Source organism: Cyclospora cayetanensis, unplaced genomic scaffold (genome assembly GCF_002999335.1).
Source record: "Cyclospora cayetanensis isolate NF1_C8 unplaced genomic scaffold, CcayRef3 CcayRef3_contig_33, whole genome shotgun sequence".
NCBI lineage: Eukaryota > Apicomplexa > Conoidasida > Eucoccidiorida > Eimeriidae > Cyclospora > Cyclospora cayetanensis.
Window position 1 is genome coordinate 1 of NW_020312292.1, and position 270,671 is coordinate 270,671.

Below are 270,671 nucleotides of genomic sequence, written 5' to 3' on the forward strand. Positions count from 1 at the left end.
TACGCCGCAGCAGCAGAGGGCATCACAGATCCTTTTGGGATTTGAGTCGAGGTAGGTGGTCTGCCGATCTACTGGCGTGCGACAACTGCAACGACAGGCGGTTCTTTGTGGTGTGCGCTCTGCGGCACTTAGGCTGTCTCTCTTGCGTGACCTTCGCCAATGTCTCCTTCTCCCTCTCTCTCTCGCTCTCTCTCTCTCTCTCTCTCTCTCTCTCTCTTTCTCTGTCTCTCTCTCTCTCTGTCTGTCTCTTTATGCATCCCTGGCGCTTAAGGTTTGTTACGCCATTTGGCACCTCTTGTCGCTGCTGTCTTGTTTCGCAGCACAACAACGGCAACCCGAGTGTATTGCAGCGCTTGTGGAGGCGCTCCGCCTGTGCCGCTGCTTCGTTGCTGCCTGGGATGACTTAACACTGCAATTAGCTGGAATGCTGTATGCAAACGGTCTTGGCGCACCGGCTGCGCAGTCCCTTGAAGGGAGTGGTCGCCTTGCTCCCCACTCTGCTCGTTCCCCCGGAGCAGCGTCAGCCGCTGAGGGATCCGGAGACAGACTCAGCGGAGTGGCGTGGCAGCAGCGACAGGAGGAGCAGCAGGCTATGGAAACTGATCGTGGCGTGCTGCCTGAACGCGATCAGAATAGGCCCCTTAAGGACAGCCTCAGAACCAGCAGTTCACAGCAAGCCTCAGAGGACGCCACCGCTGCAGAGCAGCCCCTGCTGCAGCACGCACAGCAGGCACAACGGGAGAAGCAACAGCAGCAGCAGCAGCAACAGCAACAGCAGCAGAATGCGTCTACGGGAGAGGAGGAGGCGTGGGGAGGCTGCGTAATATCAGCAGCCGCTGCCACGGCAGCAGCTGCCATCGCAGCGGAGGCTTTGGGGGGATTGCCGCATGGGGAAGCCTGCCTCGATACGGCGTTTTCTGCAGACAACGGAAGCTCCGCTACGGCAGCTGTTGTTAACTCGCTTTGCAATGACGGTGCAGATTACAACTGGGTAACAATAAAGGCCTTGGGATCGTGGAATAGGGGCTTTCATGAAATCATCACACCTGTGATCTGCTCGAGAAATCCCGTGCTACAAATCAATGTTTCCTGAGAGGGACCTTTCCCCTATGAAGCTGGCTGCTCGACAGCGCATGGATGCAGTCGCAAATTAATATGCGCTTTCACGACACTCACACAATGAAGGCGACAGCAAGGCCTGCAAAGGGGGCGGCTACCCGCGTACATCCATGCCTTGTGTTTCTTCTGTTATGTATATATATATATGAATATACATATATTCATACATATATATGTACATATGTATTTATCTGTGCATACATTTGTATGTGTATGCATGGATGTATACACATCTCCGCTGTGACAAGCCATAGAGATATCTGGATTAGCAGCACATTTCTATGCAGTGTCAGTGTACCCCGAAGCTCCACTATGTTTAAACCATGATGGACGCGCTTGTTTTCAAACATTCCGTCTCCTTATTCCACGCACTAGGAGACTTTCGCTGCGCGTGTGGTGGGGGCTGAAGCCTGTGTGAAGTTGGCGTCATGTGTGGTGCGTGCTCAGGCAACGCCCTCGTTTCTTTCTGAACAACTCCTTGGTGCCTCTCGTTCTGCGTTCCTGAAGGCCTTAGGACTGCCTGCTGCTGGGGTGTACGGCGAATTTTTTTTTGCAGTCTTTTGCCTGAGGACGAACCGCTTCGCTGACGCGGCTGCAGAGCTCGCGCACCTCTCCGTGGCATTTCCCAAATGCCCTTTGATTTTGGCACAGGTATGCAGGCGCATGCAGTCCCACCAGAGTTGGCAATTTCGAGGGGATGGGAGGGCGCTTATGAACGGCAGCAACAATTCTTCATTCGCCGAAGAAGATCCGGCTGACCAGTTGTTCTGGGGTATTTTGCCGTGTATTACAGCCCAATTGTGGCGGAAGAGGCTTATTTTGCTGTGGTGCAGCTCTTCTGCCACGCTGTGGACTGCTGCGTTTCCCGTGTTTGATGCGCGCCGCCCCCACACCTTCGTCTCTTTTTCTCTCTGACTCACTCTCTCTATGCTTCCTGCTGCGTGTGCTTCTATTTGTAGCTTGCGAAGTGCTCGTGCGAGTTGGGGGACGAGAGCAGGGCCCTCGAATTCTTTTCCTTGCTAGGAGAATTGTAGGCTACATGGCTTCGCATGCGCGGCGATTTCCCCCCTGCCACCCTCGATCTCCCTGCCTCCTTTCCCCATTTCGCTGGCCTCTTCCCTTAAAGCGTTTGTGCTCTTGAGAGAGGGCGCATGCGCTTCTCGGCAGAACGCCACGACGACTCCGAGGAGGACTCCCCACACACACGCCTCGGTGCTGCGTGTTGGTGTCAATGCGCATGCACTGCCTTTACTTCGCACCTCAGAAACCCTTCCCGTCTGGACTTTGTCTCTGATTTCGCGCGGTTGCTAGTGGCTCGGCAAGATCTACAGGGCCTGCAGAGGCTGGCAGAGAGGGTAAGCTTGACGCGAAGCGAACACGCAAGCCTCCATGAATGGCATACACTGCAGAGCCTCTTAGCGGAGGCTCAAAGCCTCGCCTTTTGCAGAGGTTTCAAGAAAGAAGCGCTTGTTTCAAAAGGCGATCCTCAACAGAAACGCAGCAGCAGCAGCGGCCTAAGCAGGCAAACAGCCTCATCTTTTTCCTTCGCGTCTCCTTGTTGACTCCAGTCAAGGGTCGTGGGAATTCTCCTTCACGACTTTCTTACTGTTCGCATGGGCAGCAGCAGGCCTGCACAAAAACAGATGAATGCATCGAGGGCTCCGTGTGGCTGCGTTCTGAGTGCATGTTGCGTGCTTCTTTCCCCTGCTGATGGTTCTGCAAACACGTGTAGCCTTGCACAGGAGACTCCTCCTTGCCACCCCTGCTTAGACCGCTGCTCTCCGCTTTTCGACGACTCCCGCCGCAAGGCTATTCTCCTCCACTCTACGGGCTGCGCGCTGCAACCGCCCCTTCCTTTCTCCTCACAGCTGTTCAACGCAAATCCTCCTCAGTACTGGCGTTCCTGTACTGCTTTCCGTTGCAGTGTCAAGAAGTCTCCCCAGGGTCCTTTGGCACGCTTCTGGTGTCTGCACACCTCGCGCGTTTCGGGGGATCCCAAGAAGAGGCCGTCGAGATTCTGCATGCCGCAACGGCACTCAACCCAACGTACGCTGCTGTGCCTCTTGGGGTAGTTGTGAGCATTCGGCTGTGAAATCCTGGCGTCACGTTTCTCCAGACCTTTTCTCGAATTCTCCTCAGTTTGTCTTCAAGAGTTGGGATCTCTCCGAGGGAGACGAAATGCCTGCATATGTCTCGGGCTTTTCCGCTGCACCTGCGTGCTCCTGTGGCGAGCAACTCTCCACACCGAGCGATCCTTGCGCGCTTCCCCAGCCTCGCAGGAGATGCAAGCCTGAGATATGGGGACTTGCTGCAGTTTCGAGGCTTCCTGCGAACTGTGCCTGTTATTAGGGCAAGCGAAGGATGGTGCATGCTCGGATCTGCGTATATCGAGATGGGGGATCTCCTTTCCGCCGCAAGGGCCTTTGCCGCAGGGGCGGCAGCAGCTCCTGCTGCAGCGGCAGCACATCTGGGAAGCGGCCAGACTCAGGCGCTTCTTCACAACTGGGCGGCTGCCGAAAGACTCTACTTCACGGCCGTTAGATGCAGGTACTCTCGGCAGCAAGCGGATTTGGTGGACGCTTCGAGATTCAGGGGACAGCAGCGAGTGGCGTTGCAAACGCAGACGTTCCCTACACACAGACAGAGCTCCTAGGGGGTGACGGGGAGCGCAGACTTCCAGAAAGCTGTGTGTGCTGCGCAGCTGACAAGAATCCCAAATTTGGTCTGTGGGGTGTCGGATGTGTGGATGTAGGCCAGACTTGCCGATTCTATGGTGGCACCTTGGGACTGCGCAAAAGGAGCAGAACAAACTTTCGAGTGCCCTGAGAAGCTTTCAGCAGGTGAGGCTTCCCTTAGGAGAGAAGAGGGGCCTCCTCGACATCAGGAGCTGTGTTGGGCAAGATATCCAAGTCTTGAGACGACGCTATCCGCCGATAGGCTGCGATTCGAACATGGCAGTCGAAGAGGGCAGGGAGGGGAGCACAGTGGACGGGTATGCGCTAGTCTCGAGGCTGTAGGGGCTGCTTGGTGCGATGTGTTCCTACGCTGCAGTGCTGGCTTCTTGCAGAATCTACTGAAGCCGCTGCAGAGTGTTTCGGATGCGCTATGGTAGGCTTATATCTGCAGCTTTACATTCTCTTTGCCTTCGTGACCCTTTAGGAGGCAGCTTTCTAATGTTGCTTTGTTGTGAGGCTTTTTCCGTTCATCCTGCATGCATGCGCATATATTGCAGATGTTGCGGCTCCTGGGGACTGTGGGGCCTTTGACTCCGGCGGTTTGGGCAGAGCGTCTTTTCGAGGGGTAAGGCCTTCTTAGCGTTTCGATTAATAGCACCTCTAAGCAATTCTTACGCTGGTAAAGCCTCAAGCATCTTTTATTAAGCCTTATATTGTGGAAACGGTTGTTTCGCATGCGCCGTACGAGGCTTTAAGGAGTCTGGACAAGGGTCTCTTGAGGAGGGCCTCTTGAGGTGGCTGTACCTATCCTTGATACAGCGCATGCCGGAGACGGGGGAGGGGGTAGGAAACGGCGTGAATAGGCTCTATGAAGCTCGCATCACCACGCGGTGTCTTCGCATGCAGGGCATGCGTGCAGGTGTGCACTTGTGGTGTGCGATTTGCTTTGCCGCTCAGCTATTTAGCGAAGGTGCTCTCTCTCGAAGGCTCAGAACCGTCGCGTCTGCTGCTCCGAAAATTCTACTGCGGCGCGGTAAGGCCCATTTGGTAGCTGCAACAGCACAGGAAGGAAGGCAGAAAAAGAATTTTAAAGAGGGCTTCAGGCAGCAGCTCCTGCTCACCCAGTGTGTTGAGCTTTTGAAAAGGCGTGCGAAGGTCGCGGGGTGCCTTTGAAAGCCACATGAGCGGTTTTCTTCGTATTCATGCAGCTCAACTACCTTCCAGTATTGGTATTCGTGTCTGCTGTGCATGCATGTATGTGTGTGTAGAGGCCGAGGGATGGGCGTCTTGCGGCTGCCCTTCAAAAAGCCCCGGAAGCTGTTCTAAGGGCAATTGCCTCTCTTGCAGTGCACTACCAAACGGAGGTGCATTTTAATCGTCTGATAGTTTTCTGCTGCTCCGCATGAAATATTTTCCTTGCCTTTACTTGCGTCAGCTGGCTTGTCCGTTTCTACGCCATAGCACCTTCTTGTAGTGTAACTCCCTAGCCACGAATCGGTATCGTTTTCTCTCCTCTTTTTTCATGGCCTTTGCATACGGATCGCCACTGCTCTGTCTTCCTAAGCGGGTATTTTTTTTCTTTCTGGCATTTTGTCTATGTACCCCGACTCCGGCGTGCTTGTCAATGACCCCTCTTGCCCGCAGCTATCTTCGGGCTTAACAGGGACCATCTGCCGCTTTATTCTGTTCAGTGATTGCCCTGCAGACAGTGCGTATGCTTCTCACCTTTACGTGTTGGTGATGAATTGCATTGAGGCTTTATGTGAGACAGTTCGTGGGTTACTCGTTGCTTGTTCTTCCTCCTTTTCGCATACGGGTCTCCGTACATTTCTGTCTGGGAGTGCACTTTGGCTTGCATTTTTTGTTAGGGAGACATGGAGGCTTCACAATTTTATTCGGAGTTGTTGGACAGCTTTGGCGGTGCGTATGATTCTTTGCACTGCAACTTTGACCCCGCCTGCATTTCCTTTTACAAATTACAACCTCCTGCGTTTACCCTGCTCGGCATGTTTTTCTTACTTTCTTGCTCATTTTTTGGTGCCCTTCGGCACAATCTTTATGTAGTTCGTACAAGTCGTACCGCTGTCCGCTTATATCGTAATGGCTAGTTGGCGGCTTCTCGTATGCTCGCGGTTATGTGTTTAGCATGCAAATTCCGTTGGATGGTCAGTTTCTCTGTTTTGTGCTCAGGTTTGGAGAGAATGAAACGCTTTCTCTGACCGGTTTTGCACGAGGCGCCAACAAGACGACGAGTGCTTGTATCTATATTTCCGCCTCTTTCTTGTGTTTTCATGGCCTGTATGACCAGGAGTCTGGGATAAACCGCATCGAAATGCAATAGCATCAAGATCTCTCATTTTATTAACTCCTGATTCCTGTACCCACTTATATTTCTCTATATGCGTTCCGCTGCTCATTTTTTGTTTTTTTATGTTCCTTTCTATCCATTGTTTCTTGCTTTATCGCGTTCTTCCACAAAGGGCAATAAACCCCAAAACGATCGCCCTGCATAGAAACCATTCGCGTGCAGCGTTCAATTGCTACTCTTCATTTGCAGCTAAGCTATGCAAGACTAGCATCAGGGAACTTAGATTTTAAGTACCCTCCAAAATACGACAGAGGGGTGGTGATGCAAACATTTGTTGGCAATGGGGCGATAATTACCGCTGGCATAGCAGGGGGGCTTACGGATTTACAGTACAGAATTTAGAGTTCAACCGGATCTACTGAGCTGTGAAATCCTATAGCTTGCAGCAAAACGTGAATCGATGCCATAGGCCAGAACCATTGTGGTATGTTTCTGATTGTCCACCGCTGCCTGTCCTCTCGCGAACTCTGGTGTTTATTCCAGATTCGCCTGCCGTACTACACTGTTGCCCACTAGTTTACTGAGTGAAGAGCAGTAAATCCTAACGCTCGCACATTTGTAGGCGGCTTCTAATCCAGTCTTAGTTCCAAGATGAAGTAAACGAGGCCGAAGAGGGAGCGCTTTAAGCAGATTACGAGGAAGGAAGATGCCCCTCGGTAGGGCAACGGAGGAACTGGGGTTGTGAGAGGCACTGGCTACATGTATCGAGAGAATTCTACTTTCTTTTCGACCGATAGCAAATCCCCCTTCTGTTGCAGTGTATGGTCTACCCCATACACCGTAGCCGCCAAGTGTCGGGGTACTTCGAGTGCTTCCCCCTGCGCAGCGGAATGCAACTGCGCCATTAGCAGCACCGACAGCAGCATGACCAGCCGGTTGCGGATTCTATACGGGTCACACCTGCCGTGGTGGTATGAGCAAGAGGAAAGTGTCAAAACGCTGAGCCCGCTGGATGAAAGCAAGGGATGTCTTGCCATGCAAAAGGGATGCTTGATATCACAAACGATTGCTAAGGGCTTCTGTGTGTCTTAAGAAAATTGACCCCGGTCGATCTGTGAAGAAACTTGAGTAGGACACCCACAAGCAGCTTCGTTATGCTTCCTCAGCAATTCCACATGGCCACACGGCAGATATACTCAGATTGAACATATGTGCACACTTTCCAAAGCCCGCCAACCTCTCACGGACAAAGGTGTGCTCTGAATAAATATTAGTACTACCTTGCCTGACGGGGTGGTTGGAGTCAAGTTAGTGCCAGTAAATACATCGCCGTGCAGATCACGTTAACCGTTGAAACACGGGGTAGATGCTTGCAGAGCCTCACAAGCCCGCGTAAGCACAAAGGTTAACATGTGCTAGGTCTCTGGCACCATTCATGCGAGTGCAGAGATCACTAACAGGGCGGTAGTTACCCATTACACCCTAGCTATGGAATGTGCACGCTAGGGTTCCTCCCATGCACCCACCCACACGGATATATAACATCACTCCGATGTCTCTTTTACCTTTAACTATTAATCTTCCGATGCGGGGTTAATGTGGGGGAACCTGCTATCTTGATTTCACAAGAGACTGACTCTCACGTTTTCGAGGTGTCGACAACCTCCTGCCCCCATCCCCGTAAAAAGCCCTCTAGTCTTGCACCATGATACGCCTAAACTACAATTAAGTGTAAATTCCAAAGGAAGCCTTTAGTCCTTTTGCTCTAGTGTTCATACATGGGTAGAAACCAATCTGGCGATTTATTGGGGCTTTGTGTTGAGGAACAGAAGAAATGCACAGAGGACCGTGTCTTCTCCTCCCCAAATACAAGAATTCTCTCTCAAATAACAATTTTGAACAGGGTGATTGAGCTCGATAGTCTATCAAGAACAAGTCTCATCTGAATCTGCAATGCCCTTGGCCGCCGCTGGAGGCACCGAGGCATTTGAATTGCTGGTACGACCTTCTCATTGCTACTGTTGAAGCATTTCATGAAGGATCTTGCACCGCTTGGACATGGCATTCCCTGCACGGAGACCGTTTGAGGTATTGCTCTTTAACGCGGCTTTTCCCTCCGGGAAACGGAGTTGAACTTGACTGCGGTGTCGGTTCTAGGACCCAAGTGCTGCCAGCAAGTGCTTAAGCGCTCCTCCGGACCGCAACAAAACGTATCATCTCGTATCCCTGCAGCTCGGAGGCCCCGTAGCTAAACTTCCTGAGCAGGAAATGCTTACTCGCCTCCACACTCTCTTGCGGCATCCACCAAGGGTTTGCACTACCAGAGCTTCCGCCTCGCAGCCTCTGGTGTGTCGTAAACTTTTCAGTTCCGCCGTAAGGCAGCCAGGCAGAGTCCGTGGGCACGCATTGGCGTCTTGTCAACAGGGAGGGACTCAGTTTCAGCCCAGTGCTTCTGAAAGATGGAACGTGGGGCCAAGATACGTTTCAACTAATTCAGTTGGTGCAGAAGAGACGAAGATCTTGTACTCGAAAAGCCATGAATACGTTCGGTTTCTGACGCCCGATGGGTCCAAGGCAGCGGTCGGGGTTTCAGAGTTTGCAGCGGACGAACTGGGGGAAATAGTATTTATTGAGGCAGTGGTTCCGGTGGATAAGGAGACGCAGGTCAGAGTGGCTAAAGGAGATCCTGTCTGTGCACTCGAGGCCGTAAAAGCTGTGGCTGAGGTGTATGCTCCTGTTTCTGGGCACGTTATAGCATTCAATGAAAAGGTGAAGGAGGATCCTGGCCTGATTACAAGAGATCCAGAGGGCGAGGGCTGGATCTTCATGATGACCGTAGAACCATCCCAATCTGCGAGCGCAGACACTGACAAGTCACTGTCTCACGCTTCTGTCTGCTCAACTCTGCTTTCGCCAGCGGCCTACGCATCCCACGTACGGCGGGAAGCTGGTGCAGCTGATGAAAACTGAGTGGGCTGCACAAACACCGGACTCAGACTCCTTTAGTTTTTTTAGGTGCTTTTTCAGGCCAGTCGGTAAGCGGACTGGTTCTAGTTGTATGTACAATTCGGTGATGATGAGTAGCTTTTAGGCTGTGCCACAGTTCAGGAAGCGAGTCCTACCCAGCCGTCCCAACAGGCATAGTGCCCTGGGGGGAAGGCAGGGGGATCTAATGAACTCTAGGCCTACTTACGACTCTCTTTTTGGCTGCTTATGCGGCTTCATGAAAGGCGCCGTCTAATTATCCCTTCTAGTGCGCACTGAGTATACTGGGCAGGAGGAGATACGCTGTCGCTTGTACGGAGTCTGAACAGCACGAGGGCTAGAATGCGATGGTCTGTTTTTCCCTAGTTGGGGTGGACGCGTGCGCCGTAGTATCTTGGCAATTTAAACTCTTTTATTCAGTACCCCTTATGGCAGCCTACGGCAAGTACGAGGCACCAGAAGGACGCACTTTGTAAGGGCAAGGAGGAAAACCTTGGCCTGCTGTGCGTGCCATCGTGCTGCCCGGTGGCTCCCATGGCGCCTTCTGTGCGCCGACGAGCCGTTCCGCTTTTTGCACGATTCTTAATAAACAGAAGGCACGAAGGATCCATCTTCAGCGAACCCTGTAGGGATCGAGAGGGGCCCTGCCCTGAGGCCTCCCGGCAAGTAGCTGGCCGTTTTCTGCGCTGAAAACGAAGCTCTATCCGCTGTAACTTTTGCTATTGACTGTAATTAAAAAGGCCAAAGCATCAAATCGAAGTGCAGTTTGCTCTCACGCTGTCTCTGCACGGGAATCCAGCGCCAAGCGCCCCCCCGAGTGCCCCCTCGGACTTAGGGATGATACTCAGGCCCTCGAGGAGGGACGACTGCAGTCACCGTGTGGGAAATAAACCTTTCCCATGAACCGAATTCTCACTAATGCCATGTATCTGCGCTAGCTTCTAGCCTCCGCCGCCTCTCTGTATTCTTGCGGCTTTGTCAATGGCGACCCCCCAGGGCATTCCCCCGTCCCTGACGAAGGAGGCTTCCCCGACAGAGGCAGACTCAGCCGAAAGTGAAGAGTCTGCAGCAAGGCTTCCCAGACGGAAGCTGCTGCATGCCCTTGAGAGGATACACGCGGCCTTAGGAGCTTCTCCTGGAACGCGGCAGGCCTTTGTTGCTTCTGTGCGAGTGTGGATCTCCGAGGCGAAAGACGCCGCTGCCGAGGCTGGATCTGTCCATGCGTTTTCGGCGTTGCGGGAGATCGGCTGCGAAGCTGTGGAGCTGCTGCTCGCCGATCAGGGCCAGTGGAAAGTGTTGCTGCAGCCTGCAGAATGCGGGGATCCAGATCGCACGGAGCAGCTCCGTTCACCACTGCACCCGCGGTTGCTTTGTGGTTGCTTCCTCGTGTTGGAGGGCCTCCTGGAAGGCTCAGAGGCGGCTGTAGGGGACCTCCCCCTCGACCTCCGTGCTGCGGATGCGGTTGCTGCTGCCGTAGAAACCCTGCGAGTGCTGCCCGCAGCTGCAGACTTCGCGACAAGGGGGCAGCAGTTCTCGAAATGCGCACGCACGAAACACCTTGGCAGAGCCAGCAGAAAGGGCATGGAGGCGCAGCACAAGGAAAGTGCACAGCGTCGCTCGCAGCAGCAGAGGCTTCCGCTTGATCTCAGTGCTGCAAGATTTCCCACGATTGCGGCTTACGCAGACGTAGAAGAGGCGAGGGCCCTCCATGGCGCTGCCGTTTCGCTCCTCGTTCGTCTCGTGGCAAGCTCTTCCTTGAGTCGCTGCAGCGCTGGCGAAGACGGCATCACCTCGACGTGGTTGCTCTGTGAGCTCAAGCGGAGACTCTCCGAGACAGTTCGGGAGCAGCAACAGCAGCAGGGAGATAGCCTCCTCCTCAGTAAGCAGGCAGTGGCATCCGCGGAGGCGCCCTCAACTGCAGATACCGCTCAAACACTCAAAGGGCTCAACTTTGCTACTCTTGTTGCCCTCGCGAGGGAATTCTGTTCTAAGGCCACGCAAACGGCCAATGAGGTTCGTCAGGTTGCTCCGTCAGGCTGTCTTTGACATCCCCTGTGCTGCCTATATATCTATATATATATAATATGAACATCCCCTGTGCTGCCTATATATCTATATATATATAATGGACATCCCCTGTGCTGCCTATATATCTATATATATGCTGATGCTGTCGCCGCGCATAGACCTTTTGAGGCCGTGCGAACACTGCGCTTGCTGCGCTGCTGCCGTGTCAACTGCCTGCGCGTTTGTTGTTGCAGCATGTGTGACGCATGCGCCGTACAAATCACGCTGGGCTTGCCTGCTGAAGGGGTGGCTCCTTATGTGTAGCTGCGTGCGTCTTAGGCGCTGCGTCCACGACTGCAGGAGGAATTGGGGCTTTTTGCTCAAGAAACGGCGCCGTTGTTACAGGATATCCTTACGGTTGCTACATTGCAGCCTCTGGCTTCCACGGCACGCCGCTATCTTTTGCCCGCAGTGCTTTCTCTGATGGCATTTGAGGGAGCTTCGGCCTTCCTTTTTGCCGCGTTGCACCGTCTGCTAGCGGGCTTGACGCCTTCTCCTCCTGCCCCTGCTACGAACCAGACTGCAGGCAGCAGTGGGGGCACCTGCAGCGAGAAGGGATGCCGCTTATGGCTCAACAGAAGCAGTGTGAGCTTGGACGTCTTCGCGATGCTCAGAAAGACGGTGCCGCCTCCGCGCTGCGGGGAAGCCTTCCATTTGGCGCTCCAGTATCATTCGCTCTTCCTGTCTCCAGAAGGCCTTCCCCCTCCAAAGTCTCTCAGTGCTGCTGAGCAGCGGTTCGTACGCCAAGTGCGATCGCATCCTGTGTCACGCGATGCGTCTTCACCCGCTGAGACTCTTTTGCCACCAAGCGGCGAAGCGCAGAGCGAAAGGGAATGCGCTTGGGGGCCTTCAGACATCCGATGGCGGTGGCTTTTCTGGGGTTTGGCGTGCCCTGTCATTGGCTCTGTGCGCAGCAACGCGCGGCAGTTGATGCAGCAGCTGCTGGCTGTACAGACAGCGCACGAGGAGCCCTTGCAGAAACGTATGCAGGGCTGGGGTGACGCAGCAGAACCCTACAGCTGCCCTCCGGCATCCGAGAAACGCCCTTGTATCACCGCAGATGATCAGAGGTTGGGCTGGAGCTCTTTCATGCAGCTGCTGGAGGCCTTAGACGACTTCTCTCAGCATCTTATCCAGCAGCAGCAGCAAACGCTCCGTGGGCTCTGCGCGATTGCTGCCAAGGCAGCAGTCAGTCAAACCTGCGGCAGACAGGCAAGGCCCCCCCCGCTCAGTGTACAGCCGCTGTGGGTGGAGGCGGTTCTGCTTAGAGCCTTTGCTCACGACAACGCCCTCCTCAGCAGGTCGTTCTTGCTCTCTTTCATGAAGTTGTGTTGTGACGGGCTAGGTGCTCCCCCCCAGTGCCACCAAGGGAAGGCTCAAGGGCCTCCCTCGCTGTTGCTGTGTGTCTCCCTCGATTTTGTGTTGGGGGCACTCGTGCCGCATATTGCAGTGCCCTCCTTCTTCTGCCGGAGCAACGACTGCCGCCAGGCGGAGGCTACGGTGCAGAAATTCTTGCTGAAAAGACTCGCGCTCGAGGCCTCCGAGCTGCAACAGCAGCGGGGGCAGCAACAGCAGCACCGTCTCGAGGTGGCAGACGAGGAAAGCAATTTATCCTGCGTTGCGCAATACCTATCGGCCGTGGGAGAGCATTGCTACACATATACGCCACTTCGCATCTTCCTCGACGCACTGCTGCTGCCGGGAGAAGAGCTCTCCCTACTGCGGCAACAACAGCAGCAACAGCGGGAGCAACAGGGGCAAATCTTCCTAGAGGCCATCAGTCGCCTCTTTGGCGTAATCGCGACAACGCCCCATTGCGTTAGAGGGGGCCTGTATGAGCGGTTGCTGAGAGTTGTGGCTGTTCACGCCTCACCTGGAGCCTTGTGTCTTTCCGCAGTGGGCTGTCTCCTCAAGGCACTCCCTTGGACGTTCTTCGTAAGGCAGATTCGGGAGGCATCTGACTGGTGCGGCAGCTTGCGAGGCACCTACAGCAGGAGCAATGAGCTGGAGGAGACAGGGGAGGCAGAGCAGGAGCCGGCGTTGCTGCAGCTGCTGCACGCTGCCTTTCCGTCCCTAGATGACTTTGGCTATGCAGTGCAGCAGTTGGTGCAGCGTAGCCTGACAACTAAGGGGGGCACTCAAGAGGAAGCGAAAGAAGGCCAGTGTCAGCGGCTCCGAGAGCACCACGCAGCCTTCATGCAGGCGCGCTTGTTGGCGGTGGTATCTGCTGTTGTGCCTCATCACGAGGCTTCAAGTGTGAGGCACGACGGCAAACTGTAGAGTCCGCCATGGCATCGCTACTGCTGGTGCCCTTCCTACGCCTTCGCTTTACAGCTGCGAGGCTCCCAGCTAAGAACGACGATTGGCTCTCAGCACAGCGGGGATTCACACGTGGATCGTTCTTGTTGGATGGCCTTTGATGGCATATATGCTTGCGGATTGGTGCTGGTTCGAATGCTGCAGGCCGTGGCAGCGAGCTGCTTCGCGTCTGAGGTCTACCAGAACGAGAAAAGACTGTTGTTGTTAGCAGCACTCGCCCTGGAAGGCGTTGTGCTCAAGCTTCCTACACCCCAGAGCCTTGCTTCCGCATCCGCAGTAAGCCTGTCAGGCTTTGAGAATTTTCGAAGATTCGACTGTCCCTGCGGTAATTTAGCAGAGGACGCCCAGCTGTGCATACGAATGCAGCCACCGATTGTGTCTGCGTTCCGCGCTGCTGCTTCCTTTACCGCGATTTGTCGTGATAATTATGTCTTCTGCGGTGTCACCCTTGCAGCCTCTTATCGGACTTGTTTGTGCTGCCTCAGTACCTCGACGAGACGTGTATGGCTGTATACAGCCTTTTCACGGGCCTTTCCCGCGCTTTGTTGGCGGCCTCACCCCCTGCAGACACTCAAAACGTCCTATTCTGGTTAGCTTGCGGCAATAACAGTGCTCCCGCACTCTCATTTCACTCATGGTGGGGGGCAGCCGTCTTGGGGCCTAAGAGAACGTAGCGCAGCTGCAACGACCTCGTAGGGTATTGCCGCTGCCGCTTGTGCAGTGTACATACAAGTCTCTGGTTGAAAGGGGAAATACCGGGCGAGCTAATAAACGACCCAGGGATGCAGAGCAACGCCACGCGATGCTGGAGTCAGGCACTGCATAGACTTGTGTAGCTGCACGTTGCTCTGTGCTGCAGGCCCCAGGCGGCCGGTACGTACGGAGGCATGTGGTCAAGCATGCAACAGCATATTTGTGCTCTGAGGTGCCTAATGTGCCTCTGCCCCTCAAAAGGACTTGTGGAAGGCTTTGAAGCGCTTCCAGAGATGTCCTTAGAGGCAGCCTTTGCCCCCGTTAGCAGCGGACGGCGCATCAGCTCCCCAGCTGCTCTGCTGTTGATGGCAGCTGTTGCCGCGCTTGGGAAATGGGGCATTCGGCATGAGGCGCAGACCACTGGAGGTGAGCATTAAGCTTTCTTTCCCAAGCGTGTATGTGCCAGCAGTCGCACCCGCATAGCCTGAAAAGCCTCAGTCAGAGAATTTGAGGCAAGTCCGTGGGGTGACAATAAGGCGAAGGCTCAGCGGGATGCTTGGCAGGCACCGATCCCCGATTGCTTCATCCGAACGTTATGCTGCGGAATGCGGGGTGCATGCATGCTGCAGCGCATTTGCTGCTGGTCGCAACTGCTGTCGCCGTCATTGGGGCCTTTATAGGGGCTTCGCAGAGCGCCAACCTTCTGGACAGTCCAGAGGTTTCAGAGGGGCCTCTCCTGCAAGGCTTATGGGTTTGTGCCAACGGCCTTATTGGCTCTTCCATGAACAGAAAAGCTCTGGCGGCTCTGAAACACGCGGCATTGCCCCACGCTGAGCTGCGGCCCGCAGACGTTGGTGCAAATGCGGAAGGTAAGCTCGCCGTACTAGGGTTGCAGTCGGAAGAAGGGGGCAGCTCAGCCACAAACAGGGCAAGTGCATTGCCTTCCTCCCTCCTGTTCTCGCGCATCAGCCGTTGCTGCTCCCCTCCTACCGGATACACCGTACAGTGTGCGCTCTGTGATGGCTTACCGGGGAAGCGAGTGTTTGCGTCGCCACGTTTTCTGGAGCTTGTCTTTTCGCGTTCACCTGGCCGTTCAAGAAACCTTCTTGAGCCCCCGTGTGTGCTGTGTGTGGCCTCTGCTGCGCACATGAAACAGCCTTGAGTTCATCTGCATGGATCAGTCCAGAGATCTGTCCCCTACCGGAAGGGCTGAAGTCATGGGCAACGTGGCTGGATGTTGTCGCATGGTTCTACAGGAGCAAAGGCGATGCCCTGGCGACGCTTTTTGCAGCAGGACCTCTCGCTGTAGCGGCTAGCGCAGCTAATGCCCCTCTCGAGAGACCGCAGCATTTGAAGCTTCTGCCACGTTGCACGCCTGCCGATGGTGCCAGAGCATATGTTGCGCGGGTAGCAAGCTGCCAGCTGGCGCACCGTGCATTGATGCCGCCGAGCGGCTGTCCAGCTGGGGCAGGTACAGCAGCTGAATTGCCTGAGGAACTCGAAGCAAAAGCAGCCAACGCTGCTCCTGAAGCGACTGCAGACCCTCTCGGTGTTGCCCTACTGCTGATGCAGGAGATCGGGAGGTCCTATGTGCATGAGACTCCAGGTCTATTGCAGGCCGTAGCTTCCTTCGCTATTCCGACGGTGGCACAGCGTGTCGTGGGGAGTCACCAGGAGTCACAGAACTCACGAAAGCTTACAAAAGACACAGCAACGGCTGCACACGCTGTCCTAGCTTCCTTTGTCACAGACTGCAGGAGGCTTATTCAAGACCGGTCCGAGATGGCCATGCCGCCAAGTCTCGTTGGAAGACTCTGCTGTGTCGTCTTGCATCCACTCATGATCGAAGCCGAGTGGAAGCTCGCGGGGGTTATTCTGTCTTCTCGAGAGGCTGCACCTCCGTCGGTAGCTTCAAGCCAATCGGATGAACTCCCCAATGACAACACGCCCGTGCCTGATGGCCTCTACTTTGTCTTTGAATTCGCTCGTGACCTCCTGGCGGAGGGGGCTGCCAGTCTGGCCCTTTCACGCGCCGTCGTCTGTGCGTCATCACCGAGCTTGAATCCCATAGTTCTGATTCCTATGATAGCACACGATCTAAACGTTTTAGCTGAGCTAATGTTATATTCATATATTTGTACACGTTCTAATGCCGGGCAGGCATATATATATTTATGTCTTGAAAGGTCTGGCAGCGGGTGTTTTTTATAGCACCCGAGTGTTTACAATATAGGATGCCTTCCTGGTTACTCAGAGCGTTCTACCTGCTTTCACATGTGCTAAGCTGATGCTGCTGCTTTGGCTCCCCTTGTGGGTGCGTGTCTTCAGTGCCGTTGCTGTCCTCGCTCTTCCGTGCCGGTAACGCGGCCTCTCAAGGCATCCCAGCCGGATTCTCCTTGCCCCCCATGTACATCCGGCTGCTGGTGAGCATTTTGTTGCATCGTGAGTTTGTGCTGCTCGATGGAGATGGCGGCGCGTGTCCAGCGGAGCCCTTCGAGGAGGATACTTTCTCTGCCTCCCCGTGCTCTACCACCCCACTGAAGACCACCAGCAACACGGACGAGAGCAACAGCAGCGTCGGCAGCACACAGGCAGTAAACACCTGCTCACGGTGCGGTGAGCTGTGCGGCCTATCGGAACTGGACCCTGCTGCCTTCTTCTTTTCCAAGTTCCCAGCCTGCAGAGAGCCAAATGCACTGCCTTGCGGAGGACTGCGAGTGACCAGCTCATCCCGCTGTTTCTCCCCGGCCCTTTCTTTGCTGCCGCGCATTCTGCCTCGCCGATTCGCACGCCTTCAACAGACACCAGCATTCGTGCGACTGCTGACGCTGGCGCTTCTTGACGGGGTGTGTGGTTCTCTGCCGCCGTATGGCACACCCCAAAGCTCCTACGAGGCGTTCCTAAGAAACACTGTCTCGGCCGTCTTCCGCTGCCTAGCCACTGAGGCAATCGAGTCCGTGTCCTCTCACGTGGAGGAAATCGAGGAGGCAGGATTTCCTGATACGAACAGGGGCCTCCAGAAACCTGGTGTTGCTTCGTCTACGGAGGCGCGTCTTCCAATGCCCAACTCGGCAAAGCATCGCAGGCAACTGCGTGCCTGGCAAGCGCTCTCCTGCTTGTCATGCCATGCCCGCTCACTCGTTATTGAAGCGTGCGAAGACCTGGAGAAGGGCGTTTGGGGTGTTTTGAACTGCCCTCTCATGCCCGACGTGAGGCACTACGTCGAGTTCGTTGCTGTGCGGCTGGCGCGAGGGGCCCCTCATCGCTGCGTGCCGCAGATTGTTGAGACCCTTAAGCGGTATAACGCCTCTAGGCAAGTGCTGATTAGTGCTTTATCCATAGGTGGATATATTCTTTCTAACATCCACAAGTGGTTGCCCAAAGGCGAGGAGGAGATGCTGAGCCAAACGGTGAGCATGCTGCTCGAGGCGATCACGCCATACCTAACTTCTAACGCGGCGTATTGCCGTGCCACTGCGCAATTTCTTGTTCACCGTTTTATGTCTCTTGAGACCGTTGACCACCAAAAGGAGGTGCCCAGTTCTTCGAAAACCGGCGAGCACAAAAGAATCAACGTCCTCCCCCAGCTTTTTACGATGCTAGATGAAGCTAAGGAATGCAGAATGATGGCCTTCAAGGTCGCCGCTGCATTCAGTCGATGGGATCCCGAGCTCGACGGCGGCATCTGCAGCCTCATTCCTGAGTCTGGCATTTTAGTGGAGACCACTGAGCAGCACGGTGAGACCCTCTCTGGGAAGCAGCAAACTCTATGTTGTGAAATAAGGCTTTTCTGTACTCTTCAGCGTAGCTGCACAAAGTTACGAGGAAGCAGCGCCTTATTTAAAATCTCACCTCGTTCAAATCTTGCCGCCTTGCGACACGGCTGTCTGAGTGTACCTTGGGGGTCATCGTGGGAACTGCGGAGTCGGGGGCACTGTGAGAAGCGTCCTGGCATCTCGTGCAACATAACGGCGGGGCACCAGTGCTTTCACTAAAAATGTCTCCTTTCGCACATTGAATGGCTTTCCATGTCTCCTGACGGTGCTGGCGGCTGCCTTCCTGGATGTGTCGCCGCTGTAATGCATACATGCGAGCCGCATGTGCTGTCTGCAGAAGCGGCTCTGATGGGCCTTGGTGTGGTTGGAATAGCGGAGACGGAAGAGACTCACAACCGTCGCTTTGCAGATGTTTTATCAGACTTTGACTTGAGACCCTCCTGGGCCCTTGCAGTGGCTCTCAAAGAAGCCGTGAAGGATGAAATGAAGAGGGTTTGGCACTCTGAAGGCGCTGCAGAGGAATTTCCGCAGCTCCATGATAGAACAGCGCTGCTCTCCGAGAATGCCGAAGTCAAGCCGTTTGAACCCCAAGCAGCTGAAGCAGGATCCCCAGGCCCCTGCCAAAGGAAATTTGTCCCCGAGCAATACGGAGTGGTGGTGCGACGAATGATGCATACGTGTGCCTTGAGGTTGTTGAGACCAGCGCTTTCGCAGCCCTTCCTTGAATACTGCACCAGCCAGGCGTACAGCCTGTTGCGGGTCACAATCGTTGGACCTTCCATGCACTAAAGCCGCACTCGGTAGTAGATCTTAGGGCTTCAATGCCCTGTGAAAGCCTATCAGTAGGCCGTTGTGTACACGTATTCACACGTGCTGCAGGAAGCGCCTTCTGCTTGCCTCCTGAGCGGAGACGCAGCGGCTAGCTTTAGCGCCCTGAGGCAGCGCAGCGACCTTATTGTGATCGCCTCCCTCGTGAACAAGAGTCCCAATTTGGGGGGCCTCGCCCGCACATGCGAGGTTTTTAATGTCAGGTCGGTGGAATGAAAGAGCCTCTGTGCAGGTGGCCATTGCTTAGCGCCTCCGTTCAAAGGGTACCTGGGAAGACACCAGTAGAACCTATGCAGAGTCTCTATCTGTGGTGTGTCATCGCGCAGGGCACTTGTGGTGAACTCGCTGGATCTACTGAAGGACTCAATTTTCAGAAATATATCTGTTTCTGCGCATCAGTGGCTTCCCATGACCGCAGTAAGAGTCTTCAATCTGTTGTTTCTGCAGAAAAGTCACTCTCCATAATATTCAGCCTTCGCCTCCTTTGCGTGCGCCCGACGGGCAGGTGGCAAACGGTTTAGGCGTCTCGAATTTTTCCCGCAAGCAGTATTTCCTAGGATCTGGATCGCACGTATTACCTAGATTTGCTGGTGTCCGCCACACAGGTGCCTGCTGCCACCTTGCCAGGTTACTTTAATGCCCTGCGCGCTGAGGGATATTCTATTGTTGGTTTGGAACAAACTGCATCCTCTCACGTGCTCGGCGAGTTCGCCTTCCCTAGAAAGACGGCTCTGGTCCTAGGAGCTGAAAAGGAAGGCATGCCGGCCCCGCTGATGTCTCACATTGACCACTGTGTGGAAATTCCGCAGGTAATAAAAACTGTTGCTTTGCGTCAACGCCCCAGTTATATGTCTAACGAGGTATCAGGGGGGATAGGCAGAAGTGGAGGAAGGCTTTAGGGTTGCAATGTACTGAATCTTGTGCTATCTACCGACTATGCCTTCAGCTCGGCCTCATTCGCTCTCTCAATGTTCACGTTTCCGCGTCCATGTGCATTTGGGAGTACGCGAACCAGCATCTGCTTTGAGCCTCGGGTTCGCCGTTACCCCAGCCGCCTCCTGTGTTATGTCGAAGCGGTCGAGAATACAACGAGATAGTTGAGACCGGCTCACCCCCTATTCCGCTACCGATATCAGCCAGAGGGAACAGCAGCGCCACCTTTTTACAATCAGGGGGAGGGCCTCAGGTAGAGGGAAGCTTAGCTGCGCTCACAGTGGCAGCTGCCCTATTCGACGCGCACAGTTGTGCGAACAACCGGAATCTCGGAGGGTTTTCTAATCCTTTGTATTTCTCATGTGTATGTAGATAATCCGTTTTATCAGTGTGAGGCCAAGTGCTCAGTCAGAAAGATACGGACCCCGGGGGTTGGTGAGATAATGCATGTAGTAGAAGGTCAGTGGGCTGCTACGGCCACGCACTATCCACCACGTATTGCCTGCTACAAATCGCCCAAATTTTATTCTATCAGCGTCTCTGGATCGTACAACCTGCCCCTATACATTTGGGAGATGTTGGCAGCACGCAACGTGCCAGCCTGTGTCCCGTCCTGCTGCGAAGAGACCTTTCTGCGGAATTTGCTGAATTTTGAGATCACAAGAGGGAAAGGAAATCTTTGTGAAGCTGAGAGGTGTTATCAGGAGCAGCCCCAAGCCACTAGGGGGTGGCAAATGAAGCATAGCCTACTCGTAAATTGCTATATTTGCTGGGAAGTACAATCGGCACAACAGCAGGCAGGAAGCGCAGCTGTGCAGACATGCGGGCAGGTAGCTCTGAATCAAGAGCATTAAGAAAGGGTGAAGGCAAGTGCGCAAACAGAGCTACACTCAAGCGTGGCACTGAAGAAATATGGAGACGGTGCGACGTCCAAGGTCGAGGCTTCTGCCCATGGCCTTGCGCGCGCCAGCGGTGCTGTCGCCACTCCCCAGCTGTGTGGTAGGGTCTGAGCTCTTGTAGATGATCATAAGTCATGGCTATTGGCAATACAATACGCTTCAGGTGCGAAGGAGCACGATATTATGGAAGACACGCACTGAGAGAGAGCCAGCTAACGACAGCACGCGAGGACCTTACGTATCCTATAGATATATATATACTTCCACGAGAACAGCTGAGCAACGGCGAGCACGCACTGAAGCGCATAAATACTTGTTGCGCTTTGACTGTGGAATGTTCGCTGTTAAGAAGTGCGTCTAGAGAAAACGACCTCCCTGCCACGCGGGGGCCCCTAGATCTCCTGGTGAGGGGACCTCAAGCAGGAACATCCCAGAGTGTCTAAATAAGGAGGAATCAGCAGGAGTTTTTCTGTTGCCTCTTGTTAGGCCGAAGCCGCTTGGTGCAGAGTGTCTACTACTCTACTAATCAGTCAACGAGTTGCAAGGGGTGATCCTAGAACCCCTCGCTCACTCCCTACTTTACACACTTTGGCCAAAACAGATATTTGGCCAGCAAATGTGTCGATATCGTCACCTTAGACGTGTATACTTGCGATTTTCCGGGTTCCCTGAGGAAGCGATAGTGAGCTGCAGCAGCATCGAAGTGCCACATACGGGATTTGGGGGTCGAGGGAAGCAGACTGGAAAATTCTTAACCACAGTGCGTAAGCATGCTTCTTTTCTCCTGTGACCCCCAGGGTGCTGAAACTGGGCTATGAATCAACTTGCCCTGCCATAGACGCCACACTACCACCCTTATGGCTTGATTGCCTGCCCCATTCGATGATTTAACTATGCATCCGTCCCCCCTGTATAATCGACCTCTTCCTTCAACAGCCTCGCACGAGGTGGAGCCGCAATCGGTGTATAGACACCAAGTGCGCGTGCATGGCGGTCGTCTGTGCCCTTATTCGCCGGCACGGGGACACGCCAAATATTAGAGGGCACCTACAGGCCTCGTAGGCCGGTAAGAGCCCTTTTCTGTGGGTCGAATTGTGTTTGAGAGATTTAATGGCCAAAGAAGGAGGAGGGGCAGATCAGCGAGCTGCACAAACTTTCAAGTTGCCCTCAGAATTCGCCCTATCGCGGCCAGGATCTAGGCTGTTCATCCAGAAATACGTGTAAAATCGTAGCGCCCCTATAAGGTCTCTTCTTCACACCTTCACACAGGTATTCAAGTCATTGTGACTGTATGGGTGACGATTTTCCCCTTTGGTACGCATGCGGCCTCACGGAAGTCCCATGTTCGCGTTTGGCGGTCTTGAATTTTTCTACCCTTTCTCTTGGACGGCTCCGCTGCGAGTGCCGTGCACGTGCATAGAGCCTCAGGGAAAAGCGGGCGCGGTTGTCTACCAGGCTCTCGATAGCGGGAGTGTACAAACCTGACCTGCTGCTTTTTCTCCACGCCTTCAGCGCAGGCCAAGGCGAGGTTCCACATTGCAGTCGTCCCCCTCTTCCCCCCAGACCTAGACAGCTACAATTACTGCGGTAGAGTCTCTATAGCGTGACTGAAGGTGTGCGGAGCGGCATCCAGCACGGGCATTCCTCTCCTAAGTGCTTGTCACAGCGTATTCTAGTTCCTCCATCAATGAGAAGTGTTAACATCTCGCGGTGAGGGAACGATCCTTAGGTCTTCACATGAGTCACTCCGCGCACAGTATCATTCCATCCACATACACTATATATGTTACTCTTGTGCTGGTGCACCTTCTCCTCTATGCAGCCTTCGAAAGGGCCGGAGCGTCTAGAGGCAGCAACCTTGCAGCTTTTCGTTCCTCTCTTCCTCATTTTTGTTGTAGCAAAACGTTCTGCGCGTTGCGCTCATGACGTTATCCTTCAGGATGTAACCAAATGACTTGCTTCTTCCCGACGCTCTCCAACAAAGGAATTAAACACCTGCTTCTAAGAGGGACGCCGAGCAGCAAGGTGCTCACCATTCGCGAGACAGGCGATCCAGGGGCCCTAGGCCTTCGGCCGTTCCTTCGCTTCTGAGCCAGAGACTCGGTAGCCTGTATTCAGCAAGGCGCCCTCTTGCGGACTTAGGGTGGGGAGGCTTACTACATAGACCTTGAATGGTCTCGAAGGGGGTCTCTGAGGGTCAAAGAAGGCGGAAAGGCACGCAGCAAAGATGCGGAGGCTTCCGAGACACGGAGACCGGCGCAGTCTGGTTCCTGCTTGCATATCTTTGCCCTTTGCGTATATCCGAGCTTGTTCTGTGCTTCTATGGGCTCAGCGTGTCGGCTCGTAGCGTCAGGAGTAGAATGGCGTGGATGCTAGGAGGTTTAGCGTGTTGTAGGGAAGCTTGTATGACATTTTATGTAGACCCAGAAATTCTGTGTAATGTGATCCTTTATGGTTGACCGCTCGAAAGAGTATTTTAGCACCATCACAGGCGGTGTTGGTTTCAAGTAATGTGAAGCAGAGAATATACAGGGTGCCCCTTTCCACTACTGCATGGCTCTTGGGAAAAGGCATTACTGGCAATACCAACGGCGGCAACGTTTGTGGCAACCGAGGCACCGGAAAGACGGCCAGTGCTGATGCAGGCCCTGCTGAGCCTCCCCGCGGTGTCGAGCCTGCTGCAATTCGTAGAAACAGGTGGGAACGAACGCGTTGAGGAGAGCTAGGCTGATCAAAACAATTTCGCGGAGAGCATGCCATAAAAGCCTCCTTGCTAGGTCTTGCACAGGTCATGTGCTGCCTAAGAAAGAGGCAAAGAGCAGCCACTCTGCCAGTGACATCTGCAGCATTCCTCTGAGCAACAGGAAGTACCGTAGATATAACAAGCTCACGCGGCTTTTAGAGGGCGAATGAAGGACCATCAGCACGGTGTCGCTGACTGCTTGCGTGTCGTCCGTCCTCTTCCTGAGATGCTATAGATACGCCCTAGACTCTGAATCATGCAGACAGGGCTTGCCTCATGCCTTGCATCCCTACGTCTTTTATTGCCACTCTCCGTGGAGAAAGTACTGATTCAAGAGGCAGCGTGAGCTTGGAAAGCAGCGCACACGATCCTCCGCCTGCTCCTGATAGGGAAGCTGACCTCGGACCCCAACGCTAACTGCGCTCGGTTTCTCACATCTTCCTTGGTTCTCTCTCGTGTGCAACTTTTGCACGCTCTTCCTGCTGCTTTATGCGTGTGTGTGTGTGTGTGTATGTGCGCCTCTCGCTCGCGTGCTTGCGGCAATTGTGCCTCACAGCGCCCCTGCTGAGCAGGTCTCTCCGTTCCCTTTGTAAAGAGCCGCAGACCTTAAGAAGGCTCCTTTTTTTTCGCGCGCAAAAATACCCAACACCAGCGCCTTCACACCATCATGAATGACAGCAAGCTGAGGCATGCGAGGAGCAGGCGCTTGCTGCTGCCCCAGAAGCAGACTGAGAGGAAATGACTTGGACGCGTACTGTCTTAGTAAAGATACTATTGTGCCTATCTGAGCACTCCAGGGTCTCTTCTTCTGCGTGTGCTTTGCTACCACCCTCCTTTGCCATAATCAATATGTGCATACATGTGTCGCAACGCGCTTAGCTGCGTCCATATCGTAGGGGCCGATGCCGCACTCGCGCTTGCCGGTATTGTGGCTCGTCTTGCTGCAGTGCCTTGCCGATGAGGCTTGCGTCTGCGGCAGCGCATGCAAAAGAGCTAGAAAGCCATTTTACCGGGTAAAGGAGCGTCAGGCCAGTGTGTATAGCGGCGCAGTGTTTGCGACCCCTCCAGTGCCACGCGACTTGCCTACTGTGCCTCAAAAGCGGCGTTCTGCCCCGCTAAGCTATGACTTCTGTCGTTTGTTGTGAAATAAGGTACGTATATCTTTAAATTTAGCTGAAGCAAAGTAAATTTCTGGCTTCCCTGCTTCTGAAAGGCGGCAACACTTGCAACAGGATTGAAGGGCGTAGAGAAGAAAACTGGAGGGACTGGCCGCTTGCAAAGACGCCAATCAACGACCCTTCAGACGGCTGCCGTTGTGTGTTGTGCTTTCTGGCGTGCGGCACCCCCACAATGGACGGCACACTCTCTAAAGCCAATGTGACTGCTCGTCTGTTGGCCTTTTCTAAGCTTAAAATTACGGGAAAGGTCCGGCATATCGCGAAAGCTGTGCGCACGCTTTTAAGGGACTCTTCATGCACGGATGAGCACATAATCGAGTTCCAAGCATCTGAATTTCAGGCGTTGCAATGCAACGGCAAGAGCGTTCTATTCCTGCGTTAGCAGCAGGCGTTGCTTCAGCAGCAAATGCTCAAGTCGAGGCCGCGCCTACCGACGGATCCAGCCAGAGCAACTGCAGCAACAGCAACAATACGTCTATGACCAAGGTTGTCTAGCGGCTTTTTGCACCAGCCACAGCGGGAGGGCACGTCTTAGCGCGTACCGGTGCAGCTCTCAGTTCGACTGAGGTGCAGCTGCCGCATCACGACTCCTTTTAGCACCTGAAGCAGGTGTTGTAGTGGCACCCGTGAGGTGTGGCCGCGAGGGCGAGCTGCCGCGGAGCGTGGCGCAAAAATGCGTTCATGAGCAGCGGCAACAAGCGGTAAACGCATACAATAGCAGCGAGAGGAAGACGATCCTGCATTGGAAAGCTCCTCCTGACCGAGCAGCAATGCGTCTCAGGAGTCCACCTTCATCACTCGGTATGCGGCAAGTCGCAACAAACGCGAGTAGTAGCAATACGCCAACCATACCAGTAGTAGCTGGAAAAACACCTTACAAGGAACGCAACTATTTGGGCGATCTCCAGGGCCCTCCCGCTCTCATTAGCCCTATGCCCCTCTGTGGCAGCATGCAGCAGCAGCATATCTGCAGTGTGCAACCCTTTTGCGTTCCAGGAGCACCAAGTGCATTACTGTCTTTGTAGTTATAAGCCACAAGACAGCCTGCTGGAGGAATCGAAGTCGAAGGTTTGTGGAGAAGGGGGCGTCCGGGGTAGAGTTTCCTGACATGCCTGCATCTTTGGTACGGACTTCTTCAGTAGATGCTGCGTGCGGAAGTGGCGCCGAAAGGAAAAGAGGCTCTGACGCTAGTTCAAAATGGGTGTCTTGAACTCTCACGATGCTCCCATTACGATGTTCTGCTTCCTCTCTGGTGGGCCTCAACTCCCTAAAAGTGCCCTCAAAAGCCCTCCTTCGGTCTAGTGCCTGCGCCCTCAAAGTGCAGGACCTTCGCCGTATGATGTCTGAGTGGGGATATACACCTCAACAGCGGAATGCTTATTATGAGAATAGGCTGCCTTATCTCTTTGGAGCGTCCCATCGGCCTGCAGAGGGCGGTTCCCTTATTGCGGATAATGACGGCTGTCTCCAGGCCTTCAACACCTTATTCAAGAGGAGAGAAGGCCGAGGCCCCTGTGCATAGGGTCATGTCATCAGCGTTTTTGCTGCTACTTTGTCCCTCATCAGCCTGTTGTAGAATCTGATAGGCGGCTGCTGAAGACGACTTTTATCTCGCTGCGTGAGCGCTGCTGCGCTTTGGCGCTGTGCGAATGATTTCGCAGAGGAAAGGCCCTTTGGACGGTGATGGTGCGGCTTTCAAAAAGTTTCAGGTCTGACATGCTGATGGGCTTTGCCGAAAGCGGCTTCACTTTTTAGAGCCATGCGTCAAAGCGTGTAGATGGTGGATCCACAGCAGAAGAGCTACACACGGAGGAAGGCTGCTTTTTGCTGCATGGGCAGGACGAAAGCCCCGCTGACATGACGTAAAGAAAAGGCCGAAGAAGAGGATTCCATCGTGTGCTTGTCTTTTCCCTATCTAGTGGCACAAGACTGTGCAAGAGCCGACGGGGTGACGTTGTTGGTTGGGTCTTAGACATCCAGTATGATACGAGGTAGGCCTCTTCGCAAGTCCATAAATGCTTTTTTCTTTGGTTTCATGCGTTGCCTAGCTATTGGGACTTCTAGCCTGCAGTGGCACCCTATAGGGATTTTTTCTGCCCCTACCTTTTTCTTTCCCTTCCCGTAATGTGCTATCTTGTGTGCACGCCCCTCAGCAGCCGATTGCTCTCTCCTTGGCGCTTCAGCCAAAGGCGCGTCAGCCATTCTCTCTTTAGACGAACTTGCCATTATGGGTCCTCAGGCGCCCTCCGAGTTTTCTTCGCTGACGAAATTTCAGCTTTATAGATGTCCCTTCTTGCACAGCTTTGGCTGCATCGCTACGCAGTTGTTGTGGAGATCGCCCCACAACCCCCGTTCTGACCCGATGCCGCAGGCGCATGAGTGCGCAGCTTTTTGCAGCGCTTCTTGACAATGCACTCGAGGAGGCACTAAGCTCTTGGATTGTGTCTGAAGAGGCCTTCACCAACAGTTTGGCCCTAGCCTGCTCTCCTCTTCCCATAGCAGCTGCAGTCGCGGTCCCCCCGCTGCAGCGGTAACAACAGCAACCGCAGCAGCAGAAAGACCTAAAGGGGCTTTCTTGAAGCTCATGTCTCTCGCTGCCAGGAGAGCTCTCCATTGATTTGTTTCTGGCGATGTGAATGTTATCTGCCGCCCTCATTGACGTAGTATTATTTTATACATTCTATCTGCCTACCTTCCCGCTGCCTGTTCCTCCATTACGATCCCCTTGAATCGCACTGCCACTCTATCAAGCCCTTTCTAGCATTTACTCGAAATCATTGTATGGCCCTCTAGTGTCATTTCCGTTAACGAACTTACCGATGCGTTGCGGCCATAGCAGTTGAGCGCCTCCTGGGCTCTCTGGCTGTGCGTTTCCGCTGTTTTGTACTCTTCAAGTTTGAACGTGTCCAGCTTTGAGGGTGCAGCACAACTCAGTCAGCTGCATCGTCAGTATGGAACTTCCAGAACCTTTTGGTCGTCTTTCCGCGTATAGGTTCCTGTCATTTGAACATCCTTGAACCCTCGGGGAGACTATTTCCGTCGAGCGATACACAGCTGCATACCTGCGACTTGCTTTCTACCCAGTTCACTAAAAGATACTATATAAAGTGTTTGTCGGACCCGGCCGTTCCCTCCCTCGCAGCCATACGTCCCTTCACTGTGCCATTCCTTTGTGTCTCTGCCCCCTGGGTCCTTGGCGCATGAGCCATGCAGCATCTCTGACACACCAAGACCTGTTTCTGGTATCGCTGTCTAGAAACTGACAACTGCTGCTTGCTCGCTAATGAAACTTCTGCGGATGCTGCTTGTGCTGCTGCTGTGCTCGTGCCTCACTGTGGGTAAGGTTTAAGTCACTGTCGTGGCTATTAAAAGTAGGAATTGTTAAGGCCTGACTCCGAGGGCGGTTCCCTCTGCCTCTTCAGACTTGAAAGGTATGCCGAGTCGTCAAACATTTCTTTGTACACATGAATGAGCCCAACTGGCTATACAGTGCCAACGCATCTTATCAAACAACGGCTTGAAAATGATCAGCTTTACCCCAGCCTCGTCCTCAAGGTCCCTACTATTTCCTGGGACGCTACTTCAACCATTGGCTGCTCTTCAGCAGTGAATGGCTTATGAAAACACCATAAAAGCCCAGGACAGTGACGTGCAAGTGCTGTCAAAGGGCCTTATGTCTTCGATGCCCCCGGTTCGAACCCTCACTTATCAAAAGATAGAATCAAACAATTGGGGCATCTGTACAGCAAACGCCGACTCATATGCAGCGGACTAGAGCTCAACTTGCATCTGTTGTCCCTCTGCACTCCACCGTCATTTACTCACGAGCAACGCATCAAGATCTGCTGAGCTGCATAGGCGCAGAAAGTGAGCAGCACAGAATTAAAAACTCCAGTTCGACCTAGAGCCTCACGAAAAGCACTCATATACGTAGTCCAAACAAGCGTCTCCACCCACCTAGTGGACCATATTACGACCCCAAGGACACACCAGGCCTGAGCGGTATGCCTGGTCCTTTAGCCATACACCACAGGCCTGTGTCTAGCATGCTACGAAGGTTTCCTCTTATGAGGCATCAACGGCCGAGGTATACTTTGGTCACTGTGGGGAGTTTTTCACACTTTGTGCGAACAAGCTCCTGTGGAGCTCACATACTTTTTATGCCAGCTATTTTGTTTGGACCCCTCCAGTTCGACGGCATGGCCCACCATCTGCTGCGAGTCTGTTTGAGAGCAATAGGCGGGTCAGCCATCTCTGCTTTGTGTACCTCTACATTTCCTGGCCGAAGTCTCGCCATCGGCGAAGCGCTCTCGGATCCGCAAGAGGGATGAACAGAGCGGAAGGAAAAGCGTCCTTTAATAGCACCGCAAGTGGAGGAGACTGTTGTAGCTCCGTCGCTGTGTTGGGAACACGATGCAGTGATGAATGCGGTAGTGCTTGCCGGGATAACAGCTTGTGTAGATTTGGACTGGGGTTTTAGAAGGAAATAGAGGACGCCAAGAAGGCGTTTGTGCGCGGCTGTCTTTTTGCTAGTGTCATCCCGCTCTAAAGCCTTGCCACCGACGGCTTCTAGATCCTCAACGCTTGTGAGATATTCGTCGTTGCCCGCAAGCCTATCTGCGGCCTCGTGCCTGCTTGTCAAACAGGCCACTTGCAAAGCATCTCGCAGATCAACCATGAGTTGTACAACTACACGGTTAAGATAATGGCTATGCTGTTGATACGTCAGCTCTTGCAGAGCCCACGCCACTTCGGCCCACCGGTAAAAGCCGGTGGGGTGCTGTCGATGAAAGATGTGCAATAAATGCCTTGCCAAGGATACCACATCGCCTAGCCTACTGCTATCTGGGTGTGGGGGGCAAGAGGGGAGCCACCAGAAATCGCTCGGGTTCGTCGATATAAAGGACCCTCGGCTAGAGCTCCGTCTGTGGGGCCCTCCAATGAAAACAGGCGCGTCCTCTGGCAAAATCGAGCACTCAGTTTGCATCCAGAGGCTTGAAACTGGAGTCCTGTGTGCTTTCGTGCTGCCATAATAATGAAGGCTTGCCGCGATACTCCCCTCGGACCGAGATGACGCACGGCAACTTCCGCAGGGAGTGCTACAGGAAGATGGGTGTCTCCTACACTGAGTGTTCTCGACAGTGGTCTGCATGGAATCTTCTCTTCGGATTCCAGCCGCGGAACAGCTAGGAAGAAGCACTACGGAGCTGTATGCCCGTTTCTCTGCCCTGGTGAGCGCCATGGGGTTGAGAGATACTGAAGCAGCGACCTTGAGATGGAAGTCCGATTCTGTCGCCAAACGCTGCATATATGCGTCATACCTGGCAGATTCCCAAGCCGTATGCCTCCTTCTCATCTGCTTGCAAGCAGCAGAGTGTTGTGCATTTCTCCTATTTACGTTACCCCGAGACACAGCATTCGCGTCGCTTTCAATGGAGGGAACGAACTTCAGTGGGCACTGGGACACCATGGCTCCAAAGAATTTGCGAAAAGTCCAGGAAGTGGCAGTCCAGAGGTTTTCCAGCGTTCATGCTCTCAGCAGGATCCGTATGCTGGTTTGAATTCAAGACGCCAATAAAAGAGCACCAGGAAATTAAAAAGCTGACTGCTTCCCCACTAGATCCCAAGCTGCTCCTTACGAAAAACCGAAGGCAAAAAACCTAAAACATGCTTTATTGAGCCAGTATGTTTGTAGTCTACATGTTATTTCCCTCAACAAACAGGGCGGAGACCGATGGGCAGCGACGAGATGGGGGGCAAGTGCCCCTCCTAAGGCCATCCCAGCTTTCTATACAGACTTAAACTACTAGCTATGGTAAAGTTTTTTGATGTCTTTGGCAAAATATGCCGTTTCAAAAGTGCAGGGAGGATCCACGGACATCTGGTGACCATGGAGTGTCTTACGAAATCAACAGTGCGCGTTCGTCCCCTGGTCTTTTATATTTCGATCTAGAGCACTCTGAAATTGGAACAGGGTGGAATATCGTGCAGAAGACACATATAATTGCGTGAAAACATACACAAAATGGGGAGGGAAAGCCACCAAAGCACTACGAGTCTCCCACATAGGGTTTTCCCCATGCGGGGATGCACACTCCAAAGTGTCCATTGTAATTGGGTTTTAGACAGTGTATTTTATTTGTTTTATACACCTTCAGCACACCATTAGCTATTCAAAGCGAAATCGAGCTGTTGCTGCATAGGTTTGCCTGCAGCACCAGCAGTACGATGTTTGACTGTTGGAGACAACGGTGCGGGCATTCAATGTTGCAATCAACGTCAAGCCATGGAGTGCCATCTTCAAAGTAAGTTAATGTATCAGTTGGTGGTTAGAAACCTGCTGAATCACTCAGTTTGCCCTTGCAAACGACGAGCCTCGAAGATGCTTTAGTGCGCGGCAAAAATTGGAGGAAGCACGCACAGATGGCACTCGAGTCAAAGAGCATCAGAAACATAGAAGGAACCGCTTAATTACTAAACATTAATAGGAAAAGGGGTTACGAGTAGAGCAGTTCGTCTCAAAAATATGACAGGACCGTACGAGAGTGTGGGCTCATAGGATTACGCAATTTGGTAAGCGGCGATTACCAAGAAGCCAACGGAAGAGAGGAATCCCAGAGGGCACTCTGCGTCATTTATGCACTGTAGACTCGGTCTTTTAGGCACGGTTTCTATGCAAAGACGGCGAACCATTCCCTGCAGTTTCTCTTCAACAATTTGCCGTGCTGCTCCATGAAAGATGAGCGAAGCGGCTGCATCACACCATTCGTATCCATCACTTACGGCCGTCTAATTTGGCCGTCACAGCAATACTTGTCCGCCCAACTTGCGTACATGGGGCAATCGTCGCAAGTCTCTGCCCAGCTCTTATTGCCATTGATAGAGCCTGTGTGTATACCAGCTTCTAAATAAGTGCCAGTCCGCAGATGCTGGTTGCTCGCTGAAAGCTTGTGTAAGAGCTAGGAAAGAGTTTACTTCTTGGGGTTGAGTGCAAGGTTTAGGAAGTAAACAAAGGATATTTAATTCATGGCACACGTCAGATGGCTTTAGGTATCCTTTGTGTCCCAAGACCCAACCGAAAAAGGTATTAGTTAGTGTTCATCGCTAACATGGTTTTTAGACATTGACATCCTTGCAAGCCTTTAACAAACTTAAGTGCATTGCATGGATACAAGGGGGGGAATTCACGATGTTTCACAGAGTTTATCTTCAAATCAGCAGAAAGTTTGTGGAATCCTGATGTACTTTGTATTGCTGTACGCTCTCCATACTCATGTCCCTTTTGCCGAATGAACAGGCCTACTTACAGAGTTTGGGTACATAGCTTCTCTACTGGAGAGTTGAACTGAACAGCTACTCACGTGATTCGTCTCGGCAGAAGGAGGCCCAATATGTTGAGTTACAAAATATTTGGCGGAGCTTCTTACAATGCATAGACTTACGCGTTTGCCAACGGTGATGTCTCCTTCCTCCTTCACGGTGTCCAAAGGGCTTTTCTAGCATCCATGGAGCTCAAGCATACCAAATGGCAGTGGAGCGGTTTTAAGCTCACCGAGCTCTCCCTCGGTCTTACGGATTCTGCTGAATTGAAGCTCTTTGACTCGTCGCTTGTTATCTTGTGGGTTGGTTGCTTACTTTTGGCTGTGCGAGGCTAGTAGAATTGCAGTGCACTGCCCAAAAGCCATGACCGTCGACCTTTTATGCAGAAGCACTTCATCATAAAGAAGAACTACGTCATCGAAAGTGAATAGACCCATCAGTACACATATAGCGTTCTTTACTCTTCTCCTAATTATTCCCTTTGGGCCTTTGTTTCACCCAATGAAGCTGCCTAGTGCTGCCATTGAAAACTGAGTAGGCCATACGATCCCATCTCTGAGTTCAGATGCCTGACGCTGTCCGTTATGCGAATGAAAGCTAGATGCGTAGTCCCAGATTGATATCACTCGGCTTGTAAGGAGGAGAAGGAGTTTTATAGTGCAGCCCATTAAGCTACACCTGACCCCTTTCACGAATCCAGATATATTCAATCGACAGTTAGCAAACAATTGACTGTTTTGTGTGTTTTTTGGTATATATCGTATTTATTGCATTTTACTGGTAGCTCGAAACTAAAAGACATGACTCTATGTGTGTACGCATTAGATGCTATTCGCAGTTGGCTGTGAATGCTTGGAGCGCTCAAAGACTGCAGCTGCGTGCATCCTATAGCCCACCTTCCATGCATGCGAAAACCTGAGTGCCGTGGGCAGGGAAAGGGGGGAGTTTACAAAGCAGCACACAGTAACCTTGTATTAAACTTGTACTAGATATACAATCAAGCGCCTCCTCACAGAAGCCCAAGATGAAGTGCAACACCATGGACAGAGCTTGGAGTCAAGAATCTTCATGTTCCCACTTCAGCCACAGTGAAACTCTTACTAGCACGACCGTGAAGGGCTAAGCTTCGACTTTACTAGAGCTATTTCCCATGAGTTCAACATTGGGGCAGCGGAGCTTTAGTATCCGATCACACTCTTTGCGTAAAGCCCCAAGATCAGAGAGCACGAAAGCCGGATACTGCAAAATGAAGGGAAGTGGAACAAGGCATCGCAACATTGTAGCAGGGATGCTTTACTCAGGCAGCTTCCCTTGCACCAGTCATATTTGAGATCGAATTACGTTAAAAACTGACTGCTTGTCTTGGCTCCGCCTTCATGCTATTTTTTACATACGAGTTGAGTCAATGCACAAGGAATGAACACCCTGTCCGAGGGTTTCCGACTGCTCCGCGTTTCCAGAGCTGCCGCACGCACCCTAGCTGGCCCTCCCTCGACATACCGTAATCCTGTGGGATCTTTGACAAGGATAGCGGGTAGTGGGTATTTTGGGGGGACCGCCTAGTAATTTTTTTATTAACGGAGTCGCTAGAGAACGCGCTACAGCAATACAGCGTCGTCCGAATTCCGCTGGAAGAAGACAACATACCAAAACCAGAAAATCCCACGAAGGAAAGAGGTTCTCATTTTCGTGTGTCAGTTTTTTCCTATTGGGCAAAACGGCCACCGCTGAGGGACAGACAGACCAACAATAGGAGTAGGCGTTGCATGCCGTAAAATTTCGGCCTACGTATAATCTGAGGACCCTTCGAGGGTGCCGGCTACCCACCCATAAATGAAGCATGACTTCCCATCTAGGCGGTTGGTGAGGCCTAAGTGCAGCATGTGTCGCTTTGAACTGCTCATCCATTTCCATGTAGCTCAGACTGTCCGTGTGCGTGGAAAAAAAGCTATACGAATTTTTCTGGCATAGATTACATAGAATAAATAGAAGGTATTGCTAATAATTTTATCGCTAGCCACCCAGGGTTCTGTCCATGTAGGGGTACGTTTGGCAGGCTGGCAGTTTCAGCGCAACTGCTTTCATTTAAGACAGCGACCCCATGTACCGGAGCTAAATGAGCAGGTGCAGCTGTTAAAACTGTTTTGAAGAAGGATTGCTAGCAGTCTTTTTAAATGATGCATCACGGCGCAGTCCGCTACGCTCAGCCGATTGGCGACTACCCCTGTTGTCACTCGTCCACAGCGGCAGCCGCACTGCATGCGGAGGCACTTTGGCTTCGTTCCGAATTAAGAGCAACAGAAACACTTTGAAGAGGCCAATGGGACCTTATGCAGCCTTATTGGTCCGACTGTTTCTTCTTTGGACTGCTTATTCATGATCCCTTGGCCCTAAGCTGCATGAGTACAGCCTCAAGGGCCTTAGTATCAAGATACTTTGCCGCTTCTCGAACACCCGAACTCCCGACAATCATCCACGAGAATGACAGAGGTGAACCTTCCAGCATCACGTAGCCGTGCCACTCCTGCCTGCACTCCCCACCGGAGTCATCTGATCTCGTTAGCTATGGGGTAGGCACTGTGTAGCACGTCATGGAAATGTGAATATGGAAGCATTCTACCACACTTTGGCGGTTCCTGCCGTCGTCGTACATCCCTGGATGCCTTTGCATTCTGCCCCCCTGCATGACATGCTTGTCTAAATGCGCCAAATGGAGGGAACCGTGCGTATGGATGTTCACTCGCAGGCCGTTGTGGTTCCCCGCTCATTCCGGCTTCTAGATGAGTTGGAGAAGGGGCAGAAGGGGCAAGTAGCGGAGGGAGTATCTTTTGGACTGGAGGAGGCGGATGATATCACCCTGACCAACTGGTCCGGCACCATCTTCGGACCACCAGGAGTGAGTGTTCCGCTCTCGTACATACGTTCGACTGAATGGCGTAAAGCTCTGTACGGACGAGATGACCTTTTGCATTGCTGTCCAGATACTTGTGTGTTAAAGGAACATTGACAGGAAGCCATACAGGATTTGGTAGGCTAGATGGATGCAATCGCCGGATATGGCTGCTGCGCTGCCTGTGTACAGACGGCCTTCGAGAACCGTATCTACTCTGTGGCCATTAATTGTGGACCCCAGTACCCGCATGCCCCTCCAGAAGTTCGGTTTCGCACGCGCATCAACATGCACGCAGTTGACCCTAATGGGGTGGTAAGACCATTCCTGATGGCCTCCCTTAGCCTGTTTTGTTCATGCTGTAGTCCTTTGGGCTGTTGGTTTGGAATACACGCTTGCAGCTCAAAAGCAGTGCAGGTCTGTTCAGTTGCATGACGGAGCTTGAAAAGCACCGTAGTATTGCCTGTAGTGTACTGACATGGCGGTGTGTGTGTGCAGGTCCTGAAGAGCAGCTTTCCCATGTTGCGTCAATGGCAGCGTTCCTATACAATTGACATGTTACTGACTGCCCTTAGGCAAGAGATGGCCTCGCATGCGAACCGCCGCCTCCCCCAGCCACCGGAGGGTGATATGTACTGATCGGGGTGCAGATAGCAGTGTAGTGTCATGTTAGCCTCTAGCCATACCGCACACTCTGCAATATCATATATGTTTCTATGCGTCAGTCTTTTACACAAAGTTAACTCTGTCTCCGGTGCGAATTGGATATTGGAGAGAGCGATTGACTGTGCTCAGCAGTGTGCCTGGGAAAGGAAGTATGGCGCCTGGGGCCGGAGCTCCGTCACAAAGTTACGGGGTTGTGCTGCAGCGTATGGGGGATTTTTGATCTCCGGTGGGTGCTAAAGGCTCTGGCGCGCAGCACTGCGATGCCCCGCCTCACTGATGGGCTGGCGGCGCGTGCTCGCGCGGTCTGATCTCTGTAGTTTCGGTGCGGACTATTAGGCTCGGCAAGGCCATTCCAATTCTCTAGTAGACTCTGTATGTAATAGCGTACGAATACTTCCAGTTTTATTGTCACCGTCAAAATGGGCTGAAACGCCTCTAACAGACTCCCGCACAATCGCCTTCCTACAATAGCGGGCTGAGGACTGGCGAGAGGTGCACGGCTGCCATTATCGTTCGGCCCTCTATGGCGAAAAATTGACACTAGTTCCAATTGAGTGTATTCTAAGAGAATAGGGACTGGCAAGGAGGGTCCTTTCCCTCTACTAGGTAAATATCCCCACTGGCAGCGTGTCGATGAGGGGGCAGCTGGCGCTACTGGTCATCACTGGTGCCTAAGCTTGCTTCTGCTGTGCAATTCCTTTTTCTCCTTTGTTCGTTTCATGCGTATCTTGCTCATGACCCTTATTTTAAAACACATTTCCAGGGCCGTGGCTATGAAAGCCTGCTTCCCTAGTTGACGGCCGTTGAGGCTACTTGAATGCTGTGCCTCCCTTCAGATAATCACGTTTGGCAGTCTGCGGCAGTATTTGCCGAATTACCGCACCTACTGCACACAGGCCGTTAATTTAACACTTGCTCTATACGGGGAGGTCTCCTTTCCTCTGGGCGCCTCCTGATATGGTGCACGGGGAGCGGTTTTGGAGTGGAGTAGCCGTCACGCGTTAGGAGGGCGCTAGGGGGAGGGGGGATGTGACAAGGGGTTTTGAGGCCGTTTCCTGCAGCTAACTTGATAATATCGTGCGATTCTTCACTTTCCTGAGGGTCACAGGGGACTAGAGCGACACAGAGGAGTCATTGCGATTCTGAAATACTTCAATTGCTCCCCGGTGGCCAGAGAAGAGCCGTAGGGGAGCGTCGACACATCTCGCCCCTCCATATTCTCCAAGCCGATCATTTGCATAGGCTATTATTAGCTTGTTCGGGTTCTTGATTTTCACTCAGGGTGCTTGTCTGGTCCCCTCTCGCGCTGCCGCTCTCCTTCAAAGCGGTTCGACCCACTGGTCCAGAACTTGTACTTTCCGTCTTGCTTTATCGCGCGCCCCCTTAGGGATTCGGAGCGTGGAGCAGCTGCTTTTGTCACCGATTGAACGTGGTGGGTGTTTTTTCCACCGTGGGCTCCCCTAACGGCTGATCGCTTGGCTTGCTAGGCATTCAAACCACACCGACCAACCGGTTCTATTTTGCTGTCCACGGCGCCAAGGCCCTCTGTTTTTGTACACGTAGAACACCAGAGCAGTATTATGAAGAACCGGCTCCTGAATCTCGCCCGCCACCACGTCCCATCGGTTACAGGGAAGCCTGTGCAGCCCGACTCCTCGTCAGCTGCACCCTCAGCTACAGGAGTTTCCTGCGTTTCCTCACCCCAGGCCACAGAGACTCAGGCCATCAGCACACAGGCAGGTGGCCCTTGCAGGGGACAGCAGGATCCAGTGGTGGTCAAACCGGCTGCAGCCATGAAAACGGAAAAGCGCCAAGATGACGGGGTAGCGGCGCGCGACACCCGGTCGCCTGAAAGCTGTGGACCCGATTGTAGTGCCAACCACCACCACCAGCACCATGATCATGTTGGACTTGATGCAAAACCTCACTTTTTCTCCCTCTGCACGAAGTGTGCCAATGAAGGAAAGGTAGAAAGGAGGCAGCAGATTTGTTTCTATGCTGGAGTTGTGTTTTGCTTCGAATATTGCAGGGAGCCATGTGTTTGACACAGCCGCGAGTCGTACACTTTGAGCGCGTCCGGTCGCATTCATGTAGCTTTTCGTGCCTTTGGTGTAGCTTTCTATGTCTTTTCTTGCTTTGCATATCAAGTTGTGAAGTCTGCTTTCGACGTGTCGTGATGCTGGCGCTGCAGGACAAACAGACCCGTGAACCTGCGAGGGGCTTTATAACGCGGAGCGAGAGCTACTTGAATGCAAGTGCAGCATCGCGATGGGAAGTGGATGAGCTGTGCGGAGGGGCGCCTCAGGGAAAAGAGCCCGCATGCTCAGGACCCGTGTTTGATCGTTCGCGGTTTGTGCAAGAAGTGCAGCTAGATGGTGAGATTGAGAATGAGCAACTGGTTCAAGGAAGTGAATTTACACGTAGGAGGTGTTCAAGTAAATGCCTGAAATGGGTCATGCTGCACTTGTTTTCTTGATTTGGTCACACAAAAGTCGAAGATGAGCCAGGTTTTGCGTGTATGTTAGGAGAATCGCATTTTTGTGCACGTTTGTATCACGAGCAGCCCATATGAATCTGCCAAAGTTACAGCTCACTCTGCAGTTCTGTGCTTCTTTGTGTATCCGAATGCTGATACGGGTTTGCTTTGGTGGTGTTATTCTTGGTGCGAGTGCCGGTGGTTACTGGCGTCTGAGGTGGAACTACGGTCTCTATGTTCAGGATCTGTTACTATCAACGACATTTTCGATTTCTCGCACGGTCAAAATTTGGGCAAGGGCTCTTACGGGCAGGTCATGAAAGCCAGGGACATGAAGACAGGGACAACTCGTGCCATTAAGGTCGTGTATAAACCCCGAATCGAGAATGTCACGCGCCTAAAGCGCGAAATTCTTATTATGTAAGGCTTGCAAAGATTATTCTGGGAATCCTTCCACGAGAGGGAGCTTGAAGCGCAGACGGAAGCCTCCCAGGCCTTGAAGGGAAAACTTCAAAAAGCAAACTTACCGTGTTTCGAGCGTTTGTCCTCATCCTTCTTTGGTAGAACGGCGTGTTATTGGGATAATCTAGGCTTAGAATATCATCACAATTACAAAAACCACTATGCTTGCCTAAACACTAGAAGCCATCATCTTAGAGGATCCGGTCTCTCTCTTGCGCCTCAGGAAGCGTCTTGACCATCCAAATATCATAAAGCTTTTCGAGGTTTATGAGGATGAAAAGAACCTATACCTCGTTATGGAGCTGTGCACGGGAGGTGAACTATTTGAGAGGATCATCAAGTCTGGTCATTTCTCTGAGCGTTACGCCGCATGTCTTATGCGCCAGGTTTTCTCTGCCGCGGCATACTGTCACGCGAACAACGTTATGCACAGAGACCTCAAGCCTGAAAACCTTCTATACGCCGACAGCTCCCCACTTTCCGCCCTCAAGGTTATCGGTAAGCACCGTGACAACACCGTATACTGTCGTGTTCTCTCTTGGAGTTGTGTTGTAGCAGCTCTGGTAGAACTGCTTCGTTTTCTCTTATCCTTGCCTATATATTTCTGGGGATAGGGAATCTAGGCTGAGCTGATGTTTGGTGTGCCATGGCTCTTTCAGACTGGGGCTTTGCAGCTCGGTGTGGCCGGAGCCACAAGTTCAGCAGTGTTGTGGGAACGCCATATTACGTCGCACCTGAGGTTCTCTTCGGCAAATACGGAAGCGAATGCGACATATGGAGCACAGGCGTAATTCTCTTCATCCTTCTTTGCGGCTACCCCCCTTTTCGTGAGCTTGGATATTTGAGTAGCTCATAGGGACTGGACAATAATGTGTTGTCTGTATCTGGGCTCTCACTGGCCAGCCGGTAATTTAACTGGTAGCGCAGCGCGTGAGCCTCTTTCACTGTCTCATAACTGTTTTTGGTGCCTAGTAGTAGCGGGTTTTATCCAGCTGATTTGTGCTTTGTTGGCAAAATTTCGGCGCAGACGGCAAAGACAACCAGGCGATCTTGAAAAAGGTGCAGGTCGGCGAATTCACGTTTGACCCTCGTCACTGGAAGCGCGTTTCTGAGCCAGCGAAGGATTTGGTGCGGCGTTGTCTGACTTACGTGCCTTCAAAGCGCATCACCGCACAGGAGGCCTTGCAGCATCCATGGATTCAGGCATACACGGCAGGGCACGGTGGGGTGGAGCAGGCGCTTTCTGTCCGCCTTGGGTCTGACTTGATAGAGCGTTTCAAGAGCTTCCAGCGGCTCCATAAATTGAAGCGGCTAGCCATAACATGTGTGGCGTATCAACTTTCAGACAGCGAGATTGGGATGCTGCACGATGCATTCGCGGCACTAGATAAGAATGCGGACGGGGTGCTAACAGTTAGTGAGATTCAACAGGGCCTGGAACAGTGTGGAGTCCAGGGAGATGATGTACTCGAGGTGCTTAAGGAACTGGACACTGATGGAAATGGCACAATTGACTACACGGAGTTCATTGCTGCCTCAATGGACCATAAGATCTACGAACAGGAATCAGCCTGCCAAAACGCATTCCGCGTGTTCGACTTGGATGGAGATGGAAAGATATCAGTGTAGGCCGCGTGTACTGCAATACTTAGTGTCGCTTGGTCGTTCCCGAACAGCTGGTTTGTACTATTTGCAGTAGTTTCCTAGGTCCCCCTTCTCATAAATGGAGGTATGAGGATATTCAGGGAGAATTTGAGGTGGCCTGACACATTGTTTATCTCGCAGAGATGAGTTGCATAAAGTGCTCGAGACAAATTACATTAGGGAGGCATTCAGCAAGGACACCGTCCTGGAAATGATTAAAGAGGTACGTAACAGATTTACTATTGCTTTAGTCTGTTCTGTGACTGCTGCAAATGTTGACGGACTGCGTGGTTTGTGCGGGCAACTGCAACACTTGCTCAGCTGGTGTTGCAAATGCTGTTCTCATCTTTCTTTGTACGTTGGTTTGTACGGAAACCCGTGGAGTTATTGCGCTTTTTGACTTGTGGTTTTGCTGGCACATTTCATCCGGGGATTTGTTGTGTATTTTTTATGCGGGAAGCATTGAGATGCGTTTGGACACGTCTTTCTTCAAATTTTATCATGCTGCTGCCTGTATTGTGTACATACTACGCTTTGGCTTTTTTGTCTGTTTTTAGGGTGATCTGAACAACGACGGAATGATTGACTTTGATGAATTCATGCGGATGATGAGAGGCCGTCAGAGGAAATCGAGCGAGAGCACGTCTCCACTCGCGCGGGCACGGGCCCTTCTCTATCGGCGTTATGACAACTAGCTTACAACTACGTTGGCCCTTGGGGTGAGTTTATTCGGAATAAAGGAAAGATTAATGGCTTGTAGGCGTCATTTGGCAGATAACAATCCGTATGTCTACTCAATTTGTACGAGGCCAAGAGGCCGTCTTCCTGTCACGTATTGAAAACCACTGCCAAGAAATGCAGCACTAAGGTGCATTTGTGTTCAGGGGCCCATAATAGCATCTCTTGCTGCGCCGTGGTCCGATGCTTCATAGAACTTTCACGGCGAAATTTAGTGGGCTGTGCCTCCCTGTCCCGAAATACGTGGTTCTCCCGTGTGGTATGGGGGCCCCAGAGCTGCCGGTGCAGGCTTATCTGTGTACCTACTTGCACAGTGCCACTGGCAAACTACCACGTCCAGCAGTAGAGCTAGTGGCAGATTTGTGGGGAGGCAGTTTGGCAGTAAGCGACGTGATGATTTGTGTCCAAAGTGTCACACATCCACCATAGCGTTCTAAGTGTATTGCTTGAACTAGGGGGCGGTGCATGTGCGTTGTCCGCCTACACTCGGATATGACTACTCTGTTTTTGTCGCATTATCCCAAAAGGGTGTTGTTCGATTCCTGCCTTTGGCAAGGATATTGAGCTTTTCTCCAGGTCACTCATTTGTAGACCAGGAAAAGACGAAACGGAAAAGCACAAACTAAATGACGCAGCTTACCCTTCTTTTAGTAAGTAAGGGAAAGGTAGTGTAGATAATAATTATAGAGGCGAATATTTGCAAGTTAGTCATTCTCTTACCTAGTCAAATCACGAATTCAGACAAAGTAGTGGGTCAGTGTGCGTAAACCTCTATGGCTGGCCACTATACGGTGGCCATTTCGTTGAGGGGACGCGGTGAATTCTGCAAAATGTAGAAGAGGTCGATAACCCAGAAAGAGGGCGGGAATAGACAGGATTGTTGTTATTCATGCGAAAGCTCTGGGATAGCACACGATATCTTCCTCATGCGACAGTTTAGCGAATGTGTGCCCTCTGTGCTTTAAGAGCATAGAAATTCTCAGACAGTGCTTTTTATATCAGTGGGCTACTCCGCTCTCAGACACTTTCGCACTAGGTGTATTTCACAATAATCACAAGGATTGACTTTATTGTCTCTCTGTTCGACTACAGTGATTCATTGCAACGTACTGTTAGTTCCATACAAGAAGACGCCTTATTGTTTGCGTGGGCGGTAAAGGCTCTGAGCAGCTAGTTTTGAATGCTCGGAGTACTTTCACGGTGCAGCCGCTCGCATTCTAACTGTCCCTCAACCACATACACTGAGGAGCGAGGGCAGGGAAAGGAGCTACGTCTTTTGCCGAAAACACTCATTTACTTGCTAATAAGGCTCTGTTGGTTCTGGAGTGGAGTGTTTTCGTAGGGAGACCGCTGGATTGTTTACATTGTGATCAGAGACAGGAACCATGAGGTTGTGTATGAGCAAGTTTGAGAAGTTTTCTTTGGAAGGGCAATGAATATGTTTCGTGGCAAGGCGATAAGCACCATCTATGAATCGATCAATTCTGTGTACCTGATTTTGCGGGGCAAGAGACCTGTTTCCTCAAAGGAAGTCAAATGTCTCGGCTAAAATCCGAGTATGGAGCTTGTTAAGAAAAGCCATGCTGCTCCTATTAGTCCGAAATACAGCTAATCGACACCGCTGATAGTGGGTTGATAGGGCCTCAGGTTTCTAATTTACTGTTTTAATTGTAATAGCATGGGGTCACACTGCTGGTGAAAGTCACGGTAAGTTGCAGCCTGGACTCGATTTGAGTTATCCACTGGTCTGTCTCCAATTTGCCATCAAAAATCAAGTCTCATAGATCCACGCTTCTAAAGGAGAAGTCTGCCCGTTTTTATAGTGATTACAAAAAAGGTTTTTGTGCTCTCCAGCTAGGGCTAGGCGGGTGCCAGAAGTGCACGGAGACTGCCTTCCGGCTAGCTTACCGCTGTTGAGGACGCCCACAAAAAAGTCAACAACTGTGTTTATACATTGCATTGTTCACTTCCCTCCATTTCTCTCCATATCAAGTCAATCATACCAGGACAAAAAGCATATTCGTCCCTGTTTGTCTTGAAGCGACCTGGTTAGGTTTTAAGGAAAAACGAATTACTCTTGAAGGTGCATGCCAACGCACGAGTACACGCTGGCCATTGCCAAACTACAGCGAGACTAAGCCACTGTTCAGTATAATGCCTACCCGAGTGTGATAGGCTGCGTGCGTGAGTGGCTGTTGTTGGTTTGTTGCATTTGTCGTCCCCTTCCTTCGCAACCAACATTCATTTATGCCCACGAGCTTGTCAATAGAAGTTACATACCTTGGGGTGTGTATGGCTGTGTGCGTATAGGTGTGTTTGCATTTTTGTGTTCACATGAAAATAATTACTGTTTTCCTCATGCTCACTACTCGTCCCTCCCAGTCTTCAGAAGCCTGGTGCTTTTGCACGTATTTGCGTCCTGTAGTGTACTTCTGAGGTATAAGTGGAGCTTGAGGCTCAGGCTGAGCTTGATGAGGAGGTTCAGTCCGCAGAGAGAGATCAGTCTGTGCAGCGGACCGTGTCTGAGGACGTGGAGCATGCAAGCCTGCTGCGTTATGAGTATTTATTGCTTCCTGGAGATGCGCGCGGGGATGAGGAAAGGCATTACTTCACCCGCGATGCCAAAATGAGCCTGGTCTTTTTCATGATGTTGGGGGCTCGGGGGACAGGTGGAACATCTTGGTGGATCTCATCGACGAAACAGAGTGTATACACGACCGAGCGCGGCTCTCTCTGCCTTCAGGAGATCGGAATTCAATAATTCGCAGCAATACTTGAGCGTGTACGGGGTTCAGTTCAAGCACAAACGGTCTGTATACGGACGAAGATGTTGCGGGTTTAGAGCGAAGCTTCGAACGCACGGAAGCGATCATTCAGGAGGAAGCCTCATGGGTCCGGGGAGTACTATTGTAGGCGGGTTTTGTCAGGGTGAAGCCATGGCTTACTTTGTAGGTTTAGCAACACGTGTGCCAATTGGGGGCATCATCTGTGTCAGCGGCTGGTGCCCTTGTCTCCATCATTTCTCTCTTGGAGAGATGTTCTGTCGCAATAGCCTGCGCCAAGTACTGTATCTGCACGGGGATGAGAATGAGGTTTTGGACGTAGATTATGCTTTGAACACTTACGACGAAGCTTCGCCTGTAACAAACGACATTGTCGATGATCCAGAAGTTGCCACAGAACGCTTTAGATTCGCGTGTCTCCGCGGGCTTGGTCATGAAGCACATGAAGGCGTCTTCGGGCGCATAACGAATTATCTTGAGTGCTGCATGCTTCGAAACCCCCGTAAAAGCCTCGCAGACTCGCGGTCCCCTCTAACGGCGCGTAGGCCCTATACCGATGCAAAAATGGCGGGGAATATAGCAACTAACGAGGGAAAAATAGACCATGGATTCGTTTACAGACACATGAATAGTGCAGAGAGGGGACATGACCTATTCAAGGGAGAGACATACAGGCATGTGGAAAGCAGGATACATGTGAGGAATGGAGACAAAGGCGAGACCATAGAATGGTCAGGGTAGTACCCTCATTTCACGCTGGGCATCCCGCTCCCCCCACCCTGGCTTTCAAACAAGTTGATTCGCAGACTTTAAAGCGTATGCCGTCGTTTTGTAGGGAAGGAGAGATTTAGTCTTGGTTTGCTTAAGAAGAACATGGGGGTCACACGTAAACGCGGGGGACTAAAGGCTACAGCAGTATCTCGTCTAATTTACTCTGTTGTAAGCCAGCCATCACAATTGCAGGTAGACGTGCGGCGGCGATTAAATGTCTCAGGGAACAATGCATTTATTAAAACTCTTCAAGGATCAGGCCATCCGTGCCAGGCTGAAAGCACTGTAGGACAGCCACAAAAAGTTCCTTGGGAGCAAGGAGCAAACCGGGCGGGTTTCCACAGAGCTGACGCTGCCAGGTCTGCGGACCCTGTTCAAAAATTCCTGGGCATTTCTACTAAATATTTTGACTCCCTACTGTAAGAGCAGCAGTGCGTGCCCCACTAGAAGCCAGGGGTGTTTGGCCCATGCCTCCGATTCCCGCCCAGCGCTCCTAGTAAACACTAAGGAGCCCGCTTATGAAAGCCCCTTCCTTGGAGTCTTACACCGGTCCAGGCCACCCAATCAGAGTCCCGACATAGTGGGGTGCTTTTTGAGACTGCGAACATAGAGGTTGTGATACTGTAGTTTTCGTATATTGTTACATCTTTCTCGGACATCCTGGAGGAGGTCCGTGAAAACATCAAACTTCTTGATAATCACTTTACTAATGACCGCCTGCTTGATTGCGTCAGGGAGTACTGACACCTGGAAAGCATAGACCGGGCAATAGCCATACGTCCTCTCCACCTCGGCATGAACGATATCCCGAGGCGCTATGGGCCCTATGCCTCCGTGGACGACAGGGATCCGCATCCCCATCTCTGTCTGCGGGGCAGAAGTAGCAAAAACGCATGCAGGAAGATGCCGGTATAGATGTCACGTCCTTGCCGTCGCGGACGCGTTTGCTCAAGCAAAATACCTGAGTAGCTCTTGCTCCGCTGAAAGATTCAGGAGGGGCTCAGGGAAAGCGAGGTAATATAAACCTATGAAAAGGGCCACCAAAGAGCCTACCTCTATCTTTTCTAGCTCGTCCAGCAGCATATCAAAACTGCCAACATAACGAGTTCGCAGAATGACTGGCACCACCGGTGCGTCCTTAGGGGGGGCCGGAAAAGTCTGTTTGAGCATACAGCGGGCATACAAACACCGTAGCTTCTATTAGCTACTGCTGCACTCTCTCTAGCTTCACTCTCTCTCTATCGCTCTCCTCCCTCTCTTTCCCAAATTGCATTCGGGTGGCTCTAGCACTAGGAACGAGTGAGTGCTCACCAATGGCCGCAGCCTCATACCGTGGCGGCAGTCTGTGGCAAGTAAAAAGCCGTACCTTCTGTTCACTCTTTTCTTTATACGATCCCTCCTCGTTCTCATCCCCTTCCGTCCCTTCAATGAGGCGCCGCATCTCTTCCGGCGTAAGAGGCGCCTCTTGCAACGCAGCTCGTCGTTGCTGCTCTGCCTCTACAGCTGCAGCTCGCATCAGACGTTGCTGCTCAGCATACGCCTCTTTCTGCAGCACACAGGGAAGCGTATTGGTCGACGACAAATTCTTTTGCCGAAGTCTATGTGCTTTCTCCCTTCTGTGTCTTGGTTTTTCGGGGGCCTTTAGCCCGCTATATGGTTTAACTGGCAGCCATCTCAGCTCGCCAATCTTTTATCCTTTTCTTTCCGCGTCTCACAAGGGCCGCTCTTTGCGCCCCTTTCGCTTCCCTCCCGCACTCGATCTTACCCGCTGCCTCGACTTGGCTCGCCACCTCCCCATGAGCTGTTCGTTCTCCTTGACAACGCGTTCAGCCCACTCATCCCTTGACTCATTCGGATGTAAGGGGTGCGACTCGACTGCCAGCCCTTCGCCTGCTCCGGGATTATCTGCGGCTTCCCCAGGGCTAAGACTGTCCTGAGATTGCAATCGGAGAGCCTGGCGCCGACGTGATGACCGACCCAGAGGACGCTGCACTGCGTCTGCAGAGTTTCCTCCTCTCTCGACTTCGCCCTCGTTTATCGACTCGTTTTGCAAGTCCTCTTGCGAAGAGGTTGGCTCTTCCTCCTCTTCATCATAGCCATCTTCCTCTGGAGTAACGATAATGGGGTCGAGGTTCACTGTACAGCGGGATTTGAGCTGCTGCTGCTGTGCCTTTGCGCTCCTCCCTAAGAGTTCCATTTCATCCAAGAGCTCTTCTTTCCTATGGCCACAACTCCTACCGAGTGCCGCCTCAGAGGCGTGGGCCCCTTGTTCTGAGTTTTCAGCGCACCTTTCCTTAAAAGGAACGCTTCGAAGGGGCCTCGTAAACTCTTCCCTGGTTGCGTCTGTAAAGAGAGGCTCCTTGCTGCTACTGGGGTCGTCGTCTACGAATCCAAACTCCTCAATAGCCCTCCTCCCCTCAGACACTGGCCTTCGTATCTGCCGCTGCTGCAGCTGCTGCCACCTGCTACCAGCTTCCTTTGGATGGTCCACCTCCCAAGGCAGCTCCAGCAGTGGCCCATCGATCTGCTGCCGCTGGAGCTCCTCGAGTCGCTTTCTGTGGACAGCCAGCCGGTACGCGCGGGTCTGGGGGAGGCAGAGTATGAGATCATCTATGGCAGCTTCACCCCCCTTCTCTCTTTGCGTCGCCACCTGCAACACACTCCCCACCGGAAAGGGAACTCCAGGGACCCCTTGGTCCTCCTTTAGTGCCTCGGGTGTGTACGGCGCTCCCTTGAAAGTGCAACTGTAGCGCCACACAGACGAGATTCGACCGTACACGCTGCCAGCCACGAAGTAGTTCCCTATGGCAACGCAAACATCAGCAACAACAACACCACTCTGGGTGCACCCCAGTGCTTAGCCAGCATCAGAATGCTGGTCGCATGCGTGGCTTCGACTGCGTGATCTTCCTGAAGGTGTGTCCCTCTTATTTGTGGCGTCTGCTGGGGCTGCTACTGGAGCATGCAGGCGAAGAAAACCGAACTAAGGTAAGTGTACTCTCTCCCCAAATTATACCTGGTAGGAGGGCGCCAACCTTCAGGAGCACCGTGTAAACCAGGCCCCTATCCTTCGACTGCTGTATATCCAAGATGGTCCCTACACCCGAAGGCGGCAAGTGCGCTTCCACCAGAGCATCAGATCGCCGTGTCACAAGCTGGTATCTGCAGCAAGACGCGTAACAACACCAAGGCCGTCAGAATGGAAGCCTTAAAAGCAGTGGCTGCTGGTGCTGCCACACCAGGCGCAGCTACTGCGACCCCTGCTGCCGATGTGCTTGAAGAAGAGGAAGATCCAAGGCACAACAGCCCTGTGTAAGGCTAGCGTGTTCCCCTCGCAGCCCTCTTGACCACAAAGCTGCTGACCAGGAATGAACTGAGGCATCCTGCGCACCTGGTAGCAGAACCCGGAGTGGTGCAGAGCGACGCGGGAATTCTGAGAGGCAGCTTCAAAGGCTCCGCGACTTTCAACACGCGGCGGATGAGATCCTGCATATAATTCCGGGCATAGCCAGTGTACTGGGGAAGGCCGCACGTGCCACATCCTTCGTTGCAGGACAGAAGGCGGTGCCAGAGTGACCACGGACTCAATTAGCGTAAAAGCAGCAGGAATCCCAACCACAAAACGCGACAGACGGACGGGCTAAGAGCGCAAAAGCCTACCCGGCAGAAAGCGCTAGAGGAGCAGAAGGATGCATGCATATACGGGCAGCCGGAGTTGGAGACACACAGCGCACGATAATAAAAACGGCTCAGTGAAACGGAGAAAAGATGAACCCTCCGCTAGATCCGCAAGTTGGCGTACCTCTATTCCGTGGCCGTAGAGCGCAGAAATGGGCACGGCCCGCATGGCTTCTTCACTGAGGTCTCTTTCTATCTCGCCATTCTCGACCATGCGCTGACATTCCCGCCGCAGCTGCATGCGGATTAGTAGCAACTGCTGCAGAGCGAAGTCCTCTGGTGACCTCTCGGCTTCGACCGCTGCTGAGAAAGCGGAAGGAGCCAAAGCAGCGGGGTCAGTCTCCGCTTCTAGACGGCCCTCTGCTGCCTGCAGCCGCAGCAGAGCCTCCCTGATATCGCTGGCGCTGCTGTCGGTGCACGGTTTGGCCAGCAGCAGCGTGTCGATTTTGTTCAGCGCAAAGACAACGGGAAGCTTGCATGCATCTGCCTGCCGAATGGCTTCAGCAGTTTGCTGTTGCTTCCCTCTGTCCGCTTCTATGACCACCAGAGCCACGTCTGCCGCGGCTGCTGCTCGTGCCCTCATGCTGCTCATTGCCGCATGGCCAGGAGTATCTATAAACGAAATCAAGCGCCCGTCTTCTTTCTCCGCAGCCGCGCTAATGCCACCGCTACCACTTCGTCCGCTATTAGCGCTGTCTCTGCCGCTGCTGCTGCTGCTGTTTGGCGAGTATCTGACAGTAACGCCAAGAAGCTGCTGCGTGATGCCCCCCGCCTCAAAAGGAGCGATCCTGGTGGCAGACAGCCTGTCGAGCAGCGTCGTCTTTCCATGATTGATATGCCCAAGAAGGGCTACAACAGGCACCGCTGCCTGCTGTGCTTGGTGTTCTTGTTGCCACTCAGGTTCAGGATCGACTCTGACGGCCCTCAGGCCGAATCTCCTTGCTGCATGAGCCGCCCTGTAGAAGTCAACCATGACCTTTTTTTTATTGGATGCTTCAAATGCAAGGCCCCGAGTGTCTTGCCACCTCAAGACTTTCGTTGCAGGGCAGCGAGAAACTCGGCAGAGGAGCTGGACGGAGCTGTATGGTAGCCGAAAAAAGACGCGTAGCTCCTGCAGCCCACAGCAGCGGCATAGAAGAGAAACGCGAGAGGATCTGAGACATGAAAAGAGCTGAAGGAGGACCGCCAGCCTGCACACCAACAATGGAGACTGCGGAAGTACGGCTTCAATTGCCAACTGTCCATCGAGCATAAGCACCCAATAAAACAGCTACAGTGACAGCATCGAGGAATTTCGGGCAGGAGGCTTGAACAAGGCCCGAAAGCAGCACCTTTGCTAGCCCTCGCATCGAAAACACACGAGAACCGCCAAAAACAAGACTCTAAAAAGCACCAACCCACGTGCACCGCCCTACGTGTAAGGGGACTTGGGGGGGAAGCAACAGCAGCGGCGTTTTGCTTCTGCTCCCTGCGAGTAGCAGCTTCTTTATTTCCCGTCTCCCCACAGGGGGAGCCTTGGGGAGCGACGCGATCCATCGCTGAGAGCCTCTAAGAAAGCATTCTTTAGAGACTTGCAAGCAGCCCCCTGGAGCACAACAAGCCTGCCCCTTTCGCAACAGGCACCCTAGGGGGTTCCATGGAGTAGGAGAAGGCATTCCACGCGAGCTTCCCCGCCAAGCGAGCTAGTATGAGAGGCAGCCGCGAACGAAAAAGGCCTCTTATGGAACGCGAGAGGTGAGTCCGGGAGAAAAGAAGCTGCATAAAAGGGGGAAAGGGATCGAGTGCTCAAAGGCTTGACGCAAGCGCGCGAATCGCGCTGTAAAGCACCTGGGGAAAGTGCCCTCCGGGGAGTCCTAAACGTGACGGCTGTCCATATCGCTTCTCATATTGCCAATTCAAGCTGCTGTGGGGTGCCTGAGGCAACCAAAAAGCTCTATTCTCATGCCACCAGGGCCTCCCGATAAACAGCGGCCGTTGTGTGTTGGTCGTGCGACTTGAGACAACTCTCTTGAAAACGCTCTTCTTTGAATTCAATAAATAACAAAATGGAGGAACACCTTTGTTGGAAGGCGCGCCGCAGCATTCTAACGCGCATCTGAAGCCTTTATGCCTTCCTTTTGAGGCCCTGCTCAACAAGGGCCCCACCCTCCGGGGGAGGGGCCCCCGGGGGGTCCCTTCGCTCCTCACTGTAGCCGCTGCCGAGAGGATCCTGTTCGCGGGGCGCTGCTAGTTCCTCTACCCATCCCGAATTTTCAGCAGCTTGGAGAAGAGAAGAGAGACCGGAAGTATTATTGCATTGATTAAAGAGGATTTGCCTTCCAGTCACGCGTATGCGGTGCACACCGCCAGCAGCTCGGGTGGTGCTCCCCGTGACGGCCGGCACATTGTACAATCTCTTCAGTGATCTTCTTTTGTTTTCTCTGCTGAAATAAGCCTGCAAACGTCTGATGGCCCACGTGGCTCAGTGTTTCCATTGCATCGAGCTCTCGTGGACCCCTCATACACCCCAGTTGCCTTCCTCCTTCGCGTCACCTCGACTCCCAGTCGTTGGCTGTCGGAATCCCGACCCAAGCTTCAGCAGGCTTAAGAGGGCCAAAGGCACTCTAATAAAGAGGCCCTATTTCTTAGGCTCATTTTTTGGCTCCCCTTCGCATGCCTGAACAGTTTGGCCTTGCTCTGTCTTTCTCTCTCTTCCTCTCCCCAACCTTCCCAGGCGGCTTTTTTCTGCACAATCGGGTATTTGAGGGAGACGATACGCCAAAAGATTGCCCTACAGAAGTCGCTGGGGCCTCGAGAGACTTTTGGCTTCTTAAGTGCCTGTCTCACCGTCTCCTCTTGCCTACACTTTCAACGAAGCGCGTCAGAATGCACGGAACGGTAACCCCAACGGCCTTGGCTACGGCGGGAGCAAGAGCCGATTGGACCGTTCTCCATGCGGTCCCCCGCTCCTCGAGTCTACAGCAACACCTTGTACACCAGCAGCTGCCGATGCAATGCGAGGCTGAAGAGGCACAAGCGGCAAAAGCGACGTCTGCTACCAATGCAGGGGCCCACGTGTCTTCTTCTCTGAAACGGCTACCCGATAGTCCCTGCGCTGACTTTTCCCTAGAAATCAACTTTCCAGATACAGCAAATGCAACCGCTGCAGCAGGAGAACCTCCAGCAGCAGGAGAACCTCCAGCAGCAGGAGAACCTCCAGCAGTAGGAGAACCTCCAGCAGTAGGAGAACCTCCAGCAGTAGGAGAACCTCCAGCAGCGCCAGCAACAACAGAACCGGCAATTGATGGAAGGACAGCATCGACAAAGTGCCGGGCGCCTTTCTCTGCCCCGCTTGGCTCAGTACCCCCGAGGTTCCTTTCGCCTTCACAGGAAGCCGCGGAAAATTCGGAGGCACCCATAGCCTCCTGCTGCTGCAGCTGCTTCCCTCCACCCCCGTTGCTTGTCGAGTGTCTTCACAGCTCAGTCACTGCCGCCGATCTGAGAGCGGCCTTCTGCCCTTTCGGCCCTTTGCGCTGCGTTTTAGCACCCCGAATCCTCTCAGAGGAGGTCCGAAGAAACAGTGATGGCCAAGTGGCAGGCTTCTCAAGGGGGGGCCGAGGCAGACGCTGGTCTTCTTTAGGTGGAAAAGGCATGCTGTGGTACAAGGATCTGGCCGCTTCAAGGGCGGCAGTTCACGCTCCGCCGCAAGTGTTTAGGGGCCTGCCCTGCTCGTTGCAGCCCTCACAGTCATTCTGGCAGAAGGGCCCTCTTCTACTGCAGGAGGGAGGCCCCCTTATGATTGGGCATGCCTGGCGAAGGTGCGGAAGGTGCAGCTCTGTGGCCTTCGAAGCAGCCGCAGCAGCACCTGCAGCAACAACTGCAGCACCCCAAACTCCAGCGGCTACAGGCGATGCTTTTGCATTGGCGCCCAAGATCTTTTTGGGGTGGCGTTTGGGGGACGACCAGCAACTGCGAATTGCATGGGCTGAAGAGGGATACGCCATTCTATTAGAATACCCTCTTCGGTCGCTCGCGAGTAGAGTGTTTATCCTGGAAGACTCGGATATTGTGACAGATGCGTGCGACACCAAACACAGCGGCGACAGCAAACGCGGACAGCTCTTGCTCTTTTGTCCAGAGCATGCACCCCGCGTTACGGTGTACAAGACGGTGGCGAACGACAGCGACAGTGCAGGCTCCATGATTAGAGCTCCCGATGCCCCAGAAGGCCCTCGCGAGCGGCTGGTGGTGGACAGCGCTGAGGAGGAGGCAGCAAGTGCAGTCGCTGCGTTGCTGCTCGGGGGGGAGGGCGACCTCATGGCCCCTCTGCGGTGTCACCGATGGGGGGTAGGGGCGACGGGGAGAAGCGCTCTGCAGTCTGCTTTGTTGCAAAGACTAGGGGACTGCAGGGATCTGTTGGTGCAACTCCCGCCCTGTCCAGCAGCGTGCGAAGGAGCAGCCAACAGCCGGGGAGAAGAATTCTGGGTGACGGAGCTACGAAGGCATGGCCTCCTCATCGGTACTGAGGGTGGGAAAGGGATGCCCTCTCGCGTTTATATAACTCAGGAACCCCGAGAGAGGGAGAGGCATATGTGCTGCATATCCGAAGCAGTCCTCTACAGAGACCTCTCACGCCTTAAGGACCTCCCATTTGTGGCTACGCTGCCTAGCAGCGTTCACCAAAAGAGCTCCCAATCGAAAGGATGCAGCAACTGTCCTGCGGCTGCTGCCGCTGCCTCTTTCAATACCTTGATCGATTCTAAATCGGCTGCTGCACTGGCAGCGCCTAGAAATGCTGGGGGAAGTGCGCCACCAGCAGGATCCGTATTGACTCCTCAGGAGGAAGCACCCAAGGAAGAAACGAACGATGCCGCTAAAGCTGCGCTTTCGAGCTTACCCTCTCCTGCTGCGTGGCTTCTATGGGCAGAAATGCAGCAGCTGCTTTCTTTTGGGGGCCTCCCCCCGCCGGCCCTATTTGAGATCTCCTATTCAAGTCTCCCGCATATTCCCTGCACCCTGGATATACCTTCGGAAGGGGTGTCGACGGCCCTTTTGCCTTTGGCTGCCGTCCTAGCGGACCCTCAACAAGATGCAAACGTCCTGAGAGAGGTCCTTAAGATCTTAGCCGAGGAGATTATGATGCAGCAGGAGCCGATTTTTGCTTTCCCTCCATGTGATCGGCTGCACGCCCTGCTGCAGCAAAAAGAGTATGTTTTCCCTCTGCAATCGCACGCGCATTTCATGACGTGGGTAGAAGCGTCGGACTTGATATAGGTTTCCCGATCATGGGATTTGGAAACCCCTCAAGTGTGTAGAAGCACCAACCGCAGCAGGACCAACACTCCAGAGAGCATGCGGAACCGAGTTGACGGGCTGCAACAGTGTCTCTGCGATGGTTTGGCGCAGGTCCCTCTTTCTACAGCCCCTCTGCTGCCCTCAAGGCAGCAGTGAGATCGTGCACCTTCAATTGACGCCTTTGAGAGTCATTTGCAGGGGGCCCTTCGTTGAAAGGACAAATAGGCTGACGCGCCTTTTTGCGTCCTTCGCCGCTGGAGGCGCCTTCGTCCGCGTAACTATTGCCGAGGAAACTGGATCTAAACTTTACGGCAAAAGCGTGGCAGGTTTTCCCGCTATACTGCTGTTGCCGATGTATCCCACTGCACGCTTGCCAACGCAGGGACCGTGCAATGCAGGGAGCCGCACTCGTGGGCCATTCGACATCAGCATCCTGAACCAAGCGTCGGCAGACGTTTTGCATTTTGTGCTTTCCGTTGCGCACTTGCGTCTCAGGGGCATCTGCAGACCTCCTGCCGACTCGTCAGAAGATGTCTTGGTGGCCGTATTGTCAGAGGAATCTCCGTGGGGCACCTCCGATTCGTGCTTCTTGGTGTCTCTCTCGCGCAACTCAGAAAAGGCGGTTACTGGGCGCTTAACGCCGCCGGTCAGCCTCGACACTAAACTGTAATTTCGAATTTAAGACTCTCCTCAATTGACTGAAGAGAGACATGGAGGGACGTTCTTTCTGTGCGCCTTTGCGTTTTGACAACGCCCGGATGCAGAGATTGCCAGTTTGTCGAGCCTTTGCTTTAGACTACTTACACTCCGCGGTCTCTTCGCATCCTCGAGCAGCAAATATGCAAACAGGAATATCATTGTCTGATGCGCAGCAGCCTCCATAAGGCGAGCGGACATCCTACGGGCGCTGGGATCTCTGAGCTGCTCAACCCCCGGGCTTTTTGGAAGGCAGTTTGGAATCTGCGTGAGCAGCACAACTCCCACCTTGAGCGTTACGAAGGAGGCCATCAACGTACAGCCCGACATTACCTCCGCCTCCGTCGACAGAGCCTTTCAGCCTACACAATACAGTCCAAGGAAAGACCAAGTTTTCTGCTTTACGGGTAAGCAGTGCCAGTAGACAGCAAACGAACTCCGGATATCCATCTCACATCGAAAGGCTGAGAATTCTTTTCTTGCTTCAAATGAGACGAACGCCCCCAAACAACCTGAACGCCACATCTTCTTCTGAAACCCTGTTCACGAAATTTCTGATGCAATCGGCGTTTCTGCTGCAGACGGATGCGGATTCATGTCAGCCCGGTTTTGGCATCGCCTTGCCACTGCATACCCCCAGTACAGGAGATGCAGCGCCGTGCAGATGCGACTGGGGGGCTTTAAAGGGATGTTGGCACTTCACCCGTGCTTCCCAGAGAGCTTGCTAGAGAAGGGTCATGACATCATTGCGCACCACTCCATGCTGAAGTTTGACTGCCCAATCCTGGTGAGCCCTTTTACCGAATATAGTCGCTGTTTTCCCACATCTGTGGCAGCACCTAAGCGGCTGGCCCGAAGGCACCCGGAGTCGACCTTTTCAGGAATCCTAGCTTGGGTTTTTCCTCGCACAGAGAGACCCTTGCATCACTCGAGGTGTCGCTTTGCTTGCGTATTCACAGAAACTGGAAGTTAATGACTCCTCTCGCAGACTTGCCGCGTTTCTGAACCACCAGGTGCGTCACAGGGTGTACAATACACACCCATCCCAGTAGACAACAGGGCTTTAGCAGACCGCTGCCTTCGCTTGCTTTGTTCTTCCCCTTGTGCCTTTGCCTTTTCCTGTAACGAGAGAGAATTTACCACAGTCAGGCATGCAAGATGTAGCATTTCCTGCCGTACAGGTTATCCTGGTGCTTGATTCTCAACGCGTCCCCTTCCGGGTCTTTGAAGCCTTACAGCAGAAAATGCTGAATCTTTTGAGTACTGGAAGCTCAGGCCGTAAGCTCTCTAAGCCTTCTAGCATATACATTCTTCTGCGTGCACAGCAGGTGCGCGCCTGCGCGCATTTTTCGTTCGCTGCACTCCACCGACAGGCCCACGCTCCCTTGGCTTGGATTACTTCAGAGAAAAGCTCAAGGATCTTTTGAATTCAAGTTTTTGCAAAAGTGCTTCTGTGTGACAGGATCCTCGCTGCTAACCTTGCTGCACTGCGCGGAGACGGACCAGGATACCCGCGGCCCTGCAACTCGGATCGTCTATGAATTGCTGCAAAGTTGCTCCTTCAGCCTCAAGGAGCCCTTCTTGAAGGGTGTAGTGGCAGCAACGGAGATGCAGCATCTCCGCCTACTGAAACAGAAGGCCCGCATATTTGTCGAGGCAAGTCTGAGGAGGCATAAAGTATTCGAAAGCCGCACAGCTTGGCCAAAGCCGTTTCGAGACTCTGTCGGAGCCTCATACACCCCCGCTATGCCAGAAACCTTCTTCGAACGCCTCTTATTTGCATTAATGCTAGATAGGTGACACAAAGGCTGCTTTGTGCACCTTTTCTACAGCTTTGTGATTTGCTTCCTGTGCCACCAGAAAGGGGCCTACCTCTTTGGAGTAGCGGACCCAACCCATACCCTGCTGTATGATCACGGCTGGCGGCGGCAATGCAGAGTTAGCCATGGATGTTCTGGCTTACCTGAGGTGTTCGTGCACCTGACGAAGCCAGCCCTCCCACCCTGGGAGCTTTGTGGGGGCTGGAGTGAAGCAGCAGCAGCTGGCAGCGGCAGCAGTTCCCTTGACACCCCAGTATTGCCAGCACTGAAAGTAGCCAAAGCGGTCCCATGGGTCTCATCAGCCAGCAGCGTAGCCCCCACTTCTGAAGTTCTTTCAGGCGTTGTTGCGATTATTAAGTCTCCTTGCCTGCATCCGGGGGACTTACAGCTCTGCTATGCGGTACGCCAAGGAGAAGGCTGCGTGCCGTGTGGCGGTGCATCCTCGAGGCTGCTCAACCCTTGTCGTATGGCTCTGCTATTTGGTCTGGAGCAGTGCCTGTGGAGTTTGACGCTTGCTTTGCAGGTTGGCCCCGAAGACCTGCCTCCAGATTCTCCTCTAAGGGCCCCATTTGAGCGCGAGCCAACAACAGAGGATCCAGATCCTCCATGCTTCGCCTTTAGAGATCTCGTGGTGTTCCCCTCCCCTCCGCTTGGCTCATACACGGAAAGTGCAGATGGGATCTGGCCCCCTGTTGATTCCCGTCATCCAGCAGTTTTCCGGTGAGCGTCTTTGCTTGTTCCCAGACCTGAGAGAGCCTGATGCAGCGGCTCATGAACTGCAGCACGCACACGATCAAGCCATTATCATTGTTGTCATCATCTAGGAAGCGCGCGTGACAACACGACTCAAAAGCATAGGCAGTCACAGTGCACCCTCGCCTCCACATATCACCCTTCGCCCCGTCCCTTGTTTGTTTTCCTGTTGCCCTTGACAAAATGCAGCAACCAAGGGCCAGGCCTCCAGTACTGTTTTCGGGATATTCCCAACATGCTGTCTGGAGGAGACTTGGACGGCGACAGATACTGGATCATTTGGGAGCCTTCGATCGTGCAACCGCTGCTGGAGAACTGGAAAAGGGGCCTTGCTGCCCCCCCCTCCTCTGTGCATGAGCCAGCCATCAATGCCCACCCTGAAGAGCCACAGGGGTTTGTGAGCACCAGCGGCCAGCTCACTGGGCCTGTCACCTGCGACGATGCCCTGTCTAGCGGCAGCAGGAGCAGCGGCAGCAGCAGGACCGGCAGTGAGACGGAGGTGTATAGCGACACGAGTGATGCAGCAGCAAGTAGCTGCACCAAGGCTACAGCAAACGGTAGACAGGAGGAACACCGGCAGACTGGTGGCTGGCAAGCGTCAATACCCGCAACAGCCTCACTTACAAGGTCCCAGGAGAAACATGAGGCAGCCTCAGAGGAGTCACGCAGAGAGGCCTACGTGAAGGTGGAAGCACAGCAGGCAAAGAAAGGGAATGCGGCGGGGAACTCACTATTGGGGGAAACGGAGTCGGCTGAAGGCAATAACACCCATAAGCAGAGGACAGACGCTCCGCAGGACGCAGACATAGTACTGCACAGGAAAGGCAAACGTGAAGAAGACGAACCTACGCGCAAGAGGGTGGGCCTCTTGGGTACAGGACCGACAGAGCGGCAAGACATTGAAAAGCTCACGCGGTTTCTGCTACGCGTCCAAGGCCTGTGTCAACTGGGCGTCATTTCGAATACGCACTTGCGCTTGTGCCACTCCCCTAATGCCTACTACGAGGAGAACCCCTTGAAGGCCAAGGGCTTCAACCGGTTGTCTCTGGCTCTTGCTGACCTCGCCGCTGCTGCAGTAGATGCCCCCAAAACGGGAAAAAAGGTTGTACTGAAAAAGCGTCTGCGCTGCGTGTTAATGCCCCACTTCTTAGTGAGGCCCGAAAAGCGACATGCGGACTTCGCGGGGTTTCCAGGGGAGATAGCATCTAGAGTTATTGCTTCAAGAAGTCTCCTTGGAAGCCTGTACGACCGCGTCCTGCCACATGCTCTACTAGCAACGCCTTCCTATCTGACTCCCAGGGCACTGTCGGGTAAGCCTCTGATGCCTCGATCAAAGACAGACCCGCTGATATCTTGCTATACAGACGGGCTCGCGTCGGCGACAAAAATCCAATCAGTAAAGACAGGAGAGGCATTCGCATGTGGATTCCTTACGTACCTAGGGTTGCTGCCTCGAGCAAAAAAAGCGCTGCAAAGTGTTGCGACTAGTGCAGCTACTCCCGCTTTTTTCTGCGAAGACGGGGTTTTGCAGCAAACGGCGGTGCTGTCTCGCTCTGTTGTGCAGGCAACTCCGATCCACGCCTATTCGCCCCCTTGCGGGTTAAAGTCACGTGGGGTGGCGTGCAGTACAAGGAGGAGGCACAGCGCCTCTGCGCTGGTGACGGCCGGGTTCACATGCTTCTGGCTGACGTAGAGCTTCCAGCCTCTCTCCTTATTGGGGGGCCTTCTCCCCCCGATTATGCGCATCGTGGAGCTCCTGGCGGCACCCTTACAGCTCTCCGCTTCTCATTTCCTAACTGCCTTGTCTGCGCGCAACGGTAAGAAGGCTGCCGCATCAGCTGACACCTAGCTGCTTCTCCTGGCTCGTACTTCCATCGTCCTCACCTACTTGGTGTGTTGCGTCGTTTCACCTCTGGCCAAAAGCTTTACTGGAGCTCTAAAGCGCTTTGCTGCGCTGCGTTTCGTGCATACGTGCGTGCGTGCATGCGTGCTCTACAGCAGCAGCTGCAGCCTAGCACCTGCAAGGGGGCCTCCTGGTGCCTGCTGTCTTCGCGTTCCAGCCAGCGCCCCGGGAGCCTTGCAGTCTCGCCGCGTCGAGTGCATCTTGGTGCATCAGGAGGCGAGCGTTGGGGATTCGATTCCTTATCCGCTGCTCTATTGCTCCCTCAGCTGCTCCCTCGGTCTCCCTGTTGGCGATGCCGTTGCTGCGGTGACGCAACTAACTCTTGGAGGCACGTCCTTGCCCTGTAACGCCAGCACTCTAGCTGCTGGAGTGGTGTCTACAACTAGACCGTTGCTTGTCCGTATGCAAAAATGCAGCAGCTCTGGGAGCTTGCGCTCGAGGCTGGCCTCTCTATCTAGCCTTGCTATTTTTTGTCAGCTACAGCTGCTTATGGGTGGATGGACGTCTGCTCGTCCTGCTGGCTTGGCCTTCATACACTGCACAACGAAGGCGTTCTTCCCGTATTTATACTGTGCTGCAGTCGCTGTGGAGTACGTGGAGGCTTGCTCCGGAGAGGTCCTTGTAAGCCCCGCAGCCTTTGGAGCAGCGTGTGTCCTTCCCTCGCCTCCTCTTTGGGGGGGCGACCAGCACGCGGTGTATGTTCATTGCTCTAAAGCTGTCGAGGACCTGCAGGTAAGGGAATAATGAGGCCGTGACGGAATGGAAAAGCCACTGAGAATTTTCCAATCTCAGCTAACGGGTGCTCCTGCAGTGCTCGCTGCTGCGGCAGCTGCATGTGCACCCGCTGCCCTGCGGAGCGCGCTCCTGTGGCTGCTTTTGTTTGCTGAATCCTGAGACACAGGAGGGCGAACCGGCCTTTTCTCCGTGCAGGCCCTCAAGAGCGCCATCAACCACCACCTGGGGGCCCTTGTACCGTTCTCGCTTCCTCCCTCAGCTCTGCTACAGAGGTTGACTGTGCTCTCCGACAACAGCAGCAACAGCGGCAAGACTTCCCCAATCTACCTCGGAGAACTTGGCTCAGACAGCCCCCTCGCAGCGCAACTATTATCTTTTCTCTTTCATAGAGGCACTGGGTCGGATTGCTGCGCGATTCCCTCCGGAGAAGACAGAGAGGAGCCCCTGGTTCTGCTCTCGCGCACTCCTGACGGAGTGACCTGGGAAGACTGGCGGGATGTTTCCTGGCTGCCTGAGCTGCCGCGTGAGCTGTTTCTGCTGCGGTGCATTTCCGTTGGTCCGCTCTTGGGAAGCAACCCTAGCCACAAAAGCGGCGATGACAAACAAGCGCTGCAAACGAGTGAAATGATCTCAGCCGATCGGCTGCTAGAACAGCTCACGCGTTTGGTGAACGCAGCAGTAACAAGCCAGCAAGCGAAGGCCTTGCAGCTATGTCCGCACTTGCGCCCCCGCCTAGACGTCTCTTCCCCTCCCGTTGCAGCTGTGTACAGGGGGGAAGGGTCTCTAAGAAAAAACGCAAAGCTCTTTGTTGTGTTGGACGTGAGGAGTCACAAGGGACCCTTGGACGCTAGGAAACACATTGTTGCCCCTGCTGCGTACCCGCATTTGCAGATGCACCTAAGAAAGCGTTTCCTCTCTTGTTTTCCACGTGCTGAAAAAAAACAGGGCGACTGCCTTAAGGGAACCCGGCTTTTAAGTCCTTCCGCGGGTCGCATTGCTGGGAGCTTTTCAGCCATCTTTGAAGGTTTTACGTTGCTGTGTCTCAGCGCCCCCTCACCGGGCTTTGCCTTCTTCTCCTTCTGGACGATCTGCTAGCCAAGTTGCCAACAAGCTGGACTCCGGGCTTCAAAGGAATGAAGCTTTTTCAAGTCCTAGGTCTCAGGATTCAAATACCCCAGCAGGTTACTGATTGCTTCGAAGAGCCCCTATTCAAAGCCTTGCAGAAGAGCTCAACGTTCGGCGAAGGCGCCATGGATGTGCCAGGTGTCAAGACACTCATGCAACATCACTGGAAGGAGCGGAAACATCTGCACGTGCAGCTTTCCGAACAATGGCTGGAGCAACAGGAACGGCAAGAGCTTACCTCGCACGTGGTTGCTTCTCGATTGTTGCGGCAGGCAACGGAAAGCGTTGCTCTCCAAGAGGCCGCACAGCCAAAAGACATAATCCCCACCAGCAAGTGTAGGTAGTGGACTCCTCGAGACGCTAAAAAGACTCCAAAGGTTGCTCCTTGCCAGCGACTCAAGCATATCAGGCTTGCCCCTTTGCTTGTGTCTCTATCCACCCCTTACCTGATACGAGGGCCCAGTAAGAATTTCTAAAGAAGTCCAGTCATAGCCTAGTCCAACAAAATCTGCATTGAATTGCAAAGTAACGCCCCCGGCCTTCTTATTCATTTCGGTTGAGGGCTAACTAGCTAGCCAGGTATGCTGGGCGAGTTGGTCGTATGCGCCTGCTCACTGCTATGGCGTGCATGTTCTGTGCGTTTGCGTGTCTTCTCTTTAGACAAAGCTACTCTTGTGTTTAGCAGCTCCTGGGGTGCCTCATCCTTCTTGCGATTCCATTCAAAGGGGATCGGATTTCCTCAAGAGGTGACTCTCTACCGGCCTCCGCTGCCTGTTGAAGCAAAGCTAAGTCCCTTCTGGCCAGGAGTGCACTGGGCTGTACGGAAGCAGGCTAAAGAGCAACGGGAGGTTCTGAATGCAGGTGAGCCTGCTAGAGTTGCTGGACTGGCTGAACTTTCTGTATCTATCCGTGGCTGTATCTGCAGAGCAACAGCACTAAACGATGCAACAGGGCTACCCTGTCAAAACGCTATGCTTTGGCACCCCTGTGCATTTGCAGCCATGAAGGCGACACCTAAGAGCCCTTGTCCAACGGCAGAGGGCGATGAGGAGGCGTCCACACGGCGTTTTAGTGCACCAGAACCACACAACTTGGCGTCACTTCCATTGTCTAAGCTTCCTTCCTGGCACTTACGCAGAAGGGGCGTCAACACACAAAGAGACTTAATCGCACTGCTTGAAGAGCTCTACCATGGAGCTTTGCCGCTACCCATTAGCACGCTAGAAGGCCTCTACGGAGCACTCCCCGGAAACTCATACGGGAGTCTGTATGCGAACCCCTGCACGGAACCACAGGCAGTGTCCTTAGACCTAGACCTGCTCTCTTACTGCCCCGACCGGCTGCTGGAGTTTATAACAGAAGTAGCAAGTCTAAAGCTCGCGTGGGATAGGGCCGTGCGGCATCTGATGTTTCGGTTTGGAGTGCGAGACGAGGCTTCCCTCCTCTCAGGTCAAATAGATCCTGAGGCTGTGGTTTCGTTGGGTCACATGGAGAGCTGGCCACTCAAGGCAAGAAACTCAAAAATGCTCAAGTAGAAATTCAATTGCTGAGGCTCTGTCCTTTGCCCTTCTCACTGCTTTGGGGGATCTGTACCAAGAGCTTCTTCATGCCTCATGGAGAATTTCTGTGCCGCATCGGTTTCAGAGCCTGGTCTTGCTTGGCTGCTTCAAACCTTCACTCTTTCTTCGCTCATATAGCGCTTTCAAGAACTGATTGCTGGTATGCTGGTGTCTTTCTGCTGCGTTGTGCCTCACTAGATGTTACTGAGCATTAGCGGCCTCTGCTGCTCCTTCATTCCCCGCCGTTTCTTTGGCCTGGATCTCAACTACGAGCAGAAACGCATCGTCGCTGTTACTGCCTACTACCTCTCGTACGTCCCTCAAGAAAAACTCGAGGCCTTCGTGGCCCTGCGGAAAAAACCTTTGAAGAAATCCCGCTTCACAGCGCCTCCTAGGTCATCGGAGGCGGATACCGAGGGGTCTCCTCCATTAAGCAGTGAAGAAATACGTGCTTTCGAAGCTTTAGGCATCTTAATTGCAGATACTCAGCCTCTGTCTCCCCTTATGACAAAAAACAACAGCACCGCGACAGCAGACAGCAGTAGCACAACAGCAGACACCAGGAGCACAACAGCAAGCAGCAGCATCACAGCAGCTGAGAGCAGGACCAACAGTCTAGACAGCGTACGCACAACTGCAGAAGGACGAAGACCTTCAATGTCACTTCAAGAAGCGCCCAATGCTCAACTCTTGCAGCACCCCGAACAAAGAAGCCCCTGGCAAGAGAAGACCCCGTCATCCAAAGAGGCAGAAGGCAGTGGCCGCTTCTCGGAAGAGCAAAGCCGAGTATTACACACGGGGATTAGAGGACCAGAGGACGCATGCAGCCCGAGGCAGCATCTACTCAAGCATCAGAGTCTGCAGCAGCAGCAGCTGTTTTCGTTCCCGTGGATGCTCTATAACAATGAGCTCAAAGACATAAAAGCCATTGCCCTTGGCAGCGGTGCGCTGCATGTCGCGTAAGATCTGTGCAAGCGGAAGCGAAATCGTCGGGTCTGCGAGCAGACCAGAAACGAATTCAACGCAGTATAAGAACAGAAATGCAGCAACTAGCCACAAGGAACCACAGGTAGCCATAACTAGATGATCTTGCCTACAGGTTGCACCTGGTATGTAACGGGCTCAGCTACACTCACACTTTTCTCGCTTATGCCAAATTCTACTAACTAGAGAACACTAAGGAATCGACTAAATGGTTTTAGGTTCGAATATCTTACATATTGCAGAATGTTGTTAGCCCCATACAAGTGGGCGCACACTTACCTGCGTGTGCGCTGATGCTATAAGCAACTAGCTGTGAATCTTTGGGGTGCGTGGAGGGCGCACCTACGCACACCATGGCTGGCCCCCTCTAAGCATGTCGGGAATTCCCAGGGGCACTGACAGGGAAAGTAGGATGACTTCTGAGAAGCATTGTCATGTTTCAATAAGTTTGTACTGAGTGTACAGTTAAGTATCTCCTCACAAAGGCCATAGATGAGAAGTTACAGTATGTCTCACCGCATGGTTCCATGCAGTTTTCCCCCGCCCATCCAGTGGCTATTGATGCAATGAGATGGCAGCTCCTCCTAGAGTAGATGTACGGCGTTGACCAAGCTATTTTGCAATTCTTTACTCTAGCTTTCTTTGGCAGTATGTTGCAAAAGCATCCTTTGGTGGTAGATGTGGATGCAGAATCAAGGGCTACTCAACAGCTGGTACAGAGCCATTATTTGATAGCCGATAGAATGTTTATGGAGGCATCCATGAGGCTCATGCTGGCCAAAATGTACGATAGCCAGAAGGGTGGACAAGTAATTGAACCTCTTATTCTGTTGCGCACTTTGTACCCTACAGATAAGGAGAAACGAGTGCTTGTTGCGGGATGTATATAACAAGGATACGCCCACGAAGGGTGGCCTTATTTATCGTAAAGGCAGTCTCGTGCCTAAGAGGATTACTGCATTATGTGACTCTAGACGCGGCCTGGTTGATCTGTGTATGCTGGGGACACCTCAACAACAAGCTGAAGGAGAATGGAGAAGGCTGCAGTAGGAGAAACTATCAGTGGCTGGGCGTCTTGAGAAGAATTAGGCTTTTGGTGTGCAGAAGCCACAACATAGGCTAACAATTGCCTCAACAGTGGTCTATCCCAGATCTTTTCGAAGTGTCCCGTCATGCAGTCGTAAGATGGGCAGCGACTTAGCAATCAGGCAGACAACCGGCAGGAGTACCACAAATAATGCACTACTTGTTTCAGAAGACTAGGGTTTCTCGGGTGTCTTTGGCTTGATAGAAAGAACTGCGGATTTAGAGCCTGTGGATATCAGGGCTCTGTCAGGCTTCCCTAATCTACATCCTTCGGACAGAAAATAATGCCAATGGTAACCCTCGCTCGTGAAACACAGGCGCCGCTCCAACAACGCATCTGGTTCTATTATGGGAACTGGAGCCATATAATAATGAAGTGCAAGCACCTTCAAAAAGCAAATGCACTTTGACGACGGAAAATCTTTGGGGGTTTCAAGGGCGCTTGCAGTTCCTAATTATTCCTTCCAAGCAGGCTGCAGTAACCACAGAGGGAGGGTTGCAAGTAGGGACCTGTCTCGGACCAATTCTGTGCAGATACAGGATTATACTAGTGATTAAAAATTGTTATGTGGGTTTATAATACAACAGTGAACTCGTGCACCCGTTACACCCCTGCAATTCTGGTCTGCACTAAACAGCTTCCGTCCGATCGTCCCCTGGACGTGGTGGTCCGAGATCAGCAGCCACTCATAGCTCCACAGGTCTTCAAGGTCTGGCTAGCGCAAGCGAACATATGCGCAACTCATTAGACGGAAAAACGCGAACTTGTGACCAGCAATGGTCAGCTGTGTTTTGAGCCTGAATGTTTGGTCCTGATGAGTCGGCAAGCAATACGAGGTACACCAAAACGATCTGACGAGATGATTTGTAGCCAGATGGGTACGACCATCTGCCATCCTCTAACGAAAAAGTGCTGGTGCTTGCTGCATCGATTTCCCTACAAGCTGGATGTGACAGATAGCTACCAGTAATGACTTCCCAGCAAGATCGTAAAGCTCCTTAAATCAGCCGTAGTGTTCGCCTCGCAGACAAGTGACCCGTGTGGAGAGGGGGGATCCACAGGGGGGCCGTAGCAGTGCTGTATCCCAGGAAACTTGAGGTCCAACTAGACACAGGACAACAGGTTCTCGTAAAATGCGGTGGCAAACCTTTAACCTTAGTGATCAACAGTGGAACAGTTGAGGGCTTGGTTGCCTGCAGGTCTTGCAGTTTTTTTGATAACGCCATTCGCTCTGGCAGGTTATCCTTGCGTAAACTGATAATTGTCCTTCTCCAGGAACGCTCTGCATCGTATAGCATCCATAATCCTGAGTATAATTATAATGTATCCGCTTACTAGTGTAGTGTTCAGGTACTCTGTACAACCAGGTTCACGCGCAAGCACTCTTAGGTATGTAGTCGCTGGATTCTTGCTTACGGACCTATGGGCTTGGACTTCGATTGTGCTGCATTTACCAGCTGTATTCGCCAGCACACACTGCTGCATGAGGAGCAAATGGACTGCTCAAGTGGTGGGTATTTTGCTTTTTACATTGTACTTGCTCTCTGCTTTCTAGCAACGGGACATTTGAGCGCTCCAAAGGCAGCGAACCATCATGCCGCCGCTGTGGCGTTGGCTTGGTGCCTCGTTTGTTCCTGGCCGATGTTTATGCCATCCCTTCAATTTCTCTTCAACAGCTGGAGGACACCTGTGAATTTTCGATTTGCCCAATGTTGGGGCTTCTGCTTCCCTGGAGAGTAGAGATGGTGCGGGAGCTATTCCGCTGCACTACACGCAGTGGGTCTCGACCGACGGGTATGGAGCACGAGGGCGTATATTTGGAAATCTGGGATAAGGGGGAATATGTAGCGGGACAGGACTTGCTCGAACACTTTCTAATACACAGATGTCTTTAATCAAGAGTTGTTAGCAAATTGCCTAGTTTGTTTGTCAGTCCGAACATCCTATTAGCCGCGGAGTACGATTACCGCGATACAAAAGGCGCACTGATATGTGCGTGTTTTCTAGGTGCTACGTGCAGCTAGCTTGCAGCTAAGCGCTCCGTAGCCACCCCTCTCCCCTCATGGGGGAACACTGAAGGCCGCTGGCAAGGAAAGGCAGAGATCCACTGGAAAACATTCAACAGCCTTCTATGTAGTTTGAATTGAGTCTGAAGCTGAAAATCTCGATTAGATAAATCTTAGATGAAGCGTCACACTTAGTGCCCCAGACCAAAAGGTGCTGCTTCGCTGCCTAGGGAGTTGTCTATGGGGGGCAGCCCAGGTAGAGGCGCCCTTTAGTACCCCCTTGTGAAAAGAACTGCGGCGCCCACCGCTTTTCATTTGATACAGTCCGCACCCATAGGCTAAAAATTTCCCCAAAACCGCTTGGACTGCAGATCCGAAAATCAAGAAGGCAACCTCTGTAGCTTAAGAGCCGCTTTTAAGGAGACATAAGGGGACTCGCGGAAATGAATACATAAGCGCCTCACAATGAATAAGCAAATGCCAACGGCTGAATCCCATATACGAAAAAACTACTTTCGGGAGGTGCGTGTATGCCTCTTCTTGATCATTCGTCATTCAGAGTTAAGGCTTGCAGGTCTTGCAGAGAATACTGCCATGCTGCGGAGTGATGCGTTCGTCTAGCTGCATCATCCAGGGAAAGGCCGCCAGTGGATGCTTTGCAGCTAGCTCTTTCTCGACCGTCCTAGGTGCCATTATCCGTCTCGTCTTGACATTGGCTGCTGTTTAATGCCCGCCTATCGTTAGCACGCCTACCAAGGCTATTCTACCACATATGAAGTGCAACTGCATCTCAACTTCGTGCATCTGCACACAGCCTCTCCGCTTCCTCGAGCATGTTTGAGGTTCTAAGTTTCATTGTAGTGCCCTCTCAAGGCTAGGAAGGACTCTGCTTCTTCGGCTTCCAGCGGTGGAAGCCGACTGGTGAACCACAGCCATAACCCGAGCTTCTCTCGCTGGCTCGAAGGAACAGTCAAGCCGAGACTCAATTGAAGATACCGAATTTAGCATCTATCCTCTTCTGTGTACACAGAATCCTGTGGGCCTGGTAGGCCCCCTCTCCCCCCTGTGCTTCCAAGAGGCCTGCTAGTGCTCGGGAGTCTCTTTCTTCCAAGGCCCCATGGGGATGGATGCTCGACGGATTCAATTAATTAAGAGCGCGAAAATCAATTTCGTAGAGTCCGAGGCCCCAGTATTTATTGTATCTGTGTGTTTTATCCCAACTGCACTAGAGCCTTGTTCTGGGAGCCTTCTGCACGGAAGGCTCTCAGGGGCCCCTCATCATCAATCCCTTTTGCCCAGCTGGTGGTGCTCCAAACACAAGACAACGTAGCATATTTAGTCCTTGTCTAAGAGTGCAGACACCACCCCATGGAGTCTCGTTGGAGTGGCTTTCTGCTTCTGGCAAGACAGGGGCCTCACGGAACCCCCAGGCGGCTTACTACTGGTCAACATCGAAGGGACCCTCTTCGTCTTCGAGATCAACTGCCAGCACAGGAGCGCAGCCTTTCCCACGGATATTCACTGCGGCAGCTGCCACGATCGCGCTGCGGCGATCACACAGCTGCAGGGCCCCTTGTTGCCCCTGCAGATTCTTGGGAGACTCCGTGGGGGAGGAACTCTCCCCTGAATATGCGACGCCAGCGCCTCTTCAAGCCAGAGACTGGACGTCGAATTCCCTTGCATTGCCAGCTGGCCATGTTCTGCTCTATTCGCATGAGCCCTGCCGGCGTTCTCATGCATTCGATTGGGCAGCAACAGCTGCTGCAGGCTACTGTGCAGCAGCAGCGGACGCTTGCTGCTGCTGCCGCTGCTGCTGCGACGAAGGACCGGAGAAAGTACCTGCAAAGGAAGCATCGGCACTGGAAGCCTCCTAAGGTCCCTCAGTAAGCCGCTTGACGCCGCACGCTGCTCGCTTCACGATCTAGGTCTAAGAAGGAAACCTAGCGGCTGCTGCAGCCTTAAGGCCTAAGGGCCATGCAGCATGCACGAGAAGCAGAAATCAGCCCGTTTCAGATTCAAAACACACATAAGCCTATTCGAACTTCGAAGCAGAGATAGGCCTGTTTGAGGTGCGAAGGCGTAGAGAGGGCTCTCCGTTGCTCCTGCCTCAGGCGTTACCTACGCGAAGAAGGAGATGCAGTGGGGCCTAAGATCCCTCGCTTTCCGGAAAACCGCTCCTTAACGGGGGGAGGCAGCCTTAAGGTCCAGGATCTTGAGGGCCTAAGCGCTTCCCGTGGCGGAGATACCTCCGGAGTTCGGTTCCTAGAAAGGCAGAAGAAACCGCACGAGGTGATTGGCCAAACAGAAAAATCGAGTAGCCTCTTGCGCTGCCCATCAGCACTTGAGAGGGATCTCTTGAAATTTCCTTCTTGATGGCCGCTGTGTTGCACCTGTGTTTTGTGCTGTTTGTGTTGGCGCAGTATGGGGAGACGTCTTTTACTCGGCAGTCGCGCACAGCAGAGCCTGCGGAGGGCAAACCCGTAAGGCAGTTAAGCGGGCATCTAGCAAGTCCAGCCTCTTAAGGTCGTGCATAGGGACTATTCTGGCTTTTCCTTGCATGCTACATGTTGCGATATCGACGCTCCTCTCGCTGCTGCTGCTGACGCTTTGTGGCGTGTGCAGCATCAGTGGAAGCAGGCGGCACTGCTGCCCCTGGCAGACGCGGTGCCTTCGCTGAAGAAAGAAGACATCGAGTAGGCTTCCGCAAGAGCAACTCGAACGAGGGATAAGGGCAAGACGCCGTAGCTGTGGGTGTTGAAGGGGCAGCGTTCGACAGCAGTGCGGAGAAGCAAATAGGGAGTGTGAAAGAAAGGCTAGAATGCGGAAGACGCTTTTTCAAGAGGGCATATAGAAGCAGTTGACCTATTCACGAGAGATTAGGAAGCCGCTAGGAATAGCCTCTAGAAACATGGGTGCAAACGAAGGGACAGCAGAGGGGAAAAGGCGTGATGTCTTTATTTGACAAACTAGTGCTTCGTCACCCTATTCTTCACACGCTCTACACCCACCCACACATATTGCACTTATTGTATCCCCGTGTTTTCTTGTTTTCAAAAATGGGTGTTGCTGAATCCTTTGTGGGCCTTGCTGCAGGGGCCCCCCTGCTATTTCGAAGACTTCCAGCCGTTTTGCCTTGTTGGGAGCTTACAAGGGGACAGAGAGAGACTTTTTTAAGCGCTTCTTCAGAGATCGAGATAGAGCCCTTGACGGTTAGTGCACAGCTGTTCCTATTGTTTTCCTTGCTACATCTTTGCAGCGCGAATACCTTACACTTCTTTATGCTCCTATAAGAATCTGACACAAACGTGCAACACTCCCTGCAGCAGCCTCTGCAGCCGCTGCAGGGGTTCTGCCGATGGAGTGTACGGGTCGTAGAAGCCCTTTCTGAGTGGATTCTCAGTGGCAGCAACTAATTTCAGAAATCCTGTTCTTACTGCCTGGACTCCTCAGGAAGGCAACAGGAGCTGCAGCAGCTGGAGAAGCAGCAGAAACAGCTGCTTTTGCAACAGGCAATGTCAAAAAGCCGGCGGTATATCCCTCCCAAAGAATACTGGTGCGTTCCACATAGAAGCGCGAGCATTCCCTCGCTACAACTGCATGTATTAGGGAAGCTGACGCGACCAGACTTCAAGGGCTTTGCGCTCAGGTACTCGGGGCCCTACGAGCCGCCGACGGTCTTTACGGCCAGTACGTTGGGTGCTCGAGACTTGAAGTTTGTTCTTATGAGAGAAGCCCACAGGATTCGATCGGGTACGACATTAAAGTTTCGAGCTTCTGAGATGGTACAGGCGAAGGTGGGAGAGCGTGCCTCGGCAGAAACCCAGAGGCGTAGGGGTCAAGCAGGCACGTACTCAAAGGGTCCTTTGGGAAAGGAGGAAAAGAAAGATGAAGGGGGAGAGGGAAGGCGCCAAGCGTTTGCTGTGCATGGAAGAGCCAGAGGCACAAGGCAACAGCGAGACACTTGTCTCTCTGGGTGATTCCTCAGTCCTCGTACACTTCAGGTTATGGGCTACGGAGGCCGTTGTTTGCCTGCGCCAAACACCTTTGCAGCCGCTTTTTTCGTGCTGCGTATCAGGCGAAGCTGTAGATTTGTCTGTGTGGAAGGCCCTAGAGGCGCGAGCTGCAGCGATCTGCAGAGACTCCCGAAATGTGACAGCTCGCACCCTTCTTAGGATGCTGCAGGCTTTTGCTGCAGTCCAGTTGCCCTTACAGCCCACGCATGTTGAAGATTTCACCAGGTGCGCTGTTGCGGACACCCCATGTAAAGGGTCTTGTGGGTGCCATCATTTGAATGCTGTTCGGGGAGAATTTTTTGGTTTCGTTGTGGCTCGTAACGAAACCGTGCTTCCCGCGGATCGTGGGGTTTTCTGGTGCTGTGGCAGGGCCATTGTGAAGAAACAAGCGGAAATGAGGCCGGAAAACTATGTACATCTCTTCCAGGTAGGTGTGCCGTGGATGTGATGCGGATACTTTTGCAGACTGCGCAGCTTCTTATGGCGTTGGTGGTGCGGCTTTCCGGTGATTTGTGTCGCTTGCGTTTTGATTTGTCGGTTTACATCCGCTGTTCATCCGCCAGCAGCTCGAGTTTCCTCACTTTTTGGACTTTGACTTTGTGTGAAGGCCCTTGCCCGGTTGCGGTTAAAGCACCGAATTTGCCTTATCGGGCTGCAGGAGATGATTCTTTCGTGGGCCATCCTCCGCAATAATTTCTTGATCAAAGTTCGTGGCGAGTTTATTTTCGAGGGTTTGGGGTGAATTGTTGGCGATACATAGCTTCTAGAGCTCAAAGGGCTCTCTGCCTGAGCAGTAGCTCACCCCGAGACGAGGCAGCAGAGACTGGGACACCCGTCGAAGAAAGCCGCCGCGTGCCCTCGATAAAACGCTGCACACTGGGATGGGGTGTTGAGCTGGAGTTCGAGCCGAGGACCATGCAGACACACTTGTATACACTTTGTGGTTCTGTCTGGTTGGTCCTAGGCCGCGAATGCCTTGAGCAAGCTAGACCTCGCCGCCCACATGTCGGTCACTCCTCTTAAGTTGGTCTTGGCAGCGCGTATTCCCACGTTCACTGGTGCGTGAGGGCGGGTCACTTAGGGTGTCTGGTTTCCTAGGGGGCAGCCTCATCTACTTCAACGACGGCATTCGCGGGAGTTGGGTTGACAGGCATGTTCGGTGGCTATACTACCCTGAGTGACTGGAGCAGAAGAATCTCAAGGAGGTCTTCATATGTCGTACATGCGTGACTCTGCGTGCGCCTTCGTACAGCCATAAACTGCCGAGCGGTCAAGTGGGGAACTGGCGTGGAGCTCTTTTCTTCAGCGATGCTCATCGACTTTCTGAACTGCGCAGCCAAGCAGCAGAAACGGCATGTGCTGCAGCGGCACTCCAGAGACCTGCAGCTGATGGAACTCTATCTCAGGTCCTAGAAATACACTTCTGTTCATCATGTCGCTGCTGGTCTATTGGATGTCTGTGTTGACATCAGAATAGAGACAATTAGCGCCGTCCCTGCTTCTAGGCTGGGCTGAGCTGGGGGCTCAACGCCTGGTGTGTGACTTTGTTGTTGCTGCCACTTCAGGGTGCAGAAGCCTGAGGTGTATGAACAGCTGGACCTTGAGACCCAGTACTTCTTGGAAGTCATTCGCAATGCCAGCACTGCCAGTGGGTCTATGGCAGGCAATTAGGAGCTAAGGTCACATGTGATGAGCACACTCAAAAGCCTATGGCTGGTGGTCTTCTGCCGCTGTGCGCAGCCTTCAGCGACTCTAGTGATGACGAGGAATACACGGGCGAACCAGATGGAATCACCCAAAGCGACTCGCCGTCTTGGGGTGTCTGGGCACGTCGTTCTATACCTGACGAGGTCTGCGAACCAACTCCAGGCCCGGCTTACAGAGAGGCGATGGAGGCGGAAAGCTTCTATACGCCAGCAGAGCCAAAGCCACAGAGCCGCTTAGAGCCTCCCGCAGGGGTAGGAGGCCCTCCTCAGGACAAGGCAGGAGAGGCAGAGCTGACAAAGGCCAACGGTACAGAGACAGAAGAAGTGTGCACGCATGCTGTATTTAGTAGTGCTCTGCATAGAGATATCAGCAGAGTGCTGAACCTCATGGAAGTGCCGCACATAAACTCCGCGAGTGCCGGTGAGCTGAACCGCTGCTTCTGCTGCTACTGATGCTTAAGGTAATCCTATCCGGCCCCTTGGTGCTACAGTTCCCTGAATAGGTCTATTGTATATGTTAGATTTGCTATGGTGGTTTTTGCCTCTCCCTCTGTATCAGGCCCCTTGAAGGCAGACTGTTACCTGCCGCATGCCCGAGCGGTTATTGAAGCTGTGTCTGCCTATCAGCTCTATACCAACACACAGACGCCCACAACTTTAAGTAGACTGTGAGTGGATGTAGTTTGCCGTGTTACTTACTCCTGTATTCAATCATTTGTTTTGAAGCACTCCCTTCCTGTGCCATTTTAACTCCGTTTATATACACTGAAGGGGGTGCCCCCGCATCCCTTGCTATGCCTGTTGCTCTCACAGCAAAATGAATCCGTTCCACCGCTGGGTGTTGTTTTGTGGCTAGTGTAAGTAGCAGTGTGTCTGTACACTTAGTAGATTTATGGAATCCCCTCAAAAGTGCACGATCTCAGTTAGACTTCCAGCGCTCCTCTTGTGCGAATGTGCTTCTGTGCAGCCGTCACGAGCTGTTTGCGGGAATGGGCTTCGGGGTGTTGCTGATACACCAGAGGCAGTGGCTATCTCTAAGCTCTGACCAAGAGAAAATGAGTCTCATGCGGGACCTGCTGCCTGTTGAGGCCTTTCCCCAGGAGAACGCGAAGTAGTTGACACACGCATGTACTTTTACTACTTTGACCTACGCCACCATGTGCTGGCAATAGGTCTCCCAACATTTTTTAATTAAGAAGGCATTTGTATCTATCGCTTTTGTTTCCATAGGCATTTTATCTCCTCCTTTGCTTCGGTACATCTTTCTGATGAGTTGCTTAGCTGCACAGCCCTCAGTAGGCCTAAGAACAATGTTGGCAGCACACCGCACACGAACACGGTGGCTAGCGAGACTACATGCCTGAGTAAAGAGTAGAAAATATGGTCCCATCATGTTCTGCATCCACGGTTCCCTAGGTACGGCGTTGACTAGGCGCCGCCGATCCGAAGTTGAAACAATGACTGCACCCAAGCTCGCTATCTGCAATGGTCCCCCTCTAGCAGAGGATGTAACCGAAGAATGGCCTGTACGTAAACCCCGTTGGGAAGTGTGCATCGTGGCAACTGCCTACATGCAGAAATATGTGTGCATATACATGCAATCATGTATCGTGTATGCGATTTAGACAGCTGCCAACTCGACGAGCCACATCGCTCCGCGACAAAGGACCTATGAATACTTGGTGTGGAAAAGTACATGCTCTCCGCATGCATGTGCTGCGGTGCTTCGCATAACTCGGATTGAGTCGCAGCAGCAGCAGCATGGCGACCCACTAATATGCTCGGCCAGCAGGTAGTTGCAATGGCCAAGTCTTATTGAACGCAAGTTTCACAAGGGAGTGATGAGCTACCTCGCCCAGACAAATATTGGAATCAACTGTAAAAGTAGAGCACGCATGCCCGGACGGCCAAGTACAAAACGCGATGCTGAAATACGGCCACACAAGGGGGCCGATCGATGTCCACACCGTTATCTCTAAGAATGAAACGGCGAACATGAAGACACCACCAAAAATTTGTTGCACCATTCTTATCTAATTACGCCTTCTAGAAGGCATTCCACTACTGTCTTGTATTTGCTCTACCTCTTGGTAAATTATTCGTGCACAAGATCAGTCAAAGTTCTCATCAGAGGCGCTGCGAGCGAGTGAGGGTGGCACGGGCTTTGGCCCTCCCCCCCTCTGCTAATCAGGTGGCTACACGTAGGCTGGTTCCCCGGCTGCATAGAGACGCCTTAGTTCAAATCAGCCAGCCCCGTGCATTCAAATGTCTCCCCTGTCATTGCGCCGCAAAGTGCAGGAGCAGCAATGTGGAATTGTTAGAGCAGTGTAGCGTACGTACACCTTCTTTGTGCATCAAGTAAAGAAATGCTTAGAAAAGGAAAGCCGATAGGACCGCTGCTGCAAAGAGCATGATGCCGGTGGGGCTGCCCGCGGACGAGCTGCTCACTGCTACGGAAATCTTATCCCATTGCTCCTGTCTGCATGCCCAAACAAATAACACACGCACGCATGCGAAGTTGAAAGAAACAGCGCAGAGCAAGCCGGGAAGTGTAAGATCGAAGGCCACTGCCGGCAACAAACAGGTGGAGCTTTCCGGGATAGTCAAGCCTGTACTTACGTCAAGGAGGTCGAACCGTCTTTAATGCGGCTGGGTGTGTCAGACAGACAATGGCGTCCACAGTCGTAGTCACAGTTGCTTCTTCCAATCTCCTTGCGGCTGCTTCGCCTTCCTGTCCACTAGCTGCCCCGCGAGGCGAGGATGCGCTATCGCCTTGTGAGCTCGACACTTCAGTACTTGCATCGCTGTGGGCTGCTTGTGCTTATTCAGTGGTGGACTCTACAGGGCACTTTAAAAGGGCGCAGCTGGCAGTTGGTGCATCGTTGGGATTGTACAGGGCGACAAAAAAAACGGCCTGAGGATTTCGATACACTGCGCCATCCTCATCGCTGTACTTTGGTGGCACCTGGTTGTTAAGTAGAAAATAGCCGCTCTTCCAGTAGTCAGCTGCACAGCTGCAGTCTGCTTGATCTCCCGTTTACGGGAAATAGGCGTAGGTGCCAGTCCAAATGATAGTATCCTCATTGTCTGCTACTTGTTCTTTCGCCTCAGTCTGAACTCACAGATAATATATGCGCACACTTTTAATATAGTTTTGAAAAGCGCTTGTGGATAAACCTCACTGAAATATCAAGGACTGTGCAAGCACGAGATCGACCGCAAATATTGCCTCACCGGAGTAACACTGTCAGAGACAGCTTTCCAGAATTGGGCGTAGCTTTCACCTGTGGCATTACACTTTTGTTATTCTGAGAGCAGCCGCTTGACTTTTTCATCTGTTGCGGCTGTAAACTCGGCTAATCCGGCAGCGACTCGGAGAGTTCATGGCACACTGGCAATCCAGTGACGCTGCGAACGAAACAAGATACGCATAATGCACTTCTGATCATTTATTGTGGTGCCTTACCGTGTGGAGCGTAAATTAACAGGAAGAGGGCAACATACTTGCTGTCAGGCTCTGGGTTCCGTCTACGGCGGCAGATCCCTGCAAGAACAGAAGGAATGCTGCACCCAAAGAAATGAAGGCAAGAGGAGCCATTTTCGTTCGATGGGTAGATCGTCGAAGCTATGAAATAAAGAAAGAAAGCCAGAGTATCGGAAATTTGAAGCAAAGTTTGTTGCTGGAGGAGTCCGCAGTGCGAGCTACTCCTCGTAACTGTCGTAGGATCTGCCTGGCCTCTGAAAGAGCCCAGATGTTCTTTCTGTGGCGTGAGTACAGAGTAAACAACTTTAAAATCGTTATTCGGTCTGATAGGTGTTTCATGTATATTTTAGAAACTAGGGCTTAATTTCGCGCGAGTAGTGTGAAGATGGTTTATACTGGCATAAAAGGATGCGGCTCCTTCTACGTACATCCTGCAGGGAGGCAAGTCTGGTAGGCATGCCAAGGCCACGTGCTCCCAGGCAATTTTCGAGTACATTTTGCGGACGCGTCTCTCTGTAATACTAAGCCATTCGGTAAAAGACTACTCCTGAGAGGATTCGGCATCAGAAACAGAAGGGATGCTTCATCCCTCAGCACTGTGCGGCAGAACGCTGCTGCTGCAGCGCCCCGCTATCATGCCCGCAGGTGGCCCACTGCTGTTACACCCTGAAAGCCTTCTTTGGTCATGCACTGGTACGCCCTCTGACAGGAAAAAATAGATGAAATACGGTTACAGAGGTAGAACATTCTTTCAAATGGAATAAGGGTAATGTTGTTTCGCTCTTGCGGGTGCAGATTTCCTCATGTCGACAAAGCAATTTGAAATAAAGGCACCTGCATTCCACGAGGCAGGACCCTAGGAGCACGTGAATGGAAATATTTTGCTCAATGGTAGAACGCATAAGGAATATAGTAATGAGCTGCATATCTTCTTCCGCGCTCATCAGGTGCACTATAACGGGGCCACGCAATTTCTAACTTTCCATTGAAGCTCTCTGTAGGAGACACTAAACTCGAGATTCAGCACACACTAAAAGGAAACTCATCAAACTCGAAAAAGCTCCCTTTTATTTTTCCTTGCTCGCACCACTTACTGTTCCTGATACGAGGGGAGAGAAATAAATTAGGTGTGCTGCAGCTGCACGAGCACTCCGGGCATTCACACCCACTTGCACATCGCGTCCACGGCACACACGCACACAATATTGGGTCCTCTTGTATCGCGCTTAAAGTCCTTTGCAATAAATAAGACATCCGAGCAGCTATTGCGCAATTAGGTTATTCTTAGTTCTTAGTTGCATGGAACTAATTTAGTAGAAAGTATTTGGGAGTAGCTTAGCCCACTATATCTCTCCCCCTCCGTTTTCAAGCACATGCCATCGTGCTCCGTACCTGTACTTCAACCACATGAAAGAAAGCGGCAGTTGTTCCACTCAATCATCACTCCCCAGGCAGGCAGAAAAGCGAAAACGGTGCAAATGAGCAATGCAAACGTCTGCGTCAACCCCTGAAGAGAAATCGATGGGAAGAACAACACACCCTCACCTACAACTGATGAAGGACCAAACCAACACAAGGGCGGCGGCGTGGTGTCCTGTGATCGTGGGAGCTCTGAAATGTGTGGGCGTCGCGCTGCGAGGATACAAAAGACACATGGAGTGGGTAAACGACAAGAAAAAACATATTATCTTATCAGTGCATCCACGTCTCACAGTTCAATCTCTCCATGCAAACACAGCCGGCGTATGGAGCATAGCTGAATTCCAAGCCCGGAATAAGCCATAAATAGAAATGTAGAGGCAGTATACCTGAGAATATCTGCGCATCAATCTGACTGTCGACAGAAAAAATTGAAGGCAGCTTTTTAAGCCATGCTCATAGGTAAAATACCTTTTGCACATACCGCGTATTTGGAACGGCCAGCTACCATGAAATGCGACGAGCACTAGCCATGGATATTAGCACAGTTAACAACAGAGCCACGATTTGCCTCACAGTCAGAGAAGCCCGCAGCTACTCCTACAAAACATTGCTACACTCCAGTGTAATGTCTCTCTGGCCCTCAATCCCTCTGGAATCCAGCGCTTCTGCTGCCCTCTGAATTCTCCGCCTTTAGGTTCATTATGCACAGCAACGTCCACATATAATTTGGGGGCTTTTAGAGTTTTGAAACTTCTTTAGCAGGCCAACATTGACAGTTCTGTGGCACCTCTAAGTGCTGGGGGAATCAATAAAATAAGGAAAAGCAATGTTTATCATAGCATAGCAAATGGTCCTAGCCACCTGGCAGCAAGCTTTTTGTCTAATTAACTTTTTCTACCTCGTGAACCCTGCCGCTCCACAAGCACCAAATCTCCAGGCTCCAGACACACACAGCCGACCACTGCATATCTTGATCCTGTGACTGTCTTACTTGAGCTTTCTGCATAATTTAATGTGCACTATCCAATATTTTGTGAGTCTCTCTGCTGCTAGGGCTTGATGCAGACCTCTGGCCACCAGGTCCTGGCCCGGATCGGAGAGGGGCGCTTTAGTGTAAACCATGGATGCAAGAGACTAAGGAATACACGCTTTGCGCTGTTCAATTACAATATCACTTTATTCAAAGTGGAAGGCCCAACCAAACAATTGAGTTTGAGATAGCATCGAGCTGCACATACTGCAGAAGAGTTGGTGCGCTCCGTGTACCCAACTACCTCAGGGTGACTCGCATTGGTCATGCTGTAAAAAATGTTACGCCAGGTCTTAAAGGCCCACCAGAATATGCTTACGAGCCTCGGCTCCTTACCCTTGATGGTACTCCTGCTGCATTATTTTTACTCTTATACATGAGTTAAGAGTAACATAGCCACCTCTTGCGCTGTGAGCGAGCACGAGGAAACAGTGCATGGGCACCTGTGAGGGGTCTCCCGGCAACAGTGTTGTTGGTATCCTTAACCTTGAATTCCCACAGTTAAGCACTACATTGAGTTCAGCAATAGAGCTCATATTCAGATCAGTCCAAGTCTTTTCAAGACCCGGATGGCTTTGCAAAAAGGCGGTCTTAAAAGAATTGTGCTGCTTTATCTGCTGACAATCTGGGCATGCCAGCGCATACTCCTCTGTCACAGGATACAACCCAGGTCGTCAGAACGACCAGGAATGCTTGGTGTGGTGTGAATTCCACAATGTATCAAAAGGACATAATCATGCCCTTTGCGCAACGCGTCAGCTAAAAGCTGAAGTCGAAATATGCGAACGGCAAGGGCCCTCTTTGTTTTGAACGACAGCAGGCCATCCTTAGCGTTGCAGTGCTTCAGTCTTGCCGTTCAAATATTTTGGCAAAAGTAGCGAATACATAGGTGTCAGGGGCATAAGACTATCGGCGTTTTGTTAGAAACCGTGAATCGTCATAGACAAGATAGACAAGAGCGGTTGTGCTGGGCAATAGTGAACACGTTGGGGCGTTGCGATGGCCCGTTTATCTTTATATCGTTGGGGATGCCCTCAATGTGTTTCACTGCATCGTCGTACTGCAGCAGACACCCAAGCCAGTAAACAACCTCCAGGGGACTTCGTAAGTGCCTTGAGAAATGATGATCTACCTGGACAGTCAAATGACGCCCATATGAAAGTGCTGACACCTTAACACGCTTCAGCACGCCGCACAGAACTTGTTTGCCGACAGTAAGATCCACTGCTCGGTGTCGCTGAGGCGACGAGAGTCACGAAGTATAAATTGGCTTGGAAAAGCCGTAGTCTGCCAAAAGAAAATAGCGAGCATCGATCCGTAGCCAATTTCGGCTGTTGAGAAGAAATGACGCGCATAGTTGGGCCGCAAAGCGCCGGGAGAGTTTTAAGGCGGCAGATGTGCGTCGTTGCTGCGGCGTTAACATTTCTGTTCAGAGCACGAACTGCGTTTTCTTGAATCTATCAGACGAAGCATCAGCGATCCGAGCATATCAAAAAATCAACTTTGAGCAATCAGATGAAAGCCTATCATTTCGAAGATAAAAGGCGCGTTTCAATTACCTGAAATTTGTCGGATCTGGCTTAACTCCTTCTGCCCAAGCACGCATTCTTAGAAACGCAATCATTATCAATAACCAAGCACGTATTTGTCCGTATTGACCACTGCTCGTCCCACTGCAGTTGATGCGCACCTCGTAGATGCCACAGGTGCCGTAGAAAGTTTTGGGTGTAAAGCAGAATGCCGCCTATGTAGGCATTCATCCACCCCTCCTTGGAATGCTCACCTAATCCCAATTCATTTGTCATTGAATTTCAGCTGGGGCATCAAAAAATTGAAGAACATACAGGTATGCTCGAGTCTGCGAATGCGAATGTGAATCGTCGTGTTGTGCCTGCCATCAGTGGAGTGATGATTTGTGGGAGGTTAGTTGTGAGGTCCAATGCAGAGTAGACTGCTGCTCCGTCTAATTTGTAAAGACCGTAATTACGGAATCGAATTTTCTGCTGCATAGTGATTTCCGCTAGGGGTTTGAAGCTAGTGTAGATGCTCCAGATTTTGTCCTTTTCGGCACCACCACGGGGTTACGCCCCAGAACAATGCTTCATTCTTGCATTTTACATTTTACATCCAATGATATTGTTTGCTCAATATCCTATATGTGCTGTGGGGTCCTTCGAGAGCGCGGAACATGGCTTGGGGCTGCCTCGAAGATTTGCTCAAAGTGGTGCGCTGGACCACGAGCATGGGGTCATTCTGCTGGCGGCTCTTCATTATTGAGCACCCGACACAGAGCAGCAAAGACGAAATGCCTGCTCAGAGCTTTGTTCATAAGCACTGCGGATCCACCTACATGAAGTCACTGCCTTAGCTTGTTGATGTACCGGATCACTACCGCTCAACATATTTGAAATGAGCATTGCTGCGAAGACCAGAAGGCGCTTCTTTAGAGCACTGCCTAGCACGCTAGCCTCCGTCACGCGTAGCTGTGAGCGCATGTGTGCCTTTCATTGGGTGGCCCGAGGTATTCCCATGATCACGCCATGCTGCACAAGACCAGCAGAGAAGTCACGAACCGTTGTGACAAGACCCCATTCCGGCTTAAAGTGGCATTAAACTGTGTAGCGTTGCCATTGCTTACTTTGTTCCATTCATCCGCAAAATGTGAGTCTAAGGAAATGAGGTATCGAGAGAACCGGGAGATCGCACTTATGCGTGGCCTCTTTGGGTTACAGCTTTACTTCACATCCAGTGTCAACTGATAATTCTCAACCACTAATACAAACGTGTATCAGGGCAGAGACGACCCGTGGCGAGCGTCTGATTGCGTCCTCTATCCTCTGTATTCCCATGTACTGCCCCGTAGCCTGCATGGGCACTTATCCCTTGCCCTAGTGTTTTTCCGTGCCCGCCAAGCATCCCGCTTTCACGAGGTACAGTCCTGCTGTTGATGGCTTCCTGGTTGGTTGCAGACGCTTGCACTTCTGAAATATTATGCCCAAGTTTTCACAATAGAGGCAGCTGCGTTGTTGAGGGGTTGTCAGGGGCTGATTGCGACGGCTTGTTTTCTCCGGACTTCTCTTCTGGCTCTACATCGGACCATGCGGTCTTACCAACTGTAATACTGCAGCTAGGGTATTCGCAATCAGGCACTTTACTCTAGACTCAATTCAAGCTCAATAGGAAGCCACTGAGAGCTTTCCAGTGCAATGCTGCCTTTCTCTGACTTCCTTCTACCCTGAACCAGGGGAGAGGGGCAGCTAGTTTGCGCATGGCTTCGCCCCTAAAGTACTCCGAGCTGCCAGCTACTTGAACACCGCATCTAGCACACACGCGCCGAAGGTTGCGTCTTCGTGTGTCGAGCTAGCTCTGATAAGCAACAAAAAACTACACTAACTGCCCAACGTATAAACAGTGCACTAGACAGTGCTAAAGTGTAGCTTAGCCCGTTTACTAGTTTGTGGGCCCTTCCGGCGTATTCGATGGCAACGGGAGACATGGCGCATTCTGGCCATAGCACCCCGCAAAAGCGCCAAAAGCAAGGTTTCCCGATGCCTAGAGAGAAGGTGTTTTTCTCCTATTTGTACGCAGTTAGTAAATCGCCCGAAGCTCCCCCGACAGGCAATGACAGCCGCAACCCAATGGAAACCCGGGTGCCTAGCCTTTACACACGCACAGTAACGTGTTTTTCATAGAAGTATAGTAACATCATTCTGAGCCTAAACACTTATATAAATAAGAGGACAGTACAATTTTGTTTCGGGACGACTCAGCGCGCTGCGGGCTATGCTGTGCAGGTTTCTCGGTGCGTCAGCCTCGCTGCTGCGTAGAGCTGTTTGCACAGGTTTTTCAAGAACCTTATGAACTTCAAGCACAAAGACATGAGCCTATTTCCTTTATTTGTCTTTTCTCCCCCTAGAACTTCATCGCGCATGCAGCTTCCGCCGACGCCTCAAGCATTAGCACCTCCTCTGTACAGGTTGCGCAGTGCTTGCCCGCCAATCTCATGGCCACACGGGGCGACCGCATGTTTCAGATGGAATTTTAGGATCGCTTGCTAATTGGAGCGTGCACAAGAGGTAATAACAAGCGAAGAACACGCGTAAGATGGAGGATGGCGCGACAGCAGCTATTCCCCCCGCGCCTTCCTCGTCAAGCGCCCGAACGATAGGAGGCGAGGGCCGTCATACACCGCAGCACCAGCAACAGCCGGTGGCGTCTGTTTCCTCTCCCACCTCAGCGGGGATAGCAGCCGCTGCAATTGCAGTCCCCCCGATCCACGAAGTGAGCAGCACTGGCGTGACGCTCTTGCATCAGGAGCTGCTTCTGTATACTCTCCGTCGGTGCAGCCCCTATTGGGCGGCTCCCGAGGCTTCAGCAGACTCCGCCTCCTCCCGTGGGCGCGCAACAGCGGGAGCTACTGCCGCAGCAGCCGCAGCAGCCGCTGCTGCGTTGCCGCTTCTTCAGAGCGGCGGCTTCCGCGTGGGCAGCCGAGTGGCGGAGCGGCTGACTCTGAAGTGCTGTCGCATGCCCGAGCAGCGGGAGTGCGTGAAGTTCGTGTGCAAGGACCTGTGGCACTTTCTGTTCCAGAAGCAGGCGGATCGGCTGCAAACGAACCGAAGGGGCGGCTACGTAGTGCATGACGCGAGCTTGCCGTGGCTCCGGCGCGTCCATCCCCTAGCAGCCTCCCTGCCGCCTGCGACTGCAGGGGTGCGGAAAGGCTGCGACGCCATTCAGCAGCAGCACGAAGAGGAGCTGCTGAGGACTGCTGCCACTCAGCCGCAACTTCACGTCGCGTTTGTCTGTGGAGCCATCAGGGGGGCCCTTGCCGCCTTAGGGCTCGAGTGTACAGTCACTGCGGAAGCCTCCAGACCTCCCAGCTGTGCCTTCCAGATCCGCATTTCGAGCTAGGGGGTCTGGGAGTGAGCGCTTCGCTCGCGGCGCCGCTCGGGAGGAAGGGAGCGGGGGAGGCGAATGGGGGGGTGTGGACGCTGTGCCGCCTTCGCGGCAGAAATCTTTGACTCCATTAGAGATCTACGTGACCCCGAGTTTCCAGCGCAGACGCTGGAGGAGCTGGAAGTCGTTCTGCCGGAGCTCATCGTGGTCAGGTGTACAGCCACCTGCCCGATTCACAGCAGCGCCGACGGCTGTGCTCGAGCGCGAGCTCCGTTCACGGAACCGTGGAGGGAAGCGGACTGCGTCAATTGTTGCACGCGCTGTCGCAGCAGCAACGGAAGCGGTCACGAAAACTTCGACTGCGCTGCCGGCAACAGCAGTCATGGCAGCCGTGAGGAGGAGGTCGAAGGTTGCGATCCAGGGTGTCGATGCTGTTGCGTCGTAGTCTGCGTGCATCCCACGAATCCTCGCTGTTCTTTTGCTTCCATGTTGGGCTTGTTAGTGCGTGCCCGTTTAGCCTTAGACTTCGCTTGTGGCGATGCAGCAGCACTAGCTCTTAACGGAGGGGCGGGAGCCTCCGATTCGTCGGCGGCAGTAGCAGCTGCTGCGGAGGGAGGAGCCTGGGGGCCCCTCCCCTTTGTAGCTCCCCGGCTGTCTTTGTGGTTGAGCGTTTGTGCGCACGAGTCGGCAGAGTCGCTCGCGAAACAGTTGAACGACAAGGAACGGGTTGCCGCAGCGCTCACGACGCCAGCGATCAGGCGCGTGGTGCTCAACAGCATGCAACTCAAGGAGTATCCTTGAGGCTACCGAGGATCCACACCCCCTTTAGGGCCCTTGGCCATGCATGCAGCTGCTGCACAAGCGGCAGCGCCTCCAGCGAGAAGCTCCACGCCGTTATAGGGCGATGGAGGATCTCAAAATGCGCAGGCTCTCGATGGCGAGAAAGCACATCCACGCAGATGCACCGTCAAGAATTGACGGCTGCAGAGACTACAGAGGCGTGGAATGTAACAGGATGGGTTGGGGGTGGTCTGGCAGGAAGGGCGGGGCGGGGGGAGAAGCGGGGGGAGGGGGGTCGTAGGAGACGTTCAGATTTAGTATTCCAGAACCAACAAAGGTGCTACGAAAGACGAAGCGAGGAAAGGGGGAGGGTTGCACAGGGGTAAAGGGAGGCAATAGAGAGACCAGCATGTGCTCGGTGTCTCTCTTCCTTTACAGTTGCTCGGTTTCAGTCGCTTCGCGCGCACTCCTAGTAAAGGGGCATTTGAACCCCGCTTAGCGCCTTTTGTTGAACTACTGCGCTTTATCGGCTTTTTTAAAAGCCAATCGCCGTACCGCTGGGGCAGGAGGCTCACACCTCCTGTTGTTTCGGCTCGCTTTTGCCTCAATCCCAGGAGAATTTTAGGCATTCACACTTAAAAGGGAGGGGAGGGGCCCCTCTTCTCTCTTTTCCAATGGGCAGGTGTCATGACACCCCCGGTAGGGGTGTCACCCGCTTCGGAACTCCTGTGAGACGCTCCCGAAGGAATAGTGTGTAGAAGGGGGCCCCTTGCGGACTCTGTCTGCGACGAAAGGGGTGGTGGCATTTTGGGGGCCCCACCGGCCGAAAATCGGGGGCCCCCCCAGGGAGGGGCCCAGCCCGTTGGGTGCATGCCCTGCCAAAAAGCTGCGCGTGTGCCGCTGGCGCGAATTTTTACGCAAGAAAAGCACCAAAAAACTACAAAACTAGAATATAAGTCATAAAAAAGCGAGGGAGAGCGGCATACGCAGGCCGGGGTGTGTGCAAGGGGTCTTGCATGCAGAACTGGAGAGGGAGGTCTGCTGGTATATGGCTTTTTGCGCCATTTTCCCTTGCGTTGTGGTGCCGCGTTTGGCGTCTCTTCGTCGTTGCGTCTTCTTGCGGAGGGGCCGCCTCTCTCCTACTTGCTGGAAAAAGCGCTTCCCGCGAGGGATTTGTGCGAACTCAAGGAAGGCGAGCAGTCTCAGGCGAGCAAGCTGCCGCGCGCGGCTGTTGCTGCTGGAGCGAGCGGCTGCGACAGCTTCACAGCGAGGCTGCTGCAGCGTGCATTGCCAGCAGCAGCGAGAGAGAGAGCGGCGGCCGAGGCGCTATCCATCCTTCATTCTCACGCACGTTGTTTCCGCGTGAAATCTCCCTTCTTCCGGCGATGTCTGCCTCAACAGCGAGAAGCCGTTCATCCGCCCCCGCTGAACTCAGCAGCAGCGACAGCGGCGCAGAGCGCTGCTTGAACCCCCTGGCTCTTTTAAGGGCCGCCTACGAGGACGGCGTTGACAGTTGCATGCTGCAACAAGTGGGTGGCGTGGAGCGTCTAGTGCTGCAGAAGCGAAACTGCTACATCGATGCGGGAGCTCCTTCAGGCATCGCAAGCCGCAAGAGGGAGGCCTACACGGTCGCTGATCTCTGGCTCCTGCTCTCTACCCCCAAGGAGGCGTACAACTACTTAGCCATCACGGAGAAAGGGCATCGCTACATCAACGTTCTTGAGCGCCCTAAGATCTTGCATGCCATCTCTGGACCGTTGCCTCGTTCCACGACTGCTGGCGAGGCTGCTGCAGCGGGCAGTCCTCCGACTGCTTCAGCAGCAGCAGCAGCTGCTGCGACAGCTCAAGAGACGGCTGCAGCAGAGGCTGCAGCCCTTCTGGCGGCGCACAAGCAGCCGCTTTTTCCGTTGGACCCCTCTCTTCCGATCCGCTTGCCTGGAGATGAAGACGCCCAGAGCTCCCTGGATACAGCTGCTGCCGCTGCTGCGGCAGCCGCGGCTGCGCAGCAGGGGAGGCAGCACTGGGTGTTGCCTCAGTGGTTCGACGGGGAGGCGGATCTCTCGCTCTGGGGGCCTGTCGAAGCGGAGAAAACGAATGTCAGCGACGACAGCTGCAGCCTGCATCTTCTGCGGCTGCAACGCCCTCTGCATGCACGCGCTGCTGCGGTGCTGACACGGGGAGTTAATTTTGGAGATGTCTTGGGGGAGTTGGTGGCCGTTGAAAAAGCCAGGAGAGCCAAGCGGCCCCTCGACGCCTTTTCTTACAAGACGTTCAACTCCCAAAGAGCTGCTGCTGCTGCTGCTGCTGCTGCTGCTGCTGCTGCTAATGCTGCTGCTGGGGATTTCGCAGCGGGAACGGCCTCAGCTGCAAGGCAACAGCAGCAGAAGCGACTGAATTGCGGAGCTGCCGAGCACCGGGGAGTGCCTCGAGGGCCCTCATGTGAGGAGCTGCTGCCTTTTGTTGAGAGTGATGGAGAAAGCGTTGGACGGGATGTGTATCTTTTTTTAAAAAATTGCCTAGAGAAAGCAGAATCGGGTAGTAGCTAGCGCTGGCTCAGCGTTTGACTGCTGCGAGGCGGTATGTGCTGCAGCTGCTCCGCGTTTCTGCGTGCTGGACGAGGTGTGCGTACACCTGAAGCGGCGACCTTTGCTGTTGCTCCCCTCGCTGGCGGCGAGCGGCTCCGGGTGTCTCCTTACGAGAGACAACGCAAAGGCCTTCCTGGAGGGTGGTACTTTTGTTGATCCTCGACAAGCTCACAAGGATGCCGTTGCAGGTAAGGTATTCCCAGTCGTTCTGCTGGCTGCGGAGTTGCTGTCGCGCGTGGCGTCATCCCGCTTGCCATCGCGGGAAGGCGGCAACAGCCGCTTTGCTGTGCTTCCCCGCAGTACTGCCACGGCTCTCAGCGCCGCGTAAACAGCCGCAGCAGTTGCAGCGATTCTGCGTCTGCAGGCAGCGCGCGCCTTTGCGTCGTTTCTGTGTGCGTCACGCAGCTGGAATCCCCGTCTCGGCGGAAGGCGTGTCGATCAAGCGCCGGATCCGCAACAAGGAGTACACCTTCAAAGCTCTGGAGTGTACGTACACCCCAAAGTTCACGCAGAAGGACTGGGCCTCCGTCGTTGGGGTCTTTTTAGGAGGCGGCAGCGCGGAAAAAACAAAGTGGCAATTCAATGAATGGCCGTTTCAGGGATGGGTTGAGCTCTTTCAGTCATTCCGGTAGGTGGTTGTGGCTACGCCTCTGAACCCCGCTGCAGATCTCTATTCGCTACAGAATGTTTCGGTCGAATTTCCCTCTGCCCGCCTCCTGCTTGGGTGCAGCAGTTGCAGGTGCTGCAGCCGCACTCCTCCTGCAAGCCTGTTTGTTGCGGCTGCTCTCGTTGCTGCATCTGCGTGCGCGGGGTGTGCTGCTTTCCGCTCTTCCTGCTTCCGCGAAGGGGCGCACTCTTTGCGTATGATGAAGATGCCATTCCTCCAGAAGTTCTCCAGTGGAATATCAGAGTAAGCAGCGGGTGAACTGTGCTCGTTCAGAGGAGGCGCAGTGTGCGTGTGGCTGCTGGGTGCTTGCAAAACCTCGTTTTGGATGACGTCGCAGCGCTCCTTACTGGCCGTCTTGTCTGCTGCTGTTGCTGCAGGTGTTTCGTCTGTCACGCAGCCACCGCCATAACGACGCGGCAGTGGCAAATGACTACTGGCGTTTTCTCGAAGAGTTTGTCTTGGCCCCGCGGCAGCTGCGCATCAGCAGCAGCAAAAAAATCTGCGTGTCTTCCACATGAAGCGCTACATACCCACACGTCGTGCTGCCGCTGCTACCAGGCAAGGCTCTAAGACAGCCGAAACTGTTAGCAAAGCCTGACACATGTGCTGCGGATTCACATCCCCCCGCACAAGAGCCTGTGTGGGATGCGGCGCCACAGCCAGCTGCGTCTCAACAAGAATTCGCCTTTTCGCTGCTGCTTTTTAAGAAGTGGGGTGGCCTATACATTTTGTTACGGAGGATGCCACCCCTCAAAAGTGTGGTGCTGCTTCTCTGGGTCGCAATTTTTGTAAGGCCTTCTAATGCCTTACAAAAATTTTAGCAGCAGTCTCATCAATGGCAGCTAAAACCCACCAAGCGCTTCGTTACATACAGTACCTTCCAGTATTTCTGCGATACGCTGTTACTCCCCTTCGAGGTCGTTTAGCTCTCTTTTCGTCATGAGCCTCTTTAGAGGCCTCTGCCCCCCTTCCCCCCCCTCAGCTCTTGCGCTGCTACCCCCCTACCCCCACCCCTGCTTTTTCCCCCGTGCAGCTTTGTGCTAGTGCTATTCAAGTTCTGGCTTCATCCTGCCGACTCTGCAAGACTTCTGGTGCTCTCTTCCTCTCTCCACTGTACCTACTCCCGCGTGCTGCTGTGCGCTGCTCTTCTTACCGTGATGCGCCATAACCTCCCTTACACTTGTTAACCCTTGCCAGGCAAGGCATACATATATACATACACATATATATATATATATACAGGACCGGTTTGGAGGGCATATGTAACTGCCGTAACGGGAGGGAAACTGCGCTGAACTAGGTGCTCCTCATGCGGGCTGCAAAGCATTGAGAGATCGGCGATTCTGAGTGCTGATCCTTTTGCACGAGCCGTTCGTCTCGGGTGCAGTGCGAGCCTCAGTCGAAAACGGAGAGCAAATCCTCAGTTTCTTCCTTCGACAGCCAGTCGTCTGCCTCGGTGTGTGTTGTTGCTTCTGTTGCTGCTTCTTGGGAAATGCTGCTGCTGATGGGCGCAGGGAGCTGTTGATATGCTGCAGGGGGCTGCTGCAGCTGCAGCTTACTTGGTGGCGCAGTACAGATGCGCTGCTGCCGCTGTTGTTGCACTATGCCTGCCGCCGAGGCACAATCGACCTTGACTTGATGCTGCTGCGTTGGCTGTGAAAAGCACATACGCTGCAGATGAACCCGCGAATACGCCGCCGCATGGACCTGGCTTTGTTGTCGTAGCTGCTGCTGCTGCTGCTGCTTCTGCTGCTGCTGCTTCTGCTGCTGCTGCGGCCTCTCAGCCTTCTCCAGCGGCCCGAGTTGTTGCTGCAGCTGTTGAGGTTGTTGCTGCAGCTGTTGAGGTTGTTGCTGCAGCTGTTGAGGTTGTTGATGCTGCTGTTGAGGTTGTTGCTGCAGCTGTTGAGGTTGTTGCTGCAGCTGTTGAAGTTGTTGCTGCAGCTGTTGAGGTTGTTGCTGCAGCTGTTGAGGTTGTTGCTGCAGCTGTTGAGGTTGTTGCTGCAGCTGTTGAGGTTGTTGCTGCAGCTGTTGAGGTTGTTGATGCTGCTCTACCCCGACCGGTGGCATCTGCTGCGCCCTCTCCTGCTGCTCCTGCTTGGAAACGAGGAGCTGCTGCGAAGGCTGAAGCCAGAGAGCGCTACCGGGCAGAGCGCGATGAGCAGCAAGTGCTGTTGAAGGGGTGTCGTGATTCGCGCCGTCAGCGTGCGCTGCCGTCACCGCAGCAGCGGCAGCGGCAGCGGCAGCCGCCCCCTCGAAGTGGTGGTGTAGGCGCAGCAGCAAAGGCCAGAGAGAGCTCTCGAAAGTGAGGTGAGGCTTTAGCCATCGACAGAGGTCTTTGCAGCAGGCGGAATGTCTGCTCTCCAGCAGCACCACCACGCCATAGTCTCCCCTGAGAAACAGCGACGAGGGCAGCAGCGGCAGCAGCAGCAGGAAGCCGCGCATGCACGATCGGTGACAGCAAACGCAGCAAGAAGCGTCTTTCGCAAGCGTGTGCTTGCGGCGGCAGACGAGGCGACTCAGGGGCAGCAGCCGGGTGTACGTACAAAACACGACTCACAAGTGTCGAATGCATCGACCTGCTGCTTGATTGAGAGCTCTAAATGCCTGCGTAGTGTACCACCTGGATCCGCTGATAAGCTGCAAAGGCGGGATTCCCCGCGGCTTGTGCAGACTTTGCTGCTGCTGCTGCTGCAGTTGCTGCTGCTGCTGTTGCTGCTTGAGGCTCCTTGCAAGACAGGCGTCGTTGAACTCCCTCTTCTTAACAACCTTAGGATCTCCCAAGGAAGGAAAAGGCAACCCCACACACAGGACCCCCCTGCAGAGGTTGTCGTTGAAGGAGAGGCCTTCACTCAGCTTCCCCCGATAAACGGCTAGCAGCAAGGCGTGCCCAGCTGTATGAACAGCGGAGACAAATTGTTTTTGCAGCAAGTCGGTGGCGGCAGCAGAAGCCTGCGACTCGACAAACACGTGCAGCTTCAGATCCACGAAAACATCCCAGATCGCCTTCTTGCGCTGCCGCCGATGAGGTTCCTCCTTCCACTGCAGCTGCTTCTGCCACTGCTGCTTCTGCTGCTGCTGCTGCTGCTGCTGCTGCTGCTGCTGCTGCTGCTGCTGCTGCTGCTGCTGCTGCCACATAGGTTCGCGTTGCCACAGGCGCTGTGCCTGCTGCAGCAAAGCGTAGCTAGGGAGGAAAAGCAGCACGCCTCCTGGAATACACTGGAGCAGCCGTGCAACGGTTCTCCCCAGATCGGCAAAGAAGGCAGGATCTCGAAGATTCGAAGCTTGGCATCGCAGCTCTCTGAATCGGATCCTATGAAGGTGCTGCTGCTGCTGCTGCAGTAGCCGTAGTCGCTCCGCCGTAGCGGCTGTCGTTACAGCTGGAGTTGCCAAGGGTTCTGCGGCTGTGGCAAGGGGCATGGCACCCACAGCAATCAGCGACAGCTGCTTATGGCTAATGACATGCTGCGCCTCTAAGGGCGGTCCTAACAAACGCTTCGCGAAAGCCGATCCTAACTCAGATCTGCAGACAGCGCCACGGAGGCAGCACACCCCCACACACACAGCCGCAGCAAAGAGTGGCAGCGGTAGGGCCCTTTGTCACGACAGCGTATCGACACCCTTTCTACCCCGCTTTCTCGCCATATCCCCTCCTCTTCTCCCTGCCTTCTTCTTCTCTCCCCCCCTTTCCGCGCTTAAAAAAAGCCGCCATCGTCAGCAGACAGAAGCGACCGCGAGCTACACACTCAAGCAACCACGAGCTACACACAGAAGCAACCGCGAGCTACACACAGAAGCAACCACGAGCTACACACTCAAGCAACCGCGAGCTACACACTCAAGCAACCACGAGCTACACACAGAAGCAACCACGAGCTACACACTCAAGCAACCGCGAGCTACACACAGAAGCAACCACGAGCTACACACAGAAGCAACCACGAGCTACACCCAGAAGCATCTTGCCACTGCAGGTAACTCTCGCAGAAGCGAACCATAGCAACAACATACGCAAACGAATCGAAGGGAGCGAGAGTGCCGGAGGCAAGAATCACGGATCTGGCAGTTTCTGCTACGCGGGAGAAGACAACAGCTGGCAAGAGCAGCCATATGTGGATGGAAATCCTTGGCAGGGCGTCTGCTTCGCGTTTCTGCTGCTGGTGCGCGGAAGCAAAAACATTCGCGAGAAAGGCTTTGTCTACTGAAAGGCGGAGGGATGCCGTATACGCGGCGGGGTGCCTGGCAACAAGCGAGAGGCAGAAGACGAGCTGCTCGAGCTGCTGCAGACTTTCTCCTGGCGTCAAGGGAACGATGCCAGCGGTTTCTGCTGCCTCGCCGCTGCTCAGAGCCAAGTTTTCCATACTTTCTGAAAGCGCGCCTGCGACTTCCTCTGATTCTACCCCTGCTACTGCAGCAAACGCCTTTGCTCCCTCAGGCGTTCCCCCGCCTCCCCACCCTAAAAGCTCAATAGACACCACAGGCTCCTCTGCAGCTGCCGCTGCACTTGTGCCTCTGCCTCCGCTGCTGCGGGAAGTCTCTTTGCTGCCTCTGCTTTTCCGCTGAAGCTCCTCGCGAATCGCGTGCTGCTGCTGCTGCAGCACCCGGCGCAGCAGCTGCTGATTCTTCGCCGCTTCGGTTGCTGCATCCAGAAGCCTCGAGATGGGAGTCGCAAGACGCCCTGCGTGAAGTGCCAGCCGCTGCAACAACTGTTGCAGACGGGTGTCTCCCCTTACCGCAGCTCCTGCGGCTAAGGGCGATAGGAGGAGCTGCTGCAGCGACACAAGCCAGCGGTGCAGTTGCTGCAGCTGCTCTACTGATATGTCAATGCTTCCTATATCCCTGCAGATATCTTCAATGTTGTGCGCCTCATCCACTATGACAACACTGCCTGCAGCACCCTCACGCATGCTAGCGGCAGGCGCAACAGTGCGGGGTACCGTCTTGTAGCGGGGGGTAGTGGCGGCACACAACGCAGTGAAACCCGCACTGAACGTGTGCCATGCGAATAAATGGTCCCAGAAAAAGTTCAAAAAAAAATTCACGGTGGTTTCAAGAAGGATTTAGGAAGATTTCATGATTGGTTCGTAAAGATTTTTCATGATGGTTTCGGGGATATTCCATGATGGTTTTAGAAAGATTTCATGATGGTTTTAGAAAGATTTCATGATGGTTTCGTGGATATTGCATAATGGTTTTAGAAAGATTTCATGATGGTTTCATGGATATTTCATGATGGCATTAGAAAGATTTCATGATGGTTTCGTGGATATTTCATGATGGTTTTAGAAAGATTTCATGATGGCATTAGAAAGATTTCATGATGGTTTCGGGAAGCGTTCAGCAAGATTCATGACGGATTCTCCCTAGGCGATGCCGCAAGAGGTGCAATGGCAGGAAACATACCTGGAAGGAGCGCTTTGATTTTAGTCCTCCTAGCGACTCCTGGGTCAAAGACGAAAGCATACGGGCAAATAACGATGTCAGCCCCTTGAGCTAGCGCCTGGCTGCTGTAATACGCGCATCCCCCAACAGGATAGCCGCAACTGGAGCTGCTTTTGCGACCGCAGGTAGCCGCAAGTGCGGAAAGCCCTTCTATGTCGAGCACGCCTTCGCTCTGATTGCTGAGCGTGTTCTCAGTGCTGTTGCTGCTGCTATACGCGTTGTTGTTGCTGTTCTTGTTGCTGCTGCAGGCACAGGCGCCCCTGCGTTTGGCCTCAAGCGCCTCAGCTGCTGTTGCGCTTGCTGCCGCTGCAGCAGCAGCCTCTGGCGTTGCCGTCGGTGCATGCGGTTCGAGTGCAGAAAACGCCACGGGGGGGAAGGCGCTGGCTGCCAGCTGCGCGGCATATGAAGGATCAGAGAGGCGAACGTAATGAGGACAGATCCAACTCATTCCAGCAGTGCCTCCTCCTCCCGCAGCCTCTGCGGCTGTCTTTGCAGCTGGCTCGGTCTTCTCGCTTCCCGAGATCTCGGCTCCTGTCTCTGCATGCACATCTGCTGCAATTATTTCTGCCGAGAAGCTTCGACTGGCCCCCCCCAAAGAAGGAGGCAGCGGCGCCGCGCGTGCAGCAGCGAGCAGGTCGAGCTGCTTCGCTTTTACAGCGCGCAGCAGCTGCTGCTCTTGTCGCTGCTGCTGCTTCGAGAGCCCACGAAGATTCAGAATGCAAGGCCCTTTTTGCATCCACGCGTGGCTGTCTACGTGACGCCCTTTCTGCTCCTTGTCTGAAGCCGCCGAAGGAGCAGACACAAGGTAAGCACAACTGCGCAGTTCCCCGCTTTGCCGCCTCCGCAACCTTTCCACGAGCCGCGCAGCAGTGCGACAGTCCACACCGCTGACAGCTGACGCAGCGACGGAAGAAGGGTCTTCTTCGCCTCCTTCTGCACCAGCCGCGACGTCTGCTTCTCCTCCTGCTGCTGCCTTAGCGACCTCCCTAGAACAGAGGAACGAGCAGAGGTGCTCTCGTGAAGCTAAATGGACGGCGCGAGCACGAAAGGGGCTTCTCCGCAGCTCAGCAATAACCTGAACAAATTCACAGAAAAACACACCCTCCAGCAGGCCTTCGCAAGGCAGCCATGTCAGCATGCACGGCGAGTGCCCGAAATTTCGGGTGTACGTACACCGTATGTGCAGAGGTACATAAATTACTACGTATAGATATTTATATATGGATGTATTTGTAGATGCATTTATATGTGGATGTACCTACATACATCCACATGAATGTTTTTAAATTAGATGCATGCATTAGCAGACACACAGAGATGACCCGGTGAGAGAGGCTACGGAAGTATGCGGGAGAGGAGACGCAGGAAGAGGCATGGATGGAGCTGAAGCACACGCGCCAAAGCACTCTGCCTTCTCATAGCTGCCTCCTTCTAAGGTTGCTGCTTCCCTTTTCTCTTCTCGGAAAAAGAGGGTCAGAGCAACAAGGGCAGATGGGGGAAATGCCACGACGTGTTGACTTCTCCGAGGCACGCAATGCGCAACCAGGAGCTGGAGAGAGCAGCGAAGGGGGCATAATGAAAAGAGAGGCAAGAAGGCAGCTTTAAGGCTTTCCGACGGCAGCAGAAGAGGGGCGGCAGACTTTTAGAAAGCATGCAGGGGCCTGCACACCTGCGTTCCCTGCTTGTGGGTGCGTGTCAAGTAGAGAATTGGGCAGCTGCCTCGAACGCGCGTGCGGTGGTACTCAAAGCGTTGCCAAGCCAGCGATCCACACAGCAACGCAGCCGTTTTCCCTGTTCCTGCACACACAGGCAGCTGCACTACATAGCGACAGCATCAGCGAGAGCAGCACGCCTTATGGGGGCGTGGGCATGCAGCAGCAGCAGCACAGAAGCAGCAGCACAGCAGCAGCAGCAGATTTTTGCGGCCAGAAGCCTGGAGGGCAGAGAGAGAGGCATGCACGGACGCGGCTTCTCGACAAGTGGACGCATGGCGCCAGGCTAGGAGCGGTTTAGAAAGCGAGACACAGGAAGAGAGAGAAGCAGCAGAAGGGAGAGTTACGGCAAAATCACGAAGATGCATGGACAGGGAGGTGAGAGAAGGAGGGCAGACGCGGTAAGAGGCCCCTTCAAGGGACTGTCGCTGCGCTTCAATGCGAGACTCGCAGTGATAAAGAGAGAAGGATCGATGGAAAGAGAGAGAGAGAGATCAATGGAAAGAGAGGGAGAGAGAATGAGAAACACAGCCTTTGCAGCTGTATCTTTGGTCACCGTCACCGACGTTTCCTCTGCCCTCAGCAGAGAAAAAGCCAGCAAAAAGAGCAGACAGCTCGCCGTAACTTATATCTACAGAGAGGCTGCATCCAGCACTTCTCAGCGGCAGGCAAGTAAGTCGCATGCCTGTTGGGGCTTCCAGAATAGCATGCCTCTGCTGCATGCACGCGGCAACGAGGCGTTCCATGATTTGCTGCTGCGGCAGAAGGACGTTTGCGTGATGAAAAGGGATGGCGACTCCCGAGAGATGCAGCACACGTTGAATCCTCTCTCCAGCCAAAGGGGGCAAAGCCAAGGGGCCCCTCCTGAAGCTCTCATTTGCGCCGTCGCTGCTGCTGCTTAGACGCACTTCTACTACCCGCGAAGAGGGAAAGCTGCTGGTGACATTGCCTCGCGCTGTTTCATAGCAGGAAAAGCCGCTGCCGTCGCTGCAAGTATAGCCTTTCTTCCCCCCTTCAGGCTGGCTGCCACTCTCTGCCTCTGCAGTGGCACTCTTCGCAAATAAAGGATGCGAGACAGCCTGCTGCGTAGTGTCTGCCCCTCCGAAGCGGCTGCTGTCTTTTGCATGCAAAGCCTTGCCGCTTGACGTATTGGGGGTGAACGCCAGCCTCGTTTCCGTTGGAGCGACTGCTCGCCGCTCCGCCTTTACAGAGAGTCGGGGATGCATCTCGCTGCTGAACTCCTTGAAATCTGACGCTAAGATCGCATTCGTGACACGCCCTCGCATGGAGCAGCTTCTCTCTGCCTCTGCTCCATCTAACGACAGGTCGCCTGTACTGCTGCTGCTGCTCTTTTCGCTGCTGCCTGTACTGCTGCTGCTGCTGTTTTCGCTGCTGCCTGTGCTGCCGCCCGTACTGCTGCTGCTGCTGTTTTCGCTGCTGCCTGTGCTGCCGCCCGTACTGCTGCTGCTGCTGTTTTCGCTGCTGCCTGTGCTGCCGCCCGTGCTGCTGCTGCTGCTCTTTTCGCTGCTGCCTGTGCTGCCGCCCGTGCTGCTGCTGCTGCTCTTTTCGCTGCTGCCTGTGCTGCCGCCCGTGCTGCTGCTGCTTGGAAAAGCAGCAGCAGCACGGGCAGCAGAGGCAGCCGCAGCAGCAGCACGAATGTCAGCTCTTACTTGCAGCAACGCGAGCTGCTCGGCGAGCAGATCGACGCTCGCAACAAAAAGACGGGGCCCCTGAAGCCCCTCCACCATATTGTGGCAGCAAGCAGCGACATCTTCTGCAAGCTGCAACTGCAAGCGCTGCTGCTGTTGCTGCTGCTCGTCCTCTCGTTCTTCCTTGATTCGCAAATCGTGGGGAGGAGTCTCCTCCAACGCCGCGGAGCTCTTCGGCTGCTGCTCCTCTTCTTGCCGCTGCTCCTCTTCTTCTTGCTGCTGCTTGAGATGCTTCTTTCCCACGAATCCATGAACTTCCTTGCCCTGGCGTTTCCCTCGCTGCTCCCCTTGGACCCCGCCGTGCTGCTGCTGCTGCTGCTGCTGCTGCTGCTGCTGCTGCTGCGACTCAACTTCTGCCTTCGGGGGTAGTGCAACAAACGGGGGGCCCCTAGGGCCCCAGGGGGCAGTGCGCCGTTTTCCCGTGAAAAGCACTGGCAGCAGCAATCCCTCCTTCTCCCCTTCGCGCTTGCTGCAGTTGCTGGTGATGTTTTGCATCCCGCCTACAGGGGGCCCTCCCTCTTCGGGAAGGAGGCATCCCCTGCACGGCGAAGCGACGAAATTCGCCAGTTCGGCAGCTGAAAAAGCTTCTGATATAGCGCCGCTCTTCGGGTCATGGATTTTAGGGGGGGCCCGCCGAAGGCGTACGGGGCCCCCATGGAGGCCGCCATGGGGCCCCTACAAGAAGGGTGGGGTTGTTGTTTGTTCTTGGGCCCTCTCAGCTGCTTCCACGGCTCTTCAGACCCTCCGCTGTAAAACTCTGCGATAACTTGAAAGTTTCTATGTTTTGCACATGGCGATAGGTAGGGAAGGCCAAAGCCCGTGTTGTCGCACATGCTGCTGCGACAGACACAGCAGCATCCGCGAAGTCAGCAGCAGCAGTCACACCAGAAGCACCTAGAGGCCCTCCCTCCCCTTTTTGCGCATTTGAAGAGGTTATAAATCACGGCTGCTGCTGCTGCTGCTGCTATCTTTGGCATCGCTGCTGCTATCGCTGCCGTAGCCGCCACCCCCTTGAACTCTCAGCTAGGATACCAACGAGTTCTGGATCATCATAAGCATCATCAGGATCATCATCAGGATCATCATCATCATCATCATCATCATTATTAGCATCATCATCATCATTATCATCGTCATCATCATCATCGTCATCAATATCATCGTCAGCAGCAGAAACAGCAGCAGCAGCGGCAACAAAACAGCAGCAACGGCAACAAAACAGCAGCAACGGCAACAGCAGGAGGAGGAAGCGTAGTACGAGCAAATGCAACACCAGCAAAGGCGAGAGACGCGGGAAAAGATGCAGCACCAGCTTTGTTGCTGATGTTGAAAATTCAAACCTTCTGGCCATGGTTGTGCTGCAGCAACTGCATCGCAGCCGTCCAGCAAGTGTAGCGGGCGGAGAAAAGACAGCAAATGGGGGAAGCGGTCGAAAGAGCAGCAGCCTGGCTGCTGTGTCTATCACACGTTTTCAGCGGCTTTCGATGCAGCCTCCGCAGCAGCTTCTGACGGCAGCAGACGCTCATACGCGTAAACTTTTTCCCCCCCAGCTAAAGGGACGGCCTTCTGCCGCTGATGCAGTTGCTGCTCATGCTCCTGCCGCCTCTTCCAGCAGGTTGGTGTGTTGTTGCAGCAGCAGCAGCAGCGAAGATGACATTGAAGACTGTACTCAGCGCCACCGCAGAAGTGGAGAAGCGGTCTGCGGAGCCTCCGCATCTGCAACTGCTGCAGCGTGCTTGACAGCACCGACGCTGACGCAGACGCCTTCTACAGCAGCCACCACAACGCATGTCAGTCCGCATGAAGAAGAAGAGCAGCAAAAGCAGCAAATACAGCAGCAAACACAGCAGCAGAAGCGTTCTTCGGCGTATCACGATCCTGCAGAGGAGATCGCGCAAAAGAAGCGTCTCCGACTTCGCCGTCCTGAAGTTTTAAGCGACAGCAGTAACAGCGATGCCTCCTCCCCCCCGACCTCCACCACCACCACCAGCAACAACCACCACACAACCACCACCACCAACACTTCAATAACAACAGAAACACGTTTTACCACCACCACCACCAGCAGCGCTCTCTCCAACGTGGCCACTAGCGAAAGCATGGCAGTCAAAGCCTCCCGCGAGGTTTCTTTTCAGGAGAGCATTCGAAGCTCTCAAAGCAGCAGCAGAAGCAGCAGCAGAAGAAGCAGAAGCTGCAGCAGTAGACCACTTGAAGAGGCAGCCTACAATGCTGTTGGTCGGCTCTGCCGGTTGGTTCGGCTGCTGCTGGAGAAGGAGAAGCAGCAGCGCCTTTCTGACGGCTGTTTTTGCCCGATAGAAACTGAGGAAGCATGCCATACACGAGGCACAGAGAAGATGGAAGATTCTTTAGCGTTGGAGAGGGCAATGCAAAGTGCTCAGCAAGCCGTGAAGGCGCTTCTGCCACTGCTTCGTTGCGCGCCTGAGCCTGATACTGCAGCCTTTATGGCCTTACTGCTGCAGAAACAGCAGAAAAATCAACAGCAGCAGAAGCAGCACGTGGAGCAGCAGTGCATCCCTCTCTCGAAGGTTAAAGATGCGGCAGGCTCTGAAAGTTCGGAAGAAAAAGCGCTGCGTATGCTCGGTAGTCAATGCATTTCACCAGTTTCAAATGCAGGGAAGAGCACGGCAGCAACACCAGCAGCAACGCCAGCAGCAACGCCAGCAGCACGCAGCAGCGCAAAAGAAGAGGCCATTGACAAAGAGGAGGAAGAAGGCGAAGAAGACGCCTGCAGCAGTTTGAAGGGTGAGGAAAGTGAAGGTGCTACATCTTTAGAGGAGGAGGAAGAAGAAGAGGACGAAGATCCGACGCTGCTATGGGCATGCGAGCGCCTTCCTGCATCGTCTACTGCGAATTCGTCGCACCAGCCCCTCCTCTCTAGCAGCAGCAGCAGCAGTTACTGCGAAACGATCTTTAGCTCCGATGAAGATGCCGTGGACGCTATGTCTCTACAGCAGCCTGCAGCAACAGCAGCACCAGCAGCAAACGCATGGCGTAGAAAGCAGCAGCTCGAGGAAGCTGTCTCTGCATCCTCAACGCAAGGCAGTGTGGAGCGCTGCTCGAACAGTCTCTGTGGAGCTGCATACGCCTCATTCGTCAAGTGGTGGACGAGTGAAGGAGCCAAGGCACTTCCCAGCTTCTCCCTTGAGTCTCTCAAGAAAACACACAGCGCGTCTTTACATCACTTTTTTTCTACAGAGACGCCTCTCGCTAAGAGAGCTCTCGCCCTCAATCGACAGGTTTGCCCCCCTTGCTTCACGACACGCTTCCATGTGCATGCACTTCGTATTTCTCCTTTCTGCCTCCTCTTCTGAATGCTGCTGCTGCTCCCTTCCCGCTTCAGTGCCTCCTGCGTGGCCTCTTTCTCCTAAAACGAGGCGTCTCAGGCGCCTCTCTCTCTGGAGGGAGGACTGGCCCTTCGTGCAGCAGCTTTCAACGCCTTCGGTTGTCTCTTGTCTCGCGCTGAGGGCTGATGCTTCCTCCCCGCTTCACTGCCTCCTCTATTCACCTCCTCTAGCATCAGCCAACCTTATCCAAAGCCTCGCCCGGAGCCTCCGTGTTGCGACGCTTTGTTTATGCCTCTGCGCGCAGATTTTCAAAAACGCTAGCCTACGAGGTCTACAGCTACCCGCCCTCTCCGCTGCATGCAGTGGCAAAGACACCTTCGTTGTCATGCCCACTGGTAGACTCTTCGTGATGCGGCTGCTGGTTGCAGTACTGTTCCCAGTGTTTCTTGAGTAAACTCCGTTTTCACTCTGCCTTCAGAAGACGAAACTTCTAAGGCTTCTCGCAGAGAAACGCTTCGCGGGTGCTCCCGCTGCTGCTGCCGCACTATTCTCCTTCCTTCCTGTGCTGCCCCAACAGCTTCTGCTTGTGCTGCTGCTGCTGCTGCTGCTGCTTCTGCAGGATGTGGCAAGAGTCTTTGCTACCAGCTAGCGGCCTTGCTGTTAGGGGGTGTGTGCCTGGTAGTGTCGCCTTTGCTGGCGTTGATGGAGGACCAGCAAAAACACATGCAGCGCATAGGTTTCAAAGTCGCACGGCTTGACTCGTCACTCCCGAAGGCAGAAGTCAGAGATATGCTCTGTTTGTGATGCTCGGTTGGCTGCTTGTTATACGCCTTCCGAGGAGTTTTCTGAAGGATGCAATGCTAATGCTACTGCTGTTGTTGCTGCTTGCTGGTGTTGCTGCTTGCTGGTGCTGCTGCTTGCTGGTGCTGCTGCTTGCCAGGCGTACCGGTGACGTGGGTAGCGCTGCTGTATCCTGTTAGTCCCCTACCTCCTGCGAAGTTTGCCTTTCTTGTGGCACTTTTCCGTCTTTGTGTTTTTTCTTGCTGCCTCGACTCGCGTCTTCCTGCGGCTCTTACAGGTGCGTCGAGTATACGCAGATCTGCGCAGCAAGGCTCCAGAGACACAGGTGTTGATGGTAACGGCTGAGACGCTTGTGCATTCCAGCAAGCTTTCTGACGCATTGAACGAGCTTAACAAGCGTCGCTTGCTCCGTCTCTTCGTAGTAGATGAGGTTAGTGCCTGCGCGAGAACGTAGAGTACAGATGCTCCTAGCTTTTCGGCTTAGGTGGGGAGCTACAAGCAGGGAGGGAGGCGGAGACTAGCGAGGTCTTATTATAGGCGTAAATGGCGATAAGGAGTGAATTGCGTTAAGGAGTGAATTGCGTTAAGGAGTGAATTGCGTCAAGGAGTGAATTGCGTTAAGGGGTGAATTGCGTTAAGGGGTGAATTGCGTCAAGGAGTGAATTGCGTTAAGGAGTGAATTGCGTTAAGGGGTAAATTGCGTTAAGGAGTGAATTGCGTTAAGGAGTGAATTGCGTTAAGGAGTGAATTGCGTTAAGGAGTGAATTGCGTTAAGGGGTGAATTGCGTTAAGGGGTAAATTGCGTTAAGGAGTGAATTGCGTTAAGGGGTGAATTGCGTTAAGGGGTGAATTGCGTTAAGGAGTGAATTGCGTTAAGGAGGGAATTGCGTTAAGGGGTGAATTGCGTTAAGGGGTGAATTGCGTTAAGGAGTGAATTGCGTTAAGGAGGGAATTGCGTTGAGGAAGTCTTTCTTTCTTTCGCGTTTATGTGGTTGCCGTTTGTTTCAGGCACATTTGGTGTCTCAGTGGGGAGAGGATTTTCGCGAGGAGTACACGTGTATCTCCTCCCTCAAGCGGAGTTTTCCAAGTATCCCTCTCCTTGCGCTGACAGCCTCAGCGACTCCAGAAGTGCGTAGCGCCGGCGCGCTCTCTTCTATCCCTTTTCCCCTCCCTTCTTCTGTCTCGCCCTCGATCAACAGCTTCTTCCGACATACTCCCTGACTCTTTTTGCCTCTTCTTGACCTCCACACGGGCCCTGTTTTTAGAGGCACCTTTGAGCGCATGTTTGAGCCGAGTGAACTCTGTTTTTTTACCCTCTCCGCATTCAAAGTTTCCGATTGGGGGGCAGAAGGAAGGGAAGGGGTGGGTGGGTAAGTGGCTGTGCCTGTCTTGCTGGCGGTCCGCTGCTTCTCTGTGTGCTCGAATCGCTGCAGCGCAGCTATCCTGTTGCATGCATGCGTGCCTCTCGAAGTGGTTAGTGCTTGCTTTCCTCCTGTGTGCCGCGCTGCACACCTTCTGGGAAGGAGATATGCGAGGACGGGGGGAGAGGCTTCACATGCCTCGCCGCATGGATGTGCGTGCAACACACGTTTGCCGCTGATGTGCATCCCCCGCAGCTCGAACGTCGCGTTCAAAGCCTCTTGGGTGTCTCGGCGTGGTGCTCCTTCCGCATGAGCTGCGATAGACCAAATCTCTTCCTCGAGGTTCATCGCAAGACCAAAGAAACGGTAGCATACATCGCAGCCACTGTCACGCAGCCTCCCCTCAAGGGTTGCTGCGGTCTTATCTACTGCCTCTCCACGAAAGACTGCGAAACTCTCGCCAAACAGCTCTCGGAAAGAGGCGTCAGAGCCGTGCCGTATCACGCAAAACTGTCTCATGCAAAACGGCTCAAGGTATGCTCTACTAGTGCTAGTGCTGCTAATGCCAATGCTGCTAGTGCTGCTAATGATGCTAATGCTGCTAGTTCTAATGCTGCTAATGCTGCTAGTTCTAATGATGCTAATGCTGCTAGTTCTAATGCTGCTAATGCTACTAGTTCTAATGATGCTAATGCTGCTAGTTTTAATGCTGCTAGTTCTAATGATGCTAATGCTGCCAGTTCTAATGCTAATTCTAATTCTGCTAATACTAATGCTGCTAGTTCTAATGATGCTAATGCTGCTAGTTCTAATGATGCTAATGCTGCTAGTTCTAATGCTGCTAATGCTACTAGTTCTAATGCTGCTAGTTCTAATGCTGCTAATGCTACTAGTTCTAATGCTGCTAATGCCAATGCTGCTAATGCTGCTAGTTCTAATGCTGCTAATGCTGCTAGTTCTAATGATGCTAATGCTGCTAGTTCTAATGCTGCTAATGCCAATGCTGCTAATGATGCTAGTGCTGCTAATGCTGCTAGTTCTAATGCTGCTAATGCTACTAGTTCTAATGCTGCTAATGCCAATGCTGCTAATGATGCTAGTGCTGCTAATGCTGCTAGTTCTAATGCTGCTAATGCTGCTAGTTCTAATGCTAATTCTAATTCTGCTAATACTAATGCTGATAATGCTGCTGCTCCTCCTGCTTCGCGTCTATTTCCTTTCCACCCCTGTAAAAAGAAGGAGGCGTGCTGCCGCTCTTGACATGCATGCGCTGCTGCTGCTGCTGCTGCTGCTGCTGCTGCCTTCGCAGGTGTCCACCCAGTGGAGCGAGGGAACCCCTCTTGTCGTGTGCTGCACTGTAGCCTTTGGTCTTGGCATCGATCGAGCGGATGTGCGATTTGTCTTTCATCACGCCATGCCGCCTTCACTGGAAAGGTTAGCAGCTGCTCTCTGAAGGGATGGTTGGATATGGGCTAAAGAGGCCTCTTGTACAGCACTGCTTTAGCTGCCTGCTGCCCCTCCTGACAGGCTTTCAATGCGAATTTCTGTCTTGCTATAAAATGGCGAGTCGGGGTAATTTCGCCCTTCTTGCTGCTACTGTGACTCGTGAATGCTGCGTTGGCACTTCCGCTTGGCTTTGCCTCCTGTGCTAAACTGAGCTGCTGCTTCTCGCGTGGACTGTTTGCATTATATATATACACATATGTGCGAATTTCTTGTCTGCTATATTCCTCGCTCGCGCGTGTCTTGTGGTAGCTGCATCATCTGCCCTCTCTCGCATGCATATACTTTTTCCTGCCTTTCCGCCGTATGTCTCTCTCGACTTCGAAGCTGCGATCGCTGCAGCTCCTTCTCCGGTGTAAATAAGGGGACTTTTTCTTGCGCGCTTGCATGCTTGCTTGCCTCCTTCTTCCTCCATTTCCTTCTTCCTCCCTCTCCTGCTCCCTCCCCTCCTTCTCCATCTCCTTCTCCATCTCCTTCTCCCTTCTCCCCCTCCTTCTCCTTCTCCCTCCATCTCCATCTCCGCGGGAGTGGTTCTCTGCGCATCGCAACAGGCTGCAAGTTTTGGTGATTCTGTGGCACTGGCCGTAGATGTCTCTCGCTGTGTGACGCTTGGCGCCTTTCTTTTCTTCGCTTTCTGTTGCTCTGTGAACTCCCCCCACAGATACTATCAGGAGATAGGGCGTGCTGGGAGGGACGGAGCACCTTCCCGCTGTATCCTCTTCTACCTGCCACACGACGCAACTCGTCTCGCAAAGCTGCATGCGCAAAAGACGAGAGGCAACGGGCTTCTTTCTCGCAGCCATCACAAGGTGTTCTTCCGCAGGAGGGGACGGAGGCGCGCTGCATGCGGAGCTAGCGAACTGCCCTTCAGCTCACCTTCTTTCTCCGGAAGCCTCCTCACCGCTGAAGCTCGCAAGGCGAAAAGCCTTGCAGAGATGCAGCACTATTGCGAGCTGCACATGGATTGTCGCAGGAAGTTTCTCCTGAAAGCCTTAGACGAGGACGCCTTCCCAGCGACGCCTGCTGCAGCACCCTCCGCAGAGGCTGGCTGCAACGCGCAGTGTGACAACTGCTGGAAGAAATTGAACTGCCGTGTGGAGGTCGGTTTGTTGGAGAGCCTCACACCAGCGGCTGGCAGTCGTGCCTTACAAGTGCTGCGGTTCTACGCCACGCTTCCAAGTTTATGCTCTACGCGGCATGCGGGAGGGAGGGAGGCAGGGGAGGAGGAGCAGGGATGGGGAAAAAGTAGCTTTTAGGCTCTGCCTCACTCCGCGCATTTGCGGCGTCTCGCCCTCCTGCTTTTGCTGATGCAGGAGCTGGATGTTGCGGAAGCTGCAAGAATTCTGCTGCTTCTAGTCCACGCTCATGGGGAGCCACTCCCTGAGAATTCAATTGGGACGAAGCCAAAATTCCTAACCCGCCGACTTCTACGAATAGCTGCTCGCAGCGGTGCTTCCAAAGTCGTCAGAGAAAGAGGGTGCTTTTGCTTCTCTTCTTCCCCTTCTTCCCTCTTTTCACGAATGCTCCCTTGCCGCACTTTTTGTGGTGCATGCGGCTTCCCTCCCGCTTCTGCAGCGGAGCCGATTGCTGCTGCCCCCTCGTGGGAGGCGTCATCCTTTGCAAGAGGCTTTATCGTCCTCCTTCTCCCCTTGCTCTCTCCCTCTTCCCTCCCTTCATCGCTGCCTCTCTCCCATAGAGGAATATCTAGGAAGGCCAGCACGGCAGCGCCTCTTTGGCGAATCCAGCTGCGTTTTTTCTGCTGTCTTTGCTGCTGCATTTGCTGCTCCTAAAGGCAGCACCTTTTTGGCGAATCCAGCTGCGTTTTCGCTGCTGTCTTTGCTGCTGCATTTGCTGCTCCTAAAGGCAGCGCCTCTTTGGCGAATCCAGCTGCGTTTTCGCTGCTGTCTTTGCTGCTGCATTTGCTGCTCCTAAAGGCAGCCCCTCTTTGGCGAATCCAGCTGCGTTTTCGCTGCTGTCTTTGCTGCTGCATTTGCTGCTCCTAAGGGCAGCCCCTTTTTGGCGAATCCAGCTGCGTTTTCGCTGCTGTCTTTGCTGCTGCATTTGCTGCTCCTAAAGGCAGCGCCTCTTTGGCGAATCCAGCTGCGTTTCCGCTGCTGTCTTTGCTGCTGCATTTGCTGCTCCTAAAGGCAGCGCCTCTTTGGCGAATCCAGCTGCGTTTTCGCTGCTGTCTTTGCTGCTGCATTTGCTGCTCCTAAAGGCAGCGCCTCTTTGGCGAATCCAGCTTCTGCTGCTGTCTTTGCTGCTGCATTTGCTGCTCCTCGATAGGGCTACAGACGTGAGCTGCTATGGAGTGTTGCGAAATCTGAGTGATACTCACGTGGACGCCATCATTAGGTAGGCAAGCTGCTCGCTCCGTGCTCTTTCTGCCCAAATGCAGGCAGCCGCAGACCTCGTCGCGCTCTTCAAATTGCTGCTACTCTTGCGATTGCCTTACCTCTGCGCTTTCTCCTCACTCTCTGTGTCGCCTTTTCCGTCTGTCACGAACAGAAGCTTCCCCGCAGTCCGCATTTCCTTCTGAGCTTCTTCAGCTGCGTCTTTTCGGCGTTGGGGAGAACTGTTGATCTCTTTTTTGCGTGCCTTCCTTTAGCGCGCCTTCCCGCTGCTGTTTTGAAATATTTTCTCCAACCTTTGACTCGGCAAGCGTGGTTGTCTTGTCGCCACCTTCTCAGGAAATGTCTCTTTGTCTGGTGTGTTGCAGCGAAATGCTGCGCACATCACTCTTGACCGAGGAGTTCGTGAGGGGGAGGCGGCAGTACAGCGGCGCGAGTATTTTAAAGTAAGCCTTTTCCTCGCCGCGAAATTTGTTCTGCTGCGTTTCTTTTGGGTGCCACACCGCCCCCTTTCGAATAATATATATATGTAGATATATATATATATGCTGCACCGCTCTTATATTCGATCTATTAGGCGCCTTTCTCCATGGGCCGTCTCGTAAAAAACGCTTGCGTTGAACTCCTTCTTCCAGTGTACCCCTCTGTGGCGTTGGAAGTCTTGTGCTTCCTTCTCCGTTTCGCTGGAGAGCATTCACCTCGAGCCTCAGTCTGGCGTCTGCTGTACAGTACAATCGATGCGTTCTTGTGTGGAGCTTACTGACTCCGAGATGTGGCTCTTGAGCTTTGCCTTGAGCGCCTGTCTGTCCAGCCTTTCGCCAGCCAGGCACACTTACTCGCAGCTTCGCGGGAGTTGCAGCTGCCTGCATGCTCTCGCACTCCATACACCTGCGCCTCCGCGAAAAAGCTACAAGCATTGTGATCCAGCATCGGCAGTCCACAGCACACACTCTGGCGACAAAGCTGCTTGTCTTACTGCTGCTGCCGTTTGCAGGCCAGGACCTGCTGCGCACGACTTTCTCTGTGAAAGCCGTCCACTTGTGCTCCGCATTTGCTTGCAAGATAAAGTCTCAAGTACACCAACACGATCAGCACCAGCCGCAACAGCAGCAAAAGCACCAGCCGCAACAGCAGCAAAAGCACCAGCCGCAACAGCAGCAAAAGCACCAGTCGCAACAGCAGCAAAAGCACCCACACCGACAAAAAGAGCTTCCACCTCCTCAACAACGAAGCAAAGCGCTGAAGCATGTGCTGCTGTCTTTTCTCGACCCCTAGCAGCAACGGCAGCAGCAGGGATGACGACAGAGGAGCGACCATCCAAATGGAAGCAGAAAGCCCTTCTGTTCGCTCCTCTGCCGCTTCCTGCGTCTCTGCACCCTACACCTTTGCTCGAAAGGCGCCTGCCCCCCTCTGTGGGAGGCTCTGTAGATGCAGTTAAGAAGCCGCGACTGGCTAGTGCTGCTGATGCTGCTGCTGCTGCTGTTGCCAGGCTGCTTCCAGAACGGTGCAATGAGGTGCACTCTGGCAGCCTGCCACCCCCTTCCAGTGCTCCTGATACGACGAATCCCTCGGGGTGCCCTCCAAGTGAGGAGAGAGAGACACGCCGAAGTGCGTGGGCAGATGCACGAGCAGCAGGACTGCTGCTGCGCAGTGCCGCTGTGGCTGCTGAGACTGCTGTTGATGGCTCTTCGACTAGGGTAGGCGTGCCAGAAGGGAGGCGGATACACCCACCGGCAAAGGCTCCCATTCCAGCTCCGGTTTTTTATGATTTCGCGTCTCAAGAGTCCCCCCACGAAGAGACTCCCCAGGACGCCCCTAGAGCGTCTGTTGGAGGAGCGGCAGACGCCGCATCAGCCACTCCGCCTGATCAGCCCCTCCTTCGCAAGCCAGCATTGGGTACTATTGGGAGTGCAGAAGTGTGTCTTCCTGGAATCTCCGGGAGCCCCTGCAAAAGCGCTGATGCCCCAGAGACGCCTACCCTGGCTATTCCTCGGGATTCTGAAGCTTGCAAGCGCCGGCTTGCAGCGCTGCGGCGCAACGGCGTTCGTGGAGCCCTTCCCTCTTTATGGCGATCGTCAGATGGCTCAAACTAGCGCATATACATACATATATATATATGTCGGCGTATTAATGTGTGTTCGCATACATCTAGCAGGGCAACATGTACGTGTCCCGCCTCTTAGCTGCTAGTTGGGATACAAGCGCATGCATTCGATCTTTCGCCAGTGAGGCTCTATGCCTGAGACTTGTGAGAGCACGCCAACGCTACCACTGGGCCTTGAAACTTGCAGCAGCCTATTCGGGGAAGCCTACAAGTGAGGGCATGTACATGGGGGGGAGTAGAGCGCTCTAAAGTACACCTGATTCAGAAGCAGAAAAGGCAGTCTTTCCTGCGCGGGAAAATAGCGCGTAGACGACATCTCCCTGCAGACCTTCAGGCAGCACTCATCGTTTTGGCTGTGAAGGCGAGGAGGAGAGCGCTTGCGTCCACCTGAACAGAAGGGCCCCCCCCCATGCGGGGAACCCTCGGTTATAAGTCAAGGGACGTGAGCCTACTGAGCTCGCAGTATCCATCCCCTCAGTTGCGGTAGCAGGGAAGACCACAGGCTTGAATGTAGGCGCCTTCAGCCTTTTAGCGCCTCTTGGAGATCTAAGGTAGCATCGAAATTCCTTTAAAAACTGAGGCCCCCACAAACCCCGTGCATCCGCAGTACACAATGCACGATGGCACACGCAGCCTCACACATGAAAAACGAGAAAGACACTCGTCAGGAGTCTCTTCTGATGGGAGAGATCTTTATTATTATCTCAATAGGAAGCGACCTTGCCTCTGGAGGGGCCTCTTTGAGCAAAAGAGTAAAACTTAACAACCCAGCCAGCTGCAGTCACCTGAGCTTTGCGCATCCATCTGGTACTGAGTAGGAGCCGGTAAGCCTAATCCAGGTATAGCTCGCTGCCGATGCAGTTTGCTAGAGGCTTTTGTCCTGCTACTCCGGCAATGGCAGCAAAAGGATCCCTAACAGGTGCGACTCTAAGAGCATGCAACAACGCTACAACGCTAGTGAACGTAGGCGGCAAGAGCTCTCCGCCTCTTATGAAGGCGTCAAGATCTTCGAAAGAAGGCCTAGGACTGTAGCGGAAGAAACACTAGTGGGGACTGCAATATTAGCCTTTGTAGCTTTCGAAGACGGATTTCATCACTCTCTACTACATCTCTGGTATTTGCTTGAGCTTTTGGACATGTAGGATAACCGTTTGCGCGGCCGATTGCGAACTTGGGGGGTTCAACAAAAAGAATTAGCTCAGTGAGATACGAAACGGTGCTGCTTTGCCGTGCATTAGATGTTATATGCTCTTAGATGTGAAAACTCGAAAAGCTTAGAGAGTGCAGTAACGCGCATATGTGCTTTCCTCCTTTCCTCATGCCAAAACCGTAGGAGCAACGACGGAAAGAGGAATCTCTTGTGAAAGCATACTTAGAAGCCTTCTATTACATTTCGAATTGGGTGGTGCGGTACATATTTCGGCTGACTTCCAGCTGTATCTTTTGCTGGGGACTAGATCTAAGGTCGGAAAACGTAGATCGTCCTGATCTCTACCGTGGTGTTCTAGTCTCGAAGCCGGAACCATTTTGCTGCCGACCTAGTGGCTGCTCTATGCCAACTCCTAGCCAATGTAAAACAATCTATCTAAGGCCTCCTTAGGTGAACGCCTTATTTAAGACTCAGTACAAATATAATCAAAGGTACTGAGTGCTTTCCACAAGAGATAGTCCTGCCCTACCCCCCGGCATTCCTCAATGGGGGCAATGAACAACTAGGATGTGCTTAGCTGCGCCCGCTAAGCACTCCGAGCATCCATAGCTAGTGTCACATAGCATCTAGCGCACACGCTCACAACAGTGGGCGTTTAGTATTGAGCTAGCAGTTCTCTGCAATGAAATTGAGTATACGAACAGACAAACAACTAGTCAGTCGTTTTCAAACTCTTAGTTTTGTGTAACGCGGGTACTGGAAAGTATCTGAAGCTAATTTTGCCTGTTACAAACTTGGGGGTCCCCAGCAGCGTGGAGTGTAGCTAGCCAGCAGAAGAAAGCATGGCCATTTACATGAGGGGAATGGGGTTATCTTAGTTGCTAAATATGTCCCTAGCAGGTCTGAGTCTGTCATGCCTTAGTACTGAATCTCTGTTACCCCCTAGTGTGCACCGCCTCTAAATTGGTTGCTTGTTTGCGTTGCACTGCTCTTTTGCTGTGGCTGTGGTGATTCTTGAAGCAGCTCATAATACACTTATCCTACACATATTCGGTGTTGTTGCGGCTCTTGAAACATGATCTGTCTACTATTTGCGTTAGCTGTACGCGTTGAGACACCTCCCATTTAACCAGTCAGCAGGCAGTCTCAAGCCGAGTGCTCAAGCAGTGCGCTGGGCTCATGCTGCGTGCATCTTGCCCAATAATGGAGGACCAACACGCGATGAGGGGGAATATGTGGCTCACAGATACCGCTAAACCTGCTAGGAGAGGATCTGAGCCGAGAGGGAACGAATGCTACAAAGATGAATTGGGGGCAATGCCTCGGGGAACCCTGTGAAGTATGAAGGGGGCAGACAGATTTTAAGTGAGAGAGAGCCCTCTATATGTGACTTAAGTGAAAGAAACTAAAATTTTCGGGGGAGAAAATCGAAGGATGTAGGCTGGTGCTGTAGCGGCTGCATAGTCCCAGGCTGCAGCGCTTGGATTTGGGGGCCTTCTGCTGAGCCGGTGGTACTGCACCCACCGTCCTCCTTAAGGGCTTCTCTGGCAGCGTCTGCTGCCTCTGCTGCATCCAGGCAAGGGAGAAAGTCAAAATACATTTCTTTCACCGATTATTTGCATCTTATTACAGTCTTGAAGGCTCGTACAGCCCGTGGCGCCCCCGGGGCGGAGGCTGCTGGTGTATTCGGGTCTGTTGTCTGCTGCACTCTGCTGTATTGTGCTTTTCTATGTTCTCGCAAAGTAAATTCTTGGAATTATCATTGTCATTGCATCTATTATTTGGTTGTGGATACACCCAGGGGACTCTGCGCGAAACGCGCCTTCCTTCCTCCGTTCCTTCCCTGTGGCTGTGCCGACCCGCCAGGAGGAAATTCCCTACGGCCTAAGGCTTTGCGTCCTCCCCTGGCCTTCTTCTTAGGCCCCTGAATATTAATTATCCGTCTGTGTGTAGTCTGCTGGAAGACTGGGCTGTTGGCGCCCTATTTTGGGAGCACCTGCAGTGCCTCGTCTGAGAAGAGCATCTCATTTCGAGAATTACCCGGTTGTCGTGTGGCCGTATGTACACGTGCAGAGGCTTGCGCAGTCGTAGCGTCTAGATCCTGGTCCTGCGCTGTCTGTTCTCCTGGGGAGAGAAGATGGTGGAAAGTTGCCACGCCTACCACGGGCAGATAAAAGACGGCCTCTTCCACGGCCATGGTACTTTGTTGTACTCTGGCAATGAGAAGTACGAGGGCGACTTTGTTTTCGGAAAGCGGGAGGGAAATGGGCGTTTCGAGTATGCGGATGGCGCTACGTATGAGGGAAAGTGGGTCGAGGACAGGATTCACGGGCAGGGAGTCGCCGTCTTCGCGAGCGGCAATGTGTATGAGGGGCAGTGGGATATGGGAAAGATTTCTGGATACGGCAAGTTGAAATACTCCAATGGAGATGAATACGAGGGCGAGTGGGTGGACGGAAAGATGCACGGGCGAGGAACGTACCGCTACAAGGAGGGCGACGTATACACCGGAGAATGGCGAGATGACAAGAGACACGGGAAGGGGGTTGTTGTATACGTTGGTGCCAAGGGGGCTATAGTGGAGAAGTACGATGGCGATTGGGTGAATGGGAAGATGCATGGCCACGGAAAGTACACGTACAGCGATGGCGGGGAGTACGAGGGCGACTGGATGGACGGCAAGATGCACGGGAAAGGCAAGTACATCTTTCCTAATGGCAACCAGTACGACGGCGAGTGGGCGAATGACATGAAGGAGGGGTATGGGACGCTTATGTATCACAACGGGGAGAAGTATGAGGGTTACTGGAAGGCCGACAGGGTGCACGGCAAGGGAACGCTCACATACTCCCGAGGCGACAAATACGTAGGTGAATGGGTAGATGCGAAGAAACACGGCGAAGGAGAACTCATTTACTCGAACGGCGACAGATTCAAGGGGGAGTGGCTGGATGACAGAGCCTGCGGCTTTGGGGTGTTTCAGTACGCCAACGGCAACAAGTACGAGGGGCAATGGGCAGACGACAAGAGGGAGGGGCATGGAATCTTCTACTGCGCGGAGGACGGCAGCTGCTACGAGGGGGAATTCGTGCAAGGCAGGAAGGAAGGCAACGGCACTTTCCGCCTGGCTGCTGGTCATCAGCTCGATGGTGTGTGGGCGGGGGGACAGCTCGTTCGCGTAACCTCCTTCATGTTCTCCCCTGACTCGCGCTGGCTTAATCCCGACCTGTGAGAGCTTGCCAAGTGTCGAACTGTCCATCTTGTTTTTTCTGGCAAGTTTACAGAGGGATTTCCACGGAGGGGGAGGGGGGAGGGAGAGGGAAGGGGTGGGGTGGGAAGCTACGACCACGGGGGTCGTGTTTCCCTCTCTCTCTCTCCTTCCCTGCCTGCTTGCCTGCTGCCTGCTGCCTGCCTGCCTGCTGCCTGCCTGCCTGCTTGCTGCTTGCTGCCTCCCTCCCTTTCTCTCAAGCTGCGCGGGCAAGGGATGGCCTCGGTATCGGTTGCCTCAGGGGGCCCCTATCTGCACTGCGTCGGAGAGAGAGGGGTAGCCACACAAGGATGGTCGTTGTTGAAACGCTGGTAGTGGTGGTGGTGGGTCTGGCTGCCTCCCCTGCTGAGTAGTGGGTCAAATGCCAGTAGCTGGGGCACGAGACGGTGCATGCGCCTAGTTCTATGGCGCCTTCTCTCCCCTCGCCTCTTCGTCGATGCCTTCGAAGCAGAAACGCTGCCACACAAACACGAGCACGCACACACGCACTTCTGCACGCATGCAGACTCCACTGGTGCAAAGTCTTCATCCCTGGCAGTGCCTCATCTCGTTCATTGCAAGGCTCTAGCGTCGGTGGCTCCCTGCTTCAGGAAGCCCTGGCGCGAGGGGGTGAAGGCGGGAGTGCGAGGTGTTAGGGGGGGGTGGTCCCCCCCTAACAGTGTTGGGATCCCGCCCAGGAGGGGAGTACAACTCTTGCCTTGAGCTCTCCTGAGGCTGGGTAGGCCTCGCGTGCCGTTGGCGTTGAAATTGCCAAGAAAGGCTAGAGGCGTTTTTTCGGTTTTGTTACCTTGTCTCCTATATCCGATCTTGTTCATTCCTCTGTCTCCCATTCACCCCCGCAGGCAGAGTGCCGCGTGGCTGGCTAGCTGTTAAGAAGAGAACATGCGAGGGAGATTGAAAATGTGATCGCCCGTAAGGCCCTCCTAAGTCCCTGCTATGTAGATGCGTTCCTTCCGTGCACTCTGTAGCAGGGGGAGGACAGGCCCTGTCTCAGAGAAGCCTTTGGCAGGCCCTATTAGAGGCACAGCCAGCTGAGCGCAGCTCATCCCAGAAAGAAAAGAATAAAGGAAGGATGAGGGGTTTTGTTAGGTACGCCTTAATGGAGGTGCAACGCGAAGCAAAGCTGGCGCAAAGCTAAAAATCCAACCCCAAAGTCTTGCCTCTTGTTCGACTGCCTCAGTGATTCCTTCCCTGTTAAGACCTCGGAACCCACAGATGTGTCGAATTGTTAGAAGGTTCTGCAGAGGCAGCGCTCTGCAAGGACGCAAGTGTCTTTTCGCAAGTTCTCTGCATTCCCATCAAAGCGGGCAAGTCCTTAAGGGAGGGGGGTAGGCCTTTTCACAACAAATGGCGGTCTTCTTCGGAAGGAACCATGACACCGCAAAACGCGTCATGGAGGGCTGGGAGGAGGATCGATTCCTGTTTTGTTAGCGACTTTCCACTGCTCCACTTAAATCTGGTTAAGAATTGGGGACAAAATAATTAATTTGGCTGTCTGGGTATCTTATTGACTGCTGAATATCGTAAGCTCTATAAAATATGGCGCACTAGCGTGTGTATACGTGTGCGCAAGATGGTATTTTGTGAAACTAGCTGTGGATGGTCGGAGTGCTTAGAAAGCACACCTAAGCGCGTGCCTTAGGTGTGGCCCTCTTCCATATATGGAAGCCATAAGGGGCGCATGCAGGAGGAGGAGGGAGCGCCGTTGAAAACCAATGGATAATTCTCCATTGAGTTTGTATGGAGTGGAGTCCAAAATGTGTTCTCCTACGGAAGACTAGAATCGAATGCTTCTCCCAGTCTCTCTCTTTGTCTCTCTCTCTCTCTCGCTTAATAAAAGTGGCTTCTTGGCAGTTTCTTCTTGCCAGTGTGAGCTCTCCTACGCCTCACTGTCCCCCACTGAGTCGCATGACGTTCTACGAAGGAATTCTCGCACTGCTACTGTAAGCATGGCCCCACATTGAGCTGGTGGCTCTGAGAGAAGAGACACTACTGCGCTTTCCATCCCCCAAAGAAGTTCGTGCTTTCTACAGAGGTGTGCGTGCAATGCCCACAAGCTCCCCCGTGACATCCAATTAAAGATGATCCTGAAAGGGGCAGTCCTGCAGGCAGACGAAAGGGCCAAACACAGCGCCGGAAGGAAGGGCCAAAGGTATCTGCGGAGAGGACTCGATGGAAAAAGAGGGCTAGTTTTCCTTAGCGCATCAAATGGGCGTTGAGGGGGCCCTGATGAAGCAAAGAATGGAAAGAGCTCAGTTGCATTAGGGACTAGTTGCGAAGGGGCACTGAAGCCTCCACGCAGATCTCCACTTCAGGAAGGGAGGGAGGGAAACATTTTTCGGCCTAAGAAGAGGGCTACCGAAAGGCACGAACACACACGCATGGGCAGCAGCTGCAGCAAAACATGCACTATATGTAACCAAAATCCTCCGAATGGGGGCCTCTGTCCACTAAAAACGTGCAAACACGGGGTAACTCAGGTAGGGAATAAGCCAAGTGATGCAGGCACAAATCCTTTCGCAGCACGCCTGTTCCAGCTAGTGCGTGCGTAGGCATCGTTAGGAGACGCCACATTCACACTGATGTGGGGTTGCAGCAGCAGACTGAAACAGAGGGAAGATGCATGGGCTGGCAGGAGAAGGCAATGGCTGCACTGGAAGGGCGCCGCAGCACAGAAAAATTCAATGCGCACGTAAAGCGCAGAGCAAACTGGAAGAAAGGACACCCATTTGGCGTACAAGGCTGGACAATTTTCAAGTGCTCATACACTTGTATTCATGAGGCAGCGCATACTGTTGCGGCGCGAGCCTGAAAATGCCTCAAGCGCCTCTATATAATCCCGCAACGGTATTACGCGAAAGGCCAACGTTTTCTGTGGAAGAAGACTCTGAAGCTGAGAAGCAGAATTCAATGGATCTCTGCTTTTTACGACATCACAGACAGGGCGTTTAGCGTGCAAACTGTCTAGGGGCAAGTCACACTGTGACAGCCTCCAGTGCATGATTTCCACGCTTTATCGATGAATTTCGTTGTTCCTGCGTTTTCTTCGGAGCACTGTAGGGCTGGCTGGCTGGCTACATACGCTTGAAGAAGTGCTGTGTGCTTGAGCGCACATTCGCTGAGTGCGAATGCTCGGAGTGCCTTGCTGGTGCGCAAACGCGCAGCCCAATCCTGCTCTTTACCAAAGTGCTGGAAGTCCGTGGGGCAAGGCTCATGGGGTCGGGAAACTCCTTAAGGAAGCATTTTTACTTTCCAATAGCCTATGGAAGAATTTGGAGGCTAAGGATCTCCCGCTTTTTGCTGACCTCAAACGAGCACTTCAGCAATTAATGTGTTGGCCACACGGATTCCGTTGGGCAATTGGCTAACGCGCGATGTGCATAAGGCACAGTGAGAGGAAAAGAGGCCACCTACAGCTAGCCGCAGCGTCGCTCAAGTGTGTTGTGTGCATGCTAGCACTTGCTGCATCTCCTAGAGACCAAGCGTGCTGTGCTCAGCCTCAGTCTGAGGACTAGAAGCGTATGTATAGGTCTGTGAATCGCAAGGGGGTTCACGGCACTCTGCAAGTCATTGAGATTTCCGAGAAAGCAGGCGCGCGTTAACAGAGCCTACCACGGCATTCGGGCAAACAAGACGCATGAGACATGGGCTTCATGCAAGAGCACCTGGTATCTGCCTCATACCAAGAAACATTGGGAGGTATACGCGCTCAAGGAGAGGCCGCACAAACTGTAGTAGAAGCACCCGCCTTGGGGGCAGCGACACCAGCAGGGGAACGAATCACAGTGGCAGCAACAGTAGTCTGACCAGTGTAGCCGGTCCTGTAGTCCAATGCTCCCATATATATATATACATATATGTTGTGTATGACTCTGCGCAGTACAGTGCATACGGGGCAGTTCTTAGGATTGGAGAAAGAGAGCGTTTTCTTTGCCTTGGATGCAGCGATCCCTAAGGAATAGCTTAAAAATCTCTTGTTCGTGTTGTATCTTCCGCTGGTTTGCAGCGAGTGATCGCATGCACGGAAGCCGAAACGATCACCACCAACCCCACCGTATGCCGTCCTCGCTGCCCGGGCACCATGAAGCGTCCTACAAACCTTTGTTTTGTGTGCACCATGCTAGCTCATGTGTCTTCCTGCTTCCTTCTCCCTCATTAGATCTCCCCTTTGTCTCTCCTTCGCTCCATTCTGCTGCTGCAACGAACCCCAGACACCCCTCGTCGCTGTCCGAGGGGCCTCCTCGGGGGGCCCCCCGACGCGCATAGCAAGAAGTCGCGTCAAAAAGGCCAAAGGACCGATGCAGCGGCTGAGTCTAAGGCGGCAAAATACACACAGAAGCAGCATGGGCAAGCAGAACAACACCAGCAACCACTGCACTGCACGGCAACAGACTGTGCCTGGCGGTACATCCCTTCCCGCGTACAAGTGCGTAGAGCGGCAACGAAGGAAGGTCATACCGCCACTGTAGACTCTCTGGTGCTCTCATAATTCTAAATTCTTCTGCACAGGGTCGGCGCGAAATTCGATCAGAAGCGGCAGCAGCGAGGCAGCGGGATAGTGCCCGCTGCCGTAGGAACGCTCTGATCGAATTTTGGCGAAAGAAGAATCAGCGGCAGAAAAACACGGCTCTGCAGCAGCGCCTGAAGCAACGACAGCCACAGGAATGGCAGAGAAAGGCAATGAAAACCACCCACCCCACCTCCCCGCCGTGGATCCGATAGCGTCCACGAACAGGCCCCTATCGGCGACTGCAGGGGGCCCCCTCTCGGCTGCATCAAAAATGCAGCCAATCGACCTCAAAGAAGAAGCAGAAGCACAAGCGAGTGAGTCTCAGGAGGCAGCAGCAGCGGCTACCCCAGCAGCAACATCAGTAAGGGCCCTACAGCAACGAGCTCTCCACCAATTCTTCCCTTTGTGCCCCCCACCCCCCACCCCCCATAAGAGCAGCAGGACGCATGCAAAGCAGCAACAGCAGCAATTGAAACAACAGCAGCAATTGCAACAACAGCAGCAATTGCAACAACAGCAGGAGGTGCAGCAGCTTTCAGGTGACGACTGCGAGCCCCACACGGAGACACCCCCCCCCACAAGGAAGCGGCTGTGCAGCACTGTTCAAGACCAAGCTGCCGCTGCTGCTGCCGCTGCTGCTGTTGTTGCTGCTGCTGCTTCTTCTTCTTCGTGCAGAGCCTCCAACGATGCAGCTGAAGCAGCAGAAAGCCATGAACCTAAGAGGAGCCGCAGACTCATGGAGGCGAGGGCCTCTGCTGCTGCTGCTGCTGCTGCTGCTGCTGCTGCTGCTGCTGCAGCTGCTGCTGCTGCTGCCACCTCTGCAGCGGCAGCATCGGCGCGGAAGGAGGCAGAAGCGATTGAGCAGTCGAACAAGAAAGAGGCCTCAACGGGGGAAGATGACGTGCCGACAGTTGAAGCGATTGACGTCGAGGAGGAAGCCCAGCAGCAGTCGCAGAAGCAGCAGCAGCGCATTACAATCAGCGAACAAGCGCGAAGACATGCCAACGGGCTAAGAGGCCCTTGGAGTGAAATCTTTGGAGGCGCCCGCAAAGCAGCAGCAAGAGGCCCCTCGAGAGCTTCGCCTCGCGATAAGAAGGCAGTCAAGGGTGTGAGAGGCGCCATGCTTTCTTTCTCTTGCAGCAGCAGCGGCAGCAGCAGCGGCAGAAGGCTTTCGGGGGGGGCCCCCTTCAAGAGCGCAGCGCAGGAAGTAGATGAATTCCAGCTCCAGGAGGCCCTTTTGCGGAGGCAGCAAAGGCAGCACAGGCAGCAGCAGCTCCTCTACCAGGAGCAGCAGGAGCGACTGAGGCTGCTGCAGGAGCAGCACGTTGCAGCAGACACCAGTCGTCAGTGGCTTGAAAGTCTCTCGTGCCCGCCCTTTCTTAAAGCAGCCGCTGAAAATGCATCACGGGATGCTCTGAAGGCTCTTCTAGGGGGGCCCCCCTTGACTGCTGCTCCTCGATGGGGGGCCCCTAGGGGGCACACGACGGTTTTCCTCTTGGCGCCCTTTGTCTTCACGTCGGAAGCGGCACTTCGAGCGGCAATCGAAGCGGCAGGTGACTCTAGAGAAGCGCGAGACAGCCGAGTTCGCGTATGCGATAGTTGTTGGTGCTCTTGTTGTTGTTACTGCGATGTGCTGTTGTTGCTGTTGTTGGTGCGATAGTTGTTGTTGTTGTTGCTGCGATAGTTGTTGGCGCTGTTGCTGTTACTGTTGTCACTGTTATTACTGCGGTATGTTTTTGTTGCTGTTGTTATTACTGCGATATGTTGTTGCTGTTGTTGTTACTGTTGTTGCTGCGATATGTTGTTGCTATTACTACGATATGTTGTTGCTATTACTGCGATTGTTGTTGCTATTACTGCGATTGTTGTTGCTGTTGTTGTTTCTGCGATATGTTGCTGTTGTTGTTACTGTTGTTGCTGCGATATGTTGTTACTGCGATAGTTCCTGCTATTACTGCGATATGTTGTTACTGTTGTGTCTGCGATACGTCGTTACTGCGACAGTTCTTGCCATTACTGCGATATGTTGTTACTGTTGTTACTGCGATATGTTGTTACTGCGATAGTTCCTGCTATTACTGCGATAAATTGTTACTGTTGTGTCTGCGATACGTCGTTACTGCGACAGTTCTTGCCATTACTGCGATATGTTGTTGCTGTTGTTGCTGCGATATGTTGTTACTGCGATAGTTGTTGCTATTACTGCGATATGTTGTCACTGTTGTTTCTGCGATATGTCGTTACTGCGACAGTTCTTGCCATTACTGCGATATGTTGTTGCTGTTGTTTCTGCGATATGTTGTTACTGCGATAGTTGTTGCTATTACTGCGATATGTTGTGTTGGTGTTTAGTGTTGGTGGCTTCGGCGTGGAAAGTGAGGGCGATCAGTGGGGTGCTGCCTTCAGGTGTACTGACAACGCGCTGCCGACGTCGGGCGCAATTCGTCGTGACAGGATGCACTGCATACACCACGGCAGCACGTGCAACAGCTGCCATTGACGAAGATTGTGTCATTAGTGAGCTTCAAGTGTTAGAGGCCTTCGGTGTCTCTTTGGAGACTGCGGCACTCCGATTCTCCCCTCTTCATCCGAGGAGCTGCACGCCTCTCTCTGCGATAGTTGCCAAGCCTCTGCGAAGGCTGCTGCAACTGCGCCAGCAGCAGTCGCATTTTCCGCGAGAAAAAGGGCAGCAGAAAAAGCCTTCAAATGATGCGCAGGAGCAACAGCAGCAGCAGGAACGACAAGACCAACAACAGCAGCAGGAGGAACGACAGCACTTTCGACAGGAGTCTGAGGAGCTTTCAGCGCATGCCGTGGAAGCTGCTGCGCATCGACAACAACAGCAGCAGCAGCAGCAGTATGAGAGCGAGAGGAATGGTGCTGCTCTTGACTTGTTATTCCTAAGGGAGACTTGGCCAGATGCCTTTCATCCCGTTTCGCCTGGCGAGATTGGTGGGAACGATGACGGAGCAGCGGCCCTTCATGCGGTGCTGTCTTGTGCTGCTCGCTCGTGCGCTGCAGCAGCGGAGGCTGTGAGGAAGCGCAGGCATGCGGCAGGTTCAAAAGTCGTGGCAGCAGGCGGCGCCGATGCTGCTGTTGCACCTGCGACGGACAGAAAGAAGCGGAACGGCCGTGAGCCACCCTTTGCTGACGATGCTGGAGAGGCATTTACTCCTTCCCCAGGAGTTGTAGTTGTCTCGCTGCCTCCCCGCTGTGGGGGGGAGGCCCTTGTGCGCCTTGTCGCGCTTGCCTCTGGGTTCTTTGCAGCTGAAGAGGACGCCTTGAGAGAGGCTAGTCACATCGAGGAGCTCATGCAGTTCTTCGCTTCCTCCCACAGCGCGGAGGCGAAGTTCGAGCCTGCGGCTGGAGTGGCGTGTGCAGGGGTTCCTGCTTCTGCTACTTCTCCTGCTGCCTCTGCGAGCGTCGAAGCAGAAAGCGCAGCTCGCGAGGCGGCTCCCTTGCAGCCGCTGCTGCGTCTAAGCCTCTACGATTTCTGGACGCTGTCTAAGAAGCAGCTGGCGAGGCTGCTGCTGCGCCGTCGGGAGGGGAGTGCGCGCGTGGCGCCTCTTTCAGGAGACCCCTCTGTTGTTGCTCGGTCGGCTGCAGCGCAAGCGGCGTCTGCTGCATGCGCTCCAGACGTGTGTCTGGCCGTTTGGAGGGAGGGAGACGATGCCCTCTCCGTCAGGAAGGCGGCAGAGACTCTGATAGAAGAGGCTCTCAAGGATCATGGCAGCAAACCGGGGGGGATGAGCGGCCGTGTCTCTGCGGGAGCTGCGCCTCGTCAGCAGCAGCCGCTACATCGCGGCAAAAATACAAGAAACGCTCCTGAAGACGAAGCATGCGACAACTGGCGAAGTCTGGTCGCCTTCGTGGAGCTTGCGAGACCTCCCAGAGAGGCATTTGTGCAGAGGTAAGAGTAAAAGCCTTTTTGTCGCTTGTGCCTTCGACCTGGCAGCATATCTGTATGTATATATATATATATGTATGTATATATGTATCTCGCGTGCATCACGGCAATGCTGCCGCCTCCCCTTTCGCCTTCTACCCGCGTCTGTGAGGCCGCTCCAGCAAGCAGGTGAGCGTCCTGTGTGCATGCAGCTACGCTAGTTGACGCTGCTGCTGCTGCTGCTTATGTGGTGGCGTGCTGCTGTGTTTCAGGCTGCTGGCAATCCTTTGGGGGGCCCTCGGTATTCGGCTGGATCGTCGATTCGTTGGCTTGTTGCTTGATGCCACTGCTCCCCCCAACGAAGAGGAAGCACCCAGTCTGGAAGCAGCACTCAGCTGTCTGCACGTTCTTGTGCGCACCCATCCGCATCTGCGGCAGCTCCATGCGCTTGCTGCTGCTGCTACTCCTACTCTTCCGGGAGACGTTGTAGTGTCAGTGCCAACGCCGCCTTCGGCAGCAGCAGCAGCAAGTGAGGAGGTCACTACACGGGTTCCAGCTTTGCCCTTGTTGCTGCCGTACGAGGAGCCTTTGAAAGAGGAGACAGAGGCTGAACGCGCCCTTCGGTGGCTTCAGCAAGATCACTTGCTGCAACACTTCATAATACCGCCGTTAGAGAGGCCTCTAGAGCTCCCATGGGGCCTTGCGGAAGCCCAGCTGCTGCCTTCCTGGAGGCTGCAGCGGGGAGACAGGAGGCAGCAGCTGCAGCTCTTTGCCTTGCGGAATTCCCAGGCTGGCGACATCCTAGCGGCCCCTCTGCATGCCCTCGACCTCCTCTTTTGGAAGCTCACGCCAGGAGGTTTGATCGGGGGAGGGGGGGGGAAGCTCCCAAGAAACGCCGAGGGGCAGCAGCAGCAGCAGCTGCTGCAGCTGCGCATGGAGAGCGTTGCCCACATCTTGCGAGCCTTTGTCGCAGCCGCTAAAATGCTGAAATGGGAGGAAGCAGGCAGAGGGCCTTTGTCGGATGCAGGGGATGAGGTCTGCTACGCGTGGGGGGGGGCGGGCGACGCCAAGTCGGAGGGGGCCCCCGGGGGGGGCCCCCCTCCCAGCGCTGTAGACGCGGAGGCACTCGCCGCAGCGCTGAGCAAGTGCGTCCCCGTGTGTCTCTCCCCAGTAGCGGCATCGCCTTGCGCTGCCGCAGCCTGCGAGCTGGTGGGAGAGCTGGCGTTGGGGGCAGTTGCGCTCCTGCAGCACGGCGATCTTCCAGGGGCCTTTGAGAGTCTGAACACGAGTTCGACGGCTTCCCTGGTGCTGCATCGGCGTAGGGTTCGATCTCTCGCGCAGCAGCAGAGGCAAGCGACTCGAAAGCGCATGCAGAGAGCCGTGGAGGGCCCTCAGCGCGCAGTTTTGCTCGCGCAGCGTCTGACTGCCGTAGGTCTGCAGAGCCTTGCAGAGAGAAGCGGCAGCCAAGGGCCCCCCCCCTCTCGGGAGGGGGGAGGCTCTCCGGAGGCTGTTGTGCAAGTATTAGAAGACGGCGAGGAGCTGAGCAGCGAGGAGCTGAGCAGCGACAGTTCAGGAAGGACGGTTCAGAACCTGCAGTTGGTGGAGGCGGAGGTGTCTGAAGAGGCGGAAGCAGAGGCGGCTGACGTGGGCGCTCTGCTGGAAAGGTATGTCCTCCCGTGCGGGGAGGCTATGCCCTTCTCCTCGGTGGGCACTTTGCTGCATGCGGGGGAGGAGGTGAGGCTCTCGCTGCTGGAACGCGCGACTGAGAGGCAGCAAAAAGCCACTGGGAGAGGCCGAGGCTCCAAGGGGGGGGGGGGAAACAGAGGGCGGGGCCTTCCCTCCCTTGAGCCGCAGGCAAAACTCGACTCCATCCTGTCGTGGCTGGAGGGCGTCACCGCTTCCAGCCGGTGATTGCTCACAGCCGCAAACATAGGAGGCCTGAGAGAGGGCCTGCGTAGTCTAGAGAAAAAAGTGTAGCGACGCGAAGCCCCCTTGCTTCGCTGCGAGAGCTCATCGGTGCCGCCGCTGCCAAAGTCTTAGGCCGTGTGCACCCTGAAAAGGCGCGTTGCGTGCGCTACTTTAGCCCTCCTGGCTCTCCCCTTCCCTGTCTCCCCGATTCGCCTGAGTCCGTAGAGTTTCGCTGTCTAGAAGCCAGGCTCCGCCGCTTAGGGCATGCATACGGCACGTACGAAGGATCGTCTCCCGTGGCTTCTTGGTTCCCCTCACCCACGACAAATAGAAGGCGCTTACGTGCTGCAAACGCGTTTCTCTTAGCTTTACGTGCACTCCCTAGGGAAACCTTTCTAAAGCCACCAGCTGCTGCAGTTGCTGCTCTAGCAGCGCAAAACAACGACCCAGGCGTGTGCCAGCCGGCAGTCGTCGGGCTCTTCACAAAAGCGGCCCTCTCCCGCCACAGGCCGCATGCTCTCTTGGGGCTTCCCTGCTAAAGGAGAGCCGTCAAAACTTGGAAGAAAGGTCATGGGAAGCTCCGGAAGGAAGCCAGCCGGAACATACTACTAGCCGAGTGCTGCCGCAGCAGCGGGCAGACTGGCCGTAACGCGCAGTCCTGTACAGACCTGTGGCGAGGTTCCCTCGAGCAACTTTTTCCTGCCCAGCAACACACCCCTATGGAAACACACCGGCTCCTTCTCGTACCAGGGGCGCAGAGAAGGCCATGCCGGATGATGCGCCTCGACGGCCTCCTCTAGTAGAACTCCCTCTCGCAAGGTGATGTGTTGGCGGGAAGACAGTTGTGAATGCTCCCGTAAGGCTAATGCCCCACCCGGAGACAGCCAATCTCAGGGAAAACAGCCTTCAAGGCAGGCGCTTTCTCGTTACCTACCCAGGGGTTACACAACAGGTGCATCCAAGCTTCACACTTGGAAACGATTAACGGGGTCCTTCCCACACTCCAGCCCTCCCTGTGGCTCCCCACCTCAGGGCCAGCACCCCCACGAATACATCATCCACAAACCCCTCCCCGGCAGCACGAGCTCTCTCTCTCTCCCTGGTGCCCCCCCTTCACTGGCATCTATACAGAGTGCAGCCTTGTCTTCGCCTCCAGCTCAATCCCAGCGCACTCCCTAGACAGCCGGCGACTCAAATGTAAGCGTGAGAAGGAGGAGCACGCTGCCTTCAGAGCGTGATAGCGGCTTGGGCAACTGCGCTGGAGTGCTGGCAACACGGGTTGTTCAGCTTTCGTGCAACTACGGCCACAGGAAGCGTGTGCGGGGCATCAAGACAAAACTTCTTGAAGCAAAGTCACGCCATGTAGCAAAAAAAAGAGAGCTTTTCCTCGAGCCCACACCGCAAAGAGCCCAACATGCAGGGCGGGTATCGCTGAGAGGAAAAGAGGAAACACCAGGGCAGAGATAAGCCAACACCTCTTGCTTCCGTGGAATCTCACAAAGGCCTAATGCCTCTTTACAAACAGCCTGTCTTTGGCGAACACGCATGTCTGCGGACGCCGCAGAGACAGCAAGAGACTCTGATGAATCATAAGCCCCGGGAAGCTCGGCACTTCAGGGGGCCTTTTTGGACTTCAAGTCAGTGGCTGGAGAGGCTTGTTGGCTTCCGAGAAACGGAAGCGCGGCGAAGAGATCTGAAGGACGATCCGCAGAAAAAAAGCGCGCATGAGAGAGAGAGGGACAGACAGACAGATAAGGAGTAGGTACTACGGAAAGCACCATGCGCTGTTTTAAAAGCACACGCATCAAGACTTGGGGTCTACCAGGCTTTGATGCGCGTCTCGAACTTCCCCCACGTTTCGAGGTGATCTGACGCGCTTCGCCACTACTGCAGAAGAGAGGTGTTAACAGGCATTCGCTGGCGTGTGACATTCCACCCCAGTATTTAGGAGACTCGGTGAGAAGTCTTACACGAAGCGGCGCTGCCACTGGGGAACCCCCCCCGGATGACCAGGTAGATAATGAGGCAGTACAGCAGAGCACTCAAAAGCACCAGCCAATCAAAGAAGGTTGAGCGGGCTTCCGCAAACATCACGGAAATAGGCGGTTCCTGAGGAAACAGCAGAAAGACCAGCGATAGTAGCGCGAAAAACATCGGGCAAGGGTGCGATGTAAAGGCCATATTTCTAGGCCCTTGGCATACTGCATGAACGTAGCCTGGAGGCGTGAAGTAGGGGCGTCCTAGATGAGAAATCACACAGCCGATCTCAGCTCGATCGTTTAGCCCTCCTCTTAACAAGCACTGCCCGGCGCATGCATGCGTGGTGCGCTTCCGCAAAATCAATGCGCAATGCAACTTCAGCAGTAGCAAGGCGCGAGAAGCAGACCAATCAAGCGAGTCTTCCGTGCATGCAAGAGCCCCTTTTCATCGTGAAGAAGGCTTGTTTCCCCATTCAAAAAATTCCCCCGCCTTCCCACTTCCAGCAAAGCACCCCCACGCGAACACAGCCACAGCAGTGCCTCTGTACAGCACGCCAGCTATGCAACGACACACAGATAGGCAGGTGTGGCACTTGCATTCCGGCGAGGAGATAGAAGCTGCAGTCCCCCCCCAAAGCGGTGAGAAGCCCGCCTTACATAGGAGAAGCCGAAGCCAGCCATGTCCACCTCAAACTCGTGCCTCTCCGTGACGAGTCCGACATCGTGCAGCTCTGCCTCTATGGCCTCGAGGAAATAAAGCGGCGAAGCGTTCGAGCCCTGATAAGCCTCGAGATGCCGATACGCCACGAATCTGCAGGGAAGAAAGCGCACAGGGGGCGCATAAGGCAAGGAGGCAGAAGAGCATCCTGCTGCCGTTCGTGGCGCTGCTGCCGGCAGCAGTGCCACAAACGGATTCAACACGGGATACCTTACAAACGAAGGTGCAAGCATCCCCCCATGGGGGCGTAAGCATATAGAACAAAGGAGCAGCATGGACGGGCAAAAGAGAGAGCCGCACAGGGTTCGTTGCACAGGCAGAAATGGACGCAGCAAACACCACATCAAAGACCCCCTGAAAAAGATATTCTCTGTTCGCAAGTATAAGAGAGCGTAAGAAGCCCTTTTCTGCACAAGAAGTTTCGCGATGGAGGCCGTGTCTTTTCTATTTTTCTTGCCTCGGGGAAGCTGCGGCGCGTTGCTGCCACGCAGCGAGGAGCCGAGGGACGGTAGTGGATCCATCGCGGAAGGTGAGTCGATCTTTGGGAGACTCTGCGTGCCAGAGAAAACGCGCAGTGCCCTCCGCCAGGCCCCGTACCGCCTTCGCCAGTGCAACCCTGTCTAGACTGCGCACACGCGGAGGGTGGGCAGACAAGCGAAGCTAAAAGGATCAGAGACTTGCAGCGGCCAAGACACAGTAGAGAAGCCTTCCGCTTCGGCACAAACCGCGGACTTGCGGGGGGACAAGAAGCACAAAGTCAAAGTGGGCGTGCTTCCTGCCAGTTGCTTGCTAGCAGGAAGCACCGCTTTTTTCGCCTATGGAATCATAACCGGAAGAGAGTGCCGCCGTCCCGCCGCTCGTGTGTGCGAAGTTGCGACTCCTTTTCAGCTAAAGCAGCAACCTCAAGACGCCTGGCCTTGTAAGTGCAGCAGGCAGGCATGGCCGCGCTCCGTCTAAAGCAAGCGAGCAACACAAACCATCTCTCAACCCGCCTACGGGGAGAGAGGTCGGAGGCTTCCTGCTCAGCTGCACTACTGCGCACAGAAACGGGAAAACTCGCTCCCGTCACAAGCGCGACACGGCAGGCGTCTCTCTCGCGAAGGCGTGTGCAGGGAAACAACCGCTTCTTACTGGTCGTCTGTAAGCCCTTGTCGGTTCCACAGATGCTTCACCTCGGCTTCTGCAGAAAGAGTTCCGGCGATGACTTTGGCCCTCGTGAAGAGCTCATGAGGCCAAAGCGGTAGCGCCCTCTCGCCTACGGCGAGCTTTTTCGTTTTAACAGCCAAATCAATACCTTCAGCCAGCAAGGCTCTCTCCAATGCCTGCAGCAGGCACGACCGCAAAGGCGCCACCAGAGAAATGCGTGTGTGTGTCTGTGTCTGTGTGTGTCTGTGTCTGTGTCTGTGTGTGTGTGTCTGTGTGTGTGTCTGTCTGTGTGTGTGTGTGTGCAAGAAGAAAGACGATGTGACCAACAAGCAGCACAGCCAGACAAGCGCTAACAACACACCCTGTGTCAGGTTAGATTGCGCGGGGCACACAATTACAAGCAGGCAAACATCCGGGAAAACACACGGCTTGATACCAACGACTCCCGATGGAGTGCGCCGCAAACAGGCACAGGCATTCTCGCCCTCTTTTAGAGCGGGATCCTTCCCCTTCTCCCTCTTTCCCTCCCTCCCGACCCCTCAAAGCCAGGGGCCCCCCACGATCCTGCCTCTCCACCCTTTGCTTTCGATCGCAGCACGTGTGGAGCCAAAGAGCAGTGATGTGCGGGCGGAAGCGGATGAGCAGAAAAAGAATAACCAGGAGCAACACTGCATGCAAGAAGACGGCAAAAGGTGCGCTGCCGTGGCAGCAGGATGATGACGGACTTACCCCCAGGAAGCGCACAGCCTCTGGATCTTTGTAGGCCTTTGGCGTGTGAAGCGTCAAGGCGTGAGCAGCCAAATTATCGAGACAAAGAGCATAGCTAATGGCGTTCAGCAGACTGAGCGCATAAGCCATTCCGCCGACCAGCCACACATGCCCAGTAGGGGCAGAGCCCTAGCCTACTGCCGAAGCAGATTACCACCAGATGCCTTTGAAACGAATGCATTCGGTAAAAATCTGAGAGTCCCTCTAAGTCCCTTTTGTGTGCATGCACTCCCCACATGGATGGCAGGAAGGTGAAAAGAGAGGGAGGGAGAAAGAGATAGAGCGAGACAAGCAACTGCACGAGACCCCAGCCTGCCGCGATGTAGTGCGTTTGCTCGTTGGCATAGCGACGCATACAACCCTCGATATTCGGCTCTGAATGGCGCAAACTCTGAACCCTAGACCCCCCCACTCTAAAATCTGCGTTCGAAAGCCTATGGCATAATCCTGAAGGCCTAAAGCTTCAGACAGGGGCTGCTCACCTCGATTCCGCAGAGCCAATCCACTCAGCGACTCCCCCATAGTTGAGGGCCCCTGCATCTGCGACAACGAAGGCGATGTTGTATGCGGCCTGCTTCTCGGCAAAGAGCTTTCGCAGTTCACGGGCTAAGGCCAACAGGACTGAAAACAACCAGCAGACACACGCCGGCAAAATCCTTCACAATGCACCGCTGCGTCTTCAACAGGGTAGCCCACACAGCCCCCTACGAGAGGGGCACACCCATAATTAGGATCGCTTTTCGTGGACTGAAAAATTTCTCCCATATTCCTCTCCCTTGACGCCCCAACGCCCTGCTGGGCATGCGGAAGAAGCCGCAGAGATAATACTAGAGACACGCAAGAGACACCCTCCATGACGACTGCAGTTGCCACCAAAAAGATACACATATACATGCCCCATGCTCTAGTTTCACCCCCCGCATACCTGCGAGCCCGCTGGCGCTTGAACTAACAGCCGTTGCAAAGTGCTGCACACACAAGCAGACATGCACACACAAGCAGACACACACACACAGACCTATTCATACACACACACATATATGTACATACCTAACCAGACACGCATCACATGCCAAAGCCCCACAAACCCTGATTCGCGAGATGCGCAGCTCAAAAAGCAGGAAGAGGATCAGGACCGGCCAGACGCTCAAGCCAAGTAAGGCGCATTCCGCGACGAGCGAATTACTAGCGATGACCAACGTACAGGAACACAGGCGAATGCGTCGTGATGAGCCACAAAGACGAGCGTGGGGGCATGCGATTCGCTCTCGTCTGGCTGCCCCCTGAGCCATGCCTGCGAACACAAAACACACTCCAATAGAAGGCCAAGATGCACACAGAGAGCACCCGCACAGGCATACGGAGTAGCAGCTGTATGCCATTCACAAAATGGGAAGGACGAACGGCAAAGAAAGCGAGCCTTTGCATATGAAGTGCCCCCCGCTACATGATAGGATACGAAAATCACATGCCTTGCTAGGTGTCTTCCGCGCAAAAGCACAAGCATCCCCGCATATGTATATAGTTATACATGCACTTAAATACAAATATATTTATACTCATGCATGCGCAAATGGACATGCAAAAATAGCATTGCGTATGCATAACCGTGGTTCTCTTGCTTGCGTCGCGTCCGCAATGGGCGAACTATATATGTGTAGTAACGCACTGTAAGGGTCAAGCCTTTGACAGTTTGAACTGGCTTCCACTCCTGCACGTAATCCGCAAAGGCCGAAATGAAGGGCCGGAACAGGGGAGGTTTCATGGGCGCCAGCGCCGATGCCTCTGCAACGAGAAAGAAACAGCACAGAGCAGCAGCTTGCTGGCTCTTCAGCCTTTGACAACTTGACGTTCGTATGTTGCGTAAGGCAGTGTAGAGCCTCAGAGCGGTTGCCAAGGACCTTAAATCATCTGCCTTGCAAAAGAAATATACCTCCTAGACACCTGGTTGCTTGTCTAACTGTCCGCCTAGCTATCTCTAAGGCTTTCTTTCATGTGCTATCTCCACACCGCTGACGCCATTTGCATACGCAGTAAAAGGAAGGCCCCTGCGGAGGGGGGGAAAAAGAAGGGGGGAATGAATGGGGGAAGAAGGAGGGAAGAAAGGGGGGAAGAAGGAGGGAAGGAAGGGCCGGTCCGGTAGCGTCTCTTGATGCAAAAGCGCCAAGTCCAACTCAAGGCGGAAGCATGCGAGTGTCAAGCATGAAAAGGCACGGTATGCAGGTGTGAATACTCTAGATCAATGCTCACGCTAACGTGGAGAAGAGGCAGTGATGCTGTCCATCCCTTATAAGACGCTGCACTCACCGTCCTCTCGGATGCGCCTCAGCAGAATATCCGTATTAGCATTCTGCCTTCCAAAAGCAATGGCGGCGCTGCTGTGTCTGTCCAGCAGCATTTTCTCGATTTCTCGCATTTCCTTCTCTGCCGTAGCGCTCAAGAACTCTCCTTGAGACGGTAGCAGCAGCAGCATAAAATGCGGAGTTTGAAGCAGTCGTTCCACCTGAAAGAGCACTCACTGCCAGAGGCAGCAATATTCGGTGTCAAGGCGGATGCAGAAGGCTCTTGACTTGCACGAGAAAGGAGCCATGGAAGGAGCACGCCAAGCACATGTGCACATGGCCCAGTATGTATTATATCTGCGCACGTAGGTGTGTAGATACATACACACACATACAGCTACGTGTTTGTCTATGTAAATATATATTTGTATATATGTACATGTATGCATATGTGAAGGTAGGTGTAAATGTATGCATGTGGAAGTGTGTATCTCTGTAGAGGCATGTGTGGACAAGTGCACCTGCAAAAGCACTCATCTACACATACGTCGACAGAGATACACGCTTCCCTACGCCAGAGGCTGATGCTTGCCTTTGCTGCCGTGATGGTTTCAACAGTAGTCACACACAGTGCTCGGCGGTTTGTTGTCGATTCTGCAACGATGTCCAACAACTGTTCGCAAGTGCATACGGGGGCCCCCCCCAATGCAACTCGTCCCCACGTCCCTAGGGGGGCCCCTGACGCTCCCTTGTACTGCAAAGGGCGGTAGGCGACCATTGTCATTTCGCTGCTTGCCTGCAGCATTAGCAGCAACAACAGCGGCAGTGCACGTTAGGTTTTACCGACCAAGTATGTGCGGAGAAGTCTTTGCAGTCTGCGGAAGTTGTCAGCGCCGAGACGGGCGGCAAGGTGAGGGGAGAAACGTCATCCACAAGGCACGAGGGATTTGTTTTCCTACATGCCGGCCCTCGGTTGCGCTGGCGCCTTTGCAGCTGAACAGCAGCACAGTAACCCGCCTATTTTCAACGTTCCCTCTTCTTACCTTTGCGAAGGAGACGAAAGACGACAGGCCCCCACACAGGGCAGCTCCCCAGACGCACAGCAAGGACGCCTTCATCCTTCCAAGGTCCTTGCTGTCTGGCGAAGAAGGCGAATAGGGCTGTAGCTGCGCCTCCTTTGGCCCTCCTCCTGCTGAATGCGCAGGAATGCCCCCCTTTTAAGACGCGCTCCGTCTCAGAAAGGAGTTCAAAGCAGGGAATAGTCGGCGGAGCGGCTGAAAAGCGAACTGCGTGTAGGGGGCCCCCGTGTCCACACTGCTGAGGAGTTCAACAAACACACCTTTTCTGTCGTGACACAGGACCTGTACCGTACAGTCTATGTCCTGAAGGCTACAGGATTAGAGGAGTCCAAGGGCGAGCTGTAGGCTGCGGCGCTCTGTCTGAAGTACATGGGCAGTGTGTGCCCGCCAGTGCTGGAGATTACAAAAAGGCAGGCCTTGAAGGACACTCGAGAACTCTCTCCCGCCTCACTTTTCTCCAAACTAAACAAATTAACAACCTTAAAAAGGGCATTGCTGTCAATCCTGCACCGACGAGGGCCCATATGCGATGCCCTCCCGATCCACCCGCACCCTCCGCTGTCGGCGATCCTAGGGCCTCCTCCCTCTTGGGCTGCCTTTGACTGCTGCGCTTGCATGCATCTTCATCTTGACTGCAGTGTTTTGTCCACCACTTTGCTAATTATTATAGCGCCGAAACTCGTGCGGGCTTCCTCTGCACCCCTTTTTCTTCTTTCACACACGCCCGAACACTTCTCCCCACGGACAGCGAGCCATCGACACATGACTTGTGTGGAAACAGAATGTTCGGCCCCATCGGCAGGGAATAAGTGGGATGCCTGCGGGGTGTTGCATTGGGCTGCTATCAAGGGTGCCAAGTGGGCGAAGTGCAAGTAAAAGAACTGTGTGCCTGTTTGGCTCTTCATCGGAGCATTCGTGGCATGCCGCAGGGAATGCCTCTGCATGAACACCCTGCTACAGTTCTACCTGTATGCAAAAAGAGTGCCCTTTGAGAGCCTGAATGAGTATGATGATGGTACGTGGAAAACAGCCCAGAGAATGCAGCTTGCGCGTCTGCCAGCGATATTGACATCGGTAGCTTCTGTTCTGCTGCCGCTCGACAGCCAAGTGGGCGCCAGTAAGCTCGTGGGAGAAGAGTTCTGATCACGACTCGCAGGTTCAGCAAAAAAGCACCTTTGTAGCCCTCGAACAAAGGTCTTAGTGAACGGCATATTCCTTCGATTTCCTCAAGTGCAGCGCGGCAAGGGCAGAGGCAGTACATTTTCGAACTAACTTGCAACTTCCGTTATCTATGCACCCAACTATGCAAATAAGGGTTTGTACGTTGCCCTTACCATGTGTCCGTGAGTTGCTCCTATTACAGAGAAGAGGCATACAGACTAATAGGTTCCCAGCCAGATATAAACCATGAGGGGCTCTCGTTGAGTGAACTTGAGCTCCAGGTCGTAGGAACGCCTGAGTTCAATTCAGTTGGTCCTTCTGATAATTAGAACGGCGTTGCAGTCACCCGAACAAATGTCTGTTGCTTCAGAACAAGGCAGCACTCCGCACAGAAGGCTCGCTCATGCAGGTGACGCATGGATTCCATGAGAACGTCAACACACTCTTTTTTGTCTGCATGTGTTGCTGGGAGTACTGCTGCTGTTTGGGGCTCCTTCTATACCGTCAGCTCCTGCCACCTCCATCACGCAGATTGCATATCATCACCAGCAAGTAAAACAGCAGCAGCACCAGCAGTCTGTGCACTTGACGCGGCAAACCTAAAGCAGCAGAGCCCACGCGACAGGAGTAGGGCTTCACTTCTGCACAGTCGTTGCCTTCAAACTGTGCGCGTACCACCCCTTTTTAAATTTCCTTAGTGTGAACCTCGGCCACTTGGGCCGAACCAAGATATAGGCGTTGTCAGTTATTTCTCTATTATAATGAATTTCGCCTCATTCATCCTACGCGCGCCCTGCACGGTTCCGGCCTGCTGGCAGGAAGCTTCACCGGAGTGCATAAAGCCACCGTGATCAGGCGTTCGCACACAAGAGCTTAAAGCGCCGGAACACGGCAGGCATGATTGGTGCATAAAGCTAGGCCCGATCTTCAACAAATTAGATACCTAAAAGACCAACCCATGCAATCACTACTCAAAAGCAAAGCCCCAGAGCTAAACAAGCTGTTTGGCACAAACTGCCCATGCGAATTATGATTCACTGTAGAACTGCATGGCTCCTCCTCACCCTTTGAATTTGAGGGCCCAAGGGCGTCCTGCGTCCCTCGAGAGAAGACGCAAGGGAAGGAACGGACGCACCGACCGAGAGTTTTCCAGGCAGCACGACAGGCACACTTAAAACAAAGCACAGCTACAGGCGCAGTACGGAGCAGCGAAACCTGCAATTAGGCAGTATCAGCCCCAGGAGCTTGAAAGTCTCATAGCAATACGATAACAAGGTGACCTCTTGAATTGGAAACTTTTATTGTTCCAGCATAATTTGAACTCTATAGCGCAAGAACGGACAGGTCATGCATGTGCGCTGGCTACTATCCACGACTGATTGCGAATGCCCCTTGAGCTCAAAGCATGGAGCAAAGGCCCAAAGCATGCATGCTGGCCTCTTTCCCCTCAGGGTGGAACCATGTTGGGGGAAGGCGGAAGGGAAGCCGGGGAGGAGAGGAAGCCCTTCTGGGGAAACAGCTCAAAACCATTTTTTCCCCTTACACTAGGCTTCAGGCTAGAACAAAGGCACTCTGCAGATCTGCAGTGGAGCCTAAATATCCGCCGCGTGCAGTGAAAAACCGGCATTGTGTGCTTCTGAATAAACCAGGCGATGTAAGAGCGACGCAATACGCATGACCCCCCTACATAGTGCCTTCCTCAGTAAAGCAGCAACGAGTGCACATGCCTGATACAGGCCGTCGAGCAAACATGGTGCATCCTCTACGAGCAATTAGAACATGATACTAGCCAGTAGCGGCCTGGCCTAGACAGCGGCCGCTTTGGAAAAGTTCTCCAACAGAAAGAAACTAATAAGCGACATAAAGTGGCACCAGAGACAGCAGGAGAGAATAACGAGCAAAACCACAGAGACTGCAGATGCCCAGTGGGCTGGGCCCCCCTTTTACTCCCTTTCAATGACCCTCCCTCCGATACTGTGCCTCACCAGGAACCGTTCCTGCTCAGCTTGCAACGCAAACTGCCTGTGGGGTTTTCTCCAGACTTTCCGGCAAGCTGGCAATCACGTAACAACTAAAAAAGCAGAAATTGCATTCTTTGCTGCAGTGATGAGGAAGCCAGCGAGCCAGCGAGTGCCCGAGAAGCAGCAGCACCCCCCGCGGTGTCGCGGCGGCTGCTTTACCAAAGCTAGCCTTGTTGCTTCTGGTGTGTCTTTGACCTAGGCATCTTCTATTAAGTGGCATAATTTGTGTGCATTATATCGAGATTATATGTATCCTTTATTCAAGATAGGTGTATTTTATTCCTTATTTCGCGTGGTTCTTGGTCATTCGCACGGAAGCCGGTGGTTCGTGTAGCAGCACTCGCTTCCCCTTCGCGTTCACCTGCTTAGCTTCGCCTCTCCGCCTTTGTTCACGTGGACTCGACCGTTTAATTGACACAAAATGGCATTACTATCGAAACTCTCGAGCATATGTTTCACGGCAGTGCTTGCTGCTTCTCTCTATCCTAATATGGCAACCCCTGCAGTGGCATCCATGGATCCGTCGCAGGTGACAGTCGAGCAACTCTACGGCCAAATCGCGGGTCCCAGCGTTGAAGAAAATCCCAACTTTGTCTTCTCTCCACTTAGCATCTTTACCGTGTTCCACGCAGCGCAGAGAGGTGCCGCGGGTGAGACAAGACGACAAATGGACGCCCTCGTTGGTCCGAACGAGTCCTTTGATATCCCCGAACTGGAGCAGTCCAACCGCGCAGGAGGCGCTGTAGTTGCCGATGTTGCGAACCGGCTCTACGTCCACCCTGGACTCGAACATAATGAGCATTTTGTCCGCTTCCAGCGAGAGTTGGAGAGGGAAAAGCACTCCGCTGAAGTCATCGACTTCGATGATTCAGCAGCAGCAGCGAAGAAGATCAACAGTTTTGTGGCAGATGCCACGAGGGATCATATTAAGCGCCTCGTTGACCCGTCTTCCTTAGGCCCGCAGACGCGCCTGGTGTTGATCAACGCCTTGTACTTCAAAGCGCCGTGGCTCACACAATTCCAGGATCATGCAACAAGCAGAGATGTGTTCTTCGCTCATTCTGGCCCCCAGAAAGTCTTTTTCATGAATGGAACGCTGACTAAGGACCCCCTTCTCATTTCGATGCAGAAAGAAGTCCTTGCCTTGGGTCTGCCGTACGCTGACCCTCGCCTCCGCCTATACATTTTCATGCCCGAAAACCTTCAGGAATTTGAACAGCAAATAGTGAAATCTCCGAAGGTCATAGAAGACCTCATTGACAACATGGAATCGCACGCTATTGCTGGGTTATCTGAGGAGCTGCACATCTCCATGCCAAGGTTCAAGCTTTCCGCTGAGGATAACAAGATCGACTTGATAGAGCTCTTTGCGTCTATGGGTGCCACTGACATGTTCGATATGGATAAGGCAGACTTTTCTGGCATTACAGGCGGCAGGGATCTGTGTGTTTCTTCCTTTGTTCACCAGGCAGATATCGATGTGAATGAGGAAGGCACCGAGGCGACGGCTGCCACTGCCATGGCCATGATGCTGCGCATGATGGCCATGCCTAAAACCCCAATTAATGTAGTTCTCAACAAGCCCTTCATCTTCCAGCTGAGATTTATAGACGAAGGGGTGAACTTGAATCTCTTTAGCGGCCGTATTGCAGACCCCTCCACTGCGCAGTAGACGGAGCAAGCTAGGGCATGGACGGAAGGAGGGCGGAGGGGCATGAGTTGAGAGGAGAGATATTTTCATGAAGCGATGTACTCAGGGGAGGCAAAGATGCTTAATATTCTTGCAGGTTGACTTGCACGTTTTGTATAAACTGACGCGTGGTGCTCACAACGGGTCTGCACTCTCTCGACACAACGTCCCTCACAAATTTACTAAAGTTCGGAAGAAGTAGCTCTCTCTGGAGAAGACCACTGCTCCAGCCCATAGCCCCGCGTAAAGGGCTTGAGGCTAGGCGAACGTCTCCACCCCTTTTGTAAACGGACTGAAACTTAAAAAGAAAGCTGTTTGTGAACAGGGAAGTGTGTGTTTTCTTTTGACATCAAAAAGGGATGACCAGAGGCTAACGACTGATGTTTTTGGTTGAGATCAGCGCGAGGAGCTTGTATGCGGCATTATGTGTACAAGCCTGCCAGAGCGCGGCAACAACAGGTAGTGCTCAGGTTCGAGTAGGCAGGGCTTCCCGCGAGGGTTGGGGGTACAACAGCTGCCATGCCCGATGAGGTAGTGTTTATTGTCGTGCCAATAGAGGAGATAGCAGGTTTGTCCTGGTCTGTTGCATCTCCCCTCCTTCAAACGGGAAGACATAAATTTTCTGGTCGACACACTGCGCATAACGAATAGGGGTTACATTTAGATGCGCGTTGAGATGGCTTATGGCCCGCATTCTCTTCTCTAGGGGCCGGTATCTTATCCCCTGGCATCCCCCACCTGTCGTCCCAGGGGCGTGTCCACGTGTAGAAGCACTGCTGACGAACTGTTCCCTCGGTAGTGGCTGCCTATCATCTTAGGGTTAGACCAGTCTCTCTCAACACTGTTGCGGCTGTAGTGCCACAAGCACGAGCGACGAAACGAGCCAAGCCATCAAATGCCCTTTCGGCTGGGAATCTTTGGCACTGCATTTTTCCCTATCTCGCTGGCTGTTGACTCGCTCGCTGTTCATTATGCGGAATCCTACACGTCAGTGCACACATAGTTGGTGTGTTGCACGGGGTCCCTCTGCCTCTGGAAGATCGTGTACAGAAAACTCGAGATTAGGCGCAGTAAGATATTGTTGTCGTATTACTTTGCCGGTCACTCCTGTTTCCGTAGAGCTACTGTTCCACTTCGTACACACTGTAGCCGTGGCACACGGTCTCTCGCGCGCGCTTTCCCACACACTTGCACTCCCGTAGTTTTTTTTTAATTTCGCAGCCTGTTGGGCTTAGTTTGTCGTTCCTCCCAAGCACAGGGCCCATGATCTTCATCTTTTGTCTGCGTACTTCCGTGTTGCCCCGCTGAGGACGGGTGCCTGCTCCTCGAAGGATACGACAATCGGTTTGAATGCCTTGAGCGGCTTGCGGCAGCTGAACGACGGTCTAAATACCGAGATGGTGAACGTGTAGGTCGGCTTAGAGACGAGAATGGAGGTTTCGGCTTTTCCCGCTGTTTTTTGCGATTGTTTGGAGCCGCTGACTCTTGAATAGTTGCGCATGTTTGCTAGAGTTTCCACTGTTATGTTGTCCCCTGTCTCGACTTCAATCTCCTCCGGCAGCAATACAAGCGAAGTATACCACGAGTCTGTCTCACCGTTACGGAACGTGCCAAAAAACTGTCCGGGATATATCTCGATCTGCAACAAAAAGGCGAAAGGTGAACGCAAAACGAACAACGCAGCCCATCAAACCGGCTCCTAGCGTGCCCGTATGCTTGCCTGCTCAGGATTTTTGCTGCTCCCTGCTTACCTTGATGACGACTAGCAACCCTGCCATATGTCCCGGTTTGTGGATGACAAAGCTGAGGGTTTTGCGTTGTTCCATTTGCTTGGCCATCGGCTCTTGAAACTTGAGTGTCTCGAATGGCTGGAAGCCTTCGCTGAGAAGTAGATGCGTTGTGTTAAGGCGAACAGACTGGAGCAGGATGCGGCGGGGGGAGAGTATGCTACGACCCTGAGGAGTGAGAAGGAGAAAGAAACGAATCAGCAGAAGGATGCCAGATAGTCACACAGCGCGATCACCTTAGGGCCGTAGTTATGTTGTTTGTTGCCCGCGTTCTTTTAGTTTTAAAGGAGCTTTACACAAAAAGCAAGCCAACAGACGCTCGTAAACTTTACAGTCGTAATACTTTTTTCAACGTAAACACGTGGTCAAAGAATTTTAGAAGAAGACCACTTCTCCTTTGCACATCCGTTGCTCCCCATTGCAAGTACTCCCTGCCCTCTCGAGGAAGCCTTTACAATCGGCAGAAGCCCATGAAATGAGGGACTTGATATTACAAAGGATTATAGGTAGTCATTCTTGTTGCGAAGCTGTTGCATAGAACACCGCTTGGCTCATGATCACAGTAGAGGTAGGTGCATGTTTTTCGTATGGTCTAGAGCCCATCTGCACTGAGGTCCATGTGCGCAGAGGATTCTTTATCCCGAAAAACTGAATTGCCACGAAGAGTATATGTATCTCGAAAGATCGTGGCTCAGGCCGCACCGTTTCAACGTAGTGTCATGCGTCATGATGATGATGCACACTGAGAACTTGCTCTAATGAGGATTCCTAAATTCTGTATTAGAAACTAAACTTTTCTCAGTTCCCAAATCCCATGCTACCGATCTCCCCGTTCATTAGCGTTCTTACCTCGTAAGAGTGCGCAGGATACAAGAAATGCTCCGGCTCCGGCAGACTGGCCGGGCAGATAAGCGTCTCGGCCCCAAAAGGGATACTCAACGGGAGGCAGCCTGTCCTCTCCTGGATATCGGAAACCGCATCGGCGACACCTGTTGAGAATCATGCGGCGCGGATCACACAAACAAACACACAAACACGCACACGCACACACACACAGTTGTGGCAACAAGTACAGAGGGGCCAGCAGAGGCTCATAAGAAGGGTGCAATACAACTAGAAGAAGAACTAAATAGCTGTGTATGTATCTGTCTGGGTCTATGCACATAGGCCCCTCGCCACGCCGCCTCAGACCATCGATTTTCGTATTCGACGGCACAACACACAGGATCGGCTGTATTAAGTGCGCCCGCAGCCCGCCCTCCGGACCTTCCTGAGAAGCAAAGTCGCCTATGATCTCGTGAATGATAATTTGTGGATCTTTGAAAACTTCCGTTGGGATCCGCTTCGAGTACCCGTGGATGACATCAATCTTTTGGCTCATTCCAATTGCCTCGACGAACTTCTTAGCCCGCGAGTGGGAAGGCCGCGAAGCTTCCAGTGCCACAACATGGGCTGCGCCGGCAGCTACTGCATTCACGGAGAGCAGAGAAAAAGGGCCCGTTCCGATTTCCAGCACGCGGCGCCCCTCAACAAGCTTGCGGCGAGCACTCGACGGATCCCCGGTCCAGTTCATTGCCTGCGGAGGGGACGTAGTCGAGACACCACACGCAGGGGAAGCGGCATAACCAAGAACGAAATTCCAACGATGCTTGCAAGCACAAGGGTGACAAGCGCGCATACTCTTCCACAAGGGCAGGTCGCTGCAGCATGCACCCTGCGACCCACTGCAGTATATACACCCTTGGAGCCCCCTCTCCCGCTTTTTTGCGTGCGTCATCCTCTCCTTCTTCTGCTAGCCCGATCGTCTTACTTTTCTGTAGTAGGAGACTCTGTCGCTGTCTTGCATCATAGCCAGGTGGTTTTCCTCCGCAAACTGGCCACAGATGCTGAGTGTGTGGACCTCCTCGCTTTCATTGACTTTTGTAGTGGCAACGATTCCCATCTTCAGCAGGAGATCCAGTTTCTCCCTCAAACTCCATTTTGGAGCGTAAGAAGACGTTCTCCGGCTTTTCAGGGGCACAGAAGGAATTAGGCAACGCAACTCCCGGTGTACGCGAGGAACAACAGATTCAACGCCTGTCTCATCTCCCTTCCTACTGCTGTTTCCGCCATTAGAGTGATTGCCGCTCGATGCGCGCTGCAGTTTCGTGGGTCTTTGATCCTTTTCCTTTCCGAAAAGGCGCTTGGAGCTCTGCTCAAGACCCCCACTTTCCGTATTGTTGCTGTTGCCAACGTTCTCTTTGCTGCACTCGGAATCGGAAACCTCGCACTCCCTTTTCCTTGAGTCTATTCCGCTGCTTCTCTTTCGAGAAGATTCCACGCGGCTGGACGCGGGTGGCGTGCAGTCAGGCGCACAGCAGGGCGTATCAGGGGTCCCCAAGTCCCTTAGGCCCCCTGGGGGGCCCCTACGGGGGCCCATTGAAGTTTCCTTGTTTCGTTTGTAGAAGGCGGCTTCCCGACTCCGACGCTCAGACGACCACGAAGCACCCGCCATAATTCCTCCATAAATGCAGCTTGGCGCCCGGATCAGCCACAGACACAACGCAGGCAAAGAAGAAACTTGAAAGCGCGTTCCAGGGAAGCAGAGAAAGGCAGGCTGAAGAGGTGCAAGCGGAGCGCTACGAAGCCGGATAAATGCGACTCTTCAAAGCGAGATACGTGTGGTTGTAGCATAAAGCATAGACCTGGATGGGATCAGGAAGGAGTGCTCGTCTTGAGGGGCCCTGCCATCCTTCCCTGTGCCGTCTGCGCTGTTACAGCCGCCCCTACGGGCTTGTGAAGTACACAAACTCCATCTAAGACCCTCCCCGCTTAATAAAACCGACTGTCAGGATTTGTTGGGCGAGCCAGGACAAGCAGCCCTGGGGGCTGTAGCGCCGGAGGGGTTGTTTTTGTACTTCGGCTTTAGGGCTATTATTGCTTGTGGGACTGGGCACTTCTGTTCGTTCGGTGGCGCGAACCGATTATTAATTTGCATCGCCCGAGAGACCACGTCAATTAAATATTGTATGAAATTTAGCCGTTTTTATTCATGCTCAAGAGCAGCAAACCATCACTCGTGCTACGGATAGGCGGGCGCTGTTGCAACGACGCATCACCATCTGTCTTGTTTGTCTCGCTGCTGCACTCTTATTCTACCTCAAAAGAGAAATAGGGATTAGTTTTTTCTCCTTCTCTTATGTGATCGTGCGAGGCTTGCATTTGATTTCCACTAGCCGCAAATTCTCGTGCGGATCTGCTTTCAGCAGTCTGCGACTTCAGTGTTGCAAACTGGAGGGGCAATACCGTACACCAGGCGCTCCTTAGGCAAAGAGGAACAGGAATTTCTCTTTCCTCATCGTTTCGTAATCCAGTTTCTGTTTAAGCTACCATTGTATGTTTGTTTAGGGTCATGAGGTGCTGCAATTGAGTTTTCCCCGGTATCAGCGTTATGTCCACCTCTGAGTTGCCTTCATCTGCGACTGGTTCGCACCTTAGTGATATCGAGCCGCCTTGATACTTCTTACTGGAGTGTAAATGTAAGCCAGACACCAAGAGGGGGGCAGATGGCCTGGTGTCGCCAATCGTAGCTTTGGAACGCCCGTTTGTAAGGCTCCATCCGTAACCCCAAGCAGACACTCGCTTTTCCTTTTCATCCCAACCTCGATGAACCTGAGGACGGATATTTGAGTGTTGTTTCCTCCCCTTTCTCTCCAGTCACGCTGTCCATGCTGCGGGTCGCGCCCTAACTCTGGTACTTGCAGCCATTACGCTTATGACAGCTCATTTTCGTCGTTTTGTGCTTATCTTGTTGCTTTCCGTCCTCTTGATCTCAGTGCTGGTGCAAATCTCCTCCCATTGCCGCAGAAAAGCATGGTAGTGTTTGAAAGGGTAGCTTTCTTCATTTTCAAGTCGATGCTTTTCCTTTTAATTCTCCCCCATTCGAGGGTTTACTGCCTAAGGATAGAGGGTGGTACAGGAGAGCAAAGTGACGGAGGCAGTAAAACTGCTAACCTTAGCGCTAGTGCCAGCACCATGCCACCTAGCAGGCGGGATCACCTCAGTGTTTCTCTCTGTGATAGTTTCTACCTTCAAGAAAGGGGCCAGCGACTGCCGCAAAACCCAGAAATTCGCAGAAAGCGTTGCGCCGCCACATTGCACACATCAAAAAGCACAACGATGGAAACAAGAAAAGAGCCGAAAACCGATAGCGGAGCAGAAGAGGGTTTTAACGGCCCATTCAAAACCAGAAGGAGATTCAGAGAGGCGAGCAACCAATGCCATGCAGTCAAGCGGTACAGGGCACTGCCCCGCCTCCAGGCCCTTTAGTTCTCTCCCTTGCTTCGCCAATCCGCTACAATGTAGCGGAGATTCGTCGACTCCAGTATATTGTGTCTTAGGGGTACCCTGCCTATGTCCTGCTGCATGTAGGAGTTAGCTGAGCTTCAAGCAGAGGGGGCACGGACGAGGGAAACGTACCGACTCCTTGTCTCCTGGCACCCCGAATGTCTCCAGACACTCCAGAAAAAAGTCCCCTCTGCAATCCAAGGGCTTTGCAGCAGGGAGACAGTCCCGATGCAGCTCTTCGAGAACCCGAACACACATAGAGAAGGAGGAAGCGAAAGGCACGGAGGGATCCTTAAAGGAGACAGGGCTTCCTGGGAGAGCAGCGTGCTGCTTCGCGGCGGAGTATACATGGAAGACCGCGTGGGATTTGCTGAACTGGAGCAAGCGGCGGCTCGAGAGGCCTTAGAAGGTCGGTACCTTGCTCTCTGGTTGTTTACTAGGGCCCTGGGACTGCACGCGAAATTGGGGCTTAGTCTTTCTGGGTGTCTGGGTAACTGCCGAGACAAACTAAGGGAGAAATTCCAAAGAGCCCCTCCGATGGTGGCTGCCTACTATGGAACCCTCAGCACAGATATACTGCGCATCAACAAATCGGGTGGACAGACACATGTGAGTAGTGCTGCTGCCCCTTCTTTCCTTCTGGCCACCGTTGCTCTAACTACCAACAGCCGCTCTTGGATTAAGGGCTTCTCCATCCTGAGACGCCGCTGATTTAAAGCAATGCCTGATGTGTCTTCTGTCCCTCTGGAACCTCTGCGTATCGTTTTACAGTTACTCGAGACTTGGTAGCGCTTTCTTCGCGTCGCGTGCAGCAGCGATTATAGCAAAAGAACCATGCAAACCCGCCTCTGTGCACCTAGATCTGCCTCTCATGTTTTATGTGTTCGTGCTTTCCTCAGTCAGATCTGCGGCCTTCTAAATTTTTGTCGACTCTAAGGGAAGTAGCCGAATCTCTATCTGGGAGCCCAAACGCGGAGACTGGGGCCCTTGGGGTCGTTCTTTCAGAGGCACTGGCGTGCGTCAGCACGGTGTCTCTAGACCGCAAGCTAGAACTACAGATGTTGCAGCCTCTAAGTGAGGTTCCCGATGTGGCACAGTCAAATCCTGTTAGGAAAAACACGGAGCGACTGGCGTTTAGCGACCAGCACGCGACGGGGGATGCCGTGGAAAGAAACAATGCAAAGGACAGCTCGCAACCTGAGATCTTCAGGACTCCCTCCGGATTGCTCGGCGATCCATTCCAAATGCGACAGTGGTATTTGCACTCCTTCTTTGGGAATTTCACTGTTGCCGCTGAGAAAGCATGGCAAAAGCTCGAGGCAATTGAGAGCTGTGCGGCGAACGACTCTGAGCTAATGCCAGATGAAGTTAACAGAGGGGCACCATAAAAGCCACACGCGATCTGGTGTATTTGGGAGGCCGTTCGAGCGGAAAGGGAGGGAAGGGGAAGGGTAGGGGCTTCGGGCTGTGCGAACTGAGGGATGGGCTTTGCGAGGGCTAAGGTTTTTTTCCTGTCATGGGGCACATGAGGGGGGAAGCATATGGCACCACTTCTTTTGCTGTGAGCTCCTGTGCCGCTACATCGAAGTTCTACCGCCTTCGCATCCTTCCCCCTCCTTTCTCCCCGTTCCCTGCCGATGGACAGTGCCCTGTGGTGTTTGCGATTTTTGTGTGAGCAGTGAACGCCTCGCCGGTTGTGCTGGCGGTGCTGGATACGGGGTGCTACCTGCACCAGGACTTCATTGACGGCTTTGACATCGCAAACAGCATTTTCTGGGATAATGACGGGGAGACAGACTGCAACGATGGAGTTGATAACGATGGAAACGGCTATGTAGACGACTGCTTTGGCTGGGTAAGACACGCCACCGGCAGAGGCGTTAATGTCGTGGATCGTCTCACGGGCCAGGATCGCTGAGCAGCCAGAGGCCAAATAGTTGTGTGGAAGCGCCAGTGCAATGCTTTGGCAGCGTCGTTCCATGCGATAGCACCTATTCGTGCATAAGATAGCAATTGAAGGGCAGACAGACAGCAAAATCTGCTAGACGACGTGTGCCGGGTGGCTCGTGCTGTCAGTTTTGTGTCCCTTGTATATGAGGCTTTCCTCTCCGATCTAATGCACAGCTCGTCATTTCTCCGATCTAATGGGCAGTTTGCCGATGTTCTTCGATAGAATGAGCAGCTTGTCGGTTTTCTCCGATAGAATGTGCAGCTTGTCGGTTTTCTCCGACAGAATGTGCAGCTTGTCAGTTTTCTCCGATAGAATGTGCAGCTTGCCTATGCTCTCCTCTAGGCGTGCTTCTACTGTTTTTGACGTACTGTGCTGTTGCTCTCTCCCGAGTTGCGCTCTCAAATGCTCGTTTTGCCTCGGTTACAAATGTGCCGCCGGCTGCTCTCCTGCGGAGTTCTCATGCCGGTTCGTCTTCTCCAGAATTTCGTAGAGGACAACGGCTACCCTTTTACAGATGACGCAGGACATGGCACTTTGGTGACTTCAGTGGCAGCGGCGCGAGCGCATGATGGACGTGGGGGGCGGGGGATCCACCCTCACCCCAAAGTCATGTGTCTCCGGGTGGGCAGCAAAAATGGAGTGTGGACATCCGCCACCATTCCTGCCTTGGATTACGCCGTTAAAATGAAGGCGAACGTTTCCAATCACTCATACGGCGGGCCTGGGTGAGATGCGCAGGGCGTGCGCAGCGCGCCTGGGGCTTAAGAGATATATTAAGTCGTGCTCGCGTCCAGGGGTCTTCGACACACTGCGTTCCCAATAAGCCTGATCGTATGGCCTCCTTCTTCCTTGCAAGAAGCATGTAGCCTCTGTGGCAATGCTTTGCTGCTGCCTCACTAAGTCCAATGCGCCTTCTCTTCCCCCTATTTTCATTCTCCGTGTCTGTCGTGTGTCTTTTAGATTCGTGGCGGCAGAGTATGAGGCCTTCCACCGAGCTCTGAGATACGAGCACTTGGCGGTCACTGCTGCGGGCAATGCTGCCTGCGATATCGACGAAAATGAGAGCTGCTAGTGCGTGAAACTTGCTCAAACACCTAGTGGACGGCGGTCGGGGGGGAGCCTCGAAGGGATCGGTCGATTCCGAATGCTGGCCCTGTCTGCGTGCGCGCGCGTATCGCTCCTCGTGTGCCTTTGCTAGGAGTGCGCCTGCCCGCATGCGGGCAGAGGTGATATTGCTAGCCTCGAAGCTGCTTGCCCCCTTTTTAGCAGGAATTCCAGTCTTCTTGGCGCTCCTTATTTGATCATCTGTTGTGGTACTCTTGAACTGGGCATCTCCCCTTCTTTTTGCATGTTCTTCTGCCCTTCTTTTTGTAGCTGCCCCGGCCTTTCATCATTGCCATTCGTCCTCCTTTTGAGGCTGAATTCTTCGACGCTGCCTTCCCGCACCCCTCTTCCCTTTCCACGCGGCGTGCGTCTGTATCCGCTTGTCGCACGCTGCTGCGCACACTGCAGACCGGACTCTCCCTTGTGCCTTTGCTTCTAGCTTTACGCCGGGAGCCTTCCGCCTTCGCGGCTTGATCAACGTAATGGCCAGCGACATTTCCGGGTTTAGGGCCTCTTTTTCTAACTACGGAATGAAGGGCGTCGACGTTGCTGCCCCAGGAACCTTGCTTTACGCAGGCACGAACTACAGGGCTAACTCCGGCAGCAGAAAATGTACTTCTTGTAAGTACACGCGGCACGGCTGCACTTTGGTTGCGCTGACTTTTGTGCATCCTTAAAGTAAATTGCTTCCTCTCGACTTGGGGGAGGGGGGTGTGCGAACTTCGCGGCGCGTGAGAGAGAGAGACACTCTTCGAGGGCACAGAGGGCGGGGGGCGAGGATGAAGCTTGGAAACACAAAAAAGCCTGAAGCACATGCCAAGCAACTCACAGGCACTAGAAGCTAGCGTTGTGGAAGAGGCTTCCCGACCGACGCTTAGACACAGCCTTCTCGAATGAAGCAACAACAAAAAGAAGAGCAAACACCAAAGAAACTTCAGACACACCGATCTTTAGGAGCTTATATGAAGGCGCCCCCTTTCTAAAACTGCCTTTGCAAAAGCGTCTCTAGATATATATATATATATATATTATATGTATCAGTGGGACGTCTCTCTGGGTAGAGAGCTGTACATGGGCTTCAAAGGCAGGGAGGGACCTTACAAGTTGCTGTCGCATATGCATGCATGCCTTCTGAGATGCAAAGCAGAGCTCCTGCCCAGTTGGAAGCCCTTCTTGCCTGAATTGCTGTGTGTGTGTGTGTGTGTGTGTGTATGTTGGTGTGTGTGTGTGTGTGTGTGTATGTTGGTGTGTGTGTGTGTTGGTGTGCATGTTTCCTGCTGGTGTCTCTAGGCTACACGTACTGCGATGGCACATCTTTTGCGGCTCCCATAGTCTCGGGGATGGCTGCTGCCCTGTGGCACTATTTCGAGGCTGTGAACCCTCCTGGCTGGCAGCACTCCACAGAGCGTCCTAGCAGAAAAGTAGAAAAGGCCATCATGTACTCAGTCACGGGCTCAAAAGCGCTGGCAGGTGAGCAGACTCTGGTAGCTCGGAGAAAGCGAAGCGAAGCAACCCGAAGTGGATAGCTGCGGCCTAGCCGAATATAGAGAGACACGGGGAGTGGTGCCTTTTTACAGAGCTTCATTTGAGTGTACGAACAGGGGGGAGGGAACGGGGGGCGGGGGAGGTGGATAAGCAAAGGGAGAGCGTGGGTCTGGACGCGAAGCCGACAGCGAAAAATTCTGGCAGCGCTTACGAACTCGCCTCTATCGTTGCCTACAGGGGCCCTCGGCACGAATGGCGTTGTGAATATGTGGCGTGCCATGAGTTACTATGATAAGATACCGGGGCCTTTTGTTCCGGAGTACCAGATGCCTGAGCGTGGCTACGATCCACTGTACAGCGGGGGGGACGGCGGAGAAGGGCCTTCTTACGGGGATCGCTCGATCCCGCTATTTGTCTCGGTGTGCCTAGGAGCTGCTCTTGTGGTCAGTGCCTATGCGCTCTGACCCTCAAAGAAGGGTTTCTCCTGCTTTGAGCTCGCCATGAGGAGAGCGAACGGGGTGGAGGGAAGGGGCAAGAGCCAGACAGCAATAGAATCCCAACAGTTGCGTAGTCCGCCCTGGAAGCGAGCAGGCAGAGAGGAGGTATTGGTGGAGGCGGAGAAGGCAGAGCCGCGCTCCCTCCCCCATCCTCAGTGTGTTTTTGCATGCCCTCTTTCCGTGGCAGCTCATCTAGGGCTCACTGAGGCGAAAAACCCTTAAACAACTTCTCTCCCACGCCACACGGTATTTTTTTAAACTCCGCCGACTGGCGTGGGAAAGTGCAAAATCCCTGCACCCGCGTGTCGCAAGGAGCAATGCACACCCCGGTGGAGGTTTGCAGACTTTATTCATGCATGTAGATATGTTGTTCCCTCCCTGTTGAAGGACATGTATGTCCTCAAACAAAGGCTCCTAATCAGAGATCCAGAGAACACGCGTGATGCGAGTCAAACACAAACAGCGAATGGTACCAATATCCTAGGAGAAATTTGCCAGATGCTAAGTGCGCGTCAACAGATGGCCTACAGGGGGAGAAGAAGCCTCCCGCGCCTTCCCTCTGCGCCCCCAAAGCCAACACCGCGCGTGAAATGTATACACACATTCGGCACGCGGATGGAGATACACGTACTCTGGGCACACACAAATATGTGATATATATATATATATCTTCCGAGGCCCTGCTGCCCCACAGAAGCCAAATTGAAATCCATACACAGACAGGGAAAGGCCTATGGATGTCTGCCCACAGCCAGCCGCCTCTTCCGCCATCGTCGACTTGTCGGCAGCCGCTCGAGGCTCCTCTCCTCTTTTCCGGTCGAGCACTAGAGACTGGAAATATTTGGAGAAGGCGCGGCCTGTGAGTAACGATAGGAGCGGTAGAGGGCTAAAATGCGGGTAGGAGAAGGCGGAAGTTTCCGGAGTCTGCGATATATCAGCCGCCCTTCACTGCCGCGAGGAAGGAGGGGCCGCCTTCCATATGAAGGCGCGTACTGCTCCGGTACAGCCAAAACAACAAACGGAAGAAGATACCAAAATCAAGACAAAAGCAATTAAACACGGCTTGCCCACACCACTCCCACGAATGCCAAAGCCGCAGACTTGCGGCTGTGCTCTGCAAAAAGCATCGACTGGTGCCGACCCCTCGATCTTGTCCAGTCAAAAGCACTCCCTTGGCTAACTTCCCCCACGCATGCAGCGCGCACAAACGAAGAAATAAAACCAGAGAGGACGAGAAGAGGAGACAGATAGAGATATATATGTATATATATATATATATTTAGAACGAGAGCTAGCGCGATCGCCAGAGAGACAGCGAGAACGAGCATAGGGAAAAAAAGATCCCTCCCCTCTTCTTCGTCTCGTGTTCGTATTTAGCGCTGGACGAGGCAGCATAGCGCGACTGCCTTTCCCTCTCTTTCCTCTCACTTTTCCCTCTTTCATTTCCCTCTTTCATTTCCCTCTTTCATTTCCCTCTATACTGCTTCTTGTACATCATCTCACATACCCTCCCGTGCACCCGCCACGCGACCCCTCCTGGGGAGAGGCTGCCGATCTACTCCAAAAGCCTGAGACGACGCACCAGCCGAAGCCTCCTTACTGCTGCTACCACCACTTGTCTGCAGAGCAAGAAAAGGAACGATTGACTGCGCCGCCGCTCGCAGCTCTGCTGGGCCTGGAGGAGGCGCCCTCTCATCTAACCACTTGGCAAGAACAGGATTGCGTCTTGCTTTGTGCAAAAGCTGTGCAAGCCGCTCCATTTCGTCGCTGTACGCAGCAGACGCCACGACCGTGGAGAGATTCGGATCGGGAGGAAGGGAGGCAAGCAGCAGCGACTCCCGCTGATTCTCATTCGCTCCAAAGAGAGAGAAGGCAGACTCTGGCTCTTGCACGCCTGTTGCTCCCCCCCCCAAGTTCGTGGTCGTGTGAGAGGCGGCTGCAACGGCGTTGCGTTTAGGGCGTCCTTTAGATCCCGCTGTCGTCGCACATCTCTGCGACGCGACACTCCCGCTTTCCGAACTTGCAACAGCAGGCACACCTGCACCTGCAGCACCTGCAGCACCTGCAGCAGCAGCGGGAGGGGGGCCCCCCCCCCTCGAGACAGTCGCCCGCCGCGTCGAGGAGCCCTCTGCAGACGCTGGAACGGCAGCCGCTGCCGACAGGCAAGAATTGCTGCTGGCTTTCAAGCCGTTAGCCTCTTGATTTCGTCTGTCTCGCAGCCTCTTCGCCACTGCAGCCGCAAGTGTATGGGCACCTTGCTCGCCGTATTTCACAACGGAGAAGCACCGTCTGTGCCAGCGGCCAGCCGTTCCAACGCCCTCCCTCCACTTGCACACCCACCGCTGCTGCGTTCGCTCATACTGCAGAGACACGACGCGCGCCATGGGCGTCTCTTCGAAGGTGAAGTCGCCCTCCTCAAGCTCGCGAAGTGCCGCTGCAGCTGCAGCGCTGCTGATCAAATCCCCCGAGTACACATTTCCCTTCGAGTTCAGCGAACACGCCAACGCTGCGGGAGGAGTTGACGACGACGACGACGACGACGACGAGGCTGTTGCGGATCGCGGAGAGGAATGAGAACGTGCAGCCTTTGAAGTCTGCGGCAGGGGGAGCCTCTCTTCCGATGCTCTCGACATCTCGTGCTCGTTCGAAGACGCAGCCACAGAAGAGGACCTCTCGCAGGAGCTTTGACTGCCCTCGCTCCCCCCCTGCCTCATCAACGCATAGTCCTCCGTGCTGGAAAGGGAGGCGCTCTGCTGGCTGCTTGAAGCTGCCAAGCCTCCTCCTCCGCTGGCAAGACACCTGGGTGGAAAAAGAAGGCGTGCTCCCTCCTCCGCAACGCTGCCGTCAAGCCCTTCAGCGGCAGAGCCTGGAAGAGGCGCACTCGCCGCAATCTGCAACAATTCGCTCGCCAACTCCGTACAATGCACCGCCTTTATAAGCAACGGCCCCAACGTCTTGATCGTAACCTCCTCTAAAGCCGCCGATTGAGATCTCCTGAGGCGCATGCTTCAGACAGCAGCGCGATGCAATACACTCACGCGGCACTTCCACCACACAGAAAGACGCAACTAAGGGGTCTTATGCAAACATACATACATACATGTATATACATATATGCATACATATATATATATACACATATATAAACATACACAGATATATATATATATATACGCGGACAGAGGTAAAGAGCCAGAAAAAACCAATAAAACCCCAAACACGCCGCTTCCTTCTCCTCACGCCACAAACAACACATGGGGGGCAGAGGAGGGCGGTGGAAGAAAAAACCATTCCAACACACACTTCTGTCTGCCCAAACACCTGCGCCTCTAATTGACGTACTTGAAGATGGCGATGGCGAGCTGCAACTGTTCCCTCCGCCTCTTATACACACTTCGCCGATCAACTTCTAGAGCCTCAAGCACTACCCGCTGAAACACAGGGACCTGCAGCAGACATACACAGGGTAGGAAACACAAGCAGCGAGAACTAGAGAAAGCGAGACACAAAAGCTGCTGCTGCTGCGCCTACTACACCTATCACCCTGAGGCGCATGCTTGTGTGTGACAAAAGCGGCAGGCATGAGCGCAGCAGCAAGAGACAACATCCAGCTCGATGAGAACGGCCACACAGCAGAAACTTCAGGCGAGACACAAACACAACGAAACACATACAATACGCTGCATGCATCCAAGGGGATAGCTGGTCTGGAGCTTGCCGAGACACAAACACAACGAAACACATACAATACACTGCATGCATCCAAGGAGATAGCTGGTCTGGAGCTTGCCGAGACACAAACACAACGAAACACATACAATACACTGCATGCATCCAAGGGGATAGCTGGTATGGAGCTTGCAGAACCCCCAACATACCTGCAAGCACTCGAAGACGATGACGAAGTTCGCAGCCGTTGAAATCGCGTCACACCGTCCACAGGCTCTCTGTAAACAAAAATCCAAGGCATCCAGACAGACGCAGCCATATTTGCACCCTACAAACAAGCCTCTCCTTCTTCCTCGTGACTCTTCAAAGCTCCCATCTTTCCCCCTTCCCCCATATCCAGCAATTGTCTTTATACATAAATACATAAATACATATATGTCTCCTTTCTGTCTCTCTTTATCTCTCGCTCCCAATGCGCATGTACCACCGACCCTCTCCCTCTCCCTCCCCGTCCCCCTCCCCTCTCTCCCCCCCCACACAAATATATACATAGATAGATCGCTTAATCGCAAGAATTGCCACGTAACGACGCATCCGACACACGCAGCAGCAACGACCTCCCCCCGCCACCCCCCCTACTAAACACACCCAGTGTTCATCTAAAGGATCTTCGAGAGGCACGACAGCTTGCTGCGCCTCAGCAGCCGTCTGCGTTTCTACGTCTGCACTATCCCCGCCCCTACTGCTGCTGCTGCCGCTGCCTGCCGAGACTGCAGGCAAGGAGAAGGAGCCGCGCTTCGCTGCGGCAGCAAATGCAGCAGCCGTCAGCTGCTGCAGAAATCCCACACATTTGACCACTAGCGCGGACTGCTCGCACAGCTGCTGAAGAGCAACCTTCCGCTGCTTCTGCAGCCAGATCGAGTGATCTAGCTTGATGCGTTGTGCATTAGGCAAGAGCCGCAACAGCCTCAAGACACACTCATGCTGCTGGATCTGCGCATCCAAGGCGGCTCCATCCATGCCTTCCTCCGACACTACAGCCTCCTCACAAGTCTCTGCAGGATTCTGTCTCGAGCTGCTGCGCGAGGCGGAATTCGCGGCAGCACTGCTACGCTTTCCAGGGGCAGTGAGAGCTGCAGCTGCAGCAAGTTTCTTTTGAATCGCTCCCTCAAGACTAAGAGTAAACACCTCGCCGTTCGCACTGTCTGCTGCTGCAGCCACCGGAGGCTGAGCCCACGCCTCGTCCTCGAGTGTGTGCTGCGTCTTCTTCGCGCCGTCACAGTCCAAGTCGAATTGCTGCAAAAAGGCATCGACATCTGGAAGATCTTCAGTGGCATTCGCTGCAGATGCAGCCGCGGCAGCTGCCTCCGCCGCTGTTTCCTCCTGCTGCTGCTGCTGCAACAACAGCCGCAGAAGATCCTCATCATCTAGCTCCGCGAGACTTCCCCCCCCCTCTTTCTGACGCTGCAGAGAGCTGCTGCCTCCACTCCCGCCAGGCGTCTCTGCGCCTTCCTGCTGAAGCAGGCACTGCTTGTAAGCATCCTTCAAATGCTGCAGAAGCAGCAGCTCCTGCCGCTCCTGCTGCGTGAGCAGCAGCTTCAAGTGACTGCAGATGCGCCGCAAAGCATTCGACGCAAGAGCCTCCGCATCGCGGTGTCTGGGCAGACACCGCAGCTGCAGCTTGCCACACACTTTAACAACCCATCGGCTGATGCAGCGGCAACGCTGCCTCCCCTTAGTTCCCTGCCGGCGCTCTAGCTGCGCAGTAATATCGTTCAAACTCATATCGTCCCCCTGCTGCCTCGCGATTATGTAGCAGCACGCGCCCACCAGCTTCTCAAGCTCCTGCGGATCTCGAACTTGCTTGCTGCTGCAGGAAAAAAAACGGTGCAGCAGCTGCAACACTCCTGGGCGTCGTGCGCCTCTAAATCGAAGCACAATTTGAGACGCCAAGTCTAGCGTCCTTCTCTGCTGCAGCTCCCTCCGCTGTCTCTCCTTCATAGGATCTGCAGCGCGGCTCACACTTTTACGAAAAGAAGCACCCTCTGCCTTCACGGGGGCAGACTGCGTGCCACTACTGCCGCCTGGAGAGGCCGTTCCCCCCACAGGGGGAACGGCTTCTCCAGCGTTCCAAAGCGAGTCAACTCCAGGATCGTCATCGCGTCGACTTCCCAGGAGATCCTCGGATGAAGAGGCACCCCCCCCCGACAAGGGCAGATCGAACAAGCCCAGGTATCCAGAGCTGCTTGACGCCGAAGCGCCCTCTGCGACAGGCGCCGTCGCTTCTTTCTGCTTGGAGCTGTGGATCAAACGATCCAGCGCTCTGTTGCATGCATCCCAGTCGAGGGAGGCGCTAGCTGTAGGCAGTCCCCCCCCCCCTAAGGATCCCGACGAGGAAAGATCAGCCGCGTCATCTGGCAGGAACGACACCGCAGCAGGCAGCACCTGAGACAGCTGTTGCAGCAAGCGCCAACGCTCCTCCTCGCCTCCTGTTGCGTCTTCTGTGGCACCTGCATCTCCGCCACTGCCTACACCTCGAACTCGCTTCGAAGGAGGTCCCCTCCCTCCCTCGCTCACTAAATCCCCTCCGCTCCCACCAGATCTCTGCACCCTCCGTAAGCGCCGCGCAGCTCCCATGCCGCCTTCCGTCTGCTCTGACAAGGCGAACTTCTTGGGAAGGGCCACAGGATCGATCTCCTCAAAAAAAGAAGCAGAAAGAGCAGCCTCCATGGTGGCAAAGGCTTCTGCCTTTCTTCCTCGTAAGCCTCCTTGCACGACCGCTTCAGGGATCTGGAAGCGCGGGTGTAGACTCGAGGGTGTATGTATATGTATATATATGTATATGTATGTATACGTATATGTACATATATGTATATGTACATATATGTATATGTACGTATATGTATATGTACGTATATGTATATGTATATGTATGTATGCTGTCCAAGGCTTTCGTGCCACAGCAAATATGCGACGCGAAAAACCTCTTAAATATCCCTCGAGCTTTCGCCCAGCTTTTAGCCAGCACTTCTGCTGCTGTACTACCACCAACAGGGCCGGTGTGGTGTTTCCTAGGGGGTGGGGTTGAAGAGGGTCGGTGATGCGGGGAGAGAGAGAGAGCAGTCGCCAATGGGCAGTGCAGACTGGGGAATGCAACCAGTTTTGGGGTGGGGGGTTTATTGAGATTGCCGACCCCTTGCGGCTGCCTGTGGTGCTTGAACCACTGCTTCTGCTGTTGTGTTGCTTCCTGGCTTCCGCTGCTTACACGCCGCAATCTCCGCTACGCTGCCTGTGTCTCGGCACGGCTGCGGATAGAGGCTCTCCACAGTATTCCCCGGCGGGAGGAGGGAGTGTCGGTTAACAGGCCGAAGAGGAGGGGACGCAGAAACAGCGACACTGAGAGGCGATATACATGTATGTATATGCCTTAGCGAGATTCGCTTTGCTGCTTTCCTTGGCACCTCGGGGCAGGCGCACCAGGCACTCCCTCTGAGACCTTGCTGTCCGCCCGTGTTCCTTACGGAAGCTAGAAATAGCAAAAAAAGGACAAGATGAAAATACAAAGGGGCTTGTTGAAAGCCGGCTGGCCCCTAACCCCGGCAGCAGTGCCGCAAGGCAGCCGGAGCGTGTGGAGGGAGGGTCACTGCAGCGACAAAGGGTCTGCGGCGTCTGCCCCTCTTCCCTGTTGAGTCTTGAGAAACGAAAATAAGAAGAAAATAAAGCGAAAAGGGGAAGAAGAGGGAGCGGCTGCTGCCGGCAACAAGAAGAGAGGAGAGATCAGACTCTTGTGCAGGGGCCGCACAGCCTGAGGCTTACTACAGGGAGAGGCAGGTGTGATCTGCTTGCCAGAAGACAGGGAGGCCAAGAGGCGCAGGAGGAGGCAAGTTATGCGAAAATATCTATTGCTACCGCAGCAACAAATCGCCAGAACCTTGCGTTCTATCGGTCCGCGCCTTAGCTGGTTGTTGCCTTTAGCGGCGAGGAAAGAGAGCTGCTGCTGCCTGGTTTGCTGGATGCAGCAGATGCCTTGGGGGTAGAGCGAGCACGCCCCCCCTTAATCCCGCACGAAAGGTCTCAAAACAAGCCCTTATTGCTGGCTTCATGCAGCAGATTTCACCTCAGTTAGCTGGCGAGGTTACAGCAGCTGCAACCGTTGTGTTGCTGCTGCTGCTGCCGCTGCAGGGGGGGAGAGACCTAATCTCCAAGGAGCACTGCACTTTGGATGCCCGTTACGCGACTCCCTAACAGTCTCTCTCTCCGCCTCCTCCCCTCTCTTCTTTTATTGCATCAATCAAAGTAAAGAGAGAGCTGCTATAATACACGGCGCGAGAAAGAAACAGGCAGGCAGTGCCCACCAACAACTCCGAGGTCACGAAGCAGAAGGGACCCCCTCTGGGGGAGGGGGCTAATTGCCGTGCGGCTTGCGATGCTGCTTAACGCCAGCCTCGCTTCCATCTTTTTGAATACAACTCTTGTTTTGAAGGCTTTCGTGCCGACACACTGCCCCTTGCGCATCCTCTCAGCTCCTCATTGGGGAGGTTCCCCGCAACGCTCGTTCTTTGGCTGCCTCGGAGGAAGAGACCCCATTCCCCCGCACAACACATTGCCTATCCCCTCCCTAAGAAGACGCTTGTTGCCATGAGAGAGGGGGTTGACAGCTGATGCAGAAAAGTTTGCGGCGAGAGGGGAGCCTGCGACGGGCTCCCCGTGCAGCTCCGTAACTGAGCTAGCGGTTAAATAAAGAGAAAACTCTATTCCTTTGTGGAAGTAGCAGGGAATAGCCTGTTTCACAAAGCACCAACCGGCAGGGCACACGCCAAATAGCCCTCAGGTTCTCATAGAGGAGAGCACAGGGGGAAACACGGATGTGTGCAGGAAGGAGAGAGAGAAAGAGAGACAGGAAGTGTCTCTCTTTCTCTTTCTCTCCGCAGGGCTGCCGTGCCACGGGAAGCACTGACACTGCAGGCACGATCAAACACATACTTAAATGTTCGCTCTTAATTCACCACTCAAGGGTGTCATGTTAGTCGTCGGGAGCGCAAGCTCTGGAAATGAGCAAGACCTTGTAGAGAAAGACCTTCACCAGTACAATGCGCCGCATCGTACTTTGACACTCTCTGCAGCAGTTCGCACACTCAGCTAAGAATGAGGCAAATAATGCCGGATTGCTTTAAGTGGCTATACTTTGGTATGTAGTGCAGGGCAGGGTTGGTTAGCGCAATCATCCAGGAGCGAACGCTACGTACTTTCCCACGAAAAAATGCTAACCGAGTGCAAAAGCGTGGAGGGCTCTATGGGTTAACAGAGACTCCCTACTCTCTCCTGTGGTGCAGGTACCCTTTGCGACGAGGGAATGCAGAGTGTAACGCTCCATCGAAGGTCTCAGGAGAAAAGCACTTCATTCCAAATTCATACAAACCTGATCAAAAGCTCTTAAGTCTTTCCCAAGAAAATTCATGCCGTCCTAGGCAAAATTCCTCACAGTTCTCACAATGGGGAGGGAGAGGTATGGTACAGCTACGGGCAACCTAGCTGTCCCCTTAGAGGAACATGCACACCTAGTTGCAGATACAGCTTTTAAAACACATGCACACAACGTTGCGTCTTCTTGCATGGAAGGGACAATACTCTGCAGTAAATGAGATATACGAATAGCCACACCAATTAGTCAATTCCATACTAGCCCCTTGCTAAAGATAAGATATGCAGTAGAATGTGCCTGATTGTAGTGCAGCCCGGTACGCCTTATCTTTCCATGTACAAGTACACTCCCTCATGTTCCGTACGGTACCTCGACACCAACTGCAAGCAGGGGAGCGGATGAATTTCCGCTTATCGACAGAAACGCAAAAACAGCGCAGAGGAGGAAAGACAAGTGTGTTCGCAACCGGTGAAAAGAAATTGAAGGCGAGAGAGATACACACAGTATCCAACAGCCAACGGGGGACTACACCAACAAAACTTCGGCTGCGCGGTGGCTTTCCGTCGTCGAAGCGTTGAACTGTGAGGACCCTGATGCCAAAAGACTGAAGAGAAGTAAAACGTGTACAGGGCATCAGAATTTACACTATCTCTGCATTGTGTCCACGCCTCATGAAGCATTGTGAAGAAGCTCGAGGATTTCTGTCCATGAGGACTAGCATTGCTACCAAAGGGAGCTTCAACGTGCCCCGCCTGCGAGGAAGCCCACAGCGGCTCCTTTGTCAGCTCCTGATGCTGCCGTTTGCTACCTCATTTTACTAGAAACTCGAGTCGAGCGTATTGCTAGTGCTCAACAGTCGTCCAAACCAGAGGGTCTACAGCTGCCTGTGGATACTCCGACTCCACTTGGGTCACTTGTCTCCACGGCAAAGTTGGCACCTAATTCGTAGATTTTCAGTCTTTTGGCAACCCAATTTTGATTGCTCTACAAAACTTCTAACGTTTAGGCGAATCAACGGAGTAAGAAAGTGCATCGGCTGGTGGGAGTACGGCAAGTGATCACAGCCACCTGGCCACAAACTTCTTCGTTCGATGTACGTATCGTGCAGTTGGCAAGCCTTCCGAGCCACCAGGATCAGCCTTTCCTGCTTGGACTGCACAACGGACCACCGCTTATCATAATTCTGTGATTTTCTCTTTTAAGTGTTATGCATACATTCGCGTGCACTATCCATCTGTTCCCTCATATTCTCTCCTTCCAGAGGTGGGTGCTGATCTCGGCTCACCAACACTAGGCCCAAACCGAAGAGGGAGTCTTCAGTGTAGACCAAGGATGCAGGAGAGCAACGGATAGACAAGTGTACTCTTCTACTGTAAGCCTATTCAGCTCAGGGCAGAAAATCAAGCCTAGGAACTGGATTTTGTGAGTACAGCGCTGCGAAATACTGCGAAGCTGTGTGTTTGGTGCGCTCAGTCTGCCCAGCTGTTTCAAAGTAGTTCGGACTAGTCACATTGTGGTCAATGTGTAGAAGAGCCATCCAATATGCACTAGCAAACTGCGGGTACCTACCCCTTAGGATATTCCTGGTGAATTCATGAAGCTCCCAGACATGAGTTCAGAAAGATTAAAAATTTCCTGATCCGCGACCGAGTTGGTACAAGGGATGAAAAGGGTATAATTGCTGAATCGTCTAAAGCGACGCAGATGCTATTTTAACCCTTGCTCTAGGCCAGTCCAACAATTGAGGCCACAGTCAGATCAGTCCAAATCCCTTCAGGATTCGTTCGCTGCGGTGGGACGCATCCCAGGCCACCAAAAGGGATGTGAAAGCTAGTTCGCTCTGATATGAGTCTGACCATAAGCCAAAATAACAGGATATACGCTTTGCGAAAAGCGGTTTGGCAGAGCTAGGTTGTCATGTACAAGCGCTGTGTGCCGCGCTTCGTTTTGACCCACAGCATGCCAGCCTCAACGTCGTAGTGCTTCACCCTTTTGCCACTCAAAATTGTGGAAATAGTAGCGGATGGGCGTCAAAAGCAAACCTCAAATGCACCATTGACGGCGAAGCGTAAATTTTCACATACTTGCGAGGTTGTGCTTCACAAGAGCGAGTTGCTCGTGTGTTGCGAGAGCCTGTCGGTGACCTCTGAAGTCGTACTGCACGAGGCACCCAAGCCAGCTACCAACCTTAGGCTTAACAACAACCTGCAAAGGTTTATTAGAATAAGACAAGAGCTAACGGCTAGTCTGGACAGCAAAATGACGCCAATACAAGTAATCCTGGCTTTTTTTCACGCCCTACCTCACGGCATAGGGTCTCTCTGCCACCTTAGGTGCCGCTGCTCGCTTTCGATGAAGGAATGATAATACAAACAAGCAACTCGATTTTAAAGAACCCATAGTTTATTGGAAAAGACTAGAACCTTGGCTACGTCGCTAGCATCGGTCGATAGGAAGAAATAGAGCTTACACTGGGCGAGCCAGAGAAACCAGAGCGGTTCCAAGGCAGTTAATATGCAATCTTGCTATGGCATCAGCCTCCCCTGTCCAGCTCATACATTGTATTCTCTTTTCAAGCGTGGTCAAACAAGCGGCACGTAGAAAAAAATTCAGTCATAAATTTTCAGTGATAAGCTGCAAGCCCATATAACTTCGAACTGTCCTGGAGAGTGTGTATGGGTAAAGGCCATGTCTTGATTGCCTTAATTTTTGCAGGATCTGGCACAATTGCTGCAGTCAAAGGGCAGAAGCTTGCAATCTCGTCTGCTCATGAGAAATGGCTCGCATTCCCTTTATATTACTGCGTGTCCCGTGAAAGTCAGAGCGCACGCCAAAGGTGCTGTAGGTGGTCTCAAACGTTGCAGCTGATTACGGAGAGGCTTAACATGCTGACAACAATCGAACATTCCTTGGTAGGTGTATAGACTCCAGGAAAGCTGGGTGGTCCGCTCAGCTAGGGCATTAGCGAACTCAAACTGCACATAAGTACTCTCGAGCATGCGTGGGGTTCAGTTTTCTTGTTCATGTTCTTTGGCATTTGCATGCGGCCTGCAGCTCCGTAACGCATTCTCCAAACTTACCCAATAGGAGATCGTTGTTAGGGGGCCGCTTGAGGCTGCTTATAAACACGACTTTCCTTTAACTCGTCTTTGCTCGCCTTGGACTGCTGGCTGAGGCCATTCGACATAGTCAGGAGATCCATAGTTCCTGATTCTTGAATTGGTTTTTCATTGTCGGTCGAAGTCAAGCGGTGCGCTCAGATGCTTATGAAACCTAGTAGTCCATCATTCGTGAAAGACCCACTAGTCGGTTGTGAAATGGTTGAGTCGCTGAGTCACTGGCCATCATGTGACCACCTCACGCGACGCGCCGGGCAGACTTGACATAAACTCATAAAGCAAGTGTTCTACGTTCTAGCTTATGCGAACCAAAGCCTTTTATGTATTGATACTCCAATCTTCTGATAGATTGTCCTGAATAAGCCTTTTTAATACCCTGTAACCTTTGTTGCTGAGTGAATCTCGGCATACACCAGAGTCAATGCTTGATCGACGGAACAGACCGTGATAGTACCTACAGGCTGCCGGATTCCTCTGCATTGGTATGGTCACCACTAAAGTGCTTCCCTATCTAGTGTATATGCCCCTAGGAACACTTTCTTCTCATATAAGGAGGTGCAAAGTGAGGTACGTTCCCAGCCGGTTACTGAAGTCTTCGGCTACTTGCTCATCCTAACTGAGGTCATTCTTTTCTGGTCTATACCTCATCGATGCATCCATAAAACTATTTCAACTCATTTATGCCTTAAGTCGCGTGAAATAGCTGCATTCTGATCAAACAGCTTGATCAACACCGGACAACGGTTGCAGGAAAGCTACCGTCCCACTGCGTCCACAGTCAGTGAATGAGCAGGGAATAGCTGCATGGAGTGAAGAGGTGCTATCAGACCGTAACGTTGCATTTAATGTCGTTGTATAAAGATAGATACACAACTGCAGACTCAATTTGAACTCACTAAGCAAGAACTGAGTTTCTCCCAAAAGAGCTTCCTCCTAAGCGCGACTCACTTTCATGCGCGCCTCGGAGCTGTCGACATGAGGGGGGAAGAAAAGCTGACGTGCTCGTTGCTGCATTCTCTAAGCACTCCGAGCATCCACAGCTACTTGCACGTACGAACACTGATTATTCACCGGGCTAACGCTGCAGTAGTAAAATATACGAGCAGCCTAATCAAATCATTCATAACTAATTCTTGATTCAACAGAATTATTGTGGAAGAAAGTGCCAAGGCATAAATAGGGGGGCGTCAAGAAGAAAAGGTGGATCTTCTGACGCGGCATCTCACAGCCTTCGTTGATGCTTGATCAAGGGTTTAGGGTCGTGCACAGGTCATAGATGATGCACAAGTTGAGACGAAGGCCACTGGGAGCAGGCACCACAGCTCAATATTTGGGTACCTCCTCGCCTCTCCTTAGATCAGGTTTCACCACCGACCAGGTTTTCTGACTTCTTGCTTCGACAATGTAGAGAGACCAGCTAATTGACACTATCTCCGTGCCCGCTGGCTTGCTCTAAACGCCTGTATTACTGTAAATGTCTATGTCCTACCACCTCCTCTTCACACCACAGATACTTTAGTGCAGACCTGCCATTTTGACATGGGAAGGAGGCAACGCTACAGCGATAAGTCGCTGTCGCGATCGTTCCCCAGAGCCGCGTCCAACGCCATGCACCGCAAAATAGCGTCTATCTATGGTAGCACTCCCTCCCCCACCAGCGTGCCCTTTCAGGCCAGATCCTCTCACTCCTGAAGGCCCTTTTGCTCTTCAGGAGGCAGAGCTCGAATAGATTGTGTGACTTCAGCCTTGGCCAGCCCGCGGCCACTAAGTGCAGTCGAAGGCTGGAATGGAAGTCACTGGCATGCCTGTTACACGAGACCATGGCAGCACCCACGGACATAAGGATGGCTTGAGTAGAATAGGGGGTCTCTATGAATACAAGCAGAAACGTGTTCTTGGTGGTGGTTCCCTTCCCTGCCTCTAATTGCATTCAGAGAGCGAAATGTGTGGTCGGGCAGAAACCTGCCACTGCACCATGGAGCCGCCCTCCAAAACGGCTTTACATGGACTAGGGGTTTACACTGTACAGGCGGAAACAGGCTGTATGTCGACCGACTCTTTCTATCGAAAGGGGCAATGATGCGAATGCAGTTTGTGGTGTGGAATTGGAGGAGCATGCAATAGAAGGAAAGACACGGAGAGAGTAGAGTGTAGAGGAAGCAAAGGACAGCGATACAAGGCGTATTACTGCCCTACATCTTGAGGAGCAGAGAGTGGCGGAAGGGGGGAAGAGAAAAGACTGGCAAAGGCTTAATTTATGCGCCCCCTACCAGTTCGTCCTTTTTTCTACCCAAACTTCCTTCTGTCGGCCCCTTTTCTTTGAATTGATACGCACACTGAATTTCCCTTAGACAACACAGTTGATGAGTCTACGAGAGGAGGCCTTCAACAGATGTCTTTCAGCGAATCCTGCCTGCACCCAAGGCCCCAAATAGGAGGCCTATCTGCCTGAAGGACAACCGCCAGGAGGCGGCGAGTAGGGGCCCCTTTGCGAACTCTGGAGGAAAGAATGCCGTTGCTCTATACAGCTCAAACGCAAACCCGCAGATCGATGCACTTACCTTGTCGCCATGCGGCCCTAAGAAACAACAAGTCTTCATGCAAGTGGCAACAAAGAGCTGTGGCCGCTGCCGATAAAAAGGCCGACTTTTACGCGCACATGGCGCGTAGAGCACGGGCCTGTTCATTTTGAAGAGGCTCACACGCTTTGCATGGTTTTGTGGATGTCAGGAGCCGAAGCGACGCGCGTGGGACATGCTGTTGCCTCCTTTGCAGTCCGCAGCTTGATACCGCCTCCTAGGCAATCTATCTTCCGGAGGTTGCCTGTCAAAGAGGAAACTGAGCTCGCGCTCCTCTGGCGGCTCCTGGGATCCATCGCGGTGCGCACTGACAGGACCGGGGGGGTCGCTGCCGGGTAGGTGGTGGTTGGTGGGGGGCCTCCCAAAGTTCTTTTGTAGCAGGCTCTTCCATCCCCCTTGCGTCTGCTCTTGCCCGTGTAGGAGCTTGCCTGGGGAGGAGTCCCCAGATTCGCGCGCCAGAGACGCCGGGGGCATGTTAGAAGGAGTTGAGAAATTTTCTTTGAAGGGAAAGTCTCCGTGACGCTCCACCGCCTCGCAGGCAGTCAAAAAAGGCCCCCCTGCCGCAGCGCCATGCGTGGCTGTCGCCTGAAACTCTGCAGGCAGGCAGCAACACACCACAGAGGCCTCCAAAGGTTCGTTTGTGAACTTGCCTTCACCCTTCCTCTTCAGGGCAGGAACACGTCATCGACCTCCAAGCACAAGGGCCTCGGCGTTGCTCGAACAGCCCATTCGCTTGTTGGGCTGGCTGGGGGTAGTGTACTGCGAGCAACAGCTACGGGGCGGTAGGAAAGGGGGACCAAGGAGGAGCAAAAGCTGCCAGCGGCGTCTGGGGGGCCGATGAATCCACTCCATGCGAGCTGCCTGCCCCTGCGCCCTCAGAAAGCCTCCCGAAGCAACTGCGGACCGGTGCGGTGGTGTCAGGAAGGGCACTGTGTGAAGGCGTGTGCCTTTGCTGCATACGAGGGTTGGCCTGTGGCGGCACTGCTATTGACTGAAGGCTTTGAACGAGTGCCGGGGCATTGTTAAGCTGCACGGGCTGCACAGGGTCTTGATAGGAGATGCCGACGCGGCTGCAGAGGCTCTGGAGGACGAGGTAGATGTCGGTCCTTAGACGGTAAACCTTTGGGGAATTACCCCATCCCTCAACAACGGTAAGCCAAATGGATATCTGAAGTCCGGCAAAAAACGCGCATGGGCAGAAGACATACGTAAATATATATATATGCATATATATATATATATATATATAGATATATATATGTATATGTACATGCCCAGGCAGGTTCGCTTTGCCTTTGCAAGGGGCAGGGGGGGAGTTAATTGCGAACGCGCATACAGAGGAAGCCGACATACATACACCTCCTACAACTGGCTGCGCAGGAGACTCTAAGCCTGAGGTTCAGCTGCCTAGCAGAAAGGAACGAGAAGGACCTCTTGTGGAGGGCGAGGGGCCGTAGAGGCGTGCCCGCCCCCTTAGGAAGAATAGCTGGCAGCAGCCTCAGTTCAGGCACGCGGCACGCACCCGACACGATCTATGGCCTCAGCACACTGGTAAAAAGGGCAAAAGAGGGGCAAGACGTTCACTTCATGCATGCAACGGCACCATCGGGAGGCAGGAAGCGATCGAGAAAGTATGGGGGGAGTGGCGGGAGGGGTCGCAAGCGTGGGCTATGCCGCGTACATCCAGCCATCTTCCAGGCTGAACGTCTGTTACATAAATGCTGAAAGAGTCTTTCACAAAGTCCATGGGCCTCGCGGCAATCGCCTTCCGCAAGCCGGCCTCAAGGCAGCGCAACGACTGCAGGGGAGTCTTAATATCAAGGCGTATGGGGAGATAGAGTGTTGCATTCGTCGATCGCGATTCATTGGTTAGCTGGCGGCCAAACAATACGCTGTTGCTGTATACGACCTGCGCATCGCGGAAAAAGACAACGAATGAGAACGAACAATGCGTGCACTTTGCAGCCCTACCCCAAGCAATACAGCCGTAGCTACATCGGCTCCACAATAAGGCTTGCGTTCCTTCCCTTCAGCCCATGTTGACGCGCCTCGCGGAAGTGGCGGCGTAGGGGAAGACATTGCTCGGGCCGAAGAGGGAGGAAAAAGGCGTAAGAACTGACATACCGGCTTGGAGTGGACGGTAACAAACTCCGTGGTATATGTGTGAATGTTGCGTACATACATCGCTTCGCCGTTGTCTATCCTTACTCGGTCTCCCACGTTGTAAGGATTCGTGAAGGCGACAAATATCACTGCGGTAACGAAATTCTGGTAGATGTAGCCTGTAAGCGCGGCAGCCAAGAAGCAGGACAGCAGAGGTATGCAGCAGGGCAGGGGACGCTTGGGCGAAGCCTTTTGCTGCATCCGATAGGGAGCATCAGCGCAGTCCATAGCCATAGAGACATGCACACACATATATGCGCAGAAAGGCGCGAACAAGGCGACCACAGAGACACACACCGACCCAGAACCACGCCTGCAAGCACTCTTCAACGGGGAAAAGAAACACCAAAAAACAAAAGGGTGGGCGTGTCCAACTGGAAGAAGAGACAAAATGCCAGGAGGCAACGCGCAGCGCCTATGCAGCGGCTTGAAAGGAAAACAGGTGTCTAAGTGCGAGCCATCAAAACTCGGGTGTCAACGACCCAAGCTGCTTACTGAGGGCTACTACCAAAGCCGAAATGGAGGCAGCGCCAGAGACAAGAACCGTATTCAGGTTCACCCCAAAGGCTAAAAGCATCGCCACGAGGGTTACAACCCACAACACAACAGAAATCATTCGCTGGACGGTCTTGCAAATGCTGGATTGGCTCTAAGAATGCACACACAGATGAGGATTTCGAAGGAGGGGAAACTGGAAAACACGCTCTGGCGCACAGATGGGGAGGCCTCCAAACAGTGTGTATCATCACGCATTTCGGTACAGCCAAACACCCAAGAGGATACAGACACGACCACGAATTCACAGCTGCGACCATAAACATGCACGGCTGTGCGCCGTAATTTTGTCTTGACAAGTTATAGGCTTGTTGGTCAGGTGAGTTCGCTCGCGTGTTTGCAAGATCCCATAGTTTTCCTATGAAGTATGCAATGAGAGGGATTTGGGAGAAAGGCATATCCATCTCGCTAAACGAGGAAGAAGCCGGCAGATTCACGGACAGACGGAGAGCGAGGTAGGCGGGAAGCTCGGGGTGCTCACCGTAAGCGACTTGAGGAGGGCCTTGCGCATCTTGTATATGGAGACAACGGCCCTTTTCAGCATCGACCGATTGATTTTCCCGTGGCCTGATGATAAGCAGCAAACAAAGAGGCACCTTGTCGCATTCGCATAGTCGCACCTACAGAAGATACGGAACTCTATCCTCGCCGTCCCCGTGTGCCGTTCTGGCTAGCTCTACAAATGTATATCTAGGCACAGATATTCGATTGCCGGATAGTGGAGTACAAATGCATAAGCAGGTAGCTGCCGCCCTACACACACCAACATCGAGTCAGAGCAAGCTTGCTCGTATAGATGCTGAGCATGCGGGGAAATGCATGCTCACACATTTTCCCCTCCACACGAGAGCTGCACTCAGTGACGCATCCAGGGGGAACATACAAATCCCCGAGCGAGCTCGCGAATTGTGTTGCAAGCAAGCACGTGGATGCGCCGATTGTGGTAGATTGTGCACCCTTTCTCCCGCTAAATGACGGCGTCTGAGATGCTTTTACCGGTGGAGGCAACCGTTTTAAGGAGACGCATTGAGTTTGCCTGCCTGCCCATTTGGCACCGCACAGGCCATCCTGTGTGCCTCCCAAGCCTTTCGTGTCGTTTGCTTCCTTCCTTGCCGCTTACCTGCCAGATCAACTAGCTTCATGAACTCCTCCACTTCATCGCCCTTAAGAAACATCTCTACAAAGGCCTTGGTGAAATAGTCAGGATAGTCAGGCACCTGGGGTCCTCCACCCTTCCGCCCTTTGCTGTTGCCAAAGCATTCCTCATCTTCGGGGAAGTTCGGCGACAGCCGACGCCGAGAGGAGCTTCCTACCGACTCCCCAAGAGGCGAGGAACCGAGTGCTGACACGCCTGCAGGGGCCCTTGGGAAGGCACTGCCGACCTTGCCGCTCTCCCCACGAGCCAAGGAGGCATTTATGTTGGGTGCGCCGACAAGGAAAGCACGCCTTTGTAGCCGCTGCTGCTGCGGCTTTGCTTGCACGTCGTCCTCCTCTGCGCCTGAGGCAGAACCAGTCCCGCTCCAAAGACTCACCTGGCGCGGAGAGGGAAAGTCTCCTGGAGGCGGTCCATGAGGGTAAGAGCCACAGAGCTGCTCGTCGCTCTCCGCGAGATTCCTGTACGAAAGAGGGCTAGAGATGCCAGGAGCGTGGCTTGTGCTCGTTCTCCTGCGAGAACCTGAGGCCTCTGCCAGCTCGACGTCCTCCGAGCTGCCGTCGCTGTTGCTACCAGGCAGTCTTCTCCGACGCTCAAGAAGCTCCTTGCGAAGAAGCTCCTTGCCCTCCAAAGAACTCGCCGGGGGAGACTCCAAGGAGGAGCAATTCTCAAATAGCGAGTCTGCCGGACAGGGGCGCCCTTGCCGCTGGTCAGGCGTGAAAGCACGTTCCTGCATCGCAGTTTCCAGCAGACGAAGCGTGTGTCCATGTGCTGCGCCGAAGCGCCTTGCTGCCCCTTCCACCTTCCCCCTCCTCCCGCCCTCCTCTTGTCCCCCTTTGAGGGCAGCCAGCAAGACAGGGGCGGTCTAAAGGCGGAGGCGCCGCAGAACGTACTGGGATTTTATGCGGCGCATCACAGGAAAAGCCAGCGTGCCTCACCTCGGCTGTTTTGTCTTCCGCGTCGACAGAGGGCGACCTGATGGCAATGTTGAAAGGCGTCAGAGTGGCAATATGCTGCGTGAGGCCTCGACGGACAGGCCTTGTCAGCTCATTGCTACTACTCTCAACCGAAGACTCAAAGGACGCTGCGCAAAGAGGAGCGGCACACATCTGAAACGCGCATCGCCCGAACGTCAACGGGTTCCACAAACTCCGCGATTCCCGAGTGGCCTCTTTTTCGACCCCTGCGTGAGGCTCACCTAGAGGTTCTATGGGCTCTGCTTTGCTGTCGCTAGGTCCCGTGCCGCCCTTGCCTGCAGCGCTGCCAGACGCGTTTGAATTAGCTTCCGATGAAGTCTGGTGGTCACCTGTCTGAACCTCGGGTATCTGACTGGGGGTGATCGGCTGAGGCTCCGCAGGCCGTCTGTCTATCGATGGCGCTGCAGCTCCGGCCGGGGAGGGCGCTAAGAGGGAGTTGTTTGCTTTGAGTTCTCTCGGAAAGTTTGTAAGTGTGTCTCCCTTTTTCGGTGAGCCTCCGCCCCCTGGCGATTGCTCTTCCCTTGCAGACTCCGAGTCCTCTGCGCGGCTAGCGGGAAACATGTGCAGAGGAAGCGCTGGCGAGTCCGGTCTGAAGGACGCCGATCCATCTGCAGGGAGATCTGTCGAGCTTGTGCCGCTGTTCGGAGGCAAGACGAGTAAATTGTTCCCCAAAGCGCTACAGGCGAAGCAAGCGTCCGTCTCGAGGGGGCCCGCAGCCATTGCTGCATTCATGAGTAACGCTTCTTCGACGACATCTGTTGCCGCGAGCTTCTGGTGCTCTGAACTCCCCAGCCAGCTAGCACGCCGCTCCTGATCGTAAGTCCGCTGCCCCTGCTTGTTCTGCTGCTGCAGCACCTCCATGACGGGGCGACAATGCTGGTAAGGTTCTCTCGTCTGCGTCGCAGCCGTGAGCTCCGCAGCGTCCTCCGCTAGAGCCCAGAAGAGACGGTCTGACACATCGCGCGCCTTCGCCTTGGAGTCGATCTCGATGCGCTCCCCGTATATGAAAACCGCCGGGGGGAAGACAGCGACGTACTGAAGCAGCAACCAGTGATGCATCCTGCTGCTCTTGCACTTGTCTATGGAGCACCGAGTCAGCTGGCTCGGGATGCCTGTACAACAAACAGGAGCGAACCACGGGATTAGGCAGAAGGCGTACAGCCACGCGCAAAAAAGCGCGCGCTTTCGCACAAATAGAGACACGCAAGAGGGCCCCAAGGGCCACCCCGAAGGCACCCACGTGACAGCCTGAACACAGTGAATATGGCTACATCACAGGGAGTGGAAGCAGGCATTTGAAAAAACCAGATACTGTGCCAAAGTGACAGGGGATCAAAAGATACAGAGGGACACAAGTGCACATATACACACACACTATGCATACATATACACGTATATACATGAGTGAAGGCATGTGGCCATACCCTGGCCTTGCAGCTCCCGGCTTTGTATATTTTTGTTTTCTTTGAATCGGAATCGGAAATAATTGATACGCATGGCCCGTGCAATAAATCGCCCCCCCACATGTTTGCTCTTTGTCTTTTGGACATGCTTGGAATGCGGCTGTGAGCGGGGGGGAGAAACTTCCCTGCCGCACAGGCGCATGCACACCCGCCACACTGACACATCCCTTGCTTGCCGCACGCACGTTGGATGCATGCAATAGTCCCGAATTCCCCCTCTTTCTTCCTCCCCACAAAGTGAAAACGACAGCCACAGAGGATCCTAGGAGACCGGCCAAGAGTGAAAGCAGTCGGAGGATAAAAGAGGGGTTGGCTAGCAGCAGCGCCTACCCGACCCGCGCCAGAGGCGCAGTCTCGCGCGCAACAGCCGAGGACGTAGCCGTGAAACGAGCGCGGATACATAGAGACGGAGCGAGAAAAGAGGGAAGAAGATCAAGTGACATAACTAAGGGCAGGGGACTGTCTGCAGGTCACGTAGTGCTCACGGCTCGTCCCTAACCAAGGAGGGCAAAGCCCTTGAGGGAATCCTCAGAGAAGGATGTTTCGAAAATCGTGAAAATCGGGAGACCACCGAAACCATACTGCGCCCACTCCGCAATTTCTCTGTACCACGGACTTCAGCTCCCAGCCGCTCGTCGTCTTCTTGACTGGCCACATCGCTGCCTTGAGACGCAGTCGCCTTGCAAAGATGGTATGCCCCCCTGCGCGGGAGCTCGCAGGAGTTGACAAGCCGTGCGACACCTCAGCAACCAAGCGCACATAGGAGAACGAGGCGCATATCATCGCGCCACGAGATGCAGCCAAGAAAGAAAGATAGACACACACAATGCGGCAGACAGGCAGAATCGTTAAGATTTGGAAAAGTGTGAATAGTGCTGTGCAAAAGCAAAAAAACGGCTGCTGCCAACTCATAGCGTGGCGCACTGTAGAGCGCAGGAATTCCCGCGGCAGCCCCTGCAGCCAGGCTGACTGCACACTTGAGCAAAAAGAAAAAAGAGTGCGCCTGTGCAAAGAGGCACCCTCACCACTTTGTGTTGAGCTTCCGGAGGGCTGCATATTTTGTAAGGTACTTGACGACTTGACCGCTCATACTGGCCATGAAGCCGAGCTCGAAGTAGAACACCATGGCGCTTTGGATGAGGCGTCGTGTTGTCAGCAGCAGAATCATTAAACTGAGGGTCCTTTGGTAATTGGAGATGGATTGCTGGACAAAGAGGGATGAGCCGAATAAGGAGGAGTCGTACAACTGCTCTATCGTATTCTGCGGTTCGACTGCCTTGGCACTGAACATTTTCCCTGAGCATACACACGGCCAGGGGGCGGAAAAAAGCATCCGGAGGGAAAACGATTTTGCGTTACTTGCGCAGATAACCCTCCAACCACCGCCAAAGTCCCCGTGTTAGCGAGGCATTGCTGCAAGGACTGCCTCGGGAGGCAGCTACCCACAGCGATACTCCTTTTGCTTTTACGTGCGGACGGAGCAACGAACCTTTAGTTAGGTTGCGCTGCCAGAAAATATACAGTCCAACACTCCAAACAACGTAGAAAAGCTCAGGATCCACCGTCGTCAACAGAGAAGACACTTTTTGTTGCTCGGAGAGTCCAACATTAACTATCAGCGTTAATAGCAACATCCTGCAACAGGTGCGCCACTCACTGCCGCTTACGCCCACCATCCGAATTCCAGGCGCACACCCCCGACAAGGCTTAACTTAGCAGCAGCCCCAAGATCCTCGACAGCAGCTCCGGCACACGGCAAAAACTCCATTCCCCAACCCTCCGTGTGCGTACCTCGCGATCATGCAAGCGAACCACGCTGCAGTGTTGATTGCCGAAATGAGCAGCAGGACAAAGACACCCTGCAGCGTCAGCTCGCGCTTGCTCATTTGCTTAATCTGAAGCACAAACAAACCGCAAGCCCGCACGCTTGCATGGACGCCAGCGGAACGGACAAGGGATGCGCGCACAGCCCCGAGCGCATGCAAATCGACGCCTCAGCCAAGCGTCTTGACACCACACAAAGGAGAGAGCAAACCAGCATTGCCAAGATCCCCGTTCCCTCGGCACTCCCGCCTGCCCGCATCCGCCTCTGCAGGTGCCTTGCACCCTTGTTTTGGCGTACAAAATCAATCTGCTGGTCCGTTGGGTCGCTAGTGACGACAAAGCGAGTTCCTTTAGTGAAAATGAAGAGCCCTTCATTCGAGGCGTCTGAGCTGTCTGCGTACGAGGCCGCGGCCAGTACGACGCAGACAACAAAGGGCAGGGCAAGCCACCAGAAGGGGTATAGGTTGGGAAAGACAGCCCTCCTGAAGCCTTGCATCGCGGTGAAACACCTGTTGGGAGTCTCCTCTCGTTCTTCGTCGCTGTCAGAGTTGTCCTCCTTTTCCTCTGCCTCGTGGGGGGGCCCCCACAGACGGAGACCAGGCTCTCCACCACCACCCCGAAGGGAATAGGACAAGCCCTGTGACTACAACGCACAACGATGCCATACACACACGCACAACGTAACCTTGAAAGTATGAGGCCTACTTTTTAAAGCTTTCCACCGCAAGTCGCACATTGCCAGCAGCAGAGACTGGAGGAGCTAAACCGGCGAAATACTATAACTAGGGACGGCGAAGGAGCCTCCGGACAGGGGTCTCAGCCCCTATTTTAATTCCCCAGTGCATTTCGCTTCCCAGGTTTCATAGCACCATACAGGAGGCCTCGCGCACGAGGAATGGTGCGCTGCCACGCTCGACGCATGGAGTCAACTGTGCGTGTGAACAGAAAGGCATGTGTAAACGGGCAGCGCAAGGCACCTCTCGTGCAAGACACAACAAAGAAGCACGCCTCCAGGGAAAGAGGGGCCGTTAGAAATCCTATTCTTTCCCATGCGACGGCAGCAGCAACAGCAAGACTGCTTCCTCACCTTATTATGGGCTGCCGCATGGCCAAAAATACTCCCCGCAATGTTGCGGGAAAACCCCCGGGAACCCCTCGTGGGGCCCCTGACGGGCGGTCCCTCAGGCGACGCATGCATTATGGATGCCTCAAATGCACAGAAAAAAAAGAGCCGCCTGACGTTTCGAGGGGAAACGTTAGGTGCGGCTACTCTTTACGCTGCGGGGGAAGCTGTAGCGAGTCGCACGCTTACAGGTCTGGCTACAGCTCGCTACGGCTATCGGTAGGCCACCCTTTGCGTCTGTGGCGGTATGTGTGTGTGTGTGTATATATATGTATATATAGATATATATATACATGTATGTATGTGTCTCTCCCTCTCTCTCGTTTGTATTCTTTTTGTTTTAAAAAAGCCTCTGCTGCAACCTCACTCAGAGGCCCCCGTGTTTTTCGCTCCTGATCGGCAAGTTGAGTTCTGCTCAGTCTTCAGGTTGGGGGTCCTTGCAGAGGATGTGAAAATCGTATGCCATGAGCTGCCAGATCTCAGCAACCTGAGACTCGAGTGATGAAATGTCCAAAGGCTTTCGCCAGGAGGCTCACCACGCCACAGGGGTTGGCTCCGCAGCTCTTATGACGGTAGGCACCTGATTGGGGGATACAGGGTAAGGAAAATGCAGATTGCCTTTTGTACTGCCATGCCAGCGCCACGGGGGAGATCCGCCTTTGAAGAGGAGGCGCTCATCAGGGAAGCATGCACGCCTGACAGCGTGAAACAAGTGCTCCAGCGAGAGTCGCTTACGAGCTTAAAGAACTGTCATTCTCCAACTACTGCGGACGAACGTGCGAGCAAGCCCGTGGGCGGAGAACATACATCACGAGGCCCTGTTCTACATGCCGCCGAGCGCCACAAGCGTTCCTGCACCGTTCTTGATGCCGAGCAGCCACCCTCTCGGCCTTCCGCAAAGAATGAAATGAGAGAACAATGCCAATTAGGGGGGCTGGTGACTCCGCGTCGTACGCGTCAGACACCAGTGGACAGAAAGCGGGGGGGAACAGGGCAGTCGATGCTAGGGAAAGCCCCAAAATCAAGATTTGGTTTTCCAACGTAAAAAGGCACACAGAATGTACTGAACCAGTCCTAGGGGCCAGAAGGCATAGAGTACAAAAGTGCTTATCGAGGCCGGTCTCCTAGGGAGGCAGGCAGAGGGAACTGGAGGCAACACCCTTCTCTACGACAAAAGGAAGAATGGTGATCTCTTCGATCCTAGGAATGGTTACCGAGCGCCCCTCCGCACCAATGAAAGGAAGAAGAATCGTTGGAGCAAATTGTTTGTTGGCAAGGTCTGCGGGGAGTTGAGCCCCTGTAGAGAAGAAGACACAAACTGTGAGTGTTGAGCTCCTTCAGCTCTTTTTCCCTGATTAAAATAATATAAACACGGAGAATTTAGCGGAGTTCAATTGTTTTCGCTCTGCGATTTCATAAACCAAAGCCGCAAGCAGGGCCCCGGATACGCGGACTCGTACTGCGGTCCCCCATAGAAGAGACCAGGGCTTGTGATAAATGTGGCATAAACTACGGAGAATTATGCCAGTTTTCTTTTTAGCTACGAAATAGTACAAGCTGCGCCCTTATTAATGAAAGATTTCGTCTCACTGTGCGACGACATTGTGTAGACGCGGAAAACTCTCCGTGTGACATTTTGAGACGAACGCTGCCCGTCGAGTCCGGCACTGGGGAGGCTCACATATCCGGCTGCAGCAAAGCATGACATGTAGCCTCCATATCATTTTGCAAACTGCTGTTGTTCTTGGCGGGACTAATGGGAAGAAGAGCGAAGAGAGGTGTCCAAAGAGCGTGTCGATTGCCGACAGGCAGGTCCGTTTTGGTTCCGTGGATTAACGGAATGATGCAATATAAGTCATGATCAGACGACAAGAGAGAAATGACCATGGGACTCTCCTAAAGCTAAACGGCCTTCACGAAGCTGAAGCGCAAGTTAAAGCGTGAACTTAAAGTATAGCCGAAGCAACTCAGTCAGTTAACCCACTAATGTTTGTATTAGTGCAATGCACGAAGGCAAAACACGAATTTGAATACGCAACGGTAAATAGCTATTAGGCACTAGCACTGTATAGATGCAAGTTAAATATTGAGGAACGCGTAAGAAACACAAAGGTCGATATCGATTTGGAAATGAAAAATAAACGGGAACGGAAACTTCAACACAAACGAGATCGACAGTGATTGACGTTCATAAAATTGTGCTTTGGAGTGCGAGCCTGGAAGCGAAACATCACTTCGCGTATGGATGCAGGGCGTCACAACAACGCTGGTAGAGCGACTTTGTAGCAGCCCGTGAACGATATCTCAACCTTCCCTGGTGACCCTGAAAACCCTTATATGGAGCTCCATGAGGATACGAATAAGAAAGTGGATGCGCGAAAGGGAACTGACATCTCCCAAACCTTAATTTTGCTATGCGCTTCGCAACTTCCTTGATTCTTTTTGCTGCCAGCAGTAGCTTTGCCTGCTTTACGTTTTTTCCATTAGGAGCTTAGTTCAAAGTTGGAAGGCATTTCTTCTGTAACTTAGAAATCAAGCGATTCAGGGTGCATTGCAATTATAGATGTCTTTAGAAATTCTAATCAACAGTGTACTGCGCTCTTCATGGGTCCTTCTGACGCTCGGCCGGTTCAGCAGTGTCCCTTCAAAGATTATTGACAACAACGTTGAGCTGGTGCTTTCCTAAAACTGCAAGTCTTGTTTCAAGCTCTCCATGGTATGATGTATGGACTAGGTGCGTTCCTGCTCAAACGTAGATGAGCTCTTGGCTTTTGTGGAGACATTCTTTTGCACGACCAAGAAACATTCATTCAAGCTCTTGGGGTGCTTCAAGGGAGATGGCACAATGCATTCTCTATTGGGCAATGTTATAGCTTGTTGCACTCAGTTCTTCCTGGTCCTAGGGCTGCCCTACGCACTCATGAATACAAGGTGTGCGGGGGGTGTGAAAATACTAGAGGCTGACCTAGTTGTGGCCCATTAAGGCACAGGTTTTAAAGCACCATCGGAATTCTTTATTGGAATCTGTATTCCGAGAGAATGTTTTCAATATGAAAAATCTTTTCAAAGTTAGAGAGACCGTCGCTTGTGCAACGGAGGCAACGGTGGTCATGTGGACCACACAAGCGTTGCTAAAAGTGCTCTTTAGACCATGCACTGCCAGCACAGGTACAATAAGCGTACACCATTTAGTGTTCCGACTTCTGCTTCTTCTGCTAGCGACACTTTCGCAGGGCAGCAGTTGTCTGCACCCCAAGGCAACGGGGGGTTTTATCCAAGTCACAAAGTTATCATGGAACACAATAATTCTTGCAAATTTTCAATAAGGAGTTTTTCTAGATGCTGAATCGAGCTTACCTAAGCCCTCAGGAGCAAGAGAGCCACTGTCTTCCCTTGTGATTCTGGGCTTGGAGACATGTTGGCCTCCAGTTACAATACTAGTGCCGACTTTCTTTAAAGCGTAGAATGTGCTTGCTAAGTTGTCAAAAGGTGTCGAGAGCGATCTTCACGCACTGTTACATTGCGTACTCCTTATTTCCTTCTACCCTTTTCTGGTATTCATACCGTTTGTAACGCGGAAAAACCAGGGGCTACGCCTTACTTGCCCCCCTCGTACAAGCGCAGCGAAAAACCTTACATGAAGTATACACAGCTCAATCGATACAAAATTGACCGCAGTATTTATTCAGGCGACCCTTTGTGCAGCTTCAAGTAGAGATAAATTCGCCACTGGATGATTGCCTGCTGGCTTGCAGCGGGACAGAGAGTAGCTCCAGGTACACCGTAAAAAACGGAGCCCGATGATCCAAATACTTTACCAGTAAAAGGAATCATTTTGAAACATAATAATCCTTGTTTTTTGGTACGATATTCTGTAAGTCTGAAGATTATTACATGTGATCCTAGGGAGCCCGCTCATGGTTCCGCCACAGTGCGTTGGTCGGCTGTCCTGATGTCTTTCCTCCTTGCTACATGGCCAGCAAGTCGGCTGCTGTCTGGTAGATTTTTAGCCACTAGACGACTTCAAAAATCAAAGCCAAGCTTTAATTGACAGGGGGGCACGTTTTCCGGCAGGATAGCAGAGCATTAGCGCCTTCCCGCCAGCAGACTTGGTCTCGATTGCAGTCCCTCCCCTTTTCTTTAGCGTTCACGTTAAGATGGCCGCCCATACAGAGGAGAGGCAAGGAAGGCCTTTCATAGACCCTGAAACAGAGCCGAAGCATGCGTTTTTGCAATACTTCGATGCAGAGGAGAAGGCCCAAATGTTGCGCATTCTGCGGTGTTTGTACATCTTGTGGTTCTTCAATGTCGCCGCGACCGTTGCAAGTTTTGCCCTTGGACTGACGATTACTTTTCATCCTTTTGCCCTTAATGGTGCCTTTAACTGGCGCGTCGTGCACACTGGTTGCAACGTGCTCCTTCTGGCTCTGGCAGTCGGCCTCGGACTGGCGGGAGCACACAAGGGCAGCACCAGTCTGCTCTATCAGTCAGGTGTGGCACACGTCCTTCTCTCCATTTCATCCTTGCTTCCTTTTTTCGGAAGCCTTTCGGTCCTCCTTCTCGTCTCCGGGGAGTCGAGGGGAGACACCCCCGCAGACAAAGACTTCAGCCGCCAACTCATCACCGCCCTGGGGGGCACGGGAGGCGTCTCTGCCGTCGTTTCTCTGATGTGCGGTGAGTTCAGAGGCAACCAGCGTCACTGTGTTTCCCGCTTTGCGGCAACGTTGCAGGCCTCCCCCCAACCGCCGTGGAAGAAACGATCCCTTCCCTCAGCCTCTGCTCTGTGTCTGCTGCGTTGCGGTGCTGCAGCGCTAGAGGTAAGGGCCGTCTCTCGGCTCTTGTGGGAGGTGATGCCTCCCAAGGCACCCGGAATATTCTAGACTTGTAGTCTCTTAGTAATTAGCCTAACCCCGAGTCCGGGGAGTCTACTTGCTCGTATTCAAATAAGTCTCCGCCCAAACACTGCCTTCGAGAACTGCCTAGACAACAGCAGATCCATCTGTTCGGCGGCAACGGGGAAGACAAACACTGAAGGGGCCTTGCGGCTGATTTTCCACCGTTCCCCGAACACGGCTCACGTTTGCCCGCATCGTGCATGCCTACCCTACTCAGCGCCGCGCACACCCCCTCTCTTCTCCTCTCGTCTCCTCTCCTCTCCTGCTGCTACCCTTCCGGCTCCACACTACCTTCCTCACTTTTGAGAATCGGATACGTACTACAAACCCGCCAACCCCCCGATCCCCTCTCCCTCTCTTCGCGGAACTAGCTTGCCACAAAATACCATGCGAACACTGCTTTTAGGAAGCTAGGCGAAGGAAATCACAGAAAAGCCACAGTGATATGAATGCAGCAAGCGCGGCACACATGCGGGCGCTTCCAACGCTCCTCCTGTAGGAAGGTGCGTGAGAAGCAAGCTTTTAAGAGGCCAGGGAAATCCAAGTAGCGGTCACTGCGATTTCCCCTGACTCCTCGAGGGCCGTCAGAGCAGCTTCGACTTCAGATGCTGCAGACGCACCAAGCAAGACAGCGCTAACAAGGTGTGCTGTATGTCCTGCTGAGGAGCGCTGCAAAGAGGCGTCTCCCTATGTATTTGAACTTGTCACCTGATTATGAAGATCTAATTGTTTTGGGGCTTTTAAAATGCTGCAAGTCTCGCTGAAAAACCTTTCGCGCTCATTCCTGGCTGTTGATGCCTAAAGGCTCTGCGAAGCGCTCCTCGGGAGGCTTTCGCAGGGGAAAAATGAAGCGCCTCGTTTGGGGGAGACATTTGTGAATGGAGGTATTTGTGTTTCTTACGGGAGTCGACCGAGAGACTCGCGGTGAGGGCCTGTCGCTTGACGGCTCGCCCCTTTGCACTCAAGAGGTTCTTGAGAACGCGGCGTTGCATGGGATCGCTGATGTGTTCATACATGTGTAGATCAGAGGCTGCAGGAGGGGGCAGACACGGCAAAGCAAAAACGCAACTGAGAAGGGGGGGGTCGGGAAGCGAAGCAGGAAGGAGCCCAATGGCGAGCCGTGGTAAGACCACAGCCACACAGACACAAGGGAAGCACCAGGTGCTCGCTGGCGCGTGGCTATCCTCCGAGCACGACTGAGTGATGAGGGGAGGGCCCACTCCCCGCAGAATAAAATTACCAGGTGACCTTACTCTCCGCTTCTTCCGCCTTTGTTACTGCCGGGGCGATGGTAGGAGTAGTGGGAGGCGTCGCGCTTGCAGCAGCCTTATCCTGGAGGGCGCCTGCGATGATTCTTAGGGGGAAGAGTTCGACGTATTCGCGCATGTCTTTTACAGGATTGATTTTGAAGCAGTCGACGTAAACGTCGCCCTTATCGTCCATGCAGGGGAAGCCGTAGACAGTGACGAGTCCTCCTCGGAGCGCTGCACTGAGGAAGCCTTCGAGGGGGGGAAGGCTTTCTTCTTCAGGCGTCTCTTGGGAGGACGTAGCGGCTCCTGGCTCTTGCAGAGAAGCCATCGCGCTCTTGTGGCTGCACTCGACCTCGATGCGACTCGTGGAATCCTCCAGCGTGAACTTGAAAAGGGAGGGGCGAATTTCGAGGCCAGAGGCGACACCGCACAGAGCGACAAGCCCAACGTCGCGTCCGTTCAGTTGCAGAGGACCCCCTCCCGCAGCGCGAGCTTTTACAGCCCTTCGGAGCATCGCCACAGTTGCACAGACGCACCCGTCGGGTGTCTGAGCAGCTTTTTCGCCCCCCCCTCCGGAAGAGCCTCCCCGCTGAGAGGAGGCACTTTGGCCTTGAGAAAAGGGATCTGTGGCATTTCCCAAGTCTTCGGAACCCCCGAAGCTCAGACGCCCGCTACCCCCCAAGCTCTTGCGCGGCTCGGAAGACAGGAATTCATTGCCTCCGGAGTAGGGGGAAAAGAAGGCGTTCTCATCGGCGAACATCGTGGGGCGAGGGAGCGTCGAGCCGGAGGAAGGGGCTGGAAACGAAGGCGCACGGCGCAGCGCAGTCACTGCACAGGGATAGCAGAGACTCAGAGAAGACGAGCAGGAGGCAAAGGGACGGGGGAAGAAGGAAGGGGAGTGGCTAACGAGCTAACTGGCTGTGAGGTGTGAGGAGTGAGGAGTGATGGGTTGCCTGCCTCGGCTCGCGCAGGAAGTCGAGGAGGAGGCGTCCTGGCGCAGTAGGAGGCGAAGGCCAGTCTGTGTGTGGTTGGAAGTGCATGCAGAATCAAGGAAGCAAATCCTTGAAACAATACAGACGCGAAACACTGGTCGCATGTGAAAAGGGGCACAAGGATTCTCTCAAACACACTGGTGGAGGGAGGACTGCTGCTGCGGGGTGGTGGGGTCGGGGCTTTCTGAAATGCTGCTGCGTTGCTGCTGCCTGTCAGGAGGCTGTCTTCCAGCCGAGATCGTGTCTTCTTTCATTGAAATATTGCACTGTACAGGCGAAGATTTACCAAAGTACACCAACGTATCAATGCGGTGGAGAGGAGAACTCGCATGTCTGTGTGAAGAAGGGGTGTGGGTGCGAACGACGAGCGCTGCTAGTGACAGCCGCCAACCCGCCACAGCACGATAGAGACTCTTTCGTTCAAGCAAGCGTACGGGGGTGTGTGTGTGTGCAGCCCCCCCTTTTTCAGAGGGATATTTTTTGCTTCCTTCCTCCTCTGCATGCACGACTTCCAACGCCTCCAAAAGCCTCGATGGCTCTGTGCGCCGTGCAGTGCTTCCCTGGCTTTTCTCTAGGAAGCGTTGCCTTTGCCAGGAGGAGTCACCATGGCAACAAGTGCTGCCAGTGCCTTGCGTTCTGCGTATGAAGCGGCAGGGCAAGGCCATGTGTTTCGCTTTTTTGATCGCCTGAGCGATGTCGAGCGGCAGCAGCTGCTGGCAGACTTAGAAAAAGAGGATCCTCACGAGCTCCGTCGGCTGCTGCAAGAGGCTTTAAAGACGCTGCAGCTCACAGACGATTCCCCGCCCAGACAGATTAAACCGCCACACGCAGTGGATCTCACACCCCTCTCTACTGCTGACTTTCCGCAGCAGCCGGAGCAGTTGCTAAATGCATATCGGCAGCTGCTCCCCCCTTCAGCTGCCTGTCTTGTAGTGCCCTTACGCGACGCTCCCCAAGCCTTGAGGCAGCAGTGGCGAGACAGAGGCCTCCGCCTCATCGGTAAGCCGCTCTCTAGACACCCAAAAATAGAAAACACCCTCTTAAAAACATGCCTTTTCTCCTTCTGCTACTACTGCTCGTGGTAGTGCTACTACTGCTCGTGGTAGTGCTACTGCTACTTCTACTTGTGCTATTACTACTTGTGGTACTGCTACTGCTACTACTACTTGTGCTACTACTGCTTGTGCTACTACTACTTGTGCTACTGCTACTACTACTTGTGCTACTACTACGCGTGCTACTGCTACTACTACTTGTGCTACTACTACGCGTGCTACTGCTACTACTACTTGTGCTACTACTACTGCTACTACTACTTGTGCTACTACTACTTGTGCTACTACTACTTGTGCTACTACTACTGCTACTACTGCTACTACTACGCGTGCTACTACTACGCGTGCTACTGCTACTGCTGCTACTACTTGTGCTACCACTACTGCTACTACTTGTGCTACTACTCCTGCTACTACTACTTTTGCTACTACTGCTACTACTACTTGTGCTACTATTACTTGTGCTGCTACCACTTGTGCTGCTACTACTGCTGCTACTACTGCTACTACTGCTTGTGCTACTTCTACTGCTACTACGACTTGTGCTACTACTATTTGTGCTACTGCTACTGCTACTACTGCGGCTGCTACTACTACTTGTGCTACTACTGCTTGTGCTACTACCACTGCTACTACTACTTGTGCAACTACTATTTGTGCTACTGCTACTGCTACTACTGCGGCTGCTACTACTACTTGTGCTACTACTACTGCTACTGCTAGTTTTGCTACTGTTACTGCTACTACTACTTCTGCTACTACTGCTTGTGCTACTACTACTGCAACTACTACTTGTGCTACTACTACTGCTACTACTATTTGTACTACTGCTTCTGCTACTTGTGCTACTGCTGCTAGTACTACTACTTGTACTACTGCTACTACTGCTAGTACTACTACTTGTACTACTGCTACTACTACTGCTACTACTACTTCTGCTACTGTTACTGCTAGTACTACTTGTGCTACTGCTACTGCTACTACTACTTGTGCTACTACTACTGCTGCTACTACTGTCACTACTACTGCTACTGTTACTGCTACCACTACTTGTGCTACTACTGCTGCTACTGCTACTACTTGTGCTTCTACTGCTGCTACTACTACTTGTGTTACTACTACTACTGCTACTGCTGCTGCTACTGCTTGTGCTACTATTACATCTACTATTTGTGCTACTGCCACTGCTACTACTACTTGTGCTGTTGCTTGCTGCTGCAGCGGAAGGAAAAGTCGGCGTGTTGATCCTCGCGGGAGGAGATGGCACGCGTCTGAACTTTGAGGGCCCTAAGGGAGCGTTCCCTGTGGCGCCTGTCTCTGGCAGCAGTCTCTTTTGCCTCTTTGCTCAGCGTCTACGTCGCATCGTTTCTCTGGCAGCTGCTGCAGTATCCAACAACACCAGCAACACCAGCAACACCAGCAACACCAGCAACACCAGCAACAACACCAGCAACAGCAACAACAACAATAGGCCCCATGTGCCCTTGTATATCATGACGAGCGAGACGAACAGAGCGGCAACAGAGGCTGTCTTTGCAGCTTCAGATTACTTTGGTTTGAACCCTTCGGATGTTCGTTTCTTCTCGCAGGGAACGATACCAGCCTTTGACTTGGAGGGGCATCTCATGCTGGCAGCCGCTCACCAGCTGAGAAGAACCCCAGACGGCAATGGAGGCGTTTTTAAGGCACTGCAGATCAGCGGCATCCTCGCAGACATGCAGCAGCGGAAACTCGAAGGCATTCAGATTCTTTCTGTTGACAACGCCCTTGCCAAAGTCGCAGATCCAACGTTCTTCGGATTCGCATGCACGAGCGACGCAGACGTAGGGCTTCCCTTTCTGCACACGCATATGCTGTATTTTATTCGGCATGCGCTTGCGAAGGTTTCTTAGGCGAGCTGCTCGGCGTGCTAGCTGCATTTCTTACGCTAAAGGCCTACCTGCATGCGGCATCCTCCGTGCAACACATGTGCAGTCTTGTTTCTCAGTGCTGCTCTTTCTTTCTCTCTGTGTATGTAGGTGTGTAGGTTTTGTGTATATACATGTATATGTATGTACGTATATATATGTATGTATATTATGTATGTATGTATGTAGGTGTGTAGGTTTTGTGCATATATGTATATGTATGTATATTATGTATGTATGTATATTATGTATGTATTTATGTAGGTGTGTATATATATGTATGTATATTATGTATGTAGGTGTGTATATGTATGCACATATGTGTGTATGCAGGTGTGTATATATATGCATGTATATTATGTATATTATGTATGTAGGTGTGTATATGTATGCATACATGTATGTATGTAGGTGTGTATATATATGTATGTATATTATGTATGTATGTACGTATGTGTGAATATGTATGCATACATGTATGTATGTAGGTGTGTATATATATGTATGTATATTATGTATGTATGTACGTATGTGTGAATATGTATGCATACATGTATGTATGTAGGTGTGTATATATATATGTATGTATATTATGTATGTATGTACGTATGTGTGAATATGTATGCATACATGTATGTATGTAGGTGTGTATATATATGTATGTATATTATGTATGTATGTACGTATGTGTGTATATGTATGCATACATGTATGTATGTATATGTATGTATATATATGTATGTATATTATGTATGTATGTACGTATGTGTGAATATGTTTGCATACATGTATGTATGTAGGTGTGTATATGTATGTAAATTATGTATGTGTATGTGCATGCATGTATGTATGCATGCGTGCACCCTCCGCTTCAGGTGGCAAACAAAGTCGTTGCGAGGCGGTCTGCCCACGAGAAGGTTGGAGTTATGTGCCAAATCCTTTCCCATGGCCCATGCCTTCTCTCTGAGCAGCAGCAGCAGCGACAACAGCAGCAACAGCAACAGCAACAGCAGCAGCGACAACAGCAGCAACAGCAACAGCAGCAGCGGTGGACTGGAGCAGTTCTTGAGTATTCTGAGCTGCCAGCGACGATGTTGCGGGAGAACCCTAGCGAAGCTTCAGGAGCTGCGAGGAAGGACTGGCCCACGGAGTCTGGTGCCTACTGCTACGCCAACGTGTGCATGCACTACTTCAGCGTCCGCTTCCTGGAGGCTCTCGTGGCGAATCGCCAAGATCTCCACGCGCACTATCACGCGGCGAAGAAGAAGATTCCAGAGCTGAAACTCCTCGAGAAACCTCCAGAGAAGTCGAGCAGAGGAGCTCCAGCGCAAGGCTTCCTCCTACACGCGCCAGACGCAGGTGACCCTTCGCGGTGGTCTGCTGTATCCCCGGATGCGCCGAATGGATGGAAGCTCGAACTCTTTGTCTTTGACGCCTTTCCACTAGCGCAGAGAGTCTTGGTAGGTTCTACATGCACTGCAGGGAGGGAGGAGAAGGGAGGGAGGAGAAGGGAGGGAGGAGGGGACTGCAGGGAGGGGGGAGTCTCAAAATGAGGCTTTCAATTAAACGAGGGGGCATGCACAACGCGCTTCTCAGGACTGGTAGATGTCCCTTCTAGCGGCAGGGGCAGCCACCAGGAAAGATCTCCTCCCTTTTATCGCACGAGTTTGGGGGCTGCCTGCTGCTCGGGTGTTTTTTCTGATGAGGAGGCATTTAGACAGTGCACTCATCGCACGCCTTGCTCTGCTACGTTTGCTCGCAGTGTTTGGAAGTCGATCGAGATGAAGAGTTTGCACCTGTGAAGTGCAGCGGGCCAGAGGGAAGCCCTGCTGCGGACGCGCTTCCAGCTGCACCTTTGGACGTTGATGCAATAGCTGCAGATACACCCCAAGACGCGCAGGTACGCCTCTCCCGCCTGCATGCCAAATGGATCGCTGCTGCTACCGGCCGTCGCCTGCCTCTCCGTTTCGAGGGCAGCAAACACCTCCTATGCGAAGTATCACCGCTGCTAAGTTACGAGGGGGAGGGGCTGGACCCCAATTGCCTAGAAGGCAAAGACACGAACAAGCCGCTGCTTCTGCAGTAGCACATGAGAGCAGTGCAAATCCTAAAGGACGGGGGTGGCGCTGCCTATAAAGAAAAAGCCCCCTATCTCCCCCTTCAGAAGGGTGGGTAATACAGGTACACATATACTGCCCAAGCTTTTGCTTCACGAGCCGTTAAACGCACGTGACCTTGCAGCCTCGAGGAAGAGTGCCCCCTACGAGCCAGGTGCCAGCTGCTGAGAGGCAGGCTGCCTTTCTTCCCCCTCTCCTCCCCAATTTCGTATCACGGCTCTGGAGACTGCTTTTGGAAAAATACCCCAATTCTTCCCCAAGCGACCCCACCCCTCTGGAGAGGGCAAAGGCCGCTCGAATTCCATATTCATACAGACACCGGAGCAGCCAAACAGGCGAGCAGAGAGGGCATATCAGCACGACGCGTTTCAACGGGAGGCGTGTGGCTGTAGCGTGAATGCGCGTCTATCTCGGGGAAATCAAGGTACTAGAAAAAAAGGTTGAGAGTTCTAGAGCGCCGTATTTGGCCTCGAATTGTGTGTAGCTGCCTCTCGGCAATAATCAAAAGCTGTACACTGCTCAGCTACAAGCGACGTCGAGCGGATCGTGGGTGCCCACGCTTGCCGCTCTGCAGAGGCGAAACGCGCACACACCAGTCGCTCTGCGTTACTTTGGGGATGCCCCTTTTATTGACTTGTTAAAGTTCACTCGTCACTGAGTTCACCAGAGCTCTCGCTGCACTTTGCATCATCAGCAGACGTCTCAGCAGCGGCGGCGGAAGCTGCGTCCTCATCGTCCTTGGTGTTTGCAGACTTCTGTATGTTCTCTCTGAGAGCTGCTGCAGCCTGCGCTCGCCTTTCTTCTGCGAAAGCCAGCATTTTTTCCACTTCATCGTGCTTCTCACAGGTTACCCACGCCCAACCGGCGCCGTATTCTGTCGCCGGAACAAACATGTGCACTCTGATATCCCCGTGCTTGGATAGGTTTGCTTTCAGCCGCGCCTGAGGATAAAAGCATCGCATACACGGCATGCAGAATGCAGAGACCGCAGGCAGCATGATGGATGCGGAAAAATGAAAAAACACGCAACGTGCAGCACACCTCTGCCGCGGCGGCGCTCCTCCTACTGAAGAGGCACTCAAGAGCGAATGTATAGCGAAATCGCTGAGACCTGAGTGCGCAGATTTGTTGCCCCCCGGCACGGACAGGCAGGCTGGTGGTATTATGCGCGGGAGCGGCTTGCATCCGCAGCATGAAACATGTGGAGCGAAGTAGTGGCTCTAGCAAAATACTCGAGGTAAGAGCTTCTGTTGAGAAGGCACGCTCTGCGGGTTCGGAAATAGAAGCCCGCGGGCATATAGAGGTAGCCCGAAAGGGAGTCGACAGAGAATCTGTACCTCCGTAACGCCGACTGGAATGTTCTTGATTGTCACTCTGGAGGCTGTGTCGGAGCGCGTCTGAGGAATTACTGGGCGCATGGTGTAGAAAGAGTTGGAAGCCATCGTGCCTTGGGGGAAATGCAAAGAGGCCCACAGAATCCGAACGACTCGCAGCAATCAGCTGTACGATGCGGAGGCACCAGGGACTAGAAGAAGAGCGTTACTCTCCGTATGACCGACCGAATTGTTGAAACGAAAGAAACTGTGAAGGGAAATCAAGGAAAGAAACTGCTTTTTGTGAAAGAACAGTCTTCAACGAGGCAGTGCAGCAATCGACGCATCGGCAGCAACGGCTGGTGGCGACCATTCGCCAGATGGCCATGAGGTACAGCTCACTCAGCCAGCTTCCCCCCTACCATCCGCCCGGTCTGTTGCATTGAATTTGCTTGCATTTCCCATGAATCTGTTAGAGAATATATTTATTAGTACACTTTCTTCATGGGTGCCAGTTTAAAGGCAAGCATACCAGCAACCGCCGCCGACCGCCTTACAGCTGAACGTCGGTTGCGTCCCCCCAAATGCAAGTTTGTTTTCTCAATACGGCACATTGCTCTGTAGAGACAAAAGCACCATTACAAGCAAAAAATAGGGAGCTCTAGAGGCGGAGCTGCTGGACGATCCGCCCAACAATTGTGGAATGCAGGTACATTGTACCTGAATAAGCAGCCAGTTGCTATTAGGGAACCGCGTACGCCCTCCGTATTAGCGGCAAGTGGGGGGCTCGCGTTAAAAACGGATAAGTTTAAGCTTGCTACTTGAGTCAGGCTCACACATGGTGATGCATTTCGCGCACAAAATTCAGTTTCTGCTTGCCGAGACTACCTGAAAAGGCGGCACAAAAGCCTAATTTCCAGCAGAAACGATTTAGCGGGGGTGGTATATTGCTACGAAAATTTGATTGGTAGCTTTTGTACGTTACTGTCGTCTTAGCTCTCCGCTATTAGAGGGAAGTCCATACACCTGGGGGATGGCTGCTGCCGTTACCCCTGATGCCACAAGGTCATACTTTCCACTGAACTTTATCATTGCGTACTTCCAGTCGGCCTTAAATAAAGCTTGTTTCAGTTCTAATGACAGATATATCCAAATGAGAGGAGCTCCCGCTCTGTCTGGAGTGGTGCTATTGCTGCTGCACTTTTCGGCAGCTGGTTCCACCATGAAGTCCAAAGGCCCAGATATATGCAAACAAGGGCATCGCGGAGTTCTTTTTCATATGCGAGACCACAGCGATCTGTCTAAAGGCTGCAAGGTTACAGTCGTGCTGAAGAAAAACTGTCTGAAGCTCCTCAGGTGCCTCAACACGAATTTGCCACGATTGTTGACAGAATTTACACAGTAGTGCGTCAGAGGGAATAAAGAATACAAAAAGATAGACTTGGGTCAGTTTGATTGCTTTTATCCTGTACCATTTCAAGCTACTAACCCAATATCCGTTTCAGAAGCTATTGAAACTCCAATTCACATCGTGCCAAACGACCAAACTTGCATCGCAGTCAAGCATGCTCAAGAGAAGCCCGATATACTCTGGTGAGCATGACAAGATCTAAACCCCTTCAATCTTTCAAAAAGCCAAATTGATGATCGTGAACCTTATAGCTGCGATAATACAAGCTGCCGGGATGAGTGGGTGAGCAATAGCTGCACATGGAAGGAGTGTACAAGCGCAAAACCGTTCTTCTCAGTGGACCATGATCACGAAGCAGATTCTGTGTCTGCACCAAGGAGCGATGAGGAATGAAGTAGCTGGTGATCCACCAGTAGAGGTTGAGCAAAGAGAAGTGCGTTTCTTGTTTAAGCAATAAGACCCCAACTCATGGCGTGTTGCAACACAGGTCCTGGAAAAGGTCATTGAGGAGCCCGAAAAGGGGGGAATAACCATTCATATTGACAAGGTGAAACATGTTCTGACTTTCCAAAACGCACAGCGTGCGCGTATTTCTTTTCTTAGGGCCAAATGCCAAAGGAACCAACTCTCGCAATTCATCCGCGCTTCCAACGCGTGCGCAAGAAAAAGTTCATAAATTCGTCGAGTTGATTTGCTACACTATTCAGCGAACTAGCTCGCAAGCGTTTGCGTTACAAACATTCAAAAAAGAGCAATAGGGCCTTTCTGCGTCTATAGCTTTCCATGGGGAACTTTCTATTCCAGTGACCGCTACTGCTCCACCGCATTGCTTCCCGCCAGCGGATCCTCTAGGGAAAGGTTATCCCACGCTTGATCCCCTATTTCCGCTTTGAATCCAAATGCATTCGCCCTGGCTGCAGAGGCACTCCAAGGCACTGCATGAATTACTCTGATTTCCTCCGAAAGTTGGCGATCTGCCCCTCACCGAGATTGGTACTTGTCCACGTTCGGGATCCTAAAGGTGTTCTGCGCCTCCACAAAACTTCCACCAATGCTTTTTGCAACTTGCTGCGGTTTCCCTCAAGGGTAATGGTCATCGTGTATTGCAGAATATTGATCCAGGTTTGTTTGGGTCTCACGAACACGCCATGAGCAGCTCGCTGCACCAGGTTTTTCATGGGGCATGTGCCTCATCACGCATCAGCATTTATCCTCAACAAAGCCATAAGCTTTTTCTGAGCACCTCCTGTAGACTCGGCTGACATAGAAGACCAGAGCCCTCGTCGGCACATTGCCAGATGACTGGCATATATCAGGCATCTAGGCTATAGGCCACTCTCAATAACGAACCAAAAGTACACTTGGGACGTCGAATTTTCAAAAAGATGGTGCTACACAGCAGAAGTTGAGAAGGAGGGGTGGGCGAAAGATGGGGGTAGAAGAAGAATGGCTGGAAAGACACGATTTTTGTCAGTGATATCAGTCATGATTGTAACGGCATCGCTTCGAGTATGCGAAACAAATCGGCTTTTACTTTCAACTCGCAATTCGAGTTGTTTTACCTGCGATGTTGGCTAACTCTGGGTTCATGAATAATTGACGAGGAAGATTCACTCTGCCGGGAAGCTGACGCAACACGAAGAGTGGATACGGGGAAGACCAAAATGCGTACAAAAAATTACATTGTGATGCGCCATGCACTATTGTACTCTACATTGTTCATCATAAAAAACGAATGTAACATGTGTCGTGCCAGGCGGCACACGGATTTCGCCAAGTACGCATGAAGCCCGTCACATGCGGTGTTCTTTGGGCGATGAAGAAACCTGCAACCAAATGCAGTGTTAGGGATCAAATGCAAAGCATGATATTTGCTGCAAAGCCGTGAGACCTCTGTTCCTAGGTCGAATTGCCGTGACACCTGCTTGGTATTGGAGGCACGGTGCAAGTTTGTACCGCATTAGCGCTAAAGCAGGTTTGCAGCTAGCGAGGGAGATAGCAGCTTCTGCTTGTGACTTCCGCTTCGGACTGCAGGAGCCCTATTCTGTACACTTAGAGGCCCCGGGAGTACTTGAATGGTGCGAAGAGCGCGAGTGTATACGCTTTTCTGGCTCGTTGCACAAAAAGTACGCTCCTACGGGTCTCTTGCCCCACTGAAACGTGAGAGGGAGTTCGGTTAAGCAGGCACCAAAGCGCGTGCAGGCTTGCCCCTGCTAGCTCCATGCCTCCTGGATTTGAACCAGGCAGGACTGCAGCGTTTCAAAGCCCATTTCCACTGCGAATTCCTGTGCGGTGTTGACAAAGTCTCTGAGGAGGCAAACACAAGCACCCGACACGGAAGCTTGCCCTTAAAGAGTCGTCCAGAGAGCAAATGTGCCACATGCTCCCGGGCGTAGGACTCTCTGAAGCTCACTGGCAAACACAAATGCGGCGGCGCGATCACACCGGTTCGACCGATTTGACTTACTCCCAAGTCTTTGGACTCAGACGTGCCTTGAAGGGCTTCCCACACCTGGAGTCACATCCATGTCAACAGCAGCACGCATGCACAAGGCACAAGCCACGCCGCAATCCACCCCGAATATGCCGCGCGTCTGTGTCTAGTGAAGGCTGCCCACAGCGACCTCGGGAACTCTGCACCCCAAATGCGTCAGCGTACTTGCATTTATCCCGAAGATGACTCACGCAGACGGCTTGGCAGCCAATACAGTACAGATCTTGCGCCTGCAGGACACACCCCGACGCGCGGACGCGTGCCATTCAGAAAAACGCAAGAAGGAGACAATCCGTCACGACGGCTCGGGAGAATTTGCAGCTTCCAGAGAAAGCCCTACACCGCGCAGTGCCCACCAGGAAGGCGTAATGCAATTCTTGCAGACCGCGGAGAAGATGCGCTTCAAGCACAGCGTCCTCCAGAGGGGCACTGCACGAAGGGCACTTGCTGCATACAGCCCGAGCACCGGCGGCGCACCCTCCGTATACACCAGCTTTCCTAATCGTGAGACGTGTAAAATGCCCTTTCGGTGAAACTCGAAAACCTCGCATCATTTATACACCTACTCTGCCCTGACAGCTCGCTGCATGCGCGTCCTGAAACACCAGCTGTTTTGGAGGCCCCTTATCGCCACCTCAAGAAACGAACGGAAACATCCCTCAGCACCGTTGAAAAAGAATCCCCCCCCTTCCTCCTCCCCACTCACCGCCCTTCACCCCCTCTCAAAAAGTTAAAACCCGAAAAACCGTAAACGCAAAAAACTTTGAACTCAAAAAACTTTGAACCCGCGACGCTAGGAGCGTGAGAAGCGTGTGCTGAGCAACGCCCGCTGCTCTCACCAAATTTTGATGGCAATCGCTTCGTGATCCTCTGTCTCTCCCGATTCTTCGTGCAATGCAGAGACGAGATCGACGTCTTGCACAGAGCCGCAGGCGCCACACTGCACATCTCTTACCCACAGACTATGGAGGGGGGGCTGCCACTGTGTGTCCAGGCCCTCCTCTTCTCCGGCAATCAGATACAACTCGTGCCGCCGCTCCTGAAGCGCAGAAAAGGGCAGTGTGCCACAAAAGGACGAAGGAATATACACGGGGGTTCAGCCAGATCTTGGCAAAGCTACCTACGTGCGCTGAGAGACAGACAGAGAGAGAGAGCGCGAGACAGGCCGCCCCTCCCAACTCCACCTTCCCCCATCGAGACGAAGCAGCAGGAGCAGTGAATGCGCAAAGACACTATATTCACACACACACGGCAGGCATCACTCAGGGAGCCGAGACGCGAAGCTGTAGCCTCGAAAGCTAGCGACATCGCAGGTTGTGGCCTGTGGGATGTTAGTGGAGGGTTCGTATTTCAGGGGAGGACCCACCGCAAGAGCCTCTGCCCAGCTCTGTTGCGTGAAATCAATGTTTTTATCTAGTTCCATGAGGCGACAAATAAACCGAACGGCGACGAAACGCCAAGACGAAGAGAGACAGCGAGAACCGAGGTGGGGAGGAAACTCTAAGGATCTGCGCACAGAACATGGCCAACAGAGGGCCCCCAGGAAGTCACCTTAGAGGCGCATGACAGAGAGAGATATTGACAGAGAGAGAGCGAGAGAGATATTGACAGAGATGGACAGAGCGAGATACCTACCTACCTACATACATACATACATACAACAAACGGAATGACAGCAGGAAAGACAGAGCTGGGGGTTGCGATGCACAGACAGACAGCCAGGCAAGCAGCAGCAAGAGCCGGAGGACTGTGCAGAAAGACCGTGCCATGAAATATGCAAGAAGGCCATTCTAAATGCGAGAAATGCAAAACGCGCTCACCTGAACGAGAGTTCTTTGCTTTGCCGCACGGCGCTGGCGGTTCCGTATTCTGAACAGATCAGACACATACCGCACACCTGACAGAGTAGATCATCCAAAACTCGACACGCAACTGTATTACTCATGAAACTCGAAAATACACGGAAGCCGAGTCGTTATGGTACGGTTTTAGTGCAGAGCTCGACATGGAGCTCCAGTAGACATGAAACTCGACATGGAGCACGACATGAAACTTTAATAGATGCGAAATTCAAATAGACATGAAAGTTGAGTAGATATGAAAACTGAGGCCTTAAATGCTCAGCGCGGTTCTGCGCTTCGTTAGAGCCTCGAGGACAAAGGAGTGCCGCAACGACACAAGGCGTTACTTTCTTTTCTACACCCCCTCCCTCTCTCTCCCTCATGGTCTATTTTTCTGCACTTCCTCTCCCCCCTAGCCGCCGAACACAGCGTTTTCGGAGGTATATCCCTACTCCGTATGAGTTCAACGGGGTCTCGGATGTAGTGCTTGAGCTTATCGAAGAAGGTTTTCGCTTTTTTTGGTTTGAAACACTCTCGAGAATCAGCGCAGTTTTCCTTGGAGTCCATGAGGCATCCCGCATCTTCTCCAGGCGCGAACCAGAGCCGCACCGCGAGCTCGGATAGTTTGAGAGCGATTTCGCCTTTTGAAAGCATCATGAGGCCGCTGCTGGGCAGGCTGCCTCCGCTTTCACTGGGCAAGAAATCGTCGGCATACGCACTGAGCTGATGCAAGAGTTGCAAAAGCGGCAGCTGAAGCGCTCTGTCGATGCTCGCTCGCAGAAGACAAGCCAGTGGCTCCGGCAGACAGCGCAGGCCTCCAAGCCGATCGCAGACACCCTCGCACTCCTCCTCATTCTCCCCCTCCCCACCAGAGGCGCTGCCGTAGCCACTTTTCGAGCTGCTTCCTTCCAGAGGCACGAACTCCCTGTATCCTACCCAGTCTATGTCGTCCAGCTGCAGCACCGCCACGTAGCTGTCCTTCGGAGCCACAACAAGCGAATCGAAGAGAGGGTGCTGATGCAGCTGCTGCAGCGTCTGCTGCAGCGTCTGCTGCGCTGCTGCTGCAGCAACCACCCGAGTCGACACGATTACACCGCGCAAGTTCGCGGAGATGATCTCCAAGTTTGAGCCGCTCGAAAGCTCCTTCAGCAACAACGCGAGGTACAACTCGGCGTGTCGTTGCACCTGTTGACACGTATACATACATATACATATACATATACTTACACATACACACATATACGTATACATACAGCAATAACTGCCGCAGCCAGCAGGCTCTTCTGCTTCTTAGCACCTACAAGGCTGGCCTTCCCCCTCTCTCCCCAAGCGTTCCCAGTGCCTCATCAAGCATATATGGAGAGAAGCAGCATGGAGGACAGGGCAGCGCACCTTGATTTTCAGGGCTGGATCAAAGAGGAGGGCCCCTCGATCACAAATCCACGAATAAAACGATGCCGGAATATGCTGTAGCAAACGAAGGGCAGCTCCCTGAGGCTCATCCCCTATGGCTCTTGATGCACCCCCACCCTGCTCCAACAGATACAGGCAGGCGAAGAGGCGCTGCAGTGCAAAGCCTAAGACCTAAAGCGCAAAAAGCAGCAAACGGTCGCACATTCAAAGAAGTAAAGAGCCGCAAAATATCCTAAAGGGGATAGGGACTTACGACGCAACACACAAATTGAGGCGCTGGGCAGCTGAGAGCCTCGATTCATTCATTCATGCATTTATTCCATTCATGCATTTATTCCATTCATGCATTTATTCCATTCATGCATTTATTTCATTCATGCATTCATTTCATTCATGCATTCATTTCATTCATGCATTTATTTCATTCATGCATTCATTTCATTCATGCACTTATTTTATTCATACCTTTATTTATCCATTCATTCATACATTTACACATTTATGCACACATCCATTTACTCATTCATTCACACATTTATGGACACATCCACCTATCCATTCATTCATACATGCATCGATTTATTCATGCATTTATAAATCCATCCATTTTTCCATTCATTCACACATTTATGCACACATCCATTTATCCATTCATTCGCACATTTATGCATTCATCCATTTGTCTATCCATTCATGAATTCCTTTATTCAAGACGAATGGAGGGTCAAATCGAGGGGCGACTGAAAGAACGTACCCTGAAGGCCGCAGGAGAAAACTGCGTGGGGGAGTTGAAGCCACCCAGTGCCTTGTCTGCTGCAGGCAGTGCCTCTGCTGCTGCTGTTTCTGCTGCTGCGCCTTCTGCTTCCGGTGCAGTTGTCGCGGCAGCCAGCGTATCCGCTTCGCGTCGAAGCCAATCAGAGGCTCCGAGAAACTCCGGGTCCACTTTTTCCGCGAGGCGCACGCTGTTGAAAATAAGCTGCGCGTATACACCCCATTGTGTTTCAAGCCTCCCTTCAGCCTCAGGTTTGTGGAGAACACGCTCCGCACGCCGGATTACAGACAGAGACAGACAGACAAAAAAAATAGACAGAGACAGACAGGCAGGCAAAGAAACACATACACACACATACAGACACATACACAGACAGACACATACACACAGACACACACATACAGACATACACACATACATACAGACATACACACTTACATACAGACATACACATACACACAGACACATACACACACATACAGATAGCCCTAGGAAGAAAGAGGTTATAGCAGGAAGTCATTGGTGTTGCGTAGGAGGCAACAGGATGTGGTCCAAGAGGCGCACCGAGTCGCCGAGAGAGAGGGCGTAGCATATTGCTCTGTAGATCCCAGGATTCGCGAAGGATGTTTTGCGTTCGCTTAAATCGAAGTCTTCATACGCTGAGGCTCCCAAAGAAGAGCACCCCAAGTCTGGCTCCTTCTCGCGAAGGCACAGGCCGGCGTCTTTGCTGCTCGTGCTGCTGCCTCCCCACAGAATGCCGCGTTGCGCTCTCAGAATTTGCGCGTAAAAACTGTCATAGAGGAAGCGGAAGGTCTCCCGGGGCCCCCGGGGGCCCCCCAAGGGGGGAGGCAGAGGGCTGCCTCCTTCAGCGCTTCCAGCTCTACCTCCAGAGGTCTCTATATCCAGAAAAGCCTCAGCGGCAGAACCCGCAGAGGCGTCTTTTGAGAAGGCGATTCCACGGAGCACAAAGCCCAACGGGCAGCACAGCGTGCGAGAGAGCCACAGCGAAGCGTCGTACAGCTGGCACTGCTGCAGCAGCAGCGTCTGAGACTCCCGAACGGCTAACCTGCAGCAACACACAGGCAGCAGCAAAACGAGACGTAGCGAAAAGACATCTAAGCCGTTGGTCTAGGTCCTGCTGCCCTCTTTCTTTATCCCCTTCCTCCCCCCTTTCTCCCCCCGTTATAAACCCTCCCTCCTTCCCTCGAGCATGCACGGATGCATGCGTCAGAGAGGGCAGCGGCTGTAGAAAGCAGGGCACCCCTTCCTGCAGCAGCCCTCTTCGTGAGGCAGTGTGCTCACAACTCCCCGTCTGGCAGTAAAGCTGCGCGCCTGTGTGTTTTTTGTGCCGCGAGGAAAGCCCTCCAGCACGCCAAGAGAGGGCTTATCTAGGAACCCACTCTGCAAAGGATGTTCGCGATAGCCGCGTCAATCTGCGAGGCACTTGCTCCCAGGAGATGATAGGCAGTGTCAGCTGCGGTCCGCGGGAAGGCGTTCGACTCGCCAAAGGCGCACTTGCCCATTCGCCAAGCTCGTTGAGAGGCAGCGTCGACACGAGCAACACCATGTACTTCTTCAGGGGGGCCCCCCCCTGCTGCTGCTGTTGCTGCTGCTGTTGCTGCTTCTGGAATAAATACTCCTCGAGGGCCTTAAGGGTTTGAGCAACGTCCTTCTTTTGAGCGCGCGCGACTGCCGCTGCTGTTGCTGCACTGCTGCTGCTGCTGCTGCCTGTGCTGCTGCTGCAGAAGAAGCGGCAGGGTGCCCCCTGTAAGGAGAAAGACTCCCCGAAAGCCTTCAACTCGGAGGCAGCCGTTGTCTGCCACACGCCAGCAGGCAAGTCTCTCCAGCTATTGTCGAACGTCCTCCGGCTGCTACTCCTACTCGTGCTGCTGCTGCTGCTGCTGCTGCTGCTGCTGCTGCTGCTGCTGCTGCTGTCGTTGGCAGCACTGTCTTCTTCTTCCTCGTCTTCTTGCTCTATTGCGTCTGCAGAGGCCCCCTTCCCATCCTGCTGCCTCTGTTGGTCTGCGTGCTGCTGCAACGCCGCATCGAGGAGCTCCTGCTGAACCCGCCAAGGGCTAAAAGACTCTCTTTCAACGACTCCCCCGACAAAGATGGCAGCTGCAGGCGGAAGCAGCTCTGCCTCGCCACCCCTTTGCGCTTCATAAACGGCACAAAAGATGCCGTCACAGTCATCGCGCGTGTCTAGAGGCCCTTGCGAACGCCGCGCTGCTCCTCCCCCCCGCCGTCGGCAGTGAAACACGTGAACAACGAGGGGAGACACCCCAGAGAAGTAGGCAGGAAGCGTGCTCTTGAGAGGCTTCGCCGTAGAGACCGCAGCAGCCTTCGAAAAGGCCAAAGAAGAGAACGCACCACTCGATTCCACCACTGCATGCAAAGGCAACACGCAACACGCATACATACATACATACTTACTTACAAGATTTTTTTCTCTCTATCTATATATCTATTTCTCTCTCTCTATCGATCTATCATTCTCGCATTTTCGCATTCTATCATTCTCTATCATGCCCAGACTCTCTCTCTCACACAGGCGCTCACGACGTTCTGTCCCTAAATCATGAGGCACATTGCTCAAAGGGAGCACAGAAGACTTTGAAAGATCAGAACCGAGGAAGGGAGATGATACATGCTGAAGCTTCAAAAATCACCATTCGTTAGATCCGTTGTGTGGGTTTCCATGACGTGCCCAGTCCTCGAAAGGAACGCGAAGTCAAGGGGCAACTGCAAAACAAGAATGCCAGAGGGTGCAGAGGGCTTCTAAGTCATTGTTGTTGCTTTTGTGCTCTCAGGCGTTGCGATTAAGACTCTCACCACGTCATAAAAGCACCCTAGCCAAGCGCTGACGGCAGGTGTTGTGTGTGTGCGTGAGTATATGTATGTGTGCGTTTCGGTGTGTATTTACATTTGTATATATGTATATGTATATATACGTATGTATGTATATATCTACTTATTTATGCATATATATACTTGTTTATGCATATATGTATGCTTATTTATGTATATATATGCTTATTTATGCGTGTACATGAATGTATATATATACATGTGTGTGTGTGTGTGTATGCATGCATGCATGCATGCATGTACGCATGTGTGTGTCTACCGCCGTGCATTGCGTCTTACATGTCTCTCGAAGAATCCGGCGGCTCTTTGGTGGAAGGACGCTGCCAAGCTCTGCTTTTGTTCAATGAAAACTTTCTCCTTCAGCGAGAGCTCTGCGAGATGGAGTTGTTGCAAGCCGCGAGGGAGCAAGTACCTGCCCGTCAGGGAGCGAATTCTTATGCCTCCGCAGTTGCTGCCAGCGATGGAGTCGGTGGTGGCTATGACTGGGGTGATGCAGTTTGCATATAGCTGTCGATAAATTTGCATCGGCACTGAGAAGAAGCGCGTAGACTTGGGGGTCGTAAATCGAAGGGTAAAAGATCCAGGATCCTAGAGGAATTCAGCAGAGAAACAGAACAACAAATAGAGGGCAAAACCAACATGAAACCCCCACAACATAAAGAACAAAAGGTGAAAAACATGCAACATAAGAAATATACAGCATGAAAAACTCAAAACATAAAAATTCACACAGTATAAGAAATACACAAGACAAAAAGCACAACAGAAAAAGCCCCGAAACAGGAAACAGCACAAAACAAAAAACACACAACAAAAAGCTACAAAATAAAGAACGAACAACACGACACAAAAAACACACACACCATTAAAAACACAACACAGACAACATAAAACCCTCATAAAACAAGGGTGTTTAGCTGATACTGCCACGCGCAGTCCATCGCGTTGCATCTAGGGAGGGGGAAAAGTGGTGTCTAGCGCAGCATGGAAGGTTCATAGGAGATCCACAAACACATCTTCCCCGTGGCGTAGAACGACGCGTAGAACGTGAGGCTTTGGACGCATTTTCTTGCTTGCGGCTTACCTCAGAGTCTCTGAAGAAATCAAGAACCTCCCATCGATTGGTGAGAAGCGTGCTGAAATCCTCAGCAGTTAGCCGAGCTCTCCGCATAAGCGTCTCTGCAGCCGCCAGAGTAGCCTTATTCGCAGTCTTGAAATAAGCAGAGGCTGCTAGCGAACGTGACACAGCTCCAGAAGGCGCTCTGCAGCCACGTAGTAGCTCCTGCAGCATCCGCAGCAGAGAGAAAAAAGAAGAAAATGCTATCTCACAGTCTTCCCTTAGGCTGGCATTGCCCATGACTCTCTGCCAGACCCTGCACGCGGCTTCCCACGACGACGCAGCGCTCATTATCCTACAGCGCTGTTGCATGTCTTCTGCCAAGAAAATGCAGCTTTAAAATGGCAAGATATGTAAGCAGGTATGTGTAGATCAGGTCTTTAGTTCATTAGTGCATTAGATCAATGAATAATTCATTAGATCATTGGATAGTTCATTAGATCAATGGATGGTTCATTAGATCGATGGATAGTCTATCGGTTCATTCGCTAGTTCATTAGATCATTGAATAGTTCATTAGATCATTGGATAGTTTATTAGCTCATTGGATAGTTCATTCGCGCGCTTGATGAATCGTTTAACATGAAGCTAACTTGACGCAGAGCCTAAGAGAACATTTATTTTTTCCTCCAAATTCCGTGAACAGCTGGAGAGGGAGGGGGGAAAATCCCCTGTCGAGGTTCTGCACCAGACACTGGCAGTAGGGCAGCTCGCCACTGACCTCTCGAATTTCCTTCCATCGCATCCGTTGAGAAGCAATCCACTTGTTGAAATCTGTTTTGTAGAGCTGAGCCTCGACTTTGCGTTGTTGTTGCAGCTTCCTTTGGAGTTCTAGATGCCGCTGTCGAGCAGCAGCAGCAGCAGAAACAGCAGAAACATCTGGATCGCCTGCTGCTGCAACATTGCGATCGTTGCAGGAGACGGTCTTCTGCTGCTGCTGCATCTGTCTCTCCTGTTGCTGCTGCCGGTGCATCTGTCTCTCCTGCTCCTGCTGTTGCTTCTGTTTCATCTGATAGACGGGTTTAAAGAAAGCTTCCAGCTTCTGTTGGCGCTCGTCGTTGGCTGCCTGTTGCTTCCGTAGCCACTGAGGCACCTCCACGCCTGGCAGAGGGTTGGTGATGCCTTGTCGAATCGCAGGGATGCAGATGAGCTTTTGCAGCTGCACATCCATCCTCTCGCCGTAGTATTTCCAGTCGACTACTTGCTTGAAGTCGTTCGCAATGAGGGCTGCATCAGAAGCAGAAACTCCCATCCACTTCTGCACGTAATGCAGTCGTGTGCGTTCAGAAGCCTGTAGCAGCTGGACAGGGATGGCACGGGCAGTTTTCTCTGCTCCTGGCGGAAGTGCAACAACGAGATATTGCGTTGAAACAGGTGCTTCGCTCAAATACGTTTCGTTCTGCAGCAAGTCCGCTAATCGCCTTGCCGTTGTTATGCTCATGCTTTTCGCGAGCGTCTGCTGCTGCACGCTCTTCCCCAGAACCTTCCGCGCAAGCAGCAGTCGTTGCAGATCGGCTTCCGTCTTCAAAGGAGCGCCTCTAGAACTAATTAAATGCCGATATTTCTCTCCCACCGCAGCTGCCAAGGCATAGGCCTCCTCCTTTGAGGAACCACGCATAAACACTGGAAACAGCTCCTGCTGAAACTGACGAATCAGCTCCAGCTCACCACGCCGCTTCAACTCAAAGCCCTTCAACTCGGCAATCCGATTCTCAGAGCCATACACCACATACCTTAAAAAAGAACATACACACACACACCAACACAAGCAAGTAAGCAAGCAAGCAAGCAAGCAAGTAAGTAAGCAAGTAAGCAAGTAGGCAAGCAAGCAAGCAAGCAAGCAAGTAAGCAAGCAAGCAAGTAACCAAGCAAACCCTGAGAAGACGCAAAGAAGAACGACAACAACGCGATTATCGATAGATCGCCTCCTCCTGGAGGGGCATCTCGTACCATACCCAAAGGAAAAAAATGCGGCAGTCAACAAAAGGGCCCCCAAGGCAGAACACAACCTCATACGAGACTAAAATACTACAGATATCTATAGGTATACAAGTTTATATAGATATCTATATTCATATATACATATATATTTATATATATGTATTTATATATACATATATATATTTATATATACATATATATATACGAACGCACACGACAGACACGGATGCCGGACAGAGAAGACGCGCGAGTAGCAGTAACGCAACAAGATTAAAAAAATACTCGCTAAAAAAGGCACTTTTGCGCCATTCGCGCAGAATGCAGGAAAAAGGTTTTTTTCGCCTTCCCCTTCTCCCGCTTTCCCCCCCTCCAGGAGAGGAGGACCTCTTCCTCAAAGACGCAGCGCGTTTGCAGGGAGCGCCAAGTAAGTCTTAGGGGGAAAAGGGGAGATGGATCGCAGCAGAAAAATGCAGCAAGCAGCACGTTCTCTTCTTGACGCACCGCTTCTTAAGGAGGGAGTCCGTTTTCTCGCTGGCAGGCAAAAGCATGCCTTTCCATGGCCCATCGAGTTCAAAGAAAACTTCGTTTTTAACTTTGCGCGTAAACTGCCGCGTCTTGGCGTCGAATGAGAGAAACTGAGGGTTCTGGAAGCGCTCATAGACGAGGCTATTCAAAATCCACGTCGGATATTCAAACCGTAAATTTCTTTTGGCAGCTCTTTCCTTGCCGCCGCTGCCGTCAGAACCCTCCTTCAAAGTAAAAGCATACTCCAGCGGAAACTGCTCGGGAAGAAGACACCATATTCCGTCCGTGTCCAGCTCTACAGTCATCCCCACGCCGTCCACCAACTCCCTACACATCCAAACGCACACAGTGCACATTGTGTATTCGATGCTTCTATCTTCATACATAATATATATAGGCACTTCTTTATACATATAGATGCATCTGTACATCTACATTTGTGTCTACATACACACATCTATATGTATGTACGCATCTATACGTATGTACACATGCATATGTATATACACATCCATATAAATACACCCATATATACACATACATGCACATATATTTACATATACATACATGCATACATTTACATATATATATATACACGTGTACAAAGAACCACAGACAGAATTTGTCTTGAAACTCGCTGACTCCTCTCTGCTGAGAATCGTATGTAGGCGGTGGTGCCCCTTACTTCAACGAAGAGGGAAGAGAGAAAAACACATTTGGAGGCCTGCCTATCCAGCTCCTTTCTCCTCCACGAAATAAACAAACAAACAACGAAACCAACGACTCATGCATGCAACGGTTCAATACCCATAGGGGGCCCCAGCGACCATTTGCGGTGTACAGACAGTGCGCAGGTGCCCGGCAGGCAGCGCACCGCCGCAGTAATTTGTATGACAAAAACATTTTTCATAGAGTCGCTTACACACACAAACATATATTCATCCATCCAGACGCGAAGTTGCACATTCACACACACATACACATATTAGCACGCACATTCACACACATACACACTTAGACATGCACATACACACACCTTCACACACATACACTCATTTACAGACACATACACACACATTCACACACATAAATACGCATTCACATACATACACATTCACATACATACATATTCACACACATAAATACGCATTCACATACATACATATTCACACACATTCACACATATACATACACATTCACATACACTCCTTTGCAGATACATACACACACATTCACACACATACACACATAGATACACATACACTCTTATACATGCATATACACACACGTACACTCCTTTGCATACACATATTCACACACATACCCCCCTACATTCCCACCTTCGCACACATAGTGTTAGCCATAGAGCGCGTCCTAATAAGACAGAACTTGCACCTTACTTGGCAGCCTGAATAATGTCTGCCCCCATCTTAGTAACTGCAGCCCCCATCTCCATAGAGAACCAACGGGCTCCTGGCCTTTTGACGTAGCCGTAAAATGAGTTCAAGATACACTTGTGAGCTAATTGTAGCGAGTCGTTCAGCAGCACCATGTCCTACACCACTCGCAACAACACTAATATTAAAACGAAATTTCAAAACATCGCATTTGGCAGCGCCTCCCCGTCGGATGGGCCTCTCCTGCGCATCTCCGATACATTTCGCGAATACATCGGCACCTTCCGCAAGCTCTCATAATTCGCACTAGTTGGTTCTGGTTGCTTTCCTGCCACCACTTTCAGAGCAGTGCCCCCCCTTAAGGCTTACTGCCGCCTCCTTTTTTTCCTGAAAGGATCCTCCATGAGCCTCCAGCTGCTCTTTCTTCCTCTCCGCCTCCTTTAGCCGCTTCTTGAAGACGTATCTTCGATCACGGAAAGCGCGCACTGTCTCGACGTAAAAAGGGTTCTCCCTCTGACACACGATCGCTTCCTCATCCGCCTCCTGACAACGCAATGGCCGCAAAAATGCATATACACAAATATACACATATACATACACAAATACACATACATATTCATACACATACACAAATACACATGCACATATACACATACATATTCATACAAAAATACATACATACACATACACACACATACACACAAAATAGCCTCAGTGCCACAAGCCCCAACAAAACTATGAAGCTCTCAATCACCCGCATGCCGCATGCATCGTTCGCATGTGTTTTAAGTCGTCTCAGCTGAGGACGGCGGCTATACTCCTCCAGGTTTGTTTGCATGTACGCGCATGCCCACGATCAAGCGCATCTGTTTTCTAAAAAGGTGTGTCTTCCTAGAATAGCTAGCTAGCTACCTAGGCAGGCAGGTAGCTAGCTAGGTAGCTAGGTAGCTAGCTAGGCAGGCAGGTCGTCACCCTACGTGAAAGCCTTCAAGCCACCGTCAACAAAGCGGCCATCTCCCTCCTTGGCTGCCAATAAAGGAAAGAGTTTTTGCCGTGCACCTGCCTTGAAGCAACAACGCTTCCAGCATCTTTCCCAACCCTCTATCCGTCTCTCCCTTTCCTTCCATCTCTCTCCTTTTCTCTTTCTCTTTCCCTCTATATCTATCTCTCTCTCCCTTTCCTTCCATCTGTCTCCCTTTCTCTTTCCCTCTATATAGATAAATATATATATACATCTCTCTCTCCCTTTCTTTCTCTTTCCCTCTACATATATATCCGTCTCTCTATCTCCCTCTCCCTTTCCTTCCATCTGTCTCCCTTTCTCTTTCTCTCTCTATATATGTCTCTCGTTCCCCTTCCAACATACCTTTTGTATTTTCGTCTTCTTGTGCGCTTTTTGCGAATACTTTTTCGCGGCTTTTAGGAGCGCCATGTATTTCTGCTTGTCTGTCAACTCCGTCCACGACTTGAGGCTTGCAGTATCTCCCTTCCCAATTCGATCTCCTCCCTCGAAGGCGTTGTCTTCTTCCTCCTCCCCGCCGCTGCTACTGCCACTTCCAGTGCTGTCAGCTGCTTCATGAGACTCGCCTTGAGAACCTTGGGGCGGCTCTGAGGCAAACTGCGATCGACTGCTCGTCTTCCAGCTGCCTCTGCCCTTCCCCGTCCTAACCTCCGCTGCAGGCTGATGCATGCGCGTCTGCAAATCCTGCTGAAGCGCAAGAATAGTGCCCTTCTCGGCGGGGCTTATTTCCAGCTTCCGCCTCCAAGGAAGAAATCGCTGGCATTCAGACGCTGCACAAAAGACACAGCGCTCGAGGCAACAATCTGCAGCAGATAGCGACAAAAAATCCGTATTTATAGTTGCCAATATGCAGCGAACCATCTTCTAGCCTGAAACAGCTAAAGACGAGGTTGTAAGTTGGTGCATGCACGAAAAGTAGAACGTCAACAGGAGTGCAGCAAAGAGAGAGAGAGTGAGCTAAAGAGAGAGACATATATATATATATATATATATATATGCAGAGAGAGAAAAAGAGAGCGAGAGAAATATGCAAAGCGGAAGACAGATGTACAGAAAGAAAGGGAGAAAATGAGCAAAGGCAAGAAATATGCGGAGAGAACAAGAAAGAAAGATGCAGAGGGAATGAGAGAGATAGAGAGAGAAAGAAATGTGCAGAGAGAACGAGAAAGAAAGATGCAGAAAGAAGGGCGGATTGCGCATCGAGAGACAAAAGACAGAGGAATGCAATGAAGGCGCTTGTTTTTCTGTTCTGACGCACCGTATTCATACCAAGGGCAATCTCTACATTGCTGTTTTGTTTTGATAGCTGGTGGCTGGAGGCGTTGCGAGAGGATAATATTGGGATACATCGCAGCAACATCGAGATGCAGCAGCAGGGGAAAGGCCTTGAGCGAGGGGCTGTCTCGGAGCATCTCGAGTCGCTGCCGTATGTCGTTTACGTTTTCTTCCCAGTTCACAAAAGAGGCAGGCGATAGAGGAGTCTCCTTAGCTTCTGAATCGAGCCATAGACCCAACACGGAGTCAAGAGACTGCAGCAGATCGTCATATGCGCGTGGCTTCAACGAGAAAACCTCCTTAAGATCACTTCTGTAGCTGTAGACATGCGTATGCACAACAATCACTCTTCATCTCATGCCTGTTCAAGTTCAAGTCTTGTCAGAACACCGCAGCCCTCCTCCTGTCCAGAGAGACGAAAAGAGAGGGAATAAAAAGAGAAAGTGAGAGGAAAAGAAAGAGGAAACGAGAGAAAATAAAAAGAGAAAGTGAGAGGAAAAGAAAGGGAAAGTGAGAGGAAAAGAAAGAGAAAGTGAGACAGGCCAGGATGAGACTCTTTTGTACTGTGTTCATGTGTATATGTATATGCATATGTGTATATATATTTATATATGTATGCACGTGTATATATATATATATATGGCTGTGTGCCTGGCAGCTATGCTATGCTGTGATATTCTATGCTATGCTCTGCGTACATTCCGCATTTGAGAGATTCTACCCTGCCTCCAACGTAGCTGTCTTCGAGAATGAGGTGCAGCTTTTGCGTCTCTGGATGTCTCCAATACTTCATGAGCTCCGGTTTGTGTTTGTTTGGGAAGAGAACACTGCCAGCGAAAGCTTCTGCCATCAACAAACTCTCGCAGAGGGTCCCACTACCTTGTCTAAGAACCATCTCGGGCTGCACAGCGAGCGAGAGAAACAGCAGCTTTGTCGAGTTTGAGCGAGGTAGGAAAGCAGCAGCAACAGCAGCAGCAGCAGCAGTAGCAGCTTCTTTCCCCCCTGCCTCCCCTCCCTGTTCTTTTCCCTGCCGGTCGAGCTGAGCGAGCAAGACTTCGACCAGCGCATTCTACGGAAGTTAAAGGCAATGCAGATTAGCGCAACAGCTGCCATAAACGGCAGCGTGGGGGAGGGATGGGGGAGGAAGAAGGGAGAGGATGGGGGAGGCAGTTGTTGCAACTTTGCATCATGAGCGTGCGTCGTGGCTTACATTCATGGGGATAATGGAGCTCATAGCAAGCACAAATGAATGAATGAATTGTTCGTACAACAAATACGTGGCCACGGCATCTGAAACCGAATACACTGCAAGACGCTGCGGATCTGAAGAAGCTAAAGGCACCTGCGTAGGGAATGCAAAGATACACAGAGCGAGATACCCGGCTATAAATATAACACGTGTACATATATATATATATTCTTTCCATACATATAATATGTATCAATAGAACATGCAAGATCCGCTTCCAGAGGCGTAGCGTATGGGGGGTTTCAAAGAACACCAGAAAAAGCTGAATTCGAATGTTGAATTATTTACACGAGGATCAAGAAGAGACGACGATACACACACGCGCGCATCCAGTGATATACGCAACACATGGCATATATATATATATATTAGAGGTTTGCTTAAAGACAGAATGCGGTGGCTGTAGAGAGAGAGTGGAACAAGGTGGAAGGGGGCAGCGCTTCATCGACAGAGAGACGACACATTTAGTATGGGCACCACACGAAACGGCTGGCTAATAATTTGTGCGAGGCTATACACAGAAAATAAAGATTTTACACAAGAGAGAGCATGCACACAGGTATATTTGTGTGTATGTATGCATATAGGTATTATGTTTGTATACGATGTGTGAGAAGGTTAGAAGGAAAGAAGATAGGTAAGAAGGTATGCGCGCGTAGTATACCATATCTTCGGCGTCTACTTCCACCGGATTGAAGCGCAGTTTTGCTTTGCAGACGGCCTTGAGCGTGCGGGACCCCTGAAAAGAAGGAAAGAGGCAGGAAGTGTAGCAGCATGCAGAAAAAAAGGAGAAGGATGCAGCGCCAGCAGGGAGGCTACGTAGTCTACTGGTCGGGTGTACCTTGACGGATCTACTTATGTGTGTATTTACACAGAAATATATCATGCACTTAGATTAGCAGGCACTGCATTGGCGAATCGTGCTGAAGTGATGCAGATATATACATCGAGAGAAAGAAAGAGACAGAGAGAAAGAGAGAGAGAGAAAAGAACGACCAAGGGGAAAAGCAGTGTTGTAACTGCAGAAAGCTGCCTCCTTCTACAGCGTGACAGACGGCAGTATCCAAGCAAGCGAAGCATGCATTGATACTGCCGTCTGTTCTGTCGTCTGAGGGAAGTTTCTCCACAAATGTGCTGCAGCGTCCCCTCCGGAGAAGACTGGCATTTCAACAGACAGACAGAAGCTGGAACGGCAGCACCAAAGCCTTCAAGGCCCTATGAATTCGCTTTCTCTCCTCTGTTTTTTCTCTCTCTTTTCTGATTCTTCTTCCTTTCTCTCTTTTCTGTTTCTCTCTCTCCCTTTCTCGCTCGGCACCCGCGCGAGCGAGCGAAAGGCTTCCCGTGCAGCCCACACACCTGAGGAAGATAAGAGTCTCTTTCTACCCATTTGAAGCAGTCTAAATGAATGAGAGGGCCAGCACCAACAATTGCATCGTCAGGAGGTCCAACCATGAGGCCTAAAGATCCCGAAAGATTGAGGCCGTTCAGCTGAAGCAGACAAGGGCAGAACAAGAAACACGAAACAAGGGGACTTAGTTTCAGAAAATCTGTGCGGCTGCACAAGGGCAAAAGAAGCAGCAGGTACAGCAGCTGAAGAAGCAGATACTGCAGCAGAAGCAGCAAATACATCAGCAGTAGCAAATACAGCAGCAGAAGCAGCAAATACATCAGCAGTAGCAAATACAGCAGCAGATGCAGCAGCAGAAGCAGCAAATACATCAGCAGTAGCAAATACAGCAGCAGATGCAGCAGCAGAAGCAGCAGTAAATACGGCAGCAGATACATCAGCAGTAGCAAATACGGCAGCAGACGCAGCAGTAAATACGGCAGCAGATACATCAGCAGCAGCAAATACGGCAGCAGATACTGCAGCCTCCACCAAGACGATGGGAGAACCTCCTCAGACCCTCCCTTTCTCCCCTTCTCCCCCCATCCCCCGTGTGTCTGTACAGCGCAGACGTGAAAGATTCTGTGTGTCTCCAGCTGCACCTCCCGAGGCAAAGAAAAAGCTTGATACACGAAAAAGCGCACGGGAAAACGGCAAGACAGCAAATAGAGGCGTGCGGCGTATACCTGAGCCCTTCGGAGTACATAGGGGAGATCGAAAGAATCGCCGTTGTATGTGACGATGACTTGAGGCTGCAGTTTGATCACGTGTGCGATGAAGCGCTTTAAGACGGCTTTTTCATCTGCCTCATTGAAGACAACGAACGGCCCAGGCCCTTTGAATTCGGTCGTGGGAACGAAGGAAAAGGGGGGGATGTTCGCGGAGAGGAAGGAGCGATTTACGAGGAGGTAACCTTGCTGATTGTGCATGTAGGAAATGAGGATGATGGGGTCTGTCTCTTTGTCTGGAAACTTGAGGGGAGCTTTGTAGCATTCGATGTCAAAGGCTAAGATGCCGAGAGGGGCAGAGGCGGAAGTTTCCAGAGGCTCCAGCTGCAAGACACGTGGAGACGGAGGTCGGAGCAGGGAGGAAGTGAAAATTGTGTGGAAGCAGTTAGAAGTCGCTTCATCATGAGGCAGCACTGGGGAGAGGAGAGGGGAGGAAAGGAGGGAGGGGGGGAAAGGAGGGGGGAAGGAAGAAAGTAAAAAAGGAGGAAAGGAAGGGCGCCATGACAGAATAGCTCGCTGCAACAGAGACAGCGGAGAATGCAGCAAGGCGCTGAACAAGACACTGCAAAGCATAAAGAGGCTCTTAGAATCTCACGTGGAGTTCTGCGTGACTGCAGGAAGAAGCGCTGGAACGTGTCAATCGATACCACCTGCCACACCGGATGTTGAGATCAATTGCACACCTGAAGGGCGCAGAGAAGCAGAGATAAATATATATGGATATCGATATATTTATATGTATAAAGACATAGAGCATAGGCTGCACGTCGTTTCATGAAAAAAGTTGGTGCAAAATACAGCGGACAGAAGCGTGGCGTGGTGTGAAGAGGCCACGAGAGGGGGAGGCGTCGGTGGAAGTGCACCTCAAAAAGGGAGAATTATATTATACACAAAAAGAAAAATGAAACAGTTTGAAGATGAGGCGTTGGAAGCAACGGGCGGGTAAGAAACACAGGGGAGGCGGGGATAACAACAAGGTGAAAACAACACACACACAACAGCAGCAGCAGCAGCAATTAGCAGCAAAGCACGAGAAGAAGAAGAGCAGCAGCACTTCCCAGCAAAGCACAAGAAGAAGAACAGCAGCAACAGCAGCAATTAGCAGCAAAGCACAAGAAGAAGAAGAGCAGCAGCACTTACCAGCAAAGCACAAGAAGAAGAACAGCAGCAGCAGCAGCAATTACCAGCAAAGCACAAGAAGAAGAGCAGCAACAGCAGCAGCAGCAGCAATTAGCAGCAAAGCACAAGAAGAAGAAGAGCAGCAGCACTTCCCAGCAAAGCACAAGAAGAAGAAGAACAGCAGCAGCAGCAGCAATTAGCAGCAAAGCACAAGAAGAAGAGCAGCAGCAGGAGCAGCAGCACTTACCAGCAAAGCACGAGAAGAAGAAGAGCAGCAACAGCAGCAGCAGCAATTACCAGCAAAGCACAAGCAGAAGAAGAACAGCAGCAGCAGCAGCAGCAGCAATTACCAGCAAAGATGAGTGAGTGCAAGGAAAGCGTAAACCATACAGATGAATATATACACATGGCGCATGCACGGCAGAGGCGACAGCGGGTTTAAAAATGACTTTTAGATTCTGTAAAAATCGCGAAAGAAAGGCTGCAGCTCGACCAGCTGTTTCAAGCCTAGGAAGCCCCCTGTATACGGCTCTCCTGCAGCAATGAAACAGCCTGCCAACTGACCTTGTTAGATAGACAACGTCTGCTTCGAAGATTTCATCGATCATTTCTGTGGCATCCGCGGCAGCAGAAGGTTCCTTAGCTGCCCCTCCACGACTCCTCGAAGAGGCATCGTTTGCATCTGCCAGCTCTTTCTCCTGCCCCAAAGGGAAGCTGCGCAGGGAGGTGATAGAAGCTTTCGCGAAGGCAGCGGCGTTTTGGCGAACTGAGTCGTGAAAGACACAGAGAAAACGGCAGGAGACAACGTGCATGCCTCTAGAATGGGAAGCACTCTGCACGGAAACGGCTAAATTTATTTTAAGGAGGCATCATGAGGGCAGGAGGAAGCAGCAGCAAGCAGAAGACTTCTCTACAAGCCGCAAGACATGGACCCATCAACGCAGCAAGGCGGCAGAAAGAAGGCCTCATGGCTTTATAGGAGACATACACACACAATAGAGAGAGCAAACGCAGATTAAAACAAACGCAGAGAGACAGAGAGACAAACAGACAGAGACTAGGAGGGGTTTACCAAACAGACAGAGAGAGAAACATGCATACAGAAAAATACAGCTACAAACATACAGAGACAGAGAGAGACACGCAGAGGGGCATGGCAAAAGGTGTCTATAGAAGGGGGTTAAGAAGTTGGCGTCCAGGTGTAGATGTTTGGTTGCATACAAGCGATACGGCATGTGATGCGAACGATGCGTAACGTGCTTGCGGATTAAGAGGCATGCAGAGGTTTTTGCATCTAAGTGATGACTCTCCGGATGTGTGGAGAGGTAGGTGGTACACAGCAGATCGAAGAACACTCTATGTGTATATATACATATATATACATAGAGAGAGGAAGCGAAAGAGAGACAGAGAAAGAGAAGAGACATGTGTGAAGCAGGTGAGAAGGCAGCCCTTCTGCGAGGGTTGCTGTTTCCCTCCTTCTTTCTCTCTTTCTCTCTTTTTTTTTCTCTTTTTTTTCTCCCTTTCCGTAATAGACAGCGCATGTACCTATCCTAGCAAGGTCTTGCTTTGCTTCCACCAGCTCCTTGACGGTAGGGAAAGAGAGGCGGAGGAAATCTCGCTTTCGCTTCAACGATCCGAAGGCATCACAGGAAGTTGCAGGATCACCAGGACCATACCGCGCTAAGTGCGAAGGATCTGAGAGGTCTTCTACAGGCGCTCGAGTCACTTCAACCTGCCAGGCAGATGCGCAGGTGCAAAGACACAGGAAAGCGGGGATGTGCAGGCTGCAGTATATGCGTTGTATGGCCATGCAGCAGAGAGAGGGCACTGCCACACGGAGACAGGCGCAAAAAACACTCAAAAAAAGAGGCATCCTGACGCATGCGTTTAGATGCAGCCTGAAACGCAGGGGCGTGTTCCGTAGCCGCCGCCTCTCGTATAGCGGCATTTTGGCTTTAGCTAGCAGGGGAAAATCGAGCACTTTCTATAAGGCCGAGATATTTTTTTCGCCTTATCAGCAACGGCAAGAAGGGAATGCGGGAGAGCGAAAGAGAGCAGAGAGACAGCCCCTAAGGAAACTTTTTAAGAGGTCAAGAGAGGCATATATATATATATATGTATATATATATATGCATATATATATATGTGTATATATATATATATCCGAGGAACTTTATGAGGGTTATATCGTCTCTCTAAGGCCACAGCGGGCAGTCTGTAGGCTTTCTGGAGAGAGAGAGGCTGCGATTTGGAGGCAAAAAGAACGCACATTGTACTTGCAAAGCCTTTCTCCAAGCGCTGATGCTACAGCCTGCCAATCGTCAGGCCCCTTTCTCCGTAGCGCAACGCAGAAGTGGGGGCGATGCAGCAGGGTAGTCCTAAAGACACCCCCGTCTGCAGCTACAAAGTACAAATTCAAGCCTGGGGAAGCAAAGCAAGCACACTGAGCACAGGAATGCGCAAGAGAGATGAGCGGCAGGCCTCCCCATGACGGAGCAGAGACTTTGCTCGAAGATTCTTCATGAAGGAGGCCATGCGCGAGAAGGCGTGGTAGAAAGGCTGTTCCGCGACGAACAGACTCAGCGCGGCGAAGTGTGAATGCAAAAAGAGAGCTGCTCGTGTGTGTTTGGTGGGAGAGGCGAACCTACCGGAAAAAAGCTGTTTTTTTTCTTTAGACGAGTTTACTTGGGCCGTTGTTTGCGTAATGTTGTATAAATATCCGACCCTCTCACCCTCAGAAGCCCAAACTTCGACGCCAAACTGCCGCTCCAAGACTGTGCGGCCAGGCACTGCACTCGAGCGTTTGTGTGGGAAGAGCGCCTTCTTCCCCTCCGGCAAGGCATCGCGTCTGCTGCTGCATGGCTGCCTGAAGCGGGGAACCCCCGCAGCAGGCAAGCGTGTCGTCCTCTCCTCGGGGGGGGGAGGCGGGGAACATGCAGCAGCGTTGGTGTTGGGAACTGGTGCAGAGGGGGGCCCTCGTGAGAGGGAGTCATCCCCACCAGCCGTGCCACTACTGCCTGCTCTGAGAATCGCACGGCGTTGAACGTAAGGACCCGTTCGCATCTCCTGGCGAGAACGTCGCAAGCCTCCTCGGGAGGCCCCTCCTATGTCCTCCAAATCCGCACTTTCTGCGGTTCCCCAAGCTGCATTGCCTGGGGGCCCACTGGAAGCTCCCTCGGGGGGGCCCCCCCCCGACCTCCCAGCCCGACTGCGGAGGCTCATTGCGTCTGCAACGCCATGCAGTCAGGACGCACGGGGGCCCCTAGAGAGGGAAGGGTCTGGAAAGGGGGCCACCCCTTTCAGGGCCTTCGCACGCGGGGGCCTCTCCGGTATAGGGGGCCCTTTGCGTTGCGCCACGCCGGTGTAGGTGGGAGTACCTGTATGCATGTGTATCTGTGGGTTGTAGGGGTGTGTCTGTATGTGCATGCATGAATCTGTATGTATGTGTATGTGTCTGCGGGAACAACCGATGCGCAAAGAAGGAGGGAGAAGGACGGGGAAAACGCGCTGGGGAGGCTGTCTGTCGCGGATTCTGGAAAGGAGACTGGTTTGGGGCAGAGGGTTGTGGAATGGCTTTAGGAACCTGTGTAGGACAGGGGGAACGCGGAGAGATTTGAAGGGAAGAAGGGCATGCAAAGGCGATGCTGCTTGGCGTGCCGCAGGCTGCGGTGGTTTCGATGGTGATTCGGTTAGGCAGGTACCTTGTTTTTCTCTGCTTGTGGGGGCTTCTGCGTGCAAAGGCTTTCAGGAAGGCAGAAGAAAAACGGAAGACGGGATGTCGAGAGTTGGTGAGTAGTAGGGGGGCTTCTGGGCACGAAGGAGCGATATGAAGTGGTGGGGTGGGAGGGGGGTGTTTATATATCTGTGGCTTCTGGGGGGTCTGTCTGTCTGTCTGCCTGTCTGCCTGTCTATGTCTGTGTGTCTATGTCTGTGTAGCATGGGACTGCTGCTACTGGTTGCAGTATGTTTTTTGTGTGGAAGGAGGGTGGCGACGTGCGCCGCCTGTGTGTGTGCAGTAGCAGGAACGCACGTCGAAATACGGGCCCGTGTGCCCGCTAGAAAGCCCCCCTTCTCCCTCCTTTCCTTTAAATGTTATTTTAAGGTTTTTTTAAAGAGTTTTAAAGCGCTTATTTTACCCGCGGACAGGCGGGATTTCGCTAGATTTCACCGGCAAGTCGGCGGCTGCTGCTGTCTTCCCAGCAGCGTCATCATCCCATCCGTTCAAGAGGGCGTGGGTGCTGCTGCACGGCAGTGGAGGGTAAGTGTGTATATGCAGGCCTGCCCTTTGGGGGCTGCACGAATATTGATGCTTTCGCAGCGGGAAATCGAGACTTTTATGACTGAATATCTTTGTTTTCTTGTTTCTTTTTTCCCGGTAGGAGGTTTTAAAGGATTGCTTCATTATTTCCTTGCGCACGCGCAAGCAGGGGGGGGCTCCTCTCCCCTCCCGCACTCGAATGTCCGCCCCGCATGTCCCGGCCGCCACTGCTGCTGCTGCCACTGCTGCTGCCACTGTTGCCACTGTTGCTGTTGCCGTCTCTCTCTCTCTCTCCCCTGCTTCCTCAAAAGACGTGTGCTTCGTCTTCGGATTATTTGTTGCAGGAACTGCATTACGCCGCCTCCGCCTCTTCCCGCTGCTGCTGCAGCAGCAGCCTGCTCCACTTGCCCACCGGACCGCCACGGGCCCCCCTTCGGCCCCCCCTTCCCCTTCTCTCTCCCCTCCAGGTATTTCAGGAGGCCCCTGTGTAGAGGTGCGTCTGCCCTGTGTGGCACTTTGTGCACTCGGGACACGGCTGCCGTACCGCGTGTCGCCTCGTGCAGCGGCGGGGGCCCCAGTCCAGCAGCAGCCGGTAGAGGAGCCTCCCAACACTTGCAGCGCGAAGTGCGAGAGAAAGCAGCCCTCCACCGTCTGCTGCTGCCGAAGCGTCTTCTGCATCGGCGACTTTTTCCTGCGTGCTTGAAGCGGAGGGCTGCCGGCGTGCGAGGGGCTCCTGCGCGTTCGCCGCAAGGCCTTCTATAGGATGCACAGGGACGGGGAACGGGGGGGGGGGTGGTTATCGAGGAGGAGGATCGTCGGGGGGCCCTGCAGCGAACGGTCGTGGCGGGGGCCCTTGGCGAGGCGGCGAGGGGCCCCCCCCCGCTTCCTCTCCGTACCCGTACGACCGCGAGCGAGAGGGTGGTAGTGCCTATCGCGAGGGGGGGTATCGCGGGGGTGGCGGAGAGCGTAGGGACGGCCGCGACTTCCGCGGAGGCGGGGGGGGGGGCCCAGGCCATCACAGGGGGAGCAGAGGAGGAGGGGGGGGCCCCTATGACCGCCCCGGCGAACCGCACCGACAGCGCGACAGCTACCGTGACCGGGAAGGAGGAGGAGGCCCCTATCGCGACTACCGACGAGATCGCGGAGATCGGGGGCCCCCTGCCCCCTCCCCCGCCTCCGCGGGGGGAGGGGGAGGAGGGGGCCCAGGGGGCCCCTACGACAGGCGGCGCTCACGCTCGGGCTCTCGCGGAGGCGGTGGTGGCAGCGGCCGCTCTCCGCACGCAACGGCACCGCGCAAACGCCTTAACAGAGACATCAGCACGAGTCGGGAACGCTCACGCAGCAGAGAGAGACGCCGCAGAAGGCAGCAGGCGGAGTGTATCCGGAGGGCGGGGGGGTTCCAGAAGCTTGCAGACAGTGAAGGTCACGAGCCGATCAGACTTTTCTGGGATGGCTTTCAGTGGGTAGCGAAGGCGACGGGCGCTTTGGGGCCCCAGCAACTCGACGCAGCTGCCATGAACAGCACTCGGAAGCTGAGACGTCTGTACTTTGGGAACTTGCCCCTCCATCTGGGGCTCACCGAGCAAGTTTTCCAGCAGATGGTGTGGGAGGAAATGAAGCTGCGAGGCTTCTGTTCGAATCCGAGCGTGAACCCGGTGCTCTACGTGTGGTTCGCAAAGGACAAGGGCAACTACGGATTCGTCGAGTTCAGCTCCGTCGAGGAAACAGAACGAGCTCTCACCATGGACGGCATGCTCTGCCTAGGCATCCCCCTCAAAGTCTCGAGACCTAACGACTACACCACCACCTCTTCAGCGCAAACGCAGGCTATGAGCGTCATGGGGCAGCAGGCAGCAGCGATTCTTATGGGGGGCGCTGCGGCAGCGGGGGCCCCCCCACCCCCTGGTCCTCCTCCAGGCCCTCCTCCTGGTAAGCAGGAAGGCATACGCATAGCTGCTTTGAGTTGCAGAAAATCTTTTCTTGCCACACACACACACACACACCCTCCAAGGCGCGCGCTCTACCCTTTATGTCTCAAGTATTCAAAAAAATCTACCCATTCCAGTGTCTAGACACAGAGAGAGAGAGCGAGATCGGTAGATAGATACTTCTACACACGGTGTGCGTGCGCGAGTCTTTCTCCGTTCTTTGAATGCTGCCCCTCCGCATCCGCAATGCCAACTGTGAGACAGGGATACATGTTTCCTGCTGTCATGTTAGCAGCGGCGGCCTCTCCGTGCTGTCCATAGCGTACTCAGATGCCCTCTAAAGGGCTTCCTTTTAGCCCCTATGCAGTTGTTGCACGCTGTGCGTATCTTTGTCTTTGCCGTGGCAGTGCACTTGGCGCTAGGATTTTTTTACCCTATAAGCGCGCATGGCTATGATTACCGATCCTCAGTTCAAAATGGCATCTTCGTGCTTCCCCTTGCCTGCCCCGATAGGAGGCGTACAATAATACGCTCTTCTACCTGTATTATCAAAGCATTTTGATGCCTACTATCTCCACATACATATTTATATGTATATGTGCAGTTTCCTCGCCAGGCACTGGATCGATCTATACATGCAATACCCGTCCGCCCCATGGCGTGTTGTCTGCATGCTCGTGTTCATAAACCTCACAGGATGCGGCGTGTTGTATGCTGGCGTGTGTGTGGATTGACGCCCCGACGCGTGGTTTTCCAGTTTTGCCTTGTTTGTGTGCCTCGCTTCTGTCGCGCTTACAGGCACCTCTCGGTACATGCGGATCATTCAAGTTGTCGAGACGGCGAAAATATCCTCGGAAGAGGACTACGAAGACATCTTCGAGGACGTCAAGGAAGGCTGCAGTAAATTCGGAGACATAACGAAGGGGGTTATTGTGACGCCCCAAAACAGAGGCAGCACTCCCTATCTTTTGTGCGACGTTTTGCTAGAGTTTGCCACTGAGGCCGCTTGCGATGCATGCATCAGCAACATGGGAACTCGAAAGTACGAGGGGAAGCAGATTACTGCGATTCGGATCGATCAAGAAGAGGCAGAGACTTTCGCAATCCCCCTGATGCGCGGTCATAAGTAGAGGCGAGCAGCCCTACTCAAGAGCTCGTCCTCCCCTCCCCCGTTTCTTCCTGCCTTCTGCTCCTTTTCCCCATGAGGGGCTTCTCTGTAAGGGGAGGGGGGGGCGAGACACCCTGCCTCTCTGTCACCCCTTTGATCCGATCGCTCGATCTGCTCTTTCGCTGTTCCCCATTTCTGCACCCCCGTTTCACCACCCTTCCTTCCGAAAAGTTTGGACGGTGGAGAAAACATTCCTTGGGATGCCTCAAAAAACGTTTGACACTGCGCAGAGAGAGGGCGACTAGGGGGAGGGGGGGAAAGACACGGTGGGTTGACGGGAGAGAAAGGAGGGCATTGCTTTCATAGTTTTTTTTACGGCGCACCAGTGGGGGGGGAGGGGTGCAAAGGAACGCCGTTCAAAGGATTTGAATGCATAGAAGGGGAGGTTGAACGAGAAGGTCACTTCCTTTTGAATCATAAACCCTTACACATACGCCTTCGGCGTAGTTCTCGAGGCTCTTTCAGCCTCCCATCGCTAAGCGTCCTTTCTAGATTCTCGAGCAAACGAGATACGCAGGAGAGCGAGGGGGCAAGGTAGGGGAGTTCGTACTCGCTCCAGGGAATAGATATAAGGCAAAGAAAAATGCTGGCTTCTGCTTTGTGCCCAAGACGCTCCCCAAAAATCGGGGGGGGGAGGGGGGCGGAGTCTGTGTGTCGCCGATACGCCTGTCTCCCTCTCGCTCGTTCGCTCTCTGTGTGCAGTTGTTGTCTACATCCCCCTCACTGCCGTTGCCGGCTAGGATGCCGCGTGTGCCTTTTGTTCGACTGTCTCTCCCTCACTGTGGGTTGCAGCCTCCCGCGCTACTTTATAGTTCTCAGAACAAGCACAGGGTGTCCTCACTTGTCAAGTGCCATCGAGGGGCCCCCCTCCTCGCAGGCATTGGGGGCTGGAGAGGGCTTTTGCATGCGCTCGCTCAGCATTCCCTTGGTGATTTGGGTGCCCTCGAGGTGGCTTAGAGGAGCTGGTCACGAGTAGTCTCATTTCTCGAAGTACTTTAGCGTGCTCGGCAGTTTGTGTATAAATTCCTCAGGACCACGTGTCGCCAAGACCACATCCTGCATAAAATATTAGATGCTTTGGGGAGGGATGAGGGCAAGGGCGAGGGGGATTTGCAATCTTGCAGCGAAGAATTAGAGCGCCGCCCCTGTGGAAGGTAGCGCACGCTTTCTTCCCCGGTGCTCGCTTGGGGGTGGCTTGCGTAAATTCGCGCATGCTAGCAGATTCACTCATGGTGTTTATCGAGATTGAGTGGCATCACTCCGTCGTACTGCAAGTGGGCTGTGTCGAACTGACTGCTCATGGAGGTGTGCCGCCTTGCACGTATTCATTCATGCACGACCGTCCTGTTACAGGTGACGCAGCTAATGAGTCAGAACTTATTTCCCTTGCCAACTAGAAGCCATGCGTTTTCCTTCTGTCCTCCGAGGGAATAGTGCCCGCGAAGCCTGGAATATCGAAATGCCCTAAGCTTGCAGCAAGAGTAGCTCAACGCACGAAAGCTGGGCTGCCCAGCTTTCGTCATCAAGTTAGCAAGTCAATGATGCACAACATGATCAATCTTCCAAATGATGAAGGGAGAGGGAGCATCGCCCGCCGTCTGGGGGCCCCCTGGGGAGCGTCCCTGCCCCCTCCTGGGGCCCCTAAGAACGGAAGGAAGACTTCTGGTGTCTGCTCTGAATTCAAATATATAAAAGAGCTTTGTCGTGATACTGAGCGTGTGTTAAAGGTTTTAGCATCTTGAGGAGTTTCCGTTGCTTCTTTTCCCGACTTCACTCAGAAGCCTTCCCCCGCTCCCCGGATACCCTTAAGGGCCTTCATAGGACGCCTCTTTCCGCCCGCTCAGTGAATCAGGGTGACTTTAGCCCGCGTAATGCTCCGAAGCGCGCGGCTAGAAGTGAAGAAACCAGCAACAAGGGCTCCAAGCTACCAAATCACACAGCCATCTTCCAGGGAACTGCAGGCGACATAATCCTCTAAGCATGTATTTATGTCTGTATCCCTGGACGCATATGCCTATGTGTGTCCCTGAAGATATATTCATAGGTGGATCCCTAAAGCTGTGTGCATATGCGTATTTCTAAAGATGTATACTTGTGCTCATACTTGAAGGCGATCCTCGGAGCTCCAGACCCCCTCATTGACCCCTCCAGAATAACGACTCCGTTTAGGGCTTAGAGCTCATAGAAATGCCGCCTCCTGCTTCTTCCCCGTCTGCTTTCGCGTGGCGCTTCGTGTGGATCTATTTTTTGGCCCAGCTGTGCGAGTACCTTCAGGGCCCCTTCATGTTTGCGGCGTACAGACAGTACCACAGTCTTCCCCTCGAACGCGTAGGGCTCTTGTTCTTCACTTCAAGTCTTTCCAACGCACTCTCCGGGTGCCTGCTCGCGCCTCTGGGCGACGCGCATGACAGACGTCTGGGGTGTGTCTTCTTCTGCCTCCTGTCTGTTGCGGCTTGTGCCCTAACAAGGGCAGCGCTACCCTTCTCGTGGCTAATCCTCGGTCGGCTCCTTGGGGGCGGTGCGACGAACCTTCTAGAAACTTCTTTTGAGGCGCTTTTAATATGCGACTACCGCAAACGGGGACTTCCGCAGCGGCAGCTCGAAGCGACACTCGCAGCTGCAAGTGCAGCAGCAGGCGCTGCTGCCGTTGTTGCCGGGCTCAGCGCTGCTGCTGCAGCGCAATACGGCCCCACGGGGCCTTTTATTTTGGCAGAGGCGACGGGATGGTTGTGCCTCCTCTCCATCCTCCTCTCCTGGCGAGGTGTCTGTACACCCCAGACCCATGGCGAAGAGCCTGGCGCTACCGGTCAGCAAAACTCCCCATCAGGCCCTAAACGGTTCGACCCCTCTCCCTAGCTTCCCGTAGTCGGCCGCCTTTCGGAGCGCCTAAAGGAAGTCGGCTGCCTGCCCCCTCCCCTCTTCCCCCACCCGTTTCTGTGCCTCAGTGGTCCCCATGCATGCACTGTTGAGCGCTGCAGAGGAAGGCCTCCCTACAGAGAGACACCCCCGACAAGCGCCCAAAGAGGGCCTTACTTCGCCGAACCTCGCTTTCCAAGAAACGCGTCTTAGCGCTACCACGGAAGCAACTACCACAGCGAGGAGGGAGACGGTGGAGGGGCTTCTTCTTAAAGCCCCACAAGGGTCTCTTCCCTCTCCAGATCGCCCCCTTACCGCAGTATCCCCTCCTGAAGCCTTTCAGCACGCACTGCATCTATTTGCAAGCCAAAGCGAGGTGCGCCTCTGCGGCCTACTGCAAGTGGCTTTCGAGGCGCCCTTAGACCTTTTCGTGCTGCTATGGACCCCAGGCATTCCCCAGCAAATGAATCCTGGCATTGCCTTCGCCGCTCTCATGGGTGGACTCGCCACGGGATCTTACTTGTTTTGCCACGTAGGGAATGCCCTCCCGTTGTTGCTGGTGCTGCATGCGGGACGGCTTTCAAGGCGGCCACTGCTTTGACTACGCGCTGCTGAAAGCTGCTTAGCCCCCATTCCCTTTTTCCTGGTCCCAACCCGACTAAAAATGCGTGACTCTTTCCACACGGCCATGCACAACAGCCCCTGCACAGTTCATGAACGTAGTGGCCAGCCTTGTGTACATATATATATATATATGTATCTGTATATATGTATATATATATACATGTATATATACATATGTATGTATATATATACATATATATATATGTATGTATGTATATAGTCTCTCGCCACGCCCCTCCTGGTGCCACTACCTACTCTTCTCCTCCCCCCCCTCCCGCCTCACTCCTTGCCGCATATATCACGATGGGAGGGGCCATCTGCTCTTATTATTGCCACAGCCCTACAGACCATCTGGTGGTACTGGCTGCTCTTCCGATTCTTAGGGTCCTTCGTGTTTTGCTGGGGCTCTCAGGTGACGCGATACTTCCGCATGGAACTGTATTCTGTTATTGCCGTCGCTTTCCTCACGGGAGCAGCCTCCCTCCTCCTTTCGCTTGCATCCCCCACAGCAGCCCACCGATTCCTCGCGTATTTGGCATTTGAGGTCCGTCTACAGGGATATGTGGTCTGAGATTCGAAGGTAGCTGGATAAGGAGCTTGCAGTGGGGGGCTACAAGCGGTTACGCCCTAGGGTCTAGCGCTTTGTGCAGGTAGCCTTCTTGCATTCTTCCACCATGGGGATTTCGACACTTCCTGCACTTGGCCTTGTCGAAGGGTCTGCTTGCTGTCTGTCGTCGTAGGTGGTGGTTGGCGTGCTGTTTCCAGCTCTTGGAAGTCTGAGATCACGGCTCTTACCAGAGGCCTGCAGGGCATCCGCTACAAATCTGCCTCGGGTGTTCTTAAGCTTTGCATTTCTGGGCTTCCTGGCGTGCAAACCGACCCTCCACCCCAGCCAAATGATTTCTCTCAGCGCAGGCATCATGGTCCGACAAAAGTTCGACAGCGAAAATCCTAAATACTGCAGGCAGAAATGAAAGGCTTTGGCAGACCGGCTGAGGGGCTGTTAGCTGCGCGTTGCTCCCTGTCAATTAGTGCTTTTTGCGTGGTGTCCTTTTCGTTGGATTCTCGTTTCAGTCCTCGTGCATCGCCTTTCACATGTTGCGCTGGAGTTGCTCAGGCTGTCGGCAGCCTCTGCGCCTATTCCTTTGGCGGCACATCTTCCTCAGAGGAAGCAGCCACCAACAAAGCGGGGAGATCTACGTTTTAAACGCGCAGGATTTAAAGAGATCGAAAGGACCCGGACTCCCCGACAAGCTCGTACAGTGGTGTTCCCCATGCATCCCTGCCTCCCTTCATCGCGCTCTGTTTCCGCGTGCAGTCTTCGCTGCCTCTTCAGCCTTTTTTCAAAGGAGCAGAGCGTTTCCCCTCCGTACAACCTTTGTATCTTCATCTTTTTAACTTGTGGCAACGGAAACCCCCCATCGGACAGGCACCAAAGAAGGTCCGTCCGGAAATTTCGCTTGGGTACGCACTTCACATGTGTCTTCCTGTATATGTACTTTTCTGGCGGTGCACCTTTGCCTCACGCATGCATCACCTTGCACGCCTTCCCTCCTCCTGAGGGGCTGTGTAGTTTTTGTAGAGCTTGGGCTGCCAAGCCACGCACGTAGGGCACAGCGTGACTCAACACAAAAAAAGAAGCAAGGCATCAACTAGGGCCCACTCCTTCGCACCCTCCAGAAATCGTCTATCGTATCAGGACGAAGCGCCGAGCTTACAAAATAGCATGACAAAGACACTCACATTGCAAGAGGCTCTGAAGGGACTACATCGCACGCCCTTCGCCCTTTGGTGGTTCGACAAGAAAACACCCTTTCACGTCCTCTCCCCGCCCTCAGACGAGTCATCACCTAACTCTCTTCTCTGGTTTTCCGCCTGTTACTAGGGCCTCATGAACCAACTCTTTTTAACTCCGTGGGGATCGCATCACTTTATTTGGTGCCACATTCCGTGTTGCGGCACAAAGTTTTGAATGAAGCATACAGCTGCGTTCAAATATGAGGACAGACGCGGCTTCTGCAGACGCCAAGATGAACGTGCGAATGTGTTTAGGCTCGCAAACATTATTTCAACACCATGGAAGGCTCTCAGCAGACCGTAAGAGACTCTAAGGAAACAAATAATCGAACATCAAAAAGTTGCGGTTGGTCGTGTTACAAGGAAGGGTTGTGGCAACTGTTTTAGCCAGAAACCGCTTCAGTTGAACTCCCCCACAAGGAAATATCTAGAACAGAGTTGTAGCTAACGCTTTATTGATGAATGCTCGGTTTCGAAGGGCCTCAAGTTAGGAATGCATGCAAGCTGTTCCCGTTATAAGGTATCAAAATTCAGTGCCTAGGCGCCTTGTAAGAGTTAGTGTAACATGCAAATCGGTATTCAGTCTCGGTTTTAAATCCTTCTCGCAAAGGCTAACAGGAGTACAAGTCGGACACTCTGGTATGGAGCTTGCCATTAGTGTCCAGTTTATGGTGAAATTGTTCGGGAACAACAACCTCTACCCAGTCTCCCTCGTCACCCGGTTGTGGGTAGTTAAGATTCATTTCAGATGACTTGCTGGTGGTGATTTCCACGTTTTTGCTTTTCTCTGAAACGTAAATATCGACCTTTTGACTCTTGTCGATCGATATTGAAGGTACTGTGCCAGTCACCTGCAGTTTGACTTTCTGGCAGTTCACAATTTCAATAGTAGCGATCAGATTGCTCACGCATACTCGCATATTCTTGCAGGAATCCAAAATCACTGAGTTAACCTTCGGCTCAACTTGCAAAGCCAGGCCATCGCAGTCTCGCACCTACAGGCGCCATAAGCACACCACCAACAAAGCACGATGCGCAGCACAGAACAAACAAACTGCAGTACGGATGCAGACCTCAATACTTGCCTCGATTCTCTGCATGTAGTAAGGGACCGTTTTATCGTGAAATATCACGGCCGAATCCGTGCACATAGGATATGCAAACTGGTTACACGAGGCTAACCTGAATCTTGTGCTTCATCTGGGCGTCTTTTATCGTTTGAACACAGCCAGGATTCACAAAATTCTCCACGAGCCATGTGTCTCTTTCGAGCACAAGCTTGCCGGGTTGGACCCGTCCTACACAAGATTGACAAGAGGCAGACAGAGTGTTTACGAGAAAAGCATCGACAGAAACGCCTGCCTTGGGAATTCTAATTTCGCTGTGGACTTTGAACAATGGGACTGACGTGTGGACCACTGCCACTCAGCTAGATCTCCAATAGCAAGAATACTTCCGGGAGTCCAGCCCCGATATGCCAAACAGCATAATTTTACAGTGGGAAGCTGTTTAAAACGCCTTACCTCCACTTGCGCCACTCATCGTGAGGGAGCTAGCAGAGTCTTGACCTATCTGGCCACCGTGAAAACGGGCGTTAAAACAGAGACTTGGATGTAGATCCACTGGCTCACTTGAAATCAAGTTATATATCTTAAATTAAACAAGATCATCCATCGGTACTCAGTCAAGCCCGGCTGTTTAGCAGCTGATGACGCATCATCAGTGCGATGCATTCGACGAGACTGCAAGCTCCCGATGAAACGCAGTCGGAAGCCTACTGCGTGGTATGAAGATTCCTGAATATTCTCCCCTACATACGCAATTATTTCATATATCTGTAAGGAAAAGTGTAGTAGGAGAGCTTTAAAACCTTATTGAGGCAGCTTGGTGACGGCAACAGTAAACGTCAGCCAGCTGCAAGTTACTCCTTGAGTCTCTCGCAAACAAACTTTTCCCACCGATACATTACCGTATAAAGAGTCAGAAACCCAGAAGTTTTCATCTCGCGCATCATTGACGGTTGGTAGTGCACACTTACACGATTCCCAACTACCACAGCTCCGGAGAGTGCTAGTAATAGTGAGCATAAGTGTTTTAATAGATGTGGTAGCTGGTACCGACGAGTAGTAGGGCAGCCATTTCATCGCATCACACCACAATACGAATCAATATATTGCAGTGTGCAGAGTTTCCTACGTTCTCGTAGATACAGTTGCAGGGTAGGACTCCAGCTCTCCTCAAGAGAACACTGGCCGAATGCCATGCTCTTGTGGGGAAGCTTGCAACACTCAAAAGTATCAAGCCGCATCTACGAGCCTAGCCTTTCACTGTGACAGTGCAATACTGTAGCATGTGAAAGCTGTTCCCCAGAACGCCCTGTGTATAAAAACTTGAATTTGGGGCCAGTATACCTTGCATGCAACTAATCCTGTTTGCTTGAATTGTCATATATATGCGCATGAAATTTTTACTACCGGAACTGTATAGCGTGCGCTAAGACTCATAAGAAATGTACAAGGCTAACCTACAATTAAACACTTCTTACCACACTGGCAATAGTTAACAAAGAATTGGTTTAAAACTGACTATTTAGTTTGTCATCCCCTGCATCTTATTCATTTCATGGTACTGTAAGATCAATACAAAAAGACACAGTGTTGCGTGCTTGCGTGCTAGATGCTAAGTCCAACAAGGTCTGAAAATCCTCAAAAAACTTTGGGGTACCAGCAATGCGCACCCGGTTGACCTTTCCTCCTTATGCCGGAAGCCTGGGCGAAAGCAGGCAGTGGAAGAAGGGACCTCTTTTGATAGATAATAGCTTTTTATTTTGTCTGTGTTGTGTGGATTGGAGTGCCTCTCTACGGATAAATTGAAGTGGGGCGTTACAGGAGCAACAGCTTTTCATTGGCAATGAGTGACAAAATCAGTTGCAGTTTCTCCAATAAGATCTACTGACTAAACTGGCTGGTGCAGTTGATCAGCGTTGCTATTCATACCAACAGGCTAGTTATACTTGAGTTTGACGCAGTATTACATAAGACATCACCAAGGGTCGCCATGTATTAAGGATGCGGAGTTAGGCTGGATGACGCGTTTTTGTTTCCTAATAGAATGGCTCGTATTAAGCCATAGCATTCCCGCTTTTCTCAAGGCAAGTAATCACTTTGTGTATTACTCCAAGATGAGCTCAATACATAACACTGCCTTTTGCTTTGATAGTCAAAAGCCACTGCAAAATTTGCTCGCTGGCACTCCGTTTGCACAAGCAAACTACTGCAGTCCACCTAAAAAGTACTAAAGGACACTTTACTACCCTTGCGTTAGATAACGATAGAGTAGACGATTCAAAGATTTCAACTTGAAGCACAGGGGCACGGGTAAGAAAAAACCTCAGCAGTAGCGCGCAGAATGCAACAAAGACATATACCAACCGATGCGCTCATGTATTTTTAACGAATAGGTACGCCCGAATGTCCGTTGCCATGATAATTGAGCCATCGTTCATGGCACTGAGCTCATTAAAAATTGTGTATCGCTGGCTCAACGTACACTTCAGAGAAGCGGCTGCTTGCCACACCATGAAGAATTGCACATAAAGAGTTTTATAGTGGGGCGAAACTACGCACCGCAGCAGCCAGAACCCCTAAAGCGTGGCGTTGGAAGCACCATGCTTTCTCTCCAGGATTCCTCAGACACCACATTGAAGCGTGAGCAGCATCTTTGAGACCCAAACATCTACTTTGCATCAGTGTGCACATCTGGAGCAGGCTCTCCTCCCTCCATAAGATGCGCCAAAGCCTCATACGACACTAAATTCTCAGTATCTCGTAAGGTCTTTTACTTGCACAGCGTAGTCGATGCGTGGGAATCGCACAAGGAATGTGCCGCTTGATAACTTTTGAATGTCAGCATGAAAGCCCGCAGCTGCTAACACGGGGGTCATAGCCACAAGGGGAAGTAGGGCTTCGATGGCACTGTCTTTGCTGACGCTTGATATCCAGGAAGCCTCTGCAGACTCGCCGACAGATTGCAGCGGCTCCGAGTTATTCCAAGCATCATTTTCGGAAAGTTGCTGCTCTTCGGCTTTGGCAAAACCTTGTGCGTCAGTGTTCGGGGCCTCCAAAGTGGAGCCCGCTTGCGGTGTTGCAGCTGTGACGTCTCCATTCGAGCTTCCGAAGCTTTCCGTAGCATATTCGGTTTCTGGTGCTTGTTCCTCAGTCTGAGTGATGATCAGTTCTTCGCCAAACACTTCTTGGTCAGTTGGCTGCGTTGCCTCAGCACTATCTCGAATGGCATCCACCTCCGGAGCAAAATCTACAGCCCCAGTTACCTGACCGCCGCTGACATCGTCTGCAGCAGACGGGGCGCCAGATTTAACTGCAGCTTCAATAGTTGTTGAAACGTTCTCTGGAGCATGCGTTCCTGGCGGATTCGTTTTGAAGAACATGCCCGACAGCAATGACGGCAGCAACATCTTGCACTGAGCATGTAGCACAGAATGGGTAGTGAGTGTCAAAAAAAGGAAGGGTGGAGGGACAATCGCGAGTTTCATTTTGAACTGTAAATGCCTTGAAAGGATAAAGCCACTTGGTGCTCCAGCAGTTACATGAGCGTCGAAGTGTACAGTGCAGACTGAGACGCGAAAGTGGGACATCTGCTGAGCTGTCTAGACAGCACAGAGTATCTTTCTTCAGGGACGTGTGGCCCTCGTCATTCTAATGTAAATGCCAATCAAAGTGCACATTTTCATTCATATATCAATGAATGACTTCGCTGCGCTTGCCATTACTGGCAGAATGCCAATAAAGTGTCGTGGCTGGGTTATATGCAACTGGGAATGATCTACCAGTTGACACCTACGAGACGCGTCTCCGAAGATGGCGGGTGAGTCCTACTGGTGTAGAAGCTACTGAAACCAGCATTCTTACTACTTCTAATTGTTAGATCCCCTGCATCCATCACAAAACTCTAAAGTGGGCGTGCAGTACACTTGCTTGGGCAGGCGGATACCACAAAGACTACCTCCAGTTCCCAGCAGGCTCTCAGTTGAAGCTTTTAACAAACGATCCAATGGTGTATCACAAGAGCAGTGTTGAGACCGCTCTCTAACACAGGAGGGTTTCCCAATATTACGTTGGGAAGGATAGCTTACAAGCCGTACAATTGATCTGAAGCACACTTTGGACCCTTACGCGGAACATCCTACTGAATCTGCAAGCATTCGATCTCGAATTGCAGATCAGCATTAGGCGGGATACCCCAAGCAGGAAAACCACTGGCTCCATACCCCACTGCACGCACACAGCAAAGCATAAAGCGTCCTACTGGAAACTAATGATCATTTACTTGCAGTACACTACGGCTGCTCGGATAAGCACAGGACTGAAATGCTATGCATACTCTTAGCTGGAATGTAAATCATGCGGGCCTCCCCTAGATGCATGCCAAGTACTCCTTGATCCCAACCAGCAATCACTTGGCCAAGACCTGCTTGCCAAGTAAAAGGCTGCGAATGAAAATTTGTCAGAGGGCACATGTAAGAAAAGGTGGGATCGGGCTAATACACGATGAGCATGTACCTATGTCACCAAAAACGCCCGGGGGGGGGCAGATCTAATGTCTGGAGGTGCATTACTAGCATGTGTCCCGTGACACTAAATGAGCAGAAGGGAGTTCACCAGCGTCATAGACCACCACTTCAACCTTAAGTGGACTGAAACGTGTTTAGGAAGCACCTGCTGGCCTGGATCCTTCGTGGACCAGAATTTTTTCGCGGAACCGTCAGCCTGCAAAACGGATCCGGTTGCGTGGACGGTGACGCGTTGGCTCCTTGCCACTGTGGGGCCGGATCCAGCCTTGATGATGGAAGTCTTAAGCTCTGTCAGTGGAGCCATTGTAGGTAATGGAGGTTCCGTGAAGGTTGTATCCGGATTTTGCTGGCTTGAGGAGGGATGTTGCGCCGAATGGGCAGTGCGTGCGGGAGCCGAGGGTGAGGAACGTGGTACAACAACCCCTGACCACACGACTAATGAACAAGTGAGGCCGCCAACAAGAACAAAAATGAGAAATACACTTACAAAACCAAAGAGAGTAAAGCGAGACTCCTCACGGGGGGCAATCTGCTGCTTAGATTGCTCTCGCGAATCCACTTCATGGGGGGTAACCCTGTGGCGCACGTCTGTGGCATTGCGGGAATTCTGCTTGCGCAATTTTTCCTCCATTATTACCAAACTATATCATGCATGAATCACTGTTTCCATTCGAGTGTTGAGTACGCATTTTGAATGCAGACACAGAATGACATTCACTCTCTAGCTTTGGCAATAAGCCATTGGCAGCCCACTGCAGCGTGCAACAAAACGGCGATTTCCTCTTTCAGGGTGAATGGTAGCATCATATCCATATTCAGTATTAAACCGGCCATACTATGAGTAATTTGCCTTTATATGTGGATGTGCAAATAAGTTTCCTTAGTTTATTCACTGGTATGCTGTAATATTAACTACCGGCACTGGGCGTTGCTTGCGCTACCGAGGGCGCATCTTCATTTTATGCCGGCTCAGAGGATGGGTGCAGAGTGAATTGACTAGAAACTGAAGTACTATGAGCGTCAAATACTAAGGTTGCACCTTGTAGTGCAATATTGCTAATAGCGGGGCGTACGAGACTTCAGACTAAGTAGCAGTGGTTTTTTCGCTCCAACCAAGGTGTCGGTAAGGAAACACTTCGCTCTGGAACTCAATACGAACTTGATAGAGCGCTATGCAATGGTTCCAGGAGAACTCCTGCCTTTTCTTATGCTCGCCACTGAAGGTTTAGGTTTTCAACATGAGTTGATAGAGAGACTGCTAGGGTGCCCGTTGCTCCACCCGTTAAGCACTCAGAGTATTCGATCTACAAGCAAGTACCCGCACACAACACATAGCACCCAGACACAGAACATTTACTTACATCATTCTTACGTAGCTCTACCATGTAGCAATTAAGTTTCATGAACAGCCAAACGAAATCCTAAAATTCTTTTTTGCCAAACGAAACATTAGAATTTCGTCCGCGACCTTTTGAAGTGCAGCAGTCTCAGCTAAACGAAAATCTTTTCTGCTACACTAGTATATTTAGCTAAAAATCAATAAACTTTTGCCTGCTGATTTATCTGCTCGTATGTCTTATCTATTGCAGAGTATTGTTCGCTCGAACCTCGACGAGCAATATTCTGTGCGTGTGCACTGAATGTTGTGTGCAACTAGTTATAAAATGCTCAGGGAGCACATCGCATCTAGCAACGCTGACCCTAACTGTCTCGCTGTCCTGTTGAGAATCCTGCGTGGCGCGTGCATTGGAAGAGGGGAGCTTTAGGAAAACAGTCAACAGAATTTAATCAACTTTATACGGTGTAGGAGTGAATCGTCTTTCTACGGAGGTCATAGATGAACCGTTTTCTTCAATGGTACTGTTTAATCCAATGCAGCCGTTATTCCTCTCACGCTGCAGGGGTATTTAAGGTCGCTAAAGCAGGTCTCCTAATTTTGTTCAACTCATGTTATCTCAGTAATTCGATTATCGTCGGCAGCAGACTGATAACAAATGCCCTTTGCCGAAGGAAGTTGACGCTGGCATTTCCCTTTTCAGGCTTCAGGGGCCGCTTGACGAATACTTGTGTATGCAGGAGCTCTACAGCCGCTAAAGAGGCTTTTTTGGCAGCCAAATAATGGTTGTGGATGTGTAGATGAGTTCATGCAGACCAGAGAGGTGAGACGCCCGTAAGTACAGGCTAGTACTTGAAGGCTTCAACAGATGGTTGGAGATGTACCTCATCATGTAATAAGTACATAGGGAGAAAGAGGTGCTTCCTGTGGCATGAGTATCAGAGGGGTCATCAGTTCACCGGTGGTTCCTTCTACACAAGGAAGGCCATCTACCTTGTAGAGTTGTGAAGTGAATTGCCATTAGTATTGCGGGTCCAATTTCATTCTTCGCGGCTGAGTAGCCGTCTTAATTTCTAAGATGTGGCCTAGACGTCTACAGTCTATCAGGAACTGTAGCCCCTGACTAAGGTTAAAGTATCTACAGCATTGGATAATAATGAATCTGCATTACTAGAATAATTGTTCAAAGACTTTCTATAGCTATGCCCCATTCCACTTCAGCAGCGCCTTGTGAAGAGAATGAGCTAAGCGATGGACAGGGCTCGAAGGTGCGCACGGGGACAAATGTATATTTCAGCTAGTTGCTTGTAGCTAAAGTAGCAGTGATACCCTGTGGCGTAAGATTTACGTAAACTAGTGACAATAACTGGGTAATTTTTAAAGGCTACCCATGGTAGGCATTAGCTCTTCAAGGCAAAACATGCCTTGGTCAAGAAGGCAATTGTTCAAGAACGCGAGGAATATCGTTTGTGCGACTAGCGTCGAGTAAAGCAAAACCATGTACTCTTCGAAAGGCAACAATATTGACAGCCGCTCTCCCCTCAATCACTAAGGCTGCCGCTTCTAGCCCCATTTCACCAAAATCCCCCGCACCGTATGCCGTGGGTACTGAATGGTCCTAGGTTCCAGCATCTTTACTGCTCGACGTGGATTGTCGCCCTCCCCATAGGTCATTTGCTTCCACGCTAAAGCTAATTAATAGTTTGGAGAGCTTTGAGACCTCTCTGTGAAGCTAATATTGCTTTGTTAGATAATAATAAACGATTCCAGCCACCTCATAACAAATGCCTTCTTTTCATGACCTTTTGGCCCACCTAGTTAAAGCTACAGATCCATCAGAATCAATTTCTCTGCTCGAAACACGCTGTAGACCGCCGATTTTTATAATTCCGTGTAGGTCTCTCTCGAACGTTGCACATGCGTTCGTGTGCACTAGCCAGAATCTCATTAATTTCCTTCACTGTTGCAGAGGCTGCCGATTTCGAAACACCACGTCCAGGCTTGGATTTGAGGGGGGCTCCTCACTATAGAGTAGGAGTGCGGTGGACAGGCAGATGAACGAACGTAGTTTTGATTGTGAACGAATTAAACACTGGAAGGGATATCAAACAAACCTTTTGGATTTGTATAAATAGACAATTGCAAATTTTGTGCGGTTAGCGAACTTAGTCTGTCCGTCAGCCTCAGGGTGGTCCACAGCGATTACACTGTGGTCAATGTGTAGGAGGGTTATGAGCATGCAGTAGCACGCACTCACGTGTTCCCGACCTGTATCTGTGAGACTACTCCTTAGAAATCTGTTGAGCCTCCAGATATGAGTTTGAAATGATTGGGATTGAGTGGGCTTATTCGATGTGTATCGTAGCGGCAATTATATATCCGACGGTTGACCTCCGGCAGTACAACAATACAGTTCACACTCACATCATTCCAGACTCTTTTAGAAACCGGACAGTTTTGCAAATGCAAGGTTTAGGAGAATTACGGTGCTTCATTGGCTGACGAGCTGGACAAAAGAGTGCATTTTTCCTTTCCTCAGGATGCACGTTTGGCCACCAGCAAAACATTTGAAAACTTCCCGCTGTAGTGTGAATGCACTAGCACTCGAAAGAATATGTTGATGTGCTGTGTACAAACTAGCGCTGTCGAGCAAAGGATAAATGCATAAGCCATGGGTTTTATACTTTGCTTTGACCCACAAAGACCAATATCAGAGTGGTAGTACTTCACGCTCTAGCCTTTCTGGATTTTGGCAATAAAAGCAAATAAATGACTGTTTAAAGCATAAAACTCACCCAACTTACATGAAAGCTGTGCGTTAGCGGCACCAAAAGTAATTGCTCTGCACAGCAATGTGACGCTGGGACTTCATGCGAGCGCGTGGATGACCATGATGTTGTGTGATGCTCTCCATATACTTTGCTATCAAGTTGTATCCCAATATGCGAGTAAGGCATCGAGCAGCTCTACAATTATCAGAATCCTGAAACCTTTTGTATAGTACATGAAGGTCATATGGCCAGTTTGGACACTACTTCGTCGCCCATGTAAGTAAGGAAACGATCATTTTGCTTTAGAGGAAAAACACCCGATGGTCTGCCTCTAGACCTGTTTCATACTTAGATATGTGGGCAGCTGTCGTGCAGAGCAGGCACCGGACGACTTGCAAGTCCCCTGAAAACGCTTTCATGCCGCGGTACCAGCCTCCTCTGTAGAGACCGCGCACTTCTTTTGGTTGGAAAAAACAGATATACGAGCAGGGGATTCGAGCAGCCAGAGCAAAGATATTCGGGGAATACGGTGCTAGCCAATAGAACGTCTCACCGTTCCTGAGGGTGTGCAACGGCAAAGGCCATTCCTCGATAGCATGAACCTGGAGCAAGTTTTTGTGGACGAAACATGGAAGTCCAGAACACACTTACGTGCTTGCATATACCACGGTGTGATTTGGGACAGCTAGAGTGCACGCCCTAGGTGGTAAGGGTGCAATTGAACAGTTCGCCGAAATACTAAGATGGCATTCATGTATACAGCCATCCACCCCTCCTTAACAAGGCATCCGATAAATTAGCCTCTACAGCCTTGCTGGTGCATAGAACCGTCCAATCGGCGTACATGCATTCTCTAGTTTGCCGCTGCGAATATGGAAGGCCCTTTAGTGCCTCTCGTTAGGGTGAGAGGAGATTTGTAAGAAAGTGTCAGTGTATATCAAACATTGAATAGACTGTCGATTTTTCTAGTTTGTAGAGTACTTTGCCAAGATGAGGCATCGCAAGCGTATGGTTTCTGGTAGCCTTATTCAGATTATTGAAGTCACCGCACACGCACCGCCTACCATCCATTTCTGGCATCGACCCAGGCCCTTGCCCAAATGCGCTGCTTGATTCCTGCACGTTTGCCGGTTGCAAAACCTATCCGCTTGCTACACAATCTTTTCTTAATGCTGTGAAGGCTTCCGACAGTGCGGAATATACCTTGAGGCTGACCCAGGAATCACCTCAGTAAGCAGCGCCGACGACCAGCCAGTGCTCAGCCAGCTGACAGCTCGTCATTATTTACCACAGGCGCGAGCCTCTCTGCATACTTTCCTTCTGCTGTTCTCCAGCTTAATGTTATATCGAGTTCTTTAGTAAAGGACCAGTTGCAGAGTCAGCAAGACGAAACGTATGCTCAGAACCGCCTTCTCTTTTGGGACGCCGGCATGGAAAACCTGCCTAACAATCAAGAACGAGTCCTATTTTCTTTACGAACGATGCAGTAGGCGTCGTTCAAAAAACACGAAGCTATATCTACCTAGCGCCTTATCGCACACGAACTCCATCATACGCGCGCATGCGGCCAGAGCTACGCGCCTATGACGGGGTCGCTCATGCTGCACCTAAAATCAAGTCTTGGTCGCGGGCGAGACATAGAACTCACGCACCATGCTGAAGTCAGCAAGTTGTGAATTGAGGTGGCCTGTAGCTGCTTGCTGTGGTTATGTGACTGCTTGCATTCTGTCACCACTCAGCCAACCTAAGTCTTGGGGACTGCACAAAACAAATGAATAGGTGGAATCTGCTTCTGCAATGCGTCCATATGTAAGAGTTTTGATAAGTGTCCAATGTCATGTAACACTGACAAATCTTTAAAATTAACATGAACTTGTATCGTCGCGTGATTAACCTGTGGTCAAACAGGAGCTGAAGTGCCTCAACCGGCGTGGGGGACTTTCAGTTTCCCACAAGCACTTCTCCTCACCACTTAGTCTGCTTCCTCTTAGCTAAGTCGCACTGCTTGAATTTCTTGCCTTTTCCACGCTTTTGCAACTTCGAATCTCATAGCCGAATTTCTCACAATAGTTACAGGTCGGCTGTTGGAAGGCGTCAGTATGGACCCAAAAGGGCTTGTGACCCATTCACTTCTTTTCTCGTTGACCTAAGGCTGTAGGCAAGGGCGTTTCAACACAATCTCGATCTCAATAAGCTTTATACTCCGTTTTGGCTCTGCCTCTTTAGCCAGAGAAGTAGGCTCTACGCTCATTTGATCTTTAAGCCTAAAGTGACCCATCCTCTTTGGACGCACCACCCATCCTTTGTTTTAATCGCTACGCTGCTGCGCAGTCTGCGAGCAATTTGCGTCAAGCCCCGGGTAACCCTGATATGAGTCACTAGTAACGCAGCTGGTCTTCTACTTTAGGGCTTTTTGCGGACCAAAGAGTTTTGATTTCTCGATATACCGCTCTATCAGTGGATTCCCGTGGATACCTTCTCAGTGCTTCCAAAGCCTGCTGTTTAGCCATTCCTGGCAAAAATCTATGCGTCAGTGATGCATGGACGGTTGGACTCTAGGAATCCCTGCAGGCAGGCGGCTTCTCCTGCATGGATAAGGCCACGAATGAAGTGCTGTCCTTGCAGTAAGCAAGCCGTAAGAATAACTAGCTTTGCTAGTCTGCGGGGTACAAAGCGAGGCACATGTGCAATCGGCCGATAAACTCTTCGAATACTTATCCATCCTTGCGGCCGTAGTACTGCTCTGGTCAGCAAAGCCTCATCGACCGATCCATAAACGACTTATCGGCTGACAAAATATGCCTATGTGCCGGTATTAAAACAGCTGCGTCTATGTAAGCTTGCAGTCTGTCCTTTGCTACCCTGCCGGGCCCCGATCCACCTACCTTTATCGCCAGAGGGTTTTGTTCGCAGACTGTCGCTAACGAGCACACAGTATAGAATTTCCAAATAGCTTTATTACATGCAGACAGGTGTTTTGGGGTAATGTGACGCCAAATTGCATCCATACTCAGTGGATGAGTGGGCAACAGCTGCATAGAGCCCTTGGGTACGACCACATGGAAAGTTCTGTGCAAGGTCTCCATGAAAGGTACCTCACTCCGATATCAATGCAAACTTAATAGAACGTCATTAACCGTTGCTTAAGAGGGCTCCATCCCTTTCCTGTCAACACGCCACAAGGCTTCAGCATGAGGGGGAATGACCGTTGAATGCACGCTGCCGACTTCTCTAATGACTCTGAGAGCTTACAATTAGACCCAGCATCAACCGCATATGCACAATACAATGAGCGTTCCTGCATCGATATAGCACCAGTCTTCAACAAGCCATAGAAACGGGCAAATAGTAAATTTATTACTGCTCTTAATACATAATGAACGCACGAATGGTGCACTAGAGAGTGCATAAGTGTACCTCAGCCCACGAAACTCCAACCAAGACGTTCAGGAAGACACAATTCTCCCCAGGGTCAGTATGAATATGATTAATGGCAGTTAAGCGTTTCCCCAAAAGGTTTTTGTCTTTCATTGTCTGCGCCCCTAAAAACTCCCCGTATAAGGAGAAAGGGGCAGCCAGGTTACGAGTAGATTTACCTCGTGTTTAGCGGGCTAAGCTGCGCATAAACGCTTTCCTTGAAACTAGCCGTATCTGACAGGGAACTAAAAAAAGCTTGCTGATTGATTTGTTAGTTTGTTTAACCTAACTACTGTGTAATAGCCCTATCTCAGTACTATAAGAGACAACGTTGTGTGCGTGTTGTAGATTCAACGGGCAATTCGCTTTGAAAGGGCGGAATGCTCTGAGGGCCCAATCAACGTGTACCCTATCCGTCCACTTTCCTTCAAACTGGACTCGCTTGGGAGAGAGGGCCTACCATTCCATCAGTTGTTTCCATGGCGAGATATTTCGCTCGAAACTCGATGTAAACTTCACGCCAAACAGTGGCGTGTTTTCTTCAAGCACTCCTTCCTTACCCTGCCAGCATCCCTCGGGCGTCCCATATGCTCTGAAGGCAAGGGATACGGTGTGCATCGATACACCTTCTGATCCCACCGAGTAGCCACAGCTAGTTGAATATAGCACCAGGCTCATATGCGCAGTGCATCGCTTTTTATTGTATCGAGCCAACGCTAGTCTCCAGCTTAAGAAAACAGAAAAAAAGCAGAAGCCAATATATTATTTCTATATTATTCCTTTATCAAAATTAAATAGCTATTAAGGGTGTAGTCAATCTTCTTAGGGCCTTGTAACTATCCCCAAGTCCCAGATTCATGCATCACAAGGCGCATCGACTGATTTCTCATGGGGTCTTCTTGTGGAGACAATAGTGCCAGCGGGATACTTTCCTGTTGGATCTATCTCTTTTCTTTCCTTATGTGGCTGAATGATCCAAATCTCTACTGAGCTTTGCCATCTCCCACGGGGTGCATTTTGGGGTTGATCTATTGTATGGCCTGTGTCGAATGGGGCGGGTCCTCGCCCCACCTGAAATTACACGTCTTTCTCGGTGTTTGTCGGATTTCATTGAGAACTTTGTCATGAGCGTACTTTCTTGCTTCAACATACATCAAGGAGATGCCATGTAATTGCAGATTCGTCAATTAGTTGGCGCTCAGGTTCGTTGTGCGCACATCAGGCGATGAGATCTGAGAAGGCAGTGAAGTCTAGCAGCTAGATGACTGTCTTCTGTTCGAGAGAGAAATACAGATTCTTTTAGGCGCATAAGGCGTGTCTGGCAATTGTATGCAGCGAGTGGTTTTAGCGTTTACGTTTCACATGGAGTGTGCCCCTGTATGCGTCTGATCGTTTTTTCAGAGATAGATATCACTGATCCTTTGGGATAATTAGCCGTGTGATAAGCTGACCTGACCGTAGAATTGCAGATACTGCAAGCCTATGTGATTGTTCTGCTGTGATATATTCAAATCAGTTTTATGGGATCGTGTCGCTGTCTTCCTTGTTGAGTGTTTCTCCAAAGACAATGCAGTGCACGGGCAATTAAGAAGAACCGAATTGCTACGAATCGAGTGTACGGATAAGGCGAGTTTGCCATAATGGTGAATGAGACCGCACGGTGATTCACATGCAAGCCTCCCGTACAAAAAGGACCATCCACAGCCACTCCCAGCAGGCAGCTCCACAGAATTGGTAAAAATAGAAAGGTAGACCACTAAAAAACAGCAAGAACAAAAGTCACTGTCGCTAGAGTAGAGTATATCTTTCATTTCCGTAGAATCAAGCCTTCGTTGTCTGGCCCTTCCAAGGAAAGCTGGACTGACCACGCTGGGCCCGCACAGGACTAGGACAAAAAGGCAAGGAGCACGGAGAAAAGAGCAAAAATATATCTCACTTTTACTCAATTCTCTAAGTTCACTAGGGTCTGAAATAATGCGCCTCCGATGGTTTGGAGTCCAAAGCTTGAAACAGCGCCGACGATCCTTGATGCTTCTAGCAAGCTAGTCACATGCCTGATGGTCAAAGCACAAGAGGATCACTGAGTGAGCAGTACCTGTATTTCTGCGGTTAATGCGATCAGTCACCCTTTTCTGCATTCATTCCCGTGATGTAGGCAGCATTGATGGGGTAGGGCCCTTCGTCAAAGTGAGTTCGTCCAAAGGGCACCTCGGCCGTTCCATAGGTCGGACCGACTCCGGAGCAACTGCCCTAGTTGTCGCTTTATAATGAGGACCATGCTATCAAGATTCTTGAGGCAAGCCCAGTTGGGCGTTCTTAAGCTTCTTGTGCCACACTTTTCCCTAATTGCTATTGCGTTGATCTTGGAGCTGGTTCGGGGCAACCCAATCCACAAGCAGATATTCCCTTTTATAGGGAAGCCATCTGAATTTTCTCTAGAAAGGCTGGATAAAGGTCTTTTAGCCTCCGTTGGTCACGATGAAAGTGTTTCGCTACTCGAGGCCCGAGTTGGGGAGGCAGCAGAGCCGCAAAATAATGGAGTAAGCGAGGGGCCAGAACAACATGAAACGCAAACGCATTCAGTGAATGGAAGTAAGGCGCTGTTAATGTTAAACCAATGTGATGGCATTACCTTCCTGAGTTAGTTACTTGTCCAGCAAAACTAGGACGAACACGCAATTAAGTGCATATATTGGGGATGTAGGAGCAGACCAGCGATGTAGGGATGTTTGATGTTCTGTGATACCAGGCTGCGAAGACATTTTCAAGAAATTCGAAGAAGGTATTTCACGATGAACTGTATGCCTGCTTTACGACCTCAGCTAATCCAAAATTATTGAACATTAGGGAACGTGTCCTGCTTTACTATCGCTGATCAGATTTCAACGCCAACAAACATCAGTTCAATACCATGCTTGAGACTATGAAGAATGACCATAGTCTGGAGGAGAAAAGCTGCCTAAAGACGGTTGTTCATCCAGAAGGTTCTTTTCTTAATGATCCTGAGTTATCAACTGTGAAAAGCTCTGTAGAGCTCCATTTTGGAGCAATCTGGATGTGGGACAAAATCGCACGCATTCTTCTCAAGAGCCGTAAGTTTATATTCGCCCCTGCACTTAAGTGTATGCCTTGTGCTTAGATCTTAAGGGCGATGTAGATTTGTATTAGCAATAGGGAGAAAATTACTGTTTCGTTTGTGTGTTTGCAGCCCAGTTGCATATTATGTCGAAACGCTTTTGGTCAGGTACATCGCATAAGCTGTCATAGCTGCGATTTTTGTACCTTTTCAAAAGGAAAGAGTTCGACGTCTGTATATTTTGCCATGGATACTTTCCTGGTACAGGTATCCCTCCCCCTCTAGGCATCGGTGATACAGTCAAACTACTTCAAGACGGCTCCACGATTATGATGCGTGGGGAATACACTGTTACCGGTGTTCAAAATGACGAAGTTTCCATAGAAAAGGAAGGAGAGCGGCTTACTGTCCCACGCGACCGCCTAATTCTCACGATACAAGACAGTGAGACTTATTCGAACCCAGCAGTTTACAAAGGATTTTCTAATGTGAGCCGTCGGTTTGCACCTAAATACTGGAATATTCTAACTGTATTCTCTTCTCAGGACATGTTATGATAGCAGACAAAGTACTGCGCAATGAGATTAAGAACTTGAATGAGGATGACCCCAGTCTATTGGAGGATATGGAGGAGGTGTTTAGGTTGGCAGGAATCACGGAGGCATTTCGAAAAACTCAACGAACCAACGATCCTCGGCATCTACAGAGTGCAATGAGAGCCTCAGAGCTATTTCACTGTACGTTCAGAATCGTAAGGAGTCCTCTACCAACCCTAGTTCTCCCCGGTGTGGCACCTGATAAGTGTCCTTCATATGCTGCAATGCTGCAGTCTTGAGCTTCGTGGATGCCGTAAGAGAACTACCTGGCATCGAGGCCAGACAGATTCAAAAACCTTCAAAAAGAATATACAAACCGGATCCATCAGAACTGAGCAGCATTTACACCGCAAGAGCTGCAGTGCAAGGCAAGCATTCCTCGCACCTCCAGAATATGGGCCCCTCAAATATCCATAAGCAGTCCTTTTCGCATTATGTCCTCGTGCGTGTATAATTTGCTTGTGCAGCATATGAACTACTTCAGCTGATTCGAGGTTATACGGCTTTAGAGGGGTGCAGGCCGCTGACCCACAAGAGCCTCTACGGGACAGCGAACGAGCTTGTATTCCGAATGATTGAAAATGCTAGATTTGAAGTTTTAGACATGGAAGGCCAAGACATTCTTTATGCGGTCCTTGAAAACCAATGTAGAACAACGGCCGCCTTTACCTTTCCAGGAAATCGGCCAGAGTGGACCACAGTCATTCCGAAGTGCTTGAAAGTATGGGAGCAAGCGAGACGTGACTGGTCCCAGTTAGGTGAGGCAAGAAAACATCACTGTCATAGTTGTTGGCCGTCATGTTTGCTAGAAAGGTGCACTGTGTGTCCTCCAGCTAATTCGAGGCTTTGTTTTTCGTTGAATCGCTCATGCCGCATGCTCGCAGTGCTTTCAAGGGAACTAGCACAGGACCGTGAGGATCTAGCATCTGATTGCTCATTAAAACACGGTATGCTTGAAAGGACTTTTCCTTGTTGGAAAATTGCATATTCACGACAACATAGGTTTGACCTAGTCAGTCTTTGTGACTAACGCGATATATAAATGAGACTGCTGGTCTTGTTGTGCTTGGTTCGCAGGGCAAGTCGCCCCTGGATACTTGGAGGGATGTGATGAACGTTGCATGAAAAAAGTACTGGGACGCAACTTCTGGTTTGATAAGAGCAGAGTTAAAAGGCGAAGCATTGGAAAGGATTTCATTATTGCTGGCGATGGTAACTGAGCAGCCTCTAGCCAGAATGCCAGTTCGGCCATTGCAGGAATTGGTTCCTACACTATTTTCCAGGACCCCCGTGTCTCTTGGTAGCTGTTGCCTACTATTTCTCGCTCTCCTTATTCTTACTACTGCGTTTTAGTGATGCGAACTTGTTTGTTTCAGCCCTACGCTTTGCAATGTATTACGCTGCTGAGACACTCCCCTATCTTGACCTTGTAGGGGGTCAGACGTGGAGGCTGGGGCGCATATTCGACAACGTTGCACCAGTCCTTGCCGATATTGGAAAAGAAGCTGACCTGCTTCTATGTCTAGGAGATCTTCTAACCACAGAAGCTGGGCAGACAGTGCAGAGGGCACCTGGTATGACTGGTTTTGGCCTACCCCATCCGCAGCTTTTGGCGCTGTACACGGCAACCGACCTCCGGCATCACGCGAGCATCGCAGGGGGAAATCTGAAAAACTCCAAAAAACTGCGCAAGGCTGCCAAAGGCTCAATGAGTTTCACCGCATTTTTTAAGGTACTTTCCTGTCATATTAATGATGATGCTGAAGCCCTCCACAAAGTTTTTGGCCCCTTCGCATCACTCGCTATCCGTATCGGTGAGTCCTCCAAGCTCACCCAACTCCCTGCAATGTTGGCTACTGATTAGCTGAACACACTTTTCTTAGCTATTAAGTGCGAGCTTCTAGAGGATGGCGCTTGGTGCTCAACTAGGAGGTCTCTGGTTGGGTTTGTCCCTGTATGCGTTATTCACAGCTCTGTTCCTTCGCATCGAGATTGAGGAACAAGGACGTAGTGGGTGGAAAGACGCCGTTAAAGTTTTCTCTGTTGGTTCCTTTGATAAAAAGCTATATCGGAAAGTTGTACAAAGAATGACTCACAATGCTGGAAAATTCATTACTAAGTTTATGGAAGGATTTGGATACGAAATCACGGGTAAAATTCGGAAAATAAAAAAAAGAATCAAGGAGCTTTTCAAGCGGAAGCCTAAGGCGAACGCCGAGACGGCAAAGGTGCAACACAGTGTTGGGCACAGTTTTGCGAAACTCATACTCCTAATGTGGGTAAGTGGTTCCAAACACCAACTGACCTCTACGACCAATAGAAGCGACACGTTCTACAACGCCAGGCTATATCAAGCTCTAACAATCCTAAACCATGGTATGTGTGCAGTGCTGGGCCCTCTTGTCTTCTGTACCAAAAAACGCTTGAAAAGCTCGAGCCTGTACGTGACTTCGTCATTTAGGACTGTTAGTGTTGTCTTTGACCACTGCATGCCGGCCTCCGTTTATGCAATTATTGATGCTCTTTGACTTTTCTAGTGTATATACGCTGCGGTTTTCACAGGCGTAGACCCAATGGAGCTTATTACAAAAGATATAAAGCATGAGTGTAAACGTACCAAAAATGTGGCCCACAAATACTGGGCTCTACTCCGCAAAAGCTCCACGATTTCGCGTCTCGCCGATGAGCTAGGTGCAGCCATGGCCTACGGATTCCTACATGGCCAGTCCTACTCCAAGCTTTCCGATGCAGGGCGCTCCCTGGGTCCAGCCTGCAGAGGGCAAACATCGCTTGATCTCCTTCAAAATGACGCCGAATACCTCCAAATTGTACAGCTCTATCAATGCATGGAGCTGCAGCGTGAGCCGCCTCTTGCCTCTCGAACCAGCTCTTTTGGCTGTGTGCGAAACATTGTGAAACAAAAAACAGTGTTGTTCAGGGATATTTTTATTGTGCAGGTCAAGCGGTCGCAGTTTTAAAATTAGCACTTGGGAAGATCAGAATGCCACCAGCGGATATTATACGTAGGCTATTCTCTTTCCTTAAGCAGATTCGGGCAATCCGCAAAGAGGGTGCTAAGGGTCTCTTCGAGGCATACTTGAGATGGGTGAAAGAAGGTGAAGCATCAACAGAAGTGAACAAGTGGAATGACAGCATCGAAATGTTTGAATGCTCATGGCACTCGTCACAGAGCGAACAAGATGCCATGGTCCCTAAACCTAACAAAAGTGATGAGGAGGCTCCTGTCTCGGACCTTGCATTACAGGATGTTGGAACATGCGCTGGTAAAGCCTCAACATACCTGCAGGCAGCTTTTTCTAGCCATGTTCACTACTCAGCCACACTGTTGAAACTTTTCGTTCGTGCTATATACTGTGCTGTGCTCGTTTCATATGGTATTTCCTTTGCAGCAACCGCGAATGCAGAGCTGGACCTACAACAAGGTCAGGTGGACGCAGTATCCAGTAGCATTCTACATTCCACCATGCTGTGACCTGTGTATGGTTGTCGGCGCGAGAGTAGAACAGTGATCTTTCCCATTAGCGCATCTTGCTTTCAGAGCCTACGGCACAGGAGGAAAGTGGTGGGAAACTACACACGTTGGTCACACTATAGGGCTAAGTATGGATTTACACGCCTTTGTACTTCATAGAAAGCAGAGGTGAGCACCAATTATGTGAGGATGAAAAGAAATATATGAAGACTGCACTTGAGTGCTCCAGATATGTGGGCACTCGTGGTTTTTTAAGATGAATATGTTTTAGACATCCGTATAATTTGAGTGAGCATTTGATAACTAAAGGCCCCTTGAGTTCTTGCGGCCACGCTCGCAACAGGGATCAGTCGCTGTAGTATTGCAAGTCGCCTGTTCTCCATTAGTTTACAAACGCGCGAGTTATCCTTTCTGCAACCTTATCTACTCGGCAGATGAATAGTTGCACGAGACAGCCGACCGGACAGTGACTCCCCCCGATCAGCACAGACCGACTGTGTCAGAAGCTGTGTACAAATTCATACTGTAAACTTGCAGTCTAGCGGTGCAGTGAAAAAAGAATCATCCCTCTTGGTCCACTGCTCAGGTAGAGTGCATTCATTCTACGGCTTGTCTTGTGGCTGGATTAGAATCTCATACGTAGTTGGACAGGGCAGCAGCTCAGGTGGTTTTTTCTATTCACTTGATTATTTCCTTCGCTAGAAAGTTCAAGCTACTATATCTAAAAGAGAACATAGTCACATGCGTCCCCAATGAATGTGCACAACATTGCAACAGTGGGACTAATATGCGGAGTTGTTCCATATAAGTGGTAGTACAGGCTCAAACGAGCGGGTTTTTCGCCTGCATGCATAAGTATACGCTTTCATGCAAGCAGAGTAAAGAAACATAACATGCAAACACGGCGAAAAGGTTTTTTCATGCGGCCGCCGCACCAATTTTCTTTCCGGCAAAGCAAGCGGCATCTTATTGGCTCTGGCTCATGGACCAGCCGGTTCGCAACTGGCTGCTGCTAACAGTATCCTGCGCTTGTCCCGCCAATAATCTGCATGTCCTCTAGTCCGCCTTAAAAGCCAAAGTGCCCCTGGATCCACAAGGAGGTGCTCAGACTGGAGCTTCTGCAGCAAAATCGGATTCTTGAATAAGATCACACGCAGCCTACTCCTCACTATTCGCTAGGTCGTCTCTGAGAGCCGAGGTACCTTCCTTGATTCCTTCCGAATCGCACCTGTGCTGCGAATCTGCCGCAAATATTTCCCCAAGTGCTGTGGCGGGGCAATCGTTCTCTCCGTCCCCCGAAACACTCGTTCGTCGCCGCACTAGCTCGCCTTCGAGCTGAGAGATGAGAGACTGAGAAGCCAGGAACTCGGGGGACTGCCAAGAATTTCTAGCCAAGGGCCCCTTGAGCTGCTGCTGACGAATTAGAAAAGCCATGTTCTCCTTTTCTAGCCAGACCTTTGATTCATCCGTAGAGCATTCCTCTGATAGGCTCATGGCCTCGAGTGTGGCACTGACAGCGGGGGGTGATGAGGATGACGATTCAGCAGCCTGCCTAGCAGTAGGGCTTTCTTCATCAACGGTTGCCTCGATCTCACTTCCGCACACAGAGGCATTCTTAAAATCTCTTTCAAGGCCGCTTTCTCCCGGGAGCGGGGCAGAGGACTCATGCAAGGCATTTGTTTCTGGACAGTTCCACGATGCGTGACTACCCTCAGTAACAACACGTAAAATTGAATCACTGGCGTCTTCCGAGTCTGTTGCACCCACCAAGAGCTCCTTTACCACGCGAGGAAAGCACTTTTGCTCCTCGTTCTTGCTTTTTAGCCTAAACTTCAGCTCCCGCAGCGTGAGCTGGCTGCGTTCCTGCACGATAGGGTCCTTATCTTCGAAAGCTGCTAACAGGTCCGCTTCCTCTTGGAACCGACGCTTGTTGCTGCTGGACTCCTGCCCTACTGCTGTATACACTTCGAGACACTGCACAGGCTCAGCAACTGTTGACTGCGACCAGCAATGTGTCTCTTCTTTAGCATCGCTGCACTCGAGTGACTTGGGAGGAACCCCCTGTGGAGCGACAGGTGATCTTGAAGAATCGACAGGTCCGGGGGCCTTGCCTGGCAGCCGCAACAACCGCATAAGTTTCTCTCCTTCCTCAGAAGCCGCATGCAGGTGGCGAAGAACTAGCTGGACTGCACTACATAACTTGGCATCTCCAATGCTCTGTTCACCCCCAGCCATCGCTGATGCGCACCGAGGGCCCCCCGTGGTAGTGCTCTCAGCAGATCCTGACATCATCGCCCTCCAACGAGAAAGCCAAAAATAATTCCTATCTCTGGTGGCGTCCGCGCTGCCCTGCATGCCCTCTGCCTTCCATAGGAAAGCATTTGAGGGGAGGCGAAGGATCGCAAGAGCTGCAGCAATGTTACGACTCATCGAGGCAAGTGCCGTTCTGGGAGCCGGGCTCAAAACTCCAGAGAGAGGGCTGCAGGCATGAAGTGCAGCCACGGGAGGCGAAACAGCACACGGTAGCAAGTGTAGCGGTTCGGTGGGGGACCCTCTGATGTTCAGCTGCTCTTCCATATTCTTAAACATCCACGGCACCCACTGAGGCTGCGGCAAGCGGACCGGGCAAGATGCCCAATCTTCCTCCAAAATAATCCGCAGTGCATTTGCTGCCTCTGTCGCCACTAAAGTAGCCGCAGCGAGGTCGTGCCTGAGTTGGTTCAGTCGTTGTAATAGCCACCACGAAGCTCTTATTCCGTCAAACACAGCTTTTAACACAGCAACAGAGCCAAAGACCCCCCAAACCACCGCTCTGGATACGTCTACAGTCCAAGAGTCCAGGAAAGGAAATCTATGCAAAGCTTCTCTGACCTCAGAAGCCGATGGCTTCACCCGCGGTGCGCTTGGTTCGCATTGTCTGCTAGGAGCGCAAGAGGCAACGGTTCTGCAGATGCCAAGCCTAGAGTTGGAATTTTTTGTAGTCAGACTTTCTGGAGTTTCTTCGCTCCTCAGCACTCTTCCTGCGCGTTCTACTTCTTCACCAAGTGACCGGCAATCAGCTGAATTTTTCTGCTGTTGCGCCAGTAGAGTCCGCCTCAGGGTGCAGTTGGTCCGCCGAGTCAGCTGTGGTGCAGCTGTAGGAGGCAAAAGTGCTCTTCTCCCCCCTTCACTGTGGATTTTTTGCTCCACAGCTACGCAACCCCATCGGAACCGGGCATCTAACGAGAACAACAAATTTCTTAATGCTATTTGGAATCCTGTGCATATTCTCGAGTGCAGAAGCCAGCTTCTGGTTGAAGCGTCTTTTAGAGAACGAATGCTGCCGTCGAACCGACGATTGCCACAGGTGGATCCATCTGCAGTTCCCCAAGGCCCCAAGGCTATGTGGCTCGCCCAAGCAAGGTGACCACCTCCTGCCTTTGGCCTCAAAATGTTATCGTAGATGTGGCAAAAGGCGCGTTCCTGCCAATCCAATACTTGGTAGAGGCGAAAGCGCAAGTGAGAAGCAGGAAGTTCCTTCATTCGAAGGCTACTAGACAGAAAACACCCAGTCTCCGGCACTGTTCTGTATGGGGCCGCCGAGCCCAAAAGCTTTCCAAAATACGGAGGATCAACAGTGATTTCTGGCTCTTGTGGCTGTGCGCACGAATCCTTCCGCAATCGTTCATTTTTTCCAGTGCAGGGTAATGAAATTCCAGCAGTACCAGCGGAATGTTGCTGCTGCGGCTCAGTGCAAGTCCCCGAAAAAGCTTTGACGGTGACTTCAAGTTCCTGAATCCACCTGGAAATAACATCGCAGAGAACGGTCTGCACAATGAGGAGTGAGAGCGTGTCGTATCGAAGTGCGGAGTACTGCAAGGCAGCGAGCGAGACAGCCCCCAATGGACGCGTGCTGATGTTTTGGCAGTACATCACACATGCGCAGCTTACCGTATCGCTTCTCTGACAAGTTTGTGCTGGAGCTGCATATCAGCAAGCAGCTGGTAGAGAAGCATGCAAAAGTAGCGTGCTAACAATTCCATCAGACCCCAGAGAACCACGCAGCACGCTGCCATGCCCACAGGAACCCCAACAAGTACGGCGCTGCTTAGCCGTGCAACGCTACCCGTCACAAATACTGCGGCAATGACTCCTGAAATTAGTGCCACAACGCCAGCAGCGCATGCTTTGATCGGAATAGATGGTAATAGGAGACAAGGCGACGACGTTTGCCTAGATATCCTCGCCTTCACGGACTCTGCTGCGAATGAATCCTGTATACAGCTTGCAGCACCACCTGCAGTGCTCGCAGGAGTTTCATTTTTAAGGCTCCATTGTGAGAAGAAAAGACTTTTCCTCCTGTCATCAGCCCTGAGCGATGTAATTGCGCGCACCGGATCTAGGTATCCGTAGACTGATGCAGCCGTCTGTAGGTTCGCGCACAGTCTTCTTATAGGGTACGATAGACAAGCATAGATTGTATGGGTTGCTGCGGCAGACACTTTCAGCCAAGCAGCTTCAAGCTTGTCCCCATACGTCGAAAGACTCTCAGGAGCTTCGATAGGCCACGCGCGACGCACCGTGGATCCGCCGCATCGAGACAATTGTTTGTACAATAGTTGATGGCACTCCAATCGATTGAGTTGAGGGCTACCTGCGCCGTCTGCCTCTTCCAAGCTCAGCATTTTGAGAGACGTTTATTACATAGGCTTGCCTTGCCATGCGTGTGCCTCTAATCCTTGCTATGCCCGTCTGGCATCCTGAATTTGCAGACCCCTCCAGCTGCTGAATTTTCTGCCGACGTTGACCTCGTTAGTGCAAGCTTGATTACATGAAGGTGAAGCTTAATGGGAATGTAAGGTTGTACCTTGTAGAGGAAGGCAATGTAAAGAAGAGAACAATAACCGGGAGCTCAAATAAAATCACGTAGACATACACAGTGCTGGCCTTACGCAACTGCTTCACATCTTCCGATACTGGCGTCCCCCTCAAAGGCTAAGTCGAAATCCTTTCAAGAAAAGCCTGCCGAAACTAAGAGCTGCACTAGGAATCGTTGATGTACCAGCGATAATTACAACCTGCAATGGTCTGCAAGACCACGGCCGCAGAATTGAAGCCGGTGCTCGAACACATTGGCTGGGTAACCGTGATGCGGTGGTTCGAAGTGGACCACTGCATAAAAAATATATTTAATATCTGGTAAGGCCAGCTACAAGGCATGAGTAGAGAAAAATGCCTTTCTCTGTGACAGCAGTCAATGCATGCTCCACCGTTCCTGCTGACGATTTTACCAGCCAGCGCAGCATTAAAACCATCCGCAAAGATACCCATAGCTTAATAATACGTTGAACCAATTGCTGCATACATTTAATAAATTGCTTTAATTGCTGCATCTTTTGAATGCATAATCTCATTCTTAATACTATGTACCCAGCAACGGGATTTGCAAACGTTCGTTCGCTGGCAGGCGCGCCCGTTGCTCTGCCAAACCATATACTTGGTACACGGGCTGCGTTGATGTAAAAAGTATGATTTTACAGTGGCCTTAATGGGAATATCGAGACAGGCAACCTTCTGATGAGGAACTCGGGAGGATTGGATTCAGTTTTTACAGCTGATCTCCTGATCTTGCATCTCGAAACAATTAGTAGAAACAGGGGCCTCCGAGGGGGCCTTGGGGTGGCCGAGTGAGGAACTAATTTATCTTAACCCATGCTGATTGACCATGTCAGCTCGATACAGTCTTAACGCTATCAGGTGTTGAAGCTGATCATGGTACGAAAAAACTCCCGCCTGCTCGTTGTCATCGCAAACCATTCTCCTTCTACCATAAGGCACCGCTTAATTCAATGCACAACTCATCTCTTCTACCTTTCAAAGGTGGAACAAATGAAACGGTGCTGAATTGTGGGCCTAATTTCAGTTGCGTAATCAGGCGACGCATGTCACGAGTGCTCTGTGTACGAGTGTCCAATAGCCCTATGCAGCTGTAACAGATTGACTTCATACTCGATTTTCAGAGCGCAGCAAAAAATGTATGAGGTTGATCATATAATTACTAGTGTGCCCTGCACCCCACGACAAAAGCTATAGAAAAGTGCTACTTCGGTTTGGGATAATTGGAAACCATGGGTTATACGAACTGTCTAATGAGAATACAGATTGCTCAAGCCAGCTAAGCATACACAGTTATACCATACTGCCATCCGATACAGCGAAAAGTAAATTCATTGCGGGTGAGAAGCTCTTTGCTGGGCCTGTATGGATACGAGGATTACATTCCTCGAGGACAAGCCGCTCCCTTCAAGATTTTCAGCTGTGATCGCGACCGCTTTTTTCTACTTGTTCGCGCTGCACAAGGCCACTCTTAACTATGGACACGAATGTCGGATTGAAAAGGATACGCGTTTGCAGATGATGTATACTGGTCGTTATCGCTGACAAAGCGAGCAGAGGCGCAAAAGTGCACAAGCCAGAGCACCGGTGATATATCCTGAATGCATAAAAGCAACACAACACGAATTTCCGGATACTGAGTTGCTCGTGCTTGCAGAATCCTCTGTAGGGTGTTAAGCTTAAAAGCAAAAGAGCTTTATCTAAGCAGCTCATAAATGCATTCATAATAAGTGACGAGTGACACATGCATCGAAACTGCTCATCTTAAGCCCTTCGCAAGCATTCAGACAATCAAATGTTGTTTCACTCAAGAGTAGCAAGGTACAACTACATTTTTGTGGAAGAACGGATGGCTTTTGAGTCTATTAGTAGCCTTATTATGAGCAAGCTTGGCTTGAGGCTGTACCTCTAGAAGTACGTACCTCACTACATCAGAAAACATGTCGCTCCGGACTGCCCATCGGCCCAACAAAGCAAAGGAGATCTCAAGCATGCCGTGAATAAATAGGCAAAGAGAAAACAGTGAAACAATGATAGACCCCAATGACACTTTGCTTGTCACAACGAGCCAGAGGAGCAAAGCCACTGTTCCAGTTACAAGGATGAGGGACAGCCACGCCTTCGCAGAAGGGCTGACAGCTTGAAGGTCTCCTAGCAAAGCTCTTATGGTGACAAATAATCCAGATGCTGCTATAAGGTACACTGCGCAGTCAACATCGGCGGACTGTATGGAGCTGAATACAATCAACGCATACAAAAAATTGAATGGAATTTAAAAAAGATATGTGTAAACACGTCCACTGAATGGCCAGAGGAGCCTCAAGGTATTAACAGGTGAGGTTGAAAGCTGGAGTGCGAGAAAAATCATAAGTCCGCTGCCTTACGTTGCAACGCAGGATATGATGCCCGCGGCAAGAAGGGGGAATCGTAAAAGGCGAAGTACAATAATGACTTTGTGGTGCCATACAATGTTGCACCGCTGTTCCATCTCCCCTCTCCACCAAGAAACCCACGATTCCTTAGGAACTCCCAACTCCTGCACAGACGTATCGGATTTCACCCGCTGCTGGACGTGGCATCCGCGGTAGTTTTGGGACTCAACTAGCCATAAGGTACAAACTGCTTGAAGCATCACTACAAAGATTGTTCGGTACGGAAGCCTACGCGGGAGGACATCCATGAATTCCAGTTTCTGAAATCTTGGCGCAGGCGTGGATAGTAAAATCCTAATGGGTTGAAGATGAATGGTACTGAATTAATCGATATGGCCATCAGCAAAATCGGCCATGTGTCCAAGAAAAGGACAGCTGTGTCTAAATCTGCGTACTGAGAGAGCAACACAGGCAAAACCCCTCGCCCACAGGACGCGGCAATAGATGATATCTGCTTTTCCGTAACAAAATGCACTTTGCTCGGTGCCGGCTAGAGCGGGCTCCTTATATAGGATAAGGGAGTAATTAATTCTTTCGCATGGACACCTAGTGACTGTTTACAGAGTACACTACAATCAGTTGTGTCTATGGCGTATGGCATTCACTGAATGGGGAACTTTTTGTTCTATCATCCAGGCAGATACGCTAAGTTCCCAATGCTGCTAATAGAACTGAAACTTCATTTATCTTTCCTAATGCAGCTCAACGTTTGCTCACCATGGCGTATACGGCAAGGAGAATAAAAATTTCCAAGCCGATTGAAAAATGGGTGAAATAGTAAAACATCCAGATGTCTTTTAAGGTCGCTCGCTCGATGACAAAACCACGCCCAGTCTCCTGATATTTGGCACCTCCGTAAATTAAGACATGATCTATCACGGACGCTTTGGTGCAGGCTGCAGAAGAACGCAGGGCACATGAGGGACACTCATAAGTTGCGCCACTGTTGTAGGATTCGCAAAGTGCGTTTGACTTCATCGCGTTTCTCAGAAAGGCAGAAGCATTATGCCCTGCCTGCTTCATGACTACATCCTGTATGTTTGAGAAACCTACTCATAAAATTGTAATACATGATAGCGAACTTGGTAATGAGGTCTACCAGCTTTCGCAATGCCGAACCCAGGCCCTTTTCCAGAAATAGCCATGGAATCAGCGGTAGCGCAAGGAGCATCCCAAGCTGGAACTGAATGTAGGCTGCTGGCGTCAAGACGTATTCCAGTGCACTTTCAACAGGTCCACTATAGTTGTACTCTGTGTATTAACGGAAGCACAGTAAACACCTTAAATGGCTTTTCTTACAAGGCCACCGTCGTTGGCTAGTACGCAAAACGACGCTTGCTCTCCACTTTTGAGCGCGTATACACCTAAGTGCTACTGTGTTTACAGGTTAAATTGTCAACTTCAACCTACTTGCAAAAGCCAAGAAGCATTTCGAGTACAGACAAACGTATGCAGCCAACACCAAAATGACGGAGTTTAAAAAAAATCCGGGGCCGGTGAACCACAAAGATAAAACTCGAAAAAAGTCCATGTTCAAAACCAAACGGTTTAAGTCTCGGCTAAGCACCTGCTCTCCGTTACCGCCAGCAACTTTCTTTTCAAACATAACAACTTGTTGAAGGCCAACATCACGACCCTTGCCGCACTGAAGCAGACAGCAAACTCCCAGTCTTCGCAATTGATTTTTGGTTGCTCGCGTGGTCCATTATACGCATTGAACGGTTACCGGTACAGGGGGCAAGCTATTGTCTGAACAGCAAGTCATTATATGTTGACAGTATGCTGTACGAATGCAAAACCAGCAAGACAAGAGTGCTTTCACCCCTACGGTACTCCCAGGCAATCCATGCTTCCTGCGTCGGACATTGCCGTTGTCTCGCTGAAGATTACTCAGCGCATACCTGAATGTAATCAGCATGATGTACACTGTAGCCGCGGGCAGTACAATTGAACCCAGCAAAAATGTCTTCGGAGAGGTTTATTCCGTTGGATGCCTTTGAGCAAGAGCCGCAAGTTTGCACGAAGTAGCGGTCGAATATGTCTGGGTGGCCGTAGTGCATCCGTACCTGAGCACAGAAAAGGTTTCTACGTATCTGAATCTGAGGAAGGAGGATAATCAGGGAAGGTCAAGATATCGTCTACCAAGTACAAATGGCCGGCTTCGTGTGTCCATTTCATACAACCAACCTAAAAAGCGAGGCACAGTGCGTCAAGAAGTTGAAACGAGGCTCACGCACCCTAAGAGGCGTGAAGTATAGGCGTTGGTTCGTAGTTGTGAAAAGATTTTCTTGCAGAGCCATGTAACTTGCCAAGCTTGAGACGTTTTCGGTAAAGATATGCTCTCTGAAACCTACACAAAAGGGAAAGTTATCAAGACAGGCGGGGGCAAACAGAAGTGTTGCGTCTGTGTGAAAATCGATGATTGTTCAAAAGGGGCATCAACGAGCCAGCAATCTGTCTATCGTGATTCAGCACACGTATCCAGCTCCAGAGGGCCAGTAGCATGCCTCTCTCACCCAGAATGCGCATGCGGGCATTAAGCACAAACTCCTGCAGCAAATTTCGAAGCTTGATTGCCTCCTCGAGATATGACTCCATATTCATGTCCATCACTTGCAGAGTGTCCATCCGGGAAAAAGCAATGGCTTGATTTTGGTTCTCAGGCTTCCCAGGACCAATGATGGGCATGCGAGCCCACGGCATTCCGCATTCGTCCGTAATTAGTGGCAGCCTTATCTTGTAAATTGGTTCGAGCCTCAGTGGACCCCGCCGAGAAGGCCATATCATGCCACTCTGTTGAGAGTTGCGCCGTTGTCTGGATAAGTTGCTCGCCTCAGCTTCAACCCGTGCTTGGTGGCGCGCAAGCCTGTTCTCGAAGAAGGCTACACGCTCTTTCATGGACAAAAATCCCGTGTTCTGGACTGCGCGAAGGCTGCTGTTGCTTCTCTGAACAGCAGTTCCTGACTGATTCGCTTGCTGCGAACCCCCTTGTTCCTCGGCCCTCAAGCGCTCCAGCCGTTGACTACCATGTTCACTTTCAGCGTCTCTCCTGCCAGATGGACTACGGCTGGTGCAAGGGGCCTGTGGGGAGAGTCCGCATTCTGTTTTGTGCCACGGTTCTTGCCGATGCAGCAGCAACCCCTCCGGAAGGCGAGGGCATACGCCTGAACTGGGCTGCTGGGAGTCAGCAGTGATTGCCTCTGCTCTAGGTGTAGCCAAAAAATCAGGGGCACCTGGAAAGGAATCAGAGTCGCGATCAGCTTCCCCGCAAACAGACTCTGCCGTCATGAATGCGGTCCACCGCAGTGCACCGTCCTGCCTTGGATGCAACGTGATGATAGAATGCCTCCTTGACGGTATGGCTTGTGCGTTTCTGCGAGGCTCTGAAAGGCGGCTCGCGCTCTCCTGGTCGCGAGTCTGCACCGACACTTGCTGGTCATATTCACCGACACTACCAGCGACTTCGGATTTCAAGTCCCATGGTTGGCTCTTCTGCTCAACAAAGCAGGAAGCACGTGGAAGAGATGCAGCTCGAGGGAGATCACGAGAGAAAGTCAAATCCACTGGAACCATGTGATTTCGCGCAAGATCCCGGGCGAATTGTGCCTCCAGTAGAGTCGGCTTTGAAGCCACGTCGCTGGCTATACCTTTCGCGGTGTGTAGTGACCTTTTCGCTGGACCAATTAGTCTGTCAGTGGAGCCAAGTCCTGCACGTCGTGCTTCATGTTGGACTGAACTGTTGCAGCGCGAGTCATATTTGCAGGATCCCCCTGCACAGTTTCCAAAATAACTCCCGGTCGGTCCGCGGAAATTATCCGTTCCTGGACTGGTGCCGTGATTGATCGCCGGACAGAATTTAGCCTCTCTATCCTGTTTGTTGATACCCACGCTGCTTGTCGGGAGAGTCGCACTGAAAGCCAATTGTAACGTGTCAGAGTGAGCAGTCTTTTGCAGTGGACTCACTTCAGCTCCGGAGGGATCTTTGGAATTGTCCACAGGATCCCGAGGCATGCTTTGGCACAGCAACGAGAGTAATGTCTCTCTCGGCCCCTCCGCAACTTCATGCAGTGGAGAATAAGCATCGGTTCTTGAATCAAGTTCGCTGGTGTCTCGTTGAGGGGATGCAGACTTTATGGCGCTCCTGGTCCGTGCAGCAAAAAGAGACCGGTCACACTGCTTCTTCTGGTACAACCAGTGAATAGCACGCGATATCTTCGACTCAAAATCACCGCCACCACCACTGCTCCTACCAGCATACTCGCCACTCTTATGGGCCTGAACAGACGGAATCGGCCTCGAGTTCGACTGAGCCTCAAGAATCGCTTGTCGTCGGGGGGTGCAAAAGGGATCGCCTTCGTTTTCATGCGTACCGCTGGAATTCGCTAAATACTGAGAGCTTCGTTCGAGGTTCGATAGTCCCTGTCCTAGTATCTGGCGCGTTCCTGCAACTATTGACGGTAGAAGCGATTCAGCAAATTCTGCCCGCACATGTCCCTTGGAGTCCAGTGGAACGCCTCCAAATACACCCTCTTGAACTTGTACGACCTTTTTTCCCCGCTCGTCTACTAGATCAGTAGGCGAGTCACTACTCACGTGTGGTGGAATCTCAGCAGCTTCGAGCCCTCCGCTGCTGCTCTTGCTGCTGCTACCCCCGCTTCTGGACTTTATTTTAACCGAGGCACCTGGATCCATGTTAGCACCAGGGGTACAGACAGGTATACGCGGCGCTGGGACCAGAAGATGGGGAATTCGTGCCGGATTAACCTCTCCCTCGGCTTGTCGGACGAATCTCCCCGCAGCCGTCAGTTTGCTTATGTTTGCCGATGCTGGGGCAACAATGCGCTCGCCCAGTGGATCAATATCGGCTGTCAGTCTGTAAAGAACGCTGATTTTATGGCCTGTAGGCCTCCCGTCTAGGGTGCGCTCGTGTTCAAGCGTTGCAATTCGTAGGCTAGGATAGCGCACCATTAGCTTGTAGAGAGCCACTTTTCGGAGCAGCTGTGCACGAAGGGATGGAGACGGCTCGCAGCCATCGGTTGGCATCTGGGCATAAAGATCTGTTCCAAACTCTTGAGCAGCAACCACATACTGGTACTTTAGCTGGGCAAGTTCCTGAGGGACAGAAAACACTCAAGGGGGATGAGCTGCAAATCAGTGCGCTGTGGAGGAAGCCAGCTACTTGTGACCAGTAGATTTAAAAACATTATTTAGCTTACCCGGGTCGACTGCTTTACTTCATACGGAGGTGGATAATTTACAACTTCCCTCCACAAGGCCCCTTCAGGACTCCTAATAATCTCAAGCTGAGCCTCGTCAAGCCTATTTGAATCTCGACACAAGTGTATTTCTTCTGGAGGCGTTTCCTCGAGGTATGCCTGATTGTGTTAGACGCAGAACGGCCACGCAAAAAGCTATCGCCAACGTATGTATCATGGGTAAGCAGTCATCGCCCACCTCCTCCCCGTAATCCATCCATGTTGTGTGGTACACTTGGTTCTATTTTCTCCCGTGGGAGTCCATAACTTGTGAAAACGTCCAAGAGGCTTAATGCGCGTGCTACAACACATGACTTGCCTGCATCCGAACAGCCTGTTCATAGTACATAATGCCATGTACCGTCCGCATAAGCACCTGGCCTCTACAGGAGGCCCACTCCTGGAGCATTTCGCAGAAGCGATCGTACCTGCGCAGCATCAGCAGCGCACAAGCAGAGTATATAACATAGGCTTCTTTCCAGGCAAATCGCTGTAAACACCTTTGCTGCCTACGGTAGTCTCAACTCCCTCACCGATGCAGCAGGCCACATTGTTGCATTTGGGCACGGACGTCTTGTAAAGCCAGTTTTCGACGCTCGGGAGAATCGGTGACACGATCCTCTATTTCTTGTCTTATCGTAAACATATCCCTATCACGGTCAACTCTTTCAATAAAGTTGTCAAATTCCACAGGATGCAAACTACGAAGCAAATCCATCTTGCACACTCCCTCATCTGTACGTTTCTCCAGATCCTATGCACATGCTGGCCACAATTATTTGACTAAGGAGCATAAGACGCCGCTTGAGTATTGTGTCTACTTACTTTCAGCGCCAGACAGTTCTTTTTCTAGAAGTGTGCTAGGCTTTATCGGTGAAGCAGTTGCATACTTGCAAATCAAGGCGAGTGTCTTCTCTGTAATATGGAGTGAGAGTCATCATCGAAACCATATGTCGGACAAGTGGCGTTTCAGGAATCCTCATGAGAAGCGAATTAATGAAGGTACCAAACCTAGAATAGCGTTAGAACATAAGGCATGCAAAGGGCAAGAGCCCATGTGCACGATTCGGAGAAAGTTTGAGCGTAAATGAATTAAAATACTAGCTTTTCTCCGATCGCCTTAACACAGGATATGCAGAGCTTTTTCTCATTCCTCAACGTGTTTTTCTGCTCGCTCACCTTCGCTGCGTTTCTGCACATCTGAACGACGGGTCATCAGCCTTGAGAATTTTTGCAGCCCTTCGAAAGAACAGTTTCACTGCATATTCCGTGGATGCTATCCTCTTTGAATTTTCCTGGCCTTGAATCAGGAACCTTGCGTCTTCGGATCCGTTGTCTCCCAAGACAACGTCTGCGTTCGCCTCCCCAAGCTGTGCGTGCAGCGCTCGCATCTCGGCCAGTTCTTCTGGAAGGAGTGGAAGGGCTGCACATGGCAAATGTATCATAGCCAGCTCAATCATGGTGTGGTGCGCGGGCATGCCTGCTTTGCTCGTCCAGTCGAAAACCACGAAATCTTCCCATTTCCGGTTGAACTCACCTTCAGACGTATCCCTTTTCTCTCCTTCGTTAGCAAGCAGCAAAAGGGAGGTGTGGTGCAATGAGATCTGAAGTTGCTCAATCATGACGGCCACTTCAGCACGCTGTAGAGGAGCCGGCAATATTGAGGGTATATCCTTGATCATTGAATGAGATCCAAAGCATAGGCTTACACCTCTGACGTAGCCTTGAATAACTAATGGAATATTTGATCCACCGAGTTCTTCTGGATCGCTGCTTGGTAACATAATCATCGCCAGCAATGCCTGCGGCGCAGGAACGGATGCATTGCTTTTCATGCGCATACATTAATAGCGAGTTGATGCATAACAGCGTCTTCCGGTTTGTGATTGCCTACCTTCTTCAATTGAACATTTGCTTTCGTCAAATTCTCTGCATCAGTTGATAAAGAAAAGCTGGCCTTTTGAGCGAGAACAAACACATTTTGAAGCGCTTTGGATAGAGGTTTTAAACCTTGGAGGTTGATCCACAGTAACCGCGTTGGATCCTTCTGCACCTGGAACCGCAAAAAGCAGCTCTGGGGCAAGGCATGTATGAATACCCATGCGCTTTCACCTTGCTGACTTCTCAACGCTGCCTAAAGTGTAAACGAAGGTCGCAAACCGACCCATGACCACAGATCTTCCATTGCACGAACTAGTTGTGGGCCTTCTTTGAAGTATCTTGCGACGTAGAGCATCAAAGCCTCAGAAATCTCTTGGCACGCTTGCAAATGCATCGCTTGCTCAAACCTGTAAAAATTGGCACCAATTATTTTACTCAAAGGTGCAGCAAAACATTCTACAAATTTGGGTTATGACTGTAGCTGTATAGAGGGAAATTTCCATTAGACGCTATGTGTATCCTGTCCTTCGATTCAATGGCTTTAGTGTTGCGAGAGGGGCCTCACCTAGGGTCATTCGCACTTAGATCACGCGACAAGTGCTGCTGGAAAAACTTTTTGGCTAATGCTTTTTTACTGCAAAGCCGGAGCATGTTACCGGTAACCTGGTAATGAAAGTCCTCACAACTTTTCAGAAATGTTGTTAGCTCGTTGCAGTACACAAATACAGGGTACCGGACTGCAGAATGGCGCCAGTCAACTGTTGCATTCTCACATTTTAAATGCTGAGCACAACACAGCAGGCACATCAGGATACGCAATAATTATTCGCTCAACTACTTTAAAGAAGGTAAGACGAAGGCACCCTAGTTTAGCGAGATAGCTCATGGAGGCATTGCCCCCCGTAGGCGTACTAGGTCTGAGAGGCTCTCAAACTCAAGGGAGATGCTGGGAAGCTCATTAAATTCCAACTTTTCCTGCTCAGCATAGTCTATGATGTCTTCGTCGCGCCAGCTCTGTATGATCTCATTCCATAAAAATCCAAATCTCTTTATGGCAATCAAACTACGCGTGTGTTCATTGCGTTGTGCTCCTCGACATTTTGACCTGAAGAATAATACAGCACTAGTGCATCTCCAGCTCGTCAGTCTAGTCAGAGAGAGTAACTGAGAGCTATACAACTGATGGTTAAAGATGATGCACGGTGGAATACGTTGCAGCAGCTCACTGCATCATCGTCGTGGCCCTCATTTCTGGCACCTGCATCCATGCGCACGTATTCTTTGCATAAGAGTGCGGAATACAGAGGACATACAGTAGTCAACGTTGTCGATACAAAGTTGACTTGATGGTTGGGTATGAAATGGCTTCTGCTCGTGATCCCTCTGAGAAGCTAAAGTCCTAGTGCCATAGGCTGGCAAGAGCTCACCATGTGCATATATGGATCCCTGGTATTTCCGTATTGAGCAGCAGAACGCCGTAGCTTACTCTCTATATTCATGTGTGCGAATGAGGAACTCCGCATATGTTTTGGCTGCATATCCGCTCCATTAGTCATTATCCTGCGAAGGGTTCCTCTAGTGAAAAGCCGTTTCACATTGCTTCTTTGGCGTTGCACTAGTGCCATATGGGGATGCAATAACCCAGACGCTGAAGCTGAGCAAAGTGCACGGAATATTCCAAGAATACTAACCTCAGCTTACATCGATGCTATCGGTTTTAATTTCGTAATGTAGTTTTGACATTTCACGAGGCATTTAGGGTTTGTGGCAGTGCCTTTGGGCCCTGGTAAGCCAGACGAATAGGTCATACCTGCAAAACTGGATTTAAACCCTCTTCTTCTGTCAGCTGGATCTTGAAAGACCACGCTAAGGGGCAGCATAGGTAGCAATCGCTGCTGAATTTTTCGGGAATTGGTTATGTATCCGACACGCCGAATGTAACCGTCGATGCTCCCATATATAGCTCCAAACAGCAGAAAAAAAATCTATGCGGAGGCAGCATGAGAAACACAGACTTAATGTTGCCACCAATTTTTGCTCTCGTATATTTTATGGCTGAATAACTTGAATGATGAGCAGACACATCCAAAATGATGGTTTAGCATCCACTGAAGGCTTCTGTTTACGGCATCCTGAACCCACCTGCAGGTCGAAGAGCCAGATGAGGAAAACTGGCGCCCATATAAAGCCTTGCAGTATTGCAGATACGTGTCCAGGCCAAACGACCGCAGAATTGACGTACACCGGGCGGCAAGATACGTAATCAACGTGGTTTGACGCCGCCACGATTGGTGGCAGAATGATGTACAGCCAGTACAGTGCCTTGGCAATCATGGCAAAAATCCAAAACAATGAATACCTCATCTAAGAAAACACATAGCACATTGTAGTGTTTTCCAGGGAAACTTTTGATTATTGAAAAGTAACCAGCGATATCACATTTGGCTCCGTGCTAGTGACTAGGTCGATCATGGGCCATCAGATTGATCCTACCTACACCTTTCGGAGCAAAAATCATAGAGAGCTGTCTTTTCACACTCGAAGCCTTACCACGTTAGTAAAATTTTCTGCAAGGAGAGGAACGCTGCCAGTAAAAGTGGATGGCTTGCTTAGAGGTGCCAGCCACTTGTTACTCCAAAGCATGATGAAAAAAGGCATGCGGTCACGAACGCGGATGTACAGAAAGTAATGCGCCCAGTGGCAGATGAAAAAGCTCCAGTAAAACACGCTTAGCAATCCTGAGCCATGCAAAGAACAGAGATAGCTTGGTTCTTCGCAGTCGAGTTAAAATCTACCTACTTGAGGCACGAAGACTGTGACATATTCCACGGGGTCGGAGTATCGAGGCAGAACAAGGGGTGCCTTGGAGTTGCCAAGGCACACGACACACAGTAAGTACCAGAGTTTCAAATCATACCATTCCATTGCAGCTGGGGTGATTCCAGACCGTTGAGACCTACTGCCACCAACGCCGCCAAAACAAATAACAATCGGATTGCATGCACTGGTGCCCATCTCCATATGACTTGCCAACATCTTGACTTTGTGAAAGTTCCAATATTGAGAAGCATCAGATCGAAAAACGGCATCATCCCGTAAGATAAGATGGCCACCAACGTCATGATAGCCCACTGTCTCCTGACAGAGTACATTGCCTCTGAGTACGTATTGAACACAAGTATAATCTCAATGAGTCTCTGGATGGAAGTGTCACTTAAGTCTTAACACTGCAAACCAAAGGTCCAATTATGTGGAGCACGGTATGCACCGTGTTTACCCTAGAATTTAGTCACTGTAGTGCACCTTGACTTGGAGAGTTGGCCTTACGTACAGTTGAAGGGATTGGACATGGCAAAACATTTGAAGGTGATATTTGCTCAGTCCAGAAGCAATCCTCACTGCACTTTTGCATGCCCAAATGTGTTTAAAATTTTTGTCTGAGAAGACTACCTTCGACGTTATAAGGGTTTCAGCTATTAATTGCTAAAGGAGCTGTAACGAACCTTCGTTTAGCACTGCGTAGAGGAGGAGGATTCCTGCGAACGTGGTCACGTGCCAAGCGAGCACACGCCAAAAATTCCGTAAGACCTGAACGTATAATGGCACGCGCTGACGCGTGTGCACAAAGCAAAGTTTAGGTCAGCAATTCACAGTCCAAGACAGCGCTGCTTTTGCTTGGTTGTCTGCTTCTACCACAGGAGGCGCCGGTGTGCTGCAGGAAAATTGTTCGAGCACGTTGATAGACTCCGCTCGGCTAGTGCTCAACTGACACTATGTGAAACCCTAAATCAAAACACTCACTTGGGCATAGGTTCTGTGTTCAATGAAAGTTTTCACACCAGATCCGGGTTTGGATGAGCAGGATAGTTCGGCAATGACAGCATTAAGATTATCTCTTGAAACCGAAAAGCCGATTGAAGGACGCTTCTGTGGAGGTGATCTTGACTGCGTGATCAACTTATTCAAGTGTGATCTTCTTGGCGGGGACAAGTAAATTGCATCTCCAGACGGTGTCTCTTTTTGATTAACCTCGACGTCAGTCGCCGGTCTATCGAGTAATTCAAGGCATCGGCGGTCCCAGAATAGCTCGTTGAAATCGTCATACAACAGCCTTGCATTGTGATCAGGAGTATGCAAGGCCGTCAGCATGTACCTGAGGGGTGCATGTCGGTATTGAGAAGAGTGTATCAATATATGTCAAGGCCTAATTTCAGGAGGTAGTGAGCCACTAACATGGAAAAGGTGGGATATCTACACTCGATAAGGAGAAGCATCTTAAACGCAGTGGTTTCTTACCATTGCTCATCTCGTATGCGCTGAATAACATCGCGAATGAGATCGCAAAAATCTTCCTCTGGCTTAAAGTCTTTGTCCCACGCCATGCACATCCAGTGAAAAAGCCAGCAGAGAAGCTCGGGTGTGTGCCGAAGATTTGCAGCCTCTGCCCAGAGTAATTTAAAAGTTGCTACCTCGAACATCATCTGCTGGAGCTCTTGACGTATCTGTGTCGTGCAGAGTAGGTCGCTCTCTTCGGCTGCACCCAAACCAAAAACATGCTACATGCCAAGTTCTAGCTGTACCAAAGGTGAGATTCCAGGACTTGAAAAAAAATAAGTGAGGCTCTCGGACCCTTTCGTCGCTCTAGGTATCTGACCTGCGATATTTGTGCCTTCCTTGCAAGCCGGAGAACTGGTGGGAGGGCAGTCTTCTGCACAGCTGCCTTCAAGCCAAGGGGGATTTCTCCAAGGAAAAGGTTCAGCTCCAAGATAATCGCACCACTTATAATAGTTGGCAAACAAGCGAGAATGATACTCATCTAAGGAAGCTACCAGCAAGTCCGGTCCTAGGCACGGGCTCCCAGAGGGCGTTTCGACAAGAGAGAGGTTCAGAATGCTAACGCACACGTCCTCCAATTGATTATAAAGATTATCTATTTGGAAGCGATACTGCCTTTTCACGACATACCAAATGGTCTGATCTATTACGTAAGGCGTCTGGTGAACGACTTCACCGGGCGTAGCTTTCTGCAGCAAACAAGGTCGGAGGATGCTAGTGCAGTTTAACGGCGTCACCTTCAGATCTATTGTTTAAAAACCGCAATGACTGTACACTCACGTAGTAGTCCAAAAGACTCTCCTGGTAGCTTTGGGGTGGAACTCCAAGTTTGCTTGCGTAGTACCGGGAGTCCATACGGCATAAGAACACCAGAATTTCTCGCACATACCGAGAAAGAAGGCTGTTATTCTTTTGTTCAGCATGCTTATACTCTCCTTGTGCTGCTATTTTATCAATTCTTCCAACTGGATGATAGTCAAGCATGCGGCTCCGATGTAAATTCCGCCCGTCAATGTACAAGATGTTTGATTTCACTAACCGATCACAATCCGCGATGTTAACCCCCCCTAATACCACCATTCGTGGCTCCAACTGTACATTCATTGCTTCTCTCCGTGGTAAGCAGAATAATGGAAGCTTCACTCTTGGTTAGTCCACATGGCTGGAATGCCACAGCGCGCCCACTGCGGCAGTTCATACGCGCATCCAAAAAGGGCCGTACAGGTCACTTGAAGCTTTATGACTGAAGCGAAAGCCCGCCCTTGGGTGACTTCAGAAAGTTTTATTGCTGCTCACTCTGATTTCCGAGTAGAAGGCACGTATCCTTGCGTCTGGAGACGGTCGCCCCCACGTGATCGCGTCTCGCCTGCCGATCGCCTCCACATATCTTCCCTGGCTGATTACCCCTTCCACCCCTGAATGGAAATAAAGCTATTAAAAAATAAATCAATTGTATATAAGCGTGATTCGATGATTCTTGGTAATTTAACAACAGTGACAGAGCGTTCGCGCTTATCGGGCTGTTGCGTGCCAGTGTCGGAAATCTCGCTCGTAACTGCAAAAAATGCGGCTCCTCGACATATGGCATTATTTTTTTGTCTTGAATCTGACATTCTCGAAGGAAAAATATAAGGAAAAATCAAGTGGCTGAACCTCCTGCTGTGGTTCTCTAGCATATTTGTGTATAAGGGGGTATGATATGAAGGAAAGTTGGAGGACACCGATACAGAATGTAACTATTAGCCAGTCTTTTATGTGCATTATCCGGTTCAGGTAGTAACTGTTGTGAATATATCATCATACCACACCATGCTGGTGTTTGCGGGCATATGCCTGTGAAACTAGGCGGGGGCTGTAGCGGCTAGGGCCAATGTGTGGGTGGTTCATCACACCTCCCTTCGTCTGACGCTGGCACGGGCAGCTATGAGGTGACAGTCAAGCAACAGCTGCTAGAGCGCTGATTATCCCCCAGGACTCTCAGTGAGTCTACCCGTATCACTTGAAATGTGATCCAGTCAATCTGTTGAACGGGTCGAGCCGATAGTCTAGCGGATTACAGCACCGGGTTCCACCCAGTAAAGCGCGCAGTTTTGAATTTCGTAGCTGTCGTACAATTTACGACGATTATCCCATAGTAGCAGTATAACAATGGTTTGGGGTTCAGATGCCGATAGCCACCCAGTGAAGCATGGAAAAGAGTCGTTATTTTTCATTATTCTCAAACAAATGATAGGTACCTGTCAAATGAAGCGTGCATCATAACGATTGCGATTCACACTAGAAACATTCACGACTTCGCCTTCGGAGCGGCCAGGGCTTGGTTAAATAACTCTAGAAAGTCCCTGACTTTTGGGGAAGTCGTCTTTTCAGGCCAATAACATCCGTAGATTGAGTGGCGTTACAACGCAAAGTCAAGAGCACGGTTTGCGCATCGGGGACTAGGAAACGATGTTCACTTCACTTCCTCCTGTCTGAAACGGATGCTACTATTCACAAGCAAGCTCTAGAGCATAGATAAGGACGGTGGGTATTTGAGGAAATCGCACCGCAGGCCGTTCTGAACCCCTTGCGTTGTCTACCCCAATTGGGTTCCTCGACCATTCATCAACACACAGCTTTCATAAAAGCATCCCTGCAACATGACTGAAGCTCCTCAATCTAGTTAGAGCACGCGCCACCAAGCCCCTTCAAGAGGCCCACTACAGAATCATCTGTACGAGATGACATGGCACTCTAAGATGGACATGACACTACAAGAATCATCCAAAGGCTCTGGACCTGATCTCGCACTACTCATTTCGTTTGCAGCATTTGGGGAGCTGAGTGCCTCGCTGGGGATGGTATCTAGAGAACCCATGTCAACTCTAGAGGAAATGGATTCACTTGAACTGCCAAGAGATAATGGAGGTGAGGCGGAATTGAGCTGCGTGTTGTGCAAGAGCAGCTCCCTGGCGCGGCGGCCTTCTTCTGAATCCTCTGCTAGCAAGACATCCAGCATGTCATCACTACTTGACTTCATCAGCGATGCATGGCCCGTCGGGCTGCACACATGTGCACCGCAAACACGTAGTCCACGAGCAGTGCATAGAGAACCTTTCCAAGTGCATAAACAGTGTCCATTTGAGGGGATCGCTTCCTTGTCTAAACTTGTACTAGTTCAAAGCGTACATGCGGCCTCGGATGCGGGCGAAGCGACCAGAATGGCGCTCTGAGTCATGCCAATTTTCGTCGGCATCCTTATCCTGCGTCGCGCAACACAAGATTAGCATGTAGAGTGATACACACTATACGCACATAGAATAAGCGTGGACTCTGCTAAGCAGCCAATATATTTACCAGGGGCACGCAATAAAACTTGACTTGAAAGCAACAATAGTCCTGTGCCATCTTTTCCAAAAATCTGTCAAAACTGCCATACCTGGATCTCTTGCACGGTTCCAAGTGACACAGAAGAGCTGCGGCGAATAACTTCGTTGTCACTCCCACCCGAATCGCCGGTCCTGCAGATCAGTTGGGTAATAGACTGATAACAGCTGCCCTTGCGTAGGCCATTATACTATATCTCCCCCGCCAAGGCTCATAAGACCCGTGAAAACCCTTTAAAAGCCATGAGGGCCCCAAATTTCACGTACGGGCAAAGGCAGCAAAGAAGGGTGGACGGGCCTCCATCGTTCCTTTTTGTCACATTCGAAGACCGGGAGTCGCTGAATACTGAGCTAGGCTGCAACGAGAGAACAACCCTCACTATCGAAGGACTGCCACGCGGAGTGACCAGCAACAAACATTGGGAATAGCCCAATGCGAAATAATAGAATCAAATGAAAACAGACTGGCGCTGCCCTTTCGTGAGCTGCTGATGCCGAAACCCAATCTACTTCGGAAAACCTGATAAATGCGACAAGATTCTATGCGTCTCACACGTATTTATTAACCAGCGTACTGTCTTTGAGACCGAGCTTTGGCTTCCCATGTTTGTATCTTCAGTTTCGCCATCAGATTTGCTCGCCGAATTTTGAAGCTCTTCAGCTGCAGACAGTAAGCTCCGTCAAGCTCATCCAGGTTAAAGTTCAACAAAGCCCAGATTGTTTGATAAGCCAGTAACTGTTGGGCCATTGGGTACGTACCAGCAAAGTTGAATTTGGCGTATCCCGTTGCCTTTCGCACCTTTTTCCTCGTGAATTCTGGCTTGACCGGTTGGTGCGACACCTCTTCAACACCATCACCTGTATCCTGCACATATTTTTGTCGCCAGATACACACGTTCATAAACAGTCCCCATAAAATCACACAAAAAGCCGAATAGTCAGCTAATAAGCGCACAGTGATTCATGTATCCTGCCTGGGCACCCCCCCCCGCACGCAGCTAGTAGCTTTTGTCCTTATGCTGTTGCATTGCTCCTCACCCTGTGAGCTACCATTGATACTGAATGCCTGAACTCCACCTTTCCCTTTCCCGCAGCGGGGACTTCCCATTCTGCATCCTTTTCTGCGGTAACCCAGCTAGACAAGCATCATTAGACATTGCTCTTTAAAAGTCTTATTCACAATCTTCGAGACCGGGAACGGCGCGCTCGCACGGCGGAAACGCACACTATCCACGACCGCCCTATTCTCAGCTTTCTACAGAACAGCATTCGTGAGCCCACAGAGCCAAACCGAATTGGCAGCCGTACCAACTTCAACGATATCTTCAATGCGGTTATCTTCCGGCTGCAATCCTTGAGCCTTGGCTTTCGATGCTAGCTTCTTAAGATTGTCAATGTACTCAACCTTATTCAAACCCAAAAGTTCTCCTGCCTGAAAAAACCAACAAGGGAGTAATGGCAAGTTTGTAGAACCTTGCTCTGGGGGCTGCGCATTCCGCAACTGACGACGTAGTACAGTACAGTAAACTGGTCTGCCCATCCACCTCTAATCAGCCTCGAAAGAGCTCTATGCCAAAACCCTTACTAGGTACTGGCAAAGAGTAGCCGTATTTATCCGTAGAACACCGTGGGAGAGAAAAATACATGCCCTCTTACCAGAGTGCCCGCCCTTAAGGAAAGATCCTGCATACGGTTGAAGAAAGATGTCAGGCAATAAAGTGCGGCAGCACCTTCAGGGCTCGACAAGTCAGCTGTTTCAAAAAACTTGCTGAAGGTCTGCAACACAAAAGCCGTGGCCTCTTGCTAGCCATATTAATAGATTCGTAAGCATTGCAGCCAGGAGACTACCCGGGCTACAAATACCGAGACCTAGTAGTTACTAACGAGTTGGTCACTTTGGCGCCGTCAAGCAGAAGCCAGCCGGGGATCCAAGGAAAATGATGTCCAAGGAGTCGATCCGTACATTACCTGCAAGCTCGTGGTGGTGAACTTTTCCAGGTATGCAAGCTCCTTCTGTAGGGTCTCCGGGGTGAAATCGTCTTCCCCCAGATCCATGAGGCAAGTGCCCTGGACCGGCGCATACGCCAGGCAGTACAAGTCCTGCAGTGGCAGATCGGAGATGCAGTACACTGTTCGCAGCAAAAAGTTAAGGCGTTGGTGATCAAATCGCATCTTAGAGCAACATATAAACAGGAAAACGGAGCTGTATTCTGCAAGGGTGTACCTCAAGCGGCATGTTCGAAATGGTAATTGATTGGCGCGGAAGAGGAAAGCTTCAGTTATCGGAAGCTAGAAGTTTTCTCCTCCAGGGAACAGTTTACAGAGAGGTGCTCAGTGAAGGAAGCACCGCCAGCTGTGTAACGTGAAATCCAACCGACAAAAAGGGTGCCTCCTGCTGTTAGTCAACTTGGGCAGAAAACTCCAAAGGTACCAACTGCAAACTGAATAGCTAAGAGATGCATGCAGAGAGTTGGTAAACAAAGAGATGGAGTCAAGCAAATGCTAGTTGTTGGGGCGACACCAGTTCCAACAAGTGCGCGTAGAACGATTTTCACCACATTGAGGATAGCCCTACAGCGTGGGTTAAGCTGCGGCCTCCAGCACGGCAGTAATCATACAGAGAGTCCCTAGAATCCCGCGTCGGTGGATCCTGTCAAACTGGCATGTGTCGTCTTGAACTGCAACAGTAGTTAGCCCATAAGCACTGTGGGTCTACCTATTTCACAAAGCCACCACCAGATGCTGCCCAAAAGTGCAATCAGAATATACCGAATCCGTCCTTTGGGTGACTGAGAGCAGTGTTCCAATCAGCTGTGTGCTGCTGTACCCCAAGCTGTACGATATTAGTGTCGTGGGGCAGTGATTTTCCTGCTCCAGTAGGCACCAGCTCACGCTGAGCAAAGTTGCTTGCAGACGATTTTACTGTGGAATTGCATGCGGAAGTGGAAAAAAATGGTCTGGTGCATATATATGCAAGTCACACGCACACCACTCATTTCAAGCCATCGGCCTTAGGGTGTTCCGCGTTCACTCCCAGGCCAGTTCAACTGCTTCCCAAGCGTAGAAGAAGGCTAACTAAAGAAATTAATGCACACGCGAGCCATTCCCGGAGGGCGCGAAAGAAGCAGGCCAGACCGCCGACAGTGGGCGCCCCCGTGCCAGGCCATCGAGCCCTGCGGCCGTCATTCCTGTAGCTGGGGACTACTTGACTAGCAGGCATGGGGCTTCCAAAGGGGGTCAGTGCTTTCAAGGGTAGTTACTCAAGCGATTCTGCTGGCATTTGAGAATTATTCAGGGTAAAACATACCAGGCTCTTCCTGTTTCCGTATATACGCCCCTTGACGAGCTCATTGCAGCGCAGCTTACCAGGGGCGCGAGTATAAATTGGGGAGACGCTTATTTCCGAGCTAATCTGCAGTTTTAATCGGAAACCTGGAAATCTATGAATGGATTCTGTGCACTTTTTCACTTATTGCTATGCGGTGTTCTACAGGACGTTTTCAGCCATTCGTCGAACTACCATTTCGTATCAGGGGGCTGCCAGCAACTACAGTTACAACCAATAGTCTGGCAGGCCAAACTTCACCTACACAGAGAGCAGAAGTCAGAAGGTGGTTGGCTCATAGCATTTCATTTTATTATATGGCAGATTGTTTTATTGAAGCAAACCAAATTGCACTCGCGCACTTCCTACTACACAACTCATTCTTTTCAAGTATCAGTGAGGTATTGACTGTTTCTATAGTTTGTTCCTACATCATGCTTTCTATACAAAGCAACCCTAAGCCAACAGACAAAGAAGCACTGCATTATACGAATGTGCAGCGATTCATCTGAGGCCGCTGTAACAGCACAAATAATAGACACATTGCAAACTTGAAAGAAAGCTACACAGTCTTTCAAGAGAGCTCGTGTCTTCCTCTACCCGCCACCATCATTGCTCCTAAGGTAAAGCTATTGTAGCTCAGAGTGTGACAAGAACCAGGCATCCCACCACATCCACAAGGAGTGAATGAGTGGAGGCCACTGCATTGGACCATGCAGTCCTGACCAACTGAAGGCTTTCATACACGGTCTCCGTAGAGAGACACTTCACTGCACACTCAGTACAAACATTTTAGAAAGTTGTCGGCAAGCTTCCAGAGGAGCTCCCCCACTTTCGTGCCCACGCCCCTCAGATATCCCGTAATGAGGCGCAAGGGATGGCAAGGGCGCTCGTATTGGCACCCTCAAATCAATACAGGCACTTACGGGTAGTTGCACATAGTATACAACCAGCACACATGCTTCTCCTCGTAGCGAGTTAACAGTGCGTAACAATAATTCAGGTATACAAAATACATACAATGAGCCAATTTTAAATAACCCTCAATGAAATGTGACGTGTTCTAGGAGATACTTTTGAGCGTAGCTTCTGCTACAGCTCCCCCCTCTCCCATCTCGATAAACACGATCATGTGACGCATGCCTGTTTATTGAGAACAAAAATGTGCAGAAGAGCAAAAGATTTCTCACTATCGCCATTCCCCAAGCACACAGAAACGCGAAGAGTGCAAGACACAAAGCAAAGCGGCCGTCAGCCGCTGCAATGAATTCGACGGGAATAAAGACACGTAGAGTCCCCAACAGCGAACAAGCGAAGAAACCCACACAACAGTGGCGGTGTGATGGCTGGCTGTCGTCGGATCGCTGGAACGTGGGTCACCTGCAGCAAGAACCCAGATGAAGTAGACTGTGTGAAGGGAATCAAAATGCCAAAATGTGCGATATTTTACCGCGCTTCCTACAGCAATCTCCGCACACCAATACAAGTAGTGAATACAATACGATCCCCTTCAGAGCCCCCCAAAGGCCTAAGAACTAGTGTAAAATAGGGCGCCATACATGGGGGCCCCTACAGATAAATCGGATTCTACGGAGCACGACTTCAGTAGTGACCGGAGAAGCTCTAGGCAGCATCCATGCTCTGAGCTTATCCAACTACATATCAGGCATTCCGATGACACATATAAGGTCAGCTTTTTAATATTATCATTGAGGGTAGGCCCCACCAAGTAGTCGCATGAGAAACACCCCTGGGTTCAACAGATAGCCACGACACAATATGCTCTTGTAAGCATTTCCCGTTCACCACGGGACAGCCGCACTCCTTAGGTAAGAGCCCGGTGTTGCACAGAGTCGGACTTTGTATGACATCCGGATGCCTCCATGTGTATCAGGGCCCCACCTATCTTCCCCGCTATGTTGACGCATAACATCACCTTTCTCCCAGCATGACACACCAGCTATGAAAAGCGATTGACCTTTCTTCGCCCACAAGTCGGCCAGCTGAATCAACACCTTCTCCTGTGTATTCCCACAGAGACATCTCAAGTGACGTCCTGTTAGACATTCCCATTCTTCCGTATTTTCCCCCATTCTCCTCAAGTATAGCCAATAGTGCAGTGCAGTACCCTTTTGATACTTTCGCAGTCCAAGTTCCTGAGTATCCTCGATTCATTTCTCTCTCTAGCCTTGTGTGAGAAGCGGAATTATAAAGGCATGAGTTAGCTGGAGTCATTCGCATCGCATTCAGTTCTCTCTGTTGGCCCTCCATGTCCAGCTGTTGCTTGATTTATAACCTACAGGAGGTACACGTTTCTACTTTAACTTTTTTGAATCATCTATTTTTGGGGCTTGCTTCGAAGAGAGCTTAGAGCAAATGTGGGTCTTTTGTCCTCTTCTACCCTCGCAGCCGTTCCCCTCTACTTTTCTCTCTTCTATCTGACAATTAGAGTTTGTATCCAGAGCATGCACCTATCTCACCCATGAACAGGTGCATGTTGCCGACAGAGCACTGCTCACTCAAACTGCTCGACATCCCTGCGTATAAATTTGTGGTTCTAGCAAGGATAACTGGAAGGAAAATGCCTTCTGGAATAGCTCTCATTTGTAGCGGATACTGGTGTATGCTCTGGATGCTACGTGATGCCACTGTTTGTAGAAATTACTTGCTGACTAACACTATATCTCGTCTAATAAAAACACATTAATCATTTTTAAACTATTAGTACTCAACTTTTAAGTCCTCGGAGTCCAATAGACTGACCTCAGCGCCTCCGTGTGCCATCTTTCCACCCGCATAGTTCCATCCGCACTGCCTCATAAGGACTATGGCTAGGTGTCGGAAGTAAGTCGTGGACTTTTTGCACTTTCGTTTCAGTTTCTTTGTTCAAATAAACTCATTTGTGCCTCCGAATTTACAAGATCAAACTTTCGTTGACACGCATATGCTAGCGTAGTGTGGTGCTCTACACTGCTCTTCGCGAAGATACGTTCTTCTTCGTGAGTTCGACGACTTTCTAGAGTGCTTAGCAGCGTATCAAAGCGCCGCTCAAGATTGGCTTTCCCCTGATGACGAGCTCCTGCAATGCCGCTAGGAACATAACCATTTGGTGCTACGGTCAGTCTTCGTCTTTACTGAGTCCATACTCCTAAATGGAAAGGAGGGCAATAAGCTCCGGCGCCAACTCACTGGCCTCTCCAACATGTGCTCCGGTGTACACAGCAGCGAACCCTGCACCTGGCCTAGAGGTGTTGCCAATGGATACAGGAGGGAATGAGCTTATGAGGCTTGGTTTCTGGGTAGCATCGGGGTTTGAGCTGCCCAAGTTGGACAAGCGTTCTTGACAGTTGATCATTGGTACATCTCGACTTGCCAACTTACTAGCCAGAAGAAAGGCGTTGACTTCACCATTCCACAGCTCCATGCTCAGCTCCCCTGGTGGCACCTCCACTGTAGTCTAGGGAATGAATTCCAGCTATATGCTGAGAGTGTGAAGAAAAGCAACAAAAGAGAGATAATAACTATATGCACAGCTACAAAATTTCACTGAAAGATAGTGATACGCTTACGCGCACATAGTATGTAACTGAGAAGATGCGAGTACTCTTTTACCTTTGGTTGGAAAGCTCCTGCCCTGATAATTTAGCAAATGAAGCATGGATAATTACAAGTTATTCCGACACACTAATGGAGGTGCTTGAAGATGAGAATGAGCGCCGAGATGCGCCAATGCCTAAGGAATATCTGATACAACTCTAGGGTTAATTCGTTTTGGACTTTTGTTCAGTACACCATGATCCGTCAAGTGATCACGTTTGGGGTTAGCATTTTTTCAGATACTGTTGACTAGCTGCTTGTGAGTATGCCATCGAAGTCTAAAACTAAACGAAGACAAGCACAATTATTCAGTATTTTGTATTGCATTGCACTTGTGTGCCCAGCTAGCTTGTATCTTAGAGAGTATGGGGTTGCGACAAATTATTCCTAGCTTGTGAGTGCTTGTTGACAGCGTACTGCACAGTAGATGCTCCGGTTGCTACTCCGGTTGTGCAATCTGTGGATGCGCAAGCTTTACTTCCCTGCATTGACTGAGATCTTGCATCGGTAATCACGCAATAATAATTTAGTCTATGCTTGTGAAAGCTATGTCACGCTTTGTTACTTTTCAGTTCGTTGATGGGGCAAAGTGCTTGATTAATTTCACTGAATGTGCTACCTGTTTTCGAGCTTCGGCAATCGTTTGGTGACTAACAAAGCTTTCTTGTACGACACAAACACTATGTCCCTTTGCCGTATGAAGCACTGTTAAATGGCTTAATTCAGCGCATTCTGAGAGCTTGAAAAGTATGCTTCTCTCTGAAGCAATCACTGGCTAGAATGGCATGTCCTCCAACCGGTTACACGATTGATGCTTGCCTTTCGAATCATGTGCGCATCGACTCTCTTAGGAGCATACTCAAAGCGCCAAGCACGTGTAAGGAAATGTGCATGTATCCTATTGGTGAACCAAGAAGTTTGGGTACTTCGATATTCGATGCAGATAGACTCACTGAGAGACTATGGGCCACTTTGAATTCGCAGTGATACAACGACATTGGCGAGATTTCGCAATGGTTGCTCTTCATAGGATTGTGATAGCATGCGATATAAGCTGTGCTTGTAGAAAGTGTTTTATATTTGCACACGTAAGTGTTATATAGTTCTCATTCGAAGATGAAATCGCGGTATATGCTCATCGTGCGTGCACAAAGGTGCCACATCATGACACCATTCAGCTGCTGTTACCGTGCGGCTGTTAAGCATATTCAAGTGCTTGTTTTTTAAGGGGAGTAGGGCACTGGCGCTTAATGGGTACGAGGCTCACTCATACGTCATTCAAATGTAAAGGCAACAACCGCTTTCCTGCCTGGCAAATCAGAAACGCTTCGTGCAATGTGGGTAAGTAGCAAAGGACTTGCTGTGCAATGAAATTTACGAAAGTATTTTCAAGTAGCTTCAAGGTGGCATGGCTCAATCCGGGCTCATGGGATAGGCATATGCGGTGCATTCTCCTGACACAGTTGTCATCTATGTGCCGACCTGGGCACCATGGCTTTTGCATTTACTGATGCGCATGTCACGGTTTGTCCTATATACAAATCGCCAAAAAAAATTCGCCGATCATAATCGCTATATCAACAGAAAACGCCATATAATTTGCTGTGAAACTTTGGTATTCCGCTCATCTAGAGCAATCTAGTGGCGTTTGTAGGGAGTAGGAGAAAGCGAACTGCTGTCCTTCTTGGATGCTTACGTCAAGGCATACGGAGCCTGTTGGTGCTCCTTTCCATGAACGCTTTTCCACCAGAGCACAAATCATTACATTGTCCAAAAAGTGCACGATGACTTGCGTTGCGCGAAACGGCGCTGCCGAACGAAGTTGGCACCTACAAATAATGGAGTCTCGAGCTGGGTTCGGATCACAGAATGCCATGCTTACCGAGGTAGTGCTTTACAGGCACATAGGTGTCCAAATCCTATGCCTTATTTAATATCAGAAGGCGTCGTGAATCATCATGGACAAAAGCGCTTCCGCTGTACAATGGTGAATTGCTGGGGCCTTGTGAGAGCGCTGTGGCATTTGCTAATGCAAATGCCATCACAATGCTTAACCTCCAAGTCGTACTGCAGGAGGCATCTAAGCTAGCGAATATCTGTAGGGTAGTCAATGCCATCAAAGCTCGTCGAAAGGTACACTCAAAAGTGATGGGGTGTCTGCAAAAAACGGTTTCGACCCTATACGGTGTACCTGCATGTTTAAAAGCTTCATCACCCCACCAAGAGCTGCTGTTCCGCACTGGACGCCGCTGCTTAAGTTCAGTGAAGCTAATAAAGCAATGAGGCACAAGTTAATGCTTCGGAAGACTCATAGCCTAGTGAAAGGGTGTAGCACCTACCAATGTGCCTTTAGGGTCGGCCGCTAGATAGAAACGGCGCTCATGATCAAGCGGTAAAACGAGCTGAGGAGTTGTCAGGCGGCTGCGTCCTTACACGGCCATTACCCTCTTCTCCTCAGTCTACCGGCTACTGCTGTTCTGCAGTAGATTAGTCAAGCCAGGAGTCGGCCGGGTGAGCCTTGGAAAGGATTGTTGATAATAAGATGCAAATCCATAGAACTGCGCAACGTCCTTGCTGGTGTGCAAAGGTGATGGCAGCGACTTATTTGCTCTAATTTTTCCTCGATTTGACTCGATTCTCGCAAAGGAATCACGAACTGCCAATGCGGAAGCTTCTTCATGGAAACGTACGCTTGCGTGCGTGCATTCATCACTCCTTTACTTGCAACCGCTGAAGCAAACGATGTAGTTACTGTGGCTGCTGGTGTGAACTATACACTCGTTGCATATTCAGGGAGGATGTGCTTACCCAATAGGCAACCCCCCGATGGAAGTTCATACCTCAAGCCCAGAGAGTTCTGCTTTGCTGCACAAGCCCCGAGAATGGCGCCAGAACGCATGTAATAGCAAGCTATGAGGCCGTAGCCCCCGGCGTACCCACTGGACAAATTGCATCATGGAGCCGCAAGGCTGGCTCACCTATGCACTAGGAATAATAGTCATAGAGAGGGGGCTAGGAGACAATGGTTGGATTAAAAGGGCTGCAAAGTTGACTTTAGGGGAGACCCACTGAAATATAGCCAAAA

At 52.0% G+C, this 270,671-nt stretch overlaps 37 protein-coding genes across 37 annotated transcripts; 21 read left to right on the forward strand and 16 right to left on the reverse strand.

Moving 5' to 3' along the window:
* Nucleotides 1-320: 320 nt before the first annotated feature.
* LOC34619514 lies at nt 321-4,423 on the forward strand (the record flags this gene model as incomplete). Its single annotated transcript, XM_026333971.1, has 9 exons — nt 321-610; nt 731-991; nt 2,079-2,149; nt 2,384-2,474; nt 3,044-3,165; nt 3,469-3,666; nt 3,872-3,959; nt 4,171-4,227; nt 4,352-4,423. Coding segments are annotated over 9 exons (1,250 nt in total), but the record flags the coding sequence as incomplete, so codon positions are not given.
* A 3,632-nt stretch (nt 4,424-8,055) lies between these two features.
* On the forward strand, nt 8,056-9,072 carry LOC34622727 (glycine cleavage system H protein, mitochondrial). The gene is made up of 2 exons (XM_026333940.1): nt 8,056-8,100; nt 8,335-9,072. Exons 1-2 carry the CDS (start codon nt 8,056-8,058, stop codon nt 9,070-9,072), a joined length of 783 nt encoding a protein of 260 aa, XP_026189725.1.
* A 996-nt stretch (nt 9,073-10,068) lies between these two features.
* On the forward strand, nt 10,069-19,669 carry LOC34622728. Its single transcript, XM_026333941.1, has 12 exons — nt 10,069-11,122; nt 11,274-11,378; nt 11,480-13,430; nt 13,928-14,143; nt 14,333-14,592; nt 14,709-15,257; nt 15,323-16,207; nt 16,495-18,102; nt 18,352-18,599; nt 18,822-18,973; nt 19,097-19,187; nt 19,328-19,669. Exons 1-12 carry the CDS (start codon nt 10,069-10,071, stop codon nt 19,667-19,669), a joined length of 7,461 nt encoding a protein of 2,486 aa, XP_026189726.1.
* A 14,875-nt stretch (nt 19,670-34,544) lies between these two features.
* Nucleotides 34,545-35,372, forward strand: LOC34622732 (ubiquitin-conjugating enzyme variant MMS2). The gene is made up of 3 exons (XM_022735876.2): nt 34,545-34,739; nt 34,926-35,048; nt 35,232-35,372. The coding sequence occupies exons 1-3, from the start codon at nt 34,545-34,547 to the stop codon at nt 35,370-35,372; spliced, it is 459 nt and encodes a 152-aa protein (XP_022588232.2).
* A 1,607-nt stretch (nt 35,373-36,979) lies between these two features.
* Nucleotides 36,980-40,676, forward strand: LOC34622733 (calcium-dependent protein kinase 2). Its single transcript, XM_026333942.1, has 8 exons — nt 36,980-37,366; nt 37,591-37,774; nt 38,118-38,295; nt 38,561-38,835; nt 38,997-39,164; nt 39,365-39,962; nt 40,123-40,204; nt 40,539-40,676. The coding sequence occupies exons 1-8, from the start codon at nt 36,980-36,982 to the stop codon at nt 40,674-40,676; spliced, it is 2,010 nt and encodes a 669-aa protein (XP_026189727.1).
* A 4,161-nt stretch (nt 40,677-44,837) lies between these two features.
* LOC34622735 lies at nt 44,838-49,606 on the reverse strand. The gene is made up of 8 exons (XM_022735879.2): nt 49,367-49,606; nt 48,076-49,062; nt 47,665-47,759; nt 47,290-47,435; nt 46,039-47,075; nt 45,640-45,819; nt 45,327-45,431; nt 44,838-45,140 (listed from the first exon to the last, which is right to left on the reverse strand). Exons 1-8 carry the CDS (start codon nt 49,604-49,606, stop codon nt 44,838-44,840), a joined length of 3,093 nt encoding a protein of 1,030 aa, XP_022588235.2.
* A 1,210-nt stretch (nt 49,607-50,816) lies between these two features.
* On the forward strand, nt 50,817-53,204 carry LOC113146482. Its single transcript, XM_026333943.1, has 2 exons — nt 50,817-51,098; nt 51,321-53,204. Exons 1-2 carry the CDS (start codon nt 50,817-50,819, stop codon nt 53,202-53,204), a joined length of 2,166 nt encoding a protein of 721 aa, XP_026189728.1.
* Nucleotides 53,205-53,322: 118 nt separating this feature from the next.
* Nucleotides 53,323-54,894, forward strand: LOC113146483. Its single transcript, XM_026333944.1, has 3 exons — nt 53,323-53,551; nt 54,101-54,328; nt 54,503-54,894. Exons 1-3 carry the CDS (start codon nt 53,323-53,325, stop codon nt 54,892-54,894), a joined length of 849 nt encoding a protein of 282 aa, XP_026189729.1.
* Nucleotides 54,895-55,529: 635 nt separating this feature from the next.
* On the forward strand, nt 55,530-62,779 carry LOC34622736. The gene is made up of 11 exons (XM_026333945.1): nt 55,530-55,689; nt 55,804-56,461; nt 56,684-57,928; nt 58,012-58,311; nt 58,493-59,129; nt 59,190-59,255; nt 59,403-59,951; nt 60,179-60,593; nt 60,918-61,765; nt 62,015-62,347; nt 62,513-62,779. Exons 1-11 carry the CDS (start codon nt 55,530-55,532, stop codon nt 62,777-62,779), a joined length of 5,478 nt encoding a protein of 1,825 aa, XP_026189730.1.
* Nucleotides 62,780-65,381: 2,602 nt separating this feature from the next.
* On the forward strand, nt 65,382-72,284 carry LOC34622737. The gene is given in 17 exon segments (XM_026333947.1): nt 65,382-65,506; nt 67,125-67,660; nt 67,692-67,776; nt 68,005-68,207; nt 68,314-68,507; nt 68,510-68,586; nt 68,987-69,102; nt 69,344-69,446; nt 69,540-69,643; nt 69,969-70,131; nt 70,276-70,333; nt 70,514-70,612; nt 70,871-70,964; nt 71,159-71,312; nt 71,472-71,554; nt 71,647-72,033; nt 72,172-72,284. Coding segments are annotated over 17 exon segments (2,694 nt in total).
* Nucleotides 72,285-72,759: 475 nt separating this feature from the next.
* Nucleotides 72,760-75,210, reverse strand: LOC113146484 (sporulated oocyst TA4 antigen-like). The gene is given in 7 exon segments (XM_026333948.1): nt 72,760-73,179; nt 74,248-74,350; nt 74,399-74,724; nt 74,847-74,889; nt 74,929-74,991; nt 74,993-75,020; nt 75,117-75,210. Coding segments are annotated over 7 exon segments (1,077 nt in total).
* Nucleotides 75,211-81,652: 6,442 nt separating this feature from the next.
* LOC34622739 lies at nt 81,653-83,242 on the forward strand. Its single transcript, XM_022735883.2, is given in 1 exon segment — nt 81,653-83,242. A coding segment is annotated over 1 exon segment (1,590 nt).
* Nucleotides 83,243-84,606: 1,364 nt separating this feature from the next.
* LOC34624420 lies at nt 84,607-86,991 on the forward strand. The gene is made up of 5 exons (XM_026333949.1): nt 84,607-85,660; nt 85,812-85,994; nt 86,212-86,434; nt 86,653-86,716; nt 86,851-86,991. Exons 1-5 carry the CDS (start codon nt 84,607-84,609, stop codon nt 86,989-86,991), a joined length of 1,665 nt encoding a protein of 554 aa, XP_026189734.1.
* A 631-nt stretch (nt 86,992-87,622) lies between these two features.
* On the reverse strand, nt 87,623-94,850 carry LOC34622915 (Fanconi anemia group J protein homolog). Its single transcript, XM_026333950.1, has 9 exons — nt 94,310-94,850; nt 93,582-93,709; nt 92,426-92,987; nt 92,128-92,374; nt 91,874-92,082; nt 90,482-91,358; nt 89,031-89,993; nt 88,602-88,862; nt 87,623-87,662 (listed from the first exon to the last, which is right to left on the reverse strand). The coding sequence occupies exons 1-9, from the start codon at nt 94,848-94,850 to the stop codon at nt 87,623-87,625; spliced, it is 3,828 nt and encodes a 1,275-aa protein (XP_026189735.1).
* Nucleotides 94,851-110,045: 15,195 nt separating this feature from the next.
* On the forward strand, nt 110,046-111,140 carry LOC34623435 (radial spoke head 10 homolog B). The gene has a single exon (XM_022736558.2). It carries the CDS (start codon nt 110,046-110,048, stop codon nt 111,138-111,140), a length of 1,095 nt encoding a protein of 364 aa, XP_022589043.1.
* Nucleotides 111,141-114,820: 3,680 nt separating this feature from the next.
* On the forward strand, nt 114,821-119,600 carry LOC113146485. Its single transcript, XM_026333951.1, has 5 exons — nt 114,821-114,973; nt 115,336-115,627; nt 115,794-117,239; nt 118,093-118,487; nt 118,530-119,600. The coding sequence occupies exons 1-5, from the start codon at nt 114,821-114,823 to the stop codon at nt 119,598-119,600; spliced, it is 3,357 nt and encodes a 1,118-aa protein (XP_026189736.1).
* A 3,493-nt stretch (nt 119,601-123,093) lies between these two features.
* On the reverse strand, nt 123,094-129,157 carry LOC34618914. Its single transcript, XM_026333952.1, has 12 exons — nt 128,966-129,157; nt 128,399-128,594; nt 127,761-128,002; nt 127,296-127,385; nt 127,017-127,059; nt 126,574-126,712; nt 126,053-126,164; nt 125,309-125,499; nt 124,635-124,802; nt 124,117-124,270; nt 123,451-123,589; nt 123,094-123,173 (listed from the first exon to the last, which is right to left on the reverse strand). Exons 1-12 carry the CDS (start codon nt 129,155-129,157, stop codon nt 123,094-123,096), a joined length of 1,746 nt encoding a protein of 581 aa, XP_026189737.1.
* Nucleotides 129,158-133,055: 3,898 nt separating this feature from the next.
* LOC34618913 (serpin B6) lies at nt 133,056-134,306 on the forward strand. Its single transcript, XM_022732228.1, has one exon. The coding sequence runs from the start codon at nt 133,056-133,058 to the stop codon at nt 134,304-134,306; it is 1,251 nt and encodes a 416-aa protein (XP_022587439.1).
* A 1,288-nt stretch (nt 134,307-135,594) lies between these two features.
* On the reverse strand, nt 135,595-138,605 carry LOC34618912. The gene is made up of 5 exons (XM_026333953.1): nt 137,922-138,605; nt 137,378-137,687; nt 136,961-137,100; nt 136,076-136,279; nt 135,595-135,963 (listed from the first exon to the last, which is right to left on the reverse strand). The coding sequence occupies exons 1-5, from the start codon at nt 138,603-138,605 to the stop codon at nt 135,595-135,597; spliced, it is 1,707 nt and encodes a 568-aa protein (XP_026189738.1).
* A 1,358-nt stretch (nt 138,606-139,963) lies between these two features.
* On the forward strand, nt 139,964-145,441 carry LOC34618911. Its single transcript, XM_026333954.1, is given in 12 exon segments — nt 139,964-139,981; nt 140,187-140,474; nt 140,522-141,107; nt 141,341-141,533; nt 141,576-141,769; nt 142,114-142,418; nt 142,869-143,113; nt 143,349-143,459; nt 143,932-144,142; nt 144,554-144,651; nt 144,772-144,962; nt 145,215-145,441. Coding segments are annotated over 12 exon segments (2,667 nt in total).
* Nucleotides 145,442-146,973: 1,532 nt separating this feature from the next.
* LOC34618910 lies at nt 146,974-153,747 on the reverse strand. The gene is made up of 9 exons (XM_026333955.1): nt 153,593-153,747; nt 152,148-152,214; nt 151,259-151,933; nt 149,792-151,186; nt 149,353-149,421; nt 148,817-148,920; nt 148,312-148,468; nt 147,635-148,179; nt 146,974-147,568 (listed from the first exon to the last, which is right to left on the reverse strand). The coding sequence occupies exons 1-9, from the start codon at nt 153,745-153,747 to the stop codon at nt 146,974-146,976; spliced, it is 3,762 nt and encodes a 1,253-aa protein (XP_026189740.1).
* A 13,308-nt stretch (nt 153,748-167,055) lies between these two features.
* Nucleotides 167,056-168,460, reverse strand: LOC34618909. Its single transcript, XM_026333972.1, has 4 exons — nt 168,366-168,460; nt 168,064-168,209; nt 167,600-167,870; nt 167,056-167,275 (listed from the first exon to the last, which is right to left on the reverse strand). Exons 1-4 carry the CDS (start codon nt 168,458-168,460, stop codon nt 167,056-167,058), a joined length of 732 nt encoding a protein of 243 aa, XP_026189757.1.
* Nucleotides 168,461-173,678: 5,218 nt separating this feature from the next.
* On the forward strand, nt 173,679-174,401 carry LOC34618907. Its single transcript, XM_022732222.2, has one exon. The coding sequence runs from the start codon at nt 173,679-173,681 to the stop codon at nt 174,399-174,401; it is 723 nt and encodes a 240-aa protein (XP_022587433.2).
* A 537-nt stretch (nt 174,402-174,938) lies between these two features.
* Nucleotides 174,939-176,426, reverse strand: LOC34618906. The gene is made up of 3 exons (XM_026333957.1): nt 175,657-176,426; nt 175,318-175,484; nt 174,939-175,024 (listed from the first exon to the last, which is right to left on the reverse strand). The coding sequence occupies exons 1-3, from the start codon at nt 176,424-176,426 to the stop codon at nt 174,939-174,941; spliced, it is 1,023 nt and encodes a 340-aa protein (XP_026189742.1).
* An 837-nt stretch (nt 176,427-177,263) lies between these two features.
* Nucleotides 177,264-182,129, forward strand: LOC34618905 (UDP-N-acetylhexosamine pyrophosphorylase-like protein 1). Its single transcript, XM_026333958.1, has 6 exons — nt 177,264-177,657; nt 178,935-179,536; nt 180,496-181,080; nt 181,383-181,702; nt 181,788-181,891; nt 181,999-182,129. The coding sequence occupies exons 1-6, from the start codon at nt 177,264-177,266 to the stop codon at nt 182,127-182,129; spliced, it is 2,136 nt and encodes a 711-aa protein (XP_026189743.1).
* Nucleotides 182,130-182,381: 252 nt separating this feature from the next.
* Nucleotides 182,382-183,179, reverse strand: LOC34618917. The gene is made up of 2 exons (XM_026333959.1): nt 183,075-183,179; nt 182,382-182,678 (listed from the first exon to the last, which is right to left on the reverse strand). Exons 1-2 carry the CDS (start codon nt 183,177-183,179, stop codon nt 182,382-182,384), a joined length of 402 nt encoding a protein of 133 aa, XP_026189744.1.
* A 1,093-nt stretch (nt 183,180-184,272) lies between these two features.
* LOC113146486 lies at nt 184,273-185,404 on the forward strand. The gene is made up of 9 exons (XM_026333960.1): nt 184,273-184,406; nt 184,464-184,495; nt 184,556-184,643; nt 184,713-184,743; nt 184,799-184,894; nt 184,949-185,008; nt 185,065-185,115; nt 185,220-185,319; nt 185,382-185,404. The coding sequence occupies exons 1-9, from the start codon at nt 184,273-184,275 to the stop codon at nt 185,402-185,404; spliced, it is 615 nt and encodes a 204-aa protein (XP_026189745.1).
* Nucleotides 185,405-186,674: 1,270 nt separating this feature from the next.
* Nucleotides 186,675-208,833, reverse strand: LOC34618916. Its single transcript, XM_026333961.1, has 32 exons — nt 208,297-208,833; nt 207,517-207,570; nt 207,157-207,343; nt 206,173-206,374; nt 205,085-205,172; nt 204,448-204,807; nt 203,731-203,862; nt 203,039-203,113; nt 202,336-202,467; nt 201,824-202,026; nt 201,109-201,443; nt 200,196-200,620; nt 199,199-199,372; nt 198,833-198,987; nt 197,409-197,759; nt 195,655-196,699; nt 194,934-195,128; nt 194,351-194,437; nt 193,651-193,723; nt 192,990-193,366; nt 192,382-192,746; nt 191,546-192,047; nt 190,964-191,185; nt 190,189-190,380; nt 189,249-189,981; nt 188,773-188,824; nt 187,795-187,917; nt 187,561-187,665; nt 187,312-187,453; nt 187,121-187,185; nt 186,929-186,973; nt 186,675-186,768 (listed from the first exon to the last, which is right to left on the reverse strand). The coding sequence occupies exons 1-32, from the start codon at nt 208,831-208,833 to the stop codon at nt 186,675-186,677; spliced, it is 7,827 nt and encodes a 2,608-aa protein (XP_026189746.1).
* A 247-nt stretch (nt 208,834-209,080) lies between these two features.
* Nucleotides 209,081-212,927, forward strand: LOC34619079 (splicing factor U2af large subunit B). Its single transcript, XM_026333962.1, has 4 exons — nt 209,081-209,399; nt 210,680-211,009; nt 211,058-211,798; nt 212,596-212,927. The coding sequence occupies exons 1-4, from the start codon at nt 209,081-209,083 to the stop codon at nt 212,925-212,927; spliced, it is 1,722 nt and encodes a 573-aa protein (XP_026189747.1).
* Nucleotides 212,928-215,152: 2,225 nt separating this feature from the next.
* LOC34619080 (molybdate-anion transporter) lies at nt 215,153-217,652 on the forward strand. Its single transcript, XM_026333963.1, has 3 exons — nt 215,153-215,537; nt 215,911-216,370; nt 217,520-217,652. Exons 1-3 carry the CDS (start codon nt 215,153-215,155, stop codon nt 217,650-217,652), a joined length of 978 nt encoding a protein of 325 aa, XP_026189748.1.
* Nucleotides 217,653-218,853: 1,201 nt separating this feature from the next.
* On the reverse strand, nt 218,854-219,784 carry LOC34619081 (adenylyl cyclase-associated protein). The gene is made up of 3 exons (XM_026333973.1): nt 219,761-219,784; nt 219,425-219,520; nt 218,854-219,237 (listed from the first exon to the last, which is right to left on the reverse strand). Exons 1-3 carry the CDS (start codon nt 219,782-219,784, stop codon nt 218,854-218,856), a joined length of 504 nt encoding a protein of 167 aa, XP_026189758.1.
* Nucleotides 219,785-222,059: 2,275 nt separating this feature from the next.
* LOC113146487 lies at nt 222,060-222,794 on the reverse strand. The gene has a single exon (XM_026333964.1). The coding sequence runs from the start codon at nt 222,792-222,794 to the stop codon at nt 222,060-222,062; it is 735 nt and encodes a 244-aa protein (XP_026189749.1).
* Nucleotides 222,795-223,444: 650 nt separating this feature from the next.
* LOC34619082 (FK506-binding protein) lies at nt 223,445-224,463 on the reverse strand. The gene is made up of 3 exons (XM_026333965.1): nt 223,978-224,463; nt 223,643-223,748; nt 223,445-223,533 (listed from the first exon to the last, which is right to left on the reverse strand). Exons 1-3 carry the CDS (start codon nt 224,461-224,463, stop codon nt 223,445-223,447), a joined length of 681 nt encoding a protein of 226 aa, XP_026189750.1.
* Nucleotides 224,464-233,623: 9,160 nt separating this feature from the next.
* LOC34619083 lies at nt 233,624-238,521 on the forward strand. The gene is made up of 12 exons (XM_026333967.1): nt 233,624-233,948; nt 234,106-234,138; nt 234,236-234,448; nt 234,700-234,876; nt 234,978-235,173; nt 235,287-235,396; nt 235,496-235,786; nt 236,106-236,240; nt 236,405-236,842; nt 237,000-237,404; nt 237,591-237,887; nt 237,986-238,521. Exons 1-12 carry the CDS (start codon nt 233,624-233,626, stop codon nt 238,519-238,521), a joined length of 3,156 nt encoding a protein of 1,051 aa, XP_026189752.1.
* Nucleotides 238,522-239,625: 1,104 nt separating this feature from the next.
* On the reverse strand, nt 239,626-243,185 carry LOC34619084. The gene is given in 2 exon segments (XM_026333968.1): nt 239,626-242,328; nt 242,562-243,185. Coding segments are annotated over 2 exon segments (3,327 nt in total).
* Nucleotides 243,186-244,812: 1,627 nt separating this feature from the next.
* On the reverse strand, nt 244,813-258,337 carry LOC34619085. Its single transcript, XM_026333969.1, is given in 29 exon segments — nt 244,813-244,993; nt 245,319-245,630; nt 245,781-245,932; nt 246,061-246,222; nt 246,546-246,724; nt 246,882-247,079; nt 247,239-247,473; nt 247,730-247,794; nt 248,345-250,940; nt 251,045-251,157; nt 251,609-251,837; nt 251,974-252,094; nt 252,263-252,506; nt 252,621-252,885; nt 252,978-253,136; nt 253,248-253,371; nt 253,530-253,747; nt 253,877-254,052; nt 254,187-254,306; nt 254,451-254,524; nt 254,666-254,949; nt 255,107-255,328; nt 255,515-255,702; nt 255,882-256,121; nt 256,468-256,552; nt 256,766-257,117; nt 257,261-257,498; nt 257,619-257,988; nt 258,185-258,337. Coding segments are annotated over 29 exon segments (8,001 nt in total). The 5' UTR covers nt 258,284-258,337.
* Nucleotides 258,338-259,785: 1,448 nt separating this feature from the next.
* On the reverse strand, nt 259,786-262,836 carry LOC34619086. Its single transcript, XM_026333970.1, has 10 exons — nt 262,633-262,836; nt 262,321-262,440; nt 261,973-262,096; nt 261,703-261,785; nt 261,424-261,529; nt 261,211-261,325; nt 260,718-260,799; nt 260,468-260,541; nt 260,032-260,340; nt 259,786-259,891 (listed from the first exon to the last, which is right to left on the reverse strand). The coding sequence occupies exons 1-10, from the start codon at nt 262,834-262,836 to the stop codon at nt 259,786-259,788; spliced, it is 1,323 nt and encodes a 440-aa protein (XP_026189755.1).
* Nucleotides 262,837-270,671: the final 7,835 nt, after the last annotated feature.

Bases quoted from the DNA above. Each gene is read 5' to 3' on its own strand.
- LOC34618913 (XM_022732228.1), top strand. From the start codon at position 133,056: ATGGCATTACTATCGAAACTCTCGAGCATATGTTTCACGGCAGTGCTT.
- LOC34622733 (XM_026333942.1), top strand. From the start codon at position 36,980: ATGAAGAACCGGCTCCTGAATCTCGCCCGCCACCACGTCCCATCGGTT. The intron at 38,836-38,996 runs GTAAGCACCGTG...TGGCTCTTTCAG, and splicing joins TTCCGCCCTCAAGGTTATCG to ACTGGGGCTTTGCAGCTCGG. The intron at 39,165-39,364 runs GTGAGCTTGGAT...ATTTCGGCGCAG, and splicing joins TTGCGGCTACCCCCCTTTTC to ACGGCAAAGACAACCAGGCG.
- LOC34618907 (XM_022732222.2), top strand. From the start codon at position 173,679: ATGGCCGCCCATACAGAGGAGAGGCAAGGAAGGCCTTTCATAGACCCT.
- LOC34622735 (XM_022735879.2), bottom strand. From the start codon at position 49,606: ATGCCTTCTCCTACTCCATGGAACCCCCTAGGGTGCCTGTTGCGAAAG. The intron at 49,063-49,366 runs GTAGGGCGGTGC...TGTGGGCTGCAG, and splicing joins CCCCCCAAGTCCCCTTACAC to GAGCTACGCGTCTTTTTTCG. The intron at 45,432-45,639 runs GTACGGCTTTTT...ATGCTCAAACAG, and splicing joins AAGAAAAGAGTGAACAGAAG to ACTTTTCCGGCCCCCCCTAA.
- LOC34618912 (XM_026333953.1), bottom strand. From the start codon at position 138,605: ATGGCGGGTGCTTCGTGGTCGTCTGAGCGTCGGAGTCGGGAAGCCGCC. The intron at 137,101-137,377 runs GTCCGGAGGGCG...GATTCTCAACAG, and splicing joins CGACTTTGCTTCTCAGGAAG to GTGTCGCCGATGCGGTTTCC. The intron at 136,280-136,960 runs GTAAGAACGCTA...CTCACTCCTCAG, and splicing joins ATCCTGCGCACTCTTACGAG to GGTCGTAGCATACTCTCCCC.
- LOC34619080 (XM_026333963.1), top strand. From the start codon at position 215,153: ATGCCGCCTCCTGCTTCTTCCCCGTCTGCTTTCGCGTGGCGCTTCGTG. The intron at 215,538-215,910 runs GCAAACGGGGAC...TCTGTGCCTCAG, and splicing joins GCTTTTAATATGCGACTACC to TGGTCCCCATGCATGCACTG. The intron at 216,371-217,519 runs GTTGTTGCTGGT...TTCTCGTTTCAG, and splicing joins CACGTAGGGAATGCCCTCCC to TCCTCGTGCATCGCCTTTCA.
- LOC113146483 (XM_026333944.1), top strand. From the start codon at position 53,323: ATGGTTTGGCGCAGGTCCCTCTTTCTACAGCCCCTCTGCTGCCCTCAA. The intron at 53,552-54,100 runs GTTTTCCCGCTA...GATGCGCAGCAG, and splicing joins TTACGGCAAAAGCGTGGCAG to CCTCCATAAGGCGAGCGGAC. The intron at 54,329-54,502 runs GTAAGCAGTGCC...TTTCTGCTGCAG, and splicing joins CCAAGTTTTCTGCTTTACGG to ACGGATGCGGATTCATGTCA.
- LOC34618916 (XM_026333961.1), bottom strand. From the start codon at position 208,833: ATGAGCCTCCGCAGTCGGGCTGGGAGGTCGGGGGGGGGCCCCCCCGAG. The intron at 201,444-201,823 runs GTACGCAGAGCA...GCATGTCTACAG, and splicing joins GAATCTCTCAAATGCGGAAT to CTACAGAAGTGATCTTAAGG. The intron at 187,666-187,794 runs GTGAGAGCAGCG...GAGGGGGTGAAG, and splicing joins GCGATTGCCATCAAAATTTG to GGCGGTGAGTGGGGAGGAGG.
- LOC34618906 (XM_026333957.1), bottom strand. From the start codon at position 176,426: ATGTTCGCCGATGAGAACGCCTTCTTTTCCCCCTACTCCGGAGGCAAT. The intron at 175,485-175,656 runs GTAATTTTATTC...CCCCCTTCTCAG, and splicing joins GCGGAGAGTAAGGTCACCTG to TTGCGTTTTTGCTTTGCCGT. The intron at 175,025-175,317 runs GTAAGAAACACA...GTGCGTCTGCAG, and splicing joins GAGTCTCTCGGTCGACTCCC to CATCTGAAGTCGAAGCTGCT.
- LOC34622727 (XM_026333940.1), top strand. From the start codon at position 8,056: ATGCCCTTGGCCGCCGCTGGAGGCACCGAGGCATTTGAATTGCTG. The intron at 8,101-8,334 runs GTACGACCTTCT...GTATCCCTGCAG, and splicing joins CCGAGGCATTTGAATTGCTG to CTCGGAGGCCCCGTAGCTAA.
- LOC113146482 (XM_026333943.1), top strand. From the start codon at position 50,817: ATGCACGGAACGGTAACCCCAACGGCCTTGGCTACGGCGGGAGCAAGA. The intron at 51,099-51,320 runs GCAGGAGAACCT...TCGCCTTCACAG, and splicing joins CAGCAAATGCAACCGCTGCA to GAAGCCGCGGAAAATTCGGA.
- LOC34619081 (XM_026333973.1), bottom strand. From the start codon at position 219,784: ATGAGTGGCGCAAGTGGAGGTAAG. The intron at 219,521-219,760 runs GCGTTTTAAACA...CAACCCGGCAAG, and splicing joins GTGGCGCAAGTGGAGGTAAG to CTTGTGCTCGAAAGAGACAC. The intron at 219,238-219,424 runs GTTAGCCTCGTG...TGGCGCCTGTAG, and splicing joins AGATGAAGCACAAGATTCAG to GTGCGAGACTGCGATGGCCT.
- LOC34622732 (XM_022735876.2), top strand. From the start codon at position 34,545: ATGCGCCAAATGGAGGGAACCGTGCGTATGGATGTTCACTCGCAGGCC. The intron at 34,740-34,925 runs GTGAGTGTTCCG...GCCTGTGTACAG, and splicing joins CCATCTTCGGACCACCAGGA to ACGGCCTTCGAGAACCGTAT. The intron at 35,049-35,231 runs GTAAGACCATTC...GTGTGTGTGCAG, and splicing joins CAGTTGACCCTAATGGGGTG to GTCCTGAAGAGCAGCTTTCC.
- LOC34623435 (XM_022736558.2), top strand. From the start codon at position 110,046: ATGGTGGAAAGTTGCCACGCCTACCACGGGCAGATAAAAGACGGCCTC.
- LOC34618905 (XM_026333958.1), top strand. From the start codon at position 177,264: ATGGCAACAAGTGCTGCCAGTGCCTTGCGTTCTGCGTATGAAGCGGCA. The intron at 177,658-178,934 runs GTAAGCCGCTCT...TTGCTGCTGCAG, and splicing joins CAGAGGCCTCCGCCTCATCG to CGGAAGGAAAAGTCGGCGTG. The intron at 179,537-180,495 runs GTAGGGCTTCCC...CCTCCGCTTCAG, and splicing joins CATGCACGAGCGACGCAGAC to GTGGCAAACAAAGTCGTTGC.
- LOC113146485 (XM_026333951.1), top strand. From the start codon at position 114,821: ATGGGCTTCATGCAAGAGCACCTGGTATCTGCCTCATACCAAGAAACA. The intron at 114,974-115,335 runs GTAGTCTGACCA...CTCCCTCATTAG, and splicing joins GAATCACAGTGGCAGCAACA to ATCTCCCCTTTGTCTCTCCT. The intron at 115,628-115,793 runs GTCATACCGCCA...AATCAGCGGCAG, and splicing joins TAGAGCGGCAACGAAGGAAG to AAAAACACGGCTCTGCAGCA.
- LOC34618909 (XM_026333972.1), bottom strand. From the start codon at position 168,460: ATGAGCAAGCGCGAGCTGACGCTGCAGGGTGTCTTTGTCCTGCTGCTC. The intron at 167,871-168,063 runs GTTCGTTGCTCC...GTGTATGCTCAG, and splicing joins GCAGCGCAACCTAACTAAAG to GGAAAATGTTCAGTGCCAAG. The intron at 167,276-167,599 runs GTGAGGGTGCCT...GCTCCCGCGCAG, and splicing joins CGGAAGCTCAACACAAAGTG to GGGGGCATACCATCTTTGCA.
- LOC34622736 (XM_026333945.1), top strand. From the start codon at position 55,530: ATGCAGCATCTCCGCCTACTGAAACAGAAGGCCCGCATATTTGTCGAG. The intron at 55,690-55,803 runs GCCTCTTATTTG...ACCTCTTTGGAG, and splicing joins GCCAGAAACCTTCTTCGAAC to TAGCGGACCCAACCCATACC. The intron at 61,766-62,014 runs GCAAGAAACTCA...GTGCCTCACTAG, and splicing joins TGGAGAGCTGGCCACTCAAG to ATGTTACTGAGCATTAGCGG.
- LOC34618914 (XM_026333952.1), bottom strand. From the start codon at position 129,157: ATGACAATGGTCGCCTACCGCCCTTTGCAGTACAAGGGAGCGTCAGGG. The intron at 126,713-127,016 runs GTATGCGGGGGG...GGTTGTTTTCAG, and splicing joins AAGCGCCAGCGGGCTCGCAG to TCCTGTTGGCCTTAGCCCGT. The intron at 123,174-123,450 runs GTAAGACTTCTC...ATCGTCCTTCAG, and splicing joins CAGTGGCAGCGCCGCTTCGT to ATCTCTTCGCCGCGCTTCCG.
- LOC34619082 (XM_026333965.1), bottom strand. From the start codon at position 224,463: ATGGAGGAAAAATTGCGCAAGCAGAATTCCCGCAATGCCACAGACGTG. The intron at 223,749-223,977 runs GTGCTTCCTAAA...TTTCATTCGCAG, and splicing joins CGAAGGATCCAGGCCAGCAG to CCTTTTACTTGGCAAGCAGG. The intron at 223,534-223,642 runs GTATGCATAGCA...GTGTGCGTGCAG, and splicing joins GATTTACATTCCAGCTAAGA to TGGGGTATGGAGCCAGTGGT.
- LOC34618910 (XM_026333955.1), bottom strand. From the start codon at position 153,747: ATGTGTTGTGCGGGGGAATGGGGTCTCTTCCTCCGAGGCAGCCAAAGA. The intron at 152,215-153,592 runs GCGAGGCTGGCG...CCCACCCCCTAG, and splicing joins TTGTATTCAAAAAGATGGAA to GAAACACCACACCGGCCCTG. The intron at 151,934-152,147 runs GCTCGAGGGATA...CCGCGCTTCCAG, and splicing joins TGGCTAAAAGCTGGGCGAAA to ATCCCTGAAGCGGTCGTGCA.
- LOC34618917 (XM_026333959.1), bottom strand. From the start codon at position 183,179: ATGGCTTCCAACTCTTTCTACACCATGCGCCCAGTAATTCCTCAGACG. The intron at 182,679-183,074 runs GTACAGATTCTC...TTTTATCCTCAG, and splicing joins TTCCAGTCGGCGTTACGGAG to GCGCGGCTGAAAGCAAACCT.
- LOC113146486 (XM_026333960.1), top strand. From the start codon at position 184,273: ATGAAGTCCAAAGGCCCAGATATATGCAAACAAGGGCATCGCGGAGTT. The intron at 184,644-184,712 runs GTGAGCATGACA...TGAACCTTATAG, and splicing joins GAGAAGCCCGATATACTCTG to CTGCGATAATACAAGCTGCC. The intron at 184,744-184,798 runs GTGAGCAATAGC...CGTTCTTCTCAG, and splicing joins CAAGCTGCCGGGATGAGTGG to TGGACCATGATCACGAAGCA.
- LOC34622915 (XM_026333950.1), bottom strand. From the start codon at position 94,850: ATGCATCCCCGACTCTCTGTAAAGGCGGAGCGGCGAGCAGTCGCTCCA. The intron at 92,083-92,127 runs GTATAGCAGCAG...CAGCAATCAGAG, and splicing joins AAGAACAGCAACAACAACGC to CGAAGGCGTGCTCGACATAG. The intron at 87,663-88,601 runs GCTTCAGCCTTC...TTGCCTGGCAAG, and splicing joins CTGCCCGGTAGCGCTCTCTG to GGTTAACAAGTGTAAGGGAG.
- LOC34622728 (XM_026333941.1), top strand. From the start codon at position 10,069: ATGGCGACCCCCCAGGGCATTCCCCCGTCCCTGACGAAGGAGGCTTCC. The intron at 11,123-11,273 runs GCTGTCTTTGAC...CGCCGCGCATAG, and splicing joins TCGTCAGGTTGCTCCGTCAG to ACCTTTTGAGGCCGTGCGAA. The intron at 13,431-13,927 runs GTAGAGTCCGCC...TCACCCTTGCAG, and splicing joins GTGAGGCACGACGGCAAACT to CCTCTTATCGGACTTGTTTG.
- LOC34619083 (XM_026333967.1), top strand. From the start codon at position 233,624: ATGAGGACCATGCTATCAAGATTCTTGAGGCAAGCCCAGTTGGGCGTT. The intron at 233,949-234,105 runs GTAAGGCGCTGT...CTGTGATACCAG, and splicing joins AACGCATTCAGTGAATGGAA to GCTGCGAAGACATTTTCAAG. The intron at 237,888-237,985 runs GTGAGCCGCCTC...TTTATTGTGCAG, and splicing joins TCAATGCATGGAGCTGCAGC to GTCAAGCGGTCGCAGTTTTA.
- LOC34624420 (XM_026333949.1), top strand. From the start codon at position 84,607: ATGTCTGCCTCAACAGCGAGAAGCCGTTCATCCGCCCCCGCTGAACTC. The intron at 85,661-85,811 runs GTGAGGAGCTGC...TATGTGCTGCAG, and splicing joins AGTGCCTCGAGGGCCCTCAT to CTGCTCCGCGTTTCTGCGTG. The intron at 86,717-86,850 runs GTAAGCAGCGGG...CTGTTGCTGCAG, and splicing joins TTCTCCAGTGGAATATCAGA to GTGTTTCGTCTGTCACGCAG.
- LOC113146487 (XM_026333964.1), bottom strand. From the start codon at position 222,794: ATGAAACTCGCGATTGTCCCTCCACCCTTCCTTTTTTTGACACTCACT.
- LOC34619079 (XM_026333962.1), top strand. From the start codon at position 209,081: ATGCGCAAAGAAGGAGGGAGAAGGACGGGGAAAACGCGCTGGGGAGGC. The intron at 209,400-210,679 runs GTGAGTAGTAGG...ATCGAGGAGGAG, and splicing joins AGACGGGATGTCGAGAGTTG to GATCGTCGGGGGGCCCTGCA. The intron at 211,799-212,595 runs GTAAGCAGGAAG...TCGCGCTTACAG, and splicing joins TCCTCCAGGCCCTCCTCCTG to GCACCTCTCGGTACATGCGG.
- LOC34619086 (XM_026333970.1), bottom strand. From the start codon at position 262,836: ATGCGATTTGATCACCAACGCCTTAACTTTTTGCTGCGAACAGTGTAC. The intron at 262,441-262,632 runs GTAATGTACGGA...TTTGTGTTGCAG, and splicing joins TCACCACCACGAGCTTGCAG to ACCTTCAGCAAGTTTTTTGA. The intron at 261,530-261,702 runs GTGAGGAGCAAT...AAATATGTGCAG, and splicing joins TATCAATGGTAGCTCACAGG to GATACAGGTGATGGTGTTGA.